At 41.0% G+C, this 288,358-nt stretch overlaps 6 protein-coding genes across 10 annotated transcripts; 3 read left to right on the top strand and 3 right to left on the bottom strand.

The window, feature by feature from the left end:
• Positions 1-108,542: 108,542 nt before the first annotated feature.
• On the top strand, positions 108,543-116,641 carry e2f7 (E2F transcription factor 7). Of its 2 annotated transcripts, none has more exons than XM_030720517.1 (13): positions 108,543-108,753; positions 109,291-109,404; positions 109,869-110,174; positions 110,947-111,106; positions 111,302-111,541; positions 111,868-112,023; positions 112,110-112,253; positions 112,337-112,513; positions 112,614-112,698; positions 113,610-113,904; positions 114,440-114,617; positions 114,702-115,090; positions 115,781-116,641. In XM_030720517.1, exons 2-13 carry the CDS (start codon positions 109,300-109,302, stop codon positions 115,934-115,936), a joined length of 2,391 nt encoding a protein of 796 aa, XP_030576377.1. In that variant the 5' UTR covers positions 108,543-108,753; positions 109,291-109,299; the 3' UTR covers positions 115,937-116,641. The 2 variants fall into 2 exon arrangements, with proteins under 2 accessions (XP_030576377.1, XP_030576378.1); XM_030720518.1 differs by having other exon boundaries at positions 108,543-108,823.
• A 2,432-nt stretch (positions 116,642-119,073) lies between these two features.
• Positions 119,074-120,210, bottom strand: LOC115773821 (histone-lysine N-methyltransferase, H3 lysine-79 specific-like). Its single transcript, XM_030720738.1, has one exon. The coding sequence runs from the start codon at positions 120,208-120,210 to the stop codon at positions 119,074-119,076; it is 1,137 nt and encodes a 378-aa protein (XP_030576598.1).
• Positions 120,211-129,599: 9,389 nt separating this feature from the next.
• On the top strand, positions 129,600-142,834 carry csrp2 (cysteine and glycine-rich protein 2). 2 transcript variants are annotated; one of them, XM_030719939.1, is made up of 6 exons: positions 129,600-129,724; positions 131,260-131,382; positions 133,272-133,440; positions 135,678-135,807; positions 138,720-138,813; positions 142,616-142,834. In XM_030719939.1, exons 2-6 carry the CDS (start codon positions 131,271-131,273, stop codon positions 142,690-142,692), a joined length of 582 nt encoding a protein of 193 aa, XP_030575799.1. In that variant the 5' UTR covers positions 129,600-129,724; positions 131,260-131,270; the 3' UTR covers positions 142,693-142,834. The 2 variants fall into 2 exon arrangements, with proteins under 2 accessions (XP_030575799.1, XP_030575800.1); XM_030719940.1 differs by having other exon boundaries at positions 129,649-129,771.
• A 7-nt stretch (positions 142,835-142,841) lies between these two features.
• On the bottom strand, positions 142,842-180,609 carry zdhhc17 (zDHHC palmitoyltransferase 17). Its single transcript, XM_030719937.1, has 19 exons — positions 180,487-180,609; positions 180,222-180,301; positions 166,124-166,227; positions 165,459-165,581; positions 162,213-162,290; positions 160,952-161,096; positions 160,530-160,594; positions 159,412-159,574; positions 159,147-159,272; positions 158,600-158,608; positions 157,709-157,851; positions 156,244-156,344; positions 150,555-150,679; positions 149,774-149,836; positions 149,596-149,689; positions 146,837-146,920; positions 146,572-146,729; positions 146,333-146,427; positions 142,842-145,821 (listed from the first exon to the last, which is right to left on the bottom strand). The coding sequence occupies exons 2-19, from the start codon at positions 180,282-180,284 to the stop codon at positions 145,683-145,685; spliced, it is 1,878 nt and encodes a 625-aa protein (XP_030575797.1). The 5' UTR covers positions 180,285-180,301; positions 180,487-180,609; the 3' UTR covers positions 142,842-145,682.
• Positions 180,610-183,152: 2,543 nt separating this feature from the next.
• osbpl8 (oxysterol binding protein-like 8) lies at positions 183,153-270,165 on the top strand. 3 transcript variants are annotated; one of them, XM_030719856.1, is made up of 25 exons: positions 183,153-183,499; positions 206,455-206,552; positions 232,132-232,168; positions 233,200-233,376; positions 251,396-251,469; positions 253,483-253,563; positions 254,829-254,930; positions 255,272-255,475; positions 258,987-259,071; positions 261,827-261,992; positions 262,102-262,327; positions 262,895-263,079; positions 264,141-264,222; positions 264,322-264,420; positions 264,497-264,593; positions 264,697-264,795; positions 264,896-264,993; positions 265,191-265,196; positions 265,654-265,743; positions 266,069-266,205; positions 266,405-266,590; positions 267,241-267,394; positions 268,814-268,916; positions 269,049-269,154; positions 269,234-270,165. In XM_030719856.1, the coding sequence occupies exons 2-25, from the start codon at positions 206,508-206,510 to the stop codon at positions 269,361-269,363; spliced, it is 2,769 nt and encodes a 922-aa protein (XP_030575716.1). In that variant the 5' UTR covers positions 183,153-183,499; positions 206,455-206,507; the 3' UTR covers positions 269,364-270,165. The 3 variants fall into 3 exon arrangements, with proteins under 3 accessions (XP_030575716.1, XP_030575718.1, XP_030575717.1); XM_030719858.1 differs by lacking the exon at positions 265,191-265,196 and having other exon boundaries at positions 267,241-267,328; XM_030719857.1 differs by lacking the exon at positions 265,191-265,196.
• Positions 270,166-275,835: 5,670 nt separating this feature from the next.
• On the bottom strand, positions 275,836-277,856 carry LOC115773846 (E3 ubiquitin-protein ligase TRIM39-like). Its single transcript, XM_030720772.1, has 2 exons — positions 277,779-277,856; positions 275,836-277,525 (listed from the first exon to the last, which is right to left on the bottom strand). Exon 2 carries the CDS (start codon positions 277,514-277,516, stop codon positions 275,885-275,887), a length of 1,632 nt encoding a protein of 543 aa, XP_030576632.1. The 5' UTR covers positions 277,517-277,525; positions 277,779-277,856; the 3' UTR covers positions 275,836-275,884.
• Positions 277,857-288,358: the final 10,502 nt, after the last annotated feature.

The raw sequence follows: 288,358 nt of genomic DNA, 5'->3' as shown, positions 1-288,358 counted from the left end.
AACATAGACCAGCTTATCATATCACAAACGGCAGATCCCAGGTGTGATTTGTTCCGCAATATTTGCTTTCATGCAGACTGCTACCTCTTGCAGCTCCGAGCTGCCCCTAACACAGCATGACCGCAAGTTTACCTCATGCAGCAAGACATTAAAGCAACTTTGAGCACAAACAGATTTTTGCAAAGTTTCTGGGGGAAAAAAAAAAGGCAATAAACTTGGACTCAACTCTCTTTGGCTGTTGAAATTGTTCTCATTCCTCATATTCCCCACCAAACCTGCTGCATCCAACCTGTGCACCGCATTCCCGGAAAAATCCAATTACCTGTGAGGATTATACCCATCTATCCCCCAAAAGACTGAACTGGAAAAACATAGTAATAATTTAAATGCCCAGCTCAAATGCCATGTTTGTTTCCCTCCAAAACAGAGATTCCCTGGAGAACCGAGTTTTCACTCAGTGTCACCGAGATGAACTGTTCGGTATGGAATGTGCTGCTCAGTCTCACAGACCCACAAAGCCACTTTAAAGTTGTTCTTTTGTTTTGTTTTTTCCTCAAACAGCACAGCGCTTGAGAATCGGAGAGAGAACAAGTCTGCAGAGTCTTTGAGGATGTTTGAGGTCTGTCAATAATGACGGGAATACCAGTGAGAGACGGCTTGAAGAGCATTTTAGCAGCCGAGCAGGGGGTTTGATGAGAACTGTCGTTGTGTATGACATGCGAGTCGCTCTCTATCCTGGGATGCAAAAACAACAGCTCACGAGGTTAAAGCTGTCTGGAGACTAGATGGGCTTCGCTTCAGTTGCGAGATTTACAATAGTGACACCTGTGCAATAGCCCGACATTAAAAACAACATGATATGTTAATGGATGGAGGGGAATGAAGAATAGGGTTTGTCTGACACACTCCTCCTGAGACTGAAGAAACTTTAAAAAAAAGGTGAAGGTCGTATGAAAAGAAAGCGTTCGGTGTTGTAAGATTGTAAACAACACGTGGAGAATGTTTAGCTGGAATGTCACAATAAATGCCATCATGAAACCAATCAGCGAGGGAAAAAGACAGAAGCCTATCATGCGAACTGGGGGATTTCTTGTATAAACAAACTGCTGCCTGACAGTGAAGAACAAAATTAAACATTTGCTCTGATCACTTCCCTCTCGCTCACTCTCAGAGCACATGAATGGGTGCCTAGAAGGTAGGAAATAAATATAAAAGTTAATGATTTGCTTTAAAGAGTGATGTAAAAGTTAGGCAAGTTGTAAATGAACTTTAAAATTGAAAACCCCTGATATACTTCTTTTAAAAAAAAATTATTTCTATTAGAATACCCTCACACCAGACAGCATCCCTAACAGGCAGGGTTTGATCGATGTTAAAAAAAAAAAAGAAGGTCCAAATCCAATTAACAGGTTGTTACCGAAGTGACCTTTCCCTTCATTATCACTGTTGGCCATCCCCTAGCTTCCCGGTTTAGTGGCCGTTATGGAGGACATTTAAAGAGTCGCCAAACTGAAATTGGTTATGGCTGAGCTGAGGTGTGTGTTCAAAGATAAGGGCTTCCATAACTAAGAGAAATATACGGGGGTTTCCTGCAGGAAAATTAATGACATTAGTGTCGGAGCAGTTCTAACTCCCCTTTCCTCCCTCTCTGGATGCCCAGGTGCACTTTGGTTTTATACTATCACATTTATGAGGGATCGTAATGGGTGGGTGCAGCTCAAAACAAACAGGAGGCCAATTAAATGTAAGGGCTTCCCGGGCAAGCCGCCAATAACGGGGCCAGCAACTCGTTTCATATACAGAGGGGAAACGCTGGATCTGATTTCCTAAATTCAAAAAGGACGATGTTTTATTTAGTTCAAGAGATTTCTGTACATTTTGAGTTGTGGTGGATAATATGGATGAGACACTTTATTATGGGACTGAGACGTTCATATAAGTTTACTTTAGGAAAGCACTTTAGAAACCATTTATGCCTGTGGTTGTTTGACTACAATGCATCACTGCACGTGACAGTGACAATACAAAAATCCAAATACTGTGTAAAGACAACCTGTTTATTTCACCTGTTTTATTTCTTAAATTAATCATCCACAAATATATATTAACATTAAATGAAATGCTCCTGCCATTGTGACATACAAAAAAACTACTATCAACTCTGTAGTTCTGCTGTTTATTTATTAATTTTATTTATTTGCTTAATTGATCTCATTGTCGTTTTACAGCACATTGTTTGGAGTCCCGGAAGAAGCAAATTGCTGTAAAATGCCTCTGAAACTGGCCAATCATAAACTTCCCAGACACACTGGCTAGTTCTGATTTTCTAATTTGACTTTTTGCCTGTTTTATGTTTCTTCCCCCCGTGATGTTATTTCCTAGGCTGAAAGGCTATTAATGAAAATAATGGGGAATGTAACCTTTCCTCTAATAAAGAGTTGAAGGTGCCACTGAGTTCTCCCCTGAAACCTTTGGAAAAAGATTTTTCAAAAGCTAACCTTGACTGCAAAAAGCCATATTTTTCTGTTAGAAAATGTCAGACACAAACTCACAAAAACAAGACTGAAACAAATGGCAACCAAGTTCTTAATGGCCTTCCCCACCAAATGATTATTAATGAAACTTAAAATGTGAAAAAAGCCATTTTTATTACAATAATAAAATCTTTACAATAAAAGTGCAAAACGTTTAGGTCCCTGTACATCTTTGCATGGGTGGAGTCGAGATGCCCCCATACGGCTTTGGCATAAAACAGGTAGCATCATAACTCCAGGGCAATTTAACACAGTGCTGTAGATAAACAGAGAACAGTATACTGCCTGGAAAACGACAGGCACTGGCATCTTCATAGCTTTCCATTAAGGCTCATCTGGGTGGAAAAGCTGTTGAGGACAGATTTCATCCTCCAACAGTCTCCAGGTTAACACCGATATTAGATTTCATGGATGAAGCAGATGCCATGCAAACCCAAATGTGCGTGCCAGTGTGTGTGTGTGTGTGTGTGTGTGTATGTGCACTCGTGTCATTTGGTATTCAGCACACAGTGCACCCACCACAGGCTTGTCACCGAGATCTCTCTGGAATAGGTGACTGAAACTAGAACAACTTGAGAAATGACATCAAAATTCTTTGAAATTCAACTTTAATCCATCCAGACTTGACATGAAATTACACCTGCAATTTTATTCACAGCATGGGTTCTTCCTTTAAAGGAAACAAGCATGCTAAGCTATGATTTCTTTTTTTTTAACCCCACATTTTAACAATACCACAACAGTGTTTTTGTGAAGATGTTCCTGCTTCATCAGCCTCATAATGATACTACAAAATCCTGGACTGGGAATTACTTCTGTACAGTGTGGGGAGGCAGGGAGAGCCAGCACCCCCTGGAGTTCTCCATCCTTTTCAAATGAGAACATGGCTGGGACATGACTAACCTCTAGTGTTAATTAACCACCATTAACATGCTTCACCAAGGCCCCAGCTGTTTTCTGGGCAATCATGAACATCCAGAAGGGCTCTCTGGGGGGACTAAAGCAGAGAGTGACGGCTTGCCTGAACATCCTGGCTGGCTGAGTGGATATCTTCTGTCATACAGGGAGTTCAGGAGTCATACACTTGTTAATATTTTTGAAGAAAATTTTAAATAATAATTCATTTGATGTAGAGGACAGCAGGGTCTCATAGCTTAATTTTCTAGAGCAACACTGTGTCCAAGCTGCAAACTTTAAAGCACTTTTTACAGTGTTCTATCCTGATGTTCCCAGACCTGTGCCGGCTTTGGTGCCACTTTGCTACTGTAATGAAGACAGGCCGCAGACGGGCAGAGAGGAACGTTAAACAAGCACATTAATAACCGCATCATAGCGCACATGATGAAGGCCAGCCACCCTGATAATGGCCAGACATGAGCCGTGAGCTAGGCAGGAAAGACTGACAGCTCTGCTCAAACCTGCCCATCACTACCACCCAACTCTCAGCCCTGCCTCCCAGTTGTGCTGTTACATTTCATTTTCTCCTTGTCCTTGCTGACACTTGTGAGCACACACCCAGGTCGAGATCAGGGGTGCGTGATGAAATTAGCCTCTTGAGGACGATGGATTACTCCTCTTATCGGCACCGATGTGGAGCTAAGGGTTGGTAGCAGCTTACTGAATTACATAAAGGTAAATCCTATTAAGTAAATCAAAAGTATCCCTTCTTTTAATGGTAACCCCTTATCTGTTTAATTAAGTCTTAGATCAATAACCAATTTCTATAAAATTTCAAGCTCGAAAAGGCTCGCCTTCACAAAGTGCTGCAAGAAGCCATTTGACATTAATATAATATAAGATAAGATCTACTTTCTTCATCCCTAGGGAAATTTTTTAATATGTGAATATCTGAAAATGTTTGTGTGCATGTTTCACACACAGATTTGTGTGTTCCTATTGCCTCACGCTGTATGTTCTCAAGGCAGATGTGGATATGGAGGCTCTTGTTGGTGATGCAACAGCAAAGCCTTTTGAAATTTACAACAAAGTGATATGAACCAAAGTGCACATAGTTCCAGAATCAAGCTTTTTTTACTCACATTGTTCATCCTATGCTTTTTCACATCTGTTGTAGCAACAGATGTGTGTTTTCCACAGCATCAGCACAGTGCATCGTCTGAACAGGAGACAGCTTGTCAAGGCAGGTGTTAATGATGTGAGAAGTTGATCATGTGAGCCCTGCTAAATATAGGTTTTGTTTCCTTAACCCCTTAAACCCCTTTTATTTATTTTTAAATTGTAGTTTTAAAAAAGTAAATAAAAGTCTATCACAGTAAAGGCGCTGTCACATTAGCGTTAGATGGTTTCGAGGCATTCGATGAATCAAGACTGAGCAGAGCATCACTGACGTGTAAAAAGAGGGCATTGATACTGTTTGCAGCAGAACAGAGAAAAAAATCTAAGTTTGAACTTAAGATAAGGAATCCTTCAGTGTGCTGGATCTATTTCCAAAGTGCACTGATGCAAATCCAAAGATAACAGTTGCCAGCGGTAACAATGTCATCGAGAAACACAGGTTTAATCTCATTGGCCAAGACAGCCCTGCAATCCATCCAATCTGACCCTTACTCAAAGGGACTTTTCTCACTTGATTTTTAGCTGAAATAAATTGTAACTGTTGCCAAACCATAATTTAGTTTTGTGTTAGAGTCACTGTATGTCTAATAATGAAACTGAAACGGGGCCCACAGCGCACATTTATACCTGTGCCTTGCAGCTCAGAGGATTTCTGCTGGGCTGTTTGTGGATGCATTGTGAGCTCGAGCTGCTAGGCAACAGCGCTGGAATGGCTGCTTTTATATGCCTTTTTGTTGAGAGCAAAATGCTACATTAAAAGATGAAAAACGTTAAACTGGCTTACATCTCAGCCAATACTGCCCTGCTTTACCCACTGTGAGTACAACTCAGCTTAGTTTCAATGAAAGCAACAACACTAAGATTACAGGAATCGATTACATAGTGTGCTAATATGGGCAGAGATAGGATTAAAGAATGAAGAGCAGGAAGAAAGAGGTAGAAAAATGCGGTGAAATAGGATTAACAGGCATTGTGCAACTAAGTAAAAGGGGTAATTTGTCTTGTATTCGTTTCCAGCACAATACTACAGTAAGACCAATTCCCTCTATAACCTGCATCCCATTCCTTCCCTCCCTAAAGATTGTGATGCCACCACTATGCATGGAGCAAACAACTATCCTTTTGTATAACTATATACTCATGCAGTAAACTGGCTCTCTTGGTGAGCAGCTGTTCAGGAAAACAAAACGTTAACCTGATGTGACACTGAGGTAGTGGAAGTCATATTACTTGTGTTAATTCCTTCAGTGACAGTGTAAAACATTAGCAAAGATGTTACATTATGGGCCAGATTATGCCCTCCTTTTAGTTAATGAGGAGGAAAATGGAAAAGTGCCTCCGCGATAAAGAGATTGTTTTTACAGTTAACTGATAATGAAAGCTGGGTTGGGTTACAAAGCAGAGTTACTTTACTGAATGCAGCAGAGCGCAATGGGGGGAAAAAACAAGCAATTTGCTACAAGACCGAATTAAGTCATGTCTGAAAACCATTAATGACAGGGGGAATGAAACTGCCAGCTAATTAACCTGGTGTTGGAACACGAGGTAAAGTCAGAAAAGACAAGAAAGAAAGAAAAAAAACATTAATACACACAAACTATCATTTAGGTAATATGGGGGGGTCCAGTTTTCCCCCAGAACCCCATGGAAACGACAATAAATAAGAAAAGATAATAAATGCCACATTAAGAGGATTAGAGCCATTATGAATAATTTCAGACACCGCTTAAATAGCTTCTGGTGAAAGAGACCTTTCTGGCCTTTCTTTGAGCCATTCAGGCACATGCAGCTCCCAGCATCACTGAACCTTATTTATATGTATTTCTGCACCGTCTTGAGACTGGATTTGACCTTTGGCCTCAGCCCCCACATGCATGTACTCAATTAATGCCTATTTAAACAGGACTTAGACTCAGCCTGTTACCGTGCTTGCAGTGGAAGCGGTAACTGTTGACATTCCTCATAAACCATGTTATTGGCATCTTGTAATTTACACGCTAGCTTGTAATAAAACAATTTTAAATCAATAATGCCCGTCAAATGCAGAATGCGTTAGGTGTGTGATAGACCACATAATGCAAATTGAGACTGCTGTAATTGCAAAATGAGCCGTTTCAGAACAATCAATCACCCTGCAGGTTTATTTTGTTACAGGGACCAGCTAACACAGTCCCTTTATCGTAAATACAGTGGGAGTTTACGGAGGAAGCTGCTGCTGCTGTTCAGTATTTAATCTGTCTGTACGCAGTAACACCACAGTCCAGTCTTTTCTTAATCTTCTACCACAAGCAATAATAAGATCGTGTTATCCAACGTAAGAGTATTGGCTACGCAGATTGCCTCAAAGCAACGGCAAGCATTGACCGCAGTCTCATCAATTGCATTAGTCTGACGTACACGACACATGGATCCATATTAATTTGGGCCACGAGGCCCTTTGACATCTTTTATCTTCAACACAGGGAGCCACTTGTCTCGAGAGACTGTGAAGCATCATCACATTGGATGCCACTCAAGACACAACAGCCAATCTACAGAGGAGAGCCAGATCGTGCAGAAGCAGGATGAGACGTTTCGCGACAGCCAGGCTGGACTGAGGAAAGTTAGATGGCTGGGTTCACGTGACTCAACAAACATTCATTCGAAGATGAAATCACAAGATTTGTATTTTGTTCCTTGATTTATTTAGCCTATACTAGTAGTTTAAGAAATGTTCATGTCAGAATATTGAGGATAATAGTCACAGTGATGTCACTGAGTCCACCAAGTGTTGGAAGTAATGAAATTTTGCCCAGAAATCTAATGTTTCTGATAAAAAAACTGACTCTTTATCTTCTACCACTGCGCCAAACTCTGAAATACATCAATGTCAACCGAGTGAAATGGCTCAAAATTCCAGACAGAGATCTTTCCTTGGTGATTCTCTGGCACCATTGAATGAGGGTCTGAAATAAAACATTTCCACAGCAGAAGTGCTACCATGAAACCTGGTAAACCCATATGTACCACCAACACGGGGATATAAAAACATTTGTGAAACCATGTAACCTATATTCTGGACTATCCTCGGGTTAAAAAAATGAGGTTTCTGACTAGAAACCCATTCTCATCCCCATTAGCAAATTCTAACAATACAATAAGATTGTGATTGTTTTAAAGATTATATTCTGATTTCTTGCAGGATATGAAGCGCTAACATTAGCTGTAGACTCTGTCTTGTAATTTGAGTGCAACTCTGCTGTGAATTCAATGCAGAATTTGACCTGCTGCCGACATGATGCAAGACATGTTTTCATGTGGTATCAAGCCCCCCCAATAAAGCAGCAGCAGGAGCACAACCTCGTACAGGGAAATCAGTATGGGAGAGGGTCCCATGGGAGAGTGGTCAAGCGAAATATCTTTAAGGTGAAACCAAATGTGCAGCTCTTGTATACGACATTAAAGCTCATGAAATACTGCTTTACCTTTCCTATTATAAAACATAAAATGAGCAGTCGCAGGAGCTTTGGTAGTGTAAACAATAACCAATAAAAAAGTCTTGGTGACAGCAGCAGCAAGCAAAAGTGAATTTAATGCTTGTATTAAAAAGAGGCGACCCCAGAACAGTGGCAGGAAAAAAAGAAGCATCTCAGCATTACATGGAGCAGCACCTAATGTGTGTCAGTCTCACTGTCACGCAAAATGAACAGCCCAGGGGTTGTTTGGTGCAAATTAAATTCCAATGAAGGGTGAATTCACATTTTAAAAAAGAAATCTAATTAAACTGCCATGCATGGCCATGTAGCTTAAATTACACGCCAGCACCGTGCAGACGTGGAAAAACTAACGGCAGGTGCAGACTTGAAGCACGTGGCTTTCTGAAAGAGACAAAAATGTGATGAGCCCACCGCCCCGTGCACACGCTTACAGTATGTGGGACAAGATTAAAGAAAAAAAAATCCTGAAATGTAATTTCATTTTCACACCTATACCTTTGATTGAGACTAGTTTATCATTTTCTGTGTAAATTACTGTAACTCCTAACCCCACACCTGATAGATAAGAACACTAAATCAAATTTGTCTGGCATTTGACAACAACGCAGTCCATTTCACCACAAAGCAAGTGATTAGATTCCCCTTGACCTTAGTAAGGCAACAAGAAGAGGAGAGCTTTAAAAGTTAACCCCCATGTCATTCAGAATCTATGAACTCGATGTGTGGGATCACGGCTAATACTGAACTGAATTACAAGAGGCTGCCCTACGCACACAGCTTTGATGTTGGGGGAGGTAGGTCAGCAGCAGGGTGAAGGTAAGAAGGGACAAAGAAGGGTGGAGGACCACTATGTTTAGATGTGAGGGGGGAAGATGGGTGTTTGATTCAGATATAGCTGCTGAGACTTTTACACATGATTCACAGAGCAGCTGGAAGATGAGTTTTCAACAAGGAAGGGAGACATGATTGGGAAGAGAGGGTAATCCTAGTGTACATATTATTTATTAATACACAATGTCAGTCTTACTATTACTCTTCTTTACCTACATCCATCCATTCATTCTCTTGCACTTATCTGCTTCAGGGAGCCTGGAGCCTAACCCGGTTTTCTCCAGGTACTCCGGTTTCCTCCCACAGTCCAAAGACATGCAGTTACCTACATTTATATATTTTATTTATTTTGTTTTTAATCACAGTAGTATATGTATAGTGTTGCACTCTGTGCCTGTGGCACTTCTACTCTCACTTTTTATTTGTTGCAGATTGTACTATTTTTTTGCTGCTGTAACATAATTTCCCTTGTGGGATCAATAAAGTATCTATCTATCTATCTATATATCTATCTATCTAAAGCAAAATGGAATAGCAGGCATCACTACAAGCAAAGATGCCAGCTGTCATTTTTTTCTCTGAGCCTCTGTGGAGACCTGACATTTCACTCCTGATTCAACTAGATTCACTCTCTTGTACAATTAAATCAGAAGCTGGAAGATGTGTCCTATTTGGTGCAATTTCCTGCATTTGATTTTGGTAACATTCACATTACTGAATGTGACTCACATTTCCATCCCTCTGGGCTGAACCAAGAACAGGAAAAAGCCATCCGCAGTCGTCCTCCTCACAACTACTCTGATTGGCCTATACCTTTGCCTCCCCTCATTTTTTGTTATGGGCCATGAGCCGGCCTGTGACACTCACCTCAAGCCTCATCTCCTGAACTGAAGTCAGGGCTCTAACACACAAAAACATGCATAAATATGCTTATTTATGCCCAATATTGTCACCCCGAGTTAGTGTCAGCATTTTAGACATATGACACTCCCGTCTTTGGACAACTGACAAGAGCTAGCTGAGCAACAACAACTGGTTAAAAGCTAACATTATGGAAGCTAATGTTAGGCTCGTGTGTGTGTGTGTGTGTGTGTGTGTGTGTGTCTGTGTCCGTGTGTGTGTGTGTGTGTGTGTGTGTCTGTGTCTGTGTCCGTGTGTGTGTGTGTGTGTGTGTGTGTGTGTCTGTGTCTGTGTGTGTGTGTATCTGTGTCTGTGTCTGTGTGTGTGTGTGTGTGTGTGTGTGTGTGTGTGTGTGTGTGTGTGTGTGTGTGTGTCCGTGCAGATGTGTGGACATGCGTGTGATCTTTCCCAAATCAAAAGTAGTGAACTTGAGTCATTATGACAGAACTGTTGGCAGATAAATTGCACGTCAGCAACCAGACACCTAAACAAGGATAAAGAAACTAGCAGAAACACAACCAGGCAGTGTGGCGATTTTTAGGACACCCCGACTCTCATCAAAGTCACCACAATCACCAAAGTCCGAACATCATAACACAGACAGATTGTCAGCACATGGTTTTAGTTGGCCTGTGTCACTTAGCACAACTGTGGCACACCCTTTTGCAACAAGGGACTCAAATGAACTGGTTGCCATCTGGTTGTATTCTGGTTATATTCTTATACAAAAGCAAGGTTGGCGAGTGCCTACAGTCACTTTGCATTTCAATCACTGTCCTGCAGAATATACACAGCATTTCATGAAGGCATTTATACATATCTGTTTCAGGTCTATAAAGTTCTGGCTAGACTCTGAATGTAAGGAGTTAATATGAATTTCTTTGATGTAGATGACAACAGATTTTTTTGATTTTCTCAGATTTTTCAAAGTTCTGATTAAACTAATGAAAAAAACTGGCTTCAATTTATTGCCATTATATCGCTGCCTTGATGCACCAAAATTGCCTTGAAGATTCCAGCTTTCCTAATGTGACTGCAGCATCAGTTTCAACAATTCTTTCAAATTAATAACTGAATGTTCTGCTTCTAAATATATGAGACATATATGTACACATTTTTGCCCATCAGATCACCCACCTTTCACATTTCTAGCTGTTCACATATCATCTGGTTTCTGATAGAGAGGTTGGTCTACTCTGCCAAAATTGTCAGTATGCTGAATTTTATGAATATCTCTCAGCTTGTCACTGGGGTTTTATGCAAACTTCCCATCTGCTTCAAAAATTTTAACAAATAGTTAACAGTTAGTTAACAACACCCAGTGTACTTCTTGTGTAGTGTATTTGTGAGGCAACACTGCACCTGTGGACCAGGTCTGTCAGGTCTATTAGATGGGTGAGAGAGAGAGGACAGGAGTCCAGGATTGTGAAGTAATAAGGTCCAGTCTGAAAGAGAGGTGTGACGCCTGGCAAGCTGTGTTTTCAGTGCCAGGGTTCACTCATAAAACCAGCCTGGCTCCCAGGGCATCAGTAAGCTCATACACCCCTATTCGAGAGGGAATAGCAGAGGTGTGTGTGTGTGTGTGTGTGTGTGTGTGTGTGTGTGTGTGTCTGCATGTGCACTTGTGTTAGTCAGTTAGTGCTGCAGAAAACAGAGGGAATTTTACACTGTGTGATTTTACAATGTGTGCTTCAGGAATTTCATGTCTTCTGTTCCAACTTTGATTAAATCGATTCAAGTGTAAATTACCAAATGACCAAATAACTGGAAAGGAGTATCCATTTCTTTCTTTGTAATACCTCAAAAAAAAAGTCCACACAGCTTGGTTACAAAAAAAAAAAAAAAAAAAAAAAAAATCAAAGCCAACATGGATCTCCCCAGGAGATGCAACTGAATGAATTAGGTGGTAACAAAAGCAAACAGCAGCTCAGAGCTGAGCAATTTCTGAGGCTCAGCAGACACAGCACGAATCAGCTTTAACAGAAACAACTATATCACTTTTTTTTTTTACTTAAAGCCCTTTATTCTCCAATAAAACCAAACTAATGCAACACTAGGAGACATATTTCTTGCTTTGTAGTCTCAACTTCTCTGCTTTTCCCAATTGCATATCACAGAAATAAAACACAATATTTTCCAAAGCTCTGCTACAGCATTAAGTCTGTTGCATGCTTTGCATGCATTTTAGCAACTTTACATCACTGTAACATTTAGGTTGCCCTCAGTCCAAAATCAAAATAAGAAATATCAAAGGTAAACTAGTCCCAGCAGAAAACAGATTGTATTGACTAACCAGCAGATCATCATGTAGTTAATTCTTAGATCATTTTTAACATTAACCATGTGTCAAAAGAATTTAAGAAAATCTAGCAAAGAAACTAATATATCACTGCACCAAACTTCCTATTGTGTTAAGTGATGGACATAATATTTCAGCTTTCTGCCAAACAGCAACATGATGAACAATGCAGTTCCTAAATCTGAGCACTAAACATTGAGCCAGTAGCACAGGTTCATTAGGTAGCTTGCCACAAAAGGTTCTTGCCAACACAAAGCTCATTAATCAATCATTGTGTGTTTAATATATACACAGAAAGAAATATAATGACAAGTTATGTTCTGATGGGGAATTACCTGCTTAAATTATTATCCCTGCTATTAGATTTTAACCTTAAGGTAGTCCCAAAAACAGTGAAGGCATCGACCTTCAGTTCTAAATCCCTTTAGCTCTCAGTCACATGGGCCTAGAGGTTGGTTGGCAGCTCCGGTTGCCAGGGAAAAAAGTATATCCCCTTATTGGGTGGCAAGTGGTTGCTGGCTGTTGTTACAGTAGGAGAAATCAGTCGCAAAGACAGTGATGCACCAAGAAAACCTCCTTGTGATTGCTTTGATTGCTAGCAGATTGCTAACAACAAGCAGTAGAAATGCACTTGAAAAAGTACGATGCATACTGGAAACGTAAAACTTTCACCTTCAAGGTAAAAAGTTGTACCTTACCACTGCAACCAAGACATTACAAAGGGTATAACATTGGTATTTTGAAGGTAAACCTTGCTTTGAGCTACTGTTCACAGTTTCACCACCACTTAGCCAGCAGTTTGTGGTGCAGCACTCTATGTGACCAATTTCACCTATTGACAGCCAGCAGCCTCCTGCAGTCCCTTGCCAGCTGGTCAGGAAATACACCAGTTTCTAGGCGTGGGTGACTAATTTCCAACATGTCAAATCCATCCAGCAGAAGCAGAACAAACATTTTCAAACCACATGTCAGCAGTTTGTGTTTGGCATCGCTCGAGATTTGGATTCAGCTTCTTTTTATTGACCTTTGTGTAATTTAAGTAGAGAAGACACCTGCATTAAAACACTGGATCTGTTACTCATACAAGATGATGTAAAATTATAAACTTATTTTTCTACATAAATTCAAACACATGGTGTAAAAAGCAAGTGGCATTTCAGGACTGTACAAAAGCAAAAAGGTGCCATAACACTGGCTGCGAAAGCATGAATACAAACTTAAACATATCAAGCAGGGCATCTGTTTATCTGTTTATCACCAGCAAAGCCTGTTAGCTGGAGTGATTATCATTGTTGCTCTTATACAGATGGGGGCAGAAGGCTACTATCCAACCACACAAAACAAACAGAAAGCTACTTCCTCTCAAGCAAACTTTCAACCACAGCAGAAGTTAACTTGCATTAGCTGCTGTTCACTTTTTAATCCTGGATTACACACCCCAATCACTGCATTAGCTGCACTCTGTGCACTCATCCTGCAAATAAGGAAGCCAAATAAGCATTAGTTATCAGTGTTTCTTTTAATATTCATCAACTGAAACAAGAGCTAATTACAAGCCTTTCTGAATATTTCAGCATGTGGAATAAGCAGATATGAAGCAGTAAATATTAAGGCAAGTCAAGTAGGCCAGTGGCAGCTATGATGGGATAAAACAGCACCAGGTAAAGAAGTTAAAGCCTGGGAATCTGCAACCGTTTTTGCATTCATTCACAGATTTCTTCAAGCACACAACTCATTGTCTTCTCACTTCACATTGCAAATGCATGACATGCTCAGGCACGCCTTTCTGTGCGCCACACATGGAACAGTAACTCATTTCCTTTTATCACTGTATAATGTTATGAGCACCTTATAGATTTTGCAGTTTAAGCAGCCAGTCAGGTGTATGCTGTCACGTTAACTGCTCCACCAACAGAATGAAGGCCATCTCTCACTCCCCTCTAAATCTCGAGGCAAAGCCAGTAACACGCACGCTGCATGCTAAAAACCCTTCTGAATATTCATGCTGAGTTGGTTTTCCAGTGCGAGCAGAATCAGACTCCCTGCTGAGTTTAGCAGGGTGGGGCTGGGATACACAGCACCAGTGACTGAAACGCGGGGTCGAGTGCGTTTGAGCGATCCCGATGACGGCATGTTTAAAAATAGAGGCATGCCATCATGTGGGGCAAGTCTCTGGATGATCTGAGGGGGTGAATTAAGCAGTGTGTGGCATTCTCGCTTCACTCTATCACGATGTGGAACAAGATGCCAGTACTCCCATTAAGGAGTAAGATCAATCTGACTGGTGGAAGGCTGTCAAAGCTCCTCATCGTCTTCATCTGACATGTCTGCACTCTTTTGGTGGTCTGTCTGGAGCACAAACGTGAGGTGATAAAAGTACATTGCTGTTGGAGCCTGGCAGAATCTCAGTGACTGGAAATATAGTAATCAATATTGTAAGGCTCATTCCAAAATATCAGAGAAATGTGACTATTCAAAGAGAAAACTGTTGCTGGGTTTGATATCAAATGAAGTTTTTGGCTATCTTAAAACCTTTCTTCAGAACAAATAAAAATGTCAAAGAAAGCTGTGCTTTTCTTTAAATATTGAGCAAAAATGAGATCTCTGTCCAAAAGGATACATTGCATTTTGGCAATAAACCTTTCATTTGTCAATACTTTTTTTGGAAATCCATGTGCAACAGAGTGTCGAACTGAGAACAGTGCCAGTGGGAGTGGGTGGTCAGTGCTGACCAGAAATGTAAATTGGCGGTCTGAAAGCACAGGCCAGGGGCCTTGTCAGCTGCGCTCGTGCAAACAGTAATGACTCTCTGCAATCACACCATAATGATATGCTAGGGGTACTGTTAGCGCTGCATGTAATAATGGTCGTGCTTTTCGCTGTGCCTGCTAACAGAAAAGATGGTAGCGGTGTTAGTGAAGTGCAGTGGTGTGTGGTGGGGCCCTACGGTGGCAACAAGGTTCGCTCTGGATCATTATCCTCTCCATTAACATCTCAATTACACACCTTGGCTCACATTAAAAGCAAGCGGATATGTGCTGTGACCTTTGTCTGAGGCATTATTATAACCGCCATCCAGCTCCTCCTCTCCAGAACCACAGCCCTGAACTCCAACGCTCCTACTCGCACTCTGCCCGACACTTTCCACTTCTCCTCAACCTCTCACGCTGCCTCGTCCTTCACTACCTGTGTGCTTCAAACAGTAAATACTAAATGACAGCATATCCTCCTAAACACACAGGTACAGATGCAAGCACCTTCAAGATGTCGAATCTAAAGATCTGCTTGTTCAGGTTGCACAAACTAGGCAGTCACACTGTTGTTTGGACATGGCTAGTCTAGAGGTAGGAATGTCACAATACTAGAAATTTATTTTGTACCAATCTTAGTGGAATTACATCATTCTCAATACCAATATAAAAAAAATGGTTAGCTCATGCACTTAAACTCTGTTTTAAATCAGTGACATGACTAAAAGGATGTTTGCGGTGGTACTATGAGGTCTAACATTAGTTACATTACATTAGCTTAAGCACTTATATATTATTTGGGCATCCTACTAATAGAAACAAGTACCATTACATTTTCAGAATTTTGGTATCGAGAGGCAGTTCCAGTTAGCAAGAAACAAAGGCTGAAATTTGTTAACCCCACCACCACCACGACCTACTACAACTTATGTCTTTCATACAACCACCAGTGCTGTAGCTGAAATAATGGTATCTGCCATATATTTCCTCCACAGTGATGTTAAAGACTTGTTGCCAGTTATCGCAAATCCTTGATTGCAGTTCTTCCTTCCAAAGGTGGCACAACCAGTCATTAGGTTTAGGGGGCAATTATTTTTTCACACAGGGTCAGGGAGGTTTGGATAGCTTTTTCCCTTAATAAATGAAATCATCACTTAAATACTGCATTTTGTATTCACACAGGTTATCTTTGCCCATCCGTCCATCCATTTTCTTCTGCTTGTCCAATTCAGGGTTGGAGCCAATCCCAGCTGCCAGAGGGTGAGAGTTTTATGATCTGAAACATTTAACTGCGACAAATACAGTGCCAGTCAAAGATTGGGACACTGGTACTGTATGCCAAAAAAAAAAAAATTAATTAAAATAAATTTACTGTTCAGCAGTATCATATGGAACTATTTGATTTTCAAACTATAAGTCTGACACTGAAATAAGTCTGGGTTGTGAAGTTAGAAAGGAGTTAGTTCACCAGATCTTTATAGCCTCCTTCAAATCTCAGCTTCAGGCTGCATTACCAACAACATTGCACGCCCAAATCTCTGACTGACATGCCAGCAGTCAGATTGTAATGTGAAAAATGCAGGATGAAGAAGAGGACAAGATTTCTTCTGCAAATATATTAAAAGTGTCTTCTTTTTTCTTTTGTTAACCTTTTGTAGAGCTGACATTGTGCAAGGATACATGAAGGTTTGTCTTCAGTCATGTGATTCCCAGCTGGCAACACTGTTGAAAAATTCTAACAGGTTCCCAGACTCTTAAATGATTGTTAGACTGCAGGGGTCAAACCTGGTGCTCCAGTCTAAGTTTAACCTGAATTCATTCCAATCCCCAAGTTGGCACAAGTATACATACAAGCAGCTTTTTGACAGAAACATTGCTGGAACGGGGAAGTGAACATTAAACTACTTGCTGCCTTAATGACTGTTGTCAGGGTGGCCCTATGCAAAGCACTTAAATCCCAGTAGCCCCAGTGAGCAGCTCAGTGGCCAAAAACAGTAAAAATAAATAAAAAACTGGGCAGTGCTCAAGAATAAATATGAATACAAAACAGGGGGCTGCAGAGAAAAAGCATGTGCACTCAGTTATCATTTTCTGAATAAATAAAGATTATCACTACCCTCTTCCAGCACCCCTAACCAATCCACTCATCTTCCCTTCAGTTTTCCCTGTTTCTGCCCCCTTCTCCATCAAAAAGCTGCTTTACATGTATGAGGTGCACACAGTGGAGCTGTGATGAAAGAGGCAGAAATATACGGCAGCGGGACATGAGCCTTGAGCACACCTATAGTACCAGCAGGATCATTCCCATAATTCAACACCCCACCCTATTCTCCAGCAGCCAGCCCCCCCCCCCCCCCCCCCCCCCCCTTGTGCTCTGCAACATGGTGCTTCAGCTGTAATGCGAGGACAATGGAAGGAGATGGTTTATTTCATGTGCCATTTCCATCGGCACAGCAGTAATGAGAAACAACATTAACATTTTGCTGACATGTGTTTCTTCCGCCTCCCTTGTTGGGCATCAGACTCCAGTTTGCAGTGTCGGTGTGCTGTATTTCAGTGTATGTCAGGCATTACACACCTAATATGATGCATTTCCAAATGGCAGGAGATTGCCCTGCAATAACAGAATTAGTAAAGAATGTACATATGTAGAACAATTGAGATTATTTCCAATTAAGGCTTCACGTCTTTCATTTCAACATTTTTTTTTCCTCGTGTAACTGCTTTATCATCCATCGAGAATTTGACAGTCAAGACTATTGAAGAGATACTTTGACAAACCAGCTCAAATCCAAATCCCGTCCTAAAAAGCCAACAGCTTGCAAATCCTTGCATCTTAGAAGCTTGAAGAGAACAATGTCTGGATTATTGGACGCACTACTGTATGTGGCAGATCCATTCAGCACCCTTTGGATTTCCACGTTAGGCAGTTTAGCAGAAAAGAAACTGAAAAGCACAAACAAAAGAGCACTAACAGTACAGAAGAGGACACCAAGATGTGTAGACGGATCCCTGAGCCTTAAAGTCAGCGCTCTGTTCTACAAGACCACATTATTATTACCAGCACAATGAGAAGTGGCACTCTTGATACTGAGCAAGGCTGCGTGTGAATGGATGGTCTGGGAGAATGAGCGGAGGCATTTGGGTATGTGGAAGCCCCTCCATGCCATACCTCCCATAAAAAATAGATGAAAACAGTCAATCCTTGTAAAAGTAATTGGTTCCCTAGTGACTGTCTTGCACAGCTTCAGATTACACCAAAAAGAAGCCAGGCAGACACCATAGGTTTGTAGAAATGGCGAGAAATTGCAAGCATGTATTTGCAAAATGACACACTGATTCAGTGGCAGTGATGAAGCAGCCTCTTCTGGGTGGTGTTCAGTGGGTACAGCCTTCTTGTTTTCCCAGTGCTTTCACACATTTGAGCAGATTTTCTTCTCTTTGTGTGCAATTTCAACAATCCATCAGGTCACGACAGGCTAATGGTTGGAGTGTGACAGCCTCCTGACTGGTTTGCGTGTGTTGACTACTTGTATAGTGATGTTACAGCGAATTCTATTCGAGCGTTCCTCCACACAAAAGCAGTTTAAGAAATCAATCAGGTGCTCCACCTCTTGGTGCGGTTTAATTACCCTAAGCGACAGCAGTGCAAATCAGCAGTGTCTTCGCTGAAATGCACACGCCTGCATTCTGACAAATTGCATCAAGCATAATTGCTTCCAAATAAGCAAATTAATGGACATGAGCGTCTGTACTGAGAAATGTCACAGCTCACAGGCAGAATATGGACTGAGTGTTTGCTGCGTGTTTGAGCCGGTGAGCTAATGCTGACAGGAAAATGACTGTTCATTAAAGCACTTCAAGGACACTGGTGATCAACAGGGTTTCACTGCAGGGGCTATTAAATGAAAAGCATATTACAGTTTTTTGTTATTTTTTCAATATTCATTTTTCCTTTTCCCTTTGCGTTACACAGAGTAACAACATTTATTGTTTCTTCATGATTATTATACCTACAAAAGCACATCAAGTTCTACCTCTGAAGGACTAAAAAGAGGGACAGTCAGTGATAGTGTATTAGTGCTCCTCAAATGTTGCATCTTCTGAGTCAGGGTTATAATAGTTTTGGATTTTACATTATAGTTTAGTTTTAGTTAGTTTTTACTTTTTTTTCTCTAATTCAGTTAGTTTTAATTAGTTTTCAGAGTGGTTTTGCTCGTTTTTATTAGTTTTTATTTTTGGTTTCATGCTTAGTTTTAGTTAGTTTCAGTTAGTTTCAGTATTAGTTTTAGTATTTTCATACCTAATCAGGTGCAAGATTCAAGGCGCAAAAGTGACTATTGTGTAATGAAAACTTGACAAAAGATACAGTTTAAAGAAATATAGTCAACAACCAACTGTTCACAAGACATGCTAAATTTGTGTAATATTAAGGACACACATGAGCATAACCAGGGAGAAACAAAGAAAAACATGAACTCCCAAACTCAATAAATTCTACAATAAACTCCACAATAAACTTCAGCATCAGTGCAGCAGATTAATAACGCCTACATGTGGTGTTAAACAAAAACAAACTCTTTGAAGGAGTCAAAGCTCAAATCCAGCTGCATCCTGATGTTCTCACCACCTGAAGCTGCTTCTGTTTTGGAGCTAGCTTGGTTAGATGCTCGCTAATTAAACCTGCAGGGTCTTTGCGGCCTCTGTACACAACCTACAGAAGTTGCCGACCTCATGTCCGCATTTATGCTTGTGTAGCTGGATTGTGTGTGTTAATTACCTTGTGGTCGTGTGCAGGTGTTTGTACTCAAAGAACCTCCATACGGGACTAGGCAGACCGCAGCCATTACTTTGCGGACCAGCGCGGTGAGCGCACGCACATGCGCACTCACACAGTTGTCCTGTGGCGCTCCCAGCTTAAACTCGGAGAGCGGAAACAATGATTTCATATCAATCCACAAGGCTTAAAAAACCCCCCCAAAAAACAAGTAAATGAAAGTAAGTTTATCGATTATTTCAGTTAGTTTTAGTTAGTTTTGTAAACTCACAATTCAGTTTTAATTAGTTATCGTTTTTTCCTTTTAATTATAGTTTTTATTTATTTCAGTTAACGACAATGTTTTTTCAATTTCAGTTTTCGTTATTTCGTTCGTTTTCGTTAACTATAATAACCCTGTTCTGAGTAGGTCAGGTATTCTTCTGATTCATGCTCTTTTAAGTTGGAAAGTGAACATTTCTGCTGCTTATCTGAGTCTGGGTCACATGAGGGCAGCAGTCTAAGCAGAGAAGTCGAGACCTCCCTTTTCCCGGCAACCTCTTTAAGCATATCTGGTGGGGGGGGGGGGGGGGGGGGGGGGGGGCTGTGGCATTCCCTGGCCAGCTGAGAGATTTGATGTCTCCCGGGTTTGTCCTGGATCTGCCTGGGGCCTCCTACCAGTAGGACGTGCCTGGAACACCTCATCTCATAGTCAGAGTAGCGGCTCTACTCTGGGCCCCTCCAGAATGACCAAACTCTTCACCTTATCACCGAGGGTGAGCCTGGCCACCCTTTAGAGGAAACTCTTCCAGGACCTCATGCTTTCAGTCACTACCCTGGAGGATATTTTGCGTTTTATTGCCAAATGCATTGAAACAACACAATAATACAGTAGCTGTTTGCAATATATAATGAATCTGTCTATAGCTTACTTGTTTGCAAGATCACTGCTACTAGAAGGCATCAAATAACTCTGGGTCACACTACGTGTTACAGCCTAATGTGTTAACCTATTGCAAACTCAGTGTTCCAAATAAGCAGATACACAACAAATCTGCACCACTGGAAGTTTCTTTGCATGAACTTGCAGAATGCACTCTTAGCGAAGTCAGAAAGTTTCTCTTAGACAGGAACACAGTTTGTATTCCTGCTGAGGAAGCAAACATAATCACTGACTGGCAGCCACTGATATCAGCACAAGTTTGGAGGTGGCAGTTGAGGGGTTAGCTTCATTTTGTCCTTGAGGGAATAGCAGGTACAAGCGGAAATGTGCGAGGAGCATTATAGTGCCATGTAATGATTCTGTCTATTCCCATATACATCAGTCCAACTATGCACTCACATCCCACCGACTGGAGCCCTACAAGAGCACCTAGACTGAGATCAGTTGGACCCTGCACTGAGGAAATCAGACTGCACTTTGCAGTCATAAGTACTGACCATCACGTCGAGGTCAGTAGTGTTGGAGCCTGGTTGTCTCAGACTTTCCTACATTTGTCCAGGAGGAGGTGGGATTAAGAGAGACGACAAAGCGTGTTCAGCATGGAGGTCTGCAGTGTAAGCTAAAGCAGATGACAGCTGTGCTACTTACTGGCTGCAGCTGACAAACATGTCAGGTCATTAGGGCAGTTTCATGCCTAATCAGGAAATATACCAAAAGTACAACAGAAATACTGAAACGCTGTACTGCAGCTCTCCTTTGCCTTTAGCTTTTTTGTGACGAGTGGTTTTGGTCGGCATAATCAAAAAAAGTGAATGTTAATCACTGTTTGTTCTTTTAACTGCTTATTGTACATTGAACTTGATGAGATGCTTTTACCGTGGTCTTTTTAAAGCACAATCAATAAAACCTTTGTTTCCTCCCAGATGTCTTATCTCACTCTGCATTTCGATATTTACTCAGCTTACACAAATACAGCATAAGTATATTAACAGCCGTGCTGGGGAATATTCAGCTAAATGCAATTTTAACCTAGTGTTTAACTACATTTTACAGAAGCTTGCTAAGAGTTTGACTACATCCATACTTGTATAGAGATTCAAGTGGTTCACTGATATAATGATTCATTCATTCAATGACTTTCATTCATATTCATTGCATGTGACAGATGACTGATGATGGGGTTATATAGCAGATTTCTGGTTGCTCTGTATGGCTTCTGCATGTATAAACACACCATTTATCATCTATAAATCTTTATGTTCTCCATTATCGTTCCCCCTGCAGCATTAACACAGCATGTGTCCCACTCGTTTCTGCACTCTCACATAACTTTGGACCTTTTGAACCGTCTCAGTCTATTATTAGCATAATTATCACCACTTTTCTACTTACTTATTTTGTGAAGAAAACGACAGAACACCTGCTGTTAACTTCGCACCTGAAAAAGTTCTAATTTCCTCCAGAGAAAAGCAGAAAAGCAGCCGCCAAACCCGCACACGCTGCTCGACTGACAGGAGACACAGGTGGAAAGTGCTGACAACTGGCTGCATAAAAAGGGAACCTGAGCACTTTTCACAAGAACTTTTGCAAAATAGAAGTTGCTTCTCCATCCCATGCAGCTCAAGTCACTAAAGTGTATTGCATCTACATAATTTCCCCCATAATCTATTATTCTATCAATCATACCTAATAATATTCTCAAAGATAGGAAATCCTGGATTGGAATTTACTCTTAGAGCTTTACCGCTGGGTGCCTTTCTGCTGAGTCTTCTGTTGACTGACTGGTGATTAGATTATGTTGGATACCATTACATATCCAAGAGCTGCCATACTGCTATGTGAAATCATTTTAGGCTCTCTGCTCTCTGGACGACAGGAAAGATCAAATAAAGGAACTGTAGAGGAACAGGGAGAGCGTTATTTGAATGACCTTCCCGCAGAATTCTGGACTTAATCTGCCGGCTAATCCATTTTGACTTGACTTGAAAAAGATCAATAACAGCAGCAAAATGGGAAAATAATTGTCCCGCTCAGCATCGGTTATGATCAATGTACCTTGACACGACATGAGTCACTGGCACAGACACGAGCGGCCAAGAGAAAACGATGCAGCGAAGAATGAAAGTGGCATCTGTCCTCTTAGGAGTAACTAGTGCGACACAAGCGTCTGACTCACCACTTCTGACTGTTTGAGTGACAGCGCAAACACAAAACTGACTTTTAGGCAGTGAAACACTTTTTTTCTTGTTTACACACTAAAAACAAAAGTTTGTGTCATAATGTTAACAGCTTTATGAGTCTGTACTTGTACACAACAGTGGATTCTGACATCTGCATCCTAACATGCTGCCAGTGACAATGGTCTCATGTTTATCATGTTAACCATGGTTTATTTGGTTGAGTTCACTGACTATGACTGCTTTTTTTCTACTATAAATGGGTCAAATCTGTGCACAGTGCTTACTACATCCTTACTCTCTGCTCACACACACGCACACACACACTGAAACAGTCCAGTGTGCAGACAGCCCCTCTGCTCTGAGACATGATCATGTGCTCTGGGAAAGATTGTTGCTGTCTTTTCCCCACAGAAAGAAAGGCTGACCAGTTTTCTGTCAGGCCACAGTTCACAAGTGATGAGCTTCATAATGCCTCAGAGCAACTTTGTCAAACTGGTGGATTTAAGGTGGCGCTGATAAGTCCACATCCTTAACAGGATGCTGTCTAACTTAATTTGGAGCCTATCACACTGTGCATGGCTGCTAGGCAATACTGAGAGCTTATTTTAATGTTAATTTTTTGTATGAGCAATATATATTAGCACAATGAAAAGTGGCACACTGGCATATGTAAACATTTGCTTTTTTTTAATCCAGATCAATACTGAAAATTCTTTTCAAAAACTCAAAGGACTTTTTGCAAATAGAGGGTCAGGAAGAGACTGCTTCTAATGAGAGCCAATGTGCTGCTGTGGAGAGAAGCCTGGTATGATGGACTGAATATAATTAACATAACATAACAACAATAAAAGGATATCAATTCAAGATCACTCCAGCCTCCCAGTGACCCTGAACTACAGAAGATGGGCGGACGGAACTTACTGTGTACTGTATATCCTGCTGTTTAGGAGCTTTGTGGTGCTTTACCTAAACATTCAGTTATTCATTCATGCACCAAATCACTGGACAAATTAAAGGATGATGATTGGTAGTGTTGCCAGTATAGTTCATAATAAGATCACCAAAACTGATGGAAATCAGTCCATCATCATGCCTAGACCCACAAGTCTAGCAGGTCCCTAACTACTGAAACCAAAGTGTGTCACATCATTAGACCAAATGCTCATTCATCAAAATAAAAATGTGTATTAACCAGGAGCTCATGACATTCCCCACAGAATGCACCGTTTACTCGTTTTACTTTAACTGTTAAGAGAAATTATTCAGTCTTTCATTTAAGTGATGCAGCTGTGTTTAAAGAAATGTATTTCTTCAGTGGGGCTTTCTGCTGACAGCATGCAGCATTTCTCAAAAAATATTATTAGCTTTTGTTTTTAATCTTTCATGCAAAAAGTCGAGTCTGATCATTCACTGAAATGTATCTCTTTATGTTAAAGAACCATGACTTATTAGCACTCATTAATGAGAAACAGTTTAATAGGATCCTTTCTAATTTTAATCTGAACTGTACAATAATAATCTCTAATCATAATGTAATTATAATGTGAACTACCAAGATGTATATATACATATATTTATATTTAAAACAGAGTTCAAACTTGCGACTTATATAATGCTTTTGTCAGTAGTCATAAAGCCCAGACTCTCTGAGATGCATAATTTCTCTTTCGGACTGAGACGGTCGAGAATCAACATAAACATCCACAGCTGAATAGCAAGTTTGGGGGGAAAATAAACAAACTGATTTCACTTAGCACGCCTTCTTCTTCTCCACATGTCAAAGCCAAAAATATGCATGCAGAGGAACAGAGTGCAACACAATCTGTACTTCAATATGATGAGGAAAATTGCTTTCAGTACGGCTTGAAGGAATGTAATGGGACAGCGCTGCTGTTTACATGGATACAGAGCAATAACAAACCATGAAACAACACATAACTGCAGGAAAAACTGAACACACCACACAAAATAAATAAAAGCGGCCGGATGATGAGCAGGTAATGGAAGCGTTAAGCTGAGGGCTACGACATGCATCTTAAGGTTCTGTGTAAGGTGAGAAGGAATTGATTCTCCTGCTGGACACAGTTCAGTGAAAATTAATGTAATTGGCTGACAGCGCTCACAATATACATCTGTCCAGCACCATGAAGCATGCAGACTGCTTATCTTGTTTCCTACCAACGACACTAGAATTGCGTCCTATTCTCCATTAAAAACAGCAGTCAGAAGGAATCAGTTGCTCGTAATTGTTACCAAACATTCTTCTTGCTCTGTCTCAACTGCAAATGATTATAGATTTATCTTTCATTCAACTTACGGCATTACCTATGCAAGCAAAGTGATTGACAGCAGCTGCTACACTGTTGCCTGGAGACAGCAATGGGATGCTTCTGCTGTTCCAGGCTGCACGTCCATCTGTTGCTCTTAAAACTACAACCTACTGCATTGGACACAAGCTAAGTGTGTCCAGTGCTGGAGGGTTTTTCTGGTGAGCCAGTTTAATGGAAGTGCTCTCGGCTAACGTTATCTCGGGATGGTGGTGCATGAGATGAGTATTTTAATTTTTAAGTTAATAAAATATCAATATTTGGTGTCCCTATTTCGATACAATATCACCACACAACATTTTTTTTTGGAAGGTTAGAGTCCCGTTACATCTGGGCAAAAACTAACACAGCATTTCATATACAGAACATCACAGCAGCAGTCAAACATGGTGGTGGTAGTGTGATGGTCTGGGGCTGCTTTGCTGCTTCAGGATCAGGATGACTTTGCTCTAATTGATGGAACCGTGAATTCTTATTTCCGGCCATCAGCTCACGTCCTGAAGCTCAAGCACACTGATTATGCTGCAGGACAATGATCTGTAACACACCATCAAGTCACCCACTGAATGACAAACAAAATGAGGGTTTTGGAGTGGCCAAGTCAAAGTCTGGACTTTAATCCGATTGAGATGCTTTAGCTTGACCTTAAACAGGCCGTTCGTGCTCGAAAACCCTCCAATGTGGCTGAATTAAAACAATTCTTCAAAGAAGAGTGAGGCCAAATTTCCTCCACAGCAATGTGAAAGACTCAGTGCCAGTTATCACAAACGCTTGATTTCAGTTCCTGCTGCCATGGATGGCACAACCAGTTATCAGGTTTAGTGACGCATTTACTTCTTCAAACAGGGCCCGGCAGGTTTGGACAGCTTTTTTTCCTTAATAAATTAAATCATCATTAAAAAGCTGAATTTTGTATTTACTCGGGTTATCTTTGCCTAATATTAAAAATTGTTTGATCATCTGATACATGGAAGTGTAACAAGTAGAATACACAGCTATGGAAGTGAGAAACACTAAGCAGGAAGGGGCGGGGTGGAGTGAGAGATAGCAGCTGTGATAACCAAGACAAGCCAAGAAAAATGGCTTCTCTTGACCTTGGAAATAAGAGTTCTACATAAAAAAGACAACTATATAAAACTATTCATCCACAAATAACTTGTAAGATAAACATGATTTAATCAAAATGAGAAATAATACAAGCCAATTATTAGAATAAAATCCATATTAGCCTAATTATACTAAACATATGCAAAAAATACATTTAATTCAGTTTAGTGCTCAATGACACACAGAACACAGTTTTCTTTCTCTGTCGATCTCTCTCTCTGTCTCTCTCTCTCACACACACACACACACACACACACACACACTTATGCATGATTTCCTCTCTGCCCTCTGTCTGCTGCTCTCCCTCTGCTCTCCTGGGTAATCAGCTACGAGCCCATAAACACTCATCCATCCGCAGCCACACACCTGCTGCAATCTGTTGACATTGAGCGAGATCTTTCACCTGTCGCTCGCAGTGAAGAAAAAAGGTTCTGCCTGGTTAGGTTTCACCGTGTGACCCACCAGGATTTGCTGACAGCTTTAAGAGCCATCACAGCACAGGTGATAAACGTTTTGATGTAGCCAAGGTTGTAAGGGTCATTCCTTTTCTCTGGAATATTCTGATGCACTTTTCTTTCACTTTTTTCAGCCCAGAAATGTCACATTCTGAATGATGCAATGTAACTGATATGTACACACAAAGCAGTGCAGGTGGCCATTTATGCAAACATTTAACACAGTTAACATGTTGGCACTTCCTTTGGTTTTGACAGTTGACACTTTTAAATCTACATTTAACACTGTATTTGCTGCACTTCTGCTTCAGGTTCCTGCATATTGTATTGCTTTATCAGTCTACACTGAACAGCAAGAACATTAACACTGGTCAACCAAATGCAATGTTCTACTGGTCTTAGCATCACTATTATTTTGACACATACCACAAACCTAGAAGATATTGCAGACCAAGCACTGCCCCCCCCCCCCCCCCCCCCCACCCCACCCCACCCCCCCCCCCCCCACCCCCATGGGACTCCGAAATTGGTAATAGTCTTCCCAGCAGGTTAATGCCCCCCACCACCACCACACTAAAAAAAAGCTGCTTAAAAATTGCAGCCAAGGCTGCAGGATGCAGAACCTTTATCTGTGGTCAAGAGTTAAGCATGGGTTAATCCGAGGTCATGGTGGCTGTGGCTCAGGTGGTAGAGCAGGTCATCTGCTAATTGGAAGGTTGGTGGTTTGATCCCTGGCTGCTCCAGTCTGCATGCCAAAGTATCCTTGGGCAAGAAGTTGCTCTCCGATGTAACCGTCGGAGTGTGAATATTAGATAGAAAGCATTTAGACTTTGTTTTTTTGTTTTTTTTATAAACAAGTACAGATCCATATCAACACACACACACAAATCTCATTAATACACTGATTTCATTTTAACACTGATATTAAACATCCATTACTTGTTGGGCTGAACTAAGCAAAATACACACAGAAATTAACATTTTTTCTTAATAAAACCAAAGTTTGCTGCAGTCCATTTTTCAATCTTAGGACTTGCACAACTGTATCACAGATGCATCGTTAATCAATGCAAAAGACTTGGACTTGTATGCATTTACTGGATAAAGAGAGGCCTGTGAATATACAGTCTAATTCCATAATAACAACAAATTGCTGCGTATCAATACATTCAACTGCTAGATGAGCACATTATCTAGGCACACCTGCAACAACGATGCTGAAATCAGCAGCAATGTTCATGTAATGTTATCATTTTTTCTCCATAATTGGCAATTCCCACAAACGGAGGCAATCCTGTGAACAAACACCATCGGATGCCAGGGACACAGTGCAGCGTTCCATTGATAATCGAGGGAGGCTTAGAGGCATCTACTGAGCATGCAGATGTCCTCATCACATGGTGATGATAATCTAGAGCCTCTAGACATGCAAACAGTACAGTGTTCAATGGCGCTCATCAAGCAACAAGCAGGTCACCCAGTGCGATCAATAGCATGTTTTCATGCACCTTGGCTGCAGCAGGGAAGTCAATTAAGGTATCTTTGGGTACTTTCATCAAACTGCAAATTTGCTGTTTCCATTGATTAAACAACTGCTGAACACATGAATAACACTTGGACTTGTGTTTGATTTCACAGTGGTATTGTGCAGAGTTCGACTTTTAATTCTTGGTGGTTCTTAGTCTTCACCTTTTCCTTATCACTATTGTGTTTCCTTGTCTTCGTCTCCCTCTGTTTAATCTGTGTGATTTGCCTCTCTGATGGTCATTTCCTGTCTTCTTTTGGTAATTACAATCTTGTTATTACATCTTTGGATACTTCATTTCCTTTGTTTTCTCTCTCTTGCAATTGCTTGCTACACCCTCATTTGTTTGACCTGTGTTCAGCTGTTTTCACCTGTACACTACCAGCCTTATGTATTTATACAGTGATATTTTCTCTCATTCAGTCTTTTGTTAGTTTGTCTGCCTTCCTGAGGGATTTATTACAAAATGTTCTAGCAAGCTAAGTTGAACTTAAAACCATAGTTTTCAGTGCCATGAAGGTGGCTCTCTTTTCACCTGGTTAGATCATCATGGTAACCCTTGCTGAACATACAACGTGGTTGGAAGCAGCTTATGTTGAGTTCTTGTTTAAAATCATCTGGAAGCACCACATTTTCACTGATTTTCATTATGAGTCCTATTTAGATTCTGTGCTGAAGGAATACGTTTTTTATATGTAACTTGTTGAGTTGTACTTTAAACCTGTGTCACACTTATGCAAAATTGGCTGGCACTTGTTGAGTTCATGATCAATCTGCAATGCATGTGCTGGCTCCATAATGCACTGTTCACTCCACTAGCAGTCCACAGTCGTCTGCAGTCAGGCTGAAGGTGGTGGATAATGCAGGCTTCAGAAAAATGGTGAAAATACCTTGGGTGTGGCCCTTTTTATAGCCCTGCCATGACCATCCATGATGATTTTTGGTGCTCCAACATCAGCACCTCCTACCAACGCAGCGATCCGCCACCATCCGCAATGCACATGTTCAGCGCGGGAATTCTCCACAAATGTCCGCTGTCTGCACACGCACACATGCCACCTCTCTGCAGACTCTTCCACAGTCTGCACCTGTTCTGCATGTACCACGCCATCAGGACGCACGGTGATTGTTTACATTTCCCATCCACCATGAATTTCTGCAGATGGGAAATGCATAACCCAAGTGTGTTTGAGCTGATGGCAGACATTCTCCTGCAGGATTTTCTGGTAGACTGCAAAAAATTCATGGTTCCATCAATCATAGCAAATCGTCCAGATTCTGAAGCAGCAAAGCAGCCTCAGACCATCACACTACCACCACCATGCTTTACTGTTTATATGATGTTCTTTATATTCATTTTACTCCAGATGTAACGGGACTCAAACCTTCCAAAATTTCAACTTTTGTCAGTTGACAGAATATTTTCCCCAAGGTTCTGGGGATCATCAAGATGTTTTCTAACAAATGTGAGACGAGCATCTGTGTTACTTTTGGTCAGTAGTGGTTTTCTCCCTTGAACTCTCCCAGGGATGCCATTTTTGCTCAGTGTCTTTCTTAATGTTGAATCATGAACTCTGACCTTAACTGAGGCAAGTGAGGCCTGCAGTTCTTTAAATGTTGTTCTGGGTTCTTTTCTGACCTCTTGAATGAGTCACTCCCACTCTCCTGGGAAGGTTCACCACTGATCCAAGTTTTGGAATGGCTCTCACCACGGTTCACTGGAGTCCCAAAGAAATGCCTTTGTGACCCTTTCGAGACTGATAGATGTCAATGACTGTTTCTCATCTGTTCTTGAGTTTCTTTAGATTGTGGCATGATTTGTTGCTTCACTTTGTCAGACAGATTCTATTTAAGTGATGTCTTGATTCAACAGGCAGCAATTACCTTTTCACGTAGGGCCCTTAACAAATGAAATCATTTTGGATTTACTCATCTTTGCCTAACATTAAAATTTGTTTGATAGTGTGACAAATATGCCAAAAAAACAAAAAAAAAGAAAAAAACAACGAGAAATAAATCAGGAAGGGGCAAAGACTTTTTCACAGCGCTGAAAAAGGATTTCACTCCATTCGTTGTACCTGAACGATGCTGATAAAAAAAACTGGTAGCAAGGTACTCGACAGCTGTGAGCTCCCTCTCCATTTCCCCTGTGTGCTTTTGTGTACAGTGCAGGTATTGCCACTTTAGAAAAATAATTGCACAAGGGGATAGCCGTTCTCTCCAGCATGCTGACCACTTTCCCGAAGCCTTCGCTACTCAGTGTGTTTATTGTAAAACTTGGACAAAATATTTAGCCAAGAAGAATGTACTGCATTAATGACTTCAGTACATCTTTGTGAGCTGGAGAGATATGTAGCCGCACTGCACGGCCTTACCAGGTACATCAGGGGATGTAAATAAGAGGCAGGGAGCTGAGAACTTTGCCCCAAACACTACTGGTTGTTGTTTTTTAGGTATCTAATGCCTACCACGTGTGGTAATGTCGACATAAACCCAAGTCTCTAGCATCAAAGTCTTAAATCAAACATCCCAACACATCCTACAACAAAGCATCCAAGTTGCAGGACAGATGCAGTACAAAATAAAATTGTAAAAAGTAATGTATTATTGCTTATTTAGTCAAGAGTGAAGAAATTAAGAAAAGGACCAGAATTGTGTTTTCTAATCAGGCTATAATAATCAAACTTAAGTGGTAGGCATGTTTCCATTTTGTTCCCTCCACCAAAACGTCATCTCAATCCAATTCCAGATCAAGCATAAGAGCTGGAGCCCTTCACAGGAACAAACAGGACTTCAGCTCTGTGGGTGTGCTCAGGTGTCACCATCAGCCCTTTGTGGAGAGATGTGATGGACGAGACAGATGTGAGGACCCTTCAGGAGTGTAGTGTTCCATTAGTCAGGCTGTGATCTACGGCTGGTCCTCTGAATACACTCCCTCTCTCCTCTATTCAAGCCTGCAGGGGAGCATGCTGTTCCTCTTCATTCAGCTTCGATGTACGTGTTCATTTGGAACAGCGACAATGACAAACAAGTGCATTTTGGCTGCAAGTCAGATTGCTTGGCTTTCTCTGGCTACAGTTTTTTTTTAAACTTTCAAATATTTTTACAGGATTTTGTGTAATGTTATTTTGAAATTAATTCAAGTGCAATCACAACTGCAGCTTTTAGCTTTCATTTTTGCACAACTGTGTTTATAGTTCCCCCTCCAGTGCCACTGGACTTGAACAGTGGTGTCCTTGAACACGCCTGCCCTCGCACATCTTCATTCTTTGCAGGCAGGAAATCACAAGAGGACAATCTGTGGCTCAACAGCTCGCCATACAGGAGAGAAGAAAAAAAATCCCCCGGGTAAAACATAAACGTCTATTCACTTGTTCTCCAAGGACGGCCAAAGAAGCAGATAAGAATTGTTGGTGCTAGGTGGCTGTTGGCTGCCGCTGAAGAAGCAGCACACGCTTTTGTTTCCCTGCTGCTACACGGTTTCAGGCCTGAGGGAGAGAGTAAGAGAATGAAAAAGAGAAGCGGAGAAGAAAAAAAAGAGAGAGTGTTAAAGGATAGAGATGATGTAAGTGTGACAAAAGAGATGGATGCTAACTTGGAGGCATGGTGAGAATAAGTGATGCAGGATGAATAACAAGACGAAGGAAGAGAAACAGCATAGATGCCATCATTGTTACCACACCTCATCAACTTGTGATGACAGATAAAAGTGTTACACTTCTCCGAGTAAGTGACTCATAAGAGCAGCACTTCAGAGGAACTGCGGCGAAATTCGCTGAATAAATCAACAGCTTTGCTTAGCGGACAAGCACAGACATAACAGAACAGCAGAGAGGTTTTGTTTACTATTCACCAACATGAGCCGCTGCCTAAACGCATCAAGAGCAGACTGCGAAAAGCAGATCAGACCCGTCTGCTTGATCAGAGTTCATTCAGCCAATAATCAACCAAACACGTATGCTCTCTTTCACCAGCCTGCTTTGTATTCACAGTTACTCCCATTTACAACTGCTGCCTGATACAATATAGCTCTGGTCATAGAGGATTTTTATGCAAAGGGCACCCGAGAAATAGCTTCAAAGGGTGTTCAGCTTTTTTTTTTTTTTTTTGAGCTCACTGACCTTCCAGTCATAAACAACCACACACACCTAAAAGAATATAAGCTGACTAAGCTGAAACAAAGCCAAAGACAGTTCTCGAATAGAGGCAGGGGTCGCACATTTTGCATTTTAATATCCACCGTCTGTTTTTGCCCGTGCCACAGTGGATCACCAACACTTGAACCAGCCTCATTTGCCGAAGGAGGCTATGAAACGCAATGGAAAGCTACTTAGGATGTATTAGAATGATACAAAAAGATAGTAGGGTACTTAGAGTTTCTCTCCTTACAGACACATAAGGCTGGCATTCATGATCTGCAAGAGTCAAATTTGCCAGAGCCACAGCCATGAAAACAGGATTAATTACAACATAGTCTGTGATCATTGACTCTGTGGTTAATATGAAAACCATAATCAGCTGAGCTAGCTGCCGGGGAGTTAGGGCCTGCAGGAAATACCCACAAGGTATCTCCTGCAGGTCCTGCGGTGTATCAGGAGATAACCCTCGTGGATATCTCTATGTCAAACCCTGGATATGAGAACTACCTGTTGCTTAATAAAAACTGGAAATATTCTATATCAAAATATAAAATACTTTCAACACTTTAGGATCCTTCACAATTGACAAATTTAAACCTACCCCTATGTTCGTTCAGGTCCTCCTCAGAAAACTTTCAAGTAATTGTACAAAAAAATAAAGAAGAGAGCATCAGCTGACGCTGAGGGGCCAGGTGGGAAGAATGGCAGGTTGATCACTTCATGTCATTGTTTAAATTTAGTATCTATGATTCAAAACAGCATATCAGGAACTTTTGTAATCAGACAGGCAGAACGGGTTATTCTTTGTCTGCATGATGCTTAGATACCTACAATATTGTCTGGCCATGTCAGAGGTTCATTTATTTATCAATGAATTTATATGTAAAAGGCTGTGATGCTGCAATGTTAAAAATACAGTTCTTAAGGGGGAAAATTATATTTCCAAATTGTTCCGAAATTATTGGTAACATCATCAGAATTTGGAATTTTTGGAATGGAAGCATTTTATCTTAAGTGGCATAAAAATGTATCTGCAGATTAATTGCAATTTGAATCACAGTATCAGTAAGAAATTTTGCATCTGGGCATTTTCCTCTAAGCTCTTAGCATGGCCCAACCACAATACTGCCATAATCACTGTGAAGCTCTTTATCATCCTGGATTTTAACAATTTAATGATAAACTCTGATCCAGGATCAAGAAAAAAGGAAAGATCTTTCTTATTAGAGTCCTAGTAGATGGCCAGCATATTAGTAGAGAAAGGAGAGCTAATACGGTTTAAAATGAGGTATCTGATTGTGCCTGGCAGCGAGGGAGAGAGACTGAGGCAAGGAGAAAAACCTAGACAGAGACAGAAAGGAGGGACTGAGAAAGCCAGACGATCCAAAAGAAAAACAAGGCCAATTAAAATGAAGGTTTTACAGACAAAACAAAGGCAGTGGAAAGATGAGAGGGTTATAGAAACTGAGAGAAAGAAAAGGGGAAATGGGGACCGAGAGGAACAGCCATCTCAAGATAGAAATATGTGATGAGAGAAAGAAAAAGAGTGCGAAACAAAAACAGCAAGACAGATCTCACATGGGTCAGGCATTCAGATATGAAAAAGTGAATGAAAGAAAGGTAAGTGAAGGGCACTCATACGGTAGCAGTGGCCACTGCCTTTAGGCTGCAGCACTCCAACTGGTCCGTACTGGGTAGCTCCCAGTATGTGATGTGATGTGAATGAGGCACTGGTGTAGAAAAAATGCTGGAGTACTCAGTTGACTTTTCTAAACTTGAAGAACAAACAAATATCTGGGGAAAGAGATGTTTATATAGAAGATTACGGCAATATGAAAGAGAAATGCAACGAGAGAGCGGCTGTAAAAGGGAACGTGATGAAGCAGAGAGCCAGAGAAAACCAGATGCAGCTGGAGAAATGACAGCTGAGTGTTTCCAGTTCGGCTCCAAAACAAACCAAACCTGTTCCAGTTAGGAAGCAATCCAGGAGGAAGCCGAGGTGATAATGAGACAATCCTCATCTTCTCCATTCAGACTGACCAGACAGAGGATGATGGAAGGAGGAAGAGAGGAAAGGAAAGAAGGCCGCAGGGTCAAAATTGTCTAGCCAACATTCAAACAAGCAGGAGGGGAAGCATCTGAGCAACCAGCTGTGATTGAAAATGCCTGCAGCAAGGATACCAAGGAGCACAGCGACATACTGTATTATCTACAGCGAAATGAACATCCAGGCATCCGGGAGGTGGTTTAAGCCTTTGGCTGTTTCACCACTTTCCTCCTTATAATATTCATACTTAGTCGGCCAGCTCAGGTATTTAACAGCTCCTAATTTAAGGTACTGTGCTGCATTACTCTGGAGTTTTGCTGCATGGAAGGGGTGCTCAAAAGTGGGGTGTCTTTCTTAAATGAACAGAAAAGCACTGAATATGTAGTGAGTATCACTTGCAGCTTTGAGGTCTATAATATAATGCATGCTGTATGAGCTCAAGTACAGTAGAAAAGTGCTAAATAAGAACCAGGGTCAGCCTATGCTAGCACTATATAAGGAAGACCAAGATTTTGATGAAAAAAAAAATAGTTATTCTTGAAAAGCCCTCTGCAGCAAAAAACATAAAAGCAAAGAGTTTTATGTATCACAATGAAGCACAGCAAAGGCTTACCAGTGTGAAAGCAAGCCAAGTGTGTAATACTCAATCCTGATGCATTAAAGGCAAACATAAAGTGAAATGAGCTACTTTTAGTGCGCTGGCTGTGTTCTGAACAGATTACTGGCATCATTAAACAGGACAGGAGGAACTGGGGCAGCCAATCAACATTTATCCACAATAATCTGTTGAACCAGTAAAAATGTCTACTTTGTGTGTTATATTGTACTCTACTGCACAGATTACTCGCAATAAATCCAAACATATGAGTATGAATGTACTGTGTTCTAGTAAACATTAAAAAAAAAAAAAAAGTGTTGATAGTGGTTCTACTTGTATATTTATTATTAATATAATTATTAAATGCTGAATCTGAGAAACAGAATGTAGAGTGCGGGAGAGAACGTGGGCTTATTTGTGATCATGGTCAGTGTGATCAGACACTGTTGTGTTGCAGAGGAGGAGGAGGAGAGAGAATGAGGTGGGGTCTCAGTTGATGCACTGCATCTGCAGGCAAGCAGTGTTCATGCTCGACTGGAGAAGCTGGATGACTTCACCATTTCCTCACGTTTTCTCCACTAGGTGCACTCACACGCAAACAGACACACAAATGCAGGAATGCGTCTGCTGTACCTCATCGTCCGTGTAGGGATGGTGACTTCATTTTTACACCAGGTAGCATGACTTCATTCTCATTCCTCTGTCCCATGTTTTGCTCTCTTGACCCGTTTTTTGTCACCTGCTTTCTTTTGTAAAAGTGTGTTTCTATTTCAGACAAGGTGAACAGCAGCAGCACTCACCACAGACATTATTTTGGTTTAAAAGCCTGACTCACTGCTTGGATCCACACACATATCGACTATCTTAGCATCACAGTCAGAAACAAACTGACTAAAAGCCTTGAGTGCGTGAGGTTTAGGAAAACTCGTACACTTCAGCAAATATGAAAGAGTGTGATGTCACTTTTGTGACAGCAGACTACAGTTCTTAGCAGTTTGAAGAGTACAGTTGTGTGCAAAAGTCTTGAGCCACCCCTGAATTCTTTAGATTTTGCTCTTAAGGAGCCAGACTTTCTTTTAATTTTTTTTAATTGTTCTTGAGCCATAGGTCTCCAGGCTGGAGGTCTTTTGAAGTTTTTCTTTGTATATCAGCTGCTTTTTCACTCATTTTCACCCAAGTCCTTACACAGGAGTGGGTTTTTTGTTAATCCACTTAACACTGACCTATGACTCATTCAAGCATATAAAGGGGATGAACCAGTGTTGTGTTTACACATAACAGATATAACAGAACCAAATTGTATCTTTAGGCACTTTGTTACCAGCAGCCTGTTATAAAGACAGAATTTCTTCCCATTTCTTTAGTTGAATATACAAAAAATGTGAAGGATAACACAGCTTCAGCGGCATAAAATAGTATTTTTGCAGCAACAAATTGATTCTCAAATAGGGGTAGGTGATATTACCTCAAAATTATATCACGATATGTTTCAGCAGCACTTACAAGTCTAATGAAGGGCAGTTTCCATCCATTTTGGCACATTTCAATAAATCACTGAACCTATTCCCCCATGACTCAAAATATCGCAACAAAATTAACAACAAATTTGTGACATTGAAGAATACACCTCATTCACCTTGTGGTGATTGTTTTTATTTTTTATTTTTTTTAATATCCTCTTTGAAATCAAGTTCTCTCTTCATGTGGAATGTCTTCTATGGAACTTCTATCAAGTTAGGACATTTCCAGAGATTTCCTAAACATCGGCAAAACTTCTAAAATGCCTAAAAAAAAAACTCTCTTACTCTCTGTTCTGAAAGCAGGACCCAGATAATGTCACTCATAGAATTTGTGGCCAGATTTCCAACACTTCCTCACAGAGATCAGGTCATGTTAGTACCCATTAAACCTACCAACGGTTACCTTTCAACTCTCTAAACCAATTTGTAGCCTCTCCTATTGTATTTTTCACATTACTTCCAGCTTTCAGTGTTTAGCTGTTGTTGCTAGGGCACTTTTCTTATGCAGTCATAACTTTTGAGATTTTCTTCTTGCCAAAACAGATTTCTCCACAATGTTTGGCCAATTCCAAGGACACTGTGAGACAGAGATTCATATTAGGTTATGTATCACCAAAGTGCAGCTCAGTCTGTATTATTTATGTGGAAGCAAAGCAACAAAAACCCTGTTAATGTGTGTTAATGTGAATGTGTTATTGTAAGTTATTTTGGCCTCCTCAAGTTATAATAAATATGATACATAAATATAAACGTCTGTAGGTGGTAAGACAGAACACATTAAAAACTCGATGAGTCATTGTTCTGAGCGATTGCTGCTTCTAAAATATCCCAGTCCTCGTGAGGATTAAGACAATAGTGGACAGTGCTGAGAGACAATTGGCTGCTGAGTTATTAACCCATAGCTCAGATAAGCAGAGATCACTGCAGCGGCTGCCAGCAGTGCTGAGAGGCAGCTCGCCAACACCTTGCTCACAAGATAAGGGAATTGGGAGGAACAAAGGCGTCAATTTTTGCCCAGACTGCCAACATGACCATATTGGAGTTGTATGTCCCATTCTGCCTGTGCTGCACCCCCCCCACTGCACCACTATCAGGAAGAAGGACCTGCACAGACACACAACAAGGCTTAAGTGCAGGAAGCAGTAAGGATGAGAGGAGAAAGAAAAATAGCAGGCAGGTCATGAAGCCCTTTTTGCATGCCAGCCTCTTCAATAATGCCCATCTATTTCTTAAGCCTGCGATCTTTCAGCCAGCAGCTGAACCTCTATACTCAGAGAGCATTTCAACATCAGCATCACTGGATTCTGTTCACATTGCTGTGTAGGAGTAAACAGTACCATGACAGGCTCACTTAATTAGTTACAGGAACTATAGAGTGGATAAGAATAGATGTATAGCCACCTGTCATGGGGAGGCCTGTGGCATACAGTGCTTTTAACTAGCTGTGTTGTGTGTGTGGCAATGCCAAGTCAAACATGAAATCCTAAGGAAAGTCAGGTTAACCTCCAGTCCTCCTCAATCCAGACCCTTTTGGACTCTTTTTATGGTGAAGCTCCTCAGGGAAGGTGCCAAGTGATGCATGAAGGAGGGGAGTTTTTGTCTGATCTTTGAAGACGTGTTGATTTTAAGAAGAGAGCAGGTACATTCTCTTAATACATCGATCAAGCACAACATTAAAACCACTGGCAGGTGAAGTCAATAACACTGAATATCTCTTCACCAGAGAACCTGTTAGTGGGTGGGATATATTAGGGAGCAAGTGAACATTTTGTCCTGTTGATGTCTTAGAAGCAGGAAAAACGTGCGAGCGTAAGGATCCGAGCGAGTTTGACAAGGGTCAAACTGTGATGGCTAAACGATGGGTCAGAGCTGCAGCTCTTGTGGGGTGGTCCCAGTCTGCAGTGGTCAGTATGTATCAAAATGATCCAAGGAAGAAACAGAGGTGAACCAGCAACAGGGTCATGGGCAGCCAAGGCTCACTGATACACATGGGGAGCGAAGGCTGGCCTGTGTGGTCCGGTCCAACAGATGAGCTGTTGTAGCTCAAATTGTTGAAAAAGTTCACGCTGGTTCTCATCAAACGGTGTCAGAAAATGCAGTGCATCGCAGTTTGTCGTGTGTGGGGCTGCATAGCTGCAGACAAGTCAGGGTGTCCATGCTGACCCCTGTCCACTGTCCAAAGTGCCAACAATGGGCATGTGAGCATCAGGACTGAACCAAAGAGCAATGGAAGAAGATGGCCTGATGAAATTTTAAAAAAAGAAGATGGCCTGTTCTGATGAACCACATTTTCTTTAACATCACGTGGATGGTCGGGTGCATGTGCGTCACTTACCTGGGGAACACCTGGCACCAGGATGCACTATGGGAAAAAGGTAAACCGGGGGAGGCAGTCTGATGCTTTGGGCAATGTTCTGCTGGGAAACCGTGGGTCCTGACATCCATGTAGATGTTACTTTGACATGATGCAGGTGGTCATAATGTAATGCTGGATCTGTGTATATCTCCATGTATTTTCCCACTGTTAACTTATTACTGTTGTCTTTTGGTATTTAATTGTTATGTGGAGAGGGAGAAACTACTGATTTGATATGCAGGAAGTGCAGCTGCTCTTGAAGAGCACTGTGTATCAGGCCATGGTGGTGAACAGGCTACAGTGGTTGTACTGCCAGGGGCACCACTGAAATGGGGTATAGGCTGGTACAAAATTATTTCCTCAGTTGTTTAATTTAGTTATGGATCATTACCTTTGAATTGGAGATATTTAGAAAGATGGAGATATTTCTTTTGTCCTCTGGTTTAGTCCTCTTTCTCCAGTTTGGCCAGTTAATCTGCATTGTAAATATGGCACACTAATCCACTGCTGTGAAGAAAAGGGGAATAAATAAAAAGGCTTGACTGTCAACCTGTTTAAAAGCCTTTTATTTCTGCCTCCACCGCTCAGCCATCCTTCACACCACCCAGACATCGCCCACTGGATTTGTACTCCTTAACAAGCCTCCACATTAGCTTTCTGCCTGCCATCATGTTAGGTTTCTGAAAAGAGCTCATAAGACACCACAATCATGGTGCTCACCAGCCCTGCCTCACCATATGAAGCTGAAGATACAGTTTCCCCTGAGGGATCAATAAAGTTCATTCCCTGTGTCTCATCATGTGAAATTTCTCATCTCACAAGCATTGCTATACAATTTTGAATACCTTCAGGCATCTGCGCAGACATTATCGTGCAGTCACTTCCACAGCATCAGTGCACTCAGTGTCCCTCCACCTCCTTCATAAAAAGCACGAGGCTCTGCATTTTTTGACCTCTGCACCTGCCTGGAGGGGAGATGCTTGCCTGATTTGTTGGGGAGGGTGGGCCAGCCAACATTTGTCCAAGCAGACAAAGCAATAAATTGAAAGGTGGTATGGAGGATGGATGAGAGCATTAAAAAAAAAAAAAGAGTGTCCTTTGGGGAAATCAGGATCAGAATGGAGGCAGCATGCTAATAGAAATAAATCTTCACACTGCAACCTTTTTCTAAGAATGCACGCTCACAGACACTCCAACACTTACTGCATATCTGTCGGTGGGTCCTTTAGATTCTAGGTCATATTTCCCTGTCTGGGTGCTACTCACTTCACACTCAGGTTGGAGGCCTGATGTCCAATTAGATCATACAGTGAAGCAGTAAGCAAGATGCTACTGAGGGGAAAAACAGTCGTCTCATCATTCCACAAAGAACCACGGAGCAGGTTTGGAAGAATGGAACTAATCCCAACCTACAGCTGTCAGACCTACATCTAACCAATTGGAAGCTTTGATTAATACAGGAAAACAATTTAAGCTTAGAGAAGATCACACAGCATTGTAGTCACGGTGAAGAGCAAACACAGCCCCATCACTGATTGTTATCTGTACACACATACACACTTGTGCGCACACAGGCGTGTGGTCCAATATTCTTCGGTCTCTGAGAAGCAGTGCTGTGTTTACAGTCCTTTAGTGCCTCTGGACTTCCACAGGCTAAAAAAAAATAAATGTAGCTTTAATATGAAGCTGAGGGGTCAAGAGATGCATTCAGCAGTGCTCCACGTGGGGAAATATTGAAACAGGAACACAGGCTAATTAAAAGGAGCCTCCTGACCCACATCACTGACTAAATACAGTAGCTCGCTGCTTTTAGTCAACCGACAGGAACTGCCTGCAAGAACAAATTCACTGTTATATTATTTATTTCAAATTAGTGAAATGATCAGTGGGATAAAGGTTTTTCTGATGTATCTGCTAAAAGATGTGCTATAGTAGAATGTAACTTGGAGCAAGTCCAGCCATACGCTGACAGATAAAATAAAACTCCAGCTTTACAGGTGTCAGTTTAATTATTATTCAATAAATGATATCACCAAGATATAGCCAGGAATAAGTATTTAGTAGTTTAACATGAAATTTATGCAGACTTTCAATAACAGTACTACAGTTTCTATATTTTTGAGAAAACAACCGCACCATGAAGTCCATTTAGCAGCATAAACTCATTTACTCAGTAACTTTCTATCATTATGATCTTTAATTATCAAACGAAATCTAAATGTGTTATTTTTTTCTTTGAGATATAAAAATATATTATTGCCTCAGATTAAGCAGGAAATCCCAAAATAAGTTAAAATAGTTTCAAATATGATTTAAATCAGTGATTCGTATTTATAGCCCACCTACAGTACTTAAATACATTAAAAAAAAAAGTTTACATTTATTTCTGTCTCACACTGAACATCGATGACCATCAGAAGAATCTGAGCGTTCAAATCCAGTACGTCAGTGTTGTCTACTGTTTGTACTTCACTCAGTACCAAAAGGATGGTTTGATATCCACCACTAGATTCAACTTTATGTCCTTTATATGTCAAAACCAGGCTTTTTTGGAGGGCTGGATTCTATTCCTGAAAGGAGTTGTAGTGAATACAGAGCTTGTTAACTCTAACTCCTGACTGTGAGTCTGACCTGCTCAGTGGCTCCTCCATCTGTCCACTCCTCTTGAGCCTGAAGCAGCTGTTGGACATGGGTGTCATTTCCTCATTTCCCCGATCAATGCTGAACCAAAATTATCTGTATAGGCTTACACTGGAAACAAATGTTTCAGACCCTGATGTAATGTGATCATATACCTACGCTTACTTTTTTGGTCACATTCATCATCATCATCTCTCATATGGCACATGACTCCTCTCAGATCAGAGCAGATTCAGAACTGATAAGAAGTCCAATATCTATCTACTAAGCAGGATATTAAACAAGAGGATAATCGTGTGTTAAAACAGCATCCTGTTGGGAGTCAAGCTGAAACACCCAGTGAAAAATATCAACTTGGTTTAATAGCTCAAATATGATGAAAACCAAAGTGAGGAATAATCATGGGCCTACAAGCACAATATACTTTTTGTACTTTGTGTCCATTGGATTGCAGCTAAATCAAAATAACTCTTTACCTGTAATATTGAAAAAGTTAATTTCATAAATAGAATTATACATTAATCCATTCATTTTCATGATTTCTTAGTGTCATCAGGGAGCTGGACCCTGGATCCCAGCAGTCAAAGTGAGAGGCAAGGTGCACAGAGCTACAGTAAACTTATGTGCCGACTCCTCCCCTGCCAGTTCTCTCTCTTCTTTGTTGCTGTAACTATATTTACTGTTTTCATTTGCTTTGATCACAGTTGCCATAAGCATATATTCGAACTTTTAACCCCAGTGGGATGAAGCAGGAGGACCTCTTTGGCCTTGCCAGTTTTTTATTGTAAATTGCAGTATCTGAGGGCCTTTGATGGCTTTTTATAGTCGCCACGCATCTCAGTGTGAATGTAGGCTTTCCCACCACCTTCCACTGACAAATACTACTACAAATTATTATATAATATCAGAGAAAAATGACTTTCAAATCTAACCAGCTCCACACACAGACAAGTGCTTTTATTGGAGCTCTTTCCTAATGTTAAAAGACACATACACCACCTTTAACCTATTAAAGAGGATGTGTCAATGCAAGTTGACACATCCGCTTTTAAAAAGCCCACACTTCTGTTCTGGTAAGTCATCTACTCTTAGCTGGTGCTCCTCATCATTTTGTCCAATCAGCTGGTCACTGGGAAATACCTCCAATAGCCTTGGGTGGTCTGCTAAGTGTTCTGCATCCAGCAACATTCCTTCTAAGCATTTGTATTCAAAATGCACTGCTCACTTCCTCCTCCATTGTCCGACAGTTTCATGCATATTGCATGTGCCGGCGTCAAGCCTTTGCTGCAAAGGGGTTCACCCTCAACCAACAACAAAAGGACCATCAGAGGCATCCAGAAAGCAACATCCCCGTACAGTACATCAAAACCAAAGTGAATACAATGCTGGATTCCTGGGCCAGCCACAGAGCAAGGCGCTGCTTATTGATTTCAACAGAGTTCTGTGGTGAGGAGGAAAACATATCAATTAGTAAGCACACAGCTTAAAAAAAAAGAAAAGCTGAAGGAGATAACGACTGTTTGAACCCGGGAACATCTGTGAAGGAATAAAATACTCACCAATGAGACTGTAAAATAAAAAAAAAATCACATTATGTTATGTCCTCTCAGTCTGGATCTGAGGTTGACTTGAATGTGCACTCTGTTTGTGAAGAAATCACCATTCACGAGTTTGCAGTTGTTTAAGTAAATCAATACTAATATTTCATCACATTTCAGACTCTGTCTTCAAAGCATTGTGGATTAAATACTATATTTTCTTTTAGATTTGCACATTTCATTAAATCGTTGCACCTATTTCCTATTTTCCCAGGAAAATATCAAGAAAAGGGGGGTAGCTCAAGACTTTTGCATAGCACTACACATCTCAGAAACTACCAGTTAGTAGGCAAGCATGCTTCTGTTTCTACAGTGTCTGTTTCCACTTCATATTTAGTACCAGTTTACTGGCTTTTGTGCACCCTGCAACACCTTTCAATCAGTGACAGAGAAGTTGGCAATGGGGTGAAACTAAGTCGATTCCTTCCTGACAATCCTGGCCTAAAATCAGGAAAAATGGCAGGAAACATTCATTTCCAGCTTCCTCTCTCAAGTGCTTGTTCCAAGCTAAAAGGTACAGGGAAAAAAATAAAGAAAGCAAAGCAAATCAGGCACTGTGTCTTGAACTTGCCTTCAACACTTTACCAAGTAAAGTGATGCAAACTTTTATATCATTTGTCCTGAACTAACTTAAATGCCTAAAAAAAATAACTCATTATTAAATAAAAGGTCTTGAACTATACGTAATAGACATGACTAATAAAGGGCTGCCCTCTTTCAGTACTAAGTACTCCAACACTGACGTGATAACAGTCTTTTTGCCACGGGAGCACTTACAATCTCTGTGTTTGAAAAGTAGAGCAGAGAGCAATTCAAAATCTTTAAGTGAGGGGAAGCAAGCAAAAATCCTTAAACATCAGGGTTACAGAGATGCAGTCCATGTCAGAGCTGACCACAAGTGGAACATGAGAAGTCACATCCAAGCGTGCCAAATGATGAAGTCAACCATTCCGGGATGCTGGCAGAAGGAAGGCTAATTGGAAGGCAAAGAGCCGTCGTCACTCCGCCTGACAGCGAATCAGACGGAAGAGGAGGGGAGGAGAGGAGCTTTGATGGGCAGGTGATGAGAGATTGTCGCCATTATTGGTAAGGATGCAGAACTAGCATGTGCACAACAGGCACAACGTGAACTCTCGACTTCACACAGTGAAAACCGCTACCGTCCCAGATGGAGAAACAACTCATCTTAAAGTAGCTTGTAGCTTTACAATGAGAAAGAGGAACCAGAAAAGCTTGACTTGCTTAATTTTAATCAATTCATATAAATAATCTGAAAATCAGCAAGGCCAACAATCGGCCAACCAGCCACTACAGTAAATATATCCTTCTGATTAAAAACCCTAAAAGCTCAGTGTGCAGGATATCTCTTGTTACCATAATGTTAAATTCAGTTTCCGGCTGTGAATAAAGTTGTCATTGCAGAAGCGGCAGCAGTAGAGTTTGTAGCAGTAAAAACGAGTATCATGGCAGGGTTAGTTGTAACAGGAGCAGTACTGATGTATCCTTAAATCCCAATTCCAATGAACACAAGAAAAGAGGCCAGTCCATCAGTTAGAGAGAAGACTGGCCTACTTCACATAGCCCAAAATAATCAGTGTGATCGATTCTGTATCATTCTGTGCAAAACTTTCATCTCATACAACAACAACACCAGTAACCATTTCCAAGACTCTTTAAAGGGATCACCCAAACACAGTGAGGCACAAAGAGGACTAAGATGAATGAGTCTGTGGTGCAGTCAGAGTGAAGGCAGCCAAGCTTCCCCATACAGGATGTAGAGAGCCACGATAACAAACAGGCAGCAATAGGCATGGCAGACATGATGAATGGATATTCATGAGCAGAATCTCTCAGCAGCTCTAAAAGGCAGCATGTGAACTTTAAATACGTTGCCTTGGAGCTTACTGTTAGCAGCACATACAGATGTAGTCGCTGCATGAGTCCTACTTTATACTGTCTCCCTACCTTCTGAACCTTCTTCATCCTTGTGAGGAATAGTTGGGAAAAATCCAATCTAGCCCTATTTCCAGTCGTCTGAAAGTCTAAGGGAATGTCTGAAAGAAGCTGAGTATGGCAGACTTCGTGCACTTTGATTCACTATGTATATTTATGTAGCATGACTGCGCTGTGTTTAAGGATGAATCGTCTCCAGGAGTAATGTAAGATAAATAAAATATGAATGAGCGGATCACTTTGTTCAGCAGTAAACTGCTGAGTCAGCTGAATGTCAGATGGAAATTTCAAGTGATTGCTGGTTTTGGCCCATAGGGGGTAAGCTAAATAATCTCATGACAAAATGATAGCCCTGCACTGTTGTTAACTCTTAACCTTGGAAATTGAAGTTTGAAAAAATAATCTTTTCTGTGAGATATTCTTGTGGACCAGTGGATCAACTAGCCGCGGTCAACTTGCCACAAATCATTCAAGTGCCTTAGGATCTCTGCTGCAGAAGGATGGAGATAGTCAACGCTTGCAATGCTACTGATTAAGACTGACATTACATATGGCGTGGTCTCACGGTCTTTATTAAAAAGATTATTATCAGATGCCAGAGACCACTTTCAACAGAGTGAGGGGTGACAGCCCTGATGTGCTAGCTGACCATCAAATTCCGACACTAGGGTGGATGAGGGTGCAACTACATCCACTGGGTAAGAGATCTAGTTTTGGGGAAAGCCAGCAAAGTGACACTAGGTCAAGTTTATTTTGTTAAACTGTACTGATGCACAGTCTGAGTTTGACAAAAATAATACCTGAGCCAATGTGATTCTTTTTATCCACAGTATAAGCTATAGAGATGGCCGCGTCACTCAGATTGTCATCCAACCAGAAGTAGATAACTTAAATCTGTTGGATTGTTTTCTTTCGCTTTTGGTGTTGTTACCATTAAATCAAGCACTTACTTTCTAAATAGCTACAAAGTTAACATTCAAATGTTAGAATGCAAAAAGTAATAGAATATATTAAACGTAACTTGCTAAGCATCAGCTTGTTAATGTTGTTGTTAAAAACCTGGGTCACACAGCCTTAGAGAGCGGTCGGCAACCGCCAGCAACTTCTGGTTGCTGTGGAAAAATGCGCATTCCCCAACTGGTTGCAGAGTGGTTGCTGGAGGTTTCTGGCTGTTACTGGTGCCAGTGACAAAAAGGGTGCTGCACCACAAGCCTCTTTGTGATTGCTGCAGTCACCCATACTTTGATTGAAAGATGCCAACTCTGCAGATACTCAGCAACTACTCACTAAGTGGTGGTGGAACTGTGGAGTGATAATACTGGTATATGACTCTTTAAATGACATAAAAGTTTCATATCATAATATCAATGATAAAGCAACACCATGCAGTTACATGGTTGAAAATCAGGGCTCTAAGCACCTGGTTGAAAAGCTCAACCCAAGATACAAGACCCCAGGTAGAGAATATTTTTCAGTTTCAGGTTTATTATGTGGCAATATTGTGCAGACTGCTAAAGAGGTACAAGGTTAAGTTACTTTTTTCTTGTTAAACTGGAGTGTTAAGTCATTATGTTATAGTTTTGCTTAATGGTTACAGGGAAAAACTAACTAGGCTATATTTGTGCTTTACATTTGACTTATGCTGTGTCACTGGATATTATGCTGTGTCACAACCATCGCACTATGATGCTGCTGCTGCTGGCACCCTGAGGCAATAGAGTCACACTTCAAATTAGTTAATGTGTCATCAATGAAAGTAACTCACTGGAAAAAAAAGAATAGAAAGTGTCCTTCACTTATAACTGCTGCTGCCTGCAACGCAGCAGGTATTAGTGCAATTAAAATACTGAAAAATAAGATGCTGTTCACTATTTTTTATCTATATAAATATCACAAATTTCCTTGCCCAACTGTATGTTTTTAACTGTCAAATCCATGTAGGCAATTTAGTCTGCAAAAATCTACAATTATACATATATTAATGTTAGTCCAAACAGTGAAAAATGGCCAAAATAGATGATGCTAAAATGCACACAAAAATATTGTTTCTGAATGGTAAAACATGGATTCACTAGGTGGAAATCCAATCCCACCAACACCTCATGTATGGTCTCATTTACCACATAAGTTGATGCTCATATTCCTGTTTGGATTACAACCAGAGGGTCACAATGTCCAAGACGGAAATGTATTCACTCCTGCTGGCAATCCCACTGGCCTGCAATCAGAGACTGGGCCAAGCTACAGTGTTGTTTATGAGAAACCAGAGCCAATCACTCTGCTGTTCCTGACAGCCACTGGCAATCTTATAACTCCACACTGTGTGGATTATTTCAGATGTCTTGTACCTTCCTCCAATCAAGACCAAATCTGGTCCTCTAAACGTCCTTGTTTGTTAGTAATTTATCTGCTGTGGCTTTGAGCCAGAGTATAATGAACTCACTAATCCACAGACACACTTCCTCCTACAATCAAATCAATAAATACATTGGAGGTGTCCCAGCAGTTTAGGTAAAGGTGAATTCCATCTACACCTCCTGTGCTGAAGTCTCGATCACTCAGCGTGACTGATTTTGAAACTTAAAAAAAAGAAAAGACAAAGTTCTCCAATTAGAACTGCAGAAAATAATATCATCAATGTTAATGTGCAAAGCTCTAATAAAAACTCTGAGCCTAACCTGCATGTGCAGGTTGAAAATATGAATGTCCCACATGTCTGATTTTCATGTTTAAGCACTCTTCTAGTTCTATGCTGTGTTCTTATTGCCTTGGCTTTATTTACTTAATGTGCATTAGCATCGCCTTTATTGCTCTGAGTAAATGAGAGTTGCAAATTCTCACTGGGCTGCCGTGCAAACACAACGGTTAATGGAAGAATGAATGGCTACACACAACCTCACCCTGTTCCTCAACCTTCCCCCCACCACAGGTAGGCCACGGCCGGGTGGACCGCCACAGAATAATCACCTGCAGTGAGAGGAAATCACTGTTGCTATGGAAACACCATTTAGGAATCTCATGATCCCAAGTGCACATGCTGCCTTCAGCCTAATTTGTCCAAATTCATAACTTCATACTGGTCTCTCTTCCGGTTTGAGTAGACAAGAACATTATTACATGATCATAAACACTTTAGATTAGAATTAGAGTTATTACACTGAAGTAGGCAACATTAATGCTCATGTTGAACTGCATAGCGATTTGAGTGAGTTCAGATATTTACAAATCTCCTAAAAGTACAATCATTCCCTTGTCAGTGAGGCAGTTTCATTTTTGCAATCTAAGCAAAGAAACACAAAGTGACATGCATGTTTTTCTATTAACAGCAGATAAAATGAGCATGTCTAATGAGCGGTTAAAGGGAAATTATCCCCAAAAGCTGTAGTTTCTGATTGGTTTGAGGAGTTTGTGGAACACCTGATTATTCCAAGGAGATCTGATGTTCCAAATAGCAACTTATGATGTCAGAAATCACCACAAATGTTCAAGGGGACTGAATATGGAAACATGCCTTGCTGTGCTTTGTTTGTGCTCATTATCTTGCTGCAGTATGAATCCTTCTCCACAAACATACAAACCAGAGGGTGGAGCATGTCTCTGAAGACTAGAGTTCTATCTCTTCTTGGTCACGTTGGACTCAATTTGGTGCAAGTATCCAACTTCAGAACAGCAAAACACCCCCAGGCTTGAATATTCCTACCATAATGCTTCAGTGTGGGTTTGATCCTCTGTGGTATCATTTTTTTCTCCTATTGGTCTCCTTACATACACCCTTCTGTTACAGGCAGTAATCTCTAAAAGGGATTCATCACTGAACGGGGTTGTTCTCGACCATGAAATGCTGGTATATCTTAGTCCAGCATTTCATAGTACATTTGAAGACCGCTCGTGGTCTGCCTGACTTGATAAAACTGATCCAGTTTGCCATGCACAAACCTTCCGTCATGCCATGATTTGACACCAAGAAAGCCCCTCTTTGCTCAGAATAACAGTCTCACTTCTGACACTTTCACTTAGTTCTGATGCCAGGCCAAAATCCTACTGTCACAATGGACCTTAGTCCTTAAACGTCCTGAACATTTGCAGGTCTAACTAAAAATATTTATAATTTTTCAATGCGGTTTCAGAGTTTTGAACCCTCTGGATTATACGATAGATGCAATCTCTGATATGCAGCTTCTCAACATCTAAGAAAAGGCAATGCACATTTCCCATTTCGCAGGACCTGTGCTCTCTGCTTGAATCCTGGCATTTACGACAAAGCCTCTTACACAAACACAGCGATGCTGTGCTGCGATGGCGCTTTGCTCGAAAAACAAACCTTGTAACTTTGCCTTTGTAGTCTGGAGCTGCCACTGTTACACAAAGCCAGAGCAAATGCAGAGAAAGACAGAGCGAGAGAACGAGAGAGAGCAAGAAAGAGGGCGATCACATGCTGTAGTCATTAATGTATCATCCATCATCAATGCAATAAGCTGTGCAGCCCCATGAACTCTTTGCTCTCCTTTAAGGTTGCCTGAGGACTTGGCTTCCACAAGAAAATGACTTTTCTTCCTCTGTGACACGGGCTCCAAGCTCCCGCTCCGTTGTCAGTTCTTGTGTCCTGCAGTATGTAAACAATTATCGTACTCTGCAATTTTTGCACCGCTGGCAGTGACACGCAAATGTAGATTACAGAGGGAGGGGGGAAAAAAAAGCACAAAGGCAAACTTAATGAATGGCTGGCACTGCTGACTAGTCAGTTACATGGGGCTAAACAATTAGCCAATTAGCCTACTGGATAAACAATGTGGTCGTATATGTTTATTCAGGGGCATGTTCAGAGGCGAAGACTTTCAATAGCAGCACGCTGATGATGTGCTGAGTCAATGTTGACTGTGTTTGCAGTGATGCTAAAACAAGTGCAGCAGCTGGAAAACTGCACTGACGCTAAGTGTCAAAACAGCCGAAGGAGCTTGTTTCTAGGAACTGAACAAAGAGGACCGCACTCTGGGCTTATGTCGTGCAAGGACAGCCTGGGAAGATGGAGATATTACTATGAATGCAAACTGCTCTTGCACCAAGCACGGCACGACAGTTTCCGATGTCTACAGGGAAGAAAAATTACATCTGCTACCAAAAGTATGATGATTGTATGAAAACAAAATTGGGCCTCACCACAACAGGAAGGGACAGAGATGGGTGTGCAATTTGTTTACATCCAAACTCATGCAATATGGAGGAGGTAATCATCACTGTGGCAATTTCAAAGTGAGAGCTTTGCGGAACAGCAGGAGAGGAGCGCATTAGCTGTTCATTAGCCGGCAGACAAGGAGCCATGAGTGCATTGATTAGGTCTGCGTGCAGCGTCAGGACCCACGTCTGTGGCCTGTGGACATCAACTGCTGTCTCTCTTACAGTGTACGCCCGATACAGCATCTTCATGTGATTTATCCCTGAGGAGGCACGATCAGTATTCAAAAATGCGTTATGATATTATCAAACATTAGTAGCAACACAAGAAAGTGCACTGATGCATTAATTACTGCAGTTTTGAAATGACACCTTATGCAGCAAAGTAAGTCAGACGCTATTTCGCTGTGGTTCTAAAATCATTTGCTTTGCACAAAATTTAAAAGAAAAACATGATTTCTGTAGGTTTGTTTCTATAACAGAAATGATTGCAGTCAGCGTGCTCCCTTCTACTAATCCAGCCCGAAACCTAAAGAAGGAGCTGTATCCTGCTGACAGTTAAGTTATAATATAATGTAAAAAAGCTGTTAAAAAAAGCTGTTGACACTACTTGGCCTCAAGTCAATGTATTATTAAAGCAGCATGAATTGAGCATTCCTTGTAAAAATAATGTATGCAGCCTAGAAGCATGAGTTGTGCAATTTTTGCAATTTTTCAAATTCTACCTTAAAAATCTGGTCTCCACTTATTTCCCACCACATCACTCAGCACATTACAATGAAAAATGATGATGTTGCAAATGTGTATTTTCCTGGGTGAACATTTGAAACTCATGTCATTGCTGCAAAATTCCTATTGAGTCAAAGTTTCAGTTTTAGGATTTAGATATCCTCCTGAACAAAAGTCGGTCTTAGAGGTGCACTCTATGTTTTTGATTCTCCGCTTTTACATTGCTCCATAAAGGTCAAAGGTCATGGCCAAAAGAACTTTGATCTCGCGCTCAAAGGCAAGCAGCTGGGAAGATCTGTCCTGCTCCTAGCAGAGGCACTTCCTACTTCTATGAACACTTGAAGCAGCCATGTTCCTGTGTGATAACTCTTGTGAATTGATAGGCATATCACTCCTACCATAACCTCCACTCCAGACCTCATAATCGCTCCTTTCTTGTGCACCCACCCCCCCATGAACCTCCTCTGGCAGTCACTGTCAGTTCTGGCTTACCCAGACACCTTTTGCTGACATAGTATGAGATTGAAACCCAGTTATCTTCCCTGTAATGCTGCATCCTCCCACCTACAGTGCTGCTGCTGCTGAGAGGGGAAACATGATAATCCTCAAAGGTAAAAGCACACTATGTGGCAAGGACTTTCTCAATGAGAAAAAAAATGTAACCTGAAAGGTGCTCTCTGCCCACTCCACATGTTGGTCACCTGGTCACCCTCCTCCCACTCCACATGAGTTGAAAGGTGTTCCCACTTACCCTCAGAGCATATTTTTAAAATGATCCAACCAATGACAGCTGAAGGAGGGAATAAAAGTGCCAACTTTTACCTACAGTTTAATATCACAACAGTGATTGTCCAGGTCCCAGAGGATGTTTGTTATCATGGCAGCACCTCCCACTGTCTCTTTTGCTCTTGCTTTGCTGACCTGACCTTCCGTTGTCCATTTCTCTATGTGTGTGTGTGAGAATGGCAGAGTCGGGGATTATATGGTCCTCCAGGCAGCTGTAAAAGATGACTTATGGCACCATGGTGTTCTAGATGCAACAGTAGCTTCTCTTGAGAAAGGAGGAGATGGGGACAGGGGGTTGGTGTTAGCAGATAGGGAGAGAAAAGAGAATTGATCTGTTAGAAACTGGAGGGGAAGAAAACCAAAGGCGTGATAGCGGATTTCTTTTCATGTACTCCAGAGAAGATTAGGGCTTAAGCTCCGTCTAGTCGTGTGGAAAAAAAAATCTCATTGGGCAAAGAAGGGGATTGAGGAGGAGAAAGAAAGAGTCAAACAAGGCCACTGCACGAAGCCTTTTTCTCCCTCACTTGTATTCCCCTGTGTGAAAATATGACAATCCAATTAGCGCCTCATTTTAGACAATCCACGGCTGTTCACTCAGTTTCAGACCTGAGAGAGGAAACAGAAACAGGGTAAGGATAGAGCCTTGACATTACCGTTCTAGGAACATGGGCTGGTGACAACATGAATCCATGTTGTACATAAATTAATTTTATCTTCTCCTTTTGTGTGTGCAGTTAGGGAAAGGTAACAGGTACATATGAACCCAACATGAAGTTACAAAAATTAAAACAGCTTCTTAACTGAAATCATCCCTGCTTATAACAACAAACTCAGAGCTGACCAGCACACATCTGCCCGTATTCATGGCACTTCCTATGATAGAAGAAAATCAATCAATGATCCCAGAAGAAGAACTATTGAGGAATCACAACAATACATTCCTGTAGTGATATTTTTCCATTTGGATTGCCGCAGGCTCCATGCGTGTTTCGCTATAAAATCATCATGAGACCAAACATATTGAAATATGCCAACTCTCATGAACTCACACAAAGCCTCAAGGGTTGAACACAAAAGTTGTTGGAAACCCCTAACACAGGACAGTCCGATCAAACTGGTCCAAAGTTTATTTCTCACTTTTCACAATTTGTTTTATCAAACTGCAACTGAACCAGTGGCTTCTCTGATGTGACGTCAGTTAGCTTGGAGCAGAGCAAAACGTCATTAAGTGCAAACATTAAATAAGTGTTCACAGATACAGTTTATTCCTTCCACTGCTGAAAATAATGGATAGATCTTTGAAGGCTACTGATGTAATGTTTTGTGGGGTGTGGGGGAAATACTCAATACAGCATGACAATATTGTATATCTCACACATCACCATCCTGAGATAACTTTAGCCAAGAACAGCAAAGCGAACATTAAACCAGCTCAGATGCAAAACTCATCAACACTGGAAACATTTAGCTTGACTGAGGCCAAGCAAAGATTTCTTTATGTCACAGATGAAAGAATAGTCACAGAGGTAACACTCCAGTGACATCTGTGGTGTCGAGAGCTTTTTCTAGTGTAGTACTGTAACAAGTTTTTCTCTTCCCCATCTTGGCTGTACTAAATACAAACTCCCATCCATCCATTCCACATCCTACAGGCACATGGATGTAAATCAATAAATCTGGAATCATCCAAGTATGCTGATTTAATGCCCATAAAAGTCTGCATTTGTTCCCCAAAAGCCATGTGTCCTTGAGAGAGATACCAAACAGTCATCATTCAAAACAGCACAGCGCGTATAAGCCGCAGCTTCATGCATAAAATGTAAATGTAATCTCCCAAAAGTCTGTACTCATCCACAAACACTTTGTCTCGCCCTGAGCTCTATAATAATCTGTTTAAACCAACAGAGAAATGAGCCAAACTTAGAGAGCCTATTTGACATCCTTTACCCTCTTTTTCCTCTGCTCCCACTATTTTTACATTGACAGCCATCTTTGCAGATACAGTTGTGTGACAACAGCAGAGCTACTCTAATCAATGGTTTCCCACAGAGTTCCATTCCAATGAACCCAATCTATGAAAGTCCCAGTGTAGGCATTGATGTTCTTGTTAATTCTTGGCAAAACGCCATCCCTACTCTCAGTGATGTGAAACTACTACTAAAATTTGTGTGGGCTACATCCAAACATCAACAGCACAGGCAGAGCTTGGGGAGCAAAGAAAGGCTTCAACAATCAACAGTTCTGTACAGTATGCATCTTATCACAAGAAATAATGAATAATATAAAAGAGCTTTGTTGGGTCCAAATAAGCTCCAATACGAGGCACCCGGGTGACTCAGTGGTGAAGCCGGCGGCCACGTGCATACTCCGCATTGCGGCGCAGGCTCAAGTCCCGGCCTGTCGCCGGCCTGCCCGCGTGTCTTCCTCCATATCACTCTCCCCCATTTCCTGTCTCTCTCTGCTGCAAATAAAGTCGCTGTGGCCAAAAAAAAAAAGCTTCAATATGCAACAAACATCTACCTGAGGTTATATGTGCTCAATGAAAATCTAACAGTTCCATTCAGTTGTATTTATATAGCACCAAATCACAACAAACAGTCTCCTCAAAGCATATTATATTATAAAGTAAAGACCATATGATATTTAACCCAGCAATCAAAACAACCCCCTGTGAGCAAACGCTTAGTGATGGTAGGAAGGAAAAACTCTCTTTTAACAGGAAGAAACCTCCAGCAGAACCAGGCTCAGGGAGGGGCAGTCATCTGTTGTGACCGGTTGGGGCTGAGGGGAGAGAGACAGGACAAAAAACAAGCTGTGGAAGAGAGCCAGAGATTAATAATAACTAACAAGACTGCTCTCACTCTTTTACAACTCATCATTTTACCATGTTTCTTCCACCATGACAAAACTGCCAAGTCACAGAAAGCCTTTCCAGATGTCAGTCTTATCTGAGGTGAACGCTTGTAGAGGAGTCTGATCTAAACCTAAGGTAGCGGGACATCAGGTTCAGCACCAGGATGATTTTGCAGCAGCAGGGCACTAAGGCAGGTTAAATCCCCCAATGCAAACAAACAGTATAATGCTAATCTGTCCTCTAAACGCATCCCACCTTCTACATTTAAGTCTTTATCACCCATTTTTGTATCCTTGATCTATAGAAAATATGACCCACGTATAAAGAGCTGTTTACAAAAATTCCAGAGCCAGACATCTACCATAATCCTAAAAGTACAACTAAACAAAGCAAACACAAGTACAAAGTTGTCTTGCACAAAGTCTTGGGCAACTGTCCAGTGTGCAACATGTTGCTTAGTATTTCCTCCCACAATATCTGTTTACACCCAAAATCCCTGATTATTTGTCCTACATCTGCCATCCAGAATGATTCATTCTATCAGGTCATGCTGAGTCTAATATGAACCATAATCATGTCCATAAATACATGCCAGCAAGCGAGCAAGTCAGATCAATGCTAACTCCAGCCAGGAGTGCATTTTATGACCCTGCTTTGGGGGGCTGAGCCTTTTACCCTCCTACTTCACGTGTGATTAATGACCTCTGACCTTGCAAGCAATGACCTCTTGGGTGCATCAGAGATGAGCGTGTGTGATAGGAGCTCCACATTCAGCAGTCAAAGGTCAAGACAGGCAACAGAGGAGCTGCCTGCAATGTCAAGAAGGAAGCAACGGGGCAGTCGTGGTGTCGCAACTGCAATTAATATCCTTCAGGTGAAGGTGCAGGTTCGTGCCCCCAGACACCAAGAGCAGGACGCCTTTCTGCTGTGTAGATAAACCAAGTGTCCCTGTGGAGACGGGCAGAAAGAATTTTCTAATTCTGCACACAGTAATCAATGAAGTTCATTCTCGAAAACAGCAGTTTTCGGTTGTGGTAATTTGCATTTGAGTTATTCAGTTTAATGACCTTCTTGGGAAAAACACAAATTAGCATAGTGTTGTGATCCAGCGCAAAGAGACTGTTTCTCATTCGGTTTGTGAACATTTTGGCTGTGATATAATTTCCTAAAGCCAAACAGGAGTGGAGTGGCTCGATTTTTTTTTTCCTACAGTTGTATGAGGGATTTATAATTCTAAGAAATACTCATTCTTCTTCTTCTAGCAAATAACTAATCAATCGTTTGAAGAAGGCTGTCGTTGGAGGGACTTCTGTTGATGTGAACTGTCTGCAACAAGAAGGAAGTAAGAAAAACTGCCTCAGCAGGTTTTATCAACATGCTCCGATGACCTCCTCAAACTAATTCTGCCCGCCTGCGGTGAGACACCTCCCCTGCTGCTTTCAAATCTAATCACTGATATTGAAACGCCTTACCAGTGCTGCAAAAGAGATGACAGGTGCCTTTCCCAATTTAGCCCCCCCATTTTTTCTATTTCCTTTTTTTTTTTTTTTGCACTGGGTGCAGCACCCCATCTGCAGATACAACTTCGAACCACAGCAATCATTTTACGCATCCACTGTAAAAGACAATTCCCTGCATCCACACCTAACTGCTGCCACCACTGTTCATCTTGCATGACACATCTGGCAGTAATGCAGCTATCCATCAGTGGCAGCATGTTGTGGTGTAAATCATCGGCACTGTTTGATGAGCTACAGACATCACACCCACCAAGCATGCCAGGAAAGAAAGAGTCAGACAGGATAGGGAAAGAAGAAAAGGCGGTGTAAGTGGAGACCAGCAGATCATGGATATTAGCAGTAACCATGGTAATCCTGCTGGTTTATTCCTGTCCAAACTCTGCCCCTTCATCTCTTGTCAAACTTCCCAAGGCCAAACATCAGGCACCGAGTGTGTGTGAAATCTACAACAGAACAGATAAACAACACTCATTACACTTCTGCATTTAACTGGTAATCTCTTTCAAACTTTCCTGTCACTGAGTTTAAATTCTGATTTGACTGCTTGGCCTTTTGGTTACAACCTTTTTTATGTCCCATCAAACAGCACATAGGTGTTTCCAAAACTTCATTTCAAGCTCTGACATTTATCAGTGAACCCTACAGCTTTGGTGATTGGTGCAGCAGCATGCATAATAAAGGGCAAAACCATGAAGAGTACGAGAGCCTTCAGAGCCTACTGAAGGGCTTTCAACTCGCACATATCAATCTCCAGAGGGAAACGGGGGGGTCAGGGAAGGTTCTGAGCTTCAGCCAGTGGATTTTATAATCTCTTGCTTCTGCGAGGACTGGAAAACATGGAGGGCCAGACATGGGACAAAACCATTTGATTTACAAAGGAGAACATTGGGAGGTTGTAGTAGTCTGTCACTTTTCTGCAGCATATCTTTGCTGTTTATGCTTGACTGGTTTGTTTTAATGGCTTCTTTGGAAAAGCAGAGTTTCTTTCTTTTCCAAATGGGATGTCTTTTCTTACACTTGCTCAAAAAAAAAACTAAAATATTCAAATTGGTCCCAAAACAACACAAAAACAACAGTTCATAATGCATTCGAGGAACGGAGCAACGTTATGGCAGTGTCTGGCCTAATTCTCCAGTCAGTTGTCCTCATGTTGAGTGGATGAATGTGTGTCATTTTAAGGACAGCGCTCCAGTAGGGGCCAGTAGCTCTGGGACAACATGTTCATGTCAGATTCACAAACAGGCTCATACACTCACTGTGGACATGGCAAACATTTGTCATCAGCTCATGCTTCTGTCTGTGTGTCTGCCTGTCTGCCTGCCTGTCTGTCTGTCTGCTGTAGTAAAGCATGTGTGATGATGAATGAGCTTCCTTCAGTGAAGAGAAAAGCGCCCTTGTTCAAAGTCACAGCCTTGAGCGAGTTATCACACTTTGGAGAGCTGCCCTCTTATCCCTCTAGGAGGGCAGGGCACACCTGTCCATGCACCCTCACATATCCTCACACTCTCACATGCACATTTGCTGAGGAGCGGCCAGAAAGCTTAGATCCCACCCACCCATGCTCACTCAAACATTTATGAACACAAATGTGTTCACACATAGACTGCAGGCTGGCATTATTAGCAGGCAATGGCCAGACTTCAGGGGTTTTGGCTGAAAGACGCCAAACAGATCTGTGTGTGTGTGTGTGTGTGTGTGTGTGTGTGTGTGTGTGTGTGTGTGTGTGTGTGTGTGTGTGTGTGTGTGTGTGTGTGTGTGTGTGTGTGTGTGTGTGTGTGTCCAATCTGCCATAGGCACAGAGCCTGTATGGATTTTCAATGGCAATGACAAAGCATGGACAGTAGAGAGAACATAAAGTATATGCAGGAAATCTAAAATTCACTTTAGTAAGAAATCCAGGGATGAATCAATGAAAAGCTAATTTATCACTCCATGAAACCCAGCCTCGGGAGTCACACATCTGAAACTCTGTAGGTTAAAAATGATGCACTGAAAGTATATCATTAAATGTTCTGCTTTAATCAGTGCATTAAATTTCAGCATTACCAATGACACACACGCCTCCACTCTCAACAGAGACGTGCTGAGAAACCTATTAAAAGCTCCTCTGCGGTGGCATGCATTAATAATATGTTTAGTGGAAAGCCCACCAAGGACTGTAAATGTCCTTGGGAAAAACCATCAAAGATAAAATAAATAAATAAACTAAATGAAGCAAAGAATGCCTGAATCAAGTTTACTTCTGATGTGTCCCCTTCTTGACTGGCATGATTTTGGGGCAACTAACTTGTAGTGATTATACAGCTGAAGTGTGGAAAGCTTAACAAACTGCTGCTGATCACGCAAAGGCAGATGATTCGGGAATAACAGGCTCGTAACAGTCTGTGGATTTGTCAAATCTGGGGAAGTGTGACAGTGCTAATTAGGTACTTTTTTTAAAAATAAAAAAAACAAAATGTCCCAAAAACTCCTCTGAGAGAGGAAGGAAACTCTCAGAGTGAAAGGCAAATAATAACACCACTGACTTATTTAAACCAATCCCCGAACACTTGACACAAATTCTTACAGCATGCGTTAACAAAGATGTTATTGTTAACACGTGTAAAAATGTCCAAAGTCTCATCCTAAATAATGATATAATAATATCAATATGATATGATATCTCTTGGTAGATTTCCCATGGGGCTGCACAAGAGGAAACTGGGTGACTGCAGCTGCAAATACTAATACGATGAAGTCTGAAAAATAGAAATGAAAATAATTGTACAGGGTAATGAATGTTAACAAAATAGTCCATAAAGAAATGTATCATTTCAAAACGAATCCATTCTGGGTTTTGTCATGCAAATTACACTTAATGCAATTATAGGGTATTAATGTTTTGCTGCTGGAGCACTGGCACATAATATCAGTGCTAAGTGAGTCATATTTCTCATAATCCCATGACATGTCTGAAGCATGACGGCGTACCAAGCTCTGCCTGCTGCTGTGATGTCATCCTCAGTGTTCAGCATTTTATTTCATCAGGAGCATGCACCATGGCAGCAAGACTGAAATAATAATCATAATTATGCAACTGGAAAACACACAATGTAGTAGTTGTTAATCACAGTGATTAATCAGAAACAAACCATAATTGCTGCACATCTCAGCAGTTCTTAATTGTTTCAGTTGGGCCCCTATGATATCATTTAATGATAATTGTGAAAATTAAAATTGCTATATTTTTATTATACACCAACAATGCCCTTTCCTAGATGAAAACTGATAAGTGCATTAACATGGGCTGAAGGTGAATGTGTAATGCTGATGTTTTCAATTTGCCATAAAATGAAGTAAACACAACTGCTAAACAAAGGAAGTGGTCTCACCCTGTGACTGACTGACTTCATGGTTTGGAAGAGCATCTTAACACCAGATGACCACATGTTGACCATGTTATGTGTGTGAATCAAAGACCTCTCGGGCAAGAGAAAACTCAGAGTTATAATGTCCTAACAGATAAAATCTCACCAATGATTACTGCTGGTTACTGCAGGGGCAGTTTGATATTTCACGGATCAGAATTCTAAAAACAGAAACACCCTTTGAACTGCTGCTCTGCCAAAAAATACATCAGAAAATTCCTGGAATATGTGATTACAGGGAGGCCAAACTGGCTGTGAAACTGATGGTAATAAGAAACCAAAAGAAACACCTGATTACGTTCATGCTTTATCTGAAATCTTGTCTGTAGTCTGAATCCAGTGTGGGAATGGTAGATACAGATACTGCCACTAACAATCAGAACAACTGTATGTGTCTGCCTCATATTAAAAGCAGACTGAAGAGTTTTTAAAAAATAATGTATGAATTATAGTTATTCTTAGACAGTAAACTTGATAGATCAAACTAGGGCTGCAACGATTCATCGATTAACTCGATTAAATCGATTCTAAAAATTTATCGACACAAATTTACTGTGTCGATGCTTCGTTTAAACTCTGCAGCGCTCAGCTGTCTCGGTGTAAGCGGCGCTCCTCACTAGCATTAGCAGCATTAGTGCTGACGTCTTTTTGTGGGTTTATTGGGGGCTGGCAAACCAACATAGAACTGCATTACCGCCACCTACTGGACTGGAGTGTGAATCACTCACGTATACACAAGCACACATTCTAAAAAGCTCTCCGTCGCTGCGATGGATTTCATTTAACACAGAGTGGATCATCACTAGAGTTGCCACCTGTCTCGTAAAATACAGAACCCCGTATGTTACGGGACTCCGTGGAATACGGCTCCGTAACATACCGTGTTCCGTACTTTACGGGACGGGTGGCAACTGTCGCTGACATGCATTTCCACGCCTCCACTGCTCTCTGTGTGTCTGTGTGTGTTGTGCTCGCTGAGAATTTCAGCTGCTATTTTTGTCTTTACTTCAGCTGTAGCTACCAGAACTGGTTTGCTAGCGAGCGCGGGCCATTATCACTAGCGATGGTTCGGTACCGGAAGGCCCGCCCCCCCAGGACTGAGGGGCTCCTTCAAAATATTTTTTATACTTTAATCCCTTATTAGTGACTAAATATAGACCTGCAGTAGAAACGTATTTTCGAGAATGCTTGTGAATACAAAGCATTACACCATTACTCACACATGCGCCATGGCTCCCGCAGCCACTAGTTTTTGAAAACACTCATAGCAGGCAGCGGTTTTAACTGCGCAAGCGCAAAGAGGCAAAGCTGTGACGGTGAGCTCAAGTAGTGAAAAAGGAAACGTTTTTCCAGCGTCCAAAACAGCAGCTTTTTCTTTTAGTAACCACCATTAACCCCTTAACTGGCAAGGGCCCGGTGACGGGCCGTTTGTAGTCCCTTTTATATGGCAGGCTAGACCCTCCCATTTTTATTGACACGTCATTCGGCCAATCATGTAACTGGCTGCACCAAATCACCTGACAAAGCTACGTGACGCCCTCTGAGTATTATTGGCTCTGGGAAACCCATTTCTTAACATTATTGGCCGAATGAGGTGTCAGTCAAAATGGGCGGGTCTAGCCTGCCATATAAATGCACTTCATTCGGCCCGCGGACCAGACGCAGCCGATTAATAGGCTATGAAATGGGTTGTTCAGAGCCAATAATAACCAGAGGGTGTTATGTAGTTGTTTCAGGTGATTTTATTTGCTGCCAGTTAAGGGGTTAAATCTGTGAAACAGCTGGAGGTCCTTCATCAAGCACCTGATCAGCAAGTGTTAAGGTGAAGAAAAGAGAACTTTGTAGCTGCTCCATTCACCGCTGTTTGTTCACATGGCGAGAAACTGCATTACGGAAGTTAAAATATGCAGATAAACTGTTAATAAAAAAAAGTATTTCTTATCCGATTACTCGATTAATCGCTGGAATAATCGATAGAATACTCGATTACTAAAATAATCGTTTTATGCAGCCCTAGATCAAACGGTTGTTGCCATGACAGTTGCCAAGTTGATGTTTCACATGTTTGAAGAGTAAAGAACACATATGCCAAATTTCATGGCTCAGCTCCTTGCGGTTTTGGAGTCTACAGACCAGAAAGGTAAAAACTGATGGACAGACAGACGGTTTGACAACAATATCCTTCTGCTTTATTTTGCATGGGAGGATAAAAATTGTTCAAACCTGACAGTTTCATTGGGGGCAACCAAAATCAGTGTCACCAATCCAAGCAAATGGTAAATGTGATCATAACCTCCCCTTCTGTTCCTGAGTTATGGTGTTGAAAAATAGTCATTATGCCACAGTGAAGTTACCCTTTAATCTTCTGGATACACCATGTCATCATTTCACACCATCACTTTGTTCTGCATTCTCTCTGAAATATTGCATTCAAAAGAATGAGAAGGACAGACATACACAGAATCAACCTGAAAGCCTTATGCCTCAGGCCAAGGCTCCCAGACAATCCATGGAGTCAATCCATCAAAAGTTCACAACATTTGTTTAGCGGTCATGCGTTCCTATAATTACAAAAAAGAAAAGAAAGAAATCAGCACCGTATTAATATCTTAATCTAGTTCTTTCAACAAGGCAAAAATGGAGGTGGTATGAGATTGTTGCCAAAAACAGAGATGAAGTCATTCAGACTGCAAATTGCTCTGATGTAGCAATTACATCACTGAGTCTCACAGCAACCATCAGAGATACAAAAAGGTTACCCTGGGGCTATGGAGCACTAAGTTCCATCTCAAATATAGAGATTCTATTCCTCATTACCATTTCATGACACAGTAAATTCACACACTCACCTCTGTGAGATCTAAAAAAAAAGTACTTGCAAAACCTGTCGCACTCCACGTGGACTTCAACGTTAGAGTTACCATCTTAGAAATCAGAGCAAGGGACTGGATATGGAGGATAAATCAAGGTGGATGATAATGCCTTGCAAGTGGCCCTGGACTGATGAACTTCTGTCTTCCATCAGTTGTATTAATGAACTGCAAAAAAAAAGGTAGACGTGCCGGACTGTGCCATGCATCTTTTTTCCTTATGGCAAGGATGGAAAAAATAATTGGGCTGGTCCACCCACTGAGTGGTATAAGACTTGGAAATGACCAGCCCTACAGCACCACAATTACATGATGGTCCTGACAAAAATTCCACTCTAAATTATGGAATAAAAATATTTTAAATATGCAGTCATAACATCTTTTATGCTTAGCATATATAAATTCAATTCCCCACGTGCCCTGCAGGTGGTCTTTGTCCTCTAAGCTTGGGTCCTCTATGAGAGGCCTGGGAGCTTGAGGGTCCTGCGCAGTATCTTAGCTGTTCCTAGGACTGACTTCTGGACAGAGATCTCATAGTTCGTTCTTGGAATCTGCTGGAGCCATTCTCCCAGTTTGGGGGTCACTGCCCCGAGTGTTCCAGTTACCACAGGGACCACTGTTACCTTCATCTTCCACATCCTCTCTAGCCCTTCTCTAAGCCCTTGGCAATAAAGGTATAAAGATAAAGATATTCAAGCTTCTCATGTTCCTTCTTCTTGATGTTGCCATCATTTGGTATTGCTACGTCTCGGAGTGAGGGGGATGTGTAACATTCCAACAGTTCCCGGTTCTCAGCTCGTGTCCACTTGTGCTGCATCCTTGTTCCAGTACCCCAAGTATTGTCAGTATGCCCTGGTTCCTCAACAACTGATGCGGACCTTGTTAATATGGGCAACGTCTGAGTCGGTATTGCTTCAGTTATGTTATATTCTGAGGTAGGCTTGGGTAGCCTGGGTCCATGTAGGATTTATTATATAAAGCATTGAGAGAGGACGCAACAAAGGACAATGAGGGACAATGAGCTTGGTTTTCACCACTTTTTTTTTTTAATTCTTGAATCTATATGGTGCCAATGAAAGCAGTTATACCTACCAGCGTTAGATAGCTTTGATAGCTCATATTGCTCTGGCTGTGAGCGCAGAAGCCCCAGAAATGACAGCCAATCAGGAGACTTAAAGGGAATAATAATCAACTTAAGTGGCTTCTTTCAGTGAGTGGATGAACTGAGGGCCTGCACCAAGGACAGCGTCTACACATGAACAAATGTTTTCTATGACATATTGAAAAGAAATCTGGGGACGTGGATCATGTTCTCTCAGAGAACTTAGCATTATGTAGCAAAGGTTAATGTTATTTCCACATGCAGAAACTCAAAGTGGACAGAATTTGGGGCTACATGTGTTTCCATAACCACTAACAGCAGCGGTTACAACATTGGGCCCAGTAGTTTTCTCTTTGTTTTGGTGGTTATACATGGAATTGGTTCGAGACTTACTGGGGTTAGGTTAACTGGAAACTCTAAATTGCCCATGGGTGTGAATGTGAGTGTGGATGTTGTTTGTCTCTCTGTGTTGGCCCCGTGACAGGCTGGCGACCTGTACAGGGTGTACCCTGCCTCTTGCCCTATGTCAGCTGGGATAGGCTCCAGCCCCCCCGCGACCCTAAACAGGATAAGCGGAAGTGAATGAATGAATGGTTCGAGATTGGGCGCTGTAAGAGCCAGTGGATGGAATCAAACCATCAATCCTGTAATCAGTGCACTACCCAACCTATCACCTCAACCATAGTTGCAAAGACACTAATCTAATCTGTGTTGCTAATTTAAGCTCATCAAAATTACACACTGGAGTGTGTAATTTTGACACTTTGTCAAAGACAACTTTTCTCTCATTCAGTTGAGAAAGATCTATGTCACTGAAACGCCTGATGAACTACATCACATTCATATACAGCAGGTGAGCCACAATGTGCATTTCTTTCTATTGTATGTTTTCCTATTCTGTGAATAAAACATTCCTTAAAATATTCCAGTTTTTAAGTTAACAATTCTTGGTTCATTTTGGGGTTTCCAGCTTTCACATGTTGAACAAATTAGCCATTAGAGACAATCAGCCTTTCAAAAGACATAGCAGAGATCATGTCCCAGGAGCCTGGTGTCTATGACTCTGTTAACAGAAGAGTGATACTCAAGGATGGTACTCCTTGTCTGGTAAATGTCGTTCAAAATCCATGCCTCTGATGTAATGTGGAATTTCTGCTATGAAAGTGTCTGAGATTAAGGTCAAATAAACTTGATGACATAACCAGGGTTAGAAAACTCTCTACAGTTTATGTTTATGCCCTTTGCTGATCCAAAGTTTCAACTTACAAATTCACTGATATAAACCACCTGCTTTATGTTTTTTTTTTAAATACCTTTTTGGTGAGCTTTCATACCAACAGCTCACAAGTTATTGGCAAAAAATACTCTTGATGTGGCAGGTGTTTCCAGCACTATAAAAGTGTGAGAAGTTCCACAATCCACAAAGCTGTGAAAACCTCAGCATGAGCCACCGTGTCACTGTGACTGACAGGTGAAAATGTCATCTTTACTCATGTTTCACTGGAAAATCATTGTGCATTAGCTGTGGAAGCTTAATGGCATTTATAGCTTTGACGCACTTCGGGGGCACAGACCACATATTGAACAAGTCAGTCTCAATACACAAGGGGGCTTCATTTAAGCAGCAAAAACACATGTAGCCAAGCTACTCAAGCTCTCTGAGGTGCATTAGTATTGAAAACAAAGCCTCAGTTGGCGGAACAGTTCCATTTTAATCTCACTTTAGCACTGCAACGATGCCTCAAGAGAGGAGTGGACTTGGACATGGAAGTCAAAAGCAAAGCTGCCACATTGGACCGCGCTGATCCCTGGGCCTTACTTTGGACCGGATCATAAAAAGAAGTGGCTGCTGTCCATGTTTTTCCAGTGTGGAAAAAACCAGAGTGGGATGAGTCAACGGAAACAAGGACAAACTGCTCTCATCCCTCCACCCCTTTGATCCCAGTGATCTCCTGCATTAGTCAATGACAGGCTTGCCTTATAAATAAGGTTCATACTGTAGATGGCTGATGAGTTCTTTGCAGCCACCAGTACAGACATGCTGTCACATATGGCGCTCAGCCGAACATGCCAACACTCACTGTGGCTGAGCAAACATGACTGGGTCATGACAAATTGCCTTGTTTGGTGTCTTTGCCAGATGAGGGCTGTTCAGTGATGTGGGCGGGGTCTACAAATAACAGCACTGACTCTGCTGCTTTTCAGCATGGACAAACAGAGAGAAATGAAGATGTCAGTAATAGATGTTATATGATAAAACTTTGATTTCTTCTCAGTTTCCACAACACAAATAAACATCCTCTTGTTGTGTTTTACTCTGTAAAAAATACACAAAACTACTGTGTACATCACTGCAGAGCCAAATCCATTTAACATATCAGAATAATGAGCTGCATTCTGCAAACACGCCACTGTACAGATTCACTTTTTTTATTTTAGAGCATAACATGTTCACATCATATGAAAGAAAGTAATAAATTAATAATGGAATAGAATCAATAGCCAGCTGTCTTGATAATCAATTATTTTAGCCTCCTTTCAAGCAATTGGTGAAAATTGTCATTTTACTGCTTTTCCATTCATTTGAAGAATTGGCAGATTATTCAAAGGTTAGATTTGAAGCAGTCAAAGTTGAGCAATTAGTGTCAATTAATGTCAGAAAACATGGACCTGATGCACTCTTGTGTCTGTCCAACTATCAAAAAAAGAAAATTCTCTTACCTGCCATTTAAGACTAAAAAATAAATACACAAATGTGTGCAAAGCTGGGAACGGTAAATGCTGTGTTCTCTTCTTACAAATTAGTTCTGAACTTTTATCAGTTTTCTGTCCAGATGTGACAGTCCAGCACAGCAAAGTGCAGGGACTGTCACATCATGTGCTATTGGGATATGTGTTACATTGTGCAAAAACTGTCATGAGTACATTTATTATTTTTTGCAGCAAGCACGTTACTCAGGTCCTTTGGTTCATTTTGAGGGGAAATTAATTAATTTTGCTGCATCTGATAGAAACCTGCTACTGTCGACAATGGTCAAATCAGCTTTCTAAAAGCTTTTTGTACACTGCTTTACATTCACCTTGCTCTGACCGGGCGGCACAGTACCTCAACTTATCTGTCCAAATTAGCATCAGGATATCACAAAGGGTAACAAGAACATCTTAGGTCACAGATTAGATCACTGCAACAGCCACTATCCACATACTGCAGATATGAACATTGGTAAAAACCACATACGGAAAATTAAGAAGTACATGAAAGGCAAGAAGGCTTCAGCAAATCTAACTGCTGACTGTATCCTTTAATAGATTATGCATCAAAGAAGTGCCAATGATCTGTTCTTCTTCTACTATATTCAATAAGAAGTTAAAGATCAAGCCCCTGACAGCCTGCAGGGTAATGATCAAAATCTTTACAATGTGTTGAAGAGCAACAGTTTGACCTGCCTCACTAATAATCCACAGTTTTCCAAAATAACCTGAGCTACTAGGGTGCACATACAAATCAATAATAATGAATATAATATCCAGCGCAGCTGAAGGCTTAACAACAGTAGGAGAGTGCAAAGTGAGACACACCAAGGACAAGTGGAGGTGAAAGTAGAAAATTGAATCAGGCACTGGTTTTAAAGAGTGGAACTGATAATAGAGGACACCAGAGCCCAAGTGACAATGACTGATGATGAGGAGGGGATGAGGGGATGAGGAGGAACATGCAAATGTTGGGTTACATGTCACACCTAATACTGATAAAGACCATAAATACTGCAATTACACAGCTGCTGCAAGTGCAGTTCACCAAGATAATAACCTACCCTCTTTCTCAAAATGAGGGGTTTTCATAAAGGATTCGTAACAACAACAAAAAAGAAAGAAAAAACAATCTAGAGCAAAAACAAATATTTTCCACAGTCTTTCACAGCAATGATCAATTCCAAAATACTAAAATTTAACAGAACAACACTGGACACTGCTTATGGAGCCAATAATGTGAAGCATAATGTAAATGTTGGAACTTTTTAGAAATACAAATGAAAAATAATGACAAATTGCCACAACTGGGGTCAGTGTGCTAATTCCGTGATGTTCCCATGACTGTGGGAGCTATCCAGGGTCCTTCTCCTCATGGTAGAATGCATAATGAGCAATAATATTGCTCAGTATTGCACAATGTGCTTTACTCAGATTGTCGTGAAACTATACACTGCAGATAAAGCCAGCTTTTTCTTAAGACCAGCTGCTGAAGCTACAGGGTGCACACTGCACATCGCTTACACAGTTCTTCCTCACCTGACACTAAAGCTGCAGGGAAGCACAGTGGTCTCTCTTTCATCTGATGCTAACTGTCTAAACTGTAACAACCATCAAACACACCTGTTAACCCTGACAGACTGCATCCTTCATGGATGATATTATCCAAACAGAGATATTAGAAATGTTATCTTCCAAAGTTTGGCAGTTTTGGCACTGTGGGACTGGACTTAAAGCAAAAAATTAGACCACGGCCTATAAACTGTCTTTTAGGCTAGGACTTATGATGATATCTAATGATATAACAACTTTGATCCTGTATAATGTTGCATATGCAGAACTTGCATATCAACAGGGTTAACTTTGGGAATATTGGTGTTTCAATTCTTGTCCTAAACCTAACCAGACTGAAAAGCAAGATAAACAGTCACTGTTAGCCGTGTGCATAATGTTAATGTAAAAACGTGCCCCTTTTAAATAAACGTGCACACGCTCAAAAGTAAGATCCAACTAGCAGTTTTTAGTCGTAACAAAGGCAACAGCATCAACGACCACAACAAAGGTGGTTGTAACTAACACCTTAACTAACTAACTCCTTAAGTCCATTCGATTGGTTTCTGTATTGTAATCCCATGTAATATGGGATATTGAAGTATTTATAGTGTTTTTACATCTTGGTGTGTCTGTATACAACCATATATGACCACACACTAGCTGAAGACAGGAGGAAAACAGAGTGGGCACACACCAGCTCTTTAATCTGGCCCATTAATAAGTTTCTTTGATCAGAACGATGGCCTACAGTGCAAACCACTTCCTCTCTGTGTCTCTCGTTTCCTTTATCATTATCTACCTGCGTGCTTACCTACCTATTATATACAGTGCCATGTAAAAAGTATTTTACTCCTGATTTCTTAGTTTTTTGCATATTTCTCACACCTAATTGTTTCAAGTTCATCAAAAAATATATAAATTAGACAAAAATACAAAATGCAGTTTTTAGATGAAAGATGACTTCAGTTTCACTAGCCACACCCAGGCCTGATTATTGCCAGACCTGTTGAATCAAGAAATTACTTAAATAGTATCTGTCTGACACAGTGAAGCAGGCTAAAAGATCTCAAAAAGCAACACATCCTGTCACAATTTAAAGAAACTCAAGAACAGATGAGAAAAACATCTCTCAGTCTGCAAAGTAATTTCTTTGGGAAACCAGCAAACCATTATTCACAATGGAGAAAACTTTGCAGCAGCAGTGAACCTTTCCAGGTGTGGCTGGCTTCCCAAAATTAAGAGCACACCATGGTCAAGCATGGTGGTGGTAGTGTGATGGTCTGGGGCTGCTTTGCTGCTTCAGGTCTTAGATGACTTGCCGTAATTGATGGAACCATGAATTCTGCTCACAACCAGAAAATCCTGAAGGACAATGTCCGGCCATGAGTTCATGCTATGTTATGTAGCAGGACAAGGATCCCAAACACACCAGCAAGTTCACCTCTGAATGGCTAAAAACTTAAATCAGATTGAGATGCTTTGGCATGGCCTTAATTAGGCCGTTCATCCTCAAAAAAACCTCCAATGTGGATGAATTAAAGCAATTCTTCAAAGAAGAGTGGACCCAAATTTCTCCACAGTGATGTGAAAGACTCGTTGCCAGTTATCACAAACACTTGATTGCAGTTCTTTCTGCCGAGGGTGACACAACCAGTTATTAGGCTTAGGAGCCAATTACTTTTTCACACAGAGGCAGGTAGGTTTGGATAGCTTTTATCCCTTCATAAATGTAATTATCATGTAAAAACAAAATGTTGTATTTACTGCAGTTATCTTTATCTAATAACACAATTAGTTTGATGATATGAAGCATTTAAATGTGACAAATATGCAAGACCCATTGATTAATGAAACCTATTCTGATGCTAGGTGTAAAATTTAGCAGGTTGTCTTGACCTCATCTACATAACTAAAAAAATGCACTGAGTTGTGATCGACTGATTAAATATTGGTGTCAACCAGCGGCTGAACAGCTGTACCCAGTAAAGTGACTGATGAGTGTATATCAAACCCCTACCTGATTTTTAGATACAATGTTATATCCTGCCAGCTGGACTGAAGTAATGTTAAACCTTTTCCATGAGCTTTGGCTTTGGCATGTTAGAAAGTTGAGTTTTTTGATGAGAACTCAAAGGGGCTTGAGTTTCAAAGACTTTATATGTGGTACAAAATACATCTAAACTTCTACCTCTGAATATTCTCTCTCTTTTTAGTCTCCTGCTTTCCCTTCTGTCCCTGTGTTTATCCGGCGTATGACCAAACACACTTGCACAGTTGGCTGATGTTATTGAAAGCACAGATCGTTCCATGGCACGCACTGGTTAGGCACAGTGACTGGAACCTAATATTAGGTATTTCAACGATGACATTTTATGCATGTGACTGACAGTCAGGTGGTTAGTGAATCGTCCCAAAGTGCGAGCCATGCCAAGCATGTAAAGAGAAAAATGTAACAGAAAGCTCTTTTCACTGCTGGTTGCTGATGTCATTTCGCTGCTCGTGCCCCTGCAGGCCTCTGTGGTTCTGTATTTAGTGGGTTTTGGAAATCATTTGCCTCTTAGTTGTGCCACTGAGGCCCGATGGGTGAGCGAGATGCTTTCGATTACAGCACGCTGCCACCACACAGCAGTTATTCCGCTTGCTGTAACATACACAAAGACCATAGACTGGCTTGTATTTCTTTATATTTCTATTAACACGCATCCAGTGTTACTGCCTTAAAGTTGAGACTCTGCATGCTGTGAATTTCGACTGAGACTCCAGATAAAATGTTGCTTAAATTCCCAGTTTAAAAGCATCCGTTTGCATTTAGTCTGTAGCGTAATCCATACTTCCTGACGTAAGCCTGCAGTGCATCCCAGTAATAAAATAGTACACATAAACTAGGTCTGATTCCAACCTCTGAACCCGCTGCACAGAGATCAATGATGGACCACCAGTCTATTAGCCCACAACTAAACATGTGTGGTAATTCCAACACAATAACCTCAAACCCCTCCAGGCTGCCAGTGAATCCAAAACCTGCTTATTCTGGATCCAAAGCGACTGCACACGCATCTGTCAATCCAATAGCTAACAAAGCAGAGGATCCTAATTGCAATGAGTCTCTTCTGATAAGCACGGAGTCTGGGAAAATAATTAATGCTGAATCATTAATTGGAATTGTGGTGTGATATGTGTGAGTGAGTGAGCTTGCATGTGTGCATAGGCGTCAGTCAGTGATTAAAGGGTTTGCAGTGTCATCTGGGCCCAGAGGGCATTAGCAGCAGCATCAGTGAAATGAGAGGGGAAATGATAAACAAACCAGAGTTCATTGTGTATTCATGAACTGCTGCCCATGGGCCTCACAGACATGCTGTATTTGTGCCATATTCCCATCTTTTGAGCAAATACAGCCACATTAAATAGATGGTAAGTTATATAGAGTTTTTGATTATCACAGCGATATGGACTGTTGCAAAACAAATATCAAAAAAGCTGCTTCTTTTGTGATGTGTTCATCATAGCCACTGTTGGGGTTGTTGGACAAAAAAAAAATCAAAAAAACAAAAGTAATGCACCTATTACTTATGCACTTGTTACTTATTTACTCCCTGGTGAAAGTAATTGGTTTCAATGCTCATTACATTACTTTTTTACATGCCCTGACATATATTGCCCCATAATTGACAATACATGTCAGTTCGTCGCTGCTAGCATTGCGCTGTCTTTGTGGATGCTTGCAAAGACTTGATGTCGTGTTAGCAGCAGTGGATGTTTGTTTCTGGTCTGGGTGCTGTTTGCACTTTTCCAACATGCTGCTGGCCCTTTCATGCGTTAGAAATGAAAGTTACATCTTTTCCACTCAGTACTTGTACTTCAATTTTTTTCCCATGAACTGAAGTCATCTGACCGTGGTGTAGGAAAAATTGATTATTGTTTGTCTATTTGTGCAGATACCTGAGGAATTTAAGTCACACAAGTAACAACATAACTGTTTGATATGATTACTGAATTTAGTACAGATATGTGGTACAGTTAATGTAATGTGATTATAGTAGCACATTACTTTGAACTGCATGTCATGACATACTGGAAAAAATCCCAGGAATAAAGGATATTATTTAGGCAAGGTGGTTAGACAGAACACAGACGGCTATTTACTGGATGCTACATTAATTGCTTAGTGAGTGTCACCCCACTACATTTAGAGTTATATGAAAAGTATAACAGTAAGTTATAAGTCACTACGACAGCAGCCCTGTGTACACAGCAGAGGGAGATTTTCGATAGTCACTGTGCTAATGTACCTGCTAACTTGTTTACACTCTGGGCTCTGAGCTAACCTTAAACTCAGAGTTTCCCATGTCACAAAAGTGGCTAAATAACCATGGCAACTTACACTGAACACATGACCTGGTTGGGGGATGGTTATGTTCTGAATTTTGGTTAAATTTTTTTGGTGATGCAGAAAATGCATAAATGTTGTTATACTTGATTCTAATCTGCTGCTGATTCTCTTTTACACTGCTGGAATTGCAGCTACTAGAACACAAAACACACATTTATGGACAGTAACATTTAAGAATATGTATTATATTAAAAAAAAAAACTCATTTTACTTTAATCTGCAGACAAAGTGCTTTCCACGTCTCTTTTATTAGGCTATGGGACAGTAACATTTAATGTTTAAATGTATCCATTTTAAAGTTTCAGAGCTCTAATGTGTACCCACAGCTCAGAAATAAACAGCAGCACCTAGAAAGCACTCGACAATAAAATAATTAAATTTAATTGAAATGTTTACCACTCTGTGACAAATCCTGAGATTAACGATTTTCTGCAGCAATAATTTCATCTTATTTACAACAGTGTTGCATTTTGCTGCTGTATTTTTAGGTTCTTTAGAGACTTTTACTCACCTTTTTATCATCATCAACTGATAATGTCTCTGACTGAAGCAAGTGGCACTCACAGGAGTCATTTTGTTTGGAAGAAGAGCAACATGCCCATTTTTATGTGAGTGTGCAGAGGTCCTGAAGCTAAATGCTAAGTGGAGAAGGTTGATAACCACCGTCGTGATAACCGCCATCTCCAGCTGGGGTTTTAGGCTTTGCCAAGCCTGCTAACACAAAGAAAGCCTGGCTGTGCTGATTCATAGCATACCCCTCTGCTCAGATCAGCTCTTTGTTGTGTTTGTGTTGCTAAAAGGGAAGTTGCAAAATAACAAACAAAACATGCATAACATGGTTGAAGGGTGTTTCTCCCATATCTTCTTTCCTTTTTACATTTTTTTAATCAGGTGTTAGAAATGTCGATACGGATGGCAAATAGCTAAAGTCTGCTGATAAATCAGTGAGGTTTATAATCTGCCGCTGGCTGCACACATTTCCACTGGGGGAAAAAGAACAATAGCATCGGCTTGACTCGACAATACAGCTGGACCCAAAGTTGGAAACACTGATGTCTTTTCGCCAATGACTGGCAGATGACTGGCTATGATTTTCTTTCCACTGAAACTGCCCCAAGTTTCACCACCATTTTCTGACATTCAGGGTTTTTTTGTTAATGTGGGCTGGTTCTTAAAAAGCACCACCAGCGACACCAGCACCAGCATTACATCAGTGGAAAAGAGGTATTTAAGTGGATGCATCAGCTAGGAGGAATGAGGCAGACTGTGCACACACTGACACGCACGAATAAGGACACAAGAATGCAAAGAGACAGCTACTTGTTGAGATTAGTTTTTGACAGCCATGTGATTTTTTTTTCCCCCCAAATATCATAAAGTATTAGGGAGAGCTCTGTAATTGTGGCATTAAGGTAGCCAAGACTGACTCTTGTCTTTCCATGTCAGTTCTTATTTCCACCAGTTACTGTAGTTTTTTTTGCAGCCACACAACTGTGTTGTGCTACCCTGATTAATGAATTCAAAGTGAATGTATACTGTAATGAATGATAAATGTATACCCACCATAATTTTAGATAAAAGGCAAACTAACCTTATTCTCTACTGGAGCTGGATAGGACCGTCACAGTAAAAGTGTGAGGGTCCTATCCTGCTCCAACCAACAATGGCTTGAAAAAAAAAAGAAGAAAAAACTAAAAAGTTTATTGCATCTGGAGAATGTATTATTATGTTACTGGAGAATTTGCAGCCAATACATATGGAATCCTTCACAGGGTACTTCACTTTCCCATCAATCTTTTCCAATCAGTGACAGTCTACATTTTCTTTAGCCTTTACTACAATTATATAAAATACAATATTACAGACTTGATGCGTGTTCACATTCAACAGTGAGATCCTGTTACATGCAGTGAGATCAGTAATTTTCTCTGTAGCCCCCAGCTACTGATGTATTAATGGAGACTGAGAGGTTTGCATCTTTTGGCAAATGCAGCGCGGCTCACACTTTGAAATGTACATCGAAACATTGACATGTGGCATTGCTGAGACAAGATGAACTCGCATAACCTCCCAAAAACCTCATGATTCATGCAAGTCTTGTTCAGCTAAGCCCTAGTGCTAACCCACCACCACTTTGATGGTATGATTGATGCCATGCTGATTTGTTGTACAAGAAGAAAAAGTGGTTGCCTTCCCTTTGTGTCAGCAACATTCCCTGGCTGGAGCTGCCGCCAAACCTTCCAAGACACGCATGCACATATACACAACTTCTGGTTATGCAAGTAGGATTACACACTTACACACACACACACACACACACACACACACTTTGAGATGACCAGAAGTGAATCCAATTACTTATTTCACAAAAAAAAAAAAAAAAACCCTTGCAACAAACAATACTGAATGTAATCCCAATGCCTGAGCTCTGCAGACTCCTAAGGGGCATGTAGTGGATTTAATTCTCTTATAATGGCATGTTGCATTGTGCAACAGATTCAGGCACTGAGGGCAGATTAGTCTTTCACCAAGTCTTGAAGTTTTGATACCATTACATACCTTAAAAAAAAAAATAGACAACACAACAATGCTGCTCGGTTAAAGAAAAATGCCACAGAGAACCAAGTGCAAGATTCAGATGGAGATGTAATTGTAATTGGTAGTGCACCTCCCAGCTGACGAGTGATAAGAGCCTGCGATCTAGGGTACCATAGTGCCTTATATTGAAGATGTGGGGCTTGCAGAAACAAAAGGCACCCTGTAAAATGCAAATTAGCCCCTAATTTCCTAGAAAGTCTGCAGATCCCGAGGGAGTCACAGGGAATGTAGTGAAATCTGCAGCTAGTACATATTCATAATAAAAAAAAGAGAGAGAGAAAAAAGATGTCAGGTTGAGATGTTTTGTATGTGGGTGCAGCAGGAATCCAGTAAGCATGACCTTTATCATTCTCTTTTACTCCACAGATCATTCCTTTAATTGACGAAGAGGCTTTTTATGTGACTGCTACACACTTCTGGCAAAAGTCTGTCTTCATCTCGCTGCAGTTAGCGTGTAATGCGCCTGCTTCAGCACTTGCCTTTCCACTACAAGATCATTAAACTGCCATGCCATTCATCATTTCTGATTCGCTCCTTGGGAGGAGCAAAAAAAAATGGTATGATACATACCCAAGTCTCCTTTCTCTGCGCTTAATACACACCCATTTCAATGTCAAACTCAGCTTAAAATGAGAGGGGAGATGAATGGGCCTGATGTAAATAAGAGCCAAGTGTGGATATTTCTCCTTACCTTGTGCTCAGCCTGCCACCCTCACACTAATGGGTTATCAATCTTATAGTAAATGACATAAAAATGTAGATTCACACCATTTGTGTGTGGTGCACAGTGGCGGTGTTTCATATTAACACATTAGCATGAGTCAGGGCTGAAAAAGGCCTATTTGGCCCACTGTTACACTTGTAACAAGAGGAGAAGTGGATGCGGACTCTGTTATCTCACCCTTTGCAGCTTCAGTCTTCAAGCCCATTTTCATTTTCTCTTTCCTTACAGTCATTGAAGTGTAGCATGTTCCTGCCACACTGCTGCTGTTTCAGGCATCAAAGTTAAGAGCGTGCTTTCAGCCCTGCCAATCAGAAGGAATGTAACGTAACAGTCACGCCTGTCGTCAGGACTCTTTAACAGCAGCACTATATTAACTTAAGACTCGATCAAAGCTCAGCTGGTTTCAATCAAAATGGCTATTTGCCAGAAAAATGATGGAAACAGCTTTTAATTGTCAGCTGAGAGCTAAAGCTAAATCACACAGCAAGTTACAGATTTAGTGGCAGCAGCTGAATCACGAAGGAGTGAGCTACCCTAATGCTGACCTAAAGTCAAACGTGTTTGTACTCAACAGCTTCATGTTGGCAAAGTGTGGGATTGTGAGACAGAGAGTCACATGTCGTGCTGGCGTTCTCTAGACCTCAAAAGTAAAAATAGAGAAATACTGATTGAGGCTGAGGCAGTAAAAGTCACTCTCTGTCAAGCGCCAACAAGGTACTCGTAGAAATGTGGGTTGGCAGAGCAGCTGTTAGACAGGCCGGTGTCATCAAACAGACTGGACACTCCACTGCTCGTGCTATCTATTAGGCATTCAGCCCATTCTTCAAAACTTCTTGTCGTGTTAATCCAAGGTCACTGCAGGGGAAATTCATTCCATCCGGCCATCTTCTCCTTTATCCTTTCATAATAGCGCTGATGAAAAATGGGACGCTTGATATTTTGGTAAGATCCATTTTTATGCACCACTTTAACCTTAAGCATTTACATTACAAGTTTTAACTGGCTAGACAGGCAAGTTATGACTCCCACGTCAGCAAAACTTTCATTATGGAATTATTTTTCTGTCAAGAGCCAATTCACAACAACTGTCACTTCGAGGCGCCTTAAAGTGTAAAGTAAAGACTGAACAATATTAGAGACATTAACAGGAAGAAACCTCTGACAGAACTTGGCTCAGGGAGGGGCAGCCATCTGCTGCCACTGGTTGGCAGGTGAGGGGAAAAAGAAGAGAAAAGGTGAGCACAATGACAAGGATGAAACACAAACTATAAGTTTTTGCTACCCTAACCTATAACCTATAATGTTTTGCTAGGATAGATTGTTTCACATGAACAGAATTTTCTTTTTCTTTTTTTTTTTCCTCATAAGCATATTAGTTACAATTATTAGTCGGGTATGGTGTTCCAGCATGTGTTTTTAAAGACCATTTAAAATTTTGGTAACCTGAATTACTCTATAAATAGATTCTGCATATGAAATTGTAGAATATGTAGGCAACGGCCAAGATTTCTGGTACTGCAAACTTTGTTTTTTCATTTCTAGTCTGCTTGTCATCAGAGGACTACTAGCCAATGGCATCTGAGCAGGCTTTGGTTGTATGCAGGTAAACAGTTTGAGTGAAGTACAAAAGAGAGATGGTATTTGCCAAAATGCATCATATGACCATCACTTATTGTCTAAAGCCCATTTAGAATCACACCAGGAGCCCCATAAAATTGGCCCTTAGGCTAAAGTCAGCCCACAGGTTTCCAGCATTCAGTTCCCTTATTTTAAAAAGTAGTATATAGTAGTATCGAAACGCATTTCTACCTTAATTCTTCTGCTGTTCATGTGAAAAGAAAAACTACATAAAGACAATCATCACAGTGGACATGTGCACGCAACACCCTTACAATCTTTCACTGTACTGGAGAATTTATCTGCAGCTTATAGCTGCAGGGGCACAGACCAAAATCTGTCATGACAAGTTCATTCAGTATCCTCACAGAGCAGCTCCACAGGCCGTCAGCGCCGTGACGCTCTCTGTCCTGAACAGTCACTGGTGACAAATAATCTCCCTCCTACCCTCTCTTCTTTGTGTCTCTTATTATTCCCTCTGTGTGAAGATCCAGCGAGTCTCCCTCCTCTCCAGAAAACAGGAACAACAGCAGTTTGTTTTCTGCTCTCTCACCTCTGTGCTTTGATTACGCACCGCTTTTGTCTTTTATCCTGCTTTTTGCAACAGTCTTTAATTATCGAGCTTCTGCTGATGTCAAATGCACTTTGCAGCGACTTCACTTTGAGCATCTGCAAGTAGTTTCTACACAGAGAAGATTTTTATGGGTTACCCCAGATTCACTGCAAGTCAGATGACAGCTGCTCGACAGGGCAGAAGGAAATTCAGACACTGATTAGTCAGTTTTGAAGAGAAAAAAACATAATCCATAAGAAGCATCAGATGGCATACCTCCAGGTTCCTTTTAGGGTCTGATTAATCACGAGCCTCCGCCCCAAAAATGACAATGGAGCTAATCGATGCTGATGGGAGAGCATGTCGCTGCTCTCTATCAGAGCCGTTAAACCCTCTTCTGCTGCAGTTAAACCTAATTTAATCTGACACTTTAAATGAAATATCTTAAGCCGTCATTGATCTTGGCGAAACACTACCCTCGTGATCCCACGCAGACACAACCCAAGGGCACAAAAAGAAGTTGTAAAATGAAAGCGCTGACATGAAAGAGAAGGAAGAGATGAGGGAAGAGAAATAAGGACAGATCGAAGGAGACGGGAGAAGGGAAAGAAAGTTATTACTTCTATGCGGTGGGGAGCATACTGAGAGAAAGAAAGTTTGACAGATTAAAGAAAGAAAATGGAAAAAAAAAAAGGAGAGAGAAACAGTGGTAAAGACTGAATGAAAGTATGATCAAAGCCATGCAGGAAGTGGGAAGTAGCCGATGATAAGAGTGACAGTCATAATGGAGAGCTGAACAGAGGGACCAAAGCTGGGAATGGAGGTCGAGTCTCACAGGGTTCACTGCTGCCCCTGTCAGATTCATGCACTACAGCCGGCTCCTGACAAACATCAATGAACTGAGCAACCCCGGCACATACCTCAAACCACCCAGGTGCTCATCTTCTTCTCATTTTAAGCATGCACTCAAAACGCAGACACAGATGTAACAGGTACGGCTTCTTTCCACCAGAAAATGTACGAAATCATCATTAATATTTTGTAGTCTTTTTTCCCTTTTAAGTCATTTTACAGAAACCACTTTTCCAAATATTAAACACTGTCTAAACAGGAACAGTGTACGCTAAATTTCCAGATTCCAAATCTGGCCGGATATTTAAAGTTGGTTTTCAGTACTCTGACCTACTGGATGGAAACATTTTAGTCATCAAAAAAAAAGGTCTTGAGGTTCAACATCCATCCTTATTGCTTGGACAGAAACACCTGGAAGTGGTTTGGTGAGAGAGTGGAATCATTACAAACAGAAAGTGGAAAACTGACCAAAAGTGTCAGAGATTAAAAGACAAACGGCGGCGCAACAGAGAGGATGACCCGAGTCAAACGCAGCTCCGTTCAACAAGCAGCTCCAGTGACGTTTATAGCCGAGACCACATCTAAATAGGCTCGAGACAAAGACAGAAACCAGAGCAAATAAAAGCTGATACAAAACCAACAAAGCCACTAAAAAGAGTTGGTCTATTTCCAAATGTAAAAAAAAGGCATTGCTGTGTTGTGCTGTTGTGTTCCAACAAGGAGAAATTTAGCAAACATGGTTAAATAATCAAATGGAGTCATGTTAGTTACTCAAGTGAGACTCTGGATGCACCGTGAATGAAGCGCTCAAAATCATTAAAAAGATATCTTAGTCGTCATTTTTACAGTGACTCCCCTTGTCTAGGTTTAAGCTGCCGTTGTGCATGAATCTGCATGACAACACACAACCGATCGTGATGAATATATATACTGGGTTGCAACAGTTATCTGATTACCTAATCAACCAGCGAGCTTTAGATAATCAACTGTGTTCCTTATTCTCTGGTTTCATAAAGGAGAAGCTGCTCCCTTATTCACAGATAGCACCACAGGAGGTGGCTCCGCATGTTTGCTTTGGCAGTCTTCTTACACCAGATGCCCTTCCTGACACAACCACAAATGGATTTGTGCCTCCTCTTGGGATCAAACCAGGGATCTTTTGCTTGTTAGGCAAATGTGTAAACCACTACACTATGATGCTTTTCTTTCTCTTGCAAAATGAGAAAAAAAAAAAAAAGGAACTGATTATTCAATCAAATCGTTTATCCACATAGAAGATAATAATGGTTGATTGTAGCAATGATTCCAAATGACCAAAAGGAAACATGGAAAGGACAGACAGATCCAAACACACTGGACCCAAATTCCACTTGGCCTGTTAAAAGCACTAGAAAGCCTGACTTGGCAACCAGAGTCTGCCGGCTGGTCTTCAGAGCAGGATTCACCAGAGTTAATGACTTCTCTTGGGCTAATCAAAGTGCTTACTAAGGCAGCCCCATTCACCCTACCAGACTATATCTAGCCCCAACATGACTGCACAGTCCTGGCATGCCATCACGCCTGCCTACTGGGTTGATAGCGAACAAGGCTCAGACAAATCTCTCTGCTAAGATTATTAGTATTCCCCAGGGATGAAATCCTTAGCCCTCTCAATTCTGCAGCTTCTGGTTGAATGAGTGAGAGGGGGTTAACGCCATCAGCGGGCTCACAGCCAGCTCAGGCCTCACACCGCTCCTGTGGGATGGGGATACCAGATGCCGCAGCATCTCACTTGTTACACAATCAAGGAAATAATTGGTGCGCCTGACTTGGGCGTGTAATTCAATTAGGGCAATAAAGAAGCTGTTATTATTCTCTGGAACAAACACAGAGGATTATATGGCAAGAGGTGCAGTTCAGGGCAACACATGAAACCAAGACAATTAAGGAATTACCCGATGGGCAACTTTAGGAAAAACTGGACTTAATCAACAAAGATTTAAAAAAATAAATCCGTTTTGGTTTACTGTCACCTTGTGATCTCTTTAGTTTCTGTGGCATCACTCTGTCCCTACACAAGCATCTTGGGCATTCGATGATATTTATATACTACCGAGTTTGGGATTTACTATGATTACTATAGATTTCTTTCATAACAGAAAAATGCCCCAATTGGTTTTGTATCAGGCGACTCTTTACAGCCTCATACAGACAAAAATCAATGCTGCAAGCCAGTGAATCTGTTCAGCCATCTATTATTAAAAATGTTCCAGGAATTCACAAGTGCAGGCTGTGAGGGATACTAAACAGATTAGGATGAGTCCTAATTCCCGTCTGTGTCTCATGAAAGCAAACATCAGAGGGTGGTTTCCCCTAAGGTGATATTTCACTAATATGAATGCTAAAACCTTGAGCATCTTCAGCGAGACAGACATCTTGCAGCCATCATAAAGAAAGCAGAGGGCAGTGCGGTGGACGGAAGTCCAGGAGTGCGTGTCTTCAGCTGATTCGCATAAAGTTTTTTTACGGTGATAAAACTGCTTTAAATGCTTGCATGCATCCAAGGAGTAACATTCAGCTCCAATCGAAAGTTCTATTAAGGTAAGCAAACCAAAGGAAAACAGGCTCTTCATCCGTTTGCCTCGTGATTATCACCAACTGCGCCCAGTTTATCTGCGCTTTTAGTAACAGCTGCTCAGTCTGTCATGACGCTTTTAACCATCGCTGCGTAATCATCCTCCCCCGAATTGCTTGATCTTGCAGCACCTTGCAGAAGTGCTTTATATATCTACACCCATCACAGACGCACTCATTTAGAGCAGGTGCAGTCTGGAACAATCCACACTGTGCATTATCTTTTGTTCATTCCCCGCAAGCCACTCATTCCCACGCCTAACAACCCCAGCAGCACATCACTAAGTCGTAAAATGACACGTTTCTCTTACAAACTGATTGCAATCTGTCTTACCTGGCGTAGCTACTAAAGAACGGAGGTTCCCTCTTTATCGCAGCTCTTCACTCACACAAGAAAACCGAGGAGGCGCAGTGTTGTAGATCTCCTAAAGGATGTTTCCAGAGAGGACAGAACGGTTCCCAGCCCGGGTATCTGCGGGAGAAAACGCTCTGCTCAGGCTGAGAGAAGGCAGCAGGCTGCACACCTCTGAGCGCCAAGCCCGTCTGAGCGCTCAATGGGGGGGCAGCTGTCAAGACGAACACGAGGTGGCGGTGTTGCACCCCCAATAGCCAACTGTAGTCACCTGTGGACATGGCGCTTCCTGCAGCCTGATGGAGCATCTGTTAACAGGTAGCGGAGGTCTTTGAAATGTGGTCTGCACGGCAAAAATGACTTTTGCACCACTGGAATTAAAATAAAATAACGCAAAAACGCTCATGCAGGTCACAGATACAGGATAGTTCAAAAGAACCTGCATGATTGCACATGTTGCATGTTGCATGCATGAAATGTTTTATTTTCTATGTTGATCATATGGCAATCACTTATTTTATAAGTGTAGATGTGACTACAATTTTTTTATTTGGTCTATATTTGCTTAACTCCCTTTCATCAGTTTTATTATAATGCAAAAGATCTTTAAAACATCTTGAGAATCTTTATACTTTCACAAGTGTTATACGGTATAATTCAAATGTTACAGTAATACAGGTATGTGATGACTATAACCACAGCCACACAATGGAAAGGTATATGTGGTGATATTCCTCCAGTCTAACCACATTTGAGATATAAAAAAGTGAAAGCAGGTTTATTTTCAGGCTCTTACAGTTACAGTTACAGTGCTGCTGCTTCAGTCTTCCTTCCTGGTTTGACCAAAAAGATGTGACTGCCTCTTTGAATCTATTTTGATAAGCAGCTATCAGACCTCTCCTTTCCAAAATCTGCATGAGCCTTTCATCAACCATTCCTTCCAATAATTTACAAATATGTGAGGTGAGCGCAGCAGGTCAATTATTACCCAGCTTACTTGACTCTTTTGCTGGCTTTCTGATAGGAGTTATAATTGCTTCCTTCCAGCTGTCAGGTATCTGTCCCCTGCTTCCAAACTTTACTGAATAACATCAACAATGCATCTGATCCTCCTTCACTTGGAAGTTTAATCATAATGGCAATTTTATTTATTTAGCACAATTCATTACGCTCACACTCTGCTTAGCACGCAAGATAAAAACATAAAAACCTGTGTAGGTTTTTAAACAGCAAAATACAACTTTCTAAAGCTGCACACATGCACACACACTCAGCTATTGAGTGTAAGCTCGTGAAAATAGGGTTATGAGTCTGCTTTTGAATGCATGCACAGATTTGATTGACCTCAGCAGCCACAGTAACTGAAAGCACCCTCAGGTCTGACTAAAAGATCTGCACCTGACGGCCTGAGAGGTCTGACTGGTTTATAGATAATAGAACATGCTCCATTTTTACCAGGTGCACTTCTACCTGTTTTGGCTGAAACATTTAACTCTCCAATAGCAGCATTTCTCCTCAGAGCCTCGTTTACAGCTTTTGTCTTTTCCCCACCTTATGTTCCTGCCTCGGTTAAATTGTTGGAGCTTTGCACAGCAACAGATGTATTTATTATTAATAATGCATTTTCCTTATCAGTCATTGCCACTTCATCCGTACTACTGAAAAAAGGGTAATTCCATTCTTTCCTTCCACTTCCCATTTGCTGTATCATTTACCGCCTCTGTCCCACAGAACTCTCTCCCACGGAATCTTTTGCATGTTCTTTTAACCAGTTTAAAACATTTATTTCTACTGTCTACTGCTTGTTTACAATGTTCACTACTCAGTACTGGATAATAGTCCCTCCCAGTGGTCCCTGTCTAATGCACTTTCCAGTCACACAATGGCCCTAGAGTATTAGACACTTACATGAACTCTGGTGCGTATTTTTTGCCAGTCTTGTCATCAGTCCATGTCTTCCTGCCATCAATAATACAAACAAGATGCCTCTAATCCAGCAACATGTCAGTTACTTAGCCTTGTTAATCAGTTTCAAAGTGTCCACACCCCACAGCGCCTCCTTCATTCATACCATCTAATTCCTCAAGTTTTTTCTGCATGGATTGTTGAAATTTATGATCACCAACTAATTCTTGTGTGCCTACTTGAATTATCACCACCACTCAAGTTCAGATCCAGTATCAATTATCCTAACAAAAAGTGATATAACCCCCATCCTGCCCCGCCTTCCCTGCTACACCTGACTACCGCACACCCCCTACTACATTTAAGCCATGACTCCTGCATTCCCACTAGGAAACACGTGATCACTTCCACAGCTACATTATTGTGCTTTGATACCAAATCCACATTTTCCATACTCATGCCCATGTGCCCAAATTTCCGGCAGTTCAAGCATGTCATAGTCTTCAGAAAAGGAGAGCAGAGAGAAAGAGAGAGCATGCATCAGCTGTGAAGCCATGGAAGGCTCGAGTAGGAGGTGGTGCTTTTTTTTTTTATCATTAATTTTATGTGAACATGCTCATGGTTTGATTGGAAAACCCTGGCTTGACTAATGGAGATGATAAGCAGCTTTATGTGAGCCTGATTGCCGACATCAGTGCAGGTGAACCCAGATATCGTAAAGATACCCTGGGTATGCTGAATGCTGGGTATGCTTTATTGTACAGGCATCCCTCAGGAGCAGGAGGGAGATGAGAGGACTGTAAACGCCCCAGGGAGAGACACTAAAATATAACCGAAACAATACCTTCACACAAAATGTTATTGTGTATGGTGACTTTATTTCCCACACAAAGCTCAAGGAGGGAACTAGATCCATAGGAACTGATTCACAGTGGGGGATCTGATGACCTCCTAGGGTTGTGTGTTTAAATGTAAGGAATTCACAGTACTGACTGCAGTGAGTGAATTTTAGACTCAACCTTGGCATAAAAATCTTTGGTAGGTTTATGTTTATGGGAGGTTATGAATTATGCAACTGAAAGTTGCACAGTTCTGTGTAAAATGGGTAGTAGAAGCACAGTGGAACATAAGGTTTTTAAGAAATTACAAACTCAGAATTTCCAGTGTCTCACACTGGCTAAAAGGATGTAAACAGTGGTTTAAAAGGCTATTAAAGAAGTTCTTTATTGTTTTCAATAAAAATTGATGATTTGTATGATAATGTTGGTGTCACGGTCCAGGGCTGGTGAGCGCTTTTCTCCCTCTTTTTCTTTCCATCTCGCCTTTCCTCCGCTCTCAGGTAAAGCTGTGCAGGTCCTACCTTTGGGTTTCCTGCCCATCGACACACCTGTTCATTTACAGGTCATTCCCCTCCTGTATTTAAGGACCAGCTCGAACTGGAGCTCCTTGCCAGATTATTGTCCCGTTGGTTAATCAGGCTCTCTGATGCTTGTTGATATCCTAAGCAAAGCTTGTGCTAATGTTGTTTTTCTCTCTGTTTCTCAGCAACCTTCCAAGTTGGCTCTCGTGCTCTTTTTCTGAAGAGCAGCTCATTTACCTAAAACTCACCTACCTGTCTGGAGGTCTCAGCTGAGAAGATCATCAGTTGAGTTGATTACAAAGTATAGATTGTATTAACTGGAAATAGTATTTTTTAAAATAATTTAAGATGGATGAGGCAAATGTCTTGGTTTCATTTCAGAGGAAGGGTGGGTTTATTGCTAACACTGGAAAAATTAAGTTCTGAGTCAGTAATGAGTTAGTCAATAAGTCTTTTCAGTTTGAATGCATTTGTGTGGAAGGCTTAGGAGACGTAATTTACAAGAGGTGTATATCGAATCCATTTTATAGACAGAAACAAAAGCATTCTCATGAGTAAGTGCTTGGTGACTCCAGCAGCATCAAGCTCAGGGAGGGCAGCCATGTGCTGTGACTAGTTGGTGTGATAGGAAAGAATGGCAGAACATAAAGCATTTTTTCTATTCGTTTATTCAAGACAGTATGAACATTATGACATAACCACTTTAAAAACTTCACAATAAACTTGAGCATTTATTCTGATGAGAAAATGCTTGATTTAAGTTTGCATGAGCCCTGTAAATCCTGTAAATAATAATAAATTTCCTGAAATTCCAAATTCAAAGCAATAATAAATCTGGTATTGCTTGAATAAACATTTTTGCATTAGTTAGTAGTTCCTGGTTTTCCTGAAAGAAACACAGACCTGTGTTGACTCAGAACAGCTTTGTTTGTAATATCCACAACACCAGCTTGATAACACATCCCTGCGTCTTGTGTGAGAGCATGCGGTTTCCATGGAAACCACCTTGATATATACAAAGATGTGGAATTGTGGTTTTCAACAAGATTGAATTTTCCCAGATCGAAGCCTGAGCATGGAGGTCACACACAGTTACGTTTTGCACATTCAATTACTGGACCCGTAACCACCATCATACCTGCCTGATCCAAACCTTTAGTCTCATCTGAACCTAAGCTTACACTATCCTGATGTCACTCTGCCAAAGTAATTTTATTGTTTTATGGCTTTTATTTATTGTATGGTTTCAGTAGCTGTCTTTGCTGTTGTTGTATTTTGCATATTTTTATTTTTGAAAACTGCTGGGGTTTTTTTAGACTTTTTTTTTTTTTTTTTAATTTAGTTTTTCTTCCTGACACCACCCAAATCAACTTAATGAGCTACACCTGCTTGGTCCATTTCCTTTAAAAGGGAGGAAATACAGGCAGAGAAGAAGAGCAAAGACTGCAAAGACTGTGGCATTGAACAATCCTGGCTGGGACAGTGTCAAAAGTTGACATAGTCTGTGGCACATTCTGTGAGCCCGTCGATGTCCTTTCGGTGCGACTCACAGAGTGCCGGCCAGTCTGGCACCTCAAAGCAGTCCTGCAGTGCTTCATAAGTCTCCTCAGACCATCTCTTCACTGTCTGCATGGTCACAGACTGACTCTTCACCAGTGGCACATAGCAAGAGCTGAGGTTCACCAAGTTGTGGTCTGACATCTCCAGAGGGGGGAGGGGGGAGCAGCTGTCTGCATCCTTAATGTTAGCATACAGCAGGTCCAGTGTTCTTTCCTCTCTGGTTAATGAGAAAATGGGTTATGAGAAAATAAGTGGTTACCCCAGTTTTAATCACACAAAAAAAATCATATTGATTTTGTGCACTCAATGATCAAAAGGACTGGATGATCTGGATACAAATGAAGATCAAAGACGGCACTGCAAGAATCTATTTTCCCAAATATTAAATCTTCAATGACACATTGGATTTAGGGCATCAATCTGAGCACTGCAGGAGCAAACCAGAGTTTCTCACAACCCAGAGCTGGCCCAGGTTACAGCTCAGACAGCTCACTTGCATGCACATGGTGACTGGAATCTGTGCTGTGCATTGTGGGCAAGCACTGGAGATGCCACTCCTGTTGAGAAAGAAGAGGGTAATATCCATGAAGTCATGAAGGTGATAAAGGATCACCTTGGGACAGGTAGGACTGCTTTATACTTTCCATTTAGGACACATGTAAGATGAGCCAGTGTGTAAGATGACCCACCCCCTGTATATTAGCAACTATGCTTGTCTAGGGTCATATGACCTTGCTTTTAGGTCGCAAACATCATTTCAATCATACTGAAAAAGGCAGGAGTACATGTGACAAGTGGTAAGATTTTTTTCCACAAATAACCAATTTTTCCTTGTCGAAGTAAATTTTTAGCATTTCATGTGTAATGAAAATTATATCAAGATGAATTTATTTTAAGGTATTATTATCCATGGTATATATTGGTGGATTCCCAAACTATACAACCATGTCAGTCATTTTGTTAAAGATTAGATTTATTAGCTAAACTGGACCATTGTGTCCAAAATGGCTGCCATGGGGCAAAGTGAGCCAAAGGCCATGGGGTAAGGTGAACCACTGGTTCAACTGAGTTGAAGCACTGGTTCAGCCAAAAGCCAATAACTGTCAGCCATATTTTTTCACATTGCAGAAGAGCTATTATGCTAAGAATGTATAAAATTCACCACAAAACGAGAAATAAAATTTCTGGATTTTTTAAATCCAGAATTTAATTTTTTTAAGCACTCAAATGAAATCAGATAAATTTTAAAAAAAAACGAGAAATGGCTCATTTTTTCATTTTCATATTATCAATTTTGAAATGGTAATCATGAAACAAGTTGTTTTCCGATTTTTGTTTTGTGATTCCTAAGCGCAAATCCATTGGCCGCAAAGTACACGACCCATTTACACCCTCACCCTAAAGTTATTGCTTGTCAGCGGTAAATAAAAGAAAATCAAACCATACCGAGCTGGTTTTGTGTTGTTTCAGGTAACCTAATTTTAAATGGCTGTGTCTGGAATTTTTTTTTTTTTTTAATGTTTGTTTTAATACTGGAAAAAATAGACGGGTCACTTTACCCTGTGAACTGGTTCAACTTACCCCGTGCAAACTGAGCCACTGGAAAACTTTTATTTGTGATGTCATATTTCCAAAGCTGTTTGTTATAGACCCATTCTTATAATTTCATTTGTTAGACAACAATCCAAATTATAAATTGATGTTTTCATTGTACTCCTGTGTCATTTAATTTTATCTGTAGAACCAAAAAAGTAAAAAGTGGCTCATCTTACCCCACTCTCCCCATGCAATAATACAATTCTTTTAACCCATTACTGGCCTACAACTATGGTAGAATTAACAGCTTAAAGTTACTATAAATGCATGTCTGTCAGTCACCAACCATTCACTTGGTTACGCCTGGCATGTGTGTCCAAACAGCAGAGGGGCAGGTTGTTGGTTTTATTCTGTGTCATTAGAAACAGACAGAGATGTGACTATTGTCATGATCCATAATAAATTAATGAGGCTGAAAATGTGAATAGTGGGAGATTTCACTGCAAGTGCAGCTTTTAGTCCGAGTGGAATAGATGTGAGAACTTAGATCAACCCACTAGTATCAGTACAGTGGGCCACAGCTCTTCTTCTTCAGGGACCTGACTCCACTTTGAGATGAAGCTGAGCTACACCCAGGATGGCTCAACAGTCTACAAGGGGGGCTAACATTGTTGGAGGAAGCCGAAGTAGCTGAAGAGGACTCATGCAGGCACAGACCCTCACCATGGGCCAAACTAACTTTGCACCCTATATTTAAAATATTTTAAAATACAGTGAAAAAGCATTTTGTCACGACTACTCTGCTAAACAGAACAGAAACCTCCAGAGACCTCATGATGTCTGGTGCACTTTAAAATTTCATAAAATCCAGTAGGCACTGACACCAATCTGTAAAACCAGAACATGGTGGAACCTTTGACCTCATTTTGAATGCCTATTTGGCCTTGTCTTTGTGTGTCTGTATTTGTGTGCATGTTGCATACCCATGTGATTATATATGTTATGATAAAAGGTGTGTGCTGAATACCATATTTACCATTCAAGAGCATTTATTGTCTTTTTAATGATGCTTGAATATCATATTTTATTAAGTACAGCAGTGTGTCAACTTGTCAACTGAATCTCAACAGGGAGACAGAACAATAGCAGAGTAAAGATGTCAAACTAAATTGTCAACAGGGAACTGGCAGCTGAGGAAGAAAGCTTGAAACACAACTTTGACACACAACTTTGACACACAACTTTGACAGGTGTTCCGGTTTCTGTGTGAGGAGGATTAACGCTGACAGTTTTCAAACGCCAACACTGTTAATGTACAGTAAAAATGAGAGCTTTATCTCACCAGCCCCTCATTTACAGCTGATTACACAAGTGAGAGTATGACATAAAAACCTCAGCGTCAGTAAGAGCTCCCATCAAATCAGCTTAGTCCTTCGGTCCAGTTGCACTCACTGTAAGCTGCTGGAGATGAACTGGCATCAAAGCTCGGCTTGTAATCTTCACCTTTTGAGTCTCTGCCTGTGTTTTATTGTGGCAATATGTGGTGCTGGAGACTCCCAAGGTAGTGTAACCCCCCCTTCAAACATAAAGCAACAGATACAAATTTATTTCAGAAAACAGGTGCATAACATACGGACAAACAGGCCCAGCATTCGGAAACAGACTCCGAGCACAAAGTCTTTGCAGTGTGTCAATACTAGACTATTACAAGGCAAATGTTCACTTACAGACCTATTTTGCGTGATTAAATTTTAGTACTGACATGTAATTAAGTTAGATTTAAGTGTGTGGGAGTCTGTTTATCTTGAAGTTGGCATCAAAAGACATCTAAAAGGTTCGAGGAAAGAAGGGGTGGGTATGGGGGGGGAAAAGAGTCTGGGGTTACATTCTTCTCCCTCCTCTGTGTGTCCTCCGGCTTTTCACTGGAGCTGCTGTCTCCATCTGCTCCTGCTGCCTTGTTTTAAATGCAAGCTCTTGGACAGAAAAAAAAAGATTATTTTTTTAATAATTCAACACTAAATTTTGATACACTCAGAAATGAGTTGTTGTGATGCAGTAAGTCACTATTCTGAGATAAAATGAGCAGCATACCTGAAGCTGTTTGCTCCTGGAGAAAAGGACTTTGAGCTCCTCTTCTGCCTCTTTCGTCTCCTCTTCTCTGAAGACTGTATCGTAGAGGAGGCCCTTCTCTTTTTTCTACATTCTGCATTTTTTCTTCTCCATGAGTCCTCAGAGCAATCCACCTCCTCTTTGGGGCTCAAGCACCTTGTTTTCAGCAGCTTGCTTTTCTGAGTGGGGAGATGTAGACCTTCATCATGTGCTTCTGTAGGATCCATCCTGCCATGCATCAGCAGTTCGGGCTGCTGATGGTGTAATGGGGGGAATATATTCTTGGCACACTTTGGGCCACTTACTAAGAACTGTGCATCATTTAAAAGGTGCGGCCTACCTGAATATTAACACTGATCCATCCATTTATGACCCATCTTCTGAGGGTTGCTCCTGGCAGGATAATGCACCATGTCACAAAACTCAAATTAAAGGGTTAATCACAACGGGGCAGCCAATGTAGCACCTCAGGATGTAGAAGGTAGGAGAGGCCCAGCTGACATGACTACCAAATTACCCCTCCCCTCCCATTATAAACCCATGAGCCCATTCAAATCTCAAAGACACTGGGAAAACTGACCCAGGACTATGACATCATGCGTATGTTGGCAATGTTAAATTTAAGTTGAACAGATTCCAGGTTAACTACATGTTTAAATCATGGTTCTAATCCGAAGCCTAACTTTTTTTATACAACATACATTTTTCTTATGAACAGAATTTTGGATGCTAATATTTACTCAGTCATTTTACGCTCCACTGATTCCATGCCACTCCATTTTCTGGAAAGTTTGGATGGCAGGGGGATACTGGGAAATATATTACTTGTATGCTTCAGCCGTGCAACATCTTGTTTGTTGGCAAGTGCCTTGATAGTGTGTTGGTGTGGCAGCAAATAAAATTATGTTTAGAAAGCCAAAGGAAGAAAGTGGTGCTCAAAAGAGGAAGGAGAGCAGAAAGCAGAATGAGTACACTGCCAGGACTCTGAATTTGAGCAGTGCTGTCAATGACTTTGCAGAGCGCAACACCCGAAAAATGGAAACCCATTCCTTGAAGCCCTCTCAGCACTGTTCTTGAGCTAATCTGAAGGCCATGTGAAGTTTGGAGGTCTGTAGTGATTGACTCTGGAGAAAGTTGGTGTCCTCTGCTCATTACGAGCCACCTGTAGCCATGGAAGTGACTGGAACACTTGAATTCAATGATTTGGATGGGTGAGTGAATACTTGTGGCAATATAGTGTAGAAGCTGGTCCCTTGGAAATAATTGTTGAATGAGCAATTCAACATGAGTGAATGAGTGTGCTTGTTTGGTATGGTGACCCCATCCGGTCAGTCTGTGAGGACCTGTGGTTAATGGGCTTCCCTCTTCTGAGCCATGCTTATAGATATCACAGTTGTCTTTGTTACTTCAGTGAGGCTCAACTTGTTTTCAGCTTGTGTGCCAAGTTGAAGTAGACGGTGTGGGTTTATAGCATAAGCATAATGCTATCATGCCAAAATGCACCAGAATCTCTGAGGAAACTTGTTGAATCTATGCCATGAAAAAGTAAGGCCCAATAAAGTGGCCAGTGAGTGTATGTGTCGCTCATGGTAAAGATCCAGTTCTAACACTGGGTCCACAGGACAAACACAAACCGTCCACTTATTTTTAACCATTTTCACTTCCATCTCATCACATATTGATGCTTGGTCACTTTCTGATCTCATTTTAGCATCATTTTTCCAATATGCAGAGACTGCACCAACTTACAATCTGCTTGATGAATACATGTGGCAAAATTCCACATTATGATCCATACTGGATCTAAAATCTAATCTTAAGTGAGATGAAATGGTGAATTGGTGGAGTGCTCCTCCTGTGTAAATCAGCAGCATACGTCTCAGCACACATGCAACAGGTAAAAGACAAAATTGGGATCAGATCAAGAGGGGTCATAGTTAAATGTTTAAAATGTTTGGTTTTTTTAAAGCCATAATTCAAGCTATATCTTCAGAGAAAAGGGTGATGGACAGAGACAAACCCATTTTAAGTACATTTTTGAAAATGGACTAAAAAGAAGCAGTCACACTTTACAAGTTGTATTTATTTGATACAATATCAAATAAAAAGAGCAAATTAAATTCAAGTGGCATTTGGCTGGTAAATATTAGTTTAATGTGACTTTATTTGTATCTTTGTCATAGAGCCTGATTGCTAATATCACAAAGTCCATGATTATGTAACATTAATGAGGAAACTGTGTTTTCAGCACACATGTACGTGAGCATCATAGCACAGAAGCAGAAAGAAAACCTGAACAAAGTAGTCACACGTTGACCAACAAAACTATTAATCAAATCAGCATCAAGTTTAATACCCGCTCCTCAATTTATCCAGAAGTACTGTTTCCATAGTCACAGATATTTAAATGTGATGCCTGGGTTTGGCAGAACTGTGTTTTGGATTTTGGCAGGAACGTGTGAGTTGATGCAGCCTGTGTCGAACTTGCTTTGGCTGTTTGATAATGTGGGCTCTTGCTGGCTCACTAGCTCACTGGCATGCTGAGTCCTTCACCTTGTCCTCCTCATCCTCCTCCTTTTCCACCTCCACCATCTCCTGGCACTGCCGCCCCTTGCGGCATCAAGTAAACACACTCGATGTAAACAGTGAAGCATTTCTATGAATAAACAATTTCTGACAGCACGTTCATGGCAGGCACAGGCCTCTTTTATGATAGATTTATTTATGTGCACACAAACCTTATAAAGGTCAAATGTACTCAGTAATGTGAAGGTCATTACACTTTAGTTCTTCAAAGCTCTGTAAAAGAATATTCTGCCACCATATGTTTGCAGTTCCAGACATCCAGGTTATTCCCCTTTGTTCTCCTTTGTAGAGGAATAATTGAGCGATGTATGTTTCTTCTTTCTCTACCTTAAGCTTGCAGTTTACAGCATGAGCAGAGCTACATACTGGTTATGAGTAAGCAGCCTTATTTTTAATGGACACCAGGGCAATTATAAGGTGTCAAGTGTAAACCCATGTCACTGTGGAGCAAAATATCTGAGGGATGCTTCCAGCACTTTGTTGAATCTATCCCACAAAGAATTAAGGCAGCTCTGAAGGCTAAAGGGGATCTAACCTGGTACTAGCAAGGTGTACCTAATAAAGTGGTCGATGAGTGCATATGTGTGGTATATGCTTATGTGTAATTAGCAGTGCTATGATATGCACCTGTGACACAAGACTATGAATTTCTATTTGTTTCAAATAAACCTCCTCTGAGCACGTGTGTTCATATGTGCTTTCAGCTGAAGGGCACTGACAGTGTGTGACTGTATGCTCTTTCATACATATTTGAAAAAAGTTTGAGGTAATTTGATTGAAAACATTAATGCAGTGCTGCACAGTATTCAGGAAAGTGCGAGCTCTAGAGTTCTGACTGTCACACGTGCAAGCTGTTTTGATGAGTAGTGCGATTCAGATGAGAAGACGTAACAAATAACGAACAGTAACAAATATCTTTAGTTGTGAAGTACGCATAGAAACAAGAGCAGTGTGTACAAAAACAGAGAGAGCCTAATGTGGGCGGGGAAATGTGTTACTGATTTGCATTATGAGGGGTGAGAATGGCATTCCTGATGTAAGAAATGCACCAAAGCAATCAAAACAACCTGTAATGAAATGTGAGTCAATGTAGAATCAATGTTCGAGCTGCCTCACAGGTCAGACAGGGTCTTCTTCTCTTCAGAGAAGTGGCAGTACAAGGCTACAGGGATGACTACTGCTGGGTTCCAGTGGCACAGTGAGGAGGTCTGAGCCAGTAGTGGAGTGTAGGGATCAGGGAGTAAATTCAGGTGGGGGGAGACCTGTCAAACAGATGAACAGAAGGACGAGATCAAAACTGGCACAAATACAGTGCCACTCACTATAGTGGAGAACATGAAGGTGGCACTGACAGAGAGGCTTGATTACTGTGATAAGATGCAGCTGGTGAGGTTCTGCTACAGGTCAGGGCACTTGACCTGTAGCAGAACCTCACCAGCTGCATCTCCAGTCCTGCAGCCAAGCACACACACACACACACACACACACACACACACACACACACACACACACACACACACACACACACACACACAGAGGGGGTTGCAGAGGCTGATGTGACACAGAAGCAGAGATTGTGACCATGTCTTACTTCATTGGTGACAATAATATTTGTTGTCTGCCTGTTAAATTCTTTTACAGTTGTCACTACCTGTATTATTTGAGCCTAAACAGACTTTATACATATAAAGTGTAACCTGACTGGTTGGCAGCCATACACCTAGTTTGGCAGTAACTAGTTCAGGCATTGAAAGAAGGGAACCAAGGAGACAATTGGCTCCTTCCAGCCATGCTGAATGCTTTTTTTTTTTGCAGCTTTGGCTTCAGCTGCAAAGGATTCATAAAGCATTTATTTTTAAAGTGTATGGTTGGCAGTTTGACACCTGCACAAGGCTTCTCAAGGAACCTTTTTTTCAGCTCTTTTTGATACTTTCCATCTTGGATAAATCCAGGAGTTCCCAGACCTTCAGCTCATACTGCATATATTTGATCACCTGTCTGTCCATAGAGCTGACGTGAACCTACCATCAAACTTTACAACAGCCAACCACAGACTCAAAGAAAGTCTGCTACTGGAAACACTGCATGAAATGTCGTGTAGCTGTAGTTGAAACTGGAAGCTAACATGGCTAACAGTGAAAAATATCAGGAAATCTTTGTATTATCAGCATTTTTATTCACATACCTGTTCAAAGCATTTTTTGCTACACTACAAAATCTTAAGTTTTTTGAATGAATGTTTCCCAACGGTGGTATATCTCATTTCTGGTTAAGTCTCTGCAGGCTTTTATAATTTTAAAAACTTCCTGCTTTCTCTTAACATTTTAATGCAAGAGACAAACTGGGATAATCGCTGTTAGACTTCCACAGTTGTACTCATTATCATTTAATAGACTGTTCCCAAACTGCTTCTTCAAGCCTCCAGGTTATCTTATCTGCTCTCTCTAAAAAAAAAGAGAGAGTAGAATCACAGAGACCTGCTTTGTTGTACCTATGGAATATATACAGGCTGCCTGGAAGCACAAATCCCAAGCAAATTAAATTCCATGAAGAATATGGAGCATCTGTCACATGCTTCAATACAGATTCCAAGGACACTGACTAATTTAATAACAATTATCCTGAATTCCAAGGTGATTCCCACTAATGAAGATACAGACATTGACAGTGACAGTGTGATTATGAACTTTGCTCCAAAGACAAGAGATTAACTTAGACTGCTTTTGTTTGGAGGCAAATCACTTGCCTTCCAAAGCCACCATTTGTATTTGTCTGTTGTGTTGCATTAGTAGAAGTGTGTTTAGCATTGAGTGTCTGATACAGTAGTTTCCTGAATGTCTCCCAGTATGACCACCAAAAATGCCTGATTATGTTGTGCCATAAACTGCAGCAATAACAGCAAGACTTCCACTGACCCCAGGACAGCTCGGAAGTACAGATTCCATCGATTTCCGACTGATAAAGAGAGGTGAGCGATCAATGCTGTGAGTCACTGAGTGTGAAATATGAGAAATCTGAATGGGTGTTTGTTGATTTCACAAATGTTTGTGTAACATTATTAAAATCCTGTAGCTAACTGGTTGATGTATAAATTTGCCAAATCAGTGTCTGACTGTCGTTTCCTCTGGGCCTCTAACTGCATGTTTTCCTTAAATCGCTGTCTGTCTGAGTGCCCAAAAAACGATGTGGGCTTCACAGAAAACTGGGAAACTTTCTATTCAGGGTTGAGATCAGGAAGCAGAGCTGCAGTCTTACCCGCCTCCCTGCAGCTTCTCCTGTCCCCAAACACCCATCCCCATAGACACTGTGTCTGCTCCCAGACCACCAAAAAACAAACCCCAAATCAGCAAAAGTCTTCACATGTAATAGTAATGTTATTATTCTTATATTATCGTTTATATTATATGAACCAAAAAACAAAAGTAGTAAATTATATTGTAAGTACATGCCTATACGTCACAATGCTTCAGTTTAGAGTGTTATAATGCATGTGCATTGTAAATGTTTTGCAGCATTGACATTTGCATAATGCATAAACATGTAGCCAATAATATTGGTGATTATGGAAATTGTAATTGACACTCCACCACAGCGTGGTGTCACTGCTCTTCAAAGTGTTGCCACACGCATTTCGTCAGTTGTGGGTTTCAGATCATTGTTACAACTTTTTAAAATTTTCCTTTCCTGGCAGATTTTGAGCAGACAAACAAATATGGTGGGCACTGGTTTGATGACGTCACACACCCAGTGGCTCAGTCTCTCTCAATCCGTTTAATCTCTCTGATAACATTAAACCTACAGGGAGATTAGTCACTTATTACAGCAGCAGGTCATTTTTAAGTATTACTGAGGAACTAATCAAAGAAGCTTAAACAACAATAACAGAAAATCCAAGTACCCACCAGGTAGTTGCGACTCATGTGAGGTAACAGAGGGACCAGAATACATGGTCCAGTGTCAATGCTCATGCAACCTAATGAATGGCAGCTTTCAAACACATTCATCTTTCGGCCTCAGTACTGGTGGGACAATAGAGGTACAGTAAATGCAAGGAAATGTAGCCCACTTATAAAACACCATGCTGGAAAAATAAATACTAAGTGAGGGCTCACTGGGTCACTGTCCATTACTCTTTTCTTCCAAGAACACTTAAAACACTCAAATTAACAATAAAGGGAGTTTGACCTGATGCTGACATGGATACTTCTGCAGATTTTATTATTCTGTCATCAAACTCATTTATCTGCCATGTCACTAATATGAGTAGAGTTTGTCCAGGCATTTAGGGAAAGGTTTGTTCAAACCACAAACAAATAACTGTGCGGTGAAAAGAGCATTACAGAGATGTCTGAAACACCAGCCAGAGGAAATGGTTGTAAAACAGCAAGTATTAAAAAAACATGGCAAAATAGACTATGGGTAAACTTGAATCAAGACTGACTTGATAATATGTGCTATTAAAGAGGATATCTGATCTTGATCCTGCCAAGAGAAAGGTCAAGGTTTAGTCGTGGTGAGTGCACAAAATCATTTTCTTTCTCCCTGTTTCTCCTGGCTCGCTGCGCACTCCTCACGCCATCCTTCCTCTTTCTCAGGTTCTCAGGATCCTGCATCTAACCCCTGCTAAAGTTCATTTTCCTTCTTTTCTTCCTCCCATGCTGTCACCACATCTTCACCAGTGCACACCCCTGCAGTAAAATTCAGACCACCTTTTTACCACAACCTCTCAGCTCTCCTGGATCGCCTTGGTGTCGTCACAATCAACACAATCAAAGTAAGGTTTCACAATCAGAAGCCTTACTACTTCTTGTAGTGTCACTCCTCTTTCTGTATCACTTAGACACACACACACACACACACACACACACACACACACACACACACACACACACACAACCTGTAAACCTTCGTGCTCCAGTTTAGTTTGTGCAGGTTAAAACTGGATGTCATGTGTGACACTTGCCAGAAGCTAGCAATGCAGAATAATCTCTTCATGACGTCATCGTGACTGATGGGTGTCAACTTCATTTTCTGATCTTCTAATTCTTCAAAGCAATTTCATCCTCGCTGACAGAAAATGTTCTGAGCAGAATACAGTCAGAAATCTCAAATCAGAGCATATTTCTTCCACTTTCATTCACTTTTGCCTTTATGTGACCCCCATAGAAAATACAGAATCCTGTAAACTTGTGACAGAGGCAAAAAAATATTAATGAAAGCTATTATTTTTACTCATATCTCTCTGAAAATATACCTCAATATCTCATGTATAACAAAAATTCTCAGTATTCATAAGGACACACTAGGAGTTCAGTCTTTCTAAGACATCCTGTGACAGACAAATGCCACCTGTGACCAGTTAGTAGACCTACCTACTGTAGCAGCGCTCACCTTTAAGAGAAATCTTTGAGGATTTTCCTTTTAACGTTTTACTCAGTGGTAAACAGCGATGAACAAAACTTTTACCCCCATCAGTGATGAATGAAAAACACATATGTATAGCAAAGGAATGAAATAGATGAAAGGACATAAGCAGCAGAGCAGAACAAAAATTGGGTAGAGTAGCAATCAAAGTAATATTTGGAGTACAATTCAGCTTACAGCTATAATTCAAGGTGCACTGTATGTGTAGACACACACATAACAGTGCATATGCATCATTCTCATCAACTGTTCCTGTTCATGTGCCAAAAGTGCTGTTACTGTTCACGCAAATGCAATGAAATTGCTTATTGCTCTGCATTAGAATAATGCATTTAGATGTATTTAGACTTAATCAAATAATGTAATAGAAATATATCCAGAGGTCAATTTTCTACTTGTCTGCACTGATTGTGGTGAGAAGAAGCCACTGAGGACACATTCACTGCTCAACTGGTACTCGCAATATCTTTCACCTCTGACTAATGACTGTAATGCAGATATTATCTGATATCAAGCTGTATTAATATCAGAATTGTATGCAATATTGTTACCAGTTTATGTTGAACCTGTGTGGAGATGCCACTGTCAGTCCACCTGTTTTGCCTTTGCAGTGAGTAAATTAAGCAACTGCTGAAAGTAAGAGAGCCTTCCAGTGGCAGGTGTCCTCCATTGCAATGTGGAACCTGATATGGCATTAATATTTATATAAACCTTCTCCCAAGTATCTTCACAGTTCACCTGTCAAGTATATCTATGCCCAGAACGTGAAGACTTTAAAGTGTTTTGCATGTGTGGGAGAAATTGTTTGGTTCTGTGCACATCAATTAAGCCAGCAACTAAGACCAATCCTAACTCTCAATAATCCTCGCTCTACAGTAGCATAATGCCATGAAAGTGAAACCAGACCACAGTAGAGCAGTGGCTGGTATTTGGGATTCTGCTTGGTGACCATCTAGAGGAAATGCACTGAGAAATGAGGCCCTCATGTGATGATCCATTTCACTGAGCTCAGCCCCCTGAAGGCTCACAACTTTTTCCACTACGCATACAGCATGCATGTGAAATCTAACAAGCACATGGCTGGCCAGCACAGCGTCAGGCTGCACAAACTGTTTTCTTCTTCTATTTTTGGAATTTAATCACATCAAGCTGCCAATGAGAGTATGAAATCTCCCCTCTCAGACATAAATGGGTTTTTCTCTTCATCCAAACTAATCTTTGATGATTCATAATCGGAAATCTTTAAGTAATCCAACATCTGGACTTCTGATATTTGCATTTTTACAGAGAAAAATCGATTTCAAAATTCAACCAATGGCTACGTGCTAATAATGTAAGATTTGTGTCAATTTGTGTCATAGTTTACTAGGACAGATACCATATCTCAGAGTGTTATTGTATATTGTGACTGTCATATAAGACAAGGTGGGATGTTACTTTTTCAGTCTTTTAGTTGGATAACTTTATCCCTAGAGAGATTGTTGTTATAAAACCTAACCTGTATGATTTAGTATATCAGAAGTACTCTGAAATTTATGTGAGCAAAGTAACAAAAAATAGATCAGGATGAGCTCTGATGCAGGATTTCAAACAGACTCTAGTCAGCGTGTCCCACCCGAGGTGAAATATTTTAACAACACAAATGTAAAACCTGTGTGCATGCTAGGCTTCAGCAAGCGCCAACAGCAAAGGAGGATAACGAATATGTTGAAGATCATAAAAGCGCAGATGGCAGCATGATGAATGAGGGTGACTGTGCTTAGTTCAAGTCCCACAGTCCAGGCCTATCACAGTTTCCTGTCAGGTTTGTGTCATTACCATAAGGGAACAGGTGCTAAAAAAAACTACTTCTCACATGTTGCAGAAGAGATGTACTGTTGTGCTCCTGCAATGTAGAGCATGGATATGAGGAGATCAGTGAGTGAGAAAACTTCAGCTGACCTGCGATTATCTTTTTGGAACCAGCTGTGGATGTCAAAAAGGACCTCTGGACCCTATCGAACTGATGAGTAAATAACAATATCATGCTTTATTTCCTTTAAGCTTGCCCAATATATATCATGATCACAAAGTAAAGACCTGAAAGCAGGATACAGCGGGCAGGAATATTTTACTATGCTTTCCCCGTCCCTGGAGGCCCAACCATTAGTACACCCTAAAACAAAATGCAACACAATTTAAAAAATATTAGACACGAAAACAAATGTACACGCACAAAAAGGATTAGTCTGCAAACACTTATCAGTATTTACTTCACTGATCCACATGAATAATGAGTAGGTTTAGTGTGACGCTAACTGGTCATGATGTAGAAGTTTGTGTTGACCTCAACACTCAAACTTTGATGTAGCTGGTGCAACAGGCTGCAAGATACTCAAGATGGAAGGTGTGTAGCAGAAAAAAGTGAGTGGCTCACAGCTGAAAAACATCTCTGTCAATTTCTGCAATTACTCTCTAATATTTTTAAACTCCACTAAGGAAATAAGTAATGTTTGTATGCAGCAAATGTTTGAGTGTGTACTTTCCAAGGGTGGTGAATTATTCTGGAATCCACACCACTGCTTTTCTCAGAAGGTTCTTTACATCCTCCAGATCAGCAATGTCATCCCTGCAGTTTACCAAAGAAATCAGCCAGTGTGGAAATCTGTCCTAGCTGCAGAATCTATGAAGCATTATGTAAGTATCAGAGCATGTTGCCATACCAGTGCACACTGGAGTTATGGGATACAATGGCTTTCTCCAGTGACTTCACTTGGTTACTGTCGTAGCCCACAGCATTGAGGTTCTTCTGCCCTTCCTTTCCCTGATGGAGAAAAAAGAAGGAAAAACAACAAAACAAAAACCTGATGAGTTTGGGACTTACTCACTTCTTATTTATCTATCTGCCTACTCCACAAATCAACTGTAGTCTGACCATATTGTTGGAAGTTCCTGGCCAGTCTGCTTTGGTGTTGGCCCAAGGGGCAGGGCCAGGAGGCCGTGCCCCTCGATGCTGCAGGCGACGGCAGTCCTTCCTCTTCTGCATCACTGCTTTACAGCAACAGGATTCATACAGAAATGCACGCACAGAAATATTCAAATGGATAATAGTATGATAATAATGGGACACTTTCATGCAGAAACATCAAACACAGGTTCCAACTGGTGTACCAAATGCTCCCACAGATAGTGTTAGTTTTAAACCAGATCTGCTACTTTTCCACAGAGGCAGTTTCATCTGTTCCCAGTAGCAAAACATGGCGAGGCACATTGTGCTGGTAGAGATTAAAGTAATTATGCAAAATATTCCTCTCTGTACTTCAATGGAGATGTTGTGTTTCCGGGTAGTATTATTAACAATCATCTCTGCAAAAACAGACACTCAGAAAGCCAAATAAAAATATAAATAAATGTATGGTAAATGGACTAGTTCTCATATAGTGTGTTTCTACTCTAGCTGAGCACTCAAAGTGCTTATACAACACGTTTGCATTTACTCATTCATACAAGCACTTCCTTCTGTAGGAAAGCACTTTCTATCTAACATTCACACACATTCATCCTTTGATGGTTGCATCAGAGAGCAACTTGGTGTTCAGTATCTTGCTCAAGGATACTTTGGCATGCAGACTGGAGCAGCCAGGAATTGAACCACCAACCTTCTGATTAGTAGAGGGCCTGCTCTACCTCCTGAGCCACAGCCACCCATAGTTTACCCGTGAACAAGCAAGACACTGCATTGGACGTTTATTTTTAAAAAATAGTGAGTTTGGATCATAGTTTAACACAAAAATATAACCCAAAAGAGTATATTTCATTATTAATTCCATTGCTAACATTTCAATCAGTATTTAGTGCTGTGGTGTTCTTTGCCGCTCACGGATGACAGTACAATAATTATAATCCACTCGTTTTTCCCACCAAAAAGTAATTTAAAAGGTTTTTTTAATTTGTATTGGAAAGAACTACACAGAGACATCATATTGGTTAGAGAAACGTCACAAATGACGATCACAAACGTCATTTGTGATCGATGTTAGCACGGAGTAGCACAGAGAGCTGAAATAAAACTTTGCTTTCTGTGAGACGAAGGATGCAGATTGATGTGACCGCCCACACATGGAATTCATTTTTACATGTATGTGTTGTGTCCGGGGAAGTCTGTATTTTCCAAAATTTTGCCAGCCCAGTAAATTTTCCCAACATTGAAATTATATTTTAAACAAAGACCCCTTATAATAAAAATTACTCCTGTGGCTCATGTGTTGACTGCTTCATCAGTTCCATTCTTGCCACCAGGCGGCCCAATTCAGGTCTACACATGGACCACCAGTTGTTCATTTATGCTTATGCTGATTTATTTTTGCTTCTCTTCAGTAACTATCATTCCATAACTAACAGCATCAACTGAGAATCGTCCACAGGACGTTTACTATGCTAGTATAAAATAATGTTATTTGTAAAAGGGTTGCTTCATGCAGGAAGCAGTAGCCTGGGATTCAGTGGTGACCCTGCTGAGGCAATATCCTGAGAAATGGAGCCCTCATGTGATGATTTGTTTCACTGCAGATTTGTGTTGAATCCACTGAGCTCAGCCCCCTGCAGGCTTCCAACTTTCTCCATTACGCATACATCACACATATGAACCCTAACAAGCAGCTGGCTGGTCGACACTACATCAAACTGCACCAGATTGATTTTTCTTCTAATGGTACCTCTGTCCTGCTTGGCAGGTGGAATCAAGTCCCATCCCTCTGCAGATGAGAGCATCATTACCATTCAAACTAAAGGTGCAGATGATAGAGAACCACCTCTCTCAGATGTGGCTTATTTTCTATCCACATAATTTATCTATTATATTCATATTGTGTAAAGTTCCAGCCTCTGGCCTCCTCATGGTTTATTTTTTTGCAGATAAGAATGGATTTGAAATGCAGCTATTGTAATAATGACTGTAACATCCGTGGCCTCTACTGAATTGTATTGCTGTTATGTTTGTATAAATGTATGTCTACGCTAAGACTTTGGGATGCAAAAGCCATCCCAGTGCTCTGACTATGAATATAAGATTTTATGTAACAGAGTGGTCATCCATATGCTCTGCACCCCAAATCAGCACAGAAATGAGACACTACAGCCAGTATGGAACCATTTTCACTAAGAGAAAGAAAAAATAAAATCCTATCAAGCAAGTTAGTCTCACTTGGATCAATAAGATCAAGTTATCTTACATTTTACTGAGGTTCTGAATTAGTCACCTTCTTTCAGCCTCATATTTCTGACAGTGTAATAAAACATGTTCTATGGGTTTATCTTCTCCACATTTCCATGGATGATGTTTCCTTAGTGTAAAAAAAAATGTGCCATCAAACATTTCCATGTGGACCCACAGTGGGTAGGTGTGGGTGAACTGTTGATGATTTCATTAAGAAACCCGAAATAACAGAATGCTAATTTAAAAGAGTTTGCATGTTCTCCCCGTGTCTGTGTGGGTTTTCTCCAGGTACTCTGGTTTCCTCCCACAGTCCAAAGACATGCACTTACTGGGGTTAGGTTAATTGGTCGCTCTAAATTGCTCATAGGTGTAAGTGTGAATGGCCGTCTGTCTCTCTGTGTTAGCCCTGCGACAGGCTGGCGACCTGTACAGGGTGTGCCTCTCACCCTATGACAGCTGGGATAGCCTCCAACTCCCCCACGACCCTGAAAAAGCAGAAGAGGATGGCTGAATGGATGGAAATGACCCTGGCTCTTCTATCATTACGTACATTTTACGGTTTTCAGCCCAACAACCCCATATCCCCCCCAACACCACCACCACCAAACTTTACACTTGGCTCAATGCCTCAATGCAATCAGAAGTACTGTTTATACACTTGTGGCCGTGGAAGTAATTGGAACACCTGAATTCAATGATTTGGATGGGTGAGTGAATACTTTTAGCAACATAGTGTATGTAGGTGTATAAAGACCTTTGAACTTGAAAAAAAAGTTGCTGTTTTGTGGTGCACTGTTGTAGCTGTGTTGTAATTCCCATGGCTTGGCATCCTAAGAAATTTTACTTAAACCCATGACCTCAAATCAAAAATTTCCTGTTCTCTTTTTGAGAAATTTGGTGTGGTAAACTGAGACAAATGAAGATACAAAGAGCATCCTGCTACAATGTGTTAAAGTGGTAACAGTTTTACAAAGTGGTACCTTTGGACCGATCAGTCAGAGCTTAGTGCTGAGCAGAGCTGCATTGTGACTCTTACCATAGAGAGCAGTGAAAGCAGATGGAGAGAGGCACGCTGGGCTGTGGGAACCGCAGCAAACTCAACTGACGCCCTGATATGGACAAGTCACAGCCTGCCCAGCTGAAAATACATACACACATACACAACACAAACACAGAAGGACCCATACCCCCAAACACACTTGCACTTGTTCTCGGTATAATGAGACATTGGTGCTGAAACATGCTAGGCAATCAAATTTTAATCAACAAAGAATGAAGGTGCAACATTATCATATTATTTTGTTGGACAAAACAAGTGTTGAAACTAAGAAGTTGTCATGTTTTTCTGTTTTTCTGTGTTCATTTTGAGTTAAATGCTCCTGCAGTGATTTAAATCAATAAGTGATAACATGGTGATAAGTTAGGAGAGAATCAGTTAAAGATTAAGTGTACTGCTGTATTTTGTGTTCTTTGCATTTATCTTTAATCCCTTATTGTTTAATTCTTTCAGTGTTTTTGTCATTTTGGACAACTGGAAATATAATTCTTTGAAAATGTTTACAATTGTGTTCATAATTTCCAAGATTGCAGGGCTTTCAATATTTGTGTGTACGCATGGTGTGAGGCACTTCTTACTGTGTTTGCACTGTTTGTGAATTTAGCCGACCAAATACTGATGTATGTCAGATTTGTGTGTGTGAGAGAACTGATTTATGAGAATTCAAAACTGAAATGTGCTCCGTGTTTAGTGCTAGAGTCCATGGAGGTGCTGTTCTGCTTTTCTTGTCTTTATTAATGTAAAGATGTAATTGCATTTAGCAGTGTCTACATTTCAGGGGAACCTTTTAATCATTTCTGAAGTCACAGTCATCAAATAACTGGAATGTCAGGAAATACCACGTTACTTGGGTGCTGTGCTTTGTTTGCATTTGCTTTTGGAAATTGGTCAGGTCAGATGTCCTTTCTCACCTTCATCGCTGTGACTTTTTTTTCCTCTGTACTCGCTGAATCTGGTTAAAAACAGCAAAGCTTAAAACTGACTGACAAGCAGTCAAAGGTAACAAGGCCTCCACCCTTTTTTTTAATGACAAATGAAGCAGACATAATATCTAAATTATTTTATAGCTTTCCTCTGTAATTTCAAAGAAATTTTAAAAATGAGGCCCAAAGAAATGTTAACAAAAGTGAGGCAGGCCACCATTAAGCAAAATAAAACCCAAACAAACCTGTCAGAGACACACATCATCAATCTGGTGCACTGTTAAAAAGAACAAATGCACCAACACCAAAAGGCCTGAGAGAGCACAGAAGACAACTGAAGGACACGGTGACAAAATTATTTCCATGGCTAAGAAAAATAACTTCACAACATCTAACCAAGTCAAGAACAGTCTTGGGGAGGCAGGTGTGTCACTGTGAAAGCCTGCAGGTGAGGGGCAAGATGGCCGCCATTAATTTACAATTAATAGAGTTGAGATAAAGTTTTATTGTCCTGACAATGAAGTGCTCACCTCGCAACCAGAGGGTCGCTGGGAGTCCCCATCTGAGCGCATGCTGTCGTTGCATCCCTGGGCAAGACACATAACCCACATTGCTTAAGTGTGAATGTGTGTGGTGGTGAGGGGCTGTAGGCGTGGACTGGCAGCCACGCTTCTGTCAGACTGTCCCAGGGCAGCTGTGGCTACATTAGTAGCTTACCACCACCAAGTATGATTGAGGTGTGAATGAACAGTGCATGGAATTGTAAAGCGCTATATAAGTCTAAGGCATTATTATTATTATTATTGATGTGAGAGAAAACAATACAGAAAACAATTATTTTGAATGATTGCTGCTAAAGGTGGTTCTACTGTATTAAATCATAAGGTGTACTTTGTTTATCACAGGACTGCATATAATCCTGTGAAAACTTTAAATTTCACATTAGGAAGGTGTTTCTGTCAGGCACAGGAGGTTGGGATCCCCTCCATTGTTATTAACACTCCCCCAACTTATTCCTTGGGTGTTTACTGACACCCAGATGGTGGCATTTTTTATTTTTTTTTAAGATTATGTCTGAAACCTTTCCTAAATTCCAATGTCTGATGTAGAGCATTTCAGGAGTTGTCAAATGTCTTGTGTGAATTGTAATGAGTTTTCCAGGGAAGCAGTCTAAAAAAAAAAAGGTCACTGCAATTCAGAGCAGCAAAGCTGGGACAGGAAAAAAAGTATTTCAGAGTGATAACAAATCAGAGGAAGGTAATAAAGAGCAGAGAAAGATAGAAGTGACCAGAAATAGAATTCACTGTTAAAGGAAAACTCCACCAATAACCTGATATTTACTCAGTGTGATGGTTAGTGTGTTCCCATAGTAAATGCATATACTGTCTTATAGGGCTGCTTCATTCAGTGAATTTAAACAATTCCCTGACTGGACTGCATTAATAACCCCCACACAACATGCCTGAACTTGCCAGCAGAGCTGGGACAGCACAGAACAAAAGGCATGAATGCAGCTGGATTAGTGAGAAACACTGGTTGCTTTTTACTGCCAATATTTACTTCAGAGCTACACTCCAAACGAGGTCAGAGTCAAATTTATCAGAGCAGCAGCAGGAAAAACACAGGTTTATCTGTGGAATCCAGTCATCATTGTTGCATTTTGGAATCACATTGTTAGCAGATAATCAATCAATAATTCACTGCCACCCAAACAGTGTGCAGTGGTCATTTTTCTTGTGAGCATCCATCCATCCATCATCCATCCATCATCTGCCATTTATCTGAGTACCAGTCACAGGGGCAGCAGTCTGAGCAGAAATGCCTGGATCTCCCTCTCCCCAGCCACCAGCTCTTTTGGGGGGAACACCCAAGGCATCCCCAAGCCAATCCAGAGATGTTATCTCTCAAGTGTGTCCTGGGTCTGCCCTACAGCCTCCTCAGAGGAGAAGGAGGAAAAACTACTCTTTATGCAGGAGTCAGTATGTGAATCACAATAAGCTTTGCTAATGACTTTTAGTGGCAGCACAGACTGTCTGTGAGTGATAGTGAAACTAGTCACTAGCAACTATTTTAGAAAATACATGCCTGAGAGCCTCAGTTACATTTTGAATTGTTACCTGCATTGTTTTAAAAACAAAAATAATCCTTGTTGTAAACTGATGCATTAAAGGCACAAATTGTTGCACTGGATTCACTAGAAATACAGCCAACATTTTTGTGCCCAAATGTCCCATTTAGTTTACAGACATTAAAATAATTTGCTTAACCATTTCATCGTTTCATCTTTCTTGGGAGTAGTAGTAGGACTGTACTCTTATGGTTGCTTTAGTCAAGTGTGTTTGCAAACCATGGTCATAAATATGAATAAGAACCGGTAATCCTAGAATCTTGAATTAAAGGTACGATTCTGTTTTTCTGCTGTAGCTCGGCTCTGAATAGCACTTGGCGGCAGACTGTGTGCATTAGGGGCCATTACGCAAGCATTTGGGGTTCGTGACTGCGGGCTCGTCCTCAGCCACCAGATCGCTGTTTGCATACAGGGCTGCTAAAAAGTGAGGCCAGTTTTCCCGCTGTGGCCCAGGTACTCTTAGCGCCACTCCGGTCGGTGCCCCTCCTCCTTTCGTCGCCTCCCATCTGTCTGTTTCAGCAGCACCGCTAATTACAGCCATCCGCAGAGACAAGCGCGATCAGGCTGAAGATATTAATAGCGCCTTTGTAGGCGCAAAGCATTTCTACTTGTCGCTGCTGTGACCGTGGGAGAAGACAGCCAAACTTCTCAGCTGACAGACAAAGATCGTCTACATAGGCCACGAATAACTAATCTAAAACGGTTTTACACGGTTGTCCTCATATGTAACAGTTGTTTGTACTTGTTTGAAAGGAACAGGTCCTGAAACAACCCCCCCCCCCTTTTTTTTACAAAGTTATTACATAGTTGAATATGTTGTTAATTTTTGCGTATTGCCGAAATTCAAATGCTTGCTAAGTAAGTCTGAAAGGGCACCCTCGATTTTTCTCATTGTACTAGGATGGTCAGGGCTTTTATTTTGTAGTTTTTCATTCAGTTTACCCGCTGTTCGAGCTTTCATACGAGTAAACTGTTCTCACTAGAAATTTAGTGCTTTTTGAATTGAAATACATTCAAACTGCATCAGTCCAAACTTTACCAGGTGGAATTTCGTGTCCCATGCGCGAAAATATCAGTAGAGTGAGACCTCTTGTGTTTTAAACTCCCCCTTCTTCGTGGACGTAACGCGCCGGTTGCCCCGCCAACACAATTCTGGAGGCGTGGACGTCCGGCCCACCAATTGGTATTATCTGAGGCGCGCACCCGATTAGAACGCCGCTGATTGGTTGGAGCCGTTTGACGAAGCTAATCACCAGGCCACTGATTGGCTGGAGTGACCCAGCTGTAGGAGAGCGCCAGAAAACAAGCTTGAGCGGGTGATGTTGGATTCAGGAGACTGTACAGCCGAACAGGAGTCTGGGGAAAGGGCTAGAGAAGATTTGAGGAGAACTGCCCGCTTCTTTTTGAAGAGAGGAATAAACTGCAATGTTGGTCTGAAGGAACGGCGCCCTGATAAGTCTGCAAAACGGGACGCAGAGCCACACTAGAATATTTCATTCATTCAACAGCGGAGGAAGGTAAAGAGCGGTGATTTCCCTCCAGTGGGTTCACAATTTCTGCAACACGGAACTATAATATCCAGCTCAGGTGAGCTAGTGTCCCTAGCTAGGTAGCTAATTAATACTGAATTAGCCTTATTAATTAGTAATATCCCACAGTAATGGATTTATCTCTATTTATAGGTACAACCACGGCTAAAGCTGTGAACCTGTTTGCACAAACTAGTGACCTGGCCATTTAAGAAGTTAAGGGTACAACTCGTGTTGCAACTTAGAAATAACTTTCGATCAAAGCCGTATAATGATGCCTTTAGCTCTAAACGTATTATTATCAGCTTCAAGTTATCGTAGCACTTCAGCTGTAAAGTGGGAAGTCTGAGCATTGAGGAAGAGCAGCGCAGTTAGCTTTATAAAGGCTAGTTAGCGCTTTTCTTTGCGCCAAATTTAGCTGACCACAGGTCTGGTTTTACTGTAATTTTACAATTCGTCTCGCTTAGACATCAGTCATGTAATCTATTTCTTATTCTCAGTATTCATCTCTATTTTGGGTTACAGTTTTCCCAGATGGAGGTTCAATGCCTCGCACTGAAAGACCTCTCAAGTCCAAGCAGGAGTTCAACGGTGGAGCCCGAGGAGGAGGAGGAGGATGGGCATCGCGGTGAACAAAAGGTAGGCTAAGGTGGACTCCGGCTTTAAATCAGGTGAGGCAGGTTTTATAGGATTCATCTGACAGAGAGCTATGAAATCAAGCTAATCAGAGAGCTATGTTCAGGCACGTGAGAACATCTTAACTGTAAAGAAAGCTGATTGCTTTTTGGCTTTCAGCAACAAGGTTTGTAGGCTATAACAATGCTAAATAAGACCTTGAGGTTTTTCCAAATCAGTGTGAGTTGCTCAGATTCGTGAGCATGCCTCAGGTCTCACATTCAGCCTATGGATTGGGCTCTTTGGAGATGTGGGTTCATACAGCAGATGAGTTAGTGTGAATAACCTCAACCAGGATTGCATGTTTTTCTTGCTTTGTAATATCATGCTTTGCTGGGTCCTTGCAATTCATTCAGTGTGAGAGAATGTTTGAGACTTTAATGAGGCAAGCCGTCATTAATGCAGCAATATAACTGTCGCCATTACAGGAGAACATGTGTGCAGAGAAGAGAAGAACGCCGCCAAAATCTGCAGAGTCCACCGTTCCTAATTATCCGATAAACAGAAAAGGTGCCCCCTCTGACCTCGTTCACATTACCCCCAACAAACACACTACTCTGACCGAACCCTGGACACCAACGGCCAACCTGAAGATGCTGATAAGCGCGGCGAGCCCAGACATCCGGGACAGAGAGATGAAAAAGGTGCTGTTTAGACCAATAGAGAATGATAAAGACAAACCGGCAAGCCCAGATACTGTGGTGGAGGACATGGAGGTGGAAGATTCTGGTCAGGTATGTGACTAAAGAACTAAACTATATTATTGAAAAATGCATTGTTTTAAATGCTGTCTAAGGCATTTACTAAGTTCTCACTTTAGTGTTTTAAGTATGTAAAAATCTTATTTTTGTTTAATCCAAGAACACAGATTGAATTTATTGTGTTGTGGTTTAATTAGTGGAAATGCTCTCATAGGACTCCAGAATTTTACAATAAACAGCTAAATTCTTAAGTTAGGGAGTTTTCACAAGAACAAATACAATTGCTTTGTGTGTTATTATATTTTGGCAGCTAGAAGCTAAATTGTCCTGAGCTTTTGGGACATGTTCCTTGTTGAATAATGCCCAAGAATATCTTTGATGTTCCCCTAAATTATATTTCATGTTCACAGAGTACTCATTCAAGTTTTGGGGCTGAGACATGTGTTTTCATGCAAGATTGACAAATCCAAAAGGCCTGCTTGAATGTAACTCTGGATTATGGTGATACAGAGGGCAACACCCGAGCCACATTAGCTGTAATATCAAAAAATAAAATATGAGGCACACTTATGGGCAATGATAAATTGCCCATAGGTGTGAATGTGAGTATGAGTGGTCATCTGTCTCTCTGTGTTGGCCCTGCGACAGGCTGGCGACCTGTACAGGGTGTACCCTGCCTCTCGCCCTATGTCAGCTGGGATAGGCTCCAGCCCCCCGCGACCCAGAACAGGATAAGTGGAAGTGAATGGATAGACGGATGGAAAATATGAGGCTAAATGTTTAACGTACATTTCTCTCTGTCCAGTTTGAAGTGGCCGATGAAGAGGATGATGCAGACAAAAAGCCGAGCAGAAAGCAGAAGAGTCTGGGTCTGCTTTGCCAGAAGTTTCTGGCCCTTTATCCTGATTACCCACCACTCCACAGCCACATCGGGATCTCACTGGATGAAGTGGCAACCAATCTGGGTAAGAGCCAGTAATTTTAGAGCAACAGCAGTTGGACAAAGGAGATGGGATGATTACCATTAGTCCCAGTGTAAGGTCCTCATGGGGCCAGGAAATCAATGGGAACAGCATTATATCATTTCTGTTATTGAGTTTAGGAATGATTGGTTCTCAAACTGAGCACAGAAAAGAAATTTGTTCCTCTAATGTTGTCAGGGGTGGAGCGACGGCGTATCTACGACATCGTTAATGTGCTCGAGTCCCTCATGATTGTGGGCCGGATAGCCAAAAACAGCTACACCTGGTACGGTCGCCAGCGGCTGGAAGCCACGCTGGAGGAGCTGCAGAATAAGGGCCGACAGCAGGGCTACCACCTCCAGATGGAGCTGGCCAACGAGGCCAGGGAAGCCGGACCGGGTCGAGAGGACGATGGAGGGGAAGGAGATGCTGGCAGCGGTAATAAATTGAAAGATAATGTGAAGAGATGAATGTGGCAGAATCCTAACAGAACTCATGACAAAGAGAAAGTTTGTAAAAGTTAAAGTTGGGTGACCAGATCTGAAATTCATTCTGGGCTTTTAACATGTTTCTTTCTCTGCGGTGGTGGTGGTGGTGGTGGTCGGGTGCACAGCGTCACATTTTTCAATAATTTTGATTCCTGTTATTTTTGAGTCAAATGATTTCTTGCTACTGCTGTGGCCTGATTTTCACTGCTGATTAAGCAAGCAGTGATGCTGCATGCAGCCTTTTACATTATCTGTTTCTTCTGTGTGATTTTGCAGCTGGCAGCAACAGGAAAGACAAATCTCTGCGCATCATGAGCCAGAAGTTTGTCATGCTTTTCCTGGTGTCCAAAACTCAAACTGTCACTCTGGACGCAGCGGCAAAGATCCTCATCGAGGAGAGTCAGGACTCGTCGAGTCACAGCAAGTACAAAAGTAAGATGGTGATGTATAGATTCCAGTTTACTTTAGACAGTAAACACCTCTCTGGTATTTCACCGCCGGTGTCTCTGTATCTCCAGCTAAGGTGCGGCGTCTGTACGATATTGCCAATGTGCTGACGAGCCTGAACCTCATAAAGAAGGTTCACGTCAGAGAGGAGAGGGGCAGGAAGCCGGCCTTCAAGTGGCTCGGCCCGGTTGAATTCAGCAGCTCTGTAAATCCTGGTGAGATTTAAAGAAGAGATTAGCCAGTTCTGCTAAAGTCATCATTGCTCTTGTGCTAAGAGTTCTCGTCTATCCGACTGCAGGAAACACTTTGAATGTAGCAGCCATCACCCCACCTGAGCCCACACAGCCGCCGGCAGGCCAGGACCTCAGGAAAGCAAAAATGGCGCGTCATGCCTCCTTCAGCACCACGCCTACTTCTGTTACTGTCCAGCGGCAGGTCAGCTCCGCACCCAGCAGCCCGCGGCGGGAAGTAACGGGTAAGAGACTGTTTTATAAATCTGCTCCAGTGTCGGCTCTACTTAAGAGAGTGGAACTTTTAAAATGTCTTTCCTGATGATTGTTTTCTTTGCGCCACAGGCCTGCAAAACCAGCCTGTGAATTATTCCAGAAAGACTACAAGCATCAGCACAGCGAGTCTGCTGCAGTTTGGAAGTGGTGCTGAGTGAGTAACACACGGATACCCGCATGCACTTGGTTTAGATTTATCTGCAGTCTCCACAGGGCTTCACGCTGACCTCTGCCAGCACAGACTGTCAGTACTGTGGATGAAGGGCTGTATGGAAATGAGGGGGGGGGGGATTTGGGTCATCTCAGAGTTCAGCATTTTCCATCTAAGGTCTAATTATTAAAGTTTGGATACACTAGACATAAAAAGAAAATTCTGATATCAAGTTTGTCAGGTTAAAAGATGCCCCCTCCCTCACTGAATCTAGTTTGTAATCTTCTCTTATTGATTAGATTTTCCATTCGATGCCCGTGTTTGATTTGGCCGGTTTAGCTCAGAGCTACATGGAACAGGAGCTGACTCTGAGGATGTGAAGAGTTTTTGCCTTTGTGTGTTGGCTGCATAGATGGAGTACACAGTATTTCATGTTATTTCCTATTATTAACTAGACTGCTTGTGGCCAAACCACAGCTGCCTCAAGGCTGTGGCTGTTAAGTGTTTTGTGGGGAGTAAGATAACAGGACATGGAAGTGTGTGTTGAAAAGGAATATTTTAGAAGTGGAGCTGGGCAAAAGTGCACCAGGGGCAGCGGTAGCCCACAGGATAAGAGCTAGAGGTTTATGCCTGGGAGGTGGCCAGTTTAAAATCTGCATATCAGCAAGAGATGTTACAGGGGCATACTGACCCTGCTCTGATACAGAAACCTTTTGAGGGGTTCAGGACTTTTACCTGCATTTAAAGCAGTGGAAAGGCAGGATTTAGGACCATAACTTTAAAACTGAAAGCTCCTCATTTTTTTTTTTTTTTTTTTTTAAACGAAAACTCAAGTTACGAGCAGCCAAAGACTGCAAGAAAACTCAAATTCAAGCAGAGAAATAAAGCTTAAATCCTTTTGTTTTTCTCTTCAGCAACTGCCTCAGCACACCCCTGCAGACGCCCCTTCCCCCGTCCTCCACCCTTCTGGCGCCACACCTCCAGCCCGAGCACCTCTTTGCTGCTTCCCCTTCTTCCCATTGCTTAGCATACCTGCCCAGCCTGTCCCAGCCCTCTGTGGTCATGCTGTACAGGGCGCCAGACCGGCCCAACCAGATGCCTGAAGGTCAGACCTCACCTGGGTTGGAGACGAGGAAGAGGAAGAAGGAAGAACAGGAGGAGGAAGGACTCAAAAAGAAGGGAAATTCTGCATTAGAGAAATGTGAAAAGGTGAGGTGGTGTTGTGTGATGATATGGGGAAATGATTTTTAATTACCATCATTAGTCGCTATTCTTGTTGCAGTCCAAACCAACTCGGAGCTTAATTATTTGGTTTAGTGCAATAATTCTGACAGTCAGAAAATCCTGTTAGTAATTCATGACAGTGAAATTGAAAATAGGAGATGTTGCATGCTCGCTGATCAGGGTGAGTCTTATGTGGTGTGATTAAAGACTTTCTCATATTAATGAAGCCGTTGATTATTGGAAAAACCCTGTACAGTTAATCAGGATACAAGTAATTGGATGGCTCTGTTTCTCATGCTAAGTTGGTCCTTTTAAAATAAACTGTAAGCAAAGTACATTAAAGCAAAGAACATGACTCGACTTCATTGTTACTAGAAGAGGAGAGTGTTACTCAGTACACGAATTATAGTCTGAGCCACAAATCACAATGCAAAATTAGATGTGTGTGGAGCTCTGTGTGTAGAGCTGTAATTATTAAAGGGTTCATTTTCTGCTTCATATTCATTCCTCTTCTTTCCAGACTCAAGCTGAAGCTGACGGGGAATCAGCGGTGCGCTCGCAGGCTGGGAACACCGGGACTTCTCCCGGTCGAGCGGCAGGCCTCTCCGGACAGCAGGTGCTCAGCGAGAGTGTAGGTGGCAACACCAGCAGTGAGCACGCTCAGCCATCGCACTACCTCTATGTACCCAATAATGCAGGTAATGCACTGTATAACTTTTTCTGAAAACTCACTTCATGCAGCTGAAACCAAAACTCACTACATCTTCTGTCCTCTTTTCTAGGAATAAATGGCCTCAACTTCCTGCTCTCAGCTGGACAGCCAGCAGCCAGTCTAGCGCTTCCTCCCAGCAGTGTTCCCACCTTGGCACTGCCCTATGTCCTGGTACCATCTGCTGCCCTCTCCCACTACCCCCTGGTGGCCAGCAGTCTACAGCAGCAAGGCTCTGATGCTCACACAAAACTGAGCTTCAGTCTGCCTGCCATGATGTCACCTGCACACTTCATGGTAGGGGGGGCACCTTACAGCGTGACAGCAGCATCGGAGATCAGGGTGCCAGCTCCATCGCCATCCACTCCAGAACAGAGCGGGCGTTACAGGTCAGCAGCAGGCACGCCGCATTCTCCCTCGGGACCGCGGCAGACTGTCGGCATCAACACACCAGAACCACCGGTAAGAAATGGCTGTACTGCTGCAGCCCCGCTCACGCACACACACACACACAGCCTGTCTGCTCTAAAATACATCAATGTAATTAGCCTTCATAATGAAACATGACCTTTCCCGTATCAGGCACTTGCAAAATGTCACAACACAGCTTGATACGAGAGCAAGTGCAGCATCTGTTTTGTGGAAGGTTTACCCTCATTTACTCATCTGGACATTTTGTGTCACAGCAGTTAAGACTGATTAATCTCCGGCTTGTTAAATAGGAATTAATGTTACTGCCTGCAAAGCCCAATATAGCGGTACTGGTATAGCTGTTCAACAGTGGCTTGGCAAGGAGCTGGGCAGCAAATTAATGCAATGTTTTAAACAATAGGAAAAGTCAATGACTGTGCTGTTATGGCACATTAATCAGGAGTGTCCTCTTTCCCACTCATTTTCATTTTGAGTGTGCGGAGTTACACTTGTACCCGTCCTTCTAGTGCTGAGACGATTATTTGATGAGTACACCGGCAGATTCAGTCTGATTTCTTTAAAGCAAAAATTTTACAGTTTGATTATCAGTGCAAATTGTGATGCACAGATTTATTAGGTAATATTCAGCCTGCTGACTGCCGCTGGCCTTTCAGCAAGTGAGGTAACATCCACTGCTGTTTATAAATGTTTCATAAACACGTTCTGCCTCTCTCTTCACAGACGCCACAAACTCCAAAGGAAACCCCGGCATCTTCCTCAGCGGCTTTCTTTCAGACCCCGGGCAATCTGGGAAGTGTAGTCAGTGCTGCACCAGCTGCCCGAAAAAGAGGCTCAGCACAGAGGAGACTGGACGTTGGCCACCATCCACCCAGCTGAGGAGATGGGAGCTCATGTTAAACGTGTTGTCTTTACACTTAAGGATGCTGATGGTTTTAAACCTTTGGTGCTTTTTTCTTAATGACAAATTAAGGGATTCCTTCAAAAACACTGCATTTCAAAGACCTTTCCGAGAGGATGGAATGTTTTCTTAGAAAAAGGAAATCTCGGAGGGTCTCACATTTTGCTAATGTTAATCTTTTTTTTTCTTTTTTTTTTTTTTTTTAAATCAGTGTCACATTGTGAAATATGACACTCACTCATAACTGTCAAAATATCCTCAAGGTTAGATAATTTCAAAGCAAAGCAGTATTACCAATGTAACAGTGCCCTCCTGTGGTGGCAGTTGGTCACTGCTGCATTTTATATTTCAGCCTTAATTTCCCTCCAGGTATGATCAAGCTACCTAATCCTAATCATTTGTTTTTTGTTTTTTAATTTAGAGGAGATAAATAACCAGAAACCATCTTTAAATGTGACAGCTTTCACCACACAGGGCACATTTTAAGCATTAACTTCTCTGCAGGAGTATCACAGGGCAGGAAGACGGGCGTGCAACATGATATCGTTGATGTCTGAATCACTTTTTCAGGTTCTGTTTTACAATTGTTACACCCCTGACAAATATTAACTATTTGTGTATTGTAGCTCAATTGATATTTATATTTTAGCTAATATATGTCGATTACAGGGTCTGTAATGAAACGTTAAGCTTTTTTTTTTTTTTTTTTTTTTTTTAGCACTAAGTATTTGAAGAATGTACATGTAATTTTGTAGTAATTCCCTAAAGCTGAGTTATTCAGATTTAGTTTTGTGGTAAATGTGTAACAGCTGCTGTACGAGCTGCAGAACAGCGGTTTACAAAGACGGTGGTAGGACAGTCCTCCCGTGGCTCATTTTAGACATTGAGTGAGAAGAACATAATCACTAAAGCCTTAAATGTTTACAGCCAGACAAGCATCTGAAGGAGCCCATCTTTTATTTCTCTGTGCTTACGGGTGGATTCATGTTCTCATCAGGAAGACTCGGCTGGTGCTACGTGTGTTCTCGTGTAACCACTGTTACTGATAACTAAAGGACAATGTGACAATGCTCTCAGGTACTTGAATACTAGTGGCTGCGCTGTAGAGTACTGTAAAGTGTTTTTCTTCCTTCATTTATCCAGGGAATCCAGTGCCTTAGTCAAAGTGCACATCGCTGAGAGAACAACCAGATTTGTTACTTTGTAAAGGAATCATTCAGGAGAGCTTAGCTACGTCGCGCCAAAGGGTGTACAGATAATCCACTCTGTAGTCAGCAATGTACAGTTTTATGTCAATAATATTTTTAATGACTCATTCATATTGTCATTTACACAGAGTTTATTGTTGCTGTCCGGATTTTAAAAATATGGTTATTCCACGGTTATTATTTTAGGAATTGCAACTGCTGACAACTTGTTGCTGTTCCTTCACTGTAATTCTGCACACTGTAGTTCAGGACCAAACATTTCTGTGTGACTTACAGCAGAAAAATAAAGGATGCAGACCAGGTTTACCGTCCCCGTGCTTTAATCTGATGGATTCTTCTGTGTTTCTAACACCAAATGTTATCATGAGCCTTCATTTTATCCTGAGGGGAGGTTAAAGGAGAACACACGGCCACAGATAAAATTTTTTTTGAACTACAATAGAAATAAACACAACAATCCCGATGTTAAAATTACAGATGGCTTTGGTTTAGCAATTTGCAAATGTGCAGATGCCACTAATAATTCTAACTTGAAATGGCTCAGCAGATGGAAACAACTTGAGCTAGTGCAATCAGATGACACGTCATCTGTCGCACAGCTCCTGTTGGTGCAAACTGCAGTGTTTTATGTATTAAACACTTTAACATATGATCATCAGGATAAGGCGGCACTATGATAAAGCCATATATATAATCAGTAATCAGTTGTCTGGCTGAGGCAGCCGAGACGTGATTGACATACAGACCGTGCACACAGGGAAAACTGAAAGATGACATTTGATTCTTGTTTGTGATTACTGGAAATTCAGTGTTGGACACATTTAACACATCGAGTGTGATCTCGGGGTCAGGCCGGGTGGAGTGGGTGGAAATTAGAAAACATACCATCTGTTGGACACAAACCTCTCGCTATCAAAGCCTTTTTATGTCCGCAGTAAAAGTAAACCAAGGGAGATCTCAGAGCTCTCGGGCCCCTGTGAGGCATTTATGATGCTAAAACTCAGCAGATGGAACGATTAACTTTATACAGACAGTTCAGCCAAGTATCTGGAAACACGTGTTCCAGAGGCAAACGCACAACAATTAGCTTTAAAATATGCATTACTGGTAGTATCACCCTGATTGTTGCCGCTGCAAAGAGCAGAAATAATTCCTTCCACAGCAATAACATTTTATTTTCACCTAAATGTGTGTCTATACTGTTAAAGACTTAAAACTGCAAGGCAAATATGGGGTCAGTTTAGTTGTGATTGCAAAACTTTATTGATGCCTACTTAACATATAACACACACAGTAGCTTCAGCACCATTTAAAATGACTTAAAAATTCAGATGTGGCTCAGTCTTTGCCGAGACTTTCAGTTTACATGCCTTCAGTTAACATCACTTGATTTCAAGGCGTTTTTTCTGTTTGGAGTGAAACATGAAGTGTTCATAATGCGCACAGTTAAGCAGCATTTAAAGTGCGATTCATTATTGAAGAATGTGATTCATATTTGAGAGTTTTTTAGACAGTTTTTGACATTGTCCATTAAACGGTCAGGATGCTGGCTTTCACTGAGGTGCGTTTTGCTGGTGACTGCTTTCTAAAAAAAAAAAAAATCTTTTTTCTCTCTCTCATAACACTAATACTGGTTTCCAGTTTATAGACAAACAGGCTTTACAGTTGCAGTTCTGCAGAAAAGAAGACGCGTTCAGAAACATTGTGATTTTTTTTTTTTTGATGCTTAGTTTATTTATTGAATGTTTGATGCTATCCAGTTGGAGGCAATGTAGGAGAGCGAGGAGAGAAGAGAAGAGAGAAATAAAGAGGAAAGGGAGCGGGATCAGAGAGGGAGAGAGAAGAAAGGAAAGGGGTAGAGGAAAGGACGCGTGAAGGTGGAGGTGGAGGGAGGATCGCGGTGGAAACTACTGTCCTCCAGCCTGAGCAGAACCACCAGCAGGTTCTTCCACACTTCCACGTTTCTTATATCTGGTGAACCAGCGCCAGCCGCCTCTTTTCTTCTTGTCTGGTTCTTCTTCTTCCTGATCCACTTTTTCTTTAGCTTTCTTGGCCTTTTTCTCGGCCTCTGCATCACCTGACTTGGACCAGAAGAATTTGGAGCGTTTTTTCTTTTTCTTTCGTTGCTCCTCGAGCTCTCTGTTCTTCTCCTCCAAATTTGCCACTTCTAGCACAAATTTTACATTTTCCTCCTCAATTTTATGACATTTCTCCCTGAATTTGTTCAACTCTTCAACCACTGCCTGGAATTTTTCTTCAAGCTTACTGTATTTCTGCCTGTTCTCTTTGGTCTCCTCCTGCAGTGCTGCTTTTCTGCTCTCCAGTTCTTTATGCTCTGTTTCAACTTGCCCATATTTTTCCTCCCATTCCATGTTTTTCTCCTGGATTTCTGCATGTTTGGCCTCCAGTTGTTGGTGCTTCCTCACCAGTTCCTCATAAACCTCTACTTCTTGCTTCTGCTTGATTTCTTGATCTCTTTCCTCCACTTCTTGCTTTTGCTGGCGCTTCACAAAGTGCTGCTTCAGCATTTCATGCATTTCTTCCACATGTTTCTTACTCAGAACTTCCATATCCTTCTTTTCTGGATTTCTTTTCTCCACTTCTTGCTTCTGCTGGCGCTTAACAAAGTTCTGCTTCAGCATTTCATGCATTTCTTCCGCATGTTTCTTAATCAGAAATTCCTTGTCCTTCTTTTCTGGATTTCTGCTTTGGACGAGTGCCTCTTTCAGTTTTGCTATGTTCCATGTTTCTTCCACATTCACATTTTGTTCCTTCATCCTTTTGTTTTCCTCTTCCAGCTTTTGGTTCCTTTCCTGAAGTTGCTTCATTTCTTTTATGATGGAGTCAACTTCATTTAAGTGGACCAACTCTCTCCTTTCTGCTAGAAGCCCATAGATGCGTCCCCTCAGCTTGTAAGTGCTCTCTCGGAGGTTGCGGTTTTCCGTCCGGAGGCGGTAAATTTCATTTAGCGGAGGACGCTGTTCCCGTGTGCTCCACTGAGGAGGAGCCTCACCATTGCTTGGAAAGCTGCTTCTGTTGGACATGGCAGCAATCTAAGCCTCTGTCTTCTCTTTCAGAAATGTGGAAAATGGAATCGCAAAATCAAGTTGAGTGAAAATGTGTCAGACACAAAGTCGCTAGTACAGCTCGACTACCTTTGATATTAGATCCATGGAACGTTCGAATCTTTTTTACACAAACTAGTTTAAATGGTGCGTTCCATTGCTACCACGTGACAATAATGATTACAATGTATTTATGTACATTATTTGCATGGCGGAAGTACCGATAAGGTTTCAGTCTTAGGAAAGTGAAATAGCCTATGTGCAATCAGCTACAGGCTGAGATACCCATCAGCTGGTATTATTTTGATACATCATTAGCATACGTGCTCATATCCATGCATATGTGAGGACATGCATGTGATCTTTCCCAAATCAAAAGGGGTGAACTTGAATTATTATGAGAGAGAAAAAAGATTTTTTTTTTTTAAAAGCAGTCACCAGCAAAATGCACCTCAGTGAAAGCCAGCATCCTGACCGTTTAAGGGACAATGTCAAAAACTGTCTAAAAAACTCTCAAATATGAATCACATTCTTCAATAATGAATCGCACTTTAAATGCTGCTTAACTGTGCGCATTATGAACACTTCATGTTTCACTCCAAACAACAGAAAAAACGCCTTGAAATCAAGTGATGTTGAATATATGAATGCGCGTTACTGCAAACGATGTTCACGCATCATTGAATATGAGAAAATACCCCCCCCCCAAAAAATATACATATATACATAAATATATATGTATGTATATATATCTCTCTCTCTCTCTCTCTCTCTCTCTCTCTCTCTCTCTATATATATATATATATATATATATATATATATATATATATATATATATATATATATATATGTATATATATATATATATATATATATATATATATAAATTGACAGAAGCATAAATAGCTGGCATTATTTTCCCTCCGGGGTCCCGCTCTTTGCCGTGGTCAGTTTTTAAGGTACAAACACATTTCTCCCTCTAGTTGTTTCGCTTCTTTGTGCAAACTTTGAGGAAGTAGCCGGAAACGGAGAGAAGGAAGAGTGTTTTTCCAGACGTGCACTTCATATTACATTGTGAAACTTCAAAAATAAATAACAATATTAGACCTAATAAAAGTATCAGGCCAAGATTAACGGAGTTATAGCGTTTTTCTATAACGAAGTCGGGGCAGCTGCTCCGTCTGGTGGCAGATGGCTGCATAACATCTAGGACAAACTTTTACGGCATCAATTAAACCTTAATAATTAGGCTAATAATTAGACTAGTACATCTGGTACCAACTAGTGACGTTAGCGACGATTAGACCCAGCAGCAGGGGAAGGCCTAGCCTTCTGCAGACCAGCAGAGGCAAAGGCAGGCCCAGAGGACCTCCCCAAGGAACCTCAGAGGGGCATTTAGAGAAGGAACAGGGAGACTACAACAAACCCGCCCCCGAAAGACTTTTTAGCTGATTTGAACGTTACTCATCTCACAAACGTGTTTAAAAAGCTGAAGTGAAATAACTTTCATTTTATTGTTATTTTCACTTTCTCTCATAATGAGAAAATACATGATTTGTCAGGTGGGTGATAATAGGGGAATTAAAGTGCGATTCATTATTGAAGAATGTGATTAATGGTTTCACATGCCTTTGTTTAGACACTTTTTGACATTGTCCATTAAACAGGCATAAAAACTAATTTGATATCTGCGTGTTTCTCAGTCTAATTTGTCTTCTTTGTTTAGTCGACTAATAAATTAGTCAGCAGGAACATCTTTAGTCTGTTCTGTGTCAGTGCCAGTACTTCATGCCATGCGATGGCATGAAGTACTGGCACATTCTAATTCAACTTACAGTTTCATATAGTCAGAGCATATCAGTCTTGATTACATCATTTACAAAACAGAATGTGGAAAACAGAGAATTTCAACAACAGGGTGACCTCGAAGTCTCCATTTCTATCATTGTGTAGTCTTCACCAGTGTGGTTCATTGTACAGTCAGAATACAAAGTTCATGATGACAGGGAACATTATAAGCTTCTGTATTTTTAATCATTATGTTATTTTCCAGACAAATTTCTCAGGGAAGTAAGCGTACATAAGATATATATGTGGCATATATCATGATTATCCCTAATGATGCCCCAAAGATGTTCTATTGGGTTTAGGTCTGGAGACATGCTTGGCCAGTCCATCACCTTTACCCTCAGCCTCTTCAATAAAGCAGTGGTTGTCTTAGAGGTGTGTTTGGGGTCATTATCATGCTGGAACACTGCCCTGCGACCCAGTTTCCAGAGGGAGGGGATCATGCTCTGCTTCATTATTTCACAGTACATACTGGAGTTCATGTGTCCCTCAGTGAAATGTAACTCTCCAACACCTGCTGCACTCATGCAGCCCCAGACCATGGCATTCTCACCACCATGCTTGACTGTAGGCATGACACACTTATCTTTGTACTCCTCGCCTGATCGCCGCCACACATGCTTGAGACCATCTGAACCAAACAAATTAATCTTGGTCTCATCAGACCATAGGACATGGTTCCAGTAATCCATGTCCTTTGTTGACAAACTGTTTGCGGGCTGACTTGTGTACAAACTTCAGAAGAGGCTTCCTTCTGGGGTGACAGCAGTGCAGACCAATTTGATGTAGTGTGCAACGTATGGTCTGAGCACTGACAGGCTGACCCCCCACCTCTTCAATCTCTGCAGCAGTGCTGACAGCACTCCTGCGTCTGTCTTTCAGAGACAGCATTTGGATGTGACGCTGAGCACGTGCACTCAGCTTCTATGGACGACCAACGCCAGGTCTGTTCTGAGTGGACCCTGCTGGATGATCTTGGCCACTGTGCTGCAGCTCAGTTTCAGGGTGTTGGCCATCTTCATGTAGCGCAGTGGTTCTCAAATCCAGGCCTCGTGGCCCGGTGTCCTGCAGGTTTTAGATGTGTCCCTGATCCAAAACACCTGAATCAAATGGCTGAATTACCTCCTCAGTATGCAGTCAAGTTCTCCAGAGTCCTGCTAATGACTTCTATATGTGATTCAGGTGTGTTGAAGCAGAGACACATCTAAAACCTGCAGGACACGGGGCCATGAGGCCTGGATTTGAGAACCACTGATGTAGCGCAACAATTTGTCTTTTAAGGTCCTCAGAGAGTTCTTTGCCATGAGGTGCCATGTTGGAACTTTCAGTGACCAGGATGAGAGAGTGTGACAGCTGTACTACAAAATTGAACACACCTGCTTCCTATGCACACCTGAGACCTAGTAACACTAACGAGTCACATGACATTTTGGACGGGAAATGACAAGCAGTGCTCAACTTGGACATTTATGGGTGTAGTCTCTTAAGGGTGTACTCACTTTTGTTGCAGCTGCTTTAGACATTAATGGCTGTATATTGAGTTATTTTGAGGGAAGAATAAATTTACACTGTTATATAAGCTGCACACAGACTACTTTTCATTGTGTCAAAGTGTCATTATGTCAGTGTTGTCCCATGAAAAGATCTACTTAAATATCTGCAGAAATGTGAGGGGTGTACTCACTTTTGTGATACACTGTATATCTTTTTTTCTCTCTCTCATAATGATTCAAGTTCACCCCTTTTGATTTGGGAAAGATCACATGCATGTCCTCACATATGCAAAGAACAGAGAACCATGTCCATAGATATGAGCACGTATGCTAATGATGTATCAAAAGAATACCAGGTGATGGGTATCTCAGCCTGTAGCTGATTGCACATAGACTATTTCACTTTCCTATCTCTTCCAGCTACATGACCAGGGTACCTGTCAATGTTTTTTTTTTCTGAGGCCCTTTAAAAAAAAAAGATTTTGGAGTGAGAAATCATAAATAATGAGTAGAAACAATGCCAAGGACAGAGGAGGTGCCATTTTGATGCACCTGACATCTGTGTGAACCATGTTTGTGTGTTTTATAGAGCTTAAACAGAAGCTCCACTTCTATGGCAGTTTCATTAAAGTGATCTAAGGCCACTGAAATGAAGATTGCTTTATCCATAGAAGCACACTGGGAAAGGCAGACTCTTATTTTTGCCTGATGTGTACATTTTTATTCTTGTGACAAATCATTTATCATCCAAAGTAACTTTATCACTGATATCTTTTCTACAGGCAGCTGAAAGGTCAGAAGTGCTGCGTCATCCTCATAATTCCCAAAAGGGTGTCTTCCTTTTTAACGGCCCTACACCCTCAAAGTACACTTGCTGTTTTACCAGGTTACAAGAGATTATTATTATTATTACCCAGTCCTAACACTAATACTGGTTTCCAGTTTATAGACAAACAGGCTTTACAGTTGCAGTTCTGCAGAAAAGAAGACGCGTTCAGAAACATTGTGATTTTTTTTTTTTTGATGCTTAGTTTATTTATTGAATGTTTGATGCTATCCAGTTGGAGGCAATGTAGGAGAGCGAGGAGAGAAGAGAAGAGAAGAGAGAAATAAAGAGGAAAGGGAGCGGGATCAGAGAGGGAGAGAGAAGAAAGGAAAGGGGTAGAGGAAAGGAGGCGTGAAGGTGGAGGTGGAGGGAGGATCGCGGTGGAAACTACTGTCCTCCAGCCTGAGCAGAACCACCAGCAGGTTCTTCCACACTTCCACGTTTCTTATATCTGGTGAACCAGCGCCAGCCGCCTCTTTTCTTCTTGTCTGGTTCTTCTTCTTCCTGATCCACTTTTTCTTTAGCTTTCTTGGCCTTTTTCTCGGCCTCTGCATCACCTGACTTGGACCAGAAGAATTTGGAGCGTTTTTTCTTTTTCTTTCGTTGCTCCTCGAGCTCTCTGTTCTTCTCCTCCAAATTTGCCACTTCTAGCACAAATTTTACATTTTCCTCCTCAATTTTATGACATTTCTCCCTGAATTTGTTCAACTCTTCAACCACTGCCTGGAATTTTTCTTCAAGCTTGCTGTATTTCTGCCTGTTCTCTTTGGTCTCCTCCTGCAGTGCTGCTTTTCTGCTCTCCAGTTCTTTATGCTCTGTTTCAACTTGCCCATATTTTTCCTCCCATTCCATGTTTTTCTCCTGGATTTCTGCATGTTTGGCCTCCAGTTGTTGGTGCTTCCTCACCAGTTCCTCATAATCCTCTACTTCTTGCTTCTGCTTGATTTCTTGATCTCTTTCCTCCACTTCTTGCTTTTGCTGGCGCTTAACAAAGTGCTGCTTCAGCATTTCATGCATTTCTTCCACATGTTTCTTACTCAGAACTTCCATATCCTTCTTTGCTGGATTTCTTTTCTCCACTTCTTGCTTCTGCTGGCGCTTAACAAAGTTCTGCTTCAGCATTTCATGCATTTCTTCCGCATGTTTCTTACTCAGAAATTCCTTGTCCTTCTTTTCTGGATTTCTGCTTTGGACGAGTGCCTCTTTCAGTTTTGCTATGTTCCATGTTTCTTCCACATTCACATTTTGTTCCTTCATCCTTTTGTTTTCCTCTTCCAGCTTTTGGTTCCTTTCCTGAAGTTGCTTCATTTCTTTTATGATGGAGTCAACTTCATTTAAGTGGACCAACTCTCTCCTTTCTGCTAGAAGCCCATAGATGCGTCCCCTCAGCTTGTAAGTGCTCTCTCGGAGGTTGCGGTTTTCCGTCCGGAGGCGGTAAATTTCATTTAGCGGAGGACGCTGTTCCCGTGTGCTCCACTGAGGAGGAGCCTCACCATTGCTTGGAAAGCTGCTTCTGTTGGACATGGCAGCAATCTAAGCCTCTGTCTTCTCTTTCAGAAATGTGGAAAATGGAATCGCAAAATCAAGTTGAGTGAAAATGTGTCAGTCACAAAGTCGCTAGTACAGCTCGACTACCTTTGATATTAGATCCATGGAACGTTCGAATCTTTTTTACACAAACTAGTTTAAATGGTGCGTTCCATTGCTACCACGTGACAATAATGATTACAATGTATTTATGTACATTATTTGCATGGCGGAAGTACCGATAAGGTTTCAGTCTTAGGAAAGTGAAATAGCCTATGTGCAATCAGCTACAGGCTGAGATACCCATCAGCTGGTATTCTTTTGATACATCATTAGCATACCTGCTCATATCCATGCATATGTGAGGACATGCATGTGATCTTTCCCAAATCAAAAGGGGTGAACTTGAATTATTATGAGAGAGAAAAAAGATTTTTTTTTTTTAGAAGCAGTCACCAGCAAAATGCACCTCATATATATATATATATATATATATATATTATATATATATATATATATATATATATATATATATATATATATATATATATATATATATATATATATATATATATATATATATATATATATATATATATATATATATATATTTATGCTTCTGTCAATTTATATCTATCTATCTATCTATCTATCTATCTATCTATCTATCTATCTATCTATCTATCTATCTATCTATCTATATATATATATGTATATATATATATATATATATATATAAATTGACAGAAGCATAAATAGCTGGCATTATTTTCCCTCCGGGGTCCCGCTCTTTGCCGTGGTCAGTTTTTAAGGTACAAACACATTTCTCCCTCTAGTTGTTTCGCTTCTTTGTGCAAACTTTGAGGAAGTAGCCGGAAACGGAGAGAAGGAAGAGTGTTTTTCCAGACGTGCACTTCATATTACATTGTGAAACTTCAAAAATAAATAACAATATTAGACCTAATAAAAGTATCAGGCCAAGATTAACGGAGTTATAGCGTTTTTCTATAACGAAGTCGGGGCAGCTGCTCCGTCTGGTGGCAGATGGCTGCATAACATCTAGGACAAACTTTTACGGCATCAATTAAACCTTAATAATTAGGCTAATAATTAGACTAGTACATCTGGTACCAACTAGTGACGTTAGCGACGATTAGACCCAGCAGCAGGGGAAGGCCTAGCCTTCTGCAGACCAGCAGAGGCAAAGGCAGGCCCAGAGGACCTCCCCAAGGAACCTCAGAGGGGCATTTAGAGAAGGAACAGGGAGACTACAACAAACCCGCCCCCGAAAGACTTTTTAGCTGATTTGAACGTTACTCATCTCACAAACGTGTTTAAAAAGCTGAAGTGAAATAACTTTCATTTTATTGTTATTTTCACTTTCTCTCATAATGAGAAAATACATGATTTGTCAGGTGGGTGATAATAGGGGAATTAAAGTGCGATTCATTATTGAAGAATGTGATTAATGGTTTCACATGCCTTTGTTTAGACACTTTTTGACATTGTCCATTAAACAGGCATAAAAACTAATTTGATATCTGCGTGTTTCTCAGTCTAATTTGTCTTCTTTGTTTAGTCGACTAATAAATTAGTCAGCAGGAACATCTTTAGTCTGTGCTGTGTCAGTGCCAGTACTTCATGCCATGCGATGGCATGAAGTACTGGCACATTCTAATTCAACTTACAGTTTCATATAGTCAGAGCATATCAGTCTTGATTACATCATTTACAAAACAGAATGTGGAAAACAGAGAATTTCAACAACAGGGTGACCTCGAAGTCTCCATTTCTATCATTGTGTAGTCTTCACCAGTGTGGTTCATTGTACAGTCAGAATACAAAGTTCATGATGACAGGGAACATTATAAGCTTCTGTATTTTTAATCATTATGTTATTTTCCAGGCAAATTTCTCAGGGAAGTAAGCATACATAAGATATATATGTGGCATATATCATGATTATCCCTAACGATGCCCCAAAGATGTTCTATTGGGTTTAGGTCTGGAGACATGCTTGGCCAGTCCATCACCTTTACCCTCAGCCTCTTCAATAAAGCAGTGGTTGTCTTAGAGGTGTGTTTGGGGTCATTATCATGCTGGAACACTGCCCTGCGACCCAGTTTCCAGAGGGAGGGGATCATGCTCTGCTTCATTATTTCACAGTACATACTGGAGTTCATGTGTCCCTCAGTGAAATGTAACTCTCCAACACCTGCTGCACTCATGCAGCCCCAGACCATGGCATTCTCACCACCATGCTTGACTGTAGGCATGACACACTTATCTTTGTACTCCTCACCTGATCGCCGCCACACATGCTTGAGACCATCTGAACCAAACAAATTAATCTTGGTCTCATCAGACCATAGGACATGGTTCCAGTAATCCATGTCCTTTGTTGACAAACTGTTTGCGGGCTGTCTTGTGTACAAACTTCAGAAGAGGCTTCCTTCTGGGGTGACAGCCATGCAGACCAATTTGATGTAGTGCGCGGCGAATGGTCTGAGCACTGACAGGCTGACCCCCCACCTCTTCAATCTCTGCAGCAATGCTGACAGCACTCCTGTGTCTATCTTTCAGAGACAGCATTGGATGTTCCTTCTCTAAATGCTCAGCATTTAATATTGTGAAAAACACTTTTCATTTCAGTTTATGAGGGCATTTCTCCACTTTGGGATTTGCTCATCTGAAATACTTGTGGTCATATTAGCAGCAGCAGTCTCAGTATTTACTTAGAAGAAACATCAGTCCTTCCTGTTGAAGTTCACGATGTGCTCTTTGAAGAGTGCTGGACTGCTTAGTGCTGCATCAGCAGTATTGTGTCTGTAGTGACTGATAGCCTGACATAACCATTTTATTTCATCTCTCCTTAGTGATACAAAAACCCTTCCTTGTAGTTACATTCTGTATCCAACAGGGTGCAAGATTACAGCAAATTTGCACCAGTGGTGATTCAGTTCACTGACACAGTATTGTCTATTATAGTAAAGTCTATTGTCTCTGTCTTTTTTCCTGTAATCCTAGCAGGAAGGTCGGCTTCCTTTTTCCTGCACAGATCCAGGAGTTTTAGTGCAAACTGCACGTGCTGCGTGGCACACAGATGGTGCTTCAGAATTCCTTCTGCAGTGATTTATTCAACCACAGAATCCAATATAATAATGTGTCCTCCAGTGCCCTTCAATGTGAAGATGACTCAATTAGACTGCATGAGCTGTCAAAACTCTAAAAATCTAATGCTAAATTCAATGCCTCTAATATATTCGCTATATTTGAACCACTGGTCTGAAATGATATAAAACAATAAGACATGTCCTTTGGGTTTTTGGTACAGGAATAATCCACCATGTGGTCATTATACATTTGTACTGCCACCATAATTGTCCCACAATGAAGACAAACGACAAATTAAACACTTTTCACAGGCTCTTCCCACATGGGTCCTTGAAGGGAAACTATTATCAAAGCTGGCTTGCGGTCTTAATTGATGTTGTGCATTGTTTCATAAGTCCTTCATAACCAGTGAGGCTCTCACTGACTCTGCTGACCCTCATTTAAGGCATATATTTTCATTGCCCCCCCTCGGGGTTCCCTTTATTCAGAGCCAACATAAATCATCATTCTTCCGACTGCACTGGAAAGCAGCAGTGATGAGTTCACGCCCCTGGTGAAACCCCTCCTTCCAGTGTAAATATGTGGAGTATGTGGCATCGCAGCGTCAGAGGAGTGTAGTAAGTGTGTGGCGGGGGTACCGGAGACGTCTCTGGATATACGATTCAAACTTTGAGCTGGGACTCAGGTGATTTCACATCTGGATATATTGTTTTTATTTTTATTAAATTTAAGGTAATTTTTTTTTTTCTTAACGCTTATGGTTCGCGGTGTGGATTTCTCGGAGAAACAAGATTAACGGATTGTCTGCTTTTTAATTCCAGCATTTATTGAATTCATCTTGTTGGTCTTTGGTTGTCTGTAAGCTGGGTGTCGGTAGGCTCTACCAGAATGTTCTTTTTACTGTTGAAGTATTTTTAATGTTTCACTGATAACTTCTCTGCATTTAAGGAACGAGGTTAAATACTCTCCACTTTGCTCAGTGTTCAGCTGTTTATTAGCTTGTTAGAGCAAAGTAACAGCGTCAGCAGAGAAATGTATTTTTTGTGGAATAATACAGTGTATAAAGCGTAGCTTTCACTACACTTTTTTGTGGAGCGACGGTATAATTAAGAGCATAAATTAACTTTATACGTCACAGCTTGTGACTGACAGCCAGCAGTTAAATTATGATTTTTTTAATGTTTTCATATTCCAGAACAATATAAAATTAAATCGTTTCCATTCACTGATACGTGATGCAGCCGCTTTATGGTTTCAAGTGTCCCAATGCACACTGTGGACTATGTAACAAATGCCAGGAAAAATCAAATAAAAAAAAAAAAATCAAAATTTATAATAAGGCTATAATAAATTCCAGATTCCCCCCTTGAAAGGGGTTCCGTGAATCACCCTTTCTTAGCGGCTTCATTAGTTTTGGTTCACTGGAAGATTTCGTGTCCAGCCATGATCTCAGAGCTGCACAGATGGACTGAAATACACTTCTGCATCCTGCTACACCCAACTTGTTGGTCTGTACACTTCCACGCAGACCTTCTCATCAGCTCCTGAGGAAAGCTGAAGTGTAGCATTAGTGGTCTTTGATCCCCTCTCATGCTGGGGCCTGTTCTGTAGTCTCTAATCCAGCAGGGAGGAGGACTTTGACACGTGAGATGAATGGCCTCTAGTGCTCTGTGTGTTTCTTGCTCTCAATTAATTAACAATCACAGCACTTTTCAATTCAAACTTCCAAAGTGTGACATCACAGCAGCTTTGTTTTGTGTTGACACACGAGGAAAAACTTAAAGTGTCTCACTTGTCTGTTATCGATGCTCACTGATGCCCTCTGGACACATTTTTAGTGGGAATTAATCTGTAATTGCAGGCTAATGCACATGTTAGTCAGGGAGTGACTGGGTGTGACAAAACTATTTATTTCATACTTCTGTGCAATTTATGTTTGCATCTTTCAGCCTCAGCCCCTCAGGAAACAAAAGCCCAAAGGCACGGCGCCCACAAACATTCCTCTGGGTATTAGTCTGGCCTTTTGTTTAGGCTGACCTTGTTTATGCAGATAGGGCAGAAGCTGTGGTACGGCCCTGTCATTTCCAGTTAAATCATTGCTATTGTGATTAGAAATTCCTCAGACATCACAGCAGTGCTTTAAATGTGACAGAAAACACAGCTGTCCTTTTTACTCACTGCAAAAGGTCAATGAGCAAGATTTCTGTGTCTCTTGTTTAGAAACTCACACCATGCCAAACTGGGGAGGAGGCAACAAGTGTGCAGCATGCCGCGGGACAGTTTACCACGCGGAGGAAGTGCAGTGTGATGGCAAGAGCTTCCATAAATGCTGTTTTCTCTGCAGTAAGTACAGCTGCAACACTTGCACGAAACATCCAGCACAGACTGCATGTATTATGTTGCATCAACATGCAAATATAACCGTATCTGGAATGTGGTGGGGCGTCCGTTCGACTTTTGACCCCCACAGTTGGACAACACTTGAACTCAGTTTCACCTCCTCAGCTCATCAAAGAGAGCTTTCTCTGACATTTCTCTCACTGATTCTCAAAATGTCAGTGAACATGTTCCAGTGAAGACCACGCACATACATCGGGATTCTGTATGTTCCTTCACTGAGCTTCTGAGAAGAAAAGAGCAAAACAATCTGAGCCATTAAAGGCGGGTTTCTTCTTTTTGAGCAGTTCTGTTACAAAGGCAGCTTTGTCTGACCCAGGAGGGGATAAGCAAGGACACTCGGTGTTCTTGGGTCCCCTTCGCCCTTTTTTGTCCAAATTCTCAGTTTTCTGACATTAACTGATTTTTATTTTATTTGATTTCTATTATAAAGACAGCTTTATACTGACAGAGAAGTTGCACATTTCAAAACAGCCTCATATGACTCTGTGTGCACTGACTGTGGCTTTGTCTCTGTTATTTGCTCGCAATCTGTGCCTGTGGCAACACGTGGAGATTAATGATATACATATAGCTGAAGGGAGGTGGAAGTACTGTGACAAAAAATTAAAAGCTTAACAATTGCATCAAAGGTTGATGAGGATATGTGAGGATTTAGGAGCCATTTGATGGGACGTGCAGGGCTCTTCGAACAAGCTCTTAAAAGCTTTCCTTTTGGAAATGTTGGCTGCGAGATCACAGACGTGAATGGAGACATTTTTTCCTGCCAATTGTGTGAAATCTTAAACCAGATTCAGAGTCTCATAGTGAAGGCCATTGTGTGAAGAAATCAGCTAATCCCAGCAGCCAGCATGAGTACAAGTGTGCAGTCTAAAGCAGCTGTGGAGCTTTTGTTTTCTCTGTTAAGAACCAACCTGCCAACATGTTCTCAGTTTTTTCCAACACCTATGGTATACTGCCAGATTTCAAACATTAATTCATTTTCTAGTATTTAAATACTTGCAGTCAGAATAGTTGAAAATAGTTGAAATATTGAAAGATGCTAAAGTGGAATTTATTGAAAAAGTTTGAGTTAGTGTTGCAGGGGAAGAATCCAACTAAAGATGTGGACTTCTATACTCGAATATCTTATTGTTAGCAGCTCACCAGCTTTTAACTTTAACTTTTATTCTCATTCATGAGCGGACACTTCAAACCCTAGAAACAAACTTCAGCTCCTTTCAGCCCCACACATACATCGTTGAACAGCCAACACTTTAAATGACTCTTCCAGCTAAATTATGTCACTTGCACTGAGAAGCTTAATATCATTAGAATTCTGTGTAATGACTGACACAATAGATCTAAATTCACTCAATGTTGGTGTAAGCTCTCTTAAAGGCTTTCCTTTATTTTCTCTCCTCTATATACTGCTCAAATAGTGGTTTTGCATATAAACAGGGATAAAGTTTCAAATAATGATGTCAGTGTAAAAGCTCAGGCTTCATTCAGACTGCTCTAAATGTCCAGTTTCAAACTGTTTTTTCTACCCTTAGTTCTTATGATGTCACTAAGAGCAGATATTCCTAATATGGTCATCTGAGGCAGAACTCTGACTGTGAGCACAGAAGACCCACCCATCTGCTGTTGAGATCTTCTGTTTACACGGGGCAGCCAATCAGAACAAAGTCAGCTGTGAGGGCGCTTTAAGACTTTGTTTCAGTCACTGGGTGAACTGAGTGCTCAAAAGATGAATTTTGAGCTGTGAGTCATGCTTGTTTAAGTGCCAAGTACATGTACAACCTAGTAAAAAGACCTTTCCTCTCACCTAACTGCTGCTCTGTGTGTGTCCTCAGTGGTCTGCAGGAAGGGTTTAGACAGCACCACCCTGGCCAGTCATGATCAGGAGATCTACTGCAAATCGTGCTATGGGAAGAAGTACGGCCCTAAAGGCTATGGGTACGGACAGGGAGCGGGAACACTCAACATGGACCGGGGAGAACGTCTGGGAATCAAACCTGAAGAGTAAGCTGGACTTCAGCATGACTACACAATGATTAAACTGTAACTGTGACTAATCATGATCACACTGATCATTTCAGTTAATATGCAAACCAAAGTTGTGGAGTTTTTGTTTTTTTTTAAATTCACTTACATGGTATTTAATGACATCACTACTGCACTCAGTGTTCCTTCCTTGCTCTGCTTCGTCTGAGCTCTGTTGACATCCGTTGAATCTATATTGTTTCTGTCTGTGTGATGGGAGTGCTAACATTATGCTAATTTTGATACAATTTACCAGTAAATTTCCTGCAGTGTTGCCAGTAACTATGAAACTACTTAAAACTGACTCTGTCATGGAAACATCTTAACAAAGCGTCATTCATCAGACATAATCATAAGTCCTGCAGCGAGGTCACAGAGGCCACTGAGTCTAGTGTTGCATTATGTGTAATGATGTTTATAAGCTGTGGCTGCTGACTGTCACAGTGCCATTGTCTCTTATTTATGGAATATACATAGAGCATGTATTTATGCAACTGAACTTGAAGTTGTTCCCAAATACACGAACTGCTTCACACAGAATTCAAGCTGTTGTAAAATAGCAAGAAATAGATGTTCTTATCTTTCACCAATATAGCAGCTTCGTAACTTACCCAGAGAACAGAGTGAAGATGCATGTTAACATGAGTGGATGTATCTAGGTGTGTGCTGGGTGGCTATCTGATTTCTGTCCTGTATATCTACAAATGCCAATAATAACATACTTTGTATGTTTGCATGCTTGTAAAATGTCACTTACAGTTCAGATCAGCTTGCCTAAGTAGTGTCCTGCAGTTTAAAGATTTCATAAATGTGAATGACCCTCTGCTCTTCCCCTATCCCGGCACGTTCCTGCCAAAACCACAAAGCCTCGGGAGAGGAAAGAAACCTTGTAGGAATATTGGCACAAATTCCACTTCTTTATCAAATCCAGCTTCCCTATTCTCAGATGGTTTGGTGTAGGTCCACAAGATCGCTGCACAATATAGAAGAAGTAATAGAAAGTAGGAACATATTCTATTATTAATATTCTGTCTTGTAATATATAAAAGATTATGCAGAGTCAGTGTGTTATGCTGTTCTTTCTTGTTTCGCTTTAAATTCAAGAACTGAAGCAGATGTATGGGCTCAGTTCAGTTTGTCTCTCAGCAAGATTACGCAAAATCTACCAGCTTGATTTCATGACATTTTAAGAGGCGCAGCATGAGAAAAGGAAGCACCTGTTAAATGTTGGTGCAGAGCTGGATAGCTTTAAGATTGGGAGATGGGACACTAGGATTCATCACTGGTTTCTTCCTGTTGAGTGTTTTAGCTACAGTAAAATGCTGTGCATTGACCTTTTTTGACTAGTGATAGTTGATTTGTATGCACACTTTCTGCCAATGTTTACAACAGAATACATTCCTTTACATGATAAACATCTTTGTCCTCAGATGTGTGATAAGATCAGATAGATCTGCCATGAAGTCTGGAAATATGAGTCTGGGAAATTGTGTAATTTTAAAATGGAAAACGTGTGAACCCTGGGTACATGATGAGACAAGTCTGAAATTCAGAGTAATGATCGAAGAGTGAAATACATCAATTAACAGAATGGGATCATTGCTTTACAACAGGCTTCCAGCCTGCAGTAGATGGGATGAGTGTATTTTCTGGATATTCCTACAGCAAAATTACATCCAGAGTGTTACGCTGCATAATTATAGCCTTCTATAGCCTTATGGGCATGATGTAAAACCACCAAAAACAAACAGGAAAGTGCATCCCAACCCATACCTACCCAGAATGTTTACCCTGCCCCAGACATCAGGTGATTAGGTTATGAAAGAGTTTATTATGTAACCGAAAGGATCCCACTCACTCTGCTCTCTCCTCCATCACAAAGGGCTTCATTCAGGGGCCACTGGGGCTGGCAGTCACCCTTCGATAAGCACTGCTCCGAGCCCCGTGGTGCCCTGCTCATTTTCCCACCATTGGCAGAGAATAGACAGAAGAGCATGTTCTTATTTTTTTCTGGCAGTAATTTATAAATTTGTGTCTCTATGTGTTAATATTTAATTTATGCCTATCAATGTCTTACACTGTAGGTATTTATTAATGCAGATCTAAATCTAACAAACACAAGAGCTGAATGATACTGAACGATAAAGTGAGTATTGTGAATGAACTTTTCTTCAGAAATAATTTATCATATGCTTATATGCTCTTTCCCACCCAAGAACCCAGACTCACAGACCCACGACCAACCCCAATCCATCCAAATTTGCCCAGAAGTTTGGAGGTTCGGAGAAATGCGCCCGGTGTGGAGACTCGGTTTATGCAGCCGAGAAGATCATGGGAGCGGGCAAGGTGAGTGTTTTATCCAAAGCATGTTTTCAGTTTCACAGACCGTCACTCTGTGCTTTTCAGATTTTAGTGAAACTTGCGCACAGTGATCCACTAATGGGTCCAAATCAGGCTCAAGGTCACATTTGTCAGTGGTGACAAGAAAAATGTTTATTTTTTGTACTTCACACATTACAGTAACCTGTGAACTGTGGTGGATCGTGAGTCTGATGAGCTAGCACATCATAATGAACATAACAGCAGGGAGCTGTTATTTTTTGTCATGTATAGATTGTTGTAATGGTGGATGCTCAAAGTTTAAAATACTGAAGTCACAAGTAATTCAGTGAACCAAAAGCTCAGGCTTCAGAGTGCTCCAAGTGCTTGTTTTGAGACTGTTTTTTTTTTTTTCTCAACATTTGGCTCTGTGTGATGTCACTGAGATTGAATGTCCCTAATATGGTCACGTCAGGCACAAAACTCTGGTCTGGTAATCGGCAGCCAGTGAGAAGAAAGTCTTCTCAAAGTATGCAACTGTAGAAGGGTCTGAGAATTTAATAATGGAGTTAAAATAAGCCCCTTTGAGCCAAAAGGGTGCATCTCTCCAATAAGGAATACACTTGGATACAATATGTACTTTGAACTGAGGCATCGGCCAAGTCAGCTATTTAACTTTCACTAGTTTTGCCAAGTTGCAAAAATGATTACACCTGGCTCACAACTTTTTGAATTTATTATCATGACAATGTGGACTGAGAGTGAAGAACTAGGCTGGATGTCTGACTTTCACCACTTACTTTAAGAACATACAGATGAGGACAGAATTATTAGCCCCCCTATGACATTTTGTTTTGTCAGAATTTTCCCAAGTACCTTTTTATTGAGCCATAGCACAAACCACTGATGTGCTTTAACTTTTGTAATACTCAAAGCTTGTAAAAGTTAAAACTGAGGGTTATCTTCCAATTTACACACAGTATAAACTTCAGCAGGGTTTGAGTATCAGGCCAAAAACCAAAGAGATCAGTTTAGACTCGAGAAAAAGAATTGCTGATGCTCACAAAGCAGGAAATGATATGCAAAGTTCTCACGGTGTCTCCAAGGTTGAAAAACTGGAGTGAGAAATATTATCAAGAAATTCAAAGAGAGCCATTCAGTGTAGATCAGGCCTGTCAGATGCAGGAAGATAAATATTCCAAAGACTCTGGACAGAAAACTAATGAGAGTTGTGTCTAAAGACCCCACAACAACTGCTGAGACCCTGCTGAGATAGAAATTTAGTCTCAAAGAAGACAATCACTAGAACCCTGAACAGGAAAAGATGCAAGGTTATAGACCAAGAAAAACTCCACTTATGCTGAAAAGACACCTTCAAGCCAGACTGAAGGACAACATGGAGAAAGATTATGCCTGCTGGAAGCACGTCCTGTGGTCAGATGAGACGAAACTAGAGCTCTTTGGTCATAGAGACGCCGTTTATGTTTGGAGAAAGAAAGGAGAGGCGTACAAACCAAAGAACACCGTCCCCACAGTGAAACATGGCGGTGGGAGTATTACGCTGGGTGGATGCTTCAGTGCGTCTGGAACTGGGAATCTCATCAAGGTGGTTGGAATCATGAAAAAAGAAGGACATGTGAAGTTTTTGAAAGGAAACCTCAAGCAGCAAAACTGGGTCTTCTGTGTCTTCCAACATGACAACGACCCAAAACATACGTCGCTCCTGATGAAGAACTACCTCCAGAAGACCAAAGTGAACATTATTGACTGGCCTGCACAAAGCCCAGACTAAAATCCCACTGAAAATGTGTGGGATGAACTGAAGAACAAGGTCAATGCCGGAAGACCATCAAATCTGGAGAAGCTTGAGAGAATCGCCAAAGAAGAATGGGCAGGGATTGCTCAGGAGACGCGTGTGAGACTACAACAAATGACTGCAGGCTGTTATCCATGTGTTAGAAATTCCTTGCTGTGTTTGACAGCAGTTGGGAAATACTTTAAAAAGACATTTTCATCCTGGTTTTTCTTTTTGTTTTTTTTGTTCTTTTGTTTTTATCTGTTTGGACTGTAAACAGCATTAAATCTGTTCCATCAATGGCAATCTGCAGTGTGAATTTAATATGATGCAGAAAATACCTTTCTACAGAACTGTCATCAGATCCAGTTTTAGCTTGAACAGTCCCAGCAGAAATGAGGTCCTTGAACTCCACTGGATCACAGTCTGCATCTAAAACCGCAGGGGTGAAACTCATTGGACTGGATTGGACACACATGCTTTTCCCTGTGCTGAACCACACGCAGGAGGTTTGCTGTGGTTTCTCCTAATGAGAGAACACAAATGCTGTTTTTCTGATTGAAGCCATTCCACAGACTTTGGATGGGAGCTTCCCGACAGCTGGTGTTAATCGCATGAGGCCGTACGGATCCCGAGGTTTTGGCAGCTGTTGTCGATGGTCTGATTTACGTCTTGGGACGTAACGGCAGGATGTTTTACTCTGACGAAGAAAACGAATGAGTCTCAGAGCAGTCGCTCACATGAAAAGTTGTCCGCAGAGGAGAGACGATTTGTGTTTAGGAGGGTTTCTGTTTCCTCTCAAAGTGGGAGGAGTGGACCATTTCCTGCTGGTGATCACTCATGGATTTATGCATGAGCTGAGTAATAGTAATGATGCCATCAGAGCTGTTAATGTGTTTCCTAATTGGAGGAGAGGCTCTACTTACTGGCTAAAACATGAACTGTAATTTGTATGTAATGAAAATGCCCCAGGCTGTGAGAAAGCTAAGTTGGTTTGCAGTGATGATATATGATCCAAGAAGTATGTGCAGGTATCAGCTGTCATTTTTTTTTTTTAAGTAGAATTGAGTTAACATTGTACAAGCCTTGCAGTTAAATCTAGATGTGGAATAAAAGCATAATGACATAATGCTTTTCCTCGCAGCCCTGGCATAAGAACTGTTTCCGCTGTGCAAAATGTGGCAAGAGCCTGGAGTCGACCACCCAGACCGAGAAAGACGGAGAAATCTACTGCAAAGGTGAGATAAATCAAAACATGCTTCAATGCAGCGTTACAAACGAAGGCTTCAGATACAACTTTGATTTCAGGGAAGAGTTTGCAGCGAAACCACCACCACTAAAACATGTGTTGTAGTGCAGGAGTAAATAACTCCACCCTGCAAATAAGAGATTTCCTCACTGGGATCTAACAGCAACACATTTTCTCACTTGAAAAGGATCAATAATCCCTTAATGAGTAATATGTTTAGAATACTGTGGAATACCTCCCTTAATGGCTCCAAATTCAATCAGTGTTGGAGTATGCGCTCCTTATGGGAATGTATATGGCTTTCCTTTGTTTTCAGTCATGTAGATGCTGTTAAATAGTGGATGCTCCAGAGAGGGGCCATCTCTGGCACACAGCTGTGGCTGTAAGTGCAGCATCAGATTTGTTTGGACTCCCCATGTTCTCAAATATCTAACCAGGAACACTGATAAGTGCCTTTAGCAATGACGGTATTGGATTGCCGTGACATTTGGTACAGAATTTCACACCCCCTTCAGGATAAATTCTGGGAAACTCTTGTGGGTGTTCCTTTAACTTTCAGCCCACTGCCACCACTGTTATTGAAATACTTTGGTTTCTGACTAGGGTTTAATATTTTTCCCGAAAATGACATGGATCAAATCCCGGGAAATGAAGAGCCATTTCCCGGGAATCCCGGGAAAAAGTTTATTTATTTTTTTATTTTAATTAGGCCTTCTGTAGCCTGTGTCGGCCTTAACCTATTGTGATATTGTAGAGGTAGCTTTCCAGCTATGTCCTGTTATGCCCAGTAGGGGGTAACGTCGGCTTGATTAACGCAATAAAACCTACATCTCGACATTCGAGTGCTCGAGCTATGCGGTGTTGTATCGTTCCTCAACACTCCCTTAACAAATATAATTCGAATATTCCTCCATTGTACATGGAATTATACCAAGATATTTTACAACTGCTGGTGCAAAACAATACGGTTCATCTCCACAGCATTGATAAAGGCTCAGCCACTTGCGCTGTCGTGGCGACATCTGTTGGGCTATATCTCCACCAGTGGAACGCTGTAATAGTCATTGAAAAGTTAACTACCGTACTACACTATAATATGGCATAACACAGGGCCTTGAGTAATGCACTACGACTTGGTCATTGCCATTCTGGCAACAGCAAATTTATAACACCGTGTCTGAGGGTTAAAGTAGGTTCGCTGTGAATCGTCTATTGAAAAACTGGCCAATCCTTATAGCCTAAAAAAATATACATTTTACTCAACTCCATTTTAAAAGCGAAATATGTTAAAGCAATCTATTTCATGATAATTTCTTCACACATTAGGCCCGTATCCTAATTCATGATTGTTAGTAAGCGGCTGCAAACGAGGAAAAGAAACACTCGAAGTTAAACAGATATTTCTTTATTGTTCAGGGCAGGCATATTTTATAGGCTATATAATGCAATATAACAATATATAATAATATAAAATTATATAATACAAAATACCTTAGGGTAAACACATTGCCTACGATTTCAACAAATTAAAGAGGAAAAAAGCACAACTGTGTAATACCTCTATTAAAACGCTTGAGATGAAGCTGAAGCCTTAAACGGAGGCTGAACGTGCCTGAAATGAAGAGTAATGCTTTTCGCATTAAACGAACCCTTCTCTCAACATTTCCTTAAATTTAACATTCTGAAGCTTTCTTTTCTTTCTGAAAGTCAAATCGACGCGCGCGACTTTTTTCCCGGTTTCCCGTCTAACGTTTCCCGGGAAACGGGAAATGGTTCTGATCGCATTTCCCGGGAATCCCGGATCTCGGGATTAAACCCTATTTCTGACCAAATACATGCAAAGCAGATAATATTCCACCAGGAATAGCCAGGAAGCATGCTAGTATGTTAGCATGTTTATTCTCACGTTGCCTCATTTTACTTAGCTTAGTCAACCAGAGAAATAAGGAGGTAAGACAGCCAGGTAGCAGGAATGTTGTGATAGCAGACGGGAGATTGCATTTACATACATCCGCATCAGGACTGAGTCAGTGTGCTGACTTTGAAGGCTATGCTGTTAGTCATGTGACTTGCAAAAGAGATGACGCCTGCACATAAAAGAGACAGAATGGTAACTAATTATTCACAAACACTGTAAAAGCAGCTAATTGTTTATAACGGCTTTATGCAAAGAATTCTCTGCTCCTCTGCCAGCTGATGTGATCATATCAGCAAACAGTCAAACTGGATGGACGTGCTCTTACACAACAAACCTTTGAAATAAAACATGTTGTAGCTGGCGTCCCAAATGAGGGTTATTTCACGTTTGGTGTGTTGGTTTGGCTCTGTCATATTAACAGAGCCTCTGCAGTTTGACCTCCACAACAAGTTCTCTCCCTCCTATCAGCACAATGGGATGGTTTGCTTAAACAGAAGACTGATACACCCAGGCAGAAACAGTCGTAAACACACAGCTGTCAGCAGATCTTGTTTGCTATATGTCACGAGGAGACCTCGCACTGATGAGCAGGAATCTTGCAACTCATCTTTAAAGCCGAAGAGACTGAGCTCTGCTGCTATCAATCAATCTGACGGCTCGTCCTCTAACAGAGACGTCCTCTTTCTGTGTTTGAGCAACATCTGGATGTTGTTACTGTACACCATCGTGAGACAGACAGAAAGACAGATGTGGACGGCAGACCGAGTGTTTGCAAAACAAAACTTTGCAGGGAGAGCTCGAGCAGATACTGTGGTTTATTTAAAGAAATCTAGGAATGCTACACAGAATGAAAATCCTGCACGTTTTCATTTTTCCACAACCCTAGGAGTGAGGTATTTGAAACTTAACACGTGCATGTTAAATCAACAGCTGAAGCTGGGAAAGTAGGCACTGCTGCCACTGAGAGGACTTCACACACAGTTTTCTGTCTGCTGCTGATCTGCTCAGGTTCACTGAGGTCAAAGCTGTAATTGCAAGCGATAGGAAAATAGACCTCTTTCACAGCAGACATCTTGACACAGGTGTGTTAATGATCTGCCGGGATTTTCCCCACACACGCCTGAACCACCTCCAGGGTTTACAGAGAACGGTACAAAAAAGAGAAAATAGCCAGTGAGCGGCGGGTCTGTGGGAGAAAACGCCTTGTTGATCTCAGAGGAGAATGGCCAGACTGCTTCAAGATGATGTGAAAGCAACATTAAGTCAAACAAGCACTCATTTAAACTGAAGTACGCATGAGAACATCTCTGAATGCACAACACGTCGAACCTTGAAGCGGATGGGCTACAGCAGCAGAAGACCACACTGAGTGCCACTCCGGTCAGCAATGAACATGAAACTGAGGCTACAATTCTCACAGGATCACAAACATTGGCCAGTAGAAGCCTGGAAAAACATTGGCTGGTCGGATAAGTGTCGATTTCTGCTGCAACATCTGAGCAACATGAAAGCGTCGTTCCAGTCTGCTTGTATCAACGGTTCCCAGTGGTGATAGTGTAACAGTATGGATTTTCTTGGCACACTTTGGGCCTTTTAGTACCAAATGAACATTGTTTAAACACAGCCTACCGGAGTATTGTTGCTGACCACAGCCGCCTTCTGATGATAAAGCCAGTCTATTCAGCTTAACTGGCCGTATGTGTCATTTCAGGTTTTCAGTAAAAAAATAAATTTACACCTTTTTAAATAGACTGTCATAATTCAGATTAGAGCTGAGGTTTGCTGACATTTGCAAATGAGGTTTTATATGACTCATGTCATCTTAGGGGGATCAAATCTGCAGCTCGTTGATGTTCCTTCTTTCCCTTTGCAGCATGTTACGCCAAGAACTTTGGCCCCAAAGGGTTCGGTTATGGCCAAGGAGCCGGTGCTCTGGTTCATGCTCAGTGATGGCTTCGTGGGACCACAGTCACCCTTTTCTACATTCCTCTCCCCAACATGAACATATTTCATCTGCTTTGCTTTGTTTTCTCCCTGAAATACTCTGATGCTGACAACGTGCTGTTGATACAAATAAAAAACATGAACAAAGCAACTGCTCACATTTGACTGTATTTTATTATTAAAGCCATTGAAACTGAACCATGCCCATATGTTTACATCTGAAGCGGAGTTACAGTGACATCTGGAGGTGGGCAGAGAGGCACTGGAGATGATTATGTGCTTTCTTTTTTCTGCTTTTGCTATCCCGCATGGTGAGGGTGAGGGTGAGGGGGGGGGGGGGGGGGGGGGGGGGGACAGAAGAAACTTTTTAGGCTGCTGGAAGAACTAGTGAGGACTGAGATGGCTTTGAATTCATGTCCTGGGTGAGCCTGAAGTGGTGAACTGCCCTAAAGAAAAAAGAAAAAAACCCCAAAACAAAACATAGAAACCACTAGGCTGCATATATCTATGTTCACTTAAAAGGCATTATTAGAACACAAGAGGCTAGTTACTGATATGAGATGTATAGCCAGGTCGTGACCTTTGACCATTAAAGCACACAAAATAGAGCTGCTGTGTGTCATGTTCATAGGGCAGCAGTGACATCAGTGGTTAGTAAAATGGAGGCTTGAAACCTGTAACGATGACATAACCGTCCCCTTCTGATGATGCAAACACTAGGCTCAAAAGTTTTGGAGGGCTTTTATATAATATAACCTCCCTCTATCCTTAAAACTATTGCATGATCACATTTCAGCTTTTAAAAAACAGAAGAAAAAAAATGGCGTCTGCCTTAGTTCTCTAGTGTCTTTGCTTTACAATTTGTACATCCAGTGGTATATAACGTAGAAATAAAAACAACAAAAAAAATGGAACATTCAAATATATTACACACTTGCACAGGGAGGGTCCCACTGGAAAGCTGGCGACCTGAAGGACAACTTCCACTAAATACACTGGATTCGAGAGAAAGTAACCCATTTTTTTTTTTTTTTTAAAAAAGGACAAATGAACAGAATGCAGAAAAGTACTTGCAAATACTTAACATTCACTATATACAGACACGTGGCTTGCTGGGCTGTCACCACGAAGACGACGACAGGGGCGGCGACAGCCCAGCTGTCCCAAGCATCATACATGCAGTGGAGCTTCTTAAGGGTTAAAACGCCTATAGACAGCAGTGACGGACATCACTAAAAGCTACAGTCATACACTTGGAGTATAGTCACTTGAGTTTCTCCTTTCTGTTTGGTTGGAGGAAATCCCCCAAATGCAGGAAAAGAAAAAAAAAAAAAAAAAAAAAAAGTCCAGGAGCACCGTTTGGGCTAACACTGATAAAAAGAAAAAAACGGAGGGAGATGGTGTTTATGTACAGATGCACATTCTTGACATTTCAGGCCATCCTCGTCCTCCTGCTGCTGCTGTGAAGCTGACTGCGTGTGAGGGGGTCGGGACAGAAAGCGATTAGGAGGCGGCCCCTCCTTTTTCTCTCTCTGTAAACAATGGAAGCGTCGGCATGAAGCGGCGCTTCTGTTCAATCACAGCCAATTTATTATAAAAAAAAAGAAAAAGAAAACTAAAAAAAAAAAACATGATCAGTGCAATGATGTAGGCAGACAAATAACAAATACGACTGTACAGCTTCTGAAGAAAACATACATGGAATGCAACTCTCGTGTAAACTCGTCTCTGATCCTGCAGCCTCCTCTTTTTCTTAAACTCTGCGCTTAATAAATACACTTGCTGTACCCGTCTACAGAGTTTTGTAGGCAAAGTTCTCTGGCTTCCATGCTCTATGGCTACAGGTACTTCTTTAATATTTTTAGCATATAAAACCTATTCAGCTAACCTGACTTGAAATGCAAAAAATGATGGTGCCAGAACATAGTTACTTTGTCTATAAATAGTTTTAAAATAAATATACCTCACATAGTATCACATTGTCTGTAGGATATTTTCTTGCATGTTTCGCTGAAGGAGTCGCTCTCTGTGCACTTCTAATCCCGCGTTCTTACTGCACAGTAACTGCTTTGGGGTTAAACCCTCTGTATGCACTAAACCTATGTCATGAGAGGAAGCAGCTTTTATTCGAGCAGGCTGAGAAGTGAGGTTTCTGCAGCGGCTCCTTTTAACCGAACGCTCTCCTATGATAAATTCAGCACTAATTGGCAAATCGTCAGCTCCACTGGAAACTCAGCACGGTGCAAAATCAAGACCTTAAAAGACATTCCCTTATTTCTATCGTACTTTGAAACAAATTCTTGTTTTTTATATATATATAAAAAAAAAAAAACTTTCTTTTACCTTTCACCACAGTTAGTTATGACAGGAACAACGGAGTTCCTGAACCAATCAAAAACAAACATGTACAGGGCACATGGACAGGGACACCATAAATAAGATATAAAATGGGGGAGGGGGGAAGAACGACGTTGCCTCTTCATGGCTCTACTTTGTCTGCGGTGTTGAGTCTCCGGGTAGAAGAGCTTTTAGTTCTGTAATTCCTCTCTCCTCTTCATTTGTGCCTGGCAGCAACGCACCGTCCAAAGGGCTCGGGAGAAGAGGGGAAGTGGAGGGTTGGTCAGCGGTAAAGATACAGTAATGGAGTCTGACATTGTTGAGTAATAATAGTAGTAGTAAGAGTAGTAAAGATGGTGGTGGAGGCGAAGGGGGGAGGGGGCGGGGTGTGCGGTGTTGCCCCATAACAGCATGCTAGTCCCGGCTGATTTTTTATCTTATTCTTTTGTACAAAGTTGTTTGATCGGTGAGGGAGAGATGGTCCAAAAAAGCAAGTGCTCCCGAGAACAGCATCACTCAGATATGATCGGCGGAGGAGGGGTGGAGAGGGAGGGTGACGAGGGTCATCCTTCCAAAACATTTGCTTCCATCCATTTATCCATCCAGCCACGCTCCGCTTGCACCCCCTTCCTCTTCGTCCTCCTCTTCCTCCTCCTTCTCTACACCAGCTGGTAGCCCGAGCCAGACGTCTGGTCGTATTCTATTGTGTACTGCGTGGTCCAGTCCACCGTGACGGGCCGGATCAGGCCGCAGCAGCGGATCTCGAAGAAATCTATGAGGTTTCTGATGCAGCCGTGGCTACAGAGGGGACACAGAGAAAAATGGGAGGGATGAGAGTCTGAGGAAAACAGTGCTGGAAGCTTAATGAAATATCCTGCCAAAAATTCCATCCTTCCAGGATTAATACAATAGTGCATTGTCAAAGTGCTATAGTAAAGTCACTGAACAAGTGTGTGAAGTTTGATGGGCCCAGCTTGAACAGTACGTATTTATGTTGTGATAAATAAATAAATTAAAACCTCTGTGTCCCCCTTATCCTTGATAGTTTTCCTAAAGACGGTTTCTTTATAAAAAAAAAAAGTTAGTTCTGATGAAACTGCAGTTTCAGGTGGTGAATATAAAAAGGACACTGAAACACTGGTGCTGTTAAATTAAGAATGTAATAGAAACGCAGATACTGTTTCCCTTCACTGTGCTCGAGCAGAAGCACCAACCTGAAGATGTTCTTTTGCTCTTATGCTGGATCAGACAGCTTTTTAGTAACGCTGCTGCAACCTCAGTGAACTGGTTAGAACAAAAGGTCACTTACTTAAAGGGGCTCTCGATGGAGGTGGCCGTGACTTTAAAGTGCTTGTATCTCCGAGCGTTCATCCTCTCATTGGTGGTGATTCCAAGAGCGGCGATCTACAAGATATCAGAGCAAAGAGGTCAGCTACAATGGAACATGTAATTCGCTACTGAAGGTCAAACCGATTACAGCTGTTCCCACTACGATCACAACACTAGGACTCTGCTTTTCATGATCAGGTATGAAATGTAAACTGATACCTGGTAGAGCTGACACATGATGAGCACGGCCACCCACATGAAGTGGAAGACGCTGTTGACGAACATCCAGAACATCCAAGGGGAGCAGGAGGCGATCTGGGTCAGATAGAGCCAGAAACCATCCTTGGCATAAGTGGTGGCGCAGTGGATCCTCCAGTCTGATTGGGGGAGGGAAGGAGAGAGAATCAAAGGAATTAGCAGAGGAATAAGAGAGATGTTAGAAATTAAAAGAGAAAAATTTTAAAAAAATTGGATATTTCCTTACAGGAGATGCAGCCGTACATCATCCAGCAGATCATGCAGAGCAGGAAGAAGAGGTAACCCATGAAGTAGCGGTGGTTCCCGCTTCCTGTAGACGAGAAACAAACGTCCTAATGTTGCACAGATATATTCCCGGTTTGGTTATCTGCCAACTGAACTGAAGGTTGTATGATAGAAGTGATGGGGGTGTGTATGAGGGGGGTATATTCCCATCATTCATTACTGTGGTGCTTCAAGTTAAGAACATGATTTCAGTTTTCTCCCTTAAAACTCTGCCCTGCCACTCAAACAGTGCCTGGTTATGCACACATTTGCTCTCTGAAACTGCACATCTACTTGCACAGATTTCCTGTGCTCCAGGTTAACTCCTCTTCCTTCTCTGAGCAGTGAGTTCCTGGTTGGACTCCCACCATGCTGGACTTTAACTACATATCATTTTGCGGTTCTTAAGTGTCAACAGTGAAGAGCAGTCAGATCCACTTGACCCTCTCTTTTATTCAAGGCCACACTCTGTAATAAAGATGAACTATATCACTTCAGATAAGTGCAACTCCAAAGTCTGGCATCCCCTCTGACCAAGTCCTCAAAACTGGACACTTTGACTCTGACCCTCAGCAGAAATCGTGGAAACTATGGCAAGTACTAAACAGACAGAGTATCAAAAATTGTTTAATCCTTTTCTCTTGAAGTTCAGCTCACTTTTACTGAATGTCTTGCACAGGTTTCTGCAGGTTTTAACTGGTTAAAATTTGCTAAAATATTTTTTAACAATTTCAAAACTTAGATCATCAGAGTCCCGGCTACCGTGTATAACATCCTGGGCATCTGTGCTTTTAATGTTGGTGTTGATCACAGTTGTACAGGTTGTAGCTAACGAAGAGGTGACATGTATTTGGCATCAGGAGAAAAAATCTTTAACTAGAAGGACACTCAGCAGAGTGCATATCTTACCCAGTGAAGAATCCTTTTACAACACCCTGGATCCAGATTGTGAACCGGATCACCACCAAACTGTAATCAATTGTTCCTTGTACCACCCCCAACAACTCCAGAAATTTTCACTGAAATCCGTTCATAATTTTCCAATTTATTCTGCTAACAGACAAATAGACTAACGTGACTGAAAGCATAACTTCTCCATCTATCAGTGGGTGAGGTAAAAACCTTTCAGCATGCTGTAGAGGTCTATAAGACTTCATGATGGGGCAATGGATTAAGCAGAAGACCATCAACTAGGAGAGAAGAGTATGCATCCCATGTGAGGCCAAAGGTCAGCTTTTATTCAATGAGGGGAGATATTTTGTTATCGCACAAAAAAAAACCCAACACCTTAGCCTGGCACAGCTAGCATTATTGGTTAGATGTGTAGTACAGGACAGTATAATTAATAATTTTTTTTTCCAAAAAAAAAAAAAAAAAAAACACACAGGGGGGAAAAACATGAACTGAAAATAATACAGCTGCACAGATGTGACAATAACTTCATAAACAAATCAATTTTTAAAACACACTATTGAAGATTTTGAAGGCTTAGAATTCTGATTCTTGGATTTCAGGATTTAAGGACCCAGATTTATAGTGCAGGAAAAAGTAAGGCCACCAATTTGGGAGTCTGCAGTCTAGATGTATGCTCTGTGAGGCAACAACTGCACACCGGTATTTGGGGCTAAAATGCAGCATTAGCATGTTAATATGCCCCCATTGCTAATGACTCGGACTGGTCAACATTTTCAGTTTTGTTCATGACAGAAAAAAATGGAGATGAATGTGTGAAGAATTTAAAATCTTTACCAGCGGTGGAAACGAGTTGAGCACGCCTGCTTTTTGTGTCGTACAGACAGAACAGCACAGACAACATCATTCACAGAGCCACACAAGAAGGACTTGTGTAATGGAGTTACCTGTTTGCTATACAAACTTATGCAGCTGTGTGCAAATGAAAAGGCAGTGTGAGAGATAAAGAGAAGTCAGCTGCAGGCGTGCATATGCCACACAACCATTTTCAGCATGAGAAAGTTTATGCTATGTATTAATGCTGTAAAACACATTGAAATGAGCGGCTTCATGATGTCACAGAGCACAGCTCTGTGGTGCCACCAGGCTGTGAGGGCCAGCAGGAGGGACCTGCTGTTTGTTCAGACTGTTTCCTCACTTTTAAAGCTTCATCCTGACCGCAGGCTTTCAAAGTGTTACAAGTCCTCTGCCACTCCTTCCTTCCCCTGCTGTGTACAGACGGCTTTACACACCACAATCCTCAACACACCCACACACACCCACACACACACTTTCCATTAGCACTTCATTTTAAGGCTGGTTTGCTTTGTGTTCCTTTTCATTTCCTGCAGCCTGTCATGAAACCATTCTTCACTGATGCCTTGACTCTTCCTTGTTTTTACAGGTTGTTTACTTTCAGTCATACATTCATACAAATTATTACCTGCTTGTTTATTTGCTTTCTGACTGCAATATTAGCGAGTGTGCATCAAATAAATGCAACCAAAACTGATCCATGCTATTTATGCCTCTGCTAGTGTTCCATGATGTGACACTAAAAACTTACATATACAATATCTGGTTCTTTGTTGTGTAGCAGCAGCAGAGTAAATTGAAAGCAGAGCTTTCAGTAGGACACAAAGCTGATAAAAACACAATGAAAAAGCCACAACTCTGAATGTGGGGAGGAAAAACACAAGCAGCTGACTGTTTGGAAGTGTGTGTGTTGTTCTGATCCTTGTAAATCTGTGGTGGCGTTTGCTGACGTACCCACGCAGTTCCCCACCCAGGGACAGTGGTGGTCAAACTTGGCGATGCAGCGGTTGCACACGGCACAGTGTTTGGACCGAATGGGCTTCCGTATCTGTGAGGACAGACAGAAATGATGAGTCTGTAGTATTATGTGTTTTGCTGAACGTCACAGTTTGCTTGGAAGAAAGAGTTTTACCAAGCAGGTGCTGCAGAATATGCTCAGGTCCAGACTGCCCGTCTCTGCCAGCTCCACAATCGTCTAAAATAAGAATAGGGGGAGAAAAATGAACAAAAACCCAAGAAATACTTGCTAATGTCTATTAGGCATTACAACATAAGACCAAATGACAGGCTGAGGCTGGGATTCCAGCTGAACAATCACACACTGGAAGCTTGGCTGACTCTCAGTGAACTGGGACAAAGGCTTGTATGAATTTAAAGCTTAATTCAATTTCAGTGTTTTTTTTTAAGATTCATTTCCTTTGTTATCTAATCTAATGTTGTTCCTCTTTAGTGTTTTTTTCAGCTTGCAATTCTCAGTGGAACTAAATCCAAAAATCTACATCAAAGGGCAGCACGAGGTGGAAGAGGATCGTCCACAGGGAACAGAGGGCTCTGTAGCCTTTGTTCGGAGGTGGCTGCCCAGCCACTGCGCTGTGCTAACAATGCAGGGTAAATTTAGCTCTTCATCAATCACAGGATGGGGAACTGGGGCCCGGTAAGGAGAGGAGCCTCTGTTGTCTGCCATTAGAGTGTGGTAATGAGGGCCAGAGAGGCTAAAGGAAGAGAGAGGGTTGAGGGGCAGCAGGGTGGAGGACGCTCACAGACATCGCCCGTCATGCCAGCATACACCGACATGTCAAAACTAACATCCAAAAAACACGAGCTCAACCTGCAAGCCCAGAATACACTCATACTTGGTGAAATATACCAAAAAAAAAAAAAAAAAACAAGTGGCTGAGAAATGATTGTTTTACCTTTTTCTTCTGCTCCTCTGATGCTTTGATGATCCCTGGATCGGACTTCCAGGATTTACCAAAGTTGTAGAACAGAGCCAGGGTGTTAATCAGGAATGGCACATGGACGGTGGCAAACGGGAGATGTGCAAAGAGGTCAAGGATGAAGACAGACAAACGGCTTTCCCTGCATTCATTTTAAACTAGTGCAACAGTCCTGACAGCTGATGAAAATGATAACTGTATCACACTTCATCCGTATCAAAACAAATTTTTTACACGTACCATTTACCTCAATGCACACTTTGAAAAACAAGTGGTACATGTAACACCTTATCGAGTAACTGCTTTAAACCGTCTGTAAGCAGGAAAAGCGCCTCTCGGTTTTTAAAGAATACACAGTTTTGGAAACGAGTCACATTCCTGAGTTAAGAAATAAGAATGACGGAACTCACAATCATGGAAGTGCCAACAGTAAATATTCAGCAGAAGACAACCAGAATGGCACAATGACTACAAAGAATTTACTTTCCCTGGTAATGACTGTGCAGGAAAATCAAAGCATTGGTCCATACTATTGCTTCAGCAAGTGTTAATAGGCTGACATCAGCTTGAATTAGTTTCTCTCTTCATAACAACGCATCTATGAGGTGGACTGTGGCGCAGTCCCACTCCTCCAGATAAGGAGGGAGCATCAGTCTGTCAAAAGAACTCAGAGTGGTTTCTGTCCCTGCTCTCGATAGGTCAGTGTCCATTCATAGATTTAAATAGTTCATTTATTTCACAGGATGCGTGTAAGTCTAAAGGTATTACATATCTGAGTTAATACCTGGAACTAAGAGTGTAAACCTGTGTGTAAGGCCAATTCATCACAAGAGGTGCACTATTCCTCAGCAAATAAACAAATCAGCAGCCCTGTGCTTAACTGCAGACAAATAAGAGTGTGTGCTGTTCCAGTTGTTGGCGTCAGTCTAAGTCAGCTCTGCATGTGTGCATGACTCAGCTGAATCCCAGAAGAAACCAGCCAAGTGACACAGAGAGGCTCAAACTGCCAAAGACTCTGTAGTGACATCCAGATGTGAAAAATTACCAGAAAATTCAGACCAACACTACGAATGAAGTAGAAAATGATTTCTCAACCAAGTACAGCCAAAACTGTCATCTTCAGCCTATAGACATATAAACACTCGTCACTGTGACGCCCCTGAGTGCTGTGAGTGTAGTAACTATATGGATTTCCAAGACTAAAACATAGTGCTCCTTCAAAATGTTGGCAAACATGTTTCATTTATGTGCTGTGATCATATTTTAGAAATCTTTCATTTAAACACCTGTATTGATAGTAATTCAAGTGCACTATATGCAGCAGAATTCTATCGTTTTTCACAATAAAGTTCTAGTCTGTCGAGGCACTGAGAAAGAAGAGAGTCGGCAACCAGTGAAGCAGTTCTGTGAGAGTGCTTAGCCTGTTAACTATTAGCATGTTCATCATCTTAGTTTACCATAGCTGGCTAGAAACAAAGCTTCTTTTGGCTGCTTGCTTATTCACAGAGAGCTGCCACACCGGGTGGCTCCACATGTTTGGAGCCAATTCATCCAAAATGTTGTTACATTTTAATGCAGAACAAACTGACGGACAGCTGGCAGGCACTGCAGAGCCCAGCCATGACCCAGGCCCAGAAACCATGATAGCGTTCCCTTTTTACTGGCCTTCAAAAAGCATATAGCTTTATTGCAACCATCTAAGCTGCATTAGCATCTGCGTCAAACATGAGCATTTTCTTTAAGTGTTGAAAGTCAAACATTTCATCCTGAACTCTGAAATCTGGATGTGAATAAGAGCCATGAAAGGTTACACAAAACTTCCCAACATACAACACTTAAGCTGCAACAAAGCTTTTATTATCCTGAAGCCTTGCTGCTCAGACTGTCAGGAGAGCAGTGTTGTAAGCAACTATGAAGGAAACACTGTGGTTTCTGTTGGTGAGGAAAAGCCGAGAGCATTTGTGATCATCCCTCGAGAACCTTCATGACTGCACTGACTGAGCAAAGGAAGCCTATACAGGTCCCCTAGAGCACATGAAGCCATTGATCTTCATAAGTGTCTCTGTAAAGAACTGTGTGCTGACACTGTGGCCTCTGAAATGACCTACTAAGTTAAACACTATCTCAACCACATAATTGGTCTAACTCAATGGCTAGTGGAGATGCTGAAAAGGGGCCAGTGATCGATGCCAATCCTCCAGACAAATGGGCCTCAATGCTTCCACAGGGAGTGATGGTCAGCACGTCCCACTAGCACCCATTTGTCTTTAGATGGACTGAATGGTGAAAAGGCTGCAGACACAGAGGCTGAGAAGAAGTTTTTCCAGTGCCCTACATGGCTCTAATAACAGTACGCAGATGCAGTATAATTAAGCAAGTGCTGGATAAATGGTGCAGAATAAAAGCTGTAGAGGTCATACTGGTTTAGCAGAAATCTGCATAACTGCCTTCAGTATATACACTTTCCGTTAATTTCAATGCCATAGTTCAACTGTTTTCAGACATTTACCTGCTGGAAACCCACTTATGAGCAACATCTTCCCTCCTTTTCCTTCTGAGTACTGAGGAAAATATGATCTAAGTCTGGAAAAGACTTAAACGTGCTGCTATAGAGCTCCACCTATGTCACTTGATCTGATTTCAACAGCAGGCATGAGGACAATAATGAACTCACAATGGCAGAAAGTGGGTCAGAACTCTGTTTAAACCTGGAAGGAAGAACAAAGGTGTGAAAAAATCCGGCTGCCTAGCAGAGATTTGATGGGAATGTGTACTGCTGAACAGCAATAGTGAACACATTCTAAACACAACTGTCAAATTTTGTGCATTAATAGTCTTACTGCTTGCTTATTCTAAGTGACTCAATGGAAAGAAATCTGTGCATTTCACTACAGCATCAGGTGGGAACACTGTTCTCTTCACATCAAAGTTCAAAAGAAGTTCGAACTGCACAAAGTTGGGGAGGCGTCCAACAACCAATGCAGGGCCTCACGCCCTGCAGGGTCAGAGACTGCAAGCTGATGCCTCCCCTGATACCAGTCTGAAGAATCCAAAGAGGACATTCGAGCAGGTTACAGGAGTGAGTACGCCTTAAACAACGTGCTAGATAAAGGTCGAACCACTCTGACATGCATATGGGCGGAGAATTCGATAAGAGCCAAGTTTAACATCGATGTTACATCATTAATTTCCTGAAAATCTGAACTAATGCATGCTTCCCTGCACCACAGTTGCATAAATAAAAGGAATGAGAACTGCAGCTAATTTTCTAACTGGGTGAAAACATAATGGAAATATGACATCTGGTGGTTTTATGTCGACATATTGTACAGCAGCTGTTATTTTCTGTCTCTTCTAATGCAAAAATGTTACGCTAAATGGAGATCATGATGGATTTGTTTTAATTTAAGCCTGCTTTCATTACACTTTCTTCCACCTTGTTTTTATCAATAAAACTTTTCTTCATATTTTCCCTTTTCCTAAAAGTTTTCTTGCTTTCCACTGAAAATGTTCATTAAACATGGAGATGAAAGTCTACTTCTGCTCCTTTTGTGCATTAAAAAGACTGCAACAGAATGAAAGCCTTCAAGGAAAGAAAACTGTGGCTATGATCCTGATATAGCAACTGCTTACATAACTCATTCAAGTGTTGCTTTTAGGGTACCTTTAAACACTTCCGCACATGTGGGCAAACACTATGTCAAGCTCATCCTTAATTATGGGGGCACATTTTGTTTTGGGCAGCAGTATCAGAGAAATGCTTAAAACCTTCTTCTGTCTCCTGGTGTTGCTATGCACCAGCATAAAGAGCGCAACTCATTTGTTAACATTAAATTTATCACCGACTTCTAGTTATAAAACGAGTACAAAAATTATCCATTGCACTTGATATCACATCACTTCATTTCCATAAATAAAAGATTAGAGACACACTGTGAGGACTAATCTATAAAGCGAGCAGTCGACTTCACGAGAACCACCTGTCCACCTCAGTGAGAGGCTGACCAGTTTATGACAGACGGGCCACAGCCTGCAGAGCTGCACAAGGAAAGCTGGCCTGCCTACACACTCAGGGACATGAAACAGCATGCCCTTCAACTGAATAAGAAGATGACACCTTACTGCACAGAGATTTATGGTTGACACACAGGCTTAATGACAACCTGAAAGAATAACACAGAGAAGCCTGAAATAATCAGAAAAAACTTATTTTGGTAGACGATCAATGTACAAACAGAATGCACACATGCTAACTTGGCTGCTCAAGAGCTTGTGTGTTGCTGTAGTAGGTCTGTGTCATCAATTTATTGTTAATGTAATCAAAGCACACTAAAACCTCTGCTGAAAACACCAGCAGTGCTTGAAAATAACTGAGAACTTCTTCACAGCAGTGTTATCCTAAACTCAGGCCAAAGGTATCTTGCTCTCCCTTCCCATTAGCATAGCAACGAGGCATAAAATTGAATCCCCTCCATAGACCAGAACTCTGCTTTCATTTCCTGCAATTAGCAGCTTCTCAACAGAAAGCCACCTCTTCCACAAATTAAGAAAAGAATGAATATATATATATATATATATATATATATATATATATATATATATATATATATATATATATATATATATATATATATATATATATACATATATATATATATATATATATATATATACATATATATATATATATATATACATATATATATATATATATACATATATATATATATATATACATATATACACACACACACACACACACACACACACACACTATATACACACACATCTCTGTTGGACTTCACCCACCAGCTGCTACCCTAAACTCTGTTACAAATATTAACACAGAGCAACAGCTCATTCATTTAGCTACATATACCACTGCAGGGAGACCCTGGAACTTTCTGACCCCATTTAATATATTTTAAATCAGCTCCTTCTGCTCTTGACATCAACCTCTCTCCTTTCACTGCATTTCACAGCCTACACAACTGGTTTGTAACCTGATCCAGCCGATGCGCCCATCTGCTCACACAAGTGATTTTCCTGTTAATCTTTAGCTTTCTTCTGCCAAAAAGTATAAACTTTATTCTACATGCTCATATTTTATCAAGCTCCTCCCTACCCAGGGATTACATTTACAAAACCTATACTTAGATGCATAACAAGACTAAAGACACGACTTCAACAAGCAGGTGAACAAACCACAAAAATGTATGCAATCATTTTTACAGTGAAACAACGACTGCAAGAAAAATATGCCTGACAGGTTGAAAAGAGCTACAGAAGGCCAAAGCACAACTTGACCAATTGCCTAATTTTGGCAATTAGATCAACAGTTGATGCTTAGTAATTATTAAGGATCAATATTTAGAGACTATTTTTTTAATCTGTTGGCCCTTGTTCCAATAAGCAGCCACAGTGTTTCTAGTGAATCCCTATGTTGCCAGTTCCACTCCAGCTGCACGTGATTTAATTGAACATAATTGTTTGTAGAATTGTTTTCACCCTCTTTCACAGTCAGTGACCCCATGAAAAGAACTGTGCTGATTTCTTCCTGCTGAGTATGCTGTCAGTGAGTCTGTCTTACTCCTTTCATTTCAGCTCCTTTGACATTTTGTGCAGATCGGATAATTTGGAGTCCCAGAACACGAGAAAAGGATATCATTCCAGAACCAATAAAACCAAGTGGTGTACATCCAGAACTTGGTCGCCAAGTAGATTCCCAGAGGGAGAGCGCTGTGCATGGAGTGGTCAAAAAAAGCCCTACAGAGAGAGAAGAGAAACTGTTTAGTTGTGGGTGACTCTGCCTCACTACGCTTCCTATGAATACACATCTGCATCACAGTGAGTCTGCATCAGTACAGCATTCACTTTTCCTAGACAGAATCATTCCACTTTGTCACAATTTTGGCGCTCTTTTTCCAGCTTTGGTCAAACTGTAATAAGTCCTGAATTTTACTTTATTGTGAAACATTCCTGACATATGTTTACCCCTGCTCTTTTGACCACATGGACTAAAGAAAGCATGATGCTTCATCTCTATGCTCCAGTCAGACAGCAGTGAAATTAAACCAAACCATTACTTGATGACAAACTGCAGTCTGACTGAACTGCATTCGCTCACACACACAGACACACACACACACACACACACACACACACACACACACACACACACACACACACACACACACACACACACACACACACACACACCTGTTTGTTAAACCAAGCAAGAACTCCAAGAATGCCTGTAAATATGAAGCTGTCGCCATGGGTGATGAGAGTTATTGTAGCCGGAGAGCTAACAGAAGTGAGAGGCACAGCGAACTCTAGCAACAGGACCAGATGGCAGTGGAAATGGGGATTAAACAATGACTAACATAGTGTGTGAGTGCCTGTGTTGGTGAAAGAAGACAGAGGAGAGGATTTGGAAAAAGGGTACCACAGAGATGATGTGTGTCTGGTAAAGTCATGATACTGTGCTGTCCATGTGCAGTGTGAGGACACTTAAATCTGCCTCACTAAACTGTACATAAAGATGATTATCACCTCAAAGCAAGTTAAAGCTAAATGCAGAAATTACATACTTAATAGAGAAATACTGCATTTAAAACATTTTCTAATGAATGAACTAAAATACAAGAATGTCATTAGAATATTCAAATGTACAGTACCAGTCAAAATCTGGACACACTCACCCATTCATGTGAATGACTGGTACTGTACATATTGGATTTTTCCATCCTAGAATCTTGTTTTAATTTTCAAGAAAAAAGAGCAACACAAACAATTCTAGAAGATCAAAAATAACACATCTGGTTTGAGGTGAGCAAGCTGAGTTTATGAGACTCAACTGTTTCTGTGAGGTTTGATTAAATGGGAATCTTATGGAACCTAAAACAGAACAGCAATTATGGGGAAAAATCCACCTCATGTGACCCAATTCCAGTTTAACTGCTATATGAAGCACCTTCATATCTAATCAACCAACAATCAAATGCACAAAATTAACTGATGCATTTAGGTAATAAATGCATTTAGATAATAAATGGGGTAAACACAATGTGATGATCTCTTCAGTAAACTGTGTGTGTAATCTCTGTACTGCTGTGACTGAGACGTACTTGGAGAGGAACTGCACGGCAACCCAGACGCCTGCATACATGACGCCCTTTATCAGCCAGGAGTCGATGTCCAGGTCAGCAATGAAACCAACTAACCAGATGACCACAAAGGGCGTTCCCAGCATCACCTTCTGCCTGAACTCCTGCAGGAGGACAATTTGGGAGAGAGAGAAGTGCTGAGTTTGACTTTTCTGACAGAAAACATGACTTCAGTGTATATTTTTCAATTACCTGTATTAAGAATCCAGTGAAATTTAGTTTATACCAATCAAGCATCACATCTCTTCAAAGTCCTTTTATACATTTGACCCTCTAATGCAGAGTTTAGACTGTATGCTATCAGCCTGCTGATACCTTGATACAAATAAAGCATAAAGCCTATCCCAGCTGCCATAGGGCGAGAGGCGGGGTACACCTTGGACATGTCGCCAGTCTGTCACAGGTAACACAGAGAGACAGACACCCATTCACACTCATATTCACACCTATGGGATATTTAAAATCCCCATTTAACCTAACCCCAATAACTAACGCATGTCTTTGGACTGTGGGAGGAAACCAGAGCACCCGCAGAGAGCATGCAATCTCCACACAGAAAGACCTCAGCTAGATGGTGGATTCAAACCCAGGACCTTCTTGCTGTGAGACAACATATTACATATGGTCACCAAATGTAACACAACAAGACCTTAAAGGTCTGTAAGCAGCAATTCAATCAGGTTAGCTATATTTCACTGTCTACAACTGAAGCCCAATACAGCACTGGGCCTGAAACTAAAGATCTGGACTAATGTGGACAAACCTAAACGACACTCTATCCTCTACCTGCCAAATCTACAAACACACTCTCACTACGTTATAATTTCTGTGTCAAACTTCTCTCTAATTTACCTTAATTAGCTAGGTGTATCCAGGGAGCCAGATGGAAAGATGACAACATATGAAAGCAGAGTTCAAACAGAATTTTAAGAACTGTTACTAAATATTGTTGTCATTAAAAATCTTCAATTGCCCACTTTCATAGAAGATATAAACGACCACAGATGTGGGGTGTTTTGGCTTTAATGCCCACTTAAAAACACATTCAGGCTCAATCAAGCTCAAACTCTGAACAGAAAGGGTTCTTTATCAGGATGGAAGTGAATGACCACGATGACTCGTCATAAAAGATCTGACTGACTGGCAGCTGCAGACGTGCTGCGGCAGTGCAGAAAGAGCAGACTGGTCTGAGCACGTCTGCTGGAAATCAAAAGACCAAAGTGTTTGACGTGCCTTAACAGCAAAGTTTAGACAGGTGGACAGGATTTTATTCTTCAGATCTGACTTGGACTGCCACATAATGATGTTTTTGTGTGTGGTATCGCTGCTGGGCTTTTCACTTATTCACAAGGCCTCTTCACTTGCTTTTTGACTAATGGAACTGCATCTGTGTTTGTACCTTGTCCATCTTCAGTCTCTTCAGGTAGGATGGGCTGTCGTAGCCTTTGGCCTGCCGCGCTTCCTGTAAGTGATTGATCATCCAAACGTTCTTCCTTTGCTTGGCAAGGTCCAGTGGTGTTTCGCCCTGAAAGATAACAAACAGAAAAGCCACTGCACAAATTTAGTAAATGAAATGTTTTAGCTGTATGTGTGCTGACCAGCAGTCTTGCTTGTTTACAGTACAAGTACACAGAAATACTGGTTCACAGGGAACAGTGGATTACCTTGATGTTCTGTGCATCGACGTTAGCGTTGGCATCCAGAAGCAGGCTGATGACTGTGGTGTTGCCGGCCAGCACGGCCCAGTGCAGCGCTGTGTTCTTGTGATATTTATCACCCAGGTTGACAGACACGTTGAAGGTGAGTAGCAGCCGGGTGGGATCCACACTGTCACACAGAGGAGGAGATCCAGTTAAGCTGAGTCAAACTGGAGTAAATCCCATCTCAGAGACAGGCTCCTCATTTATTTACACACTTCTTAATGAGGAACTCTTCACATTGCTACATCTCAATCATTTCCTTCTATAATATCAGCCCCTCTGTACATCAAAATTTTAATTACAAAATGTTTGCCCAGAAAAACAGCTGATTATATTCATATTCATATGAAGCTGAGTGGCAACATGAAAACCCACCTTTGTGTAAGCCGTGCGTATGTGGCTGCAGTGAGCAAAAAAAGGCAACACATTCCTAATTATATTATATTTATATTAACTACTATAACTAACACTTAGTTCTACCATGGCATTAGCATATCTTGTCAAGGATGACAAAGCTACAGCGGTAAGAGAAAGAATGTAAACCCAAAGGAATTTCCTGTTTTTTTCCCAACCGGTTGGTTGTAAAATGGAACCTGATCTTATTATAAGCCACAAATACACAACAAAACACAGAAACAATTAAAATCTTCTGTGGTTTTACTGAACTTTACTGCACTGCTGGTGGAAATGCTTGGCTTTAATAACTGGTCTAACCTCCTTTAGCAGCAAGAGCCACACACTAGTGTTTCTGGGCGCTTATTCTAAGGATGTTTGGTGTCAGCAGCTCTCTGAGATGACTCTTGTCTGGGGCCCTTCCAAAGGACAGACTCTCTCAGTCTGAAGTCATTCTGTGGTAGATTTACTTTGATGCTTAGGGCCATTGTCCTGCTACTGAGCTTCCCTGATATCATCCTGTAAAAGACCTCAATAAATTTGGGACGTAAGTCCAGTGATGGGTTGCCAGTTAAAACAAACTGTGTCTGGGCATAATTGTGGATTAGATAAAGATGCAAATAAGTTCAAAAGGCTTGAATCACATCTTCCTGCAACTGAGTAAAAACAAACATTTGAAGCAAACACACCTGTGTGTCCTGTAAGCCGCCCACATTAGAGGAGTCATGCCGTTCTGATCCATCATGTCCACATCCTGTTACAGAGGAAAGACAAATGATCACATCTGAAGGAGCTGAAGAACCAGTGGAAAGGCAAAAGAGAGGCAATAAGGCTCCCCCTGATGGAGAGAAGTAATAATATCAAAATGCAGACTACTCTCAGAGTAGCTTTAAAAAGAAAACAAAAAACAGATGTCACAGACAAAAACAGGAGCAGCGCATCATTAAACCAGTGGAGGGAAATGTGTTATTGTGCATCACACTCTGTCAGCAACATGATTTTTAAAAATATACCACACAAATTAAAAAAAAAAAGCACATTCCCTGTTGTGAGGAGGACCAGAAGACATTCTCCTCCTCAAATACTGAGCTGTAGTGTTTGTGTTTTCTACCTGTCCTTTGGCAATGAGGTAGGCCACGATGGAAGTGTGGCCAAACTGCGCAGCCAGATGGACACAACTGCAGCCCTCGCCATCGATCAAAGACGGATCTGCGCCATATTTCATGAGCTGCACCACCATAGATAGATGGCCTTGTCTAGAAAAGGTAAGCACACAACAAAGGGATAATTTACAAAAGATACACAAACTTATCTTTAGATTTAATTCCACAGCTAGAGAAACTAACAAATGAAAAAAGCTATGGGCATACAGGGGATAAGAGCAACAGTCTTTCAGAGCCCAAAGCTTTTCATACTTGCTTTGAGTTGGTGATCAAGGTAAAATCAACAGTCCAAACTCTCATACAGCCCTCGCTGCTATTTTGCACATGAAATGATGAAGTCTTGAGAGGCTGACTGCCTATCATTTTATCTCTATGGTGTATGGGACTGGCTGCATACTTTTATTGCATGCAGTATATTAGATTCCAAAACTGGGCTTTTATGACCAACACTGTCTACAATGTAAACTTCCCCAAAGAGGGCAATAAAGATTTGAAAAACACAGGTAAAAATGACATAAATGCACTGCTTCACTTTTACTTTATTGCCTGAGAGCATAAAACTGTATACTGTGCCTCACTTTCCCTGTGCAAAAACGTGACAGTTATTTGCTTTGAGTCAACCTGAGGAGCTGAAGCTTGTACATATGTTTGTGAGGTCATCGAGACAGAGGGGGGTAGGGGCTTTGTAAACGGACACTGGGAGCTGGAGAGGCAGCCATGGAGGCAGTTTGGGGGGGGTGAAAGTGGAGGGTGAGACTTGTCTCCTGAGTGTGGGTGTAGCAGCGATGGTGCAGATGCCTATTGTCACACCTATCAATAATTCAGGAGGAGACAGTTTCATGACCCCTGTCTGCTTGCAAAAATGGGGGGGTGTGGATATCATGTGACCTCTTCCTTGACAAAGAAAATCAACATGGAGTCCGTCGAACAGTAAAGTTTAACGGTGGATGTAGTTTAAAAAAAAAAAAAAAAAACAAGACTAAGATGAAGTTGAATAGTTTAGGCTCAAGTTCACAAATGTTTGTTTGTCAGACTGAAGCTGACCCGATGTCTTAAAGGAGAGACGCATGTCTCTCAGATTCTGTTACTTTCTAATAAAAACAAACATTTTTAATAAAATATAAAAACACTGAAAATCTAGGAACAAAACAGGTTAAAGATCTGTGGATGATATGTGCCCACTGAGTGGGATATCAGTGCATGTGTTACCTGGTAGCCCAGTGCAGAGGTGTGGAGTTCAGGTCTCCTCCCAATTGGTCAACTATGGCTCCCTTTGATATGTAGTATCTGCACACAGAAGCACAATCACCAGGTGAAGCATTCTACTGTGTATACCCATGATACACACCTCCTATAATCTTAGCTGGGTGTGGCTATATAAGCATCATAAATGGGCATAGGTAGAACTTTGACTCTTATACAGCACAACAGTTAGATGAAGTTGTACTGCAGTCAGGGTTGGAAGCCCAGGTCAATAAGCCAGCATCTCATTACTAAACCACATGAACCAACCCTGTAATGCTGCTTTTAAACCACTTTTGCTATGAAACATGAGAAAAATATGTCGACTAAATATTTCACCTTAAGTTCTAAAGTATAAATGTGTTGTATTTAAATAACAGGAGTTTTATACCTATTATTTAAATTAATGTTTCCCACAAAAGCCTATTTGAACATTTAGTAACTTCTTTAAAAAAAAAAAAATCCAAAGGGTCGCTTAGATAACAGAAGTGATCTGAAATTAATCCAAACAATTATCATCTTTAATATTTCAAAAAGGTTCAATTACTAAACATTGGCCCCTCCTTTCCCATTGCTGAGATTTATTGCATTATGACATGAACAGTATATACTAGGGTTTAATATTTTTCCCGAAAGTGACATGAATCAAATCCCGGGAAATGACGAGCCATTTCCCGGGAATCCCGGGAAAAAAGTTTATTTATTTTTTTATTTTAATTAGGCCTTCTGTAGCCTGTGTCGGCCTTAACCTATTGTGATATTGTAGAGGTAGCTTTCCAGCTATGTCCTCTTATGCCCAGTAGGGGGCAACGTCGGCTTGATTAATGCAATAAAACCTACATCTCGACATTTGAGTGCTCGAGCTATGCGGTGTTGTATCGTTCCTCAACACTCCCTTAACAAATATAATTCGAATATTCCTCCATTGTACATGGAATTATACCAAGCGATTTTACAACTGCTGGTGCAAAACAATACGGTTCATCTCCACAGCATTGATAAAGGCTCAGCCACGCTGTCGTGGCGACATCTGTTGCGCTATATCTCCACCAGTGGAACGTTGTAATAGTCATTGAAAAGTTAACTACCATACTACACTATAATATGACATAACACAGGGCCTTGAGTAATGCACTACGACTTGGTCATTGCCATTCTGGCAACAACAAATTTATAACACCGTGTCTGAGGGTTAAAGTAGGTTGGCTGTGAATCGTCTTTTGAAAAACTGGCCAATCCTTATAGCCTAAAAAATATACATTTTACTCAACTCCATTTTAAAAGCGAAATATGTTAAAGCAATCTATTTCATGATAATTTCTTCACACATTAGGCCCGTATCCTAATTCATGATTGTTAGTAAGTGGCTGCAAACGAGGAAAAGAAACACTCGAAGTTAAACAGATATTTCTTTATTGTTCAGGGCAGGCATATTTTATAGGCTATATAATGCAATATAACAATATATAATAATATAAAATTATATAATACAAAATACCTTAGGGTAAACACATTGCCTACGATTTCAACAAATTAAAGAGGAAAAATGTACAACTGTGTAATACCTCTATTAAAACGCTTGAGATGAAGGCTGAAGCCTTAAACGGAGGCTGAACGTGCCTGAAATGAAGAGTAATGCTTTTCGCATTAAACGAACCCTTCTCTCAATATTTCCTTAAATTTAACATTCTGAAGCTTTCTTTTCTTTCTGAAAGTCAAATCGACGCGCGCGACTTTTTTCCCGGTTTCCCGTCTAACGTTTCCCGGGAAACGGGAAATGGTTCTGATCGCATTTCCCGGGAATCCCGGATCCCGGGATTAAACCCTAGTATATACAGTCTGTCCCACACTGGTTTATTAGAATGTCCTTGAACCAATTTCCCTTTGACATCTCACACTGATTTTTGCCTTTATCTTCTTTGCCTGGCAATGGATATTGGCACCTTAATGATCTATACATTATATATATATAAAATAGGACTCTGTAGCAAAAAGCCTGAAACAAGTTTCTTTCTTAATCAGAAGTGTCCTAACCAATTACACAGGCTAACTGTGACTGAATAACTGCTGTTACATTCACAACCAGCTAGTGAAAGGCAGCTGCATTGATCCCAACATCTGTGCCTCATCTGTCACTGGAAGTGCACTAGTTCAATTGCATGTCACATTAATGCCAATTTAGCTGATGAGAAGGACTCAAAGCAGCTGCAAATCAGTCTGTTACATTAAGAGGTTAACTACAGTGTGATAGGCTCACTGTACAGTAATCCCTCGCTACTTTGCGGTTCACTTTTCACGGACTCTCTGTTTCGCGGGTTTTCAATCAATATTAGTGTAAAATATTTATCGCGGTATTTTCGCTGTTTTGCGGGTTTTTGCGGTACTCGTTCTTCACATGCGTAGTACGTGTTGTACAATAATATATATATTTGGTGTATAAGTGTGTGGGGAGGGTTTATAAAAACTTAAAATAGTGTATAACTACTAAAATAATGTATACGTATTAAAATAAATATAGCGTCCCTACTTCGCGGATTTTTACTTATAGGTGGTCCTGGAACGTAACACCCGCGATAAGTGAGGGATTACTGTACATATGAAAGTCTGCCTCCACGGCTGAAATTAAGGAGAGCCCGAGCATTGACAGTTATTTTATGAAATGAATCGTCTTCTTCGTGGGCCTAAACATGCTCAGAAGCTTATGAAATTTTGCATGTGCATCAGGTCTGTTGAAAATGTACATATTTATTGGTTTCGGACATTGGCGTCTTGGAAAATGGCTCTAGAGCGCCACCTACAACATCTTTGATGAAAAACTGTAGACACATAATTTGAGCTACTGGAATGAAATCTGTTACACACATGGAACATACCAAGATGTACAAAAAAGTCTCTTGGCCCCATGACCCAAACCCAACAGGAAGTCTGTCATTTTGACTTGAAAATGAAATTCTGCAGCCAATTTTATGAATGAATATGCACATCTTTTACTGCATTAACAAAGTATTAGAATGAAGTGGAAGTAAATCTAATGAGTTTAACCTGGTTTTGGTTTGTTCAGTTATCAATACAGAATCAGAAGATGCAGTGCACATTATGTTTGGAGATGAACATCTATTTAGTTAACCAAAGAGCTACATTAAAGCACAAGACTAACCACCTGTAATCTCTAACCCCCCTGCCACCCTCAACACATGATCTGAACTGACTCACTTGACCAAGTCTATCCTGTTGTTGATGGCAGCCCAGTGGAGGAGTGTTACGTTTTCTTTGTCTGGCTGCCGAACATCGAAACCTGCCTCCACCAACTCCCTGCAGCGCTCGAAGATGCCGTACCTAAGGCAGTGGGGGGGAGAGGATTAAAGTCTCCTCACATACAAATGCACAAATATAATCAAACACAGGGTTAAAAACATAAAACTATTACATGGAGAGAAAATCTACACACAAAAACTGGCAAAAAAAAAAAAAAGCAGATTCTAACACCCAAACAAGACACTCACACTCTGGCAAGTGAATAATCTTTACCTCAAATCAAAACAACATAAATCTGGTGTCCAATGTAACAACCACTCAGAGTTTTGTTTTCTTATCAGGAACATATTTCCACGCTGCTTTTCTTCCCCAACAATAAGTCATCTCATTTCCTGACCTTGGAAATTACTTCTTTACCATGCACTGAATCATAAAACCACAGATGAAAACATGATGGGTTTCAGATTTAAGACCTGTGGTATCTTGACAGCACAAAACAAAAAACACAAAGCAATAAACAAGTAAAGAAGCAGGCTCCCATTTGACCAGCTGGTAACTAGTAAACAATGTCACTTCCATAAGTCACATCAGTGTGACAACAGCAACACACGTAATCCACTCACTGTGTGGCTTTGACAATGTCCCAGGTGCTGTAGTCGTCCACGTGGTTTTTACGGCTGACATTCTCGCTGTAGCCGTGATTGTAATGACTCTGGGGTTTGATTTCCTGAAAGTAAAGAGGGAGGACAAAAGGCAGTTAAGTTAACGTCACAGGTTTTTTTTTTTAATTAAATTGCAAATTTCCAATTAAAACAAGTGCCTAGTAGCAAGGATCAGATCTTGTGTCACATCAATACTGATATATTTACTGATATAAATTGAGTTCAAGAGTTTATATACAACTTATGAGAGTAAAATAATGTTGTCCTGCAGAGGTGATGAATAATGTGCAACTTTCAATGCTAATGCTGACTAAGTGCTTTCCAACACTCACACACACAATCACACTCCAATGAACGCATCAGGAGCAACTTGGGGTTCAGTATCTTGCCCAAGGTCTCTGGAGCTTGAAAAAGGCGACTGGACTTCTTTTTGTTTCTTGAAGACGTTTCACCTCTCATCCGAAAGGCTTCTTCAGTTCTCAACCAAATGGTGGAGAGACCCAGGTATTTAAACCCCTGTGGGCGTAGTCCCCTGGAGGTGGTTATGACCCTCTATTGATCATGTGTGTGAACACATGTGCCCAGGTGTGAAGGGTGCGTGGGTCATATTTAATCAGTGGTTTCAGTTGAAACCAATTTAGGACTCCGCTCCATTGTTTCCTGTGGCCTATTGAGGTCACTGGAACAAAGGTGTGAATGGGGGTTGAGACGTCTGGGAAGGGAGCTCAGGACAGCACTGTAAGCGGGGGAAAGTTGGTGACGTAATCCACCTCCTCTGTTCAATGATGGCTGTTCACAGTGGACATAGATGGCTTCTTTCACTCCTCTTTCAAACCATCTGTTTTCCCTGTCCAAAATGTGAACATTGGCATCCTCAAAAGAGTGCCCTTTTTCCTTCAGATGCAGATGTACTGCTGAATCTTGTCCTGTCGAGGTGGCTCTTCTATGTTGTGCCATTCGTTTGTGAAGAGGCTGTTTGGTTTCACCAATGTAGAGGTCCGAGCACTCTTCACTGCACTGAAAAGCATACACTACATCGCTGATCTTGTGTTTGGCGGGTTTGTCCTTGGGATGAACCAGTTTTTGTCTTAGGGTGTGACTTGGTTTGAAGTATACTGAGATGTCATGCTTGGAGAAAATTCTTCTGAGTTTCTCTGACAAGCCTGACACATATGGGATGACAATGTTGTTCCTCTTGTCCTTCCTATTCTCTGTAGTTTGTGTTTGGCCTTCATTCCTGTGCATCTTAGCTGATGTGTTCACACACATGATCAATAGAGGGTCATAACCACCTCCAGGGGACTACGCCCACAGGGGTTTAAATACCTGGGTCTCTCCACCATTTGGTTGAGAACTGAAGAAGCCTTTCGGATGAGAGGTGAAACGTCTTCAAGAAACAAAAAGAAGTCCAGTCGCCTTTTTCAAGCTCCAGAGACTACTACGACCTGGATGACTGAGAATCTACACAGACATATCTTGCCCAAGGATACTTTGACATGCAGACTGGAGCAGCCACAGATGGAACCACCAACCTTCCGATTAATAGATGATCTGCTCTACCTCCTGAGCTACAGCCAGTGATACCAGAGGCCAGAGGAGAATGGCCACACTGCTTTGAGCTAATAAGAAGGCAAGACTAGTGCAAATAACCACTCATTTAACCAGGAATGCAGAAGAGCATCTCTGAATAAACAAGTTGAACCTTGAAGCAGATGAGGTACAGCAGTAGAAGACCACACCAGGTGCCACTCCTAAGAACAGGAAACTGAGGCTACTATTCAATGCAATGCTGGAAAACTGCTGCCTGGTCTGAAGAGTCTTAATTTCTGCTGCACATTCTGATGGTAGGGTCAGAATTTGGTGTATACAACATGAAAGCATGGATTCATCCTGCCGGTGGTGTAATGGTCTAGGGAATATTTTCATGACACACTATTGTTGCTGACCATGTCCACCCACTCTGTGCCCATCTTCTGTTGACTGCTTCCAGCAGGATAACGCACCATGTCACAAAGCTCAACTCAAACTGGTTTCTTGAACATGACACCAGAACAAGCAGATCTCAATCCAGTTGAGCATCTTTGGGATGTGGTGGAATGGGAGAGTCATATCACAGATGTGCAGCTGACAAATCTGCAGCAACTGCATGATGCTGTCACATCAATATGGATGAAAATCTCTGAGGAATGTTTCCAGAATCTAAACCACATGATCTGAAAGCAAAAGGGGGTCTAACCTGGTACTATCAAGGCGTACATAATACATATTCATTATATAAATTAATCAATTGCTGGCACTATTAGTCACTGTTTGATAAACACTAATTTATAGATATATATGACAATAAATTTCAGTGCTACTGCACTAAAAACATACAGGTACATGTAACATACATGTAATATTCATTCTGAGATCAGCTACTACACATAATAAATATAAAACGTAAAAATTTGAGTATTATATAAAAAAATCATTCCCCAAAGCTACATAGATGTTGATAATCCTGGTACCCCAGGCACGTTATATAGCAAGTTACATCCAGACTGGCTAAAGCGTCTAGGAGAAGTTAGGGAACAGACAATATAAGAAGATATTGTTTCAGCTCCAATCATCATATCATCAAATAAGAGATGTGATCACAGAGATAACACATGCTTTGTGTTATCTTTTGTGGACAGACATTTAATGACATCATGTTACAATTTTATTGTCTTATTTAGGCATTTGTTTGAAATTTTGTGATGACAACCAAATTAATGTTCGGGTTAAGCCCAAAAAATGTGTTTCGCAAGGTCATAGAAACCTTAAGCTTTTAAAAAATTAATAAAATAAAATAAAAATAGTCACCATTGGGTTGGCATACTGGGAAAAGGTCCAAGGCACCATACCACAAATAAATAGTTGTTTACTGATTCTTACATGCAATTTTGGTTTGGCCTGGTTCACCAAGCTGCAAAAACATAAACAGATGGCCATATCCCACAACAGTTGGGTCAACAGGGGCACATGTGACACAAAACATATGGAGAAAAACTTGCAGTGGAGTAAAAACTTGGGCTGGAAATTAGATGACTAGCACCAAATGCTACGAACTAATAACACCGAGGACAACAACTGTCCTGCAGATATTTGCAACAAATCTAAGTGATAAAGATGTCATCCTAAGAGGTCAAATCAGGCAATATGAGTCAAAACTTTTTTTGCAAAGCTTATGTGATTCAGTCCCAGAGTAATGGGACCATTATACCCGCTATTCCCGCCCCCATGAACAGCACCACGCCAAAAGGGATGTCACATCTGCTGGCTCAAATTACGTTGAAGCTTCAGTATGCTGAGCCCAAAACCAATGGGTGATGTCACAGTGGTCAATCTTGAATGCTTTCTATGCTCTGAATGTTCTACTTCAGACATTTTTGCTCAATTTGACTCTGTATGATGCCATTAAGGGCAGATATAGTAATGCCTCTTTTCCACTAGTACCTACTCAGCTTGACTCGACTCTACTCGGTTTTGTTTGTTTTCCATTACAATTGAGTGCTGCCTCAACAAGGTGGCCCAAAAGTCCAATGACATTATTTGTGTGCGACACAAACACAAAGTCACTCCGTCTAGCTTCCTGTGGGTTCTGTTGTCAGCCACCAAGCACAAAAACGTCTGTGTTGGTTAGTGTGTAGCCATTCGCGGATGCCAGTTTTCAAAAATGGCAGGTTTGATTCTTGTGAAGAAGTAGCTTTCATGACACATCTAGTGATATCGCTGTCTGGCCAATCGGTGGCGTGCATTCTGTTGACGTCATATTTGTGGCTTGACTCAGCACTCTTGGAACCCCGGCTGAGTAGGTACTTAAAAAAGTACCTGGTACCAGGTACTAGCACCTAACTGAAAACCCTAAAAACCAAACTGGGTTGAGTCGAGTTGAGTAGGTACTAGTGGAAAGGCAGCAAGATATGGTCCTCCCAGGCACACAGCTCTAGCTGTAATTTGCTGCAAGGGGTACCCAATCAAAAGGAAGTTGGGGAGAGAAGTTAAATTAGGTTCATTTGAGTGGCTATACCAAGGCCCAGTATAAGATAAATGAGGATCATTTTGAACTGCAAATCATGCAAAGCTACCTTTGTAGAGTCCAAGAATAACATCACGGACCTGAAGACAGAAGGCGAAGCATTTGTATTGAATTTCATACCATCTGAATTTTTAATCTCTGCTTATAATACCATAATACTGGCCGAAGTTAAGTAAAATCCTTTCAGACATGAAAGGCTTCTTCAAGAAACTTAAAGAAGTCCAGTCGCCTTTTTTTCAAGCTCCAGAGACTACCATGATCAGGATGACTGAGAACCTACACAGACAACCCTTTCACATGCATTTATTCTATATGAAAGCTGTATGGACTGAAGGGTTTATTTTGAAACTGGCTAAAGTTTTTGTAACCTCAGGTGCAGCTTGAAGACAGGTCTAAGACTGTGTTGGTTTTTACCGCCAGAGATTCACAGAATATACAGAAAGAGATGTTGCAACAATCTGAAAACTTTTTTTTTTTCGGGGGGGGGGGGGGGGGGGGGGGGGGGGGGTCTGATGTGGAGGTTTTGTCTGAGTGGCAAGACCTATTATTCAGGAGAATACTGCAGCAAGTACTTGCACCTTTAAAATGGTATCGAGTTGTGGCAATGCAATGCTTGTGCGCAACATGGCCAATGCAGCAAGTTTAATGGGCTTTTAAAAGACCACTGTGACAGAAACAAGTTTAGAGGCAGTGGACAACTGGGGAGAGCGCCTGGAAATGCAGACACACAGTGCAGAGCTCCAGAACACTTAGGCTTTTACCTAAATAGCTAATCACAGTATTCAATTATAAAAAGAGAATACAAGCAGCAGGAGACCAGCTTACTGTGTTCTGCAGCTGCTGAGGATCTAATCTGTCACATAGATGTGGTGACTGTGCTACTCACATTCAATTAGCCTCCATAGTAACGCCTCAGAAATCACAATTAGCCTACATCACCCAGAAATGAGAGCTGCATCTGGTAAACACAGAGGCTCCCAAAGAGGCTTTAGCCAGTGAGACTCATCTCACTGAGCCAAATGTTAAACTAAGTTGCTTTTTATTCACTGTTTTTAAAGAATTGCTTAAAACCAAAATCACATGAAAACAGCTAAACAAGTTCTGTATGAAATTTAGAATCTAAACTGTGATCATATCTCAGGAACTGGGGTCACGCTTTAATTAAAACAATAAAAAAACAACCCCCCCCCCCCCTCAAAAAAACAAAACAAAACAAAAAAAAACTGAGTAACAGCAACATTACCACCTTAAATCTCAATATTTGGTTCAACTTTTACACTGCCATTCAAGGCTTTCCGGCTGTGCTGCTGCTGACATGCATTTAAGATAGAGAAATAATGAGGCATCCTCTGGGGGGCACAAGGATATGACAAACCTGTATGGAGCTGCTGGGTAGCCTGAGGCAAGAGCTCAGGGGCCAAAGGGACTACAAGCTTATGACCTTGTTTAGAGTTTAGCTTGGGCTTCCCTACAGTCATGGGAATCTGTGACTGCACATATATGCCTGCCACCATTGAGAAAAGGAGAACGGTACCTAGGTACAGAATCATTTTTGTTTTATATTATTATATAAATGCTCACTAGAGCGTAACAATTTAAGGAACAATACACAGCTCACTTCTTCCATAGAGTCATCTGTACAAACAGTAGCATGCTGTGCACATCTACGAGACAACAACCAAGATTTACTATATTTTTACCAACTCACAGAGTTAGAAGCACCAAAGCTGAGCAAATCTGCCAGTGACAACTGTGACTGCAGCCTGCCAGCAGTCATCGTAAACAGGATTAAGCAGCCACGTAAAATTTGTACAAAAAATATATATGTATTTACAAATGTTCCCATGATCATCTACTGAACAGCATTCTCTGAACCATTTTGTTGAACTGCATGAGCGTTAAGGATGTTTTCTTGTTCCAGTGTTCAGCAGCATCTATTTGTTCATATCCTCTGGACATTTATGCATTTCATATGAGGTATTTATGCTTAAAAGAATTAAAAGCTGAGGAGCTGGTGATAGGAATCATTGTAACTAGGCATATGAGAGATTAGATCCAAACACAGCAAATGCCAATAATGGATATTAAAGAGGAGACATGTTGAAAGTTTATGCTTAACCACTGCATATAGTCATTATGGGTTAGCAGTACTTAAATGAATGATATAATGTAACCACTCGACCAGAGCACTTTGTTTACTAATCGCAGAGGCCATCTTTTAAAGCCCAAAGGGCTCATGCAGTTCACTACAACACATGACCTCAACATGGCACCTTCAAATCAGTTTAATAAAAAAATAATAATGATACCATGAGGCTTTCTTAATACCCTGGTATACCATAATAGGGTCCAAGCCTATGGGGTTCTGAAAACAAAGCTGCCATCTATCCATCTTCTTAGCCTCTTATCTAGCTCAGGGTAGCAGGGGTTGCTGGAGCCTACCCCAACTGTCACAGAGCGAGAGGTGGGGTATACACTGGATAGATCACAAGACCATCACAGCACTAACAAAAACAGGCAGACAATCATTCATGCTCACATTTACAACCACCAGTTAACCTAACATGCATGCCTTTAAGACTGTGGGACGAAGCTGGAGTACATGCAAACTCCACACACTCAGATCCTTCTTCTTCTTCTCGCACTGTTACATTAAAAGGCATTCTTTACTGTGTCTGGGTTAACATATGACATTGTGAACCAGGCCTCAAAACTGATTATAAAGACAAAGGTTCATCTGAGCCAGTATCAGTAAGAATATCATCAGCCATACACATCAAATGCAAAAAAAAAAAAAAAAATGTAGGATTAACAGGAAATATGACTTAGTCTAGGGTTTCAAAAAGGAAATCATACTTTATCATAACATTTCAGGCAGTTCTCTCAGGTTCCTAGATCCCAGACATCACAAATCCTCACTAGAAGAGATGGTAACTATGACACCACTGTGAAAACAGTGGAGAAAGAAAGAAAAACAAGCTATAATCAGCAGTGTATACTTTGTTTTACAGGGTAAATCAGGTTGAGGAGGAGGACAGAAGAGGAGGGTGGAGCAGGGATATGAAGGTGACTAGCTTCTATTTTTTTTCTCTCTATTTTAAGAGTGTCAAAGCTGCCAGGATGCATTTGTACTTTTCACTGCCAAGTTTTGGTCATTTGACAAATCCACATAATCTAAACAACCCCGTGTGCTAGACAGTTTAGTTTTAACTGCCAGGAGGGAAAAAAAGGGTGATGGTAGGGAGCTGCGGAAAGTGAAAGTTTATTCAAATATGATCATGACTGTGCTGAACTTTTTCCCTCTGTTTGGCTGACAAACAAAAGCCTGATATTAAATGTCCATCTCAAAGCCTGGATATTCAGTTGGTGAAAAGTGCGTGCAATTCTTCATCAGAAAATCTGCTTTCCTGTCAGCAGAGGGATGGGGGAAGAGGGCTCGGCTAGACTCACAGACACCAGATGTTATAACCCTATTTCCAGAACCATCTCTTTCTGTGGGTAACCTTTGACCCCTGGACTGTCTCTGCAGGCACCCCACCCCCACACCCCCTCCTGCCATCAAAAAAGCTGAGGATGGCATTTGTGACTGTAGTGATAATTGCAGCCTGTGCCTTTTTAAGCCTCTTCATTGTGTAGCTGCTGACTTGTGATGAATACAACAGTTAGGTAGGAGGAAGGTGTGATAATATTACGAGTATCCATTTCACTCATGCTATTGATTTAAGGTTGGAACCTCATCTTGGCTTCTATCAGTGGGACATATGGCAACACCTCTGCAGGGGGTGGTGACGGTCACGTGCTGTGGGCTAAAAATGTCTGACAGTATCACTATTGAAAAAAAGCAGGTATTATGAGATTACAGTAACAATAGTACAATAAAAGGAATCAAATCCAACTATAAGCCCAACAATTAAATTTTAATCTGAAGTACATTAAGTCAAAAACATATTTTATCTGCAACGCCTAGTTTGCTAAGACTAGACTGCACCATTATTGTGTCCATCCTCTTTCTGGCTGCAGCTGTAGTTCACAATTGAATTCAGTCTGAAATTAGAGCCATTTCAAGGAGCTAATTCAATATTCAAGACGCAGTTTGAATGGATGGATCGGGAAGAGGGGCAGAGGAGAAACACTGTTTTTATGAGGGAAATAATGAGAAGGCTCCAAGCAGTTTCCAAGTTAGAACTGCAAGTGAACCCAAATCAAGTGACTGAGCATGTCATTGACCGTTATGTGCATTTTTATGGACAAAAGACTTATTTGAATTTTCAAATAAGAGGTCCTTTTATTGTTTACATTCCTCGAGAGAGAGGAAATTGGCAACTGCCATGCTGAGCAGATTCAACGCAAACAAAAAACAGAGAGGCCTTTCTGAGTATACAACCAAACTTCTGATGCCTCACACATTTAGTCTCATTCTGCTCTCGACAATTTACAGGACGACCCAGATTCCAAGCAGCATCCTGCAAAAGAGAGGGGCAACTTCAAGCCAAGTCAAGCATATTTAGGCATGAAGGAAATAAACATAATTTATGAAGGAGCTAATACTGGTGACAGGTAGATGTGAAGCCAAAGGTCATTTTGTGAAGCAGAAGGCTATTCCTGCATAAAATAATAATGCTGGCTTATCATCAGCACTGAACACAGAAGATTTCAGACTAAGTTAGTTTAAAAGTGGTCTCTGATCTCTTACTTCTGAGTCAGGTCCACATAAACACACAGGAAGGACTGTGTTAGGGGAGCAAATAACATGAGGGTTCTCATTACATTTCCATTAATGAGGAGAATTTTCTGTTTTTAAAGTTTATCTTTTCCAAGCACAATCTGCAAATAATAGGAGCAAGCTCATTATGGCAGTATACACCTTACTGTTAGTGTCACAGAGAGGAAGCATTCAATCTATGACACAAGAAGGCAAAGGAGAAGAAAAGCACTGTTTATATTCAAATGTATGAACCAGTGGGTGTGAGTGCAAGTAATCCTAACAACACAAAGACCAGCTGCAAAGGCATTTGTCTTTTATCTATTCAAGGGATGCTTTTGTCTATCATCTCTTAAATGTCTATAAATGTATTCTTCAGACCACACTGCAAATTATGAGGCACTCAAGTCAGTTTAGCCAGTTTCGAATCAAACCCTCCAGTCCACACAGCTTTCATACATAATAAGTGCATCTGAAAGGGTTCTACTTTAGCTCTGATGGTATAACAGTGTTACAGTGCACCAAGACATTAAAAATCCAGATGATATAAGTTTTACAGATGCTTCACTTTCTATTTTCAGGTCCTTGTTGTTATTCTTGAACTCTACAAAGGCAGCTTTGCATGATTCGCAGTTCAAAATAATTCTCATTTATCTTATACTGGGCCTTGAGGCAGCCAGTCAAACAAACTTCCCTCCCCAACTTCCTTTTGATTGGGTACCCCTTGCAGCAAACACACAGCTGGAGCTGTGTGCCCAAGAGGACCACATCATGCTGCTTTTCCACAAGTACCTTAATATTTTGGCCACCACTATGTAGTTTATTTGGAGCCAAACATAATCATACTTGGACAAGAGGTCCAAGTTATTAGCAAATGCTAGCTAGCTCGGTTAATGACCTGCATCCATAAAGTGTATGTGCAACACACATACACACATATCAGCTAGAATTTCACACACAAAAACTGAAGCAGACCCTTCACATCTGAAAAGTCTGGGTTTGATTCCACCTTGGCCCAGGCCTCTCCCTCTCTCTGTGTGGAGTTTGCATGTTCTCTCTCTGCTTGCGTGGGTTTCCTCCGGGTACTCCGGTTTCCTTCCAAAGACATGCACTTACTGGGGTTAGGTTAATTGGCTACTCTAAATTGCCCATAGGTGTGGATGAGCGCATAAATGTGAGTGTGAAAGGTTGTTTGTCTCTCTGTGTTGGCCCTGCGACAGGCTGGTGACCTGTTCAGGGTGTACCCTGCCTCTCGCCCAATGACAGCTGGGATAGGCTCTAGCCCCCTGTGACCCTGAACAGGATGAGTGGAAGCGAATGGATGGATGGATGGATGGAAAAACTGAAGTATACACATCTTGAATGTTTGTACCACAAAGCATGCCAGTTTATATGTCAGCTAATTCCATTAACATGCTCCAAAAGACACCAACAGCACAAACATGGGGGTGAGATCCAGTTCAGTGAGTCCAGTTAGCAGAGATAAGGTCTGGCAGAAACTGGTTGAGCTACTCATAGATGGGTGAGATGAGTGAGAAGAAAAAAAAAAATTCTTCCCCCAGAGTTATTTTGAAGGGGGAAACTATCCTTAGGGCAAACCCTCTTTTTGCACCAAACTGTAAAAACATGCATTTTAACATGGAATTCTATGGGACCTGACTCCCTTTTGGAGCCAGCCTCAAGTGACCAATAGAGGAACTGCAGTTTTTGCCACTGCGCTGGCGTCATTTTTCAGCTCCAGAGGTTGTTTAGGGCAGACTGAAGCCTGAGGTTTTCACTTGCAGGGATTGCTTGTCCATACACTGACCTCAGATGAAACTTTGGCTATGTTTAATGAGCATTCACCATTTTTAAGTATACAACAGAAAATAAGGAAAAGCGTAACAGGTCCCTTCTAGGTCCATCTACTAGTGAAACAGGTAGCACAGCTGAGAATGAAAGTAATTGCAGGTGCTGGAAACAATGTCATGGGACTAGCAAACTGGAAAAAATGCCTCTGCCTTTGTTTGGGAGTATTTTGGATGTAGTTCCAATGATAAAGGTGAACCAGACAAAACATTACTATGTAACTTTATCTTAAGTTGCTCTCCTCCAGCTCCAAAAGCAGTTTATTAGCCATGTGGTTTTATTAAACTGCCAGTCTCCCGCTACCACCTGAACATCCTTCCTGCTCAGCCCACTATTGTGCTTTATCTGTCACTGGGTCCACCAGCAAGAACGTTGGGAAAAAAATTATTTAATTAAATTATTATACCTAATGACAACTGTGTAATAGGATACTTTTCAAACCAGGTGACATGTTTTTCAGATCACTGAGTTGACACAGAACTAGTGATGAAGTGTGCCAAGTAGACACAATGTTGTTGTTGAGAAGAGAGAGAAAGGCACCTATAGTATGTAGAGAAAGTATTGCAGGTTATAACAGTGGGTTGTCAGCTGAACAAGTGAAGGTGAAAGTGGCAAAAATTCAAAAGTGGCAACTTGCCTTCTCAAGCCTCTTAAGTTCTCACTGACTCAATAAGAACTTAAGTGAACAACAAAAAAATGTGAACAAGATTAGCAAGCCAGCCAGCACTTCAATTTTACTTTTTGGATTACCAGCCAAGGTACATCAACTCATTCTGCCAGCATCTTGGAGACTCACTAAACATTTAAGACATGAATTCTTTTGACTGCCAGCTTTAACACTTACTGAGCATGACTGGGGGTAAACTTGCCTGCTTGACCTGCTGGCTACAAACGAGCAAGAAAAACAGGACTGTTCAGAGTAAAAAAGCAAGCCATCCGTCAGTGAAGCAAATTATGGCCCCAACTGAGCTCTCCCTGATAATCAGATTATTTGCCAAGCACTGATAACAACAACTGACAACCAGGTTATTTTCAATAACCAAAAACTAACAAAATGTACAGCTACCCTGAGGTATGAGATGTTAAATGGCCTGATTGTTATATAGCACTTTTTAAACTTGATTTTCTACAGCAATAACTGTTAATCTAAATAGTGTTAAAGCTGGCTATAAATTGGTTCACAATGTTAAAAATCTAAGTAAACAGACAAACGTTGTACAAATACATTCCACTCAGGCAAGCTTCTGATTTAAGGCTTTAATACCAATTACTTCTTCAGTTATTATCAGATAAATGTGTCACAAATTGTCCTCTTTTATCAATTAAAATAAATAATTAGTTAATCATAATATATTACAAAAATATAGGGATGGATGAACTATTCATATTCCTTACATAAAAGGGCACATACCAGTGCTTGTAAATGCAAATATAATCCAAAAAATTGATTTGTAAGTATATAAAAAATAAAATTCCTAATATATATATATATATATATATATATATATATATATATATATATATATATATATATATATATATATATATATATATATATATTAATTAACAGTGTATTTTAAATTGCAATTCATTTCTGCACTAACTGACTGCTCAGTTAACAAAAAAAACCCTGATAAGTTCAACCTCGCCTGTTGAATGTGACAGCTTCACAACACTTGAACACATGAATTATTTAAAAATAGTCTCTGGAGCTTGAAAAAAAAAGGGCAACTGAAGTGAAAGGTGGAGAGTCCCAGGCATTTAAACCCTACTGGGGCTGTTCCCATTGGAGGTGGTCGTTGAGCCACTACTGACCCATTGCCATCAGGGGTTTCAGGTGAAACCACTATCGTGTGACCCATTGAGGTCACCTGAAGTAAAGTATGAGTGGGGGTTGAGGCGTCTGGGAGAGGATCTCAAGACCATCTCTGGTCAGTGATGGTCATTCACAGTGGACATAGACGGCCTCTTTTACTCCTCTTTCAAACCATCTGTCTTCTCGGTCCAAAATGTGAACACTGGCATCCTCAAAAGAGCGTACTTTATCCTTTAGGTGCAGAAGTACAGCTGACTCCTGTTCTGTCGAGGCCATCTAGGTCCACTGTGAATGACCATTATTGAACAGAGCCACACATGATAGTGGGTCAACGACCACCTCCAAAGGGAAAAATCCCACTGTGGTTTAAATACCCGGGACTCCCCACCTTTTGGCTTTAGAACTGAAGAAGCCTCTTGGATAAGCGGTGAAATGTCTTCAAAAAAATGAAAGAAGCCCAGCTGCCTTTTCTCAAGCTCTTGACACTATCATGACCTGGATGCCTGAGAACCTACACAGACATATTTAAAAATACACTTACACTTAAAAAGAGAAGTAGAACATCTTTACATTTATTAACGATAAAATGTTTTAACATGAAAAATGACGAACAATTACCAAAACAGTCTGTCAATCAACTGTTTGAATAGTCAAGTGATTGTTTCAGCTGTGGCCCAACACAATAGCTCAGAATGCTTATTTAATGCTGAACTTCTGTGACACAACAGATAAACACTGGCCATGTTACTGGCCAACAGCCCAGCACCACCAATATCTGGCTAATATATCAGGTCTAGTTAATAAGAAAAACAACAAAGTCTTCATAAGTTTTACATGCAGAAAACTCTTGCCTTGCAAAAGCTGTCAGATAAATGTGGTTTAGTAAAAAGTGGTATTTCCCTCTGAATTGTTGTGGAGTATAAACACTGAAGGACCTCTCATCTGTACTGGCACAGTATATACGGTGATATATTAAGTTACATTCAACCACCCCAATAATAACTTAACATTTCTAATGATATTAGGTGACAGAAGCCGCTTCTCCAAAGCCATTAAAGCTACATGACCACCTAACAAACACCGTAACTGACAACCCCAGCTGTTCCTGCTGTATGTTAGCTAGCTGGCTGTATGCACAGAGCACATTTCCTAGCTGTTAGCATTCACTTATTATAAGAACCGACTGTACACAACAGCTTCATACACACCTATACTTAACATACATCATCGCAGCTAGCGTGACTCCAGCCAGCTCAGCTACAAAGCTAACGTCGTATAGGATTAAACAGTAACCTCACTTCCTCCCTCACAAACTTAAACAGAGCCTGCAGCCTTGTTTCCCCGCTGTACCGTCATTTCCAGGCAAAACACAACCTGACTTAACGTTACTGCTGACACGAACATCTGTCCAGCGTTAAAAGGCTATGCAGCAGGAGGAGGGGAGGGGGGCTAGCGCTAGCACCTTTAGCACTGCTAGCTGGATGCCCCCCCACCGGTGGTTTCGCAGGGGGCATCGGATTTTCAAAAAAAAGCACGGTGAAATCACAAAGCCAGCAGCGCGCAGAGCGAGGCACCGCGTTTAGTTTGCGGGCGTGTGTTCGCGCGAAGCCGTGAACCTAAAGGACCGTACCTCAGGATGGAGAATAGGGACGCAGCCAGCTTCTTTCTCATATTCCTCCATAGCGTCGGCCATCTTGGTGGTGATGCTCGCTGAGCATTGTGGGAAACAGGAGGCAGTGCAGGAGGGGAAGAGTCAGAGGAGGAGGAAGAGAAGAGAAACACTAATGATGGACAGGTCACAGCACATAATCGAAAGGGAGTTTACAAACGTACAGCAAGAAGACATTTAGAATGATTTGTATTTTGGTTAGAGTAGTTTACTGTATTTCTCTTACCATGTGGCTGGGTCCTCAGCAGGACTTGGGTAAGGTTAGTTATCCATTATAACAACAATAAAAATTTAATCTGACCCATAATAATGCTTCAGTTACAGGGCAAATGAGGATAACTACACCGAGACCTGGAATGGGTAGTATCCTACAAACTAAATGCCAGTAGCAGTGGGACACAATGCTGAGAGGTGTTGAGCATGTGCAGGACACATATATTTCATTTCAATGTGACTTTCCCACCTTTGTTTCCAAGTAAATACACTAACAGTTAAACGGAAACCCACTGTGAAACTCAGGGTTCAACATAAAATACAGTATGCTGTGCCAGCTGGTGGGCCAGTGACGGTGTTTCCACTGATTGATTCACCTGTGGAGCAAACTGGTTAAAAGTGAGACTCACTACTGAGTAATTTTTTTTTTTCTTACAGTCAGAATTTTTTACATTAAAACACCTATAAAAGCCCTCCATCGAATCCGCTGCATGAATAGTTGAAATGCTAAGTGAAGCAGTGTTTTTACACCACCGTTAATCTGTTTCACACAGTGACAGCACCGCTAAATTAAGAGGCAGAAAGCAGTCTGTGTGCAGATAAAGTGGTAGATCTTTAAATTTGGCAGAATTCTTGCAAACTTTGCTGCAAGCTGACAGCAGCCGTCTCATTTCTCTTTCCAGCAGCGATACCTGCAGCAGAGGTGAGTGTAAAGAGGAACTACATTTATTTTAACGCTTTACTTACTAATTTTTTTCTGAAACAGATCTATAATGTAAAATATAAATCTACCAATAAATTCCTCTGTATTCATATAGCGTAAGCTAGCAGTATATAAACTCCTTAAAGTGGCATTTTTGTGGGCTAGTAAAAATATATAAGGAGCCAGTAAATGTTTGTACTGGCCTGGTGGCCCAACAGGGGGAAAAATATATTAAACAGTGGTGATACTGCTGTAAACTGTTTTCATTGATATCCATCAGTTGGCACAGGTCTCTTTGATATGCAGGTTTCTTGTGAGACTTGCAAATAACTGGAAAAAACACGATATAACCCTGTGAGAATGACCTTCTACCAGTGTCAGACAGTTATATTAATAGCTTCCCAGTCTTTATTGGAGCTGCATTTATTTGGTGGTTGCTTTAATCATGTTCCCTGAAAATTGCCTTAGCTTGTGACTTTGTGCTGAATCACAATTTTTCACCTTGAGTATAGAGTAGGCAGCATAAGATGATGATGTTATAATCAACATTTCCCATGTTGATCATAAGCTTGAGTAAGGCCTCAGCGGTGAGACACTGAAATGTCCAGATGCCATCCTCCTGAAAGATGAGTCGCTGGTTATGGTTTTGCTTCTAGGACTATATCTGATTTGCAGACTCAGCTATTTAAATTGGAAGCTCTTTCTGGTTCCACTCATTTGATTTGCAATTTGAGTGATTCAATTTCTGCCATCAGCTCACAATTTATTATTTTTTAATCAGATCTGAAACCTCTGAGGAACTGTAACAACTGAGTATGCATATCCACACAACTACTATACTAATATGGTTGGTAAACATACAGAAGTGCGCTCCACTCTGTGCGCAGAGTTTGAAAATGTGAAAAGAAGAGACACGTTTAATTTTTCAGGTAAGATTACATAAGAGTAACATAAAGAAATAGAGCTGATAAACGTATTTAATGAAGCGAGATACAAATATAGTTGTAAATGGTGCAGTACTATTTGGTCACGGGGAAACTTCCATAACGGCAAACCTGAGTGATGTATGAATTTTTAAACGGTCAAAACAGCCAAAGGAAAGCATCAATAACATTGCCGTTACCACTTTGCGCCTCTAGATGTTCTCCATGTCGCATTATGCACTTCTGTAACGCTCCCAAACCATCAAACACCACTAGATGTCACCGCGCACCCAGGCAGGGATGCTTGCAGTTCCTCGATTGCAACCGCTGCAGTAATCATCTGTTCTTTATGCATCTACAAATTGTATATTTCCAATTTATTTTTTGGGGGCATTAAAAATATCAAGTACTTCAATAAGGAGACCATCGCCCATCAAAAACACACAGGCGAGACTATGATCGTAGTTACTCACGAAAACCTGCCGGAGATAAAGTGATGTGCTATAAGCGATCAGAACTGAATAATGTATTTTGTATTTAAATTGCAATAAATAGTGTTAGCAACGGCACTCACTACTCTTATCTGTTTGAGGGTGCACCAAAGCGACTGCACGTTTGACACGTTTGCCAGGTTCCGCCAAGCCAGGAAAATGAGCCCGAGTAGGGAGGAAATGTGGCGCTGCTGGGCCAATTTATCCTGCAATAAACCTAATAAGGGATATTTGCGATTTGGTCTTCAACATGAAGTCACAAAGAAAGCCAGTGGAATGGCACACAAATTCAGCTGTTGTTTAAATAAACACTACTGTTATAAAAATATTATTGCTTTTTTAAAAAATTAAAATATTATGACAAAGTAATTCAGAGGGCGCTTTAAAGGTAAAATAGAAACAAGAAGGTAGGACACCCCAAATCGTCTTTGCTGGATACTTTTGTTTAAAATAAAGAATAACAAAAACAAACAAAACCAAAAATGAAACCAATTTTCATATATTTACTACTTTTAATTTGAAATTCGATTCCGGAAATCACGCATTTCCGGATCCTTTACTTCATTCCCCACACAAACACTCCTTATAGAATCGACTGGGCTCGCTGGTGCCTAACAAATAAACCGAAGACTGGTAGTAAATAGATAGTTGAAGGCGTACTGCCGTTCTCAAAGTATTTTTTTTTAATCTTTCCGACATTAATACCGGACCCACGTGAAGCCGCTGGGCTGAGGAAACCGCGAGTCATCACCCATTGACGCTACCAAAAGACACGTAACGTCTGTAAACATTGAAACGTCTGAAGCTAAGTGCAGACAGACACACGCCCCTGAGGACTGCTTTTAAATATTTACAGCCAGCCTTTCCTTTCGTAGGACCGCGTACCGGGAGACCTCCAGCGGAACAAAGGTAAGCTCAAACAAACAAAGAAAAATACAGAAAGGAAAGCTAACTCTACCATCTGCGGTTCATTACAAGCGGCTAGCATAATTGCTAATTGTGTATGTGTGTGGCTGAGTGACAGCCGTGACTGCAGTCGAGTAGTGCGTATTATTATGTAATAAATTAGGATTAGAGGTAGTGAGGGTAGCAGCGTCTCCATCTCCACACGCTACACTCATGCCCCCCCCCCCCCCCCCCCCCCCCCCCCCCCCCCCCCCCCGCATCTGTCCCAAGTTAAACTCTACATTTAGCCTGTTAATGCTGTTTAATTCAATGCGAGTGCAGTCCGGACTGCGCGCTGACTGATGAGGCGAGCTAAATTTGGATTTCCTGCAGCCCGCTGTATCCGGGTGATTTGTGGGAGAAGCTGTGGATTTTAAACTCTGTCTGGCTTTGCCGCTCCTGTGGGTCGAGTACTGATAATGTTGCTGCTTGTCTAATCCCCCCGGCTGCCTTTCAGTCATATCTTGGTGCAGCGTTGCATGTCTGCAGCACGTCCTCAGCTCTCGGGGCTCTGTTTCCACTTTCACCTGGCAGGAGGCTGGAGTAGAAACAGGAGAATCACAGAGCACTAACAACTCTTCCTAATTGTGTCAGACAACTTGTGCATCCGGTGGTGTCGGATAGCTGATATCACCCTGTCATGGTATCCACCTGCGATTTTGTTTTCTCTGTCCTACTTTATTTCCCATCTTGAGTGTTTATGTAGTCCTAATTGATTTTATATAACTCCAAGCTAATTCTGCATTCAAAGGCTTTGAGTGGCATTCTTCTTACTACTCAAAAGGTGCAGTGAGATGCGTGAAATTATGTTGTAAAGCATCAAGAGCAAGTAATTTTCTTTGGCATGAAAATGATCAAGTGCTTCCGAGCCTCAGGCCTCTGGCACTCATTTATATGAGTTTATCTGTTATTAGATAAGATAAGGAATCCCTTTATTAGTCCCACAATGGGGAAATTCAGTGTTGCAGCTCCTGTGGGTCAATTATCTATACCTTCTCTATTATATTTATATTTGAAATATTTCCATATTTCCACCCTGTGCTAATGTGCATGTAAAGAAGGGCAAGCCCACACTTTCCATGACAAACCCTTACTGCAATCCAAGGTCACAGGAGTAACCAGCTCATTTGCCATTCAAATGGAGTTTCCACTCAGACCTTTTTTGAAGCACAACTTATTCCCTGCACACCAACCTACTGCACACATATAGCTTTCAGTTTGACTGCAGGTTCTATTCTGGGAGTGTCGGCATAATATGAGGATATAAGAAAGAAAGGGGAAAAAAAGAAAACAATTTCTCATTTCTCACTTTTGGTTGTTTGTGCAGTGATGCAAGGCCAAGCAGGGAAGTTGAAATGATTTCCCACAGCTGTATTTCTGTGAATCAAAAATAAGCAATAGTTTATTTTTAATAAGTGAACTTTACAGGTTCATTTAAAAGCAATTTTTATTAAAAAGTCAATCTGCCAGTTATTGTTTGATTCAGTTTAAAAAAAAAAAAAATTGTCAGGAAACTGTGAAATAAATTTTAGAAACACATTTCCAGATTTAAAAATAATGTGTGATAAATGGACTAATTATTACAGCCCAGTGTAAATTTGTGGTCTCAAGTCACATCATGTAGTTTGTGTTTTGGTGTAACATGCTGTTCCTGGGTGGAGACCAGGGCCCTGTTCCAGGAAGCATGTTCAACAAACTCTGAGTCTGATCTTAAACTCTGGGTTGATTGACTCTGAGATCGGCAACTCTTGTTCCAGGAAGGCTGATCTGAGTTAGTTCAATCCACTCTGAGTATGTTCACCCTGAGTTAAGTGTGTGCGTGAGAGAGAAAGCCATCTTCAGTGGAACTCTGATACCATGACTCACCATGGCAATGGATAAATAGAGAACAGAGTCTCCTTTTTTTAATCCAGTGGACCGAGGAATATGAACATGTGTCTCACCATGATGTTTACCTTAAAAATTTGGAGGGAAGAAAAGCGCTTGTCCCACTCTGTCATCATCTCTGACAGTATGAAATTCGAGATAAAATACATAGCTTTTTTATGCTCTTTGGGGTCATCATTTACCCAACTTGGATTTTTATTAGATGAAGCTGGAATCCTAATTTTACATTTCATTTTTAAAATCAAATTATTCAGCTGTAACCTAACAGGGACACAATGTAGGTGAGAGAAACTGAAGATAAAAACATGGAGAAACAGATAAGACAGTTTACTGGTGGACCTGTGATAAGTTACCCAGATATCAACAGAATCCATGCAGATCTGCCCTCAAGCCAGGTTTTTAAAATTAAATAAAAAAAAAAAACAGTTCCTGCTACACTTTATGATGATTTCCTTTTTTCCAAATAGTATCAGACATTTAATGTACTGATGGGATGTAACAACTTTACTTTCGTAAATGGAGAATTTCATTGTTTCTGCCATTACTGGATTTAAAAAAAACATTTCTAATTTCTTATATCATCGTTCACTCTGTTACAGCTACAAGTAGAGATGTTTTACTGAGTTACTGTTAATACAGGGCAGGGCAGCCTTCCAAGTCTTTAGTGAATGTAAAGTTTTATCTGTAAAGGCAAAAGCATTATAAGAAATATCTGAGCTTATGTAGGTTTTAAATATTTCAGTATAGTTTGGAGAGATGAGCCATTTTAAATAAGGAATACAGATCGTGTCTGGACAAAATAAGCTACTATGAATGGATCCAAAACAGATCTGGATGAGATGAGATGGGAAATAATTATAATTGTAATAGTTATAATTCAGTTAAAGTAATTATTTTGTGCTGATAATAAATCTGAGGTGTAATTACTGTCTCTGTCCATATATATTGACTACTGAGGGATTGTAAAAGTGCTCATGTTAAATGCAAAAAAAAAAAAAAAAATAGCCATCTAAAGTTTAACTGGGATTTTGCTCCAGTATGTGCTTTAATACCGACTTTAGGCATGAATCGGAGTGTCAGGCAGGTGGTTCAGGTGCGGCAGGAGGGGAGGAGTCAGGGAGAAACTCAGTTTATTGAAGAAAACCTGACAGCAGGTTCACAGTCTGTTACCCCAGTGAGTGGCTCAGAGTTGAAGTTAACTCTCTTTCTGGAACAGAAAATCTGAGCTTCCCTCGCCTCAGGATTAACAAACGTTGTTGTTGCGGTTTGTTGTTTGCTAAACCTGCTTCTGCTTCTGATGAGTAGCTTGAACATCAGCATCTGTAGTGTTAAATTAAACTTGAAAAATAACTTGGCACTTTGTTAGTTTGCAGTGCAGAAAAAATTTGCTATTGCACTTTTCAGAGAGCTTTTTATTTTTTTTAGATGTGACTCAGGCTGTAGTTAAACATTAACCTTACGTTAATGAAGCTGTTTAATTAACTTCCTGAGAATCGAGGAAAAAGTAACTTTCAATTTAACTTTTTTGGTGACCAATAAAGTCTCAGGAGGATGTGTTGAGCTCTGCAAGGAGAGAAGCTTTTTTGTATACTATTTACCAAGGTAGTGTATGTTTCTGCTCCACACAATTAACCCACAGGTAAATTAGGTGCATGCATAAAATTCTAAGCAAATCAGCCTTTATTTATGTGACAGGACACCTGTACACCTGTTTTCTGTCGAAGTTTTATTTACATTTTATTGGTTTGTTTTAGCGGATGCAAACCAAATAAGATGAGTAAAATGGGTCGGGCAAGAACATGAGCAAGTTTGAGTAATTGATGCTTATTTAGACTTAATGCTGCCCTATATGAATAATTCAATTTTTTTATTGTCTCCCACAGAATAGTAGTACCAACAGCCTGCTGTCAAGTCTATGGATGCACTAAAATTTTTATTTATTTCAAACATTTCATCTGATATAAACATATTCTATAGCTGTTAGTAGTGTTTGCTGTTGAAGCAAATCAGAGGCTTTTGGGAATTGAAACCTTGCTCTTACAGTTGATGTTGGCTAGGGTAAGTCTGTATTTCTCATGGTAAATGATTATGCTGTGCAGCACTTGCATTTTATAGACTGTGATAGACTGGCTACATGTCCAGGGTGTTCCTGCCTCTTGCCCTATGATAGCTGGGACAGGCATCAGTCCCCCCCAATGCTGAAATGGAGAAGCGGAAGAAAACAAACAAATGCATGAATGAGTGAAACATACATTTTGAAATGGGGAAACTTAAGTACACTGCTCAGAAAAATGAAAGGAATGCTTTGAGATCTCAATGGGAAAAAGACATCCTGGACACTGATATGGACTGGGTAATGTGTTAGGAATGAAAGGATGCTACATCGCTTGATGGAAATGGAAATGATCAACCTACAGAGGGCTGAATTCAAAGACCTCAAAAATGAAAGCGAAAAAAATGATGCAGCAGGCTAGTCTTTTTGTTCTTTTTTTTCTTTTTTTAATTGCAGCAACTTAAAATGGTACTCAGTAGTTTGTATGGCCCCTACATGCTTGTATGCATGCATAACAACACAGGGCATGCTCCTAATGATCACTGAGCTCCTGGACAGTCTGAGGTGCAGCCTGGCAGCGTCAGATGGACCGAAACATAATGTCCCAGAGGTGTTCTATTGGAGATCAGATGTGTGGGGGCCAGTCAATGGTATCAATTCCTTCATCCTCCAGGAACTGCCTACATACTCTCGCCACATGAGGCCGGGCATTGCTGTGCACGAGGAGGAATCCAGTGGCCTCCACATGCAAAACTGTTCCTGTTTTGGTGGTTGCCTTATTGTTGCCCCTCTGGTGTTAATTTCATGAACACCAAAGCAGCTGAAACTGATTAACAACCCCCTCTGCTACTTAACTGACCAGATCAATATCCCAGAAGTTTAATTGACTTGATGCTACACTCTGATTACAACATGTTCCTTTAATTTTTTGATCAGTGTATTTAAAAATTGCTGCTTGTTATGTAGACAGAGAGCAGTTGGTGCTTATCTCAGCTGATACCGGATATAAGCCTAGAACCTGGGGAAATAAAGTATGATTTCATTGGCTGTAATCATATTTACTGTCCTTAAAGGGCTTCACAGCAACCATATTAATAATGAATTAATAAGCCTTGTTCCACACTGTGAGGAAGCAACTGTACAGTTTGCCTGGCTCAGAAAGCCCCTTGAGTGTGAATACACATGTTGCCAGTTATCTTATTTTACAGAAATCTGTAGATTTCCTTGTTATTTCTGACCTTTTATTGATAAACAAAAATGTCTATTATGTGTGAGTAAATAAGCCCAAATGAACAAAATTTAAAATAACACAACTAATAATTGTATTACTTTGTCTCAGGTTTATTTAAATGGGGATTTTCCTTTTAGCTCTGGGGGCTCTGGGGCGAATTAGGACTTGTTTCATTTCATTTGATGAGTGCGAGTGCTTTTCCTCTCTTTCTGTGCTCCCTGTTTCACTGCGTGAGCATATAGAGTGGAAGAGACAGACGGGACAGAAATCAAAATAAAAACATGTTAGTTTACGTGCAATAAGAGCTTTCCAGTCATTTTCAAACCTAACAAACAAAATCAAAAAGAGAGAATGTGGACATAGAAAGCACTGCCCATGGCAACTTTTCATCATCCGCTCATTTGACCACTGTTTATAATTAAATGGCTATAATGTTACAATCTACTGCAGGCAAAAAGTGAAAGAATTGAACAGATCAGTATGTCAGAGTTGGTATTGAATGCATATCTGACATATGTATCTGATTGGTGCATCCCTATCAGAACAGTATTACGGGCTCTAACTAATGACACTTTGATGCTCAAGTTATTGAAATGGCGAGGCCAGTGCATCAGAGCAGTGTAATCTCCCCAGCTGGGATGTCCGGGCAACTGGCTGAGGTTCGGCTGATTGGATTCATTTGCTCTGACAAATGCCAGATGTGCTCAGGGTGAGATAGTGGGCCCTCATTTTTTTCATTGTTGTGGATTTATCCAGTAGCGGCACACAAATGAGGTTACATTTGGCGTCACTTCTCCCTAGGGAGTAGCTCAGCAGTATTTATTACTATCCGTGAAAAGGTTATCTGAGGTTTACCAATAAGAAAATATTTATTAATTCCAACAAAACCACATAACTGTGTGTACCTTTCATTTTATTGTCGCCTGACTGCCACTGGGTCTTAGACACCAAACAGAAGTGAACAAACACACCTTCAGTTTGCTTAATTTGCACCGTCTCCCCAGAGACGGTGCAAATTAACAAACAATTTAGGTCTGTGTGTTTTCTTGTATCAGCTTTGCTCCAAGTCCGCTGCCAGGATGGATTTGTTATTTGATAAGAGAGTGTCTCACCAAATTAACGTCACTGTCCACCCTCACCGGGACTTTGAGCATAGCTTTGGAGGTGGGGTGGTGGGGTGGGGGGACCTTATAAATGACCACATGAACAGCTGCTTCCTCGTATTGCTGAAAGATCTGCTGCTTGTTTTGTTAGAAATGTGATGTGTGAAGGCTCATGCATCATTTAAAAGCTTTTTTTAATGCTAATGAAAAGCATCAGTAAAAAGGGTGCAGTTGGAACTTCCATGTGTTCCACTCCACTTCCTCTGAGCGCTTGTGCCTTTTAAATTAATCTGGAAGGTTGTTTACAGAACAGCAAAGGTTCCTCGAAGGTTGGATGGATGTTTTTTCCCTGTATTTGAAGAACCTTGATGAGTGGAATTCAGCATCTTTACAAAACTGTTGGTTAAATTATTATAGAAGTAAGATTAAGATCACAGTGGAATCATGATTTTCTTTATTACTGTCTCTACCAACTTCTTGGCTTCTACCAGACAAGTCTGAGCTCATGAGTTGACTCATGAATGGGATAAAGGCAGGCACAGCACAGGGAGTGGAACTGTAGATGTGGGAGACCAGTGACCACACCCAGCATTATATATTATACATTATTATTTTATATTACGTATTACAAGAGAATAAAATAAGCATCCAGGATAAAACATTAGACAGGTGTTGCAAGTGATCACCTGTGAATCCTGTTTTTAACATTCAGGTTCAATGACTGCGATCCACCCGTGCAGCTGGAAGAAAGAATCGGTGTAATTCATCAGTAATGTGTTGTGTAACTGGCCTCTGCTTTTGCTATTGCTGTATTACTCTCATACTCTTTGGGCTAAATGTTTTGAACATTTTTCAGATGTAGTGGCTGCATTTATGTGTCTGTAGGACCACAGACCTAATTCATGCAGTAAACAAAAAGAAAAATGATCTCACAGGGATGTTTGATCAGAAAGGAAGTCCAGCGATATTATATTTGTGAACATGTCGCTGGTTCCCAGCGCTCTTCATGTTTTTGTTACACTCCCAGTGGGAAATGAAATTCCACTTTCTTACTGTATATTTTCTACAGCGTTTGTTTATTTCTTCGTCCATTTTAAAATAGCACGTAGCTATTACACATTTCTGAGAACTGTAGGCAAAAAAGAAGAAGGCAAACATGGCCTTGTTGTAATTGGCAACAACAAAGTTGTGATTTTTCATCAGGGATCTGTTTCTGAGGGTGGATACATGTCAATTAATGCTTGATGATGTTGAAATTTTCACATTTCATTTGTAGTGTACACAGACATCCACACCTCTGACGTCTGCAGAGTCTCAGAACTCAGTTGCAAGCCTCTACGTTTTTTATCATGTACAATTTGTGTTTAATCAGTATATTGAGAGTTACAAATGACAACAAAATGCAGAGATATATCACCAAAGGAAAATCACCAGGGTTATGATTTTTAGCAAGTTTTTTTGTTAGTAGAGTTTAATGTACTCAACTTGGAAATACATTTTTGTTATCAAATGTCCAAAAATATCAGTAAATATACATAGACTTTGTTATGTCAGGTAACAGAGACTCTTTACCTTAACTGTATGTGGTTCAGTCATGCTGACATGCATAATCACCCCGAAAGCTTATTTTGAGCCAGGAAAAACCCTGCAATTGTTGCACCCTGATTTTACAAATAGCACTTACAAATATACTGATTTATAAGTGCTACTTTGTAAAGTTACTTTAGAAAGTATTCAGTCATTGCAACACTGTGCAGAGTTTTTAAAAAACTCAGGCATGATTTATTCATGGATACAGTTATAGTCTGCTCAACTAAATCTGTCTGTTTGAGATGAGGGAGTTACAGGTGTTGTACTGTACATGCGCTGCTTTCCGGTCTGCTAATCCACTCAATCTGACTCCTGAATCCTGTGGACAGCTGTAGCTCTTTGAGGGATGCACAATGCATCGCTTTTGATGCTGCCGTTTGATATAGGAGGATGGGGAGGCATCGTTTTGCTGAACTCATGTTCTAAGAGTGTGCAGTGTTTATCAAGTATCGAGTTTTATATTACACCAGAATGCTGTAACCCATTATTATAGTAAACAAATCATTATAGTCTCACTGGCTTTAAGCTTTTGGCAGATATTTTTATCAACCACTGTGTACTCTGCATCTCCGCCATGCTGTTGGAAATCACCACAGGTCCGGCTTTAATAATCCCTCCGGGCTAAGCCGTGACCGGAGAGGAAAAGGTTAGTGGCTGTGACGCAAACTCACATACAAATGCATTACATTACATTCACACAGAATTTCTACTTATGGTGCCCATAAGCTTTTTCAAATTAATGGCTTATGGATTTGGGCCACTCATGACAGACGAGTGAGGAAGAAAGGAGCTAAATGACAGTTTTAGCTTAGCTGATACTGTCATGCAGAGGTCAGGCATTTGCTCTGGATCCCCAGTGTGGCCATCACAATCATTGTTATAGTGCAGCATTAATAAATATACACCAGTTCCCCTGAAGTACATTGATAACAAATGAAAAAGAGCCCTTTACATCAAAAGTTAATGCAGTTAATGTTTTTGCATGTTTATGTTTATTTTCAGTCCTTATGCTGCTAGCCTGTGTCTTCTTAACAATCCTGTTTTATTGCTCTTTATAGAAGTTATCTTTGTGGGTGCATCTGGCCACCTTTTTTTTCTGGGTGTGCAGGCTTTACTGAGTCTCTTTTCAAGGCATTGGGCTGATGATTGCAATTGTTCCACAGTGAGTTTAACTGTGAGGTATTGTTGGAGAATTAAGCCTGTGACTGCTTTGTCCTTGATCTGACGTTTGTTCTACTGCTCTAGCTGAACATCAAGGGAGGAAAATCAACTCTGCTTTATACATTTTTGTTCTCACTTAAACTGCCTACATTCTTATTAATACCCTTCAGTGGCTTTTATTACAGTGGTGTAATCTCCTTATGACTTGTGCACCATTCACCAAGGTCAGATGTATTTGCCTAGCCTCTTGTTGCAAAGCTTAAGTACAGGCAACGATCTAGGGAAGTGTTGAGGGAGAAACAGGTGGAATTTGGCTGTAGTGGGGTTCTAAGTGATGCAGTCAAGTCACTTTATCCAAGAGACCTACCTCTAGTTGGATGCCATAAAAATCTGGAAGGACTAATATATTATCAGGTTATACTGCAGTTATAAATTTGCTCAAGTGTTTCCCACAGATTTACATTCTATCTGTGGAAGGTGTGTGTGTGTGTGTGTGTGTGTGTGTGTGTGTGCGTGTGCTTGGTTTCTTAAAAAAATTATTAAACAAGGTCATGCACACAGACATGCTCACGTGCACTGCTGGAGTAGACCACTGACCGATTGTTCCTGTAGGCTGCACCTGGCAGTGACAGCCCTTGTTCTGCAGTCTTGGTGAACTCAGCAGATCTCGCAGCTCTGTTAGCTCATTAATTTCTTATATATATGGAGAAGTTTGTTTTTTTTAATAAATATTTTCTGTTGGTTTGTGGATTTTTGGAAAATTCAGGCTTTTAATAGTATTTGATAGCATTTCCAGAAAATTTGTGTTATGTTGTAGAAGCCAGACTGTTTACCCCTTCAGGGAAACAACACCCAGACAAGCAAAAGAACAGTACATTCAGGTCATGAAATTCACAGAAAAATGTGTCATGGGACAACAGAGGTCAACAATGCTGAATGGCTCTATTTGCTAAAAATAGATGATGCACTCGGGATGCTCTGAGGTACTTTGGATAAAATAATCTAATTTCCTGTTGTGCTTTACCGTGTGATCAGCCTGCCTGCTGACATTTCATCTAGATGTCTTCATCCAAATGCACATACAGTGCTGTGTTATGATATGTGTGTGCACTTTTGTATGTGCATGTGTAGAATCCCCCTGATCTCAGCTCTGACCTGACTGTTCTTCCCTCAGGAACACACACACACACACACACACACACACACACAAACACATACACACACAGCTGGGTGCTTTTATGAGCAGCTTGTCTCCCCCACAGCTGGACCAGTACACACAAACACATACTAATACAGGAACACATCCTGGATGCTGTGCACTCACTTTTAGCCCCCAAATCACTGAGACGCATTTGTCTTGTGAACAGCCTGCCTGAGAACACATCATGCTCTTAATTTTAAAATATCAAAGCAAAAGCAGTGTTATGTTTCCTTGTGTCCATCAGGTTCCCACAGAATTCTTCCAAAATTAGCAAACACCAGGGCAGAGCATGTGGGCCTCAGCAATATGAAAACTGGTGTAGAAATAGGACACAAGGGAAAGAAAGGGAAGATTCATTTTAATGTTGTGAGACACGAGATTGTATTACCTGTGAGGGGCTTCTGGGTGAACGCTGAATCCACTTAGCCAGGAAATTGGAAGAGCGTTTGTGAAGTCATCATAGCCAGCTCTGGTGTGCCATATGGGCATTTTGTAGAACATTTTTGACCTGGAAATAACCAGACAAGTGCAAATTAGTGTGGATTGGTAACCTCACTGATCTCTTTTGATTTCCAAATGGTATCACAGCTTGAAGATGAGGCTGGTGTCAATATGCATGTAAAAAAGCAGATGCTTTAATTTGTTTTGAACAGCCACCTATCACAGAGGGTGTCTGTTTTTAGCAGAGCTTACATGTGTTTTTCATCACTAAAAATGTCACGTGGATATCTCCTGTACTTATGAATTTCTGAAGGCATGAACATTTTGGGGAAAAAAGACAAATTTGAAAGTGCCAAATACTGATGCACTGATATAATTTGAGGGCCTGTAAGGCTGAAAATGTTCATAGTATAAACATAAAATTTTACAAGACCTCATTAAATATGCTAAAGTTATTTACCAAAAAAAAATAAATAAATAAATTAAAAAAAATCAGTTGACTTTGAAGGGGACAGGTAGGAAGCACTAAGATTTATTTTTTTTTCCTATTCATGGAATGACTCAGATGTATTCTGCCAGAGCTGATCAGCTGTTAGCATCTGTTTTTCAGACTAGGAAATCTTTTGGGCTAGTAAACAACAACAACAACAAAACAATAGACTGATCAGTTGTTAGATGCAACATATACAGCCTGTCAAAGTCTACTTTAAACAAAGCCAGCTCAAAGTAAACATGCCTGAAAATAATGTGAGTGTTTTCATCCCCCTTTGGCACCGAACACCCGATTGCTACTGATCCATTCCGATAGCTAATAGCTGAAATTCTCAGCCCAGTGCTACAGTACCTCAGCCCAGCGCAGTGTCGGACGGTGTGTTGTTGAAGAATGAGATGTTGTTTTTTTTTTTTTTTTTTTTTTTTTTTTGCCTGTCATGTCTGGCAGATCTTGCAAACAGAACTGTGATCTGAATGCATTGTTGTGCCAAACATATTTGCTATTTCAAGATGAACTCTATAGGTTCTCTATAGGCTCCTCTTGTTACTGTGTAATCCTTTATTTTATTTGAATTAATTTTAACATGCTATTTATCAAATTGTGCCAGAAATGACAGGCTTAAGAAATAGAAAAGAGAAGAGAAAGAAAAGAGAAAGGGAAAGAGGAAGAAGAAGAAAGGGGAAAAAAAAAAAAGGAGAGAAAATAGAAAAAAGAAACAGGAAAGAGTGCAAGTAAGTAAACCAAATAGTTAGCCACTTGTTAAACTTAAGATATTGACAATATCTGCAAAATTAAAGATTGTGTGGGGAAAAAATAAATAAATGAATAAATAAAAATAAAAGAAGAATAGTTATACAAACCAACCATTTTGTGTCATTATGTGGGTATATGTGTTTGTGTCATGAAATGTACTTACCAATGAAGGCAGAAAGCCGCAGCCCCGCCCATCAGAACCCAGAGGCAGGCAAAGAGAATCCCAGGAAGCCCAGGCCACCAGCAGCCCATCAAGACCTACGAAGACCCGCGGCCACTCATTCCAAAGACAACCGTACACCCCTCCCAGCAGACGGAGGACGGAGGTCTCAGATGGAGTCCCAGCAGCCAAGGAGCAAGGGCACCAGAGCATTTGAGGCAACGAGAAGCCAGCCCCCCCCCAGCGGCCAGCCCCCCGCACGGCCGGCAGCAGGGCCCCAGGGCCCCCGGCACCCAAGGGCCGCCCGAGCCCCCACAGGGCCCCCCCCCACGCCGAAGAAGCCAACGCAGCCCCGCGCCGCAGCCCCCAGGGGAGCAGGTCACCACCCACATCAGAACATCCGGCCCCACCCAGGAAACAGGAGGTACCCACACCCCAGGGGGGCAGGGGGGGAGAGGCAACCAGCAAGGAGCGGTCAGGAGGCAAGCCACCGGCCCAGACCCAGGTCCAGCCAAACATACAACCACACGCACACCGGCAAGCACACCCATGTGCACATTTATACACAAACACACTCTCCCACACACATATAAACATAGATACATCATATTCACTCGCCCACCCATACTCACGAAGACTGTGACAAATACAAAGACACACATTCATCCATAGCTACCCACTCTCTGAAGATGGGACCGGAAACCACCCCAGGGCCAACAGTGACCCCAAGATGCCGCCAGCCCGGTCCCCAAGGAACCACCCGACCCCGACCCCGGGCGAGGCATAAGAAATCGGGGTGTGAGATGGCCCACCCCCCCCTCCCCCCGCCCAACTTATAAGTGTATGTGTTTATGTTGTGAATGAATGAGTTGTATAGGGTGCAGTTAAAATTGAGGGGGCAGTTGTGCCACAAGCACCAACTGCTGGACGTCAGTGCTCGCCCACACTGCCCCCCCAAAAACCCTCCATGTCTAAAATGCAAATAAAATTTGGGGACAGACAGAAATGAGGATCTGAATGGGGCCACCTCAGCGGCCGCCCCTCATCAACCTCTGTGTAACATGCCTGCCCCAAAGGTCCTATATGTATCGTGTAGTATGTGTGCATGTGTTGTGAATTATAATGTCTATAGTGTTAGAATGAAACGCTGGCCTGTCTTGACCCTTGAGGCTGATATCAGTAAGCTAATCACCCATGTCAACGTGCCCTTCATAGTGACTGTGGCTTCATGTTGGTAACAGAGTACACACTAGGGTAGTCCACTTCCCTCAACACTGGCTACCCACAAAGCCAAGTTCCTTAAAGTGAATGGCTTAGTAATAAGAGTATCCCTCTACCTGAGGTTTGAACTTCCCTTATCACTTACCCATTGGGCAGCAGATGTTGCAATGTGGATAAAATAATATTTTACCACTCCGAGTTGTCAGTTGCTGTGTTTCTCTTTATTTTAAGTGCTAAACTAGAAAAGCCCTATAAAATGATTTCTTCTGGCACACAGACAGCAGCAAACACTGGCAACAAGAGGAACACTTTTCCATTAAAATGCTCCTAACTGCATACAGTTCCATGCAGCTTGTAGGCGACTTCCATTTTTCTGAATTTGGTGTTTTCAGTAACACTTCTGCAATAACACGACAGGTTCTTTTAAATAACGTCACACATGGCTTCAGGAACAGGGAAGAATTGGGGATCAGTTGGAAGCTGCATTTTCTTCTAATTCTAATATTAGTTGCTCTGTGTTGACTTCTTTATTTGGCAGCTTTACTGTAGGCGTACATGTGAGTATCAAGCTTTGCCATATGAAGAGCATTTATTATTACTAGCGTAGCAGCGACCTGCTGGGTAACACATGTTCATGTGTCAGGACATTTCTTCAGCATAGTTGTACCTCTGATGTGGTGTGTATATTTGCTTCAGATGAGTCAAATGGACTTATTTCCATGACAGTCTGTCTTCTTCAGGTATTTTAATACTTCAGTATATTTAAGCCACATCAGTCCTGTGCAGCAGTTAAAGCTTGCATAGAGGATACTTTTCCTCTCTGTCACTGCACACATACAGAGGGAGCTCTAACTGCTGCTTCACTGCCAGCACCGGCAGCCCTGCAGCACTAGCCTACATTTCAGAGCAAGAGGGAGAAAAATATGGTGATGTCACCTCTATGTCTCTCTCCCTGCCTCTCTCTCTCTCTCTCCCCCTCTTTTTCTATCTCTGAGAATCTGTATTTTGAATGTAATGGTGCTTTCTGCTGCCCGAGCTGCATGAGGTAGGTCCTCCATTCAGCTCCACTGTTCTTGTCTAGCACACGTGCATGCTGCATCGGTGTGGTTCCCTCCGTGCTTATGTTTATTTTTACCTGCACGTTATGTGGATAAATGTATCCTGTTATGTTCTTGTGTGTATTAATCTCATCTTGTTTTTTTTTTCTTTTTTTTTTCAAGCTTGCTATGTATGTAGGAAGACTGTTAAAATCAGATTCTAATATACTGAGGGCACATCTCACTACAGCCTGATGACGTGTTCTGATACAAGGCAAGCTGCTCAGAATTTGTCCAGTGTCAGACTGCAGATAGCTGACAATTTACCGCGCTGAGATGAAGCTGCTGAACACGTAGATGAACAATTATGTCTAGGATCTCATCTTCCAGGTGCCCCCCCCCATCCTTTCTTTAAAGGTTATTCTCGGGTCACAAGACTCACTATCACTCACCGCTGTAACCTCTGCACTTTCCTGGTGATGTCCGCAAATCCTTCCAAATATACAATAAGCTGAATGTGCTGGCATCTCTGCCTCACATCTTCTGTTCTGTTTCTGTTATGCAAGAGGTATCACACACAAACAGACACATATTATTCAGCTGAAGCTGCATGCGTCATACACATTTTCATTGTGCAGCTCAGTAGTGGAGCTGTGGCTCTGTTCTCCCTGTGATTTTTCTGTCTCTGGAGCAGGGATGGGTTTTTACGCCCGTTCTGAGGCAGCCGCAGTGTTTCTCCTATAATCAAACTTAACGCTGTGAGGTCACCACAGTCTCCTTGACACTGTAGGAGCGGTCTTTAGCATTCCCATCCACGTGCCGCTGTTATAGATCAGATAAATCCGTGCTGCTGATGCTGAGTCACCTTGTTGCATCCTAAAGTGTTTTATTTGTGCAAGGTGACTTGCTTGATGATGGTGCTCCACATTTTTCTCCCACATGTAAATGAGATAATTATAGAAAGAAAAGTCCATGTCATATGTGAGTTGGGTGCTGTTTGTACCAAGGCATTGCATTGTTCAGATTCACTCCGAGTATTTATTGTCTATTATTGTTGTGATTATCATATTTTTTTTTTTTTTTTTAAAGAGAGAGGTTATGGAAAATGATGGAAACTTTCTTCAAAAACATGGGTGTGACAGAGTATGTTATTCAGTCAAAACTGACTGAGAGGTTTTGTTTAAATAATAATGTCTGGGCAGATGAGCATAGTTAACTGACCTTATTTTGCTCTGCGTGGAATAGGATCTGAATCTGAGCTGTGTTTCAATGCACTTTAATGCAATGTAAATTGGTGCAATTCCAGGACAGTGTTGTTTCAATAATATCTGACTTAAAGAGGTATAAATGAGAGAGACCCTGATCCATGCAAATTGTGGACTGTTGATTAAAATGTTTGTAGTTTTCACCATGGGACAGGCAGTGGTGCCCAGCCATTCTTCAGGAGCTAAGTACCAAGCACATTCCTGTCTGTCCTAACATGCAGCCCACTGCACTCATGGTATCACTAATTAGCTAACCTAACATGAAGGTAACTAAAATACAGCCTAATATAATGGAACAGGTAATTCAGATAACCTAAGTGTTGCTATTGCAAACCCAGAACTTCCCCACATGTCCTCTTGGAGGCTTTAAGGGACAAATGAAGACTGTTACACAAATTGGTATTAGTTATCTTACTGACATCAGCTGCACACACTGTTTAAATAATAACTTAAAGCAGAACAAATTGTCACAGAATCTCATAATACTTAGCAAGTAATTAGTCACACTGCATCTATCTCATTATTTAGAGCATTTGGGGTTGTCTGGGTGATAATCTTAAAGTAGGGAAACTGTAGAATATTTTTAGAAGAGCTTTGGTTTATTTCTGGTCACTGTGATTTAGCATACCTCAAGCCAATGCAGGTCTTCCGAGTGAGTCAACCTGAGCTATAAACACCATTTTTATATCTTTTCCTTCCTTGTTAGGTTTGGCCATGCATCCTTTGAGTCAAAACTTCAAAAGACTTTCAGCTACTTTAACGTGGAGGGGACAGACATGCTATTTCAAGGCTTCTTGTGTTTATAAGAAGGGTTTGTTTATGGATAAGATTGGATCTGTGCTACAGGAAGGGCTGCTAGATATTTATCTGTGCAAAGTCGTTAGTAGTTTCCTATCTCAGTACAGATGCTGCTTTTTCTGTTTAAGCCTTTGTATCTTCACAGGTACAATATCAAGATTTTCTGTATTTCTGTCTTCACTAGGGGAAGAACAATGACCGAGTTGAGTGCTGGATTGTCATTTGCCTGTGCCCACATAGTTAATATTCCTCACTCACTGACCTACATGATTTAATTCTCTTTAAAGATCACTCCCCCTGATCATAGAACCAGTCCAGGACAGGTAGAAGATGGCATTAGGCCAAGTGACTTTAAATTCCCCTTTCGTCTGCTCTCTCTCCCCATTTCTGAGGATGCTGTTTGCCCATCAGCTTCTCATTTCTGGCAAGTTGGCATTTCTTGTGTATCTTTGCTTCTCTACAGGAAATTGAATCTAATCTACTTGGGCTATTCTATCTTTAAAAAGGTGACGTGTCACAGAGTTTATCATTTCCATAGTGAATCATCTCTCGGTAGTGTGTAGTCCATCTACTGTTGTGAAGCAGCAGCTAGTGTGTATTAATGTAATCAAAGTGTCTATTCATATTATTATGGTAATACAGTTGTGTTGGCAATGATGTTATACCATTGAGTTACGAGATGATTGGGCAATTGGATGACTTTATCAGCAACTTGCCAAGTCCATTGGTGGTGGTTGTTGTTTGTTTCTAGGGCCAATCAAAAGCCCACAACCAATAAAGTGGCACACAGTCGGATGCCAAAAAGGGCAATAAAGGCGCACACCTTTGATGTTGTGAGACACAGTGTCCTTGTCCACGTGTAAACACAGAAACTGAGTTTTCTTCACTCTTCAGAAGCTCAGTTTTCAGTGATCTAAAATGCAGTTTATGCTTGGACGAAAGGCTAAAACACAAGAGACCTTGTTCAGAAACATTATAGAAGCTGTGCTTCACCTCAAAGAACAAGTAATGGAGCGATTCCTCAATCAAAAATATAATAATAATAATAATAATAATAATAATAATAATAATATAAACAGTCTGTGCTGTAGCTGAGTGTTGGAATTCTAAAATATCAGCACCCAACATGCAGCATGGTCCCAATTTCATGCTTTGATGCTTTCTCTCAGCTAGCATGGTGGCCCTGTAGGAGTCACTTAACCACTGGCGTTCATTTTCAAAGTACTTAGCAGTGACAGTGGTGCTGGACCTGTGTAGATGTGCCTCTCTGGATGTCAGAGAGCTGTGACATCTTTGGCGAGTGGACAGCAACATCAATACATCTTAGTATTATGAAATGCTTGCTGTTATGGCCTGCATGTGGGCACAGCTCTACCATCTACCATTAATCTATAAATCAATCAAAATCATAATGGTCAGTGCTGTATTTTCAATGAAAGTATAGTTGACTAGTCTGTTTGTTTTTTAAACCAAGCATTTTCTCTAATGTAAATAATAATAATAATGCTTCAAGAGTTACATCTCAGACCATACAGGGCTCAGTTAGCATGTGAAATGTTAAAGTACATGTATATGACATTAGAAAAGCACTGAATTTATATTAGCTTCTTTTCATTGGCTTCCTGTTAGATCCAAAATTGAATTTAAAATCCTTCTCCTCACCTACAAGGTCTTGAATAATCAGGCCCCATCTTATCTTAAAGACCTTATAGTACCATATCACCCCAGTAGAGCACTTCACTCTCAGACTGCTGGCTTCCTTGTGGTTCCTAGGATACTTAAGAGTAGAATGGGAGGCAGAGCCTTCAGCTTTCAGGCCCCTCTTCTGTGGAACCAGCTCCCAGCTTGGATTCAGGAGACAGACACCCTCTCTATTTTTAAGTTGAGGCTTAAAACTTTCTTTTTTGATAAAACTTATAGTTAGGTCAAATTGAATTGAATTGAGTGAGTATGGCTTGTTTGGAAGGACTGCCAGGAGAAAGCTTTTTCGCTCTAGTGTCCTTTGGACAGGCAAGACCAAAGCGGAGATGTTTGGTCACCACAGCACAACATGTGGAAGGGTGATGACTTGGGCTTGTTTTGCAGCCACAGGACCTGGGCACCTTGCAGTTAGTGAATCATCTCTTATGTGTACTAAACTATTCTAGAGTCAAATGTGGGGTTACTGTCCAACAGTTAAAGCTTGGCCCACATTGGGTCATGCAACAGGACAATGATCTCAAGCACACCAGCAATTCTACAACAGAGTTGCTGAAAAAGTAAAGAATCAAGATGAAAACCTGTTCACATGACTGTACTGTAATAGCCAATGTAAACTATGAGGGATGTCAGTGGTATTTCATGTTAGTGATTTTGTTGGAGAACTTGGTCGTATTGAGTGCCTTGTAAAACCAGGAGTTAACCTCTGTAATATTTGTGTCTCAATAGTGTCATTTTTTTTTTCTTTTTGGCTCTGTGGGAAATAAGAAACCCTCACAGCTAGTCTTTCTGTCTTTGTTTTGGGGCCCACTGCCAAGCCACAAGTTTAGGATTCCCTGTGTGTTTGCCCTCTGCCTTTGGCAATGATTCATAGGTCTTCACTCAGACTGCTGTGGTACAACTGAAACAAGTGTGTGATGTGCCAGCTTGTATGAAGCAGCAGACTCTCAGCAAACGGTGTGAGAAAATCCAGATAATAGACATAGAAGACGCTTGACTGTCACTGGCTTGCCTTTTGTTTATTAAGTAACTCTAATACATTTGTAATTGCAATAACTATAGATGACAGTCATTAGGAAGTAAGTAATACTGTTACCAAGTGTTTTCAGAAATAATACTTTTACAAAATTGATATTGGATGGGGATTCTTTAGTGCCAATTTTTAAAAGATTGTATGGCCAGGAGTTATCTTGCACTGAGGTGCCACCAAATCCCCTGTTGTCTACTTTGTCCAGGTTACTCTAGGTACAAGGACTTATACATATTTAACAATACTGTTTCCCCATTCTAAAAAGTCACTATATGAAAGAACACACAGCACTTAGCATAATGGTACATTATGTTGCCCACCTTGAACAAATCTAGGGCAGATGAAGAGCCGTTGTTTATTTAGTCATCCCAAGACAGGCTAGGCATATGTTCTATTGAGAATGTATCAGCTGAAAAATACTGAAAATCTAAGTCAGTGTCAATATGCCAACTGTATTTGACATTTTATATACCCCAGGAGGAAATTCTGTCATCATTCCTGCAACAGTTTCTGAGACTGTAACAGCATCAAGTGTTAGCAATCATCGCAATAGAAAAACCACCCCCTCCCACACACCTCTACAAAACATTCTCTCATTTATCTAATAATTCATCCCACCTCAGCTGTGTGGCTGCTGCTCCCAGCTGAGTCATGGGCTGATTTCTAAAGCTGACTTTAGTGGAGTGGCATCTGTCTCAGCTTGATGGATCCTTGAGAATTGAGGCCAGATGAATTGTGTGTGCTGGCTGGAACAAAGAGGCTGTTGGTGCACTGGAGTGTCTCATAGGTAGAACAACTGGTAGATGGATTTAATGACCGTGTCGTACCCAGGCTGATCTCTTGTCCTCAGTCTGATATTGGGTACTGCTTGAGTTTCCTGAACTCCTTCCTTCCTGGTAACTTTTCATCTCTCGGCACCTTCATAAGGAAATGTGGGCTAATATTGGCAGCAACTCACTAGACTTTGCCAAAATGCTACTAGGGAAAAAAAAAAAAACTTGGTCTGTGATGATTTAGCCAAGACTTGTGGCTTATGTTATTAGGGAAAATAAAATTGTACAGAAATCTATTATATTATCCATAACCAAGCACCTCATGGAAGCCTATGGGAGTTCCTGAATACTTCCTACACAATCCTGTTTTATCACTAATCTGGCTTCATAATTTGGGCTTGAAACAGGCTTTTTATGTTCTCATATGGGATTTGTTGCACTAATTAGGGCTGTGGTTGCTCTTGATGAGACTGGCCTTTTCCACGGTCAAATAACTGTTCTCAAGCAGGGGCATACCAAATTATTATCTTTAACCTTTATATATTCAGATAAGAATGTGACCAAAGTTCTTTTTACTGCCACTGCTTTGACAGATTTCCCACTGAATGCACATTCATCCACTTTGTAAAGCACTCACTGACTAAATAGCTGGTTGTAATGATAGATGTCACCCACTGGCTGTTGAAGCATTATAAAACCCAGAATTGTTATGGTTGGTGTTGTCTTTTCTGGGATTTTCCAAATGGGGAGTGTGTGTTATGTTTCATGTTCTGTTGACACACCACTATATCCTGTATATAGAGAGTTAACAGAAATCTACATTACATTACATTCATCATTTTTGGGTGAATTTGATGAATAAAAACACAAATACTGACCTCAGAATGAAGCAAACTTTGTGAAAACAGTCATTTCTGATTATTGGGGGAATAACTTCCTAAATGACCATTAGCACATGCATTAGAGGGCCCAAATATAGCAGTTGATGCGAGCCGTAGAAAGAAATGAAAATTCTTTGAATGGGAACAAGTAGGAATCATGGAATTTTTGGAACTATCAATTAGCAGCTGTCATTGCCTTGAGATTGGCTGGACATTTGCAGAGGAGGGATAGTGGATATATTGGAAAAAGGATGTTGAATATGGAGTTGCCAGGCGGGAGGAAAAGAGGAAACCCTCAGAGGAGGTTCATCGATGTAGTGAAAGAGGACACACAGAGGACAGTGTTAGGGATAGGGTGAGATGGAGGCATCTGCTGTGGCAATCCCTAAAGAGATCAGCTGGAAGAAGAAGAAGGTTGGCATTGGCATTAGCTTCAGCCTTAAGCTGTGGTCATTACTGCTTTAGAAAACTGAAGCATCTCACCAATGTGTCTGGCCTTAGTCTGTTCAGGTATACTTTCAGGTGTGGCCAGCTGGTTCACACATTTTAAAATACCAACATGACACAGCAATCAGTTCAAGTGGCTGGCCGCTATAATCTCAAAAAATATTTTTAGAGCAGTTGTTTCCAGGCAGCTGCTCCACCCAAAATAATCTCCCCCAAAGCATAGTGTAATTAACAGATGGTCTCACTTGTTCATGAACTGATGTTCAGGATTTAGCTGACAGTAGTGTTACAGTTAAATATAGTAGAGCAAGCCTTTAAAAAAAAAAATTGTGCATGGGTACAGTGACAAAATGGAAATCAAACAGCTAACAACGCTTACCATTCATGGGATGCTGAGGGACTGCAGATGGGGCAGAGACTCTTACTTAGTGATTCTAAGCTTTGATTCTTGTTACTGCCATTAGAGTTACCAGACACTAAATCACTGACTCAAAAAAAAAAAAAAAAAAAGCAGTAAAAATGGTTTTATTTTAAGATTTCAAATTTGTATCTAATCAAATTAAGGACACTGATGACAAGCTGACATTAATCACAGTTTAATTTTTATTTTTTTACTACTACAGCTATTGTTGACCTCGTATTATATCAGTCACATATTTATTGAGTTTACTGTTTTCATATCTGTATGTGATAGCAGCATAGGAGCAGGTAGGAGATATAAAGGGCAAATGAAAAAATACCTTTCCCTTAATACCCTACCTTAAATATCAGGAGTGGGTACCACAGATACTAATGATAATAATGTTATGATAATTCTGTGATACGCAATACAATGCAAGACAATTGTAGACAATACATTACGACGTCTGTGTAAGTGGATAAGTACCCCTAAAAAAAAGTCACACATTATTCACACATTGTGGTATCAGTATTTGTTCATTTTTATAGTGTTTATACAAGTTTTTAAACTTCCATTCACTGCACCCTCATTAATTTGATATTATTATGTGCAAAAGGAGGTGATACAATATATCGCCATATAAATATTTTGCCCCGCTCCTCACTAAATGTATAAGCACTAGCAAATTTCTGTACATTACAAAGCTTAATCTCATGATGTACCCTTGAGTAAGTCCCCATGTGGTCCAGTGGAGCAGCTAAGTGGCATCCAGCACAAACTTTCCCTGAATAGATTAAGGTTAAAAACAGTGCCATGATCAAACAAGTTCAAGGCAGACAGGAAGAAGAGAGACTGAAAGAATGAATTTTTCAGGACTCTCTGGAAAAGGGAAATGAAAGGCAACTTAATCCTCCATCCTCCCCCTCATGGTCTAGAACTGTTTATTGAAGACCTGGAGCTATAGCACCCATGGAAAAGGGCAGTGGGGGGGATGGTGAGCAGGTTCCAGATACATTAGTATACAATATCAAAAATAGGAAAAAGCCTTTGTTCTGCTTATATATCGCCATCAAAGGCAGCTTTTTCTGAAATGGATGAGTGGGCATGATGTGGAAAATAAGTTCAGTCTTGCAAAATAGCCAACCCACATGAGGTGAAAGGATACTTTGAGAAATATGCAAATAAAGACAAAAAACCCCACATTGAACACATTGTAAATTTAATCTTCAAAACATCTTATTTTGTCATATTTCCAGACTTGTACTTGTGCTGTAATGTCCTTCTTCCTCTTCACAGATATGCAGTCTTCAGCACAGCGCTGACACGCCTCACTCTGGTTCAACACAACCATGGAGTCTTCCTCCGAGTCCCAGCAGGAGGCTGAGAAAACTTTGGTAAGTTAAAATGCAGAAGTGGGTACATTCCTATACAGGTATGCATTTTATACATTTCAAAAGAAAAATCTAATTTAATGTCCCAAAAATATCAATAAGGACAACAAGGTACCTGAAAGTGCTATATTTTTAGACATTGTGGCAAGCAGCTGACATACTCAAGATTGAAAATTCAGCAGGTAACCTTAAAGCTCACTGTCTCTTAGATGCTGATAATTAAATAACTTGTCATTTTCACTCAACCTCCCTAGCCTTACCTAAGGGTTCCTGCTAGCCTCAGTGACAGAAAGTACAATTTATAATTAGCTTAAGGTGCTAATATTACCAGCCTGCCACAGGCTTGTCAGGCTTCCTGTGTCAGATTTGGCTGCTTTTAGTTATACTTGTGTGCATGTACCGGTGAATGGACAAAACTGCCACAATGACAAGAGAGGATTAAATAAAGTTCATACAAGTGTGTGTTGTTTCAACATCCTCTTTCCAACAAACAGAAATGATGATTTTTTTTTTTTAAAGCCATTGAAAAGGAAAAGGGCACAGTCATCTGCAGTTCTTGTTCTTTGTTCTATGCTGCAATGTAAAACTGTTGCAACTTCCTGTTGGGTTTTGCTAGTTGAGAGTAGCGCAGTAAGACGATCTAGTGTTTTAAAAAAAAAGGAAAATATCTGTGCTCAGAAGTCAGTTTTTTTAGGCGGGGTGGAAAAAAGAACTTTTCTAACATGTAGTTGCTCACCACACTAAAGCATTGCCTTGTGTATGAATTTGTTAAATTTGCTGTGCTCCTAACAGAGCATCTTATACGTTCACAAATATAGTTGATAAAGTAAAGGTAGAAAACACTGGCAAAGTGCACTATATAACCTTCAAGCCACGTGGTGGATGTTCTCTGTAAGGGAGATTTTATCATCAGAAGACATCACTCAAGTACTACCAGCCACACATCATCAGATTCATATAAACATCAGATCCCAAATCTTTACACAGGCATCTTTAAAAAATCAAAACTGTTGAAATACATCCAATGAGATGTTAAGGTTATGTTCTTTGTAAAAATGTATGTTTAAAGCACATGAAACAAGCTCAGGTGTCAAAGGATTTAAGCTGTTTGGTTGGCGAACAGTTTTTAGATGTTGCATATTGAGGTTTGGCAGTAATGCTCTACACTGTGATGAGTATGTTATCTATAGTAAACTGCATCAAATGGTATTAAAGCACAGCACAGGGGGCCAGGATGTCATCAAGCATGGACGGTCTGGTTGTGTAAAAAGAAATTCAGTTGTATCTGTAATTTTTGTTACAGTTATTTCATCAGTTTCCAAAATGTTTAACTTGAGGCAAGTCCAGTTGTATGTGGGATGCTGTGACAGCCATGCTTTATTATTGCAAAATAAAACTGCATTCATATGTGATCATTTAAAAAAAAACATATCTCAAAGGGTACCACAGTCCATTTGTGTGTTCTTGATGATGGGACTTCAAATATCCTTACCCACCACCAAGAAATGAGAGGCTTCCCTGAGTCTTATGGCTTCAGCTGCTGGGGATGTAAACAGCCCTCAGCTCGAGTCAGTCACAAGGAGCTGAGGAAACATGAGATGACTTACACAATATTTTTTGCGAATATTAATGCAATATTCCTTGAAAGGTCAGCTTGTCATTTGGTGTGCCTTGAAAACTCCTGAATTAGTTGGTAATCTAGTAACTGTTACTATTTAAACAAACAATGCCTTAGACATTACTGCGTCCAGGTTCTTGAATGTGAATATTCACTGGTCTTTGGGCTGCTTCCTGCACATCGGCAACTTGTGATGGTGCAATTAATTGTGATTGTGATGTAGCAAAAAGACTGAGGAAGGAATTGAAGTGGTTTTTTTTTTGGTTTTTTTTGGTGAATATAACACACATACTCTTGTTTGTATTTAGCACACATTTGAGGTTATATTAAAGGCAGTAAAATCCAGTCACAGCCTGAAGAGCTGTATGCATATAAAATTGTGTCATATGCATAAAAATATTTTGTTAGATGTATTGGACCGTAAATATAAATAAAAATTGTATCTTCAGTAATAGTTTCAGCTAGCTCAGGGGTGTCAAACTCAATCATATGAAGGGCCAAAATTCAACACACAGTCTGAGTCGCGGGCCAAACAGAATTAAAAATCATTTTAATCAGCAATATGATTTGAATGGTCAGAATACAGCAACTTCTTACTCAACAAATTAAATAAAATATAAAATTATATTTTTATTCAAAAATGACATCAGGAAAAATGAAAATATTTCAAGCTGATGAAAATTTGCTAATTTTTCAGGTAAAAATTGTGATGTCAATTTTTGCGCTTTATATGCAGAAAAATGCTGCATAAACTGCACAGTGCAACTAGTTTATCAGCAAAAAGTGTAGCTGTAAACACAGCGGTGGAGATCTGCTCTGATCTCCATCCCTGAAGCTGCAGGAAGGAAGGTGCCACCATTTGCAAACTTTTACTGTAATAAAGTCCACGTTGTGTGAAATTCTGTTCCGCCATGAAAATCTGTTCCGCCTGTGTCAGGAGCACGAACTGCAGCCAGAGAGGCGGATTCGACTGTCTTCACGGCGCTTCTGATCGATTTCTCGGTAAAATGACACTGTAAAAGACTTGCTGGTAAATTAATTTGTTCCCATGTCATGCAGGGGGAACACAATATTTTGGATGGCTGAAATATTTGGTTCCCCTTGTGTAACTTTGGCAAATAAAGAGCAAATGTTTTCATATTCACAGGAGTTGATGTTCTTGATGAGAGGAATAAACACTGTAAAAGACTTTTACCAAGAAATTGATCAGAAGCGCCATGAAGACTGTCAGATCCACCTCTCTGGCTGCGCTCTCCTGACACAGGGGGAACAGATTTTCACGGGGGAACAGAATTTCGCACAACACGGGGAAAAGAGACACGCGGTTTACCTCCGATGTCAGTGATCAGGTCCTCCTGTTTTCCACTTTTCATTTGGTCATTTTTGGGGGTCAGGCTAGCTTATATGTCACTGTAAAAAGTGCTTTCTGCTGATCACTGATCAATGAGTCTTTGGCAACACAAATGGGTTACGCACAGGTCTCGGCCTGCAGCAGCTTTTGTGGTGCATTGTGGGATTTGTAGTATAAGTGGTGGGAGCGCTGTTTACCATTGGCCATTAATAATAGCTATATGAAATCATCTTGGGGGCCGTATGAAATTACATTGTGGGCCAGATTTGGCCCGCGGGCCTTGAGTCTGACACATGTGAGCTAGCTCATCCAGCGCACACCCCCTCACATAAAACACCGCATCCCTCCTCTATTGTCATTCTGCCCTTTCATTCCACCTCCATAATCCTGAGTAGCTTTTTTAGCAGCCAGTAGGAGGGCAATTATGATTGCAGATAACTGTGGCGATAAGAGCGCTGTCTATCTCTCCCACAGGCCTCCACATACACTGAAACACAATGCCACTGAATGGTAGCAGAGCTGAAAGCCCTTTCTTACTTCTCTGATTCTTGCTCAGAGTGGGAATGAGTTCTGATAACCTTCAGCTGTTAGTAGTGCAAGCTAATTTCTGACCCCTCCTTTCCCACAGTCTTTTTTAGTGGCTACATAATAAAACTGCTGATGCATAAATGAGTTTGAAAGCCACATTGAAATACTTTTAACTGCTTTTCTTTTAATTGAATTGAATGTGATGAATGTGAACCACTCTGGGATTTAGGTAAAACCTTACTTTGTGGAGCTTCTGGGCCAGTGCGTTATCACTTAATCACACATAAGTTACTACCTTACCAGAATGGTGTGAGACTAAAAGTGTGGGATGTATTTTGCTGCTGGCTCATCGTGCTGTTTACTGAAAGCACCCATTGGTAGAGAGGATGGCTCCCAACCCGACATGAAAGGCTCTGGGAAGCACGCCATGTGTCTGCCGCTTCTCCCTTTGCTCTGACATCCTCACAGTCAGGAGACACTTCAGGAAGGTTTGTGGCAACCAGCCCCCTCCTGTTTCAAACATCCACCACATCCAGTCTGCTGTCATTTGCATTGTACATACTGTAATGAAAGCACTGGTGACCCACTGTTCAGAATAGGCACCAGTGAAAAGGCACAAAGGCAGCCATTATACACTTAAACAGTGGGTTTGAGGTAGCTCAGAGATGGCAGTTCACCCCCATTTTTTCCCCCACATGAGCTTTTTAGTTGCCATTAGGGATGTATGACTTTGAAATATTTGGCCAGTTCCAACATTGATGTTGAAAATAACAATCTGAACATTTTGTGATATATGTGAGGTATGCAAAGAGGTTTGAATTTTGAAAAATAAGTAAACTTTTGGAGACTCTCCCTATTTGACATTAGGTGGGGGCAGGGTACACCCTGCTCTCTGGACCTGAGCTTTTCATTCATTATTAATTAGTGATTTATATCTAAAGACTGTAGCATCCATGCTTTACAGTGCAGTTATGAAAAGAAATAAAAAAAAATTGTGGCTCATGTTTGCTCCTCTTGTAAACTGCACATAAAATGCCTAATTACCTGCATCTACATAAATATCTATGGCTATAACTGCAGAGGTCAAAATCGCTTCCATACATTTTTTTACTTTCATAATAAAAATGGACAGATGGTATAACCCTTAGTGGACTCTGCTCATGCATGTCAGGAAGCCCTCCACGGTCTGCTGAACCACTTTGATCTACTTTTGGGGGGATATGGAAGAATGTTTGGGGGATTTAACGTAGCACTTGGTTAACATTAAGTATACTTAAGTTCAGCTTTTGTTGTCTGGAGACTTTGTGACCAGTGAAACTTTGATTTAATGTAGCTTTTGACAGTGATCAACAGGAAAAAAAGGAAACAGAATTTCCTGCTTTTCCTGGAATGCCATTTGATAAAGAGAATGGGCATCAATTTAAATTACAGTTACATTTAAACTTGTAGCTGGGAGTTATTGACTACAACCCCTGACTAAAAATGATGAAAGCTGCATCATGTTATGCTTAGTTCTGAGCTCTGCAAGAGAAGCAAATGTCTATCATAGATTTACATGATATAACACACCAACCTTTATTTTTTGATTGAAAAAAATTGAACGTCACTATTGATCTCTCAGACTGATTGTAAAGTCAGAAATATATCCTTTGTCCCAGGTGTCAGCAAAATGAGCTAGCAGAGATTTTAGAGGCCCACATAATGTTACCAGAGGAATAGGCTACAGGAGCCAGAGGTGAAAATTGCCTTCAGGCTCTTCTTGGGGAGTGAGAAACTAAGGCTGCCTCAGCTTCTAAGCATCACTGTATAGACTTAGGGTGGTGTTGACAGAGCAGAGGTGACATTGTGGGATGATTAGACACATTGTCACTACTAAAGCAAACTGGTTGAAGTAAACAGGAAAAGCAAGCTTACTTTCTACAGTTTTGGCTTCTGAAAGTGAAACTCAAAGCCAGAAAAAACAGTAACTTTGAAAGGGTTCGACAAATGACGCAGATGATGCGGAAGCAGTAGCCCATTTGAGAACTGAACTTGGTGTAGAAAGTGAAGCGTATTCTGCCAAAAATGTGTTCTGTCCTTCTCAGAGAGAAAACTCAGTCATAGCTGGGTCATGGTGTTGGGTGGGCAGTAGATTGCATGAATTTGTTGACACAGGAAATGGAAAAAGGCCAGGTCATGAAGCATCATATAGCTTGGATAACCTGAAGAAACAGTGTGTGTCCCATGAAGATGAAACCATTTTTGTCTTACCGCTTTATTTAATGACTCATCAGAAATAAAATAACATATATCTTCCCTTTTTCTATTTGATGGCATGACTCAGTTAGTGCACATGGACAGGTCCGCTTGATTATCTGGTCATGAGCTGCATTTTTGTTTTTTTTTCTGCTAGCTTCAATACTAAGAATTCAGAGAAGTGGCAGCTGTCCTTGCAGTCATGTGTAGTGTCACATACAGTATGTCACTTTTACAGATCTAGAAAGTGTTAAAGCCATACATGTGTGTTTCATTCATGCAACGAATGCCACATTCTTCTGGAGCCTTTGTGTAACACATAGTACCTTGTGATGTGTTTTCAACAGAGATGCGACAAGTGAAGCAGAAAATAAGACATGAACTGTCGGTTACTTGTGTAAATGGTGGTATTTATATAGTGCATTTCTGTTTAATTTTGAGCACTCAAAGTGTTTTCTACTAGAAGTTTCATTCACCCAATCACACACACTTTCATACAGTGCTTTGTTTATACCAAAGCACTTTTATCACACAGACATTCACACTCTTACGGATGCATCGGTAACAACTCAAGGTTCACTATCTTGCCCAAGGAAACTTTAGCCATCTTTCCACTAGCACCTACTCAGCTTGACTCGACTTGACTCAACTCGATTTCGGTCATTTTCCATGTAATAGTACCGCCTCAGTGCAGGTGGAGGTCATTTGTATGTGACACAAACACAAACGGTTACTCCATCTAGCTCCCTCTGGATTCTATTGTCAGCCACCAAGCACAAACACATCTGTTAGTGTGTAGCCATTTCTCTTGTTGCCCGGTTTCAAAACTGGCAATTTTGATTCTTGCGAAGAGGTCGCTCTCTTGACTCATCTAGTGACATCACACCTTGGCCAATCAATCCAATTCAATTCATTCTGATTAATATAGCACCACATTACAGCAAACAGTTGCCTCAAGTTGCCTTATGTTGTAAGGTAAAGACCATACAATAATTACAGAGAAAACCCAACAATGAAAATTACCCCATATGAGCAAGCACTTGGTGAGAGTGAGAAGGAAAAACTCCCTTTTAACAGGAAAAAACCTCTGGCAGAACCAGGCTCAGGGAGGGACAGTCATCTGCTGCAACCAGTTGAGGATGAAGGGAGGGAGACAGGACAATAGACATGCTGTGAAAGAGAACTAGAGATTAAAATTAGCTAATGGTTAAATGCAGAGTGGGGTATAAACAGAGTGAAAAGTGAATGAAAAAGAAATGCTTAGTACATCATGGGAATGCCCCAGCAGTCTAGGTCTATTGCAGTGTAACTAAGGGAGGGTTCAGGGTCATCTGATCCATCCCTAGCTATAAGCTCAATCAACAGGGAAAGTTTTAAACCTAATCTTAAAAATAGAGAGGATGTCCAAACTGGGAGTTGGTTCCACAGAAGAGGGGCCTGAAAGCTGAAGGCTCTGCCTCCCATTCTACTCTTAAGTATCCTAGGAACCACAAGTAAGCCAGCAGTCTGAGAGCAAAGTGCTCTATTGGGGTGATACGGTACTATGAGGTCTTTGAGATAAGATGGAGCCTGATTATTTAAGACCTTATATGTGAGAAGAAGAATTTTAAATTCTATTTTGGATTTAACAGGGAGCCAATGAAGAGAAGCCAATATGGGAGAAATCTGCTCTCTCTTTCTAGTCCCTGTCAGTACTCCAGCTGCAGCATTTTGGATCTGCTGAAGGCTTTTCAGGGAGCTTTTAGGACAGCCTGATAATAATGAATTACAATAGTCCAGCCTAGAAGTAATAAATCCATGAATGAACTTTTTGGCATCACTCTGAGAAAGGATGTTTGTAATTTTACAAATATTACACAAATGCAAGAAAGAAAGGGGCATTTGACACATGTAGGTGCTGGGGTTCAATCCAACCTGCCCTACCACCTGATCCATGGCCTTATAACCCTTGTACTGTGAGATATTTCACTACTGAGTGTTTTAGACACTGAACCACATACTATGAAATATGGCCAAATACTTCAGCTTAAAATTCCTGAGCAATAGATTCACAGCCAAGAGTTGTCTAAGCTACAAACAGAGATTAAAGTTAAATTAATACATATAGTAACATATATATATAAATAAAACAGTGGGAGAAAGAGATGGCAATATTACATTTGTTTAAGTAAAGTGTGCTGAGTGCTGGCACTACTATTATTTTGTTTTAGTTTTTGTTTGTGGTGTTTTGACATAGTTTACATGAAGCATAACTTGTCTATTTTTATATTGAGTTTTAAGTATTTTCACTGTCAGACCTTCTTATGAAGCTGTTCGTAAGAAGAGCTTTTCAGCAGAGTTCATTAGTAAGTTGTTGTTATGACTTGTCATTTCCTGTATTCTCTATGGAGAGGTTTGTCTCAGATATGAATTTTGATATCACAACTGAGCCTGTATAGATTCACTTTCCCAGACATGGATTACATGCAGTTCTAGACCCTAAACATTTTTTTGATGGATATCTTGATAGACTAAAGAAAAAAAAATCAATCTATTGAATCTTAATAGTGCTTAACTAACTTAGCCACTCACCCTGGATCCAGCTTTTTATATTTTGTGATGCAGACTGTTTGTTAAGAAGCTTTGTTAGCATGAAGTAATGTAGTCTTTTGACAGGTTACATAATCTGTTTTTGTATTAACAAGCTCGCATTTCATGTTAAGAAGCAGACCAATGCCATAGATGATGTTGTATCTGGAAGCCACAATTTCACAGTAGGAAAATCTGAAGATTTAATATTTGTATATTGTCACTAATATTAATATTAAAGGTACCATAAAGGAGTCTGACACTGAGTTTCTCTCATAGAAACCTCGAAACATCTTCTTTCTACAAGTGCCTTATACAGAGTCATCAGTGGAGTGAAATCTGATTCACATACAAACCAATAAGAACTGTCTTTCTATTTATAACTAATGTGGGTGTGTTAGTTTTTTCATAAAATAGAGCAAGTTGTGATTCACCAGTAACCCTTGACATCTGCTTCTCTTAAAATGACCCCATATGAGCATTTCTCAAGAAAAAAAACATAAAGCCAAGTTTCCTCCTCTTACTTAAATTATTTTAATGGGTTAACACTGCAGCCCCGGCCTCTACTATAAATGGGTACTTTGTTTCTTCATTGAGAAAACATTGTGGAAGTGGCAGACTGACTGACACTCAGCAGGAGGTTCCTGCCTGCAGTTAAACTCTTTAGTCTAATTATAATGGCCAGTGTTCCATTGCAAATGAGCTTTGCATGTCTGTTAGATGAAGTTGGTCGGTTGATGATACTTTTTTTCATGCTCTTTGAAGAAGATTCTGTTAGTTTCCACAGTAAAGTCAAACAAACAGACCTGTTTTGTCAAGGTGAAAATAACTGAATCCTGATACACGAATCACAGCCATCTCTCCTAGCAGGCTACATGCTGACTGCCTCCTTACAACTATGAATACGAGCTGTCAGTTTCCTCTGTTAGGACAGAGCTTTTTTTCCCCATGCGCACCATTATACTTTGAAAGATTATTTCCAGAATTTAAAACTGTGATTTTCTCACACTAATTTTAAAATGTTTGACAAGTCTCTTTCAGTTCTTCACATCTTCACTGTCATAAAGTGCACAGTGTCTGTCTGTCCTGGAAGATGTTCATAATGTGGCACCATGTTTTCACATGGAATTGCCACATGCCTTAAATAGCTGTGTATCAAATGTGAAAAGAGAGAAGTTCAGTTCCTGGCTCCTTTTCACTTCCACGTAGCTGGCAGTTCCCTGTGTTGGGCTGGTGTGAATTCAGAAGTGGTTAGACACAGACTAAATTCTTCCCTCAGAAAGGTGTGTAGGGGAAAGATGTCCAACCATCTGATGGGCAGTTTGGTGAACATGAAACTGATTTAATTCAACCAGTCTTTGACAGCTGGCTCCTGAGAAGCTGGTAGTTATTGATACTACCTTAATATTACTAAGAGTGCTTGCATCTTTTGTTCTAAAAGCACAAGCATGATGCTCTGCACACTGGGTTAACATGCAGTGTATTTAATAGTCATGCATTAAGTTAAGTGGAGAGGTAGGCAGCCATAAAACGCAGCTGTGTAGAATAGCAGAGGGAGAACCATGGACTGTACTGACCATAATTTTTCATTGTGCTGATAAACTCACATGGCAGCCAGAAGTAATATAACTACCTTCTCATATTAAATATCATTTACCTGCTGACAGTTTAATGGAAACAGTACTCAATTATTACAGCTCTCCTTTTTTTAACAATAAAGCAAACCATCATTCTGTGTTCTTCTGTCTGTGCTAAGTCATTAATCCAGCCACCTACCGTACTCATCATGTCACAGCTTTCAGTCCACGACAGGGGGTCAGATTAGGCCAGGTGGTCTTTGGAGTTGTAATATGTTAGTGGGAACCCAGCAATCAAAATGAGTACTCTGAGGTCCAGCTTGATTAATTTGTAAAATAGTTCAGCCTAATCAATAATTATTAATTTATAAGTGTTATTTTTAATATATTTATTTTAAGTAGTAGTTAAGTCTATTCGGTGGTGAACATATTATACCATATCTAGTTTTCAGCCCATATTAAGTTTGTTTCTTTTTGACATTGTAATATCCTGTCACCAGTAAGTTCTACATGCTAGCTGGTGACAAATTAGCTGAGAACCGCAACAGGCTCCGTTCATGTAGTACCATTTCTGAGAGCAGCTACTGCTCACTGTACTCGCCCACTGATTTTATTTTTTATTTTTGCCCGTTGCTCATCCTTTTTATCCTCACTTAAGAGTACTTGCAAAGATGTTGAAGCATTTGTAAAGTAAACACTACAGACCTAATGAGACGCCGGATGAGACTAAATGTGTTTGCTGATGAGACTGGCATCGAAGCTGTTTGGCTGAGTCTGGTTTTGCAGATTATTTGCTCTTACTGAAGATGTCACTGCAATCAAACTGAATCTGGTGTGTTGCTGTATCTTCAAACATTGCACCTACAGAAAAGGCAAACCTTACAGCATATGTCTTTAAATACACCTCCTCCCACTCTGTGGTGTGTGGAAAACAGTTAAACAGGTTAACTGACATACAAGCAGCGTAAAGTGCATTAAAGCTTATGTTATTGGGCCATAACAAGGCTACATCATAGGTGCGCCCTCCTCTGGAGTGATTTTTAAAAAAAAATTTTTTTTCTTTCCATGATGGCTTTTGAGATTGGCTCTTTGCTTTATTGGTGCAGAAGAGTTGTGTGGTTACAGTAGCCATGCTGGAGGGGATACACAAAGCCCTGTCTCTCTGCAATAACTGTTTCAGTACGCTCGGTTTTAATTGTGGCTGTCCTTTATAAACAGAAGACAGCCTACTTCCTTGTTTTTGTGGGTGTGCGGGTGCTTTGCTGCTTTGCGTGGCAGTCAGATGATGTTGGGTTGAAAAACATATTTGAAAGAGTTACATTGTTGCGGAAATGCCTGATTAGTGGGTCGATAGAGTAAAAATGTTTAAAAAAAAAATAAAATAAAAAAGCAAAGATGGAAGGTGAGATATGAAGAGAGAAAATCATGAGTGCTTTTGAGAATAGATAAAAGCAATGGAAGAATAAACAAATGCCTGTGATATAACAAATTTACAGAATGGGACACCAAGAAACTGAAGGCTCCCAGCAATGAGAACAGGCAGAAAAGGACTGGGAAAAAGGAAAGAGTGTTCATCATAAAGAGAGGCTTGAAGTCTCTTGCATGCTTGTTCTCGCTGCCTTGTCTCCTCCCTTTAGTGTGTGTGTGTGTGTGTGTGTGTGTGTGTGTGTGTGTGTGTGTGTGTGTGTGAGAGAGAGAGAGAGAGAGACGGGGCTGAGCTCTGTGGCTTGTCGTACCAGGTTTAGTCCGATCAAGATGTGGTAGCAGCGACAAGCTCGCGTCCCTCTGCTGACTGACACACGGTACGCATTTCCTTTCTTTCTGTAAGTGAACTTTAACACTGCAAAAGTGATCGGTGGGTTGATTAGAGTTAAAGTTGATCAGTGTCACATTTGAAGAGTTTTGCTCAAGATGATGTTTTGTTTTGAAGTGCTGATGCTATAAAAGTTAGTTATTTGAAGCTTTACACGTAAACTCTTTGTGATAAGGTTTCACACACAAACACAAAGCCTGCCCTGTTGTTTCCACTCCAGCTTCTTGTTTACTTAGCGTCTTGTCTCTGAATGAAGGCCAGCTCTCATTGGCACGCTTTGCTCAAGGGCTACATGTACAGCCAACTCAGATTCTATTGCTTCTGTTGGAAAGGTAATGAAGAGTTAGATGGCTCAATATGTGTCTTCACACAATTCTTCCCAAGTGTATGAATAAGGAAGTCTGCTACGGCCGAAGCGTGGATCCATTGGAGCCTAATGACAGAGGGAGGGGGGAGGAGGGTCTGACTCCAATTGCTTGCAAGCAGCCACAGGCAGGATTACAGCAACATTATAAAAACATAATAGCTCCTTAATGTAACCCTCACAAGTCTAATTAAAACCCTAATGAGGTCTACAATGAGATCACAATGAAGTGTTTGTTTTTTTTTTTTTAATCTGGATATCACAGAAATGGCAGTCCAGATTCTTAATTGTCTGGCCATGTGTGTGGCTCATTTGAATGAAGGCAAATTACCCAATTATCTATCAGTGCACTGGAGTTATGCAACAGCAGTTTTTTCCAGGAATGATTGTGTTTATGTTTAATCTCCCCCCTGCAAAAGAACCGTTGTGGGAGTCTTGACTGCATCCAAGGGGTGCGGGCAGCTAGGGCTGGAGTGAGTGTAATCAGATTGACAGTATTGGCCAAGACCTGTGCTTATTCATTCCCAACAGCTGCTGGAGTCTGGAGCCAGATCTCATGCTGCTTCCTAAAACAGGATAAAGAATGAATTTTGAACAAGTATTTAGGGAGTATTACACAGAGGTCTCAAGTGACTTTCCAATCCCGAAATCACTCAAGCGCTTGTGTCATTAGATAAATATAATTATATCCTGATAATTGTCTTGAATTGGGAATTTACATTGTGTTGTGGTCAGCTGTAATAGTTTTAAGTGAATAAAGAACTTGTGCTCAGGCCCTTTACTTCAAGCTCCCATCCACTGAAGTAGCAGACTGTTTTTAAGTCTGCTACTAAAACAAACACACACACACAGAATTGGGCTGCCAATTCAGAATTTAGGCATTTACAGCATTGAGCTTATTAAGTTCAACAGCTAACCGACTTCTTCAGTGACACCAATGTTGGATCTTTAGTTTGCAGCAGGGAGTGCCCCCGGGCCCTGAGTCCTTCCTGCTGTGATGAAACTGAGACTCCACTGTGCGTGAGACCTTCACCGTTTAAAGACTTGCGTCATGAAATCCTACAGTTTAATGAAATGCTGTTGACCACCTTTATCAGGTTTCAGAGCTCTACCTCCACGCCCCCCTACTCCTCCCTCACAAAATAAAAAACATAGGCAAAACATGATTGAATAAACTCTTTTCTATTGTAAAACTAGCAAGAAACATTTTTTCCTTAATCCACTTGCTTCTGCGACACCTCTAAGGGGATGTTATTAGGCTTACTGTTAGCAGTGGAGAGAGAGGGTGATGAACAAATAATGGATTCTTCCTGTTTGCTCCAGTGTTGCTGCTTAGAATTATCTCTGTATGGATTTCCTGTCTGGCCATAAAATGCTTCCAATTTCCATTCTGTCGCCCTCCAGTTCGGTTTACCTTGAGCACAAGTTACACAGCTTACATTTAATTGCACTTGAGCATCTTTCAAGGCATGTTGTTTTAGAAGGAAATCTAATTTTGGGGAAAAAAAAAAAAGCGCTTACAGTGACTAGTCTTAAAAATCTAGTTGTGTGCTGAAATATATTCAGCAATCTGAGAGTTCAGACTGTAGCCGAAGCCTTGTTGATCAGCACCTTGTTGTTTTCTGTTCCTCTAGAAATCACAACTTATAAAGAAACATTTAAACCCATTGCCTGCTAAATATATAAAGTTATTATGTTATTATGTTCAACAAATGACATTTTGTTGAACATAATATTGACCAAAAATTGAAGACATTTAAGAGATTCTGTCTACAGCTGTGCAGTAGTATCGCTGTTGAAACTGTCAGTGTAAAGCTGTCAGGGATGCACTGATCCAAGCATTGGTATTGTTTTTTATGCAAATTAAAAAATCTGTTTTCTCAAAAAAATGTTTTAAGTCAGTATGAAGCAGTAATGGTAACACACAAGCGGATGGAGAGCTTGTAGCCGAGTCTGAGGTGACTTTACTCAAGTCAAAAACCAGACTCACTCTGACTCATAACTCAGTCATAACACAGACTCAGTGGTCTTTTTAGAACCAGTGTGATTTACACTTCCCAAAGAGAGAATGATTTTTCACTGTCCATCAAGTTTAAATATGCAAAAGAGTCAACTTCCTACAGAAACCAGTTATTTCTGTAGTTATCTATATATTCACAGGACTATTGCAAAGTGGCACTGCTGTTAACTAATTTGCATACTTTCAATGGCATCAGTTCACAACTATATTAATACATAGACTTAGAAAAACAAAGAGTGAGTTCCAGTGTTCCTCACTGAATCTGTAGCAACATTGTGCTTACTGTTTACATTCCTCAAAGTGCCAAATTTAAGGAATTGTTATTCCAACATATTTTTTCTTCATGAATGATTTTCAGAAATTCTCTTGCATACGCTCTGCTTGTTTCCAGATTTGTTAGGTGGGTGCAGTCTATTTTTTATCTGAGAAATAACCCACAGTTTCAGACTTTAACAACAGCCATTCTAGACAGCTTCAATTACATCTGGCTGAGAGCCCACTACACGGTTAGTATCAGGCAAGGCACAGGTCATTAGAGGAGCATGCATTTCATTCTGAGCTGTATCAGAATTTCAAGACAGCAGAGTTGCACTTAAAGACAGCATAATGACACGCCTTTGTTTCAGCAGGGTAATTAACAGAAGCAGATTTGGTCTCACTGTCAGGCAGCCCTGTGTGTCTCCACAAATGGTGGCTTACTTACTTCTCCACACCTAGCACAGGGGTGCAGAGCTACTGACTTAAACAGTTTTTGGATTGTAGTTATGATACTTTTGCCACTGTGTCCCTATGCACATTGCTCATCCATCTCATTCTGCCCACACCTTTCTTTTTTTCTCCTCTATATGTAAGCCCAACACCTACAGCTCTCCCAAAGCAATGAATGGAGATGCTTTATTCAAAGTTTAAAGTTTTCTTTTTTAATTCAAAATTTCTCATTCTTATTTTGATAGACTGCAAGATTGTTTCTCTCTTTACTGAAATAAATGCTGTTGCTCACCCTGTAAATACATTTTATAGCCTTGACTCTTACATTGGCTGTATCAGCCTGTTTACACAGAACTGGTGACACTCTGTGAGCCCATACCATTAGACATTTTATTTATGATGCCTGCTGTAGTTCCAGTCCAGTTGTAAGCAAGCCAGCATTTGGCCAGCACCATGAGCACCATCCCATACTGTAGTTTTGCCTCTGAAGTCGACCTTTAGCCACCTCTTGCTGACTGATATGCCAGGTCTTTGATGGATAAAGCTCCTCTGACACTACCGCATGCTGTAGCGATTTCACACCAAGATAGTGCTGCAGTGGATTGCAGTTTAGAAAATATGATATACAACTGTAAACTGCATAATGCACGAATGAGATGTGGAGTACTCTATTAAATTGTAACATTCTGTTGTACTACTCCTCTTTATTCTAAGAGATACCAATATTTCTCTTATCGATGACTTTAGGCAGTCCAAGAAAACTTTTTATTGTAAATAAAGAGCAAACTAAGTGTAAGCAGATCTAATTCATACACTTCTTTTTTGCAACTATCCAGCAAAATAAAAATGATCAAATTATTAAGCTGAATGGCAGTCAATTGTTCTGATGTTTGACACACTGAGTGTTTTTATTTTCCACAAGTACGTCTGCTAGAAAAAGCCTGAACCAGTTAGGTTTAGTTTACCGTATTTTTCGGACTATACGTCGCTCCGGAGTATAGGTCGCACCAGCCAAAAAATGCATAATAAAGAAGAAAAAAACATATATAGGTCGCACTGGACTATAAGTCGCACTTTTTTTTGGGGGGGGGGGTTGATAGAATCCGAGACTCAGAGCACAAATTCCATCTTGAACGGCAATTTAAAATAATAATGGATTAAAGAACAGGACGAACACGGTTACGCCTACGTTATGCTAACGTAGCACATTCAGCTACATGACGCACAACGAACACGTGTTCGGTATTGTAACGTTGTAAACACACTTCCAAAGTCGGCGATATTCACAACAAAGGTAGTCTTTATTAACAGAAAAACGGCTGCTGTAGGCCACAGCCACGCCAACCACAACTACAACAGCGGAACAGCAACACACACACAGGCAAGCTCTCGGTCTTTTTCTCTCTCCATGCTGCCTTCACGAACCTCCCGAACAGTCCGAAATCCCACAACATCAACACGCTCTCTAACTAAGAGAATCGCTACAGTATGTTAACGTAACATTAAGTTATTCAGATAACCATAGCATAAAGAACATACTAACAAGTTAACCAAACCATCAATCCATTGAATTCTTCATCTTCGGTGTCACTTCTAAACAATTCCGTACACTCCGTAGACGAAGCGCCGCTTCCTCTTCTGTGTCGCGTTAGTCAGACTCGTCGTCAGCTGCAGTTCCAATTATTCCAGCCTTTCTGAATCCCAACAGGATGGTTTGTCACTGAAGCCCATGTTTTCTTGATCCATCCAATGACTTCCAGGAAAGTTGGGTGGCGCATTCTCCCAGTTGCCGTTAAGCTGTGCTCTCCATCCATCATCCACTGCGCCCACAGGTTACGCAAGACTGCCTTAAAGCTGCAGTTCACGGAGATGTCAAGTGGCTGGAGTATTTTGGTTCATGTGTTATAAATGTCACATATACGTCGCTCCGGAGTATAGGTCGCACCCCCAGCCAAACTATGAAAAAAAGTGCGACTTATACTCCGGAAAATACGGTAGTTTTTTTTTTTTTTTTTTAAATAATTGGCTAGTCAACATTTTGGTCATTTGTTAAGCAAACTGCAGTTGAAGTTTTTTTGTTCTTTCCCAGAACCTGAATATGTGAGTGTAGAGGAGTGTCCCTGCTCTTGTGCGGTTACCAGCTGGAGCTCCTGTCCTCTTTGTTTGGATGTCACCAGATTTCAGTTACTGCTAATCATGTCAGGAATTAGCTCTAAATTGAATTTACATTCTCTCGTACAGAGGTCTGTTATGAATAGGACTTTTATTTTCAATTAATTGTGGGCCATAAACTCTGTTGGGACATCTTAGCATGAACCAGCTTGTATCATTTATAAACATTCATTTTAATGTCAGGATCTAAAAACTGGTTGCATGCAGATAAGCTGTGTGCGTGGAGACGATTTAACATTTTATCAGTTATCAGCTGTATCTATGATGACTGACATATACACTCACTGGCACATAGAACAGGTTTTGAACTGCATGTCCGCTCTACTGATATACTGGCTACAAAAACTGGCCAGTGAGCAACCAGCTACTGGGGTCCCAGATTAGTTGTTGCCTAATTAAAGAGGGCACAGATAAGAAACATGACATAAGTATGCAGTGGTTTTCCTGAAAACTATGCAATGAGTTTTGTTTGCAGTTTATTGACAAAGGTAGCTCTGACAATATAAGTTCTGAGTAAAGAGAGCGAGGTGTTTTTATGAGGAAACCTTCAGAGTTAGAAAGATTTTTGGAGTGCTGGAAGCGCTAAAGTTTTTGTTCACTTCCAGGGTGTAACCCTGTAACAGTCCTAAACAACCGTTCAATTTTAACATGCTGTGTAATTGGTCAGTAATCAGTAATTTTGTGAGGCAGTGTAAAATGAGGGTTTTGTAGCTCTCCAATAGGTTTTAGTTACTGCTGCGGTAAAATATCAGCCATCACTGCAGTTTTATGGAGCGTTGTGGTGTTGTTCAGCTTGTTTTGCTTTACAGCCCACAGCTTTACTGTTTGCGTTTCAGAAGCAGGAGGCGGCTGCTAAAGGCAGTGGGTGGAGAGCAAAACCGAGCTAAAAGGAGAGTTGAGGTAGGGATTGTTATCGATAAGATCTCAAGTTCACGGTCTTGCTGTTGGTACTGGAGAAATAGTGAGTATGTGTGAAAGGCACTGCAGCAGCATGCATGATGCTGACAATGTTTGTTGCCACAACTGCAACCAGTCTGTTGCATGCAAGTGTGGAAACACAAGCAATCTGTCAAAACATCCTAACATTCAAATGGACAAATTCAGTTTTTGATTGCCAGACCTTTACTTAATGTATCTAGATTAATGGTTAGAGAAAGAGATGTCATTAAGTATGTTATGAAGGTTTAATGTGTTTCATTAAGACATGCAGGTAGAAGATTCTATCACATGGAGTGGGACTAGATTATGTAAATCCTCTGCTTTGGCCTGACATCACAACTAGATCACAACCCAGCAGAACATGAGAGATTTTGGAGCCACATGTTACACAACATTTGCCTTGACTGTCAGTGTTTTTTGGAAGAATGTTGATTATGTGGTGAGGGGCACTGAAGCAAAAGGGCAGTTTTGCCTTCATGTGTCACACATCTATATTTTCAAAAGCTATCCAACCACAGACATGAGCAATGAAAACATGACATATTTCTAAAAATTTAACAGGTTTTTATAGTAAAACTTAAAGTTTCATACAGAACACTTTACTGCTACTTAGAGCTTTAAAAATAGCTGCCAGTGATGACTCAGCCATCCAGCAGCAGACTGGCACCTAGAAACAGGCAGCAATGTCTCTCTGTGTCACGCTCACTATTTTAGCCTCTGTAAATGTTTCTCTTCAGTAGCAAACACCTTCATGGCTTCTAACATACATGCTAGTTTTAGACTAGTTGTTAGATTTTGACTTCATAACAGTGTTTTGATTCCAGTAGCAAAAGGTGCCTTTCAGGTATAGGGAAAAAAAACTGTTGGTATTTTTTTTCTTTCCCTGCTACTAAAAAGAAACTGGGTCAGAACTTGCTGCGAGTGATGTTTAAACATTATGTAATATGCCATGGCATTTTATCCTGAGTTTAGCACTCTTCATCTTTTCAGAGGCAGAGAGAGCGTACTGAGTTTGAGGCCATGTTTTCTGTCTAGGTTTGGAAGCTTCAGTGTGTTCTGATTGGATGGAATCTATTCAGGTAGTTATATCATCATCTTTTATAGCAGTATGAATATGGATGAGCATTTGTTTTCCCAGTTTTTTTGTAGATAAGACCAAGTGTTCTTAATACACTGCCCCTATTTACGTAGTTCATTTTGCTCTGAATATATGTGGAAATGGGCAAAATAGGGTTGTCTCTAAGTTTTTTGCCTCAGTCCTTTAATGTTGGTTAGTTTTCTATACAGATGTTAATCACATAGTTATTATCTAAAAGATGATTCAGTTAAATAAAGACCAATAATTTCAATTGGCCCACAAAATCAGCTTTTCTCAAAGTGTAAAAAACCCAGATGATTTTGCTGTGCGTCTGCTTGAAATATTTCAGTTTTCTCTCAGAACATCTGCGCCGGTGTCCTTGTTTGTCATGTCATCGACACAGCAAGCTGCTGGCTTTGAAATGAAAACCAGATGAAAAGAGTCAGACAGTAAAATGTCACCTTGCATTTCCCCCCATTAAAGGAGAACTGGACACCTTAAACGCTGCCCTGTCCTTGTTCCCTTTGTTCCCTTCGTTGATTCAGAGAAGGTTGTCTGGTGCCATGTAGTAATTTCACTTTTTTTTCAGTATGTCTGCAGCTGGGGTTGAACTTCACATCTATTGTGTTTCAGCCTTCACAGCTGAACAGACTACAGTGTGATCTAAATATGTGAGCTGTCTGTTTTTTCTGTCTTTTTATTTGTGTCCGCCTTAATCAAACACAGCAAGCTATGCTGTATCGCTGCAGTAGCCACCACTGTATTCTGTGTTTTCAGACGATGATAACACTTCAGATTCTTACAGTATTACATGTGTGTCTGTGATCATCATGCTCAGTAGCTTTGTGATCACTCAATTCCTGGTTTATCTCAGATCTGTTTTGATTTACACTGCAGTGGAGAATAAAACACTACCTGCATAAAAACATTATGGATGATGATTTTTCTCTCGTGGTATAAGGCCAACAGTGTCTGATGTTTTACTCTGATGATGGAAATCATCACAGACAGTGCAAATACCTAGGTCCATCCTTCTAACCTCTGTTCTGTACTTAAGAGTCTTTCATGGTGCTAAAAGCCCTTACTTTCTACTTTAGTGGAGGATCTTGAACAGCTTATGATGCACACATTAACACATAAATAAATACATCAACATTGGCTTATTACTGATATTGGTGTTTAGGCATGTGTCAGATTTAAAGAATTGCAGCTGAAAAATGCAAAAATATGAGAAAATGTGATTTAAGATTGTATTTAGAACAATAGCGCAGCGTATGTGGACCCTTAAATCCCACCATCTAAGGAGCAAGAGGCAATCTCCAGAGCTGAAGTGTAACTGTAACTGCACAACTGAAGTGGCAAAAACTGCAGTTACAGACTATCCAATAAGTTGGTGCCTTAGTTTCTGTCTGTGACATTCAGTGTTTGTACCCCTACAGTTTATGAATTCAGCTTGCTGACAAGCTAGATAGTGTTAGCTGATAACTTAGCCCTCTGCTGATTTATTCACATAAAGTGACTTCTGTACAGGGTCCCGCATAGTATGTATCCTGTTCATGATGCTTTAAAAATTATTTTTTTATTTATTCAACATAAGCATCAGTTTATGCTGGAAAAAATACAGTTGGCTGATGTTGTATTATATATCGTCTGTGCATCAGAGTGTAGTAGAGTTGGAGTGGAATTTAGCATCAAAAATTTCCAAGCCAAACATGGTTGTTAGCTCCCAGCTTTCCCAGAATCTGATGTGTGTGTGTCTTTCAGCTACTTTACCACTCATAGCTTTTCTAAAGAGACTTTTACGTTAGTAATATGATATTAAATGTCATGATTGTAAGTATACTGTAATATTGGTAATATTTGGACAGAATATTGTTCAATCAAAACGATATAAATCTAATCTAAAAATGCCCCGCTGCCTTTAAAATGTCAGTTAACTTACTGGAACTTTTTATTTTCTCATGTGTGGTGCTAAAACCTCTATCTCACTGAACTCGAGTCAGTCCTTTATTTGGCCCAGAAAGCTCACAGCTCCTCCTCCTCCATCCCTACTTCACCTTATTTTCACGAGCTACTTCATGTAGAAACCCCCAAACAATGAACATGTCAGAGTATTCATGACACCAAAAGTTCAGCTGTGAAGATGTGGTTGTACAGTGTTAATTCTCGTTCTTCACATACATCTTTGGTTTGAGAGAACAGACAGACTTAAAGAAATCACACAGACAACCTGACAGCAGACATCATTTTTGATGACTTATAGAATATTAAAGCCTGGTCACAAAAGAAAGATTTTATAAAACATAAACTACAAGTTTGAATGATTCGTACTTTAGCCAGTTGTTAGCCCCATTGTTCAGTGGTGCATATAAACATCCCCCCAGCACCCACCCCCTTTCTTGATTATAAATTTATAGTGACAAAAGCTTTTCAAATGCTAATGCGGGCTTGCCACTTGCTGTGATCCAGCAGTGCACCTTTATTAAACTGTACCAATAAATCTCTTTCTCAGGCTGCCTGTCGCATTTTCTATTTTCTGTTGGTGGCACTTGGAGATTGTTCTTGACCGTTCACGTTGTCTCTCTGTCAGCCTCTTCACCACCACCCACACTCTCATCTGCATAATTAATCAGCACTAATCACCAGGTGAGGTTGTTATGAGCAGCATTCACCCCGGATTCACACAGTCTGTCTGTCATGGAAGCAGGTGACAGTTGCTGTGAGTTCTTCTTTTATCAAACAAACAGAGTTTGATTGAGGAAAGATTGTTTATTTTGGGTTTAGACTTGCGATTTGATTGTGGGAGGCAGCATATACGTACAGGCTGGCACTACAGAAGAGTGTTGGCTTGTAGCTCTGGGCTATTTAGAAAGATCTATCTAGGAATCCAGCCAGCCTTCCAGGGACAAACTCCTCTGACCTCTGTGCCCTATGACTGCAGGTCATCGTTTTGCAATCCAGAGGGAGTGGCCACAGCGTAATGGCAAGACAAAGCACTGAGCCAAGATTAAATTAGGAAACCACTCTGTTGATGCCTCTTTACAAAGCCTTGTTAATAGACCTCTGACGTTCAGTGACAGTTTGCTAATCCCTTTGCCTTATTGTTCTAAGCAGCTCTTAGTGCTGTCTGTCTTCTCAGCCAGTGGGTCTCTGGCTTCTAACCAATCAGAACTTTGTGATTTGATTTCATCTTTAGGATTATCTGAGCATTATCCAATTGGTGGCTCTGTTTTCTCTGTCTTCCTCCTCATGGGCTGTCTGTGGTTGTGATTTATTTGACTGGAGATTCTGCTTCACTCCGGCGGATACCATGACATCAGTGCATCACTGCAGCTGCATGGACTAGTATGATGGGTTTATGTAAACTTGACCCAGATATTCTCTCGGAGGTACTGAATTTAAGAAGCTTCTGCAGTTGTTGACATTTTGTGTGTCTAAGTTATGGCTATGTCTGAGACTGAACAGAACCAGCGTCCTTACAGCTGAAACCTTGAGCTGCAGAGGTGTTGCTTGCAGGATATAGGAAGGTCGTAGTGAGCAAACCTAATCAGAGCCTGTTTGTTTTTTTGGCCAACTGTTAAGTGCTTCCACTCTCTGCTGTGCATGGGTGGAGGCAGTCGTGTGGGTGAGTGTCTGCTGTTTGTGATCAGCTGCTCACCAATTATATCGTAAATGTTTATTGCTCCGTAGATAGGACATCATTTAATAGTGATAACAAATTAAAACTTTGAAATAGAAATGGATATTTGAAATATTTAAGTTATTTGCAATGATTAACTTCAAATTTCTGAGACATTCATAATTAACTACAGACTAAATGGTGTACTGTTATGATAATGTAATACACTTTAGTACCAACGTGGCTGTGCTGCTTCACTGATTGATATTCATTGATGTTTTCATATAACATTGATGTTTTCCTCTTGTGCCATAATGAGGTTGATACTGCAGGGATGGGAAGTAGTGCTATCATCCAAACACAAAATAATCCCCAAATTTTGGTTTAGCCAAAATCCTAAAAGCAATTCTTGTCACTTTGCAGCCATCTTTGAAATTCCTCACGCAGATATTTTAAAGCTGCTGAAGGAAGAGTGAGAGAGAGGGAGAGAAACAATGTACAGAATTGCCAGTCAGATCTGATGAGCACTTTTTCAAATGACTGATGACTTTGTCCTCTTAAAGGCTACAGCTGTGGTCAGATGTTTACATACACTCATCATAGGTATGAATGTTGTGTTAATTTTGGGCTTTTAATGATTTCTTTGAACTGTTCTTTTTCCAGGGTGGAATCATTGTACAGCAGTCCATCTTTAATGACTTTAACAAATAAGAATTGGATCCACAAGTTTGAATATAGTTTGGATTTTCTCTAACCCACACAGGGTTAAAAGTATACATACAGGTTCAAATATATACATAAACTGATTTTAATAAGTGGTGCTAAAGGTTCTATCGTGTCTTTTAATTTGACAAAGCCAAGGCCCGTTAACTTCTCATTAGTGATCATGATTGACTATAATCACTAGTTTCTCTTTGGTAGGATTAATTTGACAGCACTCATTAGACTGACCAATACTTAGAACAATGGGAAATCACAAAGAAGTCAGTGAAGCTCAAAGGAGAATTCTAGATTTACACAAGTTGGAAAGGTCACTTGGAGGCATTTCATGCTGGATATCTGTACTGATATGGACTGGACCTGGACTGGACCTGTAGCCAGTACAGGTCTCTCTGTCCCTCCATGGATATTCCTCCACAGACCATCACTGACCCACCACCTAACCGGTCATACTGATTGATGTTACAGGCAGCATAAAGTTCTCCACAGTTTCTTCGGACCCTTTCATGTCTATCACATGTGCTCACAGTGAACCTGCTCTCATCTGTGAAAAACACAGGGTGCCGATGGTGGACCTGCCAGTTCTGGTATTATATGGCAAATGCCAATCGGGCTCCATGGTGCTGGACGGTGAGCACAGTGCCCACTAGAGGACGTCAGGCCCACTAAAGGACACTGGGCCCTCAGACCACCCTCATGAAGTCTGTTTCTGATTGTTTGGTCATAGACATTCACACCAGTGGTCCACTAGGGTCCTGGTGTTGCCTCATGCTACCAGTAGTGACACTGAGCCTGAGGACGTTAGCTTCATACACAGCTCAATCCAAAGTGCTGACACAATCACTGTTTCTGGCTCATCTCACGAGAGAACTAAATAAATTCTATATTAACTCATGGTACTATGATAATGATATAGAGTACCTGACACCACACAGCTGAACCTCTTGTGAACCTCTAATGTGCACCTGCATCAGTAATACAGCATTATAGGATAATATGTTTCTTTGTTTGGTTCTTTGGGGAGCACCTGTCATTTTTGCCCCTTGTTCTATAGATTTCTATTCTGGAGTCTTATGTGCCATGTCTCCTCCTTTTATATGTGTGGAGAGAAGCTAGTAATTATAATCTGTAAGCATAAGCTAGTGCTTTCCTCCAATTAAGAGGGTTAAGCGAAATGTCAAGAAAAATAACTTAAAGGGCCAAATTGTATATTATTTTTAACATCAATTCATGGACCAGAAGAAGGGGCGTGGCTGGAAGTGGCCCGCGGGCCAGGAGTTTGGGCACCCCTGAGCTAGTGTGTAATATTTCTAAGAGCAGGTTAGCATTCTGACATTATACTTTGCTCAAAGCAGTGTGCATAAATGCAGCTTCATGCAGCTTTTAGCAGGGCTATAGACTCAATGCACAATAAAATCATTATTTTATCATTTTACATTTGATTTTTAAGTTTGAAAAATAAAATTGAACTTCTTCAAATTGTTGATTAATCATTCTTCACTGAAGATTTCCGAACTCCTATTTTGAAACCTATTTTGCTCATTCTCAAGCAAAAATAGTTCCCACTGTCACCTTATGGAATTTAGTCATTATCAGATGTGACAGTGACTAAATCCCACAAGGGTGACTGTAAATGGAATGTCACAACCTTGGGGAAATTTTAGAGCTGTAACTATTATCTGACATTTTTAAATGCTAAGCAGTTGTTAGTTGCAGTCCATAATTATTATTTTGCCATTCTCCGGCAGCTGCTTTAGTGGATATTAATGGGCCAGTGATTGTTAGTCACTTGAAACATGAGCACATATGAACAAAATACTCCATGTCTGTGTCCTGTGATTGTAACTGACATTCCCATCCATTGCCTCCATCTCCCACCAGTTTCGTGTTAAGTTGTGTCTTCCATTAACATTTTGGTTAAACTAATGTCTATTTTTTGTTTTCTTTTTCTGTTTCTTGTCTCCTCTTTTTTTTTTTGTTTGTCTGTTGTCATCTCATGTGGCTGTGGCGTCTGCTGCTACTGCTGCTGCTGCTGATGCTGCCCACTGTACGCCAACCCTGCTGCACGCAAACCTACCACTGCCAACATCTGGTCAACAACACATGGTGGACCCCCCTCTTCCCTTTGTCCCCTTTAATCCCTATCCAAAATCCTCTGACACCTTTTCCAATCTCTCTTTCTTTCTTTTTTTCCCCTCTCTGTTATCCCCCTGCTATCACTATCTTGCACCTTTTTTTTCCCCTCTCTGTCTCCACCCTTTTCCCTTGCTAGCACCATGCAGAGTTGAGAGAGCACCATGCCACCTCCGGTAAGCCAGTGACCTTTCAGAGGAAGGGCTAAGGGCTGTACACCCTGCCAGCACAGGGGCCAGGGCTGGTATTTAGGCTGAAATTGAACATAAAAGAGGGCATATGTTTAAAGAGAATCTAACAGTGCTGAACCTATTTTCTATAGTCTTCTCAGTTTTCCAAGTATTGAGTGTTTAAACTCTCAATAGGCTCCTGCCAGCACTTGAATTTCTCTGGCAAAGGTGATCCTTCATTAATAAAACATTAGTTGCAGTTTATCTTGTAGAGGAGTTTGCATACAGCCTCTTTTTAAAATTCTTCTTTAATTTTGCACAGGGTTCTCCATTTAAACATACCCAAAGAGAGAGGAAAGGCTTAAATATTAAAGGATCACAATGTCTTGTAAAACCACAGTGTAACAGTATTTATTATATATATATATGTCAGATTGGCACATTTAAACTTCAACCATAATAGCTTATATTGCTCAGCTTATTTGACTGTTGTGGAGGTACAAAAAGTGCTGATCTCATGTATCAGTTCCTGTGTTATTTAAGTGTCATTAAACTGGTACTTTTTGAATGTCAGAAATATTTTTAGCATCCTAAAGGGTAATGTTTTCATACTTACTTTTTTATTTTTTATGGAGTGTGATTGGGATCTACAGCAGAAAAAAAAAATGTTGAAAAAAAATCTAAAACTTGTCTTTTAATCTCACACACATTTCGGCCTTCATCCAGAATGGGCTTCTATTGCTAAGCAATAACATGCCTGCCTGCTTGATTAGTGCTAAGTAAACAAGGTGGCGTGATAAGGGAGAGGCTCACATTTTCAGGTTCTCATAAAGCCATCATAACACACGGATGAAAACAAATATTATGTAAGTTATCAAAATGGGTTATGAAACAGAAGGCTGTACCTTGCAGATGCTCCACAAGAGGGCCGTGTTTGGATGTTCTCTGATCTCAAGAAAGACGCAACATGTCCGATTTTTCCTCTTATGTCTTCCTTTTTCATCTCTCACCTCTTCTTCCCCCTTTCTTTTATGTAGCTGCCATAGTGTGCGGTGATGACACCATCATTCTGACCCCAAGCAGGATGAGCCAGCGCCAGGTGAAGGAGCGGGACAAGGAGAGGGAGCGGGAGAAGGAGGTGGGCCTCCAAACGCCTAACAGGGAGCACATTGCCATCCCCTCTACTCTCAGCCCAGGGGTCAGCTACAGCCACGGTAAGACTGGCATTCCCTTTCCAAAACACAGCGGCCTTATTATTATTATTATTAGTAGTAGTAGTATTAGTAGTAGTAGTAGTTTTGCAGTTTTGCTTTTATTTAACAGTTGAGTGGACAGTGAGCACGAGGAAATAAGAGGGAGGGTTAATACATGCAGCTGAAATCATTATGTCCATTGCAATTATAGTTCAACATGTTTGGTCATGACTTACTGTATCTCCATTACTGTGTGTTATGTCATTATATTAATAGTGCATTCTCCCATAAAAAAGTGCATTATAACATGCACTCAGATCATGTTCAAAATAGTCCAGATATTTCAGTTGATTTAAATGTTATGAATAAATAACTGCAGCAACAATGTGTAAATTCTCAAAAGGTGAATGGGCATTTATTTTGGATCAGTCATAGAAAGATAAACAACAGCCCTTAGTTGAAACAACCCTATGCTTGCATATATCTTGCTTAATAGTCTACTTGGCTCTCAGCTTCTTCCACTCTTCCACTTCCACTTCCACTAATTTGCTGTTGCTGCTGCTTACTGATTATGCAAACTTTTCTACCTCCTCATTTTTTTGCGTGTTGTCATCGTAACCACAGGATAATGTAAATTACCGAAGCTTACCTTCTCCCGCATCACTACACCTCCTTTATCGAACTAAGAGCAGCACAGGTGCTCCTTATTTTAACATTATGTCCTCAACTTTTTCTGTCCATCAGGGATTGAGACTCATTACTCAACGGTTTGCGGATTATTGCTGTAGTGTTTAATGCTAGTAATATTTGCAGTAATTATCTGTTCTATTCTTTCAATCTAGTTGGCACATTTTCTAAATAATACTGAATTTATTACCAAGCTGTGAGGTGATCATTGATCTGTTGCCACATGTGCTTAATAAGAAGACACATTATGCCAAGAAACATGATAATAATCTGCGCATGTTCAGGTTTGTGCTTTGTAACTTTTTCCATTTGGGAGTTATTAAAAGAAACTATAAATTTCTTTTTCAGATGAGTTTATGATCTTTGGTTAAATTTATGCAGTCTTTTTTGGAAGTACATGTTTAAAATTGCAAAGATGAATACATCCATTTCTGTTTCCTTTAAATTTCAGTGAATGACTATCCTAATCAGACTCATTCTGCTCTCTCCAGTATTTTTAGAACTCCTTTCATAAGTGATAAAATGCGCTCTTCAGTACAGTCGGGAGTTGACATGACCTGCCTGTGGTAATACTGGCAAACTTGAGATAAATATTGTTGACAGTAGAGTTTGTTGACATGTTGACTCGTCAGTGTCCGGTGCTGCTCGTGATTGCCACCTGGTGCTCCTGTTTAACAAAAGGTACATAGAAAAACTTTGAAGTCAACCAGCAAGTCAAATAGAGAAGCTTTGTTTCTGGGCTTTATCACATGGGATGAAATGATAAGACTTCTCTCATGTGATTCTTAACATTCACACCTTTTCTTCAGTAACCAGTTCTGTGTTAAGAGGCTGAATGCAGAATTTCCCTGATAAAGCACGACTGTTAATTGGTTGTTGAATAACCAGAAAGGCTGACTCACACTGGAGCATTAAAATTTCATCTGCTTACTGTACGTGCTACGCTACATGCTTCACAAAACACATACTATAGAAAAGACCCGAACACACACTGACCGACACAATCATTGCATGTGCCATTGAGCCCTGAATAGACCTGCATACTGTACACTCTGAGCCTCTTAACTCTTATAATCCTGCTTCCTTTGTCTTGTTTTATTCTAGTAGGTGTATGCTGGCACTTTAAGACATAGAAGCACTGGACAGTTGTAGTCTCAGGACAGCTGTCAGTGTTTTATTTAGTCTTAGTCCCAGACCTGCTCGAGATGTCAGACTGCATATAGTGGTTATGATTCTGTGCTACAGGTATTTTTTTTTTTAAATTTTTTATATTCTTCAAGCCAACTGCTGACCTTTTAACATATCCCAACTCTAAACCTGCTCATCAGCACTCTCGTTACTGCTCTCTAAAAAGCCTGTTACTGTCAGCATTTCAGCTCTCTCACTTCAGGAGCCACCACTCAGGCTGCACAGCTGGAAAGCATCTCATTAAGGGCTATTAATGGGCTCTCGGATGGAGGTTCCCATACAGCAGAATCAGAACAAGTCAAAGTGAGGTTCTATTGCTGTGGACAAATTATGGTAGATTTGGTCTTGCGTCATGACTCATGCCTTATTCTTGTATTACAGCACCCTCTTGTGGATTTTTTACTGTGATTAGTGGCCTGCAAGTATATTTGATTTCCATGTTCTCTGTATGTGTTTTATCCAAATATCCATATTCAGGTGTTTTGTAATTTAAACCTACAGAGAATAGATTTTTTGTAAGTTGGGAGGATCAGGCATGATTTAAAATTAAAACAAAAATAGTCAGAAATTAGCATGCAGCATTTCCAGAGGATGGAGTAAAACTGTGACAGCCCTCTTGTTTTTGCTGCTGTGACTCAAAAATGTCCCAATATAGGATTTTATGTTTAAATGGAAAATATTTTTGGGTAAATCTTGCATGCTATTTCATGCAAGAAAAGCTGAACCCATAAGTCTCCATGCAATGGCAGTGTAAGCTTTCTCAGTGTTTTCAGATCAGTTTCCTACCACAAGAGAGAGCAAGAGTAACAGAGAACCCAGTGACTGTGTTGTCACTGCAGAAACACACTGTCTGTCATACTTATTAGACTGTGTGTATCCAATCAGGGAACACAAAAATGTGTGATTTATGTGTTGGTGTCTGCATATAGGCTCAACACCTACCGTAGCAAACATTTGGGATTGTGTCATTAAAAGCTTTATGAGAGCTTTTAAGCTTTTGCGAACATCTGTAGTCCATAATAAGATCTTATACACTGTTTATGGTCTAGTTGAAACATATTAGTATAAAATTAATTTGAGTAAAAGTGCTCAGTCCATCTGGTGTAAGCATACAGAAGAAACGCAGTTGTGCTGCCTCACACTCTAACCGTCACTGCTTCAGAGGAACAAGAGTCAGTAAGAATGGATACCCTCTGTGACCCCTGCACTTCAGGTGGGTATCCATGGCAACTGATTTGACTTCAATTTCTAGCCGTTGTTCTCGTGTCAAAGTGATGACAGTGTGTGTTTTTGATGTGTTTTTCTTCACCGCTTTTAACACATTCTGCCATATTTCCTTGGGTTAAAAGATGTTGTTTATAGTGGAGTTCAGCTGTATTTCACTAATAAATCCACTCCACACACACGGGGGGGAGGGTCACAGAGATTTCTGGAAAAAATAATCTCTGTAGGAGTTGTGAGCATTCACATCTGTGGTGTGAAGATGGAACTTTATTTTTAATTCTCTTTCATTGCTTTATTTGAGATGTTGATGCTGCACAGTAAACAACAAGCAGGGATTCCAGAGGAGAAGTTCTGTGGAACATAATCACATATGATTGTACCCCAGCAGTGACGTTCGTTACCACTGACTAACCCACTTGATGCATTTGCATACACAGTAATCATTCTAAAAGGCCAGGGCTTAAAGCTTCATGTTTACATGTTTGTGATGAATGAAATCCCTCCTATCCTCTTCAAGGCGGAGTCTGACCTGATTATCAACCATTTGAGTGTTATTGTAAAAAAATGTACACAAAAAGCACCTCTGGAATTCTTTCAGTATGGCTTCAGTTTTTAGATCATTCGCTCTGTCCTCACTTGTGTGCTTTATCTCCTGATCTGATGAACCACTTTCAGGCTTTGATGCTGCAGGCTATTCCTTAAAAAAACTGCCAATTGATGTCTGGGATGTAGCTCGAGGCTCCATTTTCATCTCTGGTGAAGATCCTGAAAAAGCTAAATTGGGTCAGTTTGACATAGAAGTTGATTTTTATACTAAAATTGTGGATGTGCACAATTCCTTTTCTTTAATAGTCAAATTCCCAGAACATTATGAATGGCCCTCATATAGTGCATAGATGCTACAGCCTACTGCTTACGTCTCCCTGGAAAAGCTGGACAAGGTGGCTGGCAGAGGGAATGTCCAAACTGCTGTCCCCATGATAAGGAGTGGATTGATGGATTGATTCACATATCCTAAGCAAAGTGAATCTAATTTCACTTTAAAATAGAATTTTTTGAAATCTAATTACTGTTGGACAGGTTGGGCACTTATTGATCCACTTGCTCTGCAGAAAGAGTGACCAGATGTTTTCTTTATCAGCTAGAACATCTGTTTCATTTCACTGATTGGATAGTTTCAGTTCATATTGAAAGTGAAGTGGGAGTTTCCCATAATTTATCATCTGTACTCTCTGAATAATTATTCTAAAATTGTTTTTCTTTTTTTTCCTTCCATATATATATATATATATATAGTAAAAAAAAAATCTTATTTTGGATTTGAGTGGATGAAGTTTGAGTTTCTTACAGTATTCAGCGTGTCTTGAATAAACACTATCTTGCCGATTCACATTAAGAAAAAAGAAAAACATACAACAATAACAAAATAAGTTGCATAATAGAAGTCAATAGAGATGAAACGCAAGGAAGCATAAGAGTGAAAGAGCAGGTGGGGTCAGTACGGATTTAAGCTCAGCCGCAGGGATTATGCCGTCAGATGGGGTTAACAGCATGGAGGGGGCTGGTCTTATCTGCACCCCCAGCCACTGCCAATCCAGTGTCCCTTCTTCTGCCTACGCTCTCATCCAATGAGCGGCTGACCCGGGAAGGCCAGAGCGCTAAACAGGACAATGTTTGTCTGTGGAGAGATGTGCCACAGATAATGCAGATGCTCTAGAATCACTGGAGGACACAAAGACATGGTGGAGAATATGTCTGCCTGCAGCCTGAGCTCTGCTCGGAGAGCCGAAGACTTGTCTGGACTGACATGACTTGGGTGTAAAGCATGATTCGGGAGCTTAAACTGCTGTCAGCGTTTGAAATTGGAGCATTTTCTTTTATGGTTTAACCTTAAGGAGTCCAAGGTATAGTATTAAGCTGTCAGAGTAGTCAAAGTAGTGCTTGCTGGTATTTGAGACGTGAAGGCAGCAGAGAAGGATAGTTTGTAGCTGCTCACATGAACTCCAGCCCCGGGTCTATTTAGTAAACTGTGCTGAGTTCTGTGCTTTCAGACGTCTACATTTTGTACGTAAGGTTGCTCTCATGAGGACAGAAGGGAGATCACACCAACATAAGACCACTTTTACTCACCAAAGTACGAATGTGGATTGAAACAAGAGTGCTGAGATATTCTTGTTCTTTAATTTACTGTAAGAGAGGGGAGTATAGCAGAAGATGCTTTAGGCAGTAGTGTTTAAAAAGCCTCTTTGTTCCACAGCTAATCTCAGGCTTACAGGGTCTCCTTGTAGCCTTTATATAAGACTATAGATGTTTTGCTGCATGTGACTTACTGTCTGCACTGCAGTGTATCACTTTCACTGAGTGGTATCAGATGAATTCTAGCTTGTGGTTTACTGTTTGGTCTGTCTGATGTTTGACTCTCGTAGGAGGTTTTTGAACCTCACTATTCTGTCAAAACTGTTTTGTTTACTTTTGTGAGGGGCTACAAACGTGGTAATAAGTTCTGGCTTTTTAACTTTATCATGACAGAGTTGTTTTATTGCAGAGACAGTGAAGAATAACAGGAGAGTTGCTCACCCCAGTGTTGTTTTCAACCATGACACACTGTAAAGCATTATCAGTGCTCAGAGTAAACTAATTTATTTATGTAATAGCAAGTCTATTCTGGATAAATTAGACTAAGAGTCTTAGTGGCTCTTTGAGGCTGTATTTAGGCGTAGGAACAGCTTGAGCTAAATGCTAACATTGCGGTGCTAATGTTCCCATCACAATGATGCCATGCAGAATATTCACCATCTCAGCTTAGGTGCCTGTCCAGCACAGCACTAAATAGCACAGAAAGTACTGAAGAAATTGAAGTTGTGCCTTAAAGATAGATCACCAAAGATATCCCAGAGACTTACGGGGATATCTTTTCTGGTTTTTACTGAAATATCACATACATAGTAGAATTTGGGGCAAAGTGGATGATCACTAAAGGCATTGGAGCACCATCATTGCATTCAGGCCAAAGTGGTACACTTTACCGATCATCTAGAGCCACTGAACTAGCATTTCTAATAAAACTGGCTGCTGCTTTGTCTGAAATGGATCATCCTTGTAGAAAATATTCCATCTGTGCCTGGCAGACTGGCTCTTTAGTTTGACTGGCAGACTGGATATAACTGGGAAAAGGACCCAGATGATGACTTGATTTAGAAAAAAATTCTTATGTGACTCTCAAGTGCCGTTGGAGCAACCAGAATGGACATTTCCTCTGCAAGCAGGTTAATGAGGACTGGGATCTGAATTATACATGCAGAACATCTAATTAACTGCATTAATTAAAGCACATTTGAGGCAGGCAGGCAGGCAGAGCTCACATTTATCAGCTATAGATTGATTAGCTACCTTGGGGACAGATGTTTTGGAAGGGATTACAGTCTTAAACTTCAAAAGCTATCTTGGATAAAATGGTCTTGGACACTTCGTAGCAAGTCTTTGAAAGATGTCAGCAGATTGCTGGAAGCTTTGGGAAGGTGTATAATGAAAGAATGAATAGGACAGATCAGATGAAAGATGCTAGAGGACTGTGGAAGGAACAGCAGCAGATAATATGCTTCATAGTTTTGGATTTCAAATATCAGACCCAGTGCCAAATCTGTTCATTGTCTCTTAGATAAATAAACCAATTGCACCACATCAGGGCAGACAATCTTGTCACTTTCTTTATATGAACAATGCCAGTGACTGTCTTTTTTTTCTTTTTTAACTACTATGGAAACATGCAGTGTGCATAAAAGAAGCACATTTCTTAAGTGCATTCTAACGTGAATCTAAAATAACCCACAAATATCAGCTTTTGTTTGCTTTGAGTCACTTTTACCCAAGGGGGAAAAAACAGCTAGATTTACAGCATCTATAGGAAGTACTCGGTGCGCTTCACAGATGTGTGCTAACGAAGCACTTTACAGTCAGCGTCACCTGTTCGGTCACACACGTTGCACGTGGTTTCAGCTCTATTTACTGTACCTGTGTACAGGAGAGGCACATGTTTCAATGCAGCATTCAGTGGACACAATGCAGCCTTGAGCTTTATGTTGTTTTGAATACTAAATCTTAAGCTATGAATGCTGAAAATGGTAAACATGTCAACCTTAAGCTTTTGATTGGCTTTCTTATTTTCCCGCATAATAAGCCAGCAGTTTTTCTGAGGAATTAAAGGGTCGTTGAGCAACGGTGTGACACCAAACTTCCTTCTGTCCTCAGAGCATTTGCATTGTGTGTGTGTGTGTGTATATTTGCAATCTGATGACTCTGTGTAGCATAGCAGTCATGGTTTACAAGGTGTAGGTATTTGTGCTGTCAGAAAGAAGAGGAAACCTGCAGTTTCATTATCTTTTCAAGGGACATTTCACTGCAGTGATGTGGATATTCATACCAGCAGCCAGTGGTCGGCCCTGTCTCACTCATTAATCATACTATGTTCCTAAAAGAATCTAAACAGCGAGGTGTACATTGACTGTACAGGCTTTCTCCCATTGACCTTGCTTACTTACTACTGTGAGTGCTTACAATGATTTGTGGTCATTAGCCTGATGTTGGGCAGAACTTTCCATCTTCAGTCTAACATTCCCTCCTCTCTGATTTCCATGAGGGGAGGGAACAGTATTGTCTAACCAGTCATTAGAGAACAGCATAGCTGAGCATAGCCAAGAACAGTTCAGCATGTTTTTACTTGTTGTTCAGGAGACGTGTCTCAGGGGGGCAAGTCACTTTCTCTCTTTTTGTTCTGAACAAACTTTGAACCTTAAATACATGAACAAAATGTTGCTTCAGTGCAAAAGAAAATGTGAAAATGTAAACTTTCACAATGGGCTAAATGCAAAACAGCTACTGAATGGACCTTGTGTTAGGACTGATTTCTTACTTTCAATGTCAATTTTAATGTTCAGACTAAGATGTCAGTTAACTCCATGTCATGGAATATATATGTAATGGATTGAAGCTGAATATGAATATTTTTTATCCTGACTTGCTAAATTACTGTTAAATGTTTGAATGTAGCTTTGAGTTACAAGGAGTAGACTTCAGCATTTAGCAAATATAAACACTCTGACAGTTACAGTGTTTCCCACCTGCCCTGGCTCTGGTTGAGTAGTTGAATTGAGCTATTAACTGGCAATTCCACATTTTCATTCCTAGTAGCTTAGGGTCTATCGTGCAGGCAAGCAACAGCGATGGTGCAGCCCCTTCCACAGCAAGACTTTGTACCTTGCTGAATTAGCCACCAGCTGGAAGGAAGAAATGTCAGTAGCAGCTTGAGATTATGATCATCTGTGGCTTTTAGAACTCTTGTAATTGCATGGTGGTGTTAAGTACATTTATTTCTAAGAGGAAAAGTTGTTTTAATGTACAATTTATTCTGGTAACTTTCATAGCTGTTGTGAGAGGGGAAAAAGATGCTTATCATATCCCTTCCTGCAATTTGCCCTTCATCTGCTGATGCCAAAGGATTTGAATATTGACTCTAAATTCCGCTATTGAAATATTTAGCCAATAATAAGTATGGTATACCTCAGAGACGTGCCACCCCAATGACTAATCCATCAGAATAAGGTTGAAAAGCAGTGAAGTGTCCCTTTGAATGTGAAATAATGAATAGGAAACGCAGCAAGAGATTGAGCTGAAGTGAAAGAGGAGATGCGGAACATAAGAGCTGTTTTCAAGCTAAGATGCAGCTCCCCTACCCATCCAGAGGAGAGGGAGTGGGAGGGGCTCAGCTTATTTGTTATTAAGTACTTACAGGCTGCTGCTTTCACACACAGTCACAGAGCAGAGAGAGACAGAGCATGAGGGAGGAAGAGAGCAGTCGGCTGAAGGAAGCATAAAGGAAAGCAGCGTACTGCATCGGTCCAATGCCTGCCATCTGAGCCACTCTGTTTGTTTGTTTGTGTGTGTTGCTGGTTGGGATATTCGCTTGCACAACTAGCTGCGGGGGGCAGATTGATCTGTTTTCCGATACCCTTCGACCTTCGACCTTTGAGTTTTCCTTGCCCGCCCCTCCCTCCTTCCCTCCCGCTGAGGGAGCTCCTGCTGGCCCCATGATGAAGGAGGAGGGCCTGCTGAGCCGTCGCCGTTTCTCCACGTGCGGCGGGACAGCATCACTTCGACCTCCACACCCGGATGGACGCAAACTGATCCGCAATGCCTCGTTCGGGGGCTACAATGAGCTGTCACCCATCTCACTGCCAGGTGGGTGTACAATGGTGTGGAAACTCAAACGCTGGGAAGTGTAGCAGACGTATCAGTAAGCTTTCAGTTTGGTATGGGTTTGCTTTGGGCCTGAGAGTTTCAGGAACCACATTAAAATCTGTGCAAAGGGATGTATTCATGAAAGGAACTGGTCAAAACAATGTTCTGTCTGACTATGTCATAGAAGCAGTTGCTGTAGCTGTTCCAAAGGGATACATGTGAAGGCAGAGTCAAGAACTTTTGGAAGGAGTAAGGCACCATAATTCTTCAAATGGGAATAATAGTGCACACTTGCAGTTTTTCCTCAGACGCATTTATAGTGTTGGATGTGCTTTTTCTTTACTGCCTTTACTCTCACATTCGCACACCCCGACAATCACTACACAAGTGTGTCAGTTGACTCAGTGTAAAAGTAAATTCTGACCTGTTTTGACCATCCAGCAAATGCATTAGTTGTAACACACAAAGACTCCAGTCATTCTTTAGTGATTAAAGCAAGAAATTAAGAACCTCTAAGCTTACAGGTAAATCATTAAAAGTCATGCTAAAGAAGCATACACAGGAAGAGATTAGCAGCAATGTGGCAAACAAACACCACGGAAAGGCAGTCGAATTCAGCGACTTATCACGAGTGGTACTGAGTTAAACTTATCTCAGCTCTGAGGCACACTGAAGCAACTACCAATGGGAGCAAAGGACACTGCTGATTGACAGTAATAGGCCTGTCAATAGATCAGAATGTTATTCACGCAACCGGGGTATTTAACACAGGCATCAGTTCAGTTTGAAGTGCTTTCAGGGATGCAGCAAATGCACTGGTCTTCATCCTATATATGTATATATTTCTTTTTTGCTTAGTCATTGCTGTGAGATAACGTATGTCTTATCTTCGTTCTCCCCTCCCTTCTTTCAGAGTACAACACATAACCATTTGTGGGAGCCTGAAATTTAAACAGACTGGTGCAGTGTTTGCCATTGGAGTAGATAAGCTTCAGTTCAACTGGTTTTCCTTTACCAAGGTTCATATGATACCTCTATGAGAGTGCAGTGATAATCCTTATTTTTGAAAGTACACTTAATCCCTGAGAACATTTAGGATTAAATCAGTTTTGTTTTCATTTCTAAAATCACTTCCTTTTGTTTATCCTGCTGAAAAAGGACGTAAACCTGGAGGCAGACAGCTGGCAGGCACCAAAGCTTTCAGAGAGTGAACTTCCTCCGTTCCACCTTCACAAGTAACTGTTTTAACCTTTATGCTTCTAGGAAAGGCTGACAGTGCACAAATGCTTTTCAGCATCACACTGTGATTTAGACTTTGGCAACCTGGCACGACCTCAGTCCTCTGCTGTTTTTGAGTCTGCAGCTCTCTCTCTCAGTTCAGCACTTCACCATCTCAGTAGCTGCTGTTGAATGAAGACGGTGTTCATCATGGTCTTTCTCTCCTCAGGCCCTTCTGTGTCTGGGGACTTGGTCTGGTGACCTTTTGGCGACAAGCCAGCTTCTTTCCCCTTTAAAGCAGCACCTCCTCCAACTATATACATATCTGGAGCTACGAGACATCGTCTGAGTCATACTCTGTTTCTCACAGTCAGCTCCCAGCCTCAGCTCCATTCATCTTTATTTTAGAGATTCTGTTAACGGGCACTGGCTTTAAGAGATGCTGCAGGAGACAGCTGGTGCAGATGGGTTATACTTACTTCTTTTCTTTTTCTTTTTTTTTAACAATCTCTTAATTTATCTGCACCCACATTTCTCTAAATGTCAGTTGACATAGCCCTCTGAGGCTGTGCTGCATAGAAATCAGCAGATATTTTAAAGTCAGTTATTCCTTGTACACTGGTAAATGTGTGCCTGCTAGTTGACTTGGGGTCTCTGGCCATTTCATTTCCTTTTGAGATTGGGACTGTGTACTTTCATTAATAGTATAGTATGGACACATTGAAACTGAAGATAAACTGTCTGAATGGTGGGTAATAGAGAACTCTCATCTTTTATTAGCTTTTTTAAATGTGTCCACATTCATAAACAATGACCAGTGGGTGGAACAGGAAAACTTGGCTTTACCGGAAGCCTTGACAAATTCACTGCCTCCTCCACAGAGGCTAGAAGGACCTGCCTAAACTTTTTACAATATCAGTTGACAAGCCAAAAAGTCATTACCTGCTGCCTGAGGAACAGTACCAGTATGTGCCAGTGCATATAAGCTCAAGTGAAATATAAATAGACCAACACAAAACAGCAGCTGTGGTAATAAAACCAGCCTAATGCCCTCTTCCAGACGCATCCTATTTAAAATACCACCATTTTCAAAATATAATATGCCGTCATCTCGTCTCAACAGACTCAAAGTACAGCCTATTCACCCCGGATTGGGCCACCATCACAGTTGTTTTTGTGTCTGTGTGTGCAGTGAGGTGGTAGGCTGAGGCTGCATAGAAAGCAGGTTTGAAGGAAACTTGGGTTCAGCTATGCAGGTTTGACTCCCACCTAATGCTCTAACCTTGTAATGTAACATTGTATTGCTCATCGGTCCATCACTAAGTGAGAGAGAGCACGCCCTTACTTCCTCTGTAGTCAGCGATCGACTGCAGCGGAAATTGATTTAGAGGTTGAAAATAGGGCCTTGGTAAAACTAATAAGAGAGTGGAAAAAGCTGCATACCCATGGTCCATAATTAGATGGAGTCCCTGCTCATCATGAGGGCAGCATGACCTAGCATATTCCATAGTGGGTAGGATACTTTTTTTTTAGATTATCAAGAGGAAGTGGCACATTACAGTATCAGTGTATGTCTATGTATAATTATATTAGTCTGTATGAGTTTAAAGGGAGGTAGGAATAGTTTAGTTCAGTTGTCATGGGGAAGAATAGTTAGCCTAAGAAAACATTTAGATGGTGTCATCTGTGGCTGCTGCGGAGCTTTCCAAGGTCTCCAAAACAAACAAACAAACAAACAAACCAAAAAACCTTATAAAAACCTTATAATCTATCAACAACTGTGGGAATGAAACAGTCAAACACAGTCTGAATGAATGCGCATAATGTATGGTTCAAATCCCTGCTGGCTGGTCCACTCCTCTCCTCTCCTCTCCTCTCCTCTCCTCTCCTCTCCTCTCCTCTCCTCTCCTCTCCTCTCCTCTCCTCTCCTCTCCTCTCCTCTCCTCTCCTCTCCTCTCCTCTCCTCTCATGCAGCTGAATATTTAAGCAGCAGTCTTGGTGCTTTTGTCATTCTGAACAGCAAAACAATTGAATAGCATTAGCTACAAGTGACACAAGTGCCTCCATGGGTGGAAAAAAAAAAGCTTTTGAAATTGAATGTGGCTCTGTGGTGTAGTGGTTAACACATTTTCGTTACATGTCCAAGATCCCCATTTTGAGACCAGGAGGGGGACTCAAACCCCCAGGACCTTCAAGAGGTCACACCTAGTGCACTAGTGCAGATAAATAGGAGAGTTGCGTCAGGAAGGGCATCCATTGTAAAATCTGTGCCAAATCCAATATATGGATCCATCTGCTGTGGCAGCCCCTTGGGAAATAAGGGAACCTTCCTAGTTAGGTTAATTCATGTACTGCTTTTGCCATAAAGGATCTGTACTTGATGCTACTTGACAGATTTGTCCACACGTACTAAATCAGTATCTATGACATTTTCCAGTTGGTGTTTCTTTCCCTTCAGTGAATCAGACATCTTTCTTTCTTTTTATGACGTGGCACCAAAACTGTAGAGATGCTGTTGCTATGGCAGGTTTCCCACAGTAGCAAACGCTCAGGCAATTTGCTTCCCAAAATTTGAAAAAAGTCAGTCTGCTCACAATCTTTTCCCTCAATTTGTTGTTCTTAGCTCACCTGTTGCCATGGCAGCATTCGTATTTCCTACCAGAATAATACAGCAGAACCACTGAAAGCTGCTTGTGAGCCGATTTTGAAGAAAACTAGAGGCTGCATTGATTAATCTTCTGGCTCAGTCTGGTTTTACGAGCTTTAAATGAACTTGATGTAAGTGGATGCAATGAATCCGAGGTGCCTACAATTAAAAACCGTCTCCGTCTGGTGGGAGAAGCAGTTTCAGTGCTGCAGTAAACACAACTGTAGCTCAGGGTTGAGGTGTTGAATACCACAACTGCAGATGATTATCAAGTGAAGTTTTCAGGGTTGGACCTGTATCTCTGTGGATATAAGCCGATAACGAGCGGTTGGTGTCCCTCAAGTTCCTAACAATAGATTTATGTTTTATATATTTGGGATCTCAAAGTTGCAAAGAAGTCAGTTGTAATGTCTCAATGAAATGGCGCACCACATAACTACATATTTCCCCCCTTTGTACACCGCGCTTCTAATGTCTCTGTTCATTCTGTAAGGGATGTTATAAATGTGTAAAGCTTTGGATTTAGCAGCACACAGCTCTTCTGTCTGAGTCTCTTTGCTGTTTAATTCCCTTTTCTCACTCTCTCTCTTTATCTCTCCAGTCTGTGATCTTTGATGCACACTGAGATCGTTGCAGCTTCTGCCAGTCTGCAGTGCTGTGTTAGTCTCTAATACTCTCAGCCAGACACACATACACACAGTCCCTGATATTCAGCCGCATACATACACAGATTTGTCAAATTTCTGTGCTGTGCTGAGACACTTCTTTGAAATTTTGTTGTTTTTGCATCCCACTTCTGTGATAATGTCTACGTTTTTGTAGTCCTTTTATTTTGTAACTGTTTTGACGCCATGTTCTTGGTGCCATTAAGAAACTAAGTACATGAGGTCTTTCTTCTTGCAGCCACACATTGATAATTTAATTCTAATGTGGGTATCTTATATTAAAATAAACTTTTGCAGCAGTTCGTCTGACTTTAGTCCAAAAAGACTATTGACTACCTTTGCCCAAGGGAGAGTTTGTATTTCTGAGACTGTCTAAATTAATGGCAGAGGACGTATCCTGCCCTAATGATATGACATTAATAAAGAAACACAAAAAGCACTAGAAGGTGTTGGTTTTAGATGAGCTCATTAGCAGATTGGCAGCTCTCTGCCTGGGAGACAGGACTCTAACCTTAGTCAGGCCCGGTGGCGTCTGTCAGCAGCGTCACGATTATATTTGTGACAAAGTAACAAGCATGTCAATTGTTTGTCAGCTGATCTCTGCTCCGAGCTTTCCTCCTAAACACAAAATTCAGGGAAATATACTATGCATGTGTTTTGTGCTTTACTATAAATACATGTTCACCTTCAGGATTTAAGGAAAGAGGAGTTCCATAAATCTGCTGACAAATATGAAAATGACTTCACATAATTTGATGACATTTGTCAACAATAATTTATATTTTATAATTTATATTTTGTTGTTTTTCTACCTAATTTTACCTTATCAGAGATGAAGCTTGGAAACTTCCCAAGCTACAATTTTACCTGTAATATTTATTTTTTCATTTGCCATAATTATTTAATAAGCTGTCTTGTGCCCAGCTTGTTTTAATATAATGTTATAATCCTGTCTGCTTTCTGTTTGCGCTTGCTCCATGGTAACACTTCAGTCCCAGTGGACGACACTGATTTTGTCCAACAGTGACTGCAAATAGAATGACTACCATCAGTCTTTGTTTTTAATAAAATTATCTACACAGTTTGGTGAAATTGAATTGTTTTATAAATTTTATTGTCATCTTCCAGTTTCTTCGCCTTGAGTTGAGATCATGGGATTAGGGCGATGAACTGTGCAACCTCTTGTGTTTTGCTTTACTTTGCAAGCTGAAAGTGGCATGAGGGGTGTGTCTGCCAAGTAGGTACATATGGTCCACTGGGATGACTATAACGGCAACTCGGCGTGCATTAGAACTCAAGAAGCTTATTTAGCAGCCATATTATTCAGATACATTGTAATACTGCACAGCGAAACTGAAAGATTTATATTTGTAGTTTGCTTTTCAGTTTATGCACACAGGTTGACAGAAAGCAAGAACAATCTTTCAGCTGTCATGTTTGCGGGACTGGAACGGCAGTCGTCGGCAGTAGGAAAATGGAGACAGAGACAGATATAGAATGGATATAATTTATGTAGGGAAATTTGTTGTGGAAGCAGCCATGAAAAAAACAACTAAATTGCTCTTAAACCAAGATATGCATGAGTACACTTGATTCTTACACAAGCAGGATGGTTGTTGACCTGTGGATGCACCCCTTTTTTTTGTGCCTATTGTTTTGGAGAAAGCATTTCAAGCCATAAATTTCTAAGGAGAACACCCCCCCCCCCCCCCCCCCCCCCCCCCCCCCCCCTCAAAAAAAAAAAAAAGACACAAAGGCACTCCTGCACCTTCTGTCTCAAGGCACGTGTTGGTTTGGAGTTTGTCTGCTGCTGCTGCTGCTGTTATTACTTTATGTCCACATAAAGCAGCAGCAGCATAGAAGCAGCTGCTAAAAAGCATTACTGGAACTGGGAGACACAGAGCAAATGAAGCAGGCTGATAAAAAGTGGATTTGACAAAAACCTTTGTGAGCAGAGTCATCCCTGCAGTGCACTGAGCATCCTTTAAGAATTCAGGATGTCTGGATGTCTGGAGGACAAAATAAAAGTATGTCGTAAGAATACTTACCTGTTATGCTACAGGCAAGGCACACAAATGCTTTTTTATTAAAGCAAATGGATGCTCAAATAGAATCTGTCTCTTATTCTCATGATGAATAGCTCACTTAGAAATGAAGCTCCGCAGTTGTTCCTTCACTCTCACAGCTGAATACCGATGGCCTGCAGACGGGAGACGGAAACCATAAAATATTTACAGGCTTGCTGTCACCTTGAGACCTCCAGTGCCACACACTGCAGTGATCTTAATGGGGAATCTATTGCTGGGGTTTGATTTATTGGTTAGAAACTGACTCACTAATTAGGATTAGAAATGCTAAAGCAGAGCTCAAATGGGAAACCAGAAAATTTCCTTCTCCTTAGGTTTGTCAAGACACGCTAGATCCTGTATTCAACTCACATTCAGTATTGCCCAGTTTGACATTAATAGAAACACAAATTCCTTTCAGCAAGTTGATTCTTTTTTGTTTCCACTTTCCAAACCCACACTGTCCCACATTGAAACAGGGGACCTTCTTTTAGCTCCTTTCACCAGTTAATTTATTAAAGGTTTGAGCTCAGTTCAGATTAGGCACTTGTCGCCGGTGCCAGCTTGTTGCCATCCAGCATCTGTGGCTTTCCTCTAGTGGCTTCAAAGGACAGTGTGCTCCTGTGACTGACATTATGTAACAGGATTCCAGTTAGCAAGTCAGACATTTGGACTTGAAATCATCACCATGAAGAAAGAGGAGTCACAAAAGTGGAATTGGAACACGGTGTGCCAGATGTAAAGAGCAAAAAGGGCTGCAACAGATAATTGTTTTCAGCATCACTGAGTTTGAAATAAAGCATTCACTCAGCTGATAGGTTTTCATGTTTGTTGACTAGTTATTATTTTTAAAGCAAGCTGTAAAATGTACCGGAAATAATGAATACTTGGTTTAAGTATGTGGAGGGAATATATTTACTGTGCTCTGCTGTACAGTGATGGTGCAAAAGATTAAGGCAGTATATTGTACTGCTTCTTATTGTGATACAACTTTAATACACTGGTACTAGATATCAGTGTACAGAGGCTCTAAATGGATTCCTCAAATTTGACTTACCAGTCATTTCCATACATTATATATAAAGGTGAAACTGGGTTAGGGTTTTATGACGCCTCTTTTGAAGCTTCAGTGTTGGCCTGTTGTCTGCTACCATGTTGGTTTTTTGGAGCCAGAAGTAACTGAGATGAGAGGACTGAGTGCCAGATTATCAGTGGACACAAGCAAGCTGCATCCATAAACTGTATAGATGCATTGCAGAGACACAGATAACTGTTAATTAGTGCTAAACAGAGCTAGAAACATTTATCATCAGGCTGATATTATTGGCTGATATTGGCCATTTGCCAAACTATCAGTATCGGCATTTATAACAGCTGATAAATAACATTTAAAAAGTAAAGAGAAAAGAAGATGTGGTACCTGAATCCTGTCTCATCACCCAATACATTGAGATTTAACCACTTCAAGCTGCAAATAATAATTAACTAATTAATATTAATCAATTCTGATTAAATTTAAATGTCATTTAAATGTCGAATGGTGAATGAAAAATGAGCATGAATGTTGCAGAAGTCATGGTAATGCATTCATATCTTATTGTGTGGCCTAACCAATTGTTCTGAACCTAATCTTATTCAAATATTAAAAACAAAATATTTTTAATAATAAAACAAATATCCACATTTGAAAAGTTAAGTCTTAAAATATTTGAATGAAAATACTTGCCTCTTAGTTTGACAGGGATGGGCATTTGCCATTAAAATAGTTTTTTCTCTTTTCTTTTCTTTTTTGGATCAGAAACCCATCAGTTTTAAGGCTTGCTGGTTTTCCATTCAAGATTTGAAACAGTTAACTTTTCACATGACACAACTCGAGCACACCTCCCCACCGTTTGAGTGCCTGGACAGTGTTTTAAAAATAACAGGATTAGAGAAATGAGAAGGTGCGCACTGATCCCCTTCCTCCACAGTGCCTGCTCTTGTCTTGGGGTGAAAGCTGCTCCGAGGCCACTGGTTGGCCCTGTGGAACTGTATCTGCAGTGATAAAAGGCCCTATTCTACCCATTTGCTGCTGGAACCAGATGAACTTAGGATTTTCTTTATGGTTACAGGTTTTGAAAGAGGGAAGGAGGACCTCTTGCCGCTGCCTTTGAAAGAGGACTCTCATTCTATATCTAAGAGCAAGGTAAGAAAACTCACTCCACTGAGCTGATGTGCTGTGATGGCTAAGAAGGAATGATGGGATGCTTCGGTGTGTAATGAGACCAGAGAATAAGGGAATTAATATACATCTCCTTTCCTTTTCCCAGTCTAGCCTAAGGCATGCGATAGCCTATATTGAGATGACTCACAAACCACATATGCTGTGCCACATCAAACATTTATTAACTAAAACTCAAACTCAGCCCTTCTTTCAAGCGAGCTCAGTGTGGAGGAGGCCTGTCTAGTTTATCTGTCAAGGTCCAAATCAAATATGTCAGTGAAAACGTGGGCGTCTTCAGACTTCAGACTCTTCAGACAAATGTTCAGCCCACAGAGCCGTGCTGGTACCACGGACAGCGCCAGTGTCTATAACAGAACCACGCTGGTACCACGGAGAGTGCCAAATGCTGTTACCACGGACAGCGCCAGTGTCTGTAACAGAACCACGCTGGTACCACGGAGAGTGCCAAGTGCTCAGCCCACAGAGCCGTGCTGGTACCACGGAGAGTGGCAAATGCTCAGCCCACAGAGCCATGCTGGTACCACGGAGAGTGCCATAGTGCTGTTACCACGGACAGCGCCAGTGTCTGTAACAGAACCACGCTGGTACCACGGAGAGTGCCAAATTCTCAGCCCACAGAACCAAGCTGGTACCACAGAGAGTGCCAAATGCTCAGCCCACAGAACCACGCTGGTACCACAGAGAGTGCCAAGTGCTGTTACCACGGACAGCGCCAGTGTCTGTAACAGAACTATGCTGGTACCACGGAGAGTGCGAAATTCTCAGCCCACAGAACCACGCTGGTACCACGGAGAGTGCCATAGTGCTGTTACAACGGACAGCGCCAGTGTCTGTAACAGAACCACGCTGGTACCATGGAGAGTGCCAAATGCTCAGCCCACAGAACCACGCTGGTACCACAGAGAGTGCCAAGTGCTGTTACCATGGACAGCGCCAGTGTCTGTAACAGAACCACGCTGGTACCACGGAGAGTGCCAAATGCTCAGCCCACATAACCGCGCTGGTGCCACGGACAGCGCCAGTGTCTGTAACAGAACCACGCTGGTACCACAGAGAGTGCCAAATTCTCAGCCCACAGAACCACGCTGGTACCACGGACAGCGCCAGTGTCTGTAACAGAACCACGCTGGTACCACAGAGAGTGCCAAATGCTCAGTCCACAGAGCCGCGCTGGTACCACGGAAGAGATGATGGTGGATCCGTGATGATCCGTGATGGTCAATTTTAGACACTGAAAATCTCTTTCACTGCAAGGCTTCCCAAAAGCAAAACAAGACTTAAAAGAATGCTTACGTGCAGACATAGCAAAAACATCCAGATGATGTCAGACTAGTTCAGATGCAGATTCGAGCCTCAGCCATGCCTCCAGCAGTCCTCACAGTAATCAGCGTAGTCTCGGCAAAAGAAAACTGAATGTTTGTGAAAAATACAAGTGATTTGGAAGGGATGATTTCAGCTTTGATGCTTACTGTCACGTAACTTCCGCCCTGTCACCTGCACTACATGTAGCCGTTAAGGCCTTAAGTAGCACGCACACACAGCCTCCCCACGTCTGGCCTCTATAGATCACTCCGGCTGGCATGTGAAGGGATCTGGCAGAGACACACCAGCAATTTTACTCCTCATTCCAGTAGCTAAGATCATTTGTTCTATCAGGGAAACGCTGGTTGGAAACAGTTTTGCTAATCTAAAATAATGTCCCTGTTTCAGTAGACTCTGTTGATTGTGTGATTTCAGGTAACTGATTTGTCATCAAGAGGCAACACTTTGCAGACAAGACTGCAATAGTCATTTGGTGGATATTTTTCCAGCGCTTGTGTTATTATTACTAAGGATGTTTAAGTAGGATGTGTGTACCATTAGAATGAATGAACACGTGGCTTTAGAACAGATGACTGTGAAGAACAGAGATCTTGATGCCTTTAGAGATGAATCTCTGCTTATTTTCTGAATCAAATCTTATTGTCCTCACAGTCTGAAACAAAGCTGTACAATGGTTCAGACAAGGATGTGTCGGCGTCTGGAGGGAAGCTCACCAAAAAGGAGTCCCTCAAGGTAAGTGAGCACAAAGCAGCTTAAGTCTTGCGTATCCAGACACTAATTCTCAGGGCAGGCATAATGAGTCTTAATAAGGCTGTTTCATGGAGAGTGTTACGTATAGCTCGATCATGGATACTTGTCAGGCGTGATGATTTACAATGTGTTTGTTCTCACACTGTGTGCCATTATGTGCTGCTTCAGTTTCAGGTCACCCATTTCATGTTTTTTTTTTTTATTAAAAACTTATAATTTAATTCATACAACCAATTGCAAAGGAAGTATGAACCACAGTGTAGTAATGATAGTAATAAACAGGCCTAATGATTTTACTTTAAGTGATGATTTTGTCCTTCAAACATTACTTCAGTCCACTTGCTGCAGGTGTAGTGTGGCAGACCTCTGGCATCCTGTCAGTTTGCTGAGGTCATATGTAGATATATTTAACCTCCCACAGCTTGTATTACTTTGATGGGCACTTTTTCTGTTCCACACTTTAAAGCTGTTCACACAGCAGCTCAACAGGACTGAGATCAGTTGGCTGTGCTTGATACTCCAGACAGAATACCAGCCATCCACAGGAAATGACGTGACACTGCAAAATGCAGTGGATAGCAACTTTGCCTAAAGGGCATACAGTAGCCTTCATTTCTTAAAATGGATTACAGTTCTGTAGGCTGAGCTCCAGATAATAGCCACATGTATTGCATCTTTTGTCATAGAAAGATTGCATTTATAAAAATGTCTTAGGGATTAAATTATTACCTCGAACCAAGTCATGTGCAGAGCTTAATTCTTTTTGAAACACATTATTTTTTTTTGTCTGGCACATAAAAAAGTGTCTCAGTGTAAAACTGCTACACCTGCTCACTTTTCAGCTGTTGGAAAAGGAAAATTTCTAATGAAAATCAGTTTTTTAACAGGATGCAAATGGGAGTGATGGTAGCTGAAAATGTGTAATGATTCATTTATTTCCACTGAACATTTCAAATCAATGAATTTTTAAATTAAAAAATGGTGGGTAAGTTTTTTTTTTTTTTTGTCAAAAAGCCTGTAGTTCCCTGGTGTCACTTCAAAAATATGCAGGCTGCATAACATAAAGGGGGACATTAAACGTGAAAGATGCTGCACTCAACAGTCAAACAGCACCCAGGTGTTAATTTGACAGGAACACCGAGTAGTGTGATTTCACTCATGTTTTTTGTTGCCAAATGGAATTCAGTGAGAAGCTAAGTGCGCAAAACGATGTCTTTATATTATCCCTCGGTCTTTGTTCCCTGTAGGTGCAGAAGAAGAACTACAGGGAAGAAAAGAAGAGGGCAACTAAGGAGCTGCTTAGCACCATCACTGATCCTTCTGTCATCGTCATGGCCGACTGGCTAAAGGTGGGGCGTCCCGCATTTGGTCTGCACTTCGTGCGCTATATTAGAATTCCCCACTCGTCCTTAGTCTGGTATAAAACCTAAATTATTTTTGCATTAGGCAAAAACATTTCATTGCCTCCTTAACAAAAAGTAGCGTTCAGAATTGCAACAGTAACATTCATGTTCAGCTTTTGTGCTCTTTTGAAAAATGATTTAAAAGGTTTTATTTGCACTGAGGTGTTCTAAAAGAATCCCACCAGGTTTATTGGATGCATCATTTTCATATCCTGAAGCTCTCCTATGTAGTGTGATGCACAACGGGTTCTTGTGAGTATCTGACGTTCCTCTGCAACTGTCTCCAGATCCGTGGCACTTTGAAAAGCTGGACCAAGCTGTGGTGTGTGCTGAAACCAGGTGTCCTGCTCATCTACAAAACTCACAAAAACGGACAGTGGGTGGGAACAGTGCTGCTCAATGCCTGCGAGCTCATCGAGAGGCCCTCCAAGAAGGACGGCTTCTGCTTCAAACTCTTTCACCCACTGGAGCAGTCCATCTGGGCTGTCAAGGTCAGAATATACATTTAAAAAAGCATTAAGTCAAAGTAATTACATGTGCATCATTCTAATTCTACCATTTTTTTAATTTCAATGACCATTTTCAACCACCTTTAGGAAACATTAACAAATAACTAAGGCCAGATATTTACAATCAGTACCTGCAGTCTGAGACTGAAAAGTCTCAAATTACTCTGAGCAGTGTGAGAGGGAGTTGTTACAGAAGCAGACAGTAGAAGCCCTTGAATACAACAAAAGAGAGAGACATGAATAAATGAAATACTTCTGAGGTATAATGTGGAATAGCAAGCTTAGAGGGAAATGGGACTCTTGATTAGCATGATTATTCACAATTTTTAACTGTATTACAGGTAACACTAGGTATCACAATTTCACTGCTGCCTTAGTTTTAAAATCGCTGCTCTTTTACCACAAAAAGCTAAGAAGGGGACCCTGGTATTCCCTCCTGTCTTCTCTTTTAGCGGACATTCACAAGCTCAAAGTTCTCGGTTTTTGTTCATTTTTCTTCAAACTGAAATTGGATTCGACTTCATTCAAAGCTGAAGACGTGAAAGCCTCAGCTCTGCACTCAGAATCCTCACTATTTAACAGGTTATAACAGTTTGTTATGCATACAGCGCGTGCACAAAATTTCTTTGCTCAAAAATGGCTGTTTGGAATGACCTATTAGGCCCTACATACTGCGTTCTACTTCCTGTAGAGGTATAAAGTGAAGTACGTGAAAAGTGCCATAATGTACTAAACAGCAACAGAAAAGGATCACCATGAAAACAGTCACCAGGATGCGTGCGTATGTGCGTGTGCGTGCGTGTGTGTGTGTGTGTGTGTGCGCGCGCGTGTGTGTGTGGCTGGTATTTATTGCTGGTTTAGTGCAATTACTGATTTATTCACTATTTATTAGTCATCATCATTTGTCTGAATGCTTACCTCATGGTACCATAGCAGTGTGATACTACAGCACACATATTTTTGTGTGCTGGTTTTGCCTTAATTTTCTGAGCTGGGGAATGACAGTCATTCCACGTAGCAGATTATTGTATATGGGTATAAATCTTTGGGAGAAGATGAATCGTAAACAGGAGCTTAATCCTGACCTGTGAGACGGAACCCCGAGGAAACAACGATGCACAAGAAGATGATATGTGCACAACCCCAATTCCAAACAAGTTGGGACACTGTGTAAAATGTAAATAAAAACAGGATGCAATGATTAGCAGATCTCAAAATCAATATTTTATTTATGATAGAACATAGAAAACAGTGAATGTTTAAACTGACACATTTTACTGGTTCATGAGAAATGAGCTTATTCTGGGGCAACAAAACGCTGAAAAACTATGTGGCACTAAAAAGAAACAACTAAAGGAACAGTTTGCATTTAACTGGCAACAGGTCAGTAACATGATTGGGTTTAAAAAGAGCATTTTAGAGAGACAGAGTTTGCCAGGAGTAAAGATGGGCGGAGCATCACCTGTCTGCAAAAAACGCATCTAAAAATTGTGGATGTAAAGGTCCTCAATGTGAAATTGTGAAGACTAAATATCTCAACTATAGCACATAATGTCATTAAAAGATTCCAAGAATCTGGAGAGATCTCAGTGCACACGGGCTAAAGCTGAAAATCACTCTTGGTGGCCCAAATCAGACCACACTGTATTAATAACAGGCATAATTCTGTCATGAAAATCACAGCATGAGCTCAGGAACACTTCCAGAAATCATTGGCTGTGCACACATTTCACATTTTTACTGTTCCATCCAGAAATGCAGGTTAGAGCTCTGTGATGCAAAGAAGCCGCATATAAACATGACCTAGAAATGCTGCGGTCTTCTCTGGGCCAGCGCTCATTTAAATGGGCAGAGGTAGAAAACTGTTCAGTTTTCAGATGAATTGAAATTTAAAATTAATTTTTGGAAAACATGGATACTGCATCCTCTGAACTAAAGAGGAGAGGGATCATCTGGCTTGTTATCAGCCTTCGGTTCATAAGCCTGCATGTCTGATGGTTTGGGGGTGGATTAGTGCCTATAGAATTGGCAGCTTGAACATCTGGAAAGGCACCATCAGTGCTGAAAGGTGTATGCAGGTTTTAGAGCAACATATGCACCCAGATGTTTACTGTTGTTCAATAAAGTTGGGACAGGGCCATGTTTACCATGGTGTAGTATCCCAGCTTCTTTTAATTGTTTTGCTGCCATCAAAATCAAAATGAGCTCATATTTTTCTTAAATGCTACATTTTCTCAGTTTAAACATTTGATATATTTTCTATTTTCTATTGTGAATCAAATATGAGTTCTTTGCAAATTTGAAAATCATTGCATGGTTTATTTACATTTTATTTTTGGAATTGAGGCTGTCCCAGCTTTTTTGAAACATGGATTATACAAATTATATAATTGACTGCAGGATGCAGCACATCTTACAGATAAGTAAGTTAGTGCTTGGAAATCTGACCAGTGTAGTGTGCTGTCCAGTTTATGTTGCAAACCCCTGACCGCACACCCAGACACTGAGTGAACTCTACTGTGAAGTTTGTTACCACCACCACCACCATCATCATCATCATCATCATCAGGCAGATTACAACTAATGGTGAGAGTTTTGAGAAGGATCAACTGCTGAACCTCAGCAAAACTGAGGCAGTGACCGTTTATTTTAGGAGGCATGTTTACATCAGTGTTACTGAGGTGGCCCAGCTGGTCCCAGCAGGTGGTCTTTATGCCTCTCACCTTTGGTAAAGATCAATTCCCAATTGCAGCTTCATATTTATTCCTTTAAATTCACCCCACGTTGTTTTAGGTCATCATAGAAAGTGATTCCCATTATTTATAACAGTTGAATAAAAAGTGCAAAGCCAGAGTGGTTTGTTATGCAGACAGCTTTGCTCTCCATTGATGAGCAAAACAAACTAAACTAACACATAATTGGGACTGAAAGGGCTCTTCAGTTAACAACTGTTCCCTGCACTTACAGTAGTGAAGCAGATGTTGATGTTATAATGAAAGCCATATCTTTGTTTAATTTAGGACACACAGAGAAAATTATACACCCAGCCAGCCTATTTCAGTTTTTGCAGTTCTCCTTTTCCATTGTCCCTGTTTTCAGCTTGTCCTGCTTTTGTCCACTCCAGTAATTTGGTATTCATCACTGACCTTGCATTTCAAGTGGTTTTTCATTCATGAAAAAAAGCTCGAATCCCAATTATCAGTTTGTTTTACATTTCAGCATTCCTGCTCTCCACTATTAAAATAAGCACTTCACCGGTTCTGCTTCTGTGTCCTCTGTCCTCTCTCATCTGCATAATTACATATCTGGGACTCTAGATTGTGTCTCTTTGCACATGTAAGTGATTTAATGCTAAAAGAGGAAATAGAAACACTTAAGTTGAAACAAAGGAAGATCTTAATTGTGAAAAAAAGAGGCTAAACACACATCAAGAAACTCACTGGCTCAGTAGATGTTTGTAATGTGCTTTCCCTTCCTCTCTTTGTGTCATCAGGGTCCTAAAGGAGAAGCAGTCGGCTCCATCACTCAGCCATTACCCAGCAGCCACCTCATTTTCCGTGCTGCCTCCGAGTCTGATGGTAGGAGACAAGCTGTCATTTAAAGCCATTTCTCTGACTTCTGTCAGCAGCCACTTACACTGAGTGATTGACATAAACCCATCAATTTGCATAATATTGGCATAAACCAAGCCGTATTAGTATCAACTGAATGGCACTTGAGCTGACAGCAAGTGGCCTTCTGTGGAAGAGGCACTAATCTTTATCTTTGTTTTATAAACCAACTGCTATGTTTTTCTCTCTGATGAAGGGGACCTATTCTGCTCATTTCCGGCTCCATATTTTTATACTTGGACTCGATTAGAGAAGCTGTGCATGACTCACAGTTCAAATGAATCCTTATTTATCTTATATTGAGCCATGTTCTTCCTTCTGAAACACGTAGCTTTAGCTGTCCACCCTTCCTCTCTTTGAAATAATACAGAGCCAAAAGTACAAAACACATTGCCTACATACATTAGCAAGCAGTGATGGTAGTTTTTCTTTTTTTTTTAAAGGGGACTGATAATGCTAAATATCACTGCCATAGTTTTATGTTTGGACTCCACAGTAGTAGATTTTCATGATTCAGTTTTAAATAGTTTTTATTCATCTTAAATAGGCCCTTTAATCAGCCCCTTAGTTTATCTTCTGTTGGAAACAACCTTTAACCTCTCTCTTTACGGCCCCCCACCCTAAAAATCCAGTCTTCCGATTGACTGCCCCTCCCCTGGCTTCCCCAAACAGAACCCATTGTTTGAGCATTGAGCTGCAACTCGGAGTTGACCATAGAGAGACTTCATTATTTGAAATGTTGGTCATATTTAATATGAAACAACTTTTAAATGTATACACGTGACAAAAAAAAACAAAAACAAAAAAAAGCATAATGAGTCCACTCTGAACATGAACCGGGTAATCGTGGCCTGACAATATTAGTGTTTCTGGCCTAGTTCCGTTTTAACCCAGTCTCATCTCTGCTTGAGGCCAGAGTATCAAACATGCTGAATCTGAAGCACCAGCAGGCTGTTACAATTGCACCATTTGTAATATAGATTCTGGATAGTGTAAAGAATAAGAAAGATCTGTGGTTATGCTGCATCAGTTTGAGTCTGACTGTAGTATGTTTAAATGCTCTGTTGCTTGAGTTTCCTTTAACAATAACACAGCAGAATTAAACTGTGTTGTACACTGAGTGTGAACAAAGAAGATGGAAAAAAAGTAATGCTGTTACCATCTTATGTGATTCTGTAAATGTGAGAAAATGAAACAAAAGGAGAGGTGAAATGGTGTGCTAAATATAAGACTGCTGGGAGATATTGCTTTTTCCTTTACAGTTCAGTAAGCAAATGAGTGAATTTTCAGCCACTGAACATTTTACCTATGTCTCTGTCCATGGTGCTGAAACATCCAGCCCATCCTCTCCATCCTCCACTCAGTCCCTCTCCGTGGTGCTGAAATATGTCTGACATGCCAGTGTTTTTCAACCAGTGTGCCGATGTGCCGTGGGAAATTATCCAGTTTCACGTAATATGTGCTGTAGTAGTGACTGGAGTATAATCATGTAATACTCTTCCATAGCACTAGACTAGACAACAGCAGGTAGCGAGTTGCATTGTACATAGAGACTAGAGAATTGAGCTGCGTTTCCATACGGAACGACTCGCCGCGTGTCGACTCGACTTCCCGCGATTTGACGGCATCTCCATTAGAATCAGGTACACTTTGCCGGTCCTTTTTCCTTACTCACTCACCCGAGGTTCTAAACGATCTGAGGCGATACAATGTGACACGGAGTACAGCATGCCACTGATTGGCCTGGGAGTGTCATCACTAGCGGAGGCATGAGAGCGACTCCTTCACCACAATCATTTTTAAAACCCCACAGCAAGAAACTGGAGGCATGCAAAGCACCGGTTGAGTGCCCAGACCGACAGTTCTCAGCGGTAGTTTTGCAACATGAGAGCCACCTGAAACTCTCACACAGCATACATATTATAACCCTATACTGCCGGGTTGCAGTGTTATTACGGTAATTGTTGCCATAACTCCGCAAACGGCGGCTCTTTTGAAGTACACTGAGTCAATTATGACATGTTTGGTGGTATAGGGTTATAGTTAACAATAACCTTCATCCATTAAAACATTGTACGGGGACTTATGCATGATGATGATATTAAATTGACATTAGTTGTTAGCTTGCCTCTATCTCATGTATTGTTGTGTTGTGTTATTCCTGGTAATAGAATGCTTTTGGACAGAATTAGAGTTTGCAAAACACTAAAGTTTTCTACTATAAGACCACATTGTTGTGGCATTTATGTTCAAGATGTGTTTTTGAAGTGGACATGTTAAGTGCACTTTTTATTTGAAAGAAGATATATATTATATGATAAAGTTCTTTTTTGTGTTTATTTGATTCCTATTCAAGACACTTTGATAAGAATGACTATATTGTTAATATAGGCTACAGAGTATCATTTTTTTAACATTTCTGGCTGGTGGTGTGCCTCATGATTTTTTCAATGAAAAAAATGTACCTCGGCTCAAAAAAGGTTGAAAAACACTGTGATATGCTTAATATTTTACAAAGACTTTTCCAAATAATTTATTATTTGGATCATAATCTAACATAACTGTCCCTGCGATATAATATAAAAGCCTAAATGAAAAAGCTATTAATTTTAAAGTAGGGTGAGGGGGTCACTGTTATTGCTAGATGAATACATTTCATGAAAGCAATAATTCACAATACAGTTTTCTGCATCTTGTTTATCAGTTTAATTCTTGTTTCCAGGCCGATGCTGGATGGATGCCTTAGAGCTGGCCCTGAAGTGCTCCAGCTTGCTGAAGAGGACCATGATCCGTGAGGGGAAGGATGACATGAGTTCAGTGGGCACTGGTGGAGAACACTCCATTAATTTCTACAGCCTCCTCAGAGCCCACAACATGCACGGTTTCCAGTAAGTAGGAAATTAAATTTGCACCATAACTAGATTATTGAGCTCAGCCAATACTGGATTTCTGGGCTGATTTTAAGATTGTTATTTTGATACACCCCTGTCTCTACAGGTTCAATGACAGCGACCATTTGAAAGACCCAGACCTGTACTCAGACAAGTCAGATCGGGAAGGAGAACAGGACCACGAGGAGTCAGATCCAGAGGGCCTGGAGAAAAGTGAGGAGAGTGACAGCGACACATCAGAGCGTCAGGATGACTCGTATATTGACCTGGACCCAAATGAGCATCTCCGGGAAACCCCATACCTGGAACAGTCCCAGGAGGAGTTAGGAGAGGTATGGAACGAAGGGGAGTTTGTGCAGTTTGCTGCAATCTTACTCTGCTTTGATCCTTAACAAGAGAAAGCATTGTAGATGAGATGTGATTGTACCGTAAGGATGCATTCTCATAGGATTTCTAGGATTTCATCTTCAGCTTAGATAAAAACTTCATCCGAAGGCTTGTTTTTAATAAAGTTTCAAACATAATGCAGAGAAATTAGCATGTTCCTCTGCAGGGGCTATTAAGCCTGTAACATGTCCGAGCATTGATCACAGTGTGCGTGGGTGTCTGCAAGGGATGTGAGGATAAGTGGGAACATGAAAACACAGATTTCCGTACTGATGAAATCTGAGTGAGACAACTCAATAATTAAACACCTCCTGAGGCAAAATGTTTACAATCGGGGGGATGAAAACACCAGTTGCACAAAAAGCTGTGTAAACCTTGAAGCGTGCGGGCATGCATAAAAATTTGAAAGTGGTGTTAATAAAAGAAAAAAATAAGGGAAGTGTCAGTTTGTCAGATGTATTACAACAGGTCACATACAACTGCTTAGCGTTTCGACTGTTTTATGATTTCAGGCTGGTGAGGCTGCTCAGACAGAAACCGTGTCAGAGGAGAATAAATCTCTGATATGGACCCTGCTGAAGCAGGTTCGACCTGGCATGGATCTGTCCAAGGTTGTGTTGCCCACTTTCATCCTGGAGCCAAGATCCTTTCTGGACAAACTCTCTGATTACTACTACCATGCAGACTTCCTGTCAGAGTAAGACATTCCCATTTACTTTGACAGTAAATTGATGAGAATCAGTGTTAATTCTATCTTAGCGTGCAGGCTATTGTCATCAACTGTAAATGAGCTGGTGTGGCTTTGTCCTGAGTTAAGAAAATTATCTTTCAGTTGCTCTAAATTTTCTAGAAATGGGAAAAAACAAGAAGTTGGGCTTTAAAGGAGCATTACATGTTTAAACTATTTTTTTAATAGACTCTTATAGTCCCCACACAAACAACCCAGATCAACATCTAAAGAACTGCAGGCCTCATTCAGTTCATGATTCAACAATAAGAAAGAGACTGGGCAAAAATAGCACCCATGGGAGAATTCCAAGGAGAAAACCGCTGCTGACCAAAAAGAACATAAAGGCTCAGCTCACATTAGCAAAAAACATCATGATGATTCCTGAGACTTTTGGGAAAATATTCTGTGGACTGATGAGACAAAAGTTTAACTTTTTGGAAGGTTTCAGTCCCGTTACATCTGCATAAAACTAACACAGCATTTCATATACAGAACATCAGACCAGCAGTCAAACATGGTAGTGGTAGGTATGATGGTTTGGGGCTGCTTTGCTGCTTCAGGATTTTGATGGAACCATGAATTCTGCTCTTTGCCAGAAAATCCTAAAGGAGAATATCCGGCTCTCAGTTTGTGCCCTGAAGCTTAAGTGCAGTTGGGTTACGCTGCAGGCCGTTCACGGTCGAAAATACTTCCAATGTGGCTGCATTGGCTGCACAGTTCTGCTAAAATTCCTCCAAAACAATGTGAAAGACTCACTGCTAGTTATCTCAAATCCGTGATTGCAGTTCTTCCTGCCAAGGGTGGCACAACCAGTTCTTAGATTTAGGGGGCAGTTATTTTTTCACACAGGTCCAGGTAGGTTTGGATATATTTTTTTCCCTTGATAAATGAAATAATTTAAAAACTGTCAGGTTATCTTTGTCTAATATTAAAATTAGTTTGACCTGAAATATTTAAGTGTGACAAAATAGTGATAGTGTGCATATGTGATTGAGGAGCATCAGTATAAGCTTGCTCTTCATTCTCAGGGCTGCGATTGAAGAGAATGCCTATAACCGGATGAAGAAGGTGGTGAAGTGGTACATCTCTGGATTTTACAAAAAGCCAAAGGTATATAGTATAGCCCCACTTCATCAGCCATTGGCTACATGTTTTGTATCTACGTGAATGATACTAAAATCATGTTTGATGGTGGTTTGAAATCCACAGGGGTTGAAGAAACCTTACAACCCCATAATTGGAGAGACGTTTCGCTGCATGTGGCTCCATCAGAAGACCAATAGCAAGACCTTCTACATCGCAGAACAGGTAAAAGCAGCGCTACTACCGAGAGCATGATTCAGGATAATTCGGTGGCTGACAGCTGACATTTTTTGTTTTACAGGTATCTCATCATCCTCCAGTATCAGCCTTCTATGTCAGTAACAGGAAGGATGGATTCTGCCTCAGTGGCAGCATCCTCGCCAAGTCCAAGTTCTATGGTACAAACGTGCACAGTACATTCAGATTAAATCAGTGCTGATGTTTAACTTTGGCTTAATATTACTTTGCTGTTTGACCATCCACACTGTTTCGCTGTTTTAGGCAACTCCCTGTCAGCTATATTGGACGGGGAGGCTCGCCTCACTTTTCTCAACCGAGGGGAGGACTACGTGATGAACATGCCCTACGCTCACTGTAAAGGTCAGAGTGAATCCTGTCCTGCTTCAAACATCACTGTTCTATTGAACATCCAATCCATCCTTTCTGTGCTTTTTTTTTTTTTTTTAATTAAATCTGCTAGGCATCCTGTATGGAACTATGACCCTGGAGCTGGGTGGTCATGTCACCATTGCATGTGAGAAAACGGGCTACAGTGCACAGCTGGAGTTCAAACTAAAGGTATGGCTTTTTTGTAGTTTAGAATAAAGGAGTAGTAAACAGTGAGTAGGAGGAGCTCCTAGATTCTGTAATAACTTTTTAGGTCTTTTAAAGAACTCAAAGATTCACATGATTTTTCTGAACATCTCCCTCACCCTGCTTGATAAACATCCCGCCCCCTCCAACCACACCTTACACCATCATCATCTACAAACTAGCGACAGGTACTCCTATGATAAAGCAGACACGATAGCACATTTCCATATGAAATTCCAATTTGCAAATGCAATGTATTTTAGCCCTAATTAAGCTGAAATGCTTACAAAAATAGCTACAAGTTAAAAAGATCCAGACATCTTGTCTGCCCTCTAGTGGTGTAGCCCTAAATTGCATCTAAAGTAGGCGAGACCAGCATTGAGTTTTGTGCACATGCTGGTACCTTAAACATGTGTAACTGAATGCCATTCGCAGTTTCTATTATGATATTTTATTTTATTGTAAAATTAGTCTCAATTTAAAAAAAAGGTGGCATTAGTAAAACCTGCAGCTCCTTTACTTTTGCTTCGTGGCACATAATAAATGAAACCGCTTTATATCCTTTCCTGTTTCCTTTTGTCTCTCCTCTCCCATTCCTCCCTCTCTCCTCCTGTCCCCTCCCTGCTACCGTTCTCTTTCCTGCAGCCATTCCTGGGCAGCAGTGACTGCGTCAATCAAATCTCTGGAAAGATCAAGCTGGGAAAGGAGGTGTTAGCTACACTAGAAGGACACTGGGTAAGACGCATATGTTTAATCACTGCCTGCTGTGTAAGAAACTCTGATATAGATACAACATAGTACACCACGGCATGTATATATCCTGTGTTGTGTCTTTGAAATTAATATTGGATTGACATGTTAAAATTTTGCTAATAGTAATTCCTTTTATAGAATTAAAATATATAACTAACAATACAAGTTGTCTAAGCTTCTGGTTCTCTGCTTCTTTTGTGGTAAACTAGCCATACCTTTGTACCTACAGAAGAAACTATCTGCTTAATAACTTTATATTTTTCACTATTACCAGGTGAGTTAAAACTAGCTTTTTGTACTTTCACAGGATAGTGAGGTCTTCATTAATGATAAGAAAACTGGGATAATGGACACTTTCTGGAACCCCACGCCGGAGCTGAGGCAGAGCCGGCTGACTCGCTGCACCGTCCCACTAGAGGAGCAGGGAGAGTTTGAGTCAGAAAGGTGCACTTTGATTCAGCTATTATCAGAGCTGCTGCTCTCAGATCATAGCCATACCATCAAATATATGTTACTTCAGATAGAAATACAGCTTTGTTTCAACTGTAGTGATCCTGATTGAAACATGTAGTTTATATTCTTTCCATAGTGTCTTTTCTTTTAGTCTTTTGTGAATACCTTTTTTTCCTTCTCAATCTGCCAGATTGTGGCAGCAAGTGACGCGGGCCATCAACAACAAGGACCAGACCGAGGCCACCAATGAGAAGTTCGTACTGGAGGAAGCTCAGAGGAAGTCGGCCCGCGAGCGGAAAGCCAAATGCGAGGAGTGGAATCCCGCCCTGTTCGAGCAGGACGCCATCACTGGAGAGTGGCATTACAGATATGCTGAGTGAGTGGCTCCTCTGTTGCTTGTGAGCTGGTGTAGTTTGAGTTCACACTAAATTCAACTGCCTGTTCAGCAGGAATGATAAAATGCTGAGCTGTGAGTGTCATTGTAAGTACAAAAGGGAATTTATGCCTCTGCAGTGCAGCACACGGACAAACAGAGCTGGAGAATCTTTCTAGGATAAGAGAACATATTAATTTTCTTTTTTTCGCACAAATGACAAAAACCTGTTGAAGTTGTGTTCTGATGTTCAGCGTCTGTTGCCTTCATTGGAAATATAGAATTTGGATGTGTTGGTCATATTTTCAGTCGGGTGGTGTAAAGATAGACTTTATTTGCTACCTGAACCTCCTCATTGAATTTTGGTGTGTCATGGTGCCATCTAGTGGTGATTCCCTATAATTGCAGAGGTGATGTCCAGCTTGCTGTTATAACAGGGATAGAGATAGAGTATGTTCGATAGGACGCCCACTGAAAGAGGAGAAGTGTGAGTGATGTGTTAGCTTTTGTTTTTAGTGGTGAAAGATGCCAGTGGTATATCAGAAAAATAATTATATTTATCCCTCTTCCATATTTGTTTTCATTCTCTTTGTTTAATAGTCTTTATATTCATGTGTTTCTTTGTCTCTATCATGCTCTTCTCTTCCTCTCAGCACAAGGCCTTGGGATCCACTCAATGATTTGATCCAGTTCGAGAAAGACGGCTGTATCCAGACCAAAGTCCGACACCGCACCCCTATGGTACGTTCTGGCAGTCTTATTAGTCTGAGTAACCAGGGGCCGCGGAGGGACAATTGCAAATGCCAGGTAGGTTGTCCGAATCAAAACCCGCCGTAAAGCAAAGCATCTCGCCGCCTCAGCCATCTTCCATCCATGTTCCATGCATCACCAGCACCCTGCGCACCATCTTCATTGTCACTTGTTTTCTCTGTCGCCTTTGCTGTGCTGCCGCCACCATCGCCTCTGCCCCCCTTTTTTTTTTCTTTGTCCCACCACTTTTATTTTTACCTTTCTTGCTGTTCTCGCTCTGTGGGAGGGAAAGCCTTGTCAAGCCGCATGCTGTAGTAACTGGATGACAAGGCATTTTTCCTTTTTTCACTCTGGAGAGAGGAGGATTGTTCAGCACGAAGGAGGACATCAGCAATATTTGGAAACATCGTTTGGCTGCAGGCTCTTCCACACATTGTGAAATGTTGGAGCTGAATACTGAAAAAAGGCAGAATGATTCCACATGAACAAAAGCATCACTGCTGGAGTTCAGACTGTAACATTTCATACTTCTTTACCTCATTGTTTTGGATTCTCAGACTGCAGGTCTATTGTTTCATCAGGTAGCTATTTCTCCTGATACATCCATTGTACACTACCTGTCCAGCACCAGATACCACTCAGAAAGTTAAAACCCAATTAACTGAGTGCAATAATTAGCAACAAGACCAAAACAGAGATAAAAGGAGGAAAACAGGGTGTTTTAAGGTGCATTTATAAGAGTAACAATGTTAAAGCGGTTAGTTCCTACACTACGTCCAAAAGAGAGAACAGTTCATCATCATCCATACCTGGCCGTCACGCCCTTCTCACCCATTCTCAGCTCCATTCTGTTTGTTTTGTGCAGTGTTGGCTGCTGAACTCTTAACTTTGCTAGTTAGTTGTATTGTGAGGCTAAAGGTTGCCATGGGGCAGTCAGTTTGGCCTGCTTTCATCCGTGTGTGTTCAAAGTAGCCACCTGCAAGGCGCCAAAGCTGGTCTGAAGTCTGTCCTTTGTGGATAAATCAGTCACCATCAGTGCTTTCAGGCTTTGGCTTAACTGTTGCCAAATGTTGGCCAACAGGGCTGACGCAGGCCCCAGGTCAGGCTCTTATCAGGCAGATGTTGATGTGCTTTTCTGCAGCCCATCCTAAATCAACCTAAAAAAAAAACCTGATTTTCAACCTGGCAAGGTCTCGAGACATTAAAAACTACAAAGTCAGAGTTTAACATCTTTAACATCAAGAAATAATTTGAATAAACAAACTGATGGCAGGTTTGTTCATTTGGGCTGCAGAGTATGTGTTTTTGTTGAGTAGTTTAAATTGACTTAACAATTTACCAGCATGCTGTGCACAGCCGCAATTTGCACTAACACCAACTAGCATGTTTGTGTTCCTGTGTGTCGTGTACTGGATTTCTCAGTCTTAGATGCTAAGATATTTTGTCTGACATGCTTATCCATGCACGTGCCAATAGGTAACGGTGCCAAAGAGGAAACACAAGAGCGACACGCCTAAGAGCCCAGAGAGCGGCTGCTCCTCACCTGAACCCGACCGCCAAGACTCATCTGGCAGCGAACGTGAGCCACACACACACACACACACACACACAGGCTGAACTTGCTCAACATTTAGTTATACTGACCAACAAAATTCAGACTTTTTTTTTTTTTTTTACAAGCCTATAAACCTGTTTGTTAAACTTGTTGCAGGACACAAAGGCAAGCATAACAATCGGCTGAGGAAAAAAGGAGCAGACCTCAGCGAACTTCAAAGTGCCATTGAATCCATAAAGCAGACACAGGAGGACATTAACAGGTGAGAAGTGTGAGTCACGCTGGGTGTGATACGATGCCAGACCTTTTAGCGCTCACACGTACCGTCTGTGTGTTTGTAGGACCATTACCGTGCTGCGGAGTCGTGCCGCAACTCGGGTGGAGGGCAGCTCCTTCCTCCAGCAGCGTGACTACGTCATCATCATTTTTCTCATCTTCCTTCAGGTCCTGATCAACTACATCTTCAAGTAGCAGTCATAATCCCCCTCAGATGTCCTCACACAACCACACACGCACATATACTCTGAACATATGGGGGGACTTAGACTTGTGAACTTTGACCTCTCACAATAAGTGACTTCAACAGTCCCCTCCAGCTGTCTTTATTAAACTCCTTTACATGTATCCAGAGAAGAGGACTCTTCCACACAGAGACTTTTTAAAAAACTGTTATTTATTTGGAGCCAGTTTATTCTGAAAACCTGGAGAGATCCACAGATTTCAAAGTGGGGAGGAGAAGCGGAAAGGCGGAGCTAGAGGGCAGAGTTTGTGTGTGATGAAATCTTGACTGCCACCATCAAGGCTTTATTGATTTGCTTGATGTAAGAGGCAAAGACAGCAGCCATTTTTTTTTAGCTGTTTGTTTTTTTTGTTTTCCTGATGGAGTGAAACTGCTCTAAGGATTCACATTTCACCTTGAATAACAGGTTGTCTTTTACCACGGATCACACCTCCGATTGTAACAGAGGACAAATATGTCTTTGATTTTAATGTTTTTGTTTTTACTCTTTTGTTTCTTTGCTTCGCGTACTCTTTGTGAATCAATGTCTGCTCGGAGCAGAAAACTAGTGGTAAGGGAGGGGGGGACAATGTGGTCCAATCTATGTGACTTTTATTTTTTTATTCTAACGGCTGGGAAGTGGCCGAGAAAGACAAAAAAACACAAGGGACATTGTCGGAAGGAACTAAAGCTATAATTTCTGCTGTATAATAAAACTCCACATTTTGCATACAAAGTCAGCATTAAAAAAAAAAAAAAAAAGGGTCAGACATTTGACACAATGTCATTGTATATTGTAGGTAGCATGTACAGACAGGAGCAGGGTTAGGACATTAGCCTTATATATTTTGTATTTTGTTTTAAGGCACAAATGCACTGGAAATGTCAGATGTTTGTATGATTTATACATTTTTTTATCCGTGGACATGAAAATGCTTTTACACTCTTTTCTCATCAACAGAAGGCCAAAAAAAAAAGAAACTTCTTTTGTTTCTTTCAGTGATCACTGCCCTAGGTTTCAGGTAAGAGCAGGCAGCATGTTTTTATCTAAGAGCTCACAGTAAGAGGCTGGATTTAGCAAGAAAAAACAATCAGCAAAGCTGGACGATGCAGCCGCTATTCTTAGACTTAATTGTAGATGGAGGAGTGCAGGAAAGAAGTTTACTTTGTTTCTTGCCCAGAGTTAAATGATTGGATTGGCCAGCAGCCACTTGGCATTAATAGTGTAATCAGTGGGAAAGAGCTAACTTGGGTAATGAAATCTGACCAGAAAAGCTCACCAGTGAACACTTTTTATCTTATTACTTTATTCTGCACAGAAAACAAGGTGTAAAAGATAGTGAGGTCGTGGATAATGTCACTGTCAACTGGCCATAAAACTAAGGTGGACCTCCAGTTTCCTCATGTGGCTCAAAGTTAGTAATAACTGATACAGCTTCAAGGTTGGTGGTAGGTTTGTTACCTCTGGCCAGCTATTAAGAGCCTATATGCTAAACTAAGGATGAACTGTGCTGTCATATTGACTGTACAGACAGAGGGATGTTTGACCTTCTTATCTAACTTATGACAAAACTATTCCTTCAGTTAACAGCATTAAGTTTGTAGAAATGTAATAATATTATAATTGTGTAGATAAGCTGGTCTGAGTGCAGACTCCAGATCAAGCCACAGTTGAGGAAAGCCGCCACTTAGTGTAGCGCCTTCATGACAAGTCCAGTTGAGAACATCAGTCATCTCGTTCCAGTGCTTTTGAGCCCAAAGTCCTAACCAGGACAACTAGATTAGATTCTTCAGTAAGTTACAAGTAAGAGGAGGACTTAGACTCGTAGACTTTTTTCTAACTGTCTTCATAGTACAGCATTCCAAATGTACGCAAGTACCAGCCAAACTCAGTGTGTAGCGTAGGAGTCGATCCTTTTCACTGTGTAAATATCTTATGGCATTTCAACACAGACACTCGCTCTCTGCACAAACCTTTGCTTTTAACCTTGTGTGTCTGTCTGTCCACTGCTCTGTAAATACACATGGACATGGGCAAAAAAAAGACTGATTAGCTGGGATTCGCAGTGAAGATTCCCATCAGAAAAAACGTATCCCAATGGCCTCAACATGTTGCAGAGGTAGAGAAGTTAACGTTGTGGTTCCAGTCTGCTGCCTTTGGCTTTGGCCGTGTGGATGCTGAAATTAGTCTCAGAAATAGTTTGTGTTTAAACAGCTTCAGAACATCATAACTTGCAGCCCTGTGAGGACTTTGTTCCCAGCAATCTATCAGCAGTAGTATGTTAAGTTAGCTTAGAGGTAGTATTTGTTTTGAACCAAGGATGAAGGCAGCGAATTAGAACCCCTACCGGACCTTGTAACAAACAGGTGCTAGTAAGAAAAACTAGTTTAAAAATATCCAAACCACTTGTGGACCATAGCTGAACATTTTGTATATCTCTTCGCCTGTCATGATGTTAGCCTTGTTGAAGTTTACATATTCGATTGCCTCCGCCGTCAGCAGACTGTTAAGCGATTTAAACTTTGTAACACCCACACAGGTATAAAGAAGGAATGGTAGCATTGGCAAGAGCCAGCTATTACTACCCCCACAAGTTACCCGGCTGGCCCGTGTGTGTATCTGTGTTTTTGTGCATCATCATTGCCTCAATCGCTCATCTTAAATCAAGAATCTAGATGTTAGAATTTGGAGAAATAAGTATATACCAGTGCCTTTTAGAGTGGGACTGTGGAGGGGGGGTATCTAGTGTAGGCAGTGGAGGTAAATGTGGATAAGCAGTAGTTGGGGGGAGGACACAGATATAGCCACAGTCCAAGTCTTATTAAAGGGGACCTGTTAGGCTAATTCCAGTTACTTTTTGGGGGGTGGGTGGGGGATGGGGAGGGGGATGTACTTTACGAGAGTAGATTTAGTAATTATTATAGGAATTGAAAAATAATTCCTATTTGTCTTATATCCACTGTTAACTTGGTCCCTCAGTTCATTTTCTGTGTGACATGCCTGGTTTTAGCTCCTGTTCTCTGAAGGTCCACTCTCTTCTGATTGGCTCTCCCTGTCTTGCACAAATTGACCTGGTGTTTGTAAGCCCCACTTCCTCATCAAAACACTTTGTAAATGGAGCATTTAGAGCAGTCTGAAGTCTGAGCTTTGGACTCACAGGGAGTACATTTACATAAACATTATTTAAAAGGATGGCCATGTTTAATATGAACATCCATTATTGTAACTGTGTGTGTGTGTGTGTGTGTGTGTGTGTATATATATATATATATATATATATATATATATATATATATATATATATATATATATATATATATATATATATATATATATATATATATATATATATATATATATGACCAATAACTGATGTAATAGGACCCCTTTCAGGTGACAGAATAATGAAGGGAGTGATACAGTTAGTGTGAACTGGGACTCTATTTTTTTGAGTGGATGTGCCATACAAAGCCTTAGAAATCAGTTTCGAGCTCCACAGGTCACCACCCCACCTGGGTCCTGCCTCCTGAAGCGTTGCCATAGTAACGCACCCTAGGGTACCGGATGCTGATTCCTGCCACAGGAGACCGAGAGAGGGAGCGAAGGAGCGAGGGCCCTCCTCTTCACTGTCATCCTCGTCTCTCTCGCTCCCTCGTGCACCAAATTCCGAGGGAAATAAACGTCTGTGCTGTGAGTTGTTGCCGTGTCTGTAAAATAACACATTTTATTTATTCCTCTTTTGTATTTGGGTTGACGTTTACTAGTTTCTTGCTCGAAGCTTTAGATCACTGTTCTCCTTCCCTGTTCAGTGTTTTGTGTTTTTCTAAACAGATTTTAAATTCTCACACAGTTGGTTTTGTTTTACCGCTCGTTACATCAGCCTCAACTTGTACACGCTGTCAACCCCCACCGTTCCTCCCCCTCAACACACATTTTTTTTTCTTCCATATCCAAAGACATGAATATATAGTTACTGTGTCTCCATGGCAACTATAACTTCCTGGAAGTTTATGTTCACATGTAACATAACACAAAATAAAGACAAATGGACAAGTGACATGAGGTCTTTGTATTTGCTATAAAGACACGTTATCCAAACCAACTGTACGTGACTTTTATGTGTTTATCCTGAATTTAATGAAATGTGTGGTTTGGTTACTGCAAAGAAGAAGTTAATTAGTGATATAATTAGATCAAAACAAGAACAAGGCGTCATGCAGAAGACTCCAAAGTGACAGACAGGTCAGAGCATCTGGAAATATGCAACCCTGAAATGAAACTGACATCCAAGGTTGGAGAATAATCTAAATAACATCAGCAAAGCAAATGGAAAACAAATGAAGGGAATTGGTTTAGACACAAATCAGATGGTTCAGTATTTTTCACATAGTCGTGGTTGTGATAGACTGACTCCAGTCTGTGCATGCTGAGTAACGGGACAAGCCTGATAACTAGAAACACAGCGAGTGTCATTTCAGCATGCATGCATGCATGTATGCTGTATAAGGCTTCAGCAGTTGTGTGCATGGTTAAAGACTGCTCTGGAATGATTAATAAGTGGAAAAACATTTCCAATAGGAATTCTGTATACTGTTCTCATCAATTCTGTTTGTTTCTATTTTTAAGTCATCAACTGGTTACTTGATTTGCTTCTAACATGAACATTTACTGTTTGCTGCAGTTTGTTTCACGTGATAAAGCTGCCAAAGGTGATCACTGGATTAATGGTCTGTGATTTGAAAGCGTTTAGTTCAGCTTGGGCTGCCATTAGAGGGCAGTATAAAGCCTTCCAGCTGGTTGCTTTAAGTTATCAACATTATCTCCTTAGCCACAGACACTTGCATCTTCATCCAGCTGACCTGCTCTTTTCTGTCACATGCTCCTGCAGGCTGGAGGTTAAGGAGGATTCACACCAGCAGTTTTAAAGTATGAACTGACACTGTAGCACAAAGAACATTTGTCATAGTTACAATAATAAAAGTTATTGAACACTATTGCACATGTATATTGTTACGTGTCATACAGCACATAAACACATAGCGGTGTTTTGGGGTAATATATGTGGCTCCATGGTGTAGGGGTTTACACACACTTGCCTAGAAAGTGAAAGAGGCTCATTTCTAGGTGGAGACGCCACTCGGGGGTTACACCAGGAAGGACATAAAAATCTGCCAAATCAAACATGCGCAGCTGCTTGCTGTGGCTCCCCCTTGTGAACAAGAAGCTTTGTATTAAAGTTCTTGAAATTGTGTGTTATGTTGCTACTTAATATTTTAGTTGATTATAAAAATGCATCATCTTTGAAAGCGATTCCACTGGCCAGTGGTCTCCTCTGTCATTTACTCTACCAAGGACATTGGTGAGGGTTGAGAGAGAAGAACTGTCCTTCCTGTCCGTCTCAGATAACGACAAAGCATTTGATATCAGTCCCCACTCTGTGCCTTTGCTGCTTTGTTGTGCATATTGTTTAGTCCATGGAGGGAAGAAGGGAAGTCAGAGCAAGGCAGGAATCAATCAAGAAACCAGGATTGAAAGAAGTTGGAAAGACAACAGGAAAGATAAGTAGATGAGCCAGAAAGAACTATTTAAGCAAAGGAGGAGGCAGCAATGAGGGAAGAAAGAATAGAAGCAGAATAGGTGGGTGCAAGTGGAATTTGAAGGTGAGACAACAAGCAAGAAAGGAACAAAGAATTATTACTAAGATTCAGTCCATTACAAATGATTTTTACATGTGGACTGAACAGCTGAAATTACAGTGATGTCAAAATGAAAGTTCACCACTTTTCAATTCTAAGGTTTTGCATATTAGGATATAATGGTGGGGAAACCCTAAGATTGGATGTAGCAGTGCAGAGTGGGGAAAATAATTACTTGCAAGTAAGTTGGAGTAATTTGTGAGTCCCTGTAGATCTTTCTCAGTGTACAGACTGTGATCAGCTGACCTGCTGGTACTCCCATATTCATGGGTCTTTGTGGATTTGTGCAACCGACTTAAATAAGATATAACCAGATGTTATGCAAGCTACAGTATGTGGCTGATTTCCAACTTTTCCAATTTTTTAATGTGCTTCACCTTCATCGTTTCCCTTGCATTTAAATATAACCTTCTGGTTTAGATTTGTTTTTGCTGCCAAAATAACAGAGCTTCAATTTTTAAATCTATTAGTTTGATGGTGAAATCATGACCAAAAGACTAAACAAGCAGATGATATATTTTAATAATTCATCAAACAAAAATATCAATAAGTGTAACATTCAAGTAACATTATTCTGTGAAAAAAGTAAGTACACACGATAGTCTGCCTTTCATTGCTGAAATTTTCTTTCATGCAAAATTGAAGCTGCTTTAAGCTGTAACAGACGGCCTCACATCATCATGATGAGCAGAATTTAGAGCTGAATCGAGTACTGCATGAAGCAAACATAACATTCACATAGATTCCAAACATATTTTGACCAGTAGATTCTCTAAGGAAAAACTAAATAATGAGTCTAATGTTTTCCAAGAACAGGAGAGATAATCAGGGGGGCTGAGTTTGCACCACCTTCATCAAAACAGGGACTGAATAATGGGTGGAGTTTCTCAGTGAAGTTACAGCCAGTAAAGGAGTAGATGAGAGCTGCTTCATCCACATCATAAAAACTCACCACACCCTCTTCATAGTCCACAAACACCCCCACCTTCCGTGGCTGTGCCTTCAGACTGAGACAGATGGCGGCGCCAACAAGAGCTTTGTACTGATTTCCATTTCTCAGCCGGACAGTCCAGTAGCCATTTTTGGGGCACAGGGGTTTTTCCTCTTTCCTGTTTATTGACTCTTTGGCCACTCCTAAATCCCACTGAGGGTTTTCATCAACCTCAACTTCATAGTAAAATCTTCCTGAGGAAAAACCCTGCTTTCCCAGGACATTTGAATAAAAAGTGCATCTCTTGGGGTTCTCTGGGAAATCCTGCCTTTCATTACAAGAAGATACCCGTTTTCCATCATCAGACAGGACGAGGTTAGGATGTGCTGTGTCTGGGTCAAGCGTCACATCCACTGCATACTGCTGAACCCTCTTCAGCTCCACATTATTGCACAGCTTCTTCATCTCTTTACTGAGCATCTCCTCAAGCTGAGCCACAGCTCTCTTCACAGTCCCCTCATATGACAAGTGAACTTTGACCTCAGTCCAGTCATTGGTAGGTGGAACAGGATTCAGGGATGGGAAGCTTTGGAGGAACTGGAGGTGGTCTTCAGTGTGCACGGGCTGCTCCAGCTCAGAGATATTCTTCCTCAGCTCAGACACTTCTTCCTCCAGCTCTTTGATGAAGCCTTCAGCCTGGTTCTCTGCTGTTTTCTGCTTCCCTTCAATCACATCAATGAGCTGATCCAGACTTGTCGTTATACACTGGATCAGATCATTGAAGATTTGGGTACTTGCTGTTTTTTCTCTCGCTGCAGCTTCCTTGCTGCGCTTTACCAAATCTGTGAGCTCCTTTATTTTCACCTCTCTTTCTCTGATCATCTGATGAATTTTACCCTCTCTTGCTCCCAGTTCAGCTTTCTTCTGTTCATATTCTTCTTTCAGAGGAACAATGAGATGTCCCTTGTGATTTGACTGCTTGCAGAACTGACATACGCACATCCGGTCAGTCTTGCAGAAGAGCTCTAAAAGTCTGTCATGCTCCTGACACATTCTGTCTTCAAGGTTCTCCACAGGCTCGATCAGCTGATGCCTTTTCAGGCCCGGGACTCTGTGATGAGGCTCCAGGTGAGTCTCACAGTAGGAGGTCAGACACGCCAGGCAGGACTTCACAGCCTTCATCCTGGTGTCAGTGCAGACATCACAGGAAACTTCTTCCAGTTCGGCTCGCTGTTCCTCTGATCTGCTGCCTTCCTTTAGAGTGGGCTGTTTGAAATTAGCCACCATCTCGGATATACAGGTGTTAACATTCAGCTCTGGTCTACTGTGGAAAACATTAATACACAGAGGACACTGACAGCAGACAGTAATATTCCAGTTTTCTGTGATGCAGCTCTTACAGAAGCTGTGTCCACATGGGATGGTGACCGGATCAGTGAACACCTCCAGACAGATGGAGCACAGAAGCTGATCTTCAGACAGATAGCTGCTCGCCATGGTTTCACACTGAGAGCAAAAGTGAAAGTGTGACTGACTGCAGTACATTTCAAACATTTTAAAAATATGTATCAACATTTTTAATGATGCATATTAGAAAAAATCTTTTTGAATTAGTCAGTGAGTTGAAATCTTTGAAATAAGAAAAATCAAAACTATTCACCAGACAAAGTCTTGTCTTATAAGATGTTGAATATTTGTGAACATGACTTTAAACAGCAAATATTCAACAGCTCATCAGATTTAAATGATCTTTACTTACGTGTGTCGCAGGTTTTCTTCCACAGGTGAAGTTTTTTATATCTTTCAGAGAGCAGTAAGGAGCAGCCTGCAGCTCAGGTGGCTCTAGTGTTTACTTTCTTTTTCCTGTCAGTCATGTGATGTTGGAATTTTCTCTTCTTCCCTGTGTAACTCCGCCTCTAACTGAAGAACACCATGCAAATGACTGTTTTTTCCAGTAGAATTATAATACTACACGCTGAGTGGAAGTGGCAATGAAATGCTTAGTAAAAAAGACACAGCACTGCTTTTAGCACCAGGAGGAAGTCATCATGGTCCCGGGACTGTGCCCCTTTGTTTCTTAGTTTAATGAACTTTTGTTTATTTGCTTTTGTGATCACTGCTTCATTTTGTTGTATTGCCTCATGCTTATGTTCCCAGTGGCTTTAGACTTTATCTCTCCCTGTGTTTGCCCCTCTGTTCCTCCCTTTTGTGTGAAGTCTCTTGTGTCTGTTTTCCTCAGTGTGTCTGTCTCCCCATGTGGTGTCAAGTTTGCGTTTCTGTTTTCCTCCCACTTCCTGTTTTATTTTGCCAGTCTCGTGTTCCGTGTGCCCTGCCCTGCTTCCCTTTGTCTCGTTCTGTTCACCTGTTCTTCCAGCTGTTTGCACTTCCCTGTTATCCCTCTGTGTATATATTGTCGCTCTCTCCCTTTGTTCCCCATCATCCCTGTCTGCCGCCTGTGTGTCTGCTCTTGGTCCTCATTCCTCGTGCTTCACTACACATGACAGGAGTAATCAGTTTCTCACTCCTAGTCATAGTTTTTGAGATGTCCTCTCACCCAAAATACAAAACACCAGAAACAGAATGTAGAGCACCCAAACAATCAAATCTTAAGTCGAATTCAAAAAGCGAGCAGTCATACAAAGTATCTAATTGGGGAAAATGCATCAATAGCTCACAAATATGTACCGTACATTAAGCTGAAGATTTAATCTCACTCAGTTCAGCCTCCCTAATCTTCAGCTGTTTTGTTCTTTTATGGCTTTGGCATTTCAGTGAGGCTGTAACCCCCCCCCACCCCAATCCCCTCCTCCTGTTTCTAATCTCAAAGGACCATCATCACTGCAGTGCTCGGCTGTCCAGCCAAAATCTCACTGTTAACGTATGCAAAATACACACCCTTTTAAAAACACAGGCTTCTTTATATCAATACTGCCACGTTTTTACCAGCAACCAGAAAAGACCCTTGTCATGCCAGCTTCCTGTTACTAATATGGATTTAAATGTTGCATGCTACTCTGCTAATGCTAACACAAATCCTAGAACAAAGCTGCAGATAAAGGCGTTAGTGCATGCCTGCTTCTTTGATGTATTTAAAGCACAACTATTTCTATTCTGCTCCTCTATAGTCACCTCTGTGATGGGTTCCCTGTTCAGCCTTTTGGGACTCGTACCTTTGGGCACCTAAATTGGTTTGATAAGACAGAGAAGTTGGTAGTCTTAGAAGATATTTTTAGTGTAGGGGAACAAAACCAACTTAAGACTGAACTGTAGGCAGTTTTGTGCCTCTTGGCACATTTGATTGATTTATATTGAATACTATCAAAGTCAAGGTCATCCTCCAAGCTAGGAGCAACAGGTATGTGTTGTTACTGGCAGAGATAATTAGAGGGGCAGAGTTATCATTTCTTCATGGACTAAAGCACAGCTAAAGATTCTCAGTAATGTGACAGCTGGTAAGAAGAAAAGCTTTGGTTTCCTAACACCCCGCAGCAGGACTGAAGTCTCTGGAAGATCCTGTCACTCTTTGTCCCATTCTCATATTTAATGCTGCCTGAGCGGTGGATTAATTTGCAGACCCAAATGCAGGACGCAGGAGACCGGAATACCACCAAAGCGGGCTTTAATGCTGACTGTCCAGGGCATAAACAAATTCCAGAATCCAATAAATGAAGGAGATCCAAAAATCAGAAATCACTTGGAATGCAGAACCTCAAGGAACACACAGAATACATGACCAGGAGCACACAGCTATGTGGGAGTGAGAGGAACTGAGACAATATACAGAAAAGGTAATGAGGGAAGTGGAAACAGGTCGGGAACACAGCTGACCACACAGAGAGCAACACTTACCAAAATAAAACAGGAAGAGAGGCACAACTGAATGAGGAAATATGATTAACTTGACACAACTAAACTGGAGCAAGAAAGACACAAAGATGAGACTGAGGGGAGACAATAGGAGCGCTAAAAGGAGCTAATAAACCTGAAGTCATCTATAACTACAGAAAAACTAAAGGCACAAATAAAACAATAAATAACCCAGAAAATAACAAAGCTCATAAGCATGAGATAATACAAAATAACCCTGTTAACAGAAAACCCTGAATTAATATGGAACAAGATTATAAATCACTTCTGAAAAAGAACTAATAATTCACAGAAAAACTCAACACACTGGGCCCACCCCTCCCCAGACAGGATGAGTTTCAGATGTACTGTTTCAGGACTGAAACACAGATTGGAGATTTGCACTTTGATTCTGTTTTTTTTCCTTCTATCATGTCAAAGAGCCTAAGCCAGGTTGTCCTCAACAGCTTCTATCAAATAAAAAAAGGCCCTTCAAACTGTCTGTAAGCTCCATTTAAATCTTATAGAAAGTATCAAAGCTCCTGAATATCCTTCTCTTCTCACCTGGACCTCCTACCAAATTTCAAGTTTTCTTCTTAACTTCAGCCTCCTCTACCTCATCATTCAAAGCAGTGATGGGATGTGCTTCTTTCATTTCCTTGACACATCAGCTGATGTCTTTTCAGGCCTGGAACTCTGTCTCGCAGTAGGAGGCCAGACACACCAAGCGAGACTTCGCAGTCTTCATCTTGGATCTTGGATTTTGGTGCAAACACACAGATGGTGAACACTCTTAAAGGGAACTCACACTAGACACTAATGTTCCAGTGCTTCCAGCTCTTGCAGATGTTTTGTCCACTTAATTTGATGACTGGATTATGCAGACAGATGGAGCACAGAAACTGATCTTAAGACTGAAATCTGTCATGTCAACATACTGTGAAGAAGAAAAAGTGAGGAAAGCACCGAAAGAGAGGAAGATGAAAGTTTGACAGTCAACGTAACTTCCTCTTTAAATGCCCTTCCTTTACATGTTGAATCAATTTAAACAAACTGACATGTAAAGATACACAAATATGAGATAAGAAGACTCCAAAATGACAATTAAAGCAACAAATCAGTAAGCGTGAGGCAGAGCACAAATCATGCCAAGACACGAGAAGCAGAAAAATATCAATGCAACAATAAAATGACCTCATCTACTGTTTACAAGGCAGCACAGAGACAAATCATTTATAAGCCATTCAGTGTTGGTGTTACGGATCCAGGCATGCCAAATAAAGTCGCTGTGCCCCCTCAGCTAAAATATCCTGATGCTATAAGTCACACTGATTCATACATTTCAGTAATGACAAACTTAAACACCCACATCGCCGATAGGTTTGTGCAGTATGAGCTCAGTTTAAGCTCAATTTAATCACTGGGTTCACATTAGTTCCACAGGTAACGAGCATGACTGCAGAGGACACCGAGAGGATGGGCCTGTGCAGGTCGGGCTTTGGGAAGTACCCCTCAGGTCATTCATCAGCATGTGCAGCCAGTTTTAAAGCATGAACCTGCTCAAAAACTGCAAAACAAATGGAGACATGTTGAGGGTATTGTGCGCTCACATTTAGCTGTCCCACTGTGTGTGGTGGATTCACTGATCCACTTCTGCAACTAGAGGAAGTGTCTCTCCTGTTTGCTTCCTGCTCTGCCTCTGATATCTAAGACTGAGATTTTTGCAGGTTTTTTGTTCTCCATGAGTGTACTGTGTGTACATGGCTGTAAACATGGGTAATAAATTGGTTGCTCGTACAGTTCATGTGATCTGCTGCTGACCCTGAAGCCATACCGCTTTAACCAGCAATAAGATGTAAAGAAAAATGTTCCTCCATGCAGGTAAGATAAGGTGCAGATTACCGATTCGAAAGTGCTTTTTTTTTTTTAAATAAATGTGAAATCTTAAACATCCTCAACTAAGATATCAATTATTTCCCCCCCTCCCATCCCAGCATACTGACTCCACCTCAGATCCAGTTGCTGACCTCATCAAAGGGAAACACATGGTTTTTAGTTTTACCACCAGAGGACGATACCAGTGATCATTCAGCATCTCTGGAATGAGCTGTTTACCTGCCAAAAGGTATGACAGGAATTCCCATTCATGCAGGAAATGAAACACATCTTTGTGTATTATACTTCTAAGGTAATTATCTCTTTGCTTTGTGGTTACCGACTTATGCAAAATACTGGAAAAGGGGGCGCATGGATTAGGTTTAATGAGAGCAGCTGCATAAAGCTGCCATCCATGCAGTGCCGTTTAATGTTCAGATTCAAGCTGGGATCCTGACATTAAACACTTATCTATTATCAGCTAATGGGTATCCTTTCAGCCCCCTCCTCTCCTTTCTACTCTGTCCAATCACAATCTCTCTCTTCTTCATCCAAAAATTTAATTTGGTCCATCTTGATGCTGAATGGGTGGGATGTCACTGTTGCTAGGATACATCATTCTGGCGACTGGGTGCTCTCCTTGGAGGCTAGAGAGATATGAGGGAGGAGGGAATAAGAAAGGGCAGGTAATGACTGAAGGAGGACATAAAGCAGGCAGAGAAACAAGGAAGAGAGTAGGAAAAAGAATTTTATAAAGATTTTAAAGGAGATAAGGAGGGGAAGGGCAAAAAAAGGGAAAGTAAGGAGGATTGTGCAAAGGAACAAAGAGGGAATGTGAAAGACTGACAATGCAGGGAGTAAATGGGAAGGAAGGAGGGTATAAAAGAGAGTGTTTAAAAGCATTAGAAAGGAAAAAAGGTCGAGAGGTTCTAACTGCTGCTTTGGCAATAAAGCCCCCCCTTTGAGAATAAGAGGCAAAAGGTGGGTAAGGAGGGTAAGGACAAAAGGGTAAAGGACAGAAAAGAGAAGGTGAGCAGCAAAGGAGTGATTAAATAGTAAAGGAAATCAGAAGAAGGGGAAAGGAACAAAGCGGAAAGAGGGGGAGGTGACAAATGATAATGGAAACAACTTGTGTTTGGTTTATCATTGTGTAATCTGCTTTTGTGTAGTCATCATTCTTGTCCTCTGCACTGAATCCTCCCCTTTGGCATTTTCCTGGCAGCTGGCTGTCAGACTGATGTTGCTGGGAGTGACTCAACAGTAATATTTTGCATTGCTAAGTGCTGTATGTGTATACACAGTATGAAAAGGGTCAGTTGCAAATGCTGGCTAGGTAGATTTAGATTATCATCCACTGATGCTGTAAATATGCAGAGATTCCTATAGTGTCATATTAAGAAAGTTCTTATTCAGCCTAAAAATTTGAGACGCCTAATTAAAAAAATAAGCACATCATGTTTTCGTAGTAACGTGTTTTTTGTGTGGGTTTCCACCAATTGAGGTTTGACATTTCAAACCCATTAAGCCTTTGGCCAGTGGCTTCTAAATAAATGACAAATGAAGGAATTTACCATTGACTTAATGCAGATCCCACATGATTTCTGCACATCATATGTGAAGGTGCCCTCGCCACGTTCCACGGAAGCACTAACGAAAGCCCCCTGACCAACTGGATCACTGTGTGGAATGAGATCGGTAAGGTCCCATGGGTTCAAGACCTTATAAACAAGTCAAACCACTAAAAAAGTGCATATAGAATGCACCGCATTTATTTACCTTTCCTTTTTGGGAAATCTTATAGTTAGGGCTGGATCAGGTGACTGAACCCTCCCTTAGTTACACTGCAATAGGCTTAGGCTGATGGGGGCTTCCCATGATGCAGTTTTTCTTCTTTTCTCACCCCTTTTCACTCTCTCTGCATTTAATCATTAGTTATTATTAATCTCTGGCTCTCTTCCCATCTCTCTCCTCTCAGCCCAAACCGGTCACAGCAGATGACTGCCCCTCCCTGAGCCTGGTTCTGCTGGAGGTTTCTTCCTGTTAAAAGGGAGTTTTTCCTTCCCACTGTCGCCAAGTGCTTACTTATAGGGGGGGTCATCTAATTGTTGGGATTTTCTCTGTATTATTGTAGGATCTTTACCTTACAATATAAAGCGCCTTGAGGTGACTGTTGTTGTAATTTGGTGCTATATAAAGAAAATTGAATTGATTTGAATTAAAGTTTTAAACTCCTCCTTGATGTCTCTGTTGCACTGTGGCTCATTAGGATGTCTGCTTCCCTGCATGTAGCTATTTCATGCAACACTGGAAAAGACAATTAAAGCATTAGTATCCTTTACAAGGCTAACAGAACATATTCTGGCTAAAAACTATGAGTTAAACAAAGAGGACACGTGGCTGCAGGAAGCAACGTGAGTAGAAAGGTAAGCTGGTTATTAAATTTAGACCTGTAGCAAAATAACTGATGGCAACTATTACTTTTCAGGATCTGGTGAGAATCCTCCTTGGATCATGAATAAATTTTGTTATATGACAGAATTTATGGTCATGTTGCACCCTAATCCTTTTTAGAGGATTGTGACTTTTCTTCATAAGGTTAGATGCAAATATGTGAATATTGTCCCTATCTCACAATGGGAAAGAATCCTTTTACAAAATCTTGGATCCAGATCGTGATCAGCACAAATTAATCAATTATACCTTATACCACCCCCATTAACTCCAGAAATTTTTATCGAAATCTGTTAAGAATTTTCCGAGGTATCCTGCTGACAGAAAGACCAACGTAAGCTCTCCACCTATCGGAGGGTGGGGTAATGAACGCCGTCTTTTCTGCCCACTGTTTACAGGTTGTGAGTGAGCGATGGGAGACATGAAGCACGACCGCCAGGGGGTGTGTTACATCACCCGAGAGCCCTCTGCCCGCTTTGGCAGCTGTATTAGCCGGTAGGCTTAAATGGGTTAACAGACATAAAATGAGGTAATCTGCAGTGTTTGCAGTGCAGCGGGGTTGGTGAGGTTGCGATGGGTGCTGGCTCAGCGTTGTGTTTATCCTCCTGTGGTATCGACAGAGCATAAAAGAACTGCTGCAGCGAGCCGCTCTCATTCACGGCCGGATTAGTGGAGCATTTAGTCGTCTTTTTATTATGATTTTTTCCCTTTCTTTTTTCCTTTTACCCCGTGCACCCCGACAGCACACACATGAATACATTACTGAGTGACCTAGGTGACTATAGTGCTACCTCTTTACACTCCATCCCCGCTTTCACTTCTCCTCCTTCAACATCTGGGGCAAAGATTAAAAAAATGTGACATATAATTATTCAGCTCCTACAAAATACGTTACAGAAAGAAACAAAAGCTATTTGAAAATATTATATATACATTTTTCTTTCATTGCCAAACGTTTGATTTAATAAGACTGGCTGTCAGGTCCTGCCTCTGTCCCTTTCTGTTCTGTTCTTTTTGTCCCTCTCTTCATTTGAATGCATGCTTCGGATAATGTTGCCCCCCAACCCCCCCGTCCAGGTTGGTGGAGCTGCGGCTATTTTTAGAAAGAGGAATTGCTTTGGGGAACCCCTGTAAGTACAGCTACCTTGTCTCTCCCCTCTCCCTCCTTGAACCCAAATATTACTCTCGAGCAAAGCCCTCTCTGGGATTTCTGACTGTATGGTGCATTTTAATAAAATATAGTAAGCTCCCACCATCCTATAAAAATGGCTTCTTTCTTGGTTTGTTGAAACATGCAAAATACAATGCATTTTTTGACAATTGGCAATATGGTTTGTACAACACAGTTCTAGTACTGTCAGCATATGCATCTGGGAAAAACATATGCATCACCTGAGCACCATCTGTTATGAAGCGCATATGATGTTTATCCTTTTGAAAGTGACATTTGGAGCTGACAGAGGCTGAGAAAGCTGATGGGCTAAGAAGTTGCTCAGACTGGCACGAGGCTGCTGATGAACGCGCACAGCAGCTGCTGTGAAGCTGCAAGACATTCTCACAAAAAGATTCTGACTGATGATGGGAAATAGCACATACACTAAATACACAGGCGAGAAGTGACTGGCAAAGAGCGATTCTGCTAATCCCACTTATGTAACAGTTCTTGATTTAAAAATAGTTATTATGCAGATTCATATCCATCATTATATTTATATTTTATTTGATTGTATTTTTTTAAAGCACTTTGTGATGTTTGTTCTTGAAAAGTACCATACAAATAAACTTACTTTACATTACAATATGGGATGATTATTAATGCATTAATTTTGCTTTAATGTAACAGCTGGTCATGATTTCATCATTTCATTTATTAACTGCTGGGTAGCTTTACCTATGATAATACAGCATCATATATTAGATTTATATTTTCAGATGTGTATAGCAAGAAGTAATAGTATAGTGGAACAGAGATACAGAACAGAATAACAGACATTATTTAATAAAGTTCAAGTACTTGAGTAAAGCACTTCAGTAAATGTATCATGTCATAGTGGTGTTGAGCATTAGTCCATTTGTTGTTGGTGGTTGCAGGGGGAGGGGAAGTATTATCTTTCAAGTGGACCTGTGCTACCCCATGCCACCTCATTTTGGGCACACCAGCAATGCTAACAATGCAGTGTAGCAAATGTGAACAGGCAACAGAATCAAAAAGCTGTTGAGAAACATACAAAGTCAGGAATTGACAAAAGTCATCCTCTGTGGGCAATGAATGCGTAAATTCAGTGCTCATCCATCAAGTAATAATTCAGCAAAAGCTGAATTTTGACCTGTAAGTTGTGATTGTTAAGAAGTGAAAGGATCCTCTGTCTCTGTAGATCACAAAATAGAAAACCTGTGTCTAGATTAATACACTGCTAAAGGCCTGTTCATTTTTAAAGACTGATGTTTTGATTTCATTTGGAGAGGGACTCTACAGTCATCTGTTCCCACGGTGTGACCCGTATCTGTGAGTCGTGAACTACATCTGTCATTCTTGTGCTGATACAGAAACATAACCAAAGACAAAATCTTTGCATACATCACCATCCTCTGTGTTTCATTAATAGACTCCCAGGCCCTGTCTCAGGTTTCCATCATTTAGCTTTGCATTGCCATAAGAACAAAAGCTGATCTAATGTTGGCAGAGATCATCAGTGCAGCACAGTTCACTCAGATTGAGTTTCCCTGCAGCAGCATTTTACAGTGAGTTATAACAGATCTGCACGTCCACAACCAGGACACTGTTTGCCTGACTGGTGACTTTTGACCTTTGAGGATGCTGGAGAATGCATAAAGGATCAAATCACATCAGTTCTGCAGGGCTCTGACTTACTCACCTGTCATCTCTTTGTTTCTGTAAACTAGTTAAAATCAACAGATTCCATTAGAAGTCTGTTTTCTGCCTGACCAGACCCCAATTAGATCTACCACCAACACTATAATGGCAGCAAAATACTCCCATAGTAAAGCACACAAAATGGCACTTTGTATGTAGTCACAAGTCATTATTCTTACCCTGCTCAAAAGTTAGTCAGTTAAACTTCTGGGATATTGATCTGGTCAGTTCAGTATCAGTATCAGAGAAAACCCCCATTAGAGGTCAAGATATCCTAACAGTTTTTCCAAAGCACTGGCTCCTGCAATTCCTATAATCCATCTTAATGTTGTAATTTTATAATCCTGCCCAGTTTGAAATCAAACCAGTGTGAGAATTTAACTTTTTCTCAGGAGAAGCTGAATTTTTCTGCAAAGGCAAAACACTACTTGACCCTCACAAATGCAAACTGCCTATTAATGGTGAGCAAACAAAGTTTACTTGAAGAATAGAGTAGAATACAATATTGTTACTTTATTTTAGGCTTAACCATAATACTGTATAAGCTGGAGACTCATGCCTTATGAATATAAGCCTGCCATTCTCACAAGAGGAAATCAGTTTCTGTTTGTCTCTCTCTTTATCTCGTCTTTCTTCTGGCTGGCAGTCATTGACTGCATTAATGGAGCATGCTACTATAAATAGACCAGTCACTTTCACGTCACTGGTGATTCCTTCTGTGTTTGAGTTGTTGACATATTTTGTGTGGGTTTGCAAATTGTTTCTGCCTCAGTCTGTGAGAAAGGATTTATTTGATGTGATCTGCACAGATTTGTATCTCCATCATTTCTTATTAAACAGCAGTCCAAACCTGTTATATGACAGAAAGGTCAGCCTGCTCTTTATCACCACCGTTCTGTTTCCCATTCAGCATCAAGGATTTTTCCACTGTACTTTGGGACTCTACAGAGTGCTGTTCTGTCACATGATCATGGACATAAAGATCATTACATGCTTGCTCCTATTAAATCCCCTCTGTGCCCTTTGAAACCTCTCACCTCGTGCCCTATCTCTATTTGCTAATGAACTCTGTGAACTGTCAGAGATGTCTCTGTTCGTCTCCTCGACTCGTGCGGGCCGAAAGCTTCTCCCAGTTAGCTTATATGTATGACTGCTGTCTGACTCCTAACAGCTCTGTCTGCATGCACTGTCACTGAGACTGATGGCTGACACAACAGAGGAGGGCGAGAAGTGGAGCTGGTGGTACTGTTTGGAGGTGTGTGTGTGTGTGTGTGTGTGTGTGTGTGTGTGTG

The sequence above is a fragment of the Archocentrus centrarchus genome, chromosome 23 (genome assembly GCF_007364275.1).
Source record: "Archocentrus centrarchus isolate MPI-CPG fArcCen1 chromosome 23, fArcCen1, whole genome shotgun sequence".
Lineage (NCBI taxonomy): Eukaryota > Metazoa > Chordata > Actinopteri > Cichliformes > Cichlidae > Archocentrus > Archocentrus centrarchus.
Note: the sequence above shows the minus strand (reverse complement) of the source record. Positions and strands in the feature narration are given on the sequence as shown.

Excerpts from the sequence above, each read along its gene's own strand:
- e2f7 (XM_030720517.1), top strand. The coding sequence starts at position 109,300 with ATGGAGGTTCAATGCCTCGCACTGAAAGACCTCTCAAGTCCAAGCAGG. Across the intron at positions 111,542-111,867 it reads GGAAGGAGATGCTGGCAGCG|CTGGCAGCAACAGGAAAGAC; the intron begins GTAATAAATTGA and ends GTGATTTTGCAG. Across the intron at positions 115,091-115,780 it reads TCAACACACCAGAACCACCG|ACGCCACAAACTCCAAAGGA; the intron begins GTAAGAAATGGC and ends CTCTCTTCACAG.
- LOC115773821 (XM_030720738.1), bottom strand. The coding sequence starts at position 120,210 with ATGTCCAACAGAAGCAGCTTTCCAAGCAATGGTGAGGCTCCTCCTCAG.
- csrp2 (XM_030719939.1), top strand. The coding sequence starts at position 131,271 with ATGCCAAACTGGGGAGGAGGCAACAAGTGTGCAGCATGCCGCGGGACA. Across the intron at positions 131,383-133,271 it reads TAAATGCTGTTTTCTCTGCA|TGGTCTGCAGGAAGGGTTTA; the intron begins GTAAGTACAGCT and ends GTGTGTCCTCAG. Across the intron at positions 138,814-142,615 it reads CGGAGAAATCTACTGCAAAG|CATGTTACGCCAAGAACTTT; the intron begins GTGAGATAAATC and ends TTCCCTTTGCAG.
- zdhhc17 (XM_030719937.1), bottom strand. The coding sequence starts at position 180,284 with ATGGCCGACGCTATGGAGGAATATGAGAAAGAAGCTGGCTGCGTCCCT. Across the intron at positions 160,595-160,951 it reads ACCTCATTGCCAAAGGACAG|GATGTGGACATGATGGATCA; the intron begins GTAGAAAACACA and ends CCTCTGTAACAG. Across the intron at positions 146,730-146,836 it reads GATGTACGGCTGCATCTCCT|ACTGGAGGATCCACTGCGCC; the intron begins GTAAGGAAATAT and ends TCCCCCAATCAG.
- osbpl8 (XM_030719856.1), top strand. The coding sequence starts at position 206,508 with ATGGAGTCTTCCTCCGAGTCCCAGCAGGAGGCTGAGAAAACTTTG. Across the intron at positions 251,470-253,482 it reads ATTCTATATCTAAGAGCAAG|TCTGAAACAAAGCTGTACAA; the intron begins GTAAGAAAACTC and ends TTGTCCTCACAG. Across the intron at positions 253,564-254,828 it reads CCAAAAAGGAGTCCCTCAAG|GTGCAGAAGAAGAACTACAG; the intron begins GTAAGTGAGCAC and ends TGTTCCCTGTAG.
- LOC115773846 (XM_030720772.1), bottom strand. The coding sequence starts at position 277,516 with ATGGCGAGCAGCTATCTGTCTGAAGATCAGCTTCTGTGCTCCATCTGT.